The 288,358-nt window shown below is 43.7% G+C and overlaps 2 protein-coding genes and 1 long non-coding RNA gene across 3 annotated transcripts; 2 read left to right on the forward strand and 1 right to left on the reverse strand.

The window, feature by feature from the left end:
- The first annotated feature begins 27,993 nt into the window (after nt 1-27,993).
- On the forward strand, nt 27,994-35,011 carry LOC131513815 (uncharacterized). Its single transcript, XR_009262810.1, has 3 exons — nt 27,994-28,273; nt 29,038-29,278; nt 32,395-35,011. It is a non-coding gene; the product is annotated as an uncharacterized LOC131513815 (long non-coding RNA).
- Nucleotides 35,012-52,346: 17,335 nt separating this feature from the next.
- On the forward strand, nt 52,347-77,947 carry TXNDC5 (thioredoxin domain containing 5). Its single transcript, XM_058733065.1, has 10 exons — nt 52,347-52,681; nt 57,056-57,205; nt 61,773-61,878; nt 65,816-65,912; nt 68,172-68,287; nt 70,461-70,547; nt 71,478-71,618; nt 74,602-74,684; nt 76,161-76,290; nt 77,507-77,947. Exons 1-10 carry the CDS (start codon nt 52,407-52,409, stop codon nt 77,627-77,629), a joined length of 1,308 nt encoding a protein of 435 aa, XP_058589048.1. The 5' UTR covers nt 52,347-52,406; the 3' UTR covers nt 77,630-77,947.
- A 1,071-nt stretch (nt 77,948-79,018) lies between these two features.
- On the reverse strand, nt 79,019-237,867 carry BMP6 (bone morphogenetic protein 6). The gene is made up of 7 exons (XM_058733063.1): nt 237,141-237,867; nt 110,719-110,911; nt 95,475-95,623; nt 94,509-94,706; nt 81,995-82,071; nt 80,926-81,036; nt 79,019-80,613 (listed from the first exon to the last, which is right to left on the reverse strand). The coding sequence occupies exons 1-7, from the start codon at nt 237,769-237,771 to the stop codon at nt 80,464-80,466; spliced, it is 1,509 nt and encodes a 502-aa protein (XP_058589046.1). The 5' UTR covers nt 237,772-237,867; the 3' UTR covers nt 79,019-80,463.
- Between the last annotated feature and the right edge of the window lie 50,491 nt (nt 237,868-288,358).

Genomic DNA, 288,358 nt, shown 5'->3' on the forward strand with positions numbered 1-288,358 from the left:
GGTGGTAAGACTTACTTTTCTACAGTCTTTGTTGGAGGATTAGATGAACTAATTTGCACAGAGGGAAAGTGTACATTTAATAGTAGTTATTATATGTTCTTTGGGTTTTATGCACTTCATCAATGGCACTTTTTATTCTGTTTGATCCATTTTCAGTTCTGCTTGGTGTCAAATTAGTACTGTCATACTCGTTTTCTTTGGGTTTCAGTATGCCTGAAATCTCATTCTCTATTTTTTTATTATAGTAAAATACACATAACATAAAACTTGCCATTTTAGCCATTTATAGGTATACAATTCATTGGCATTAAGTACATTCATTATGCTACTATCCATTTATAGAACTTTTTCATCATCCCAAGCAGAAAGTCTATACCCACTACTTAATGAAGTCTATACCCCATTCTCCCCTCCCTCTAGCCCCTTGTAACCTCTATTCTACTTCTGTCTCTCTGAATTTGCCTTTTCTTGGTATCTCATATAAGCAGAATCATACAATATTTGTCCTTTTGTATCTATTTCACTTAGCATAATGTTTTCAGAGGTCATTCATGATGTGGCCTATATCAAAATCTCATTTATTTTTATTGCTGGATAATATTCCATTGTATATATATATCTGTGTTTTGTTTCTCCCTTTCTCTGTTAGTGGACACTTGGGATTGTTTCCACCTTTGTCTGTTATGAATGATGCTGCTATGAATATTGGCATATAAGTACGTGCTTGAGTCCCTGCTTTCAATTCTTTGAGTATGTACCTAGAGGTGGAGTTGCTAGATCATATGGTAATTCTATGTTTAACTTTTTGAGGGGCTGCCAAACTGTTTTCCATAGTGATGTCCTATTTTTTTTTTTTTTTGAAGAGTTCTGTGTTAGGTGTATCTGTTTTAGGTGTATCTCTTGTGATACAGTTGGCTTTTACTTTTTTTCAAAATTTTACATATACTTTCATGTTATCCTCATAAAATACACATGAGATATGTGCAATTACTTTTAACTTACAAAGAAATAAATGTTCACTAATAGAATAAATAATTTCCCCAAGCCACACAACTGATGAATTTCAGGGAGTTTAAGTGATTCCAGACCTCTAACTATGGAGTGCTCTTTTTATATGATGGCTCCCATTTCTCTCCCAATAGATTTTTTTTTTTAATGTTCATTTATTTTTGAGAGAGAGAGAGAGAGAGAGACAGAGTGTGAGTGGGGGGAGGGACAGAGAGAGACACACACACACACACAGAATCAGAAGCAGGTTCCAGGCTCTGAGCTGTCAGCACAGAGCCTGACGCGGGGCTCAAACCCATGAACCATGAGAACATGACCTGAGCCAAAGTCAGATGCTCTACCGACTGAGCCACCCCGGCACCCCCCAATAGATTTTAAGTTACTAAAAATGGGCCTATGTCTGATGCATTTTTATGATCCTCTGTACTTTGATGAGTATCTTGCAAAAAACAGAAAAAAAAAAAAAACAACACATACTTATTGGTTGGCAAATTCATCATGCAGCTCTCCCTTCTAAAATATCCACATTTCTGGGGTGCCTGGGTGCTCAGTTGGTTGAGTGTCCAACTTCAGCTCAGGTCATGATCTCATGGTTTGTGAGTTCGAGCCCCGCATCCGGCTGTGGTGCTGACAGCTCAGAGCCTGGATCCTGCTTTGGATTCTGTGTCCCTCTTCCTCTCCGCCCCACCCCTGCTTGTGCTCTGTCTCTCTCTGTCTTTCAAAAATGAATAAACACACACACACACACACACACACACACACACAAAATTAGAATATCCACATTTCTGACCAACCCTTAACTAAATCCTGTGCATCAGCCAAAGGAAATATCATACTTCACTTAATTTATTAGACCATGGCTGTATACAACATTTTGCTGAGTCGCTGTTCTCCTAATGCACTTGCTTTCTGTTGGACACTTGATCCTATGACACCTTATTACCTGCTTCATATTTCATGTATCAAATATTTTCTAAGTTCATTATTCAATCATTCTTTCCTGTGCCCGGTCTGAGATAGTTAATACCTGCAAAGAGACACAACTTTTCTTCTTCAAGAGTTTCAATTAATCTTTGATTTTCTGCAGTTTGAGTGTGATATACCTAGGTATAGATGTTTTCGTGTTTATTATGCTTAGTGTTTTCTGAGCTTGCTGCATCTGTGGTTTAGTGGCCATCATTAACTTTGGAAAATTCTCAGTCATTATTTCCTCAAATATTTCTTCTGTTTCTTTCTTATCTCTACACCTGTTATTCCCATTACAGTTTCAGCATAGTATGTTCCATCTTTTTCATTCTTTTTTTTCTGTTTATATTTCAGGTTTGGAAGTTTTTACTCATTGATTGTTTCACTGGCCATATCCAGTCTCCTGATGACCTCATCAACTACATTTTTACATTTACGTGACAGTATTTTTTCTTTTTTAAAAAAAATTAAAAAAAAATTTTTAAATACAGTATTTTTTATTTCTAACATTTCCTTTTCTTTATTGGCATTCCCTTCACTCTATTACCTATCTGTTCTTTCATGTCATCTACTTTTTCCATTAAATCCCTTAGCATATTAATCATTTAAAAATTTTTTTTTAATATTTCTTTTGAGAGAGACAAACAGAGCATGAGCAGGGAATGGGCAGAGAGAGAGGGAGACACAGAATCCAAGCAGGCTTCAGGCTCTGAGCTGTCAGCACAGAGGCCAACACAGGGCTCGAACCCACGAGTGAGATCATGACCTGAGCCAAAGTTGGACACTCAACCAACAGCCACCCAGGCATCCCTGATCATAGTTATTTTAAATCACCAGTCTTATAATTCTAAAATATCTTCCATATATGAATCTAGGTCTCAGGCTGGATTTGTCTCATCACATTATGTTTTTTGCCCTTTAGCATGCCTTGTAATTTTTTGTTGAAACCAGATGTGATGCATCTGGTAAAAGGAACTGATGTTGATAGATCTTTAGTGTGAAGTTTTATGTTTATCTGATTAGGAGTTAGGCCGTTTTGACCCTGCGATAGCTTTGGTCTTAGAGGCTAAACTCTTCTCTCATATCCTTGTTTTTGTCTCTTTTGTTGTTTTGTGGTGTCCCTAGAAACTTCTCAAGTCAGATCTGAAGCTCACAACTTGTTATTTGAATGTTTCTTAGTTGTAATCCCCTATTTTTTTTTTTTTTTACAGGAACTCTACTGATGTGGTGGTAAGGCGAGTAGAGAGAAGAAGCCTTCTATAGTCCTATGATTAGGTCTGTGTCTTTTAGTGAACTTGAATTGGGTATCTCCTTTCCCCCACATGGAAGGCTAGAGGTGGCTGCAGTTGGGTGTTTTCCTATCTCCAGGTCAGTTTGGCTTTGGTATAACCCCAGTGGGTTATGTAAAACAGTTTCCTTTCAAGGCAGGCTTTATTAAAGAGAACAGAGAGCTCTGAGCATATTTCAAAATGATTATATTTCCACACTTTCTGTTAGAAGCACTAGGAGACCACTGTATGATCTTCACTGTAAGAACTGGTAGGGCAAAATGTGGGAGCTCTTCGAAGACTGGGCCCCCTTAGAGACTTTTTTAATGTTTATTTATTTATTTTTTGAGAGAGAAAGAAATCACAAACAGGAAAGGGGCAGAGAGAGAGGGGGAGAGAGAATCCAGAGCTGGAAGCGGGGCTCAAACACACAAACTGCAAGATCATGACCTGAGCCAAGCTGGCTCAAGAGTCAGACACTTGACCGACTGAGCCATCCAGGTGCCCCCTTCAGAGATGTTTAATTCTCAAGATTGTCTACATCAAACCTCGAACAGTCATTTGTAGTTTAAAATGTTCCTGCTGATATTGTCTCCAGCTGTGAGTTTCTGCCTCTGATTTGTTCCTGGTATGCTGTGATTATCTGGGTCCATCTGTCTGACTCGTTTTCAGGGCAGTTTGCCCTGTGACCTCAATTCTGATTGATCTGAGAGTTTTTGTTTTTCAGTTTGTTCAGGTTTGTTTCTTGTTATGAGTACAGAAGCAATGACTTCCCAGCTCTTTACATGTCAGGCTGGAAACCAGAAGTCGTATTTATAAATATCTTCCCAAGTGATGGGATCTTTGTTGCTTTCTCACTCACCTGCAATGTGTCTAGGGAGCCAAGACCAAAATGATACATGAGTCAAATAATCTCGGGAGAATGGCTGAGCAATGTTTATGTTTTCATGATGTTAGTTAGCATGCTTTTACTTCCACTCAAAGAATTCCCTTTAGCATTTCTTGTAAGATGGGTCTGGTGGTAATGAAATCCATCAGCTTTTGTTGGTTCAGGAAAGACTTATCCTTGTTTTGTTTGCAAAGGATGGCTTTAGTGAGGATAGAGGCTTGGTTGACAGTTTTTTTCTTTTACTCTTTTGAACATGTCATCCCATTCTCTCCTGGCCTAAAAAGTCTCTGTTGAAGAAATCTGCTACTGGTCTTTTGGATGTCCCTTTGTATGTGTCTGTCCTTGTTTCTTGCTGCTCTTAAAATTCTTTGTCTTTGACATTTGACAATTTAATTATAGTGTGTCCCCGTGTATGGGGGCATTTTGGACATCATGCACCTGGACATCCATTTCTTTTCCCAGGTTTGGGAAGTTGCCAGCCATTATTGTTTTAAATATACTTTCTATACCTTTCTCTTTTGTTTCTCCCTCTGGAATTCTCATAATGTGAATATTGTTTCTTTTCATGGTGTCCTATAATTCCTGTAGGCTTTCTTCACTCTTTTTCATTCTTTTTTCATTTTGTTTCTCTACGTGAGTAATTTCCAATGTCCTGTCCTCCAGATCACTGACTCTTTTGTCTGCATGATCAAGTCTACTTTTGCAACTCTTGAATTCTTCAGTTCAGTTATTGTATTTTTCAATTCTAGGATTTCTGTTGGGTTTTTCTGTTTGTTTGTTTGTTTGTTAATGTTTATTTTTGAGGGAGAGACAGAGCATGAGTGGGGGAGGGGCAGAGAGAGGGGAGGACACAGAATCTAAAGCAGGCCCGAGGCTCCGAGCTGTCAGCACAGAGCCCGATGCGGGACTTGAACTCACGAACTGCGAGGTCATGATCTGAGCCAAAGTCAGACATTCAACTGAGCCACTCAGGTGCCCCTTTTCTGGTTTGTTTTTAATGGTTGCAATTTTTTTTGTCAAACTTCTCATTTTGTTCGTGCATTGTTTTCCGAATTTCATTTAGCTGTCTGTTTTCTTGGAGTTCACTAAACTACCTTAAGAGGATTATTCTGAATTCTTTTTCTGACAGTTCATAGAGCTCCATTTCTTTAGGATCAGTTATCGGAGCTTTATTAGTTTCCTTTGGTGGTCTCGTGTTTACCTTATTTTTTAAATGATCCTTGATTCCTCATGTTGGTATCTGCACATTTAACAGGGTTCCTCTTCCAGACTTGATAGCTTTGTTTTGGCAAACCTGTCAGCTTCACCAGTCAGCTCAGTTGGGGATTCTGGGTGGGTCTACTGGTAATATTCTTGGGCAGGTGGAACCTACTAATTCGGTCTGTTTGGGGACAAGGCAATGTTTGAGCTCTGAAAATAGGGAGGGGGGAGTGTGCCACCGGTTGAGAACAGTTGGATAAGATTACTGGCTTGGTTCACTACCCAAGTGAGGCCGTAGTATGGGCTTAGCAGTTGGTTAGATTTTCTGGTCTAGCTTACAAATGCTCAGCACTGGGTAGTATATCCAGTAGTAGTTGAGGCTATGAAAATTAGCTTTCCTGCCCTGGGAGGGCAGCAAGATAGGACCCAGAACCCATCTAGCTTTGGAGATCTGAATCAAACCAGAGTGTGCACTGAATTCCTGGTTAGGAGAGGCTACCAGTTTCACTCTGCAGATGGGGGAAGCCATGGGCTGTGCTCTCTGTTCAAGTGCCCTGTACAGAAGGGTGTCGAATGGGCTATGCAGCGTCCCATATGCTCTGGTCAGGTTCCCTGGTGGGACAGCCTGAAGGCTGCAATGAGCAGGTCTATAAATAAGGTCCCCTGTCTGGGCACAGTGGGGAAAGGAGCTCTAAAGCCAGTAACACTGTTTGTTTATTGTCTTAACTCAAACCAACCTGCACCACACACTCCCGGATGACACAGGGCCAATTGGCTTTGTTCTGCAAACTGTCAGCTCTGCCTGCCACCCCTCAGACTGAGTACCGTGGGGTTGTCATGGCTCCCAGGAGTTATGTCCAGCCCTTCTGGTCTGATGAGTCCTGAAGACACTCTCCACAGTGTGCCGGGCTGTGTCTCAGCTCCATCGACTGAGTGGGAAGGTCAGGGCCACTCCAGGTTACTCTGTTTTCCCAGACAGGATCCCCCGTGGCTCCAGGCCAGGAATGAATTAATCCCCCTGCCTGTGTGTAGTATGGAGATGCTGCACACCCGTATTGGCTTTGCTTTGGGGGCCGTCAGCTCCGCCTGCCCACCTCTTGGTTCATGGGCCACACAGCCTCCAGGAGGCTTTGGTCAGAAGGGACTGGAATACACTTTCACAGTGGGTGGGGTATGATTCAGTTCCTTGCCCGGGTGTGGACAAACCAGGCTCTAGGGGCCGGCAGAACTCCTTGTGTTGAGGATCGAAACCAGGCAGATCTGTACCCCACTGAGTTCCCCGGCCAGAGCGCACCCCTGACTTGGTTCTGCAGATGAGCAAAGCCGCTGGTTGGGATTAAGCACTTGGGCACTGCAGGTGAGAACTCAGTCTGCCAATATTCAAGTGCTGGTTCTTGCAATTCCCCTCCCCCCAACTTTTCTGTCACAGTCAGATTTCCAGTGGTTGAGCGACACCGCCCCCCCCCCCCCCGAGACTCCCCTGCAGTCCCTGTAGGGCAAGATCACGGTGGGGCCTCCCATAAAGCAACCCACAATGCTGGGGCTGGGGGAGGCCCTGGTTGACTTTTCCCACTGGAGAAACTAGAGGCTCAGGGGAGACGTCTCCACGTGCTGCTGCCCTGTCCTGGGGGAGGGGCAATGGGGTCAATGCACAGCCACCTCTCTTACCCAGCTAATGCAGCCTGTCTTGGTCTCTGTGGTGAGAGATGCTTCAGCCTCATACCTGTTTTTTAGGATTCTTTCAGTGGTGTCTTATTCCTGAATAGCTGTTAGTTGTTCCTGTGAGGCAGTGTGAATTAGGGAAGAGCCCCTGTCACCATCTTGGTGATGTCCCTTAGCTTTACGTTTAACCCACAGCTTTCTTTAATCTTAACTATTCCTAACTATACCAGTATTTCATTAGGGTTTGCTCTTAATGGTTTTCAAAAATACTCTCCAGTCTCCATTTTCTTTTTTTTGTTGTTGTTGCTTTTAATGTTTCTTTACTTTTGAGAGAGAGAGAGAGAGAGAGACGGAGACAGAGCACGAGCAGGGGAGGGGTAGAGAGAGGGAGACAGGATCCAAAGCAGGCTCCAGGCTCTGAGCTGTGAGCACAGAGCCCAACGTGGGGCTCGAACCCACAAACCAGGGGATCATGACCTGAGCCGAGGTCAGGTGCTTAACCGACTGAGCCACCCAGATGGCCCAAAAACCAGAGTTTTAAATCTTTCTAGGAAGTACCCTATCTGGAATTCGTGTGAGATCTTTTTTATTCTTACAATTCAAAAGTTTTGCTAGACTATGTCACCCACACCCACCACCGATTCCTGCCCTGGGTATTTTCTTGTATTTGTCATTACCTCTGAATAATGGCTGTAAGAGAGCTGTGTGATGGGATACAGATGGAGGGCTTTATTCTGGTTGTTTGGGGTAGAATAACCAAAGCATAGATGGCCAATTTGCATCCACATTTAGGTTCCAGGTTTCAGACAGTTGGGTAGGCATGATGTCTTTGGCCTATCATTTTCCAAATATGGGAGACTTATAATTTGTGGCAAGATCAGCCTATTTTTTTTAACGTTTGTTTGTTTTGAGAGAGAGAGTGGAAGAGGGGCAGAGAGAGAGGGAGAGAGAGAGAGAATCCCAAGCAGGCTCTGCAGTGTCAGCACAGAGCCAAATGCGGGGCTTGATCTCAGGAACTGTGAGATCATGATCTGAGCTGAAATCAAGAGTCTGACGCTTAAACAACTGAGCCACCCAGGCACCCCAGACTATTTTTTAAGGAACAGTTTTATTGATATTATTCATATGCCATATGACTCCCATTTTTAAAGCGTACAATTCAGTGGGTTGTTGTATAGTCACAGATATGTGCATAACCCATCACCTCAGAAAGAAAGCCCATGCCCCTTAGCTACACCCTCCCTCTACCCATTCATCCCTGCCAACCCTAAGCAACCACTCATCTACTTTCTATTTCTATACATTCGCCTGTTTTGCACATTTTATATAAATGGTATCATGTAACATACAGTCTTTTGTGACTGACTTCTTTCCTTTAGCATAATGTTTTTAAGGGTCATCCATGTTGTAGTTTACAACAGTACTTTCTGATCACATCACATTCCATTATATGAATATTACCACATTTTATGTATCCTTTCATTAGTCCATAGGCGTTTGGTTTGTTTCCACCTTTTGGCTATTATGAATAATGATGATGTAAGCATTTGTGTAAAAGTTTTTGTAGGCATACATTTTCATTCCTCTTGGATAGATACATAGGAGTGGGATTTCTGAGTCATATTCTAACTCTGTATTTAATCACTTGAGGAATTACCACACTGTTTCCTAACGTAGCCACACCATTTTGCATTTGCAACAGCAGCTTAGGAAGTTTCTGATCTTTTCACGTCCTCATCAACACTGGCTTTTCATTTGTGGCAATTCTTGAGTGTGTGAAGTGGTATCTCATTATGGTTTTGACTTGCATTTCCCTGATAACTAATGATGCTCAGCATCTTTCCATGTGGTTATTGGACATCTGGATGTCTCTTTGGAGAAATGTCTATTCAGATACCTTGCCCTTTTTTAAGTTGGATTATTTGTCTTTTTATTATTGAGTTGTAAGAGTTCTTTATATATTCTGGATATGGTCCCTTATTAAATATGCTACTTGCGGGGAGCCTGGGTGGTTCAGTCAGTTAAACTTCCAACTTCGGCTCAGGTCATGATCTCACCATTTGTGAGTTCGAACCCTGAGTTGGGCTCTGTGCTGACAGCTCAGAGCCTGAAGCCTTCTTCAGATTCTGTGTCTTCGGATTCTCTGCCCCTCTCCTGCTCATACTCTGTGTGTGTCTCTCTCTCAAAAATAAATAAACATTAAAAAAATGCTACTTGCAAATATTTTCTCTTCCGTGTGTCAGCTTTTCACCTTCTTGATATTGTCCTTTGACGTTTTTTTATTTTGATGAAGTCCTATTTATTTATTTTTCTTCTGTTTTGGTGCTCTTGGTGTTGTATCTATGAACCATTACCTAATTCAAGGTTATGAAGATTTATGCCTATGCTTTCTTCTAAGAATTTTATCACTTTTAGCTCTTACATTTAGGTCTTTGATCCATTTTAAATAAGCTTTTTTATGTGGTGTGAGGTAAAGGTCTCATTTCTTTTTTTCTTTCTTTTTCTTTTTTTTTTTTCTATGTGGAAATCCATCTGCCCCAGCACCATTTGTTGAAAAAACCTATTCTTGTCCTATTGAATTGTCTTGGAATCCTTGTCAAAAATCAACTGGCCTCAGATATAAGGGGTTATTTCTGGATTCTGTGTTCTCTTTCATTGATCTATATGTCTGACCTTATGCTGATTCCACATAGTATTGATTTTTGTAGCTATGTAATTTTCGAAACAAGAAAGTGTTAATCTACTAACTTTATTCTTCTTTTTTAAGATTGTTCTGGCTATTTAGGGTCCCTTCCAATTTCATATGAATTTTAGGACCAGCTTGTCTATGTCTGCAGAAAAGCCAACTGCAATTTTAATAGGGATTGCATTAAGTTTTTAGGTAATTTCAGGAGTATGACCATTTTATCAATATTAATTTTTCCAATCCATGAATGCATACCTCTTTCCATTCATTTAGGTATTTTCAAATTTCTTTCAGCAATGTTTTGTAGTTTTCAGTGTATAAGTCTTGCATTTTTTAAAAATCATTCCTAAGTATTTTAGTCTTTTTTATGCTATTGTAAATGTAATCTTTTACCTAATTTTATTTTCAGATTGTTCACTGATGGTTTATAGAAACACAGTTGGTTTTTGTATATCACTTGTGTATCCTACAACCTTGCTCAACCTGTTTATTCTAATTTTTCAAGATTATTTAGGATTTTCTGTATGGGAGATCATGCCATCTGCAAATAGAATTAGTTTTATCCCTTCCTTTCTATCTAAATGCCTGTTATACCTTTTTCTTGCCTAATTGCACTGTCTAGAACCTTCAGTTCAACACAGAATACAGGTGGTGAGAGCCGGCATCCTTGTCTTTTTCCTGACATTAGGGGGAAGTTTTCAGTCTTTTACCATTAAGTCTGATGTTTGCTATGTGTTTTCACAGATGCCCTTTATTAGATTTCAGAAAGTTCCATCCATTCCTGGTTGATTGTGTGTTATTATTACGAAAAGGTGTTGGAATTTGTCAAGTGTCTTTTCTGGATCGACTGAGATGATCATATGCTTTTGTTCTTTTTTCTGTTAAGATGGTGTATTGCATTGATTGATATTCATATGTTGAATCAGTCTTCCATCACTGGGATAAATCCCACCTTATTTTGGTGTATAATATGATTTATGTATTGCTGGCTGTATGTGCTAGTATGTTGAGTATTTTTGTGTTTATATTCCTAAGAGATATTGGTCTGTAGTTTTATTATGATATTACTGTCAAGGTCATACTTTTAGAATGAATTGAGAAGAATTCTCATCTATTTTTGAAGTGTTTGTGAAGGATTGGTATTAATTATTTTTGGCAGAATTCACCTGTGAAGACATCTCCTGAGCTTTTCTTTGGTGGTAGTTTACTTGATTATCAAACTAGTCAGATTTTCTATTTCTTCTTGAGTCAATTTCAATAGCTTGTATCTTTCTAGGAATTTGTGTGCATTTCATCTAAGCACACAGTTGTTTATAGTATTCCCTTATAATCCTTTTTATTATTGTCAGGTCAATAGTAATGCCTCACCTCTTTCATTTCTGATTTAATCATTTAAATATACTCACTTTTTGGGTTAATCTTTCTAAAGGCTTTATAATTTAGTTGATCTTTTCAGTAAAATGACTTTTGGCTTTAAAAGTCTTCTCTGATGTTTTCTATTCCTTATTTCATTAATTTCTGTTTTCATTTTTATTGTCTCCTTTTTCTGTTTTCCTTAGATTTAGTTTGCTTTTCTTTTTCTAGTCACTTAAAATGGAAGTTTAAATTATTGATGTGAGATCTTTCTTCTTTTTTAATACAGGAATTTACAATTATAAATTTCCCTCTACACATGGTTTTAGTTATATCCCATAAATTTTGATATGTCTTCATTTTCATTTATATCAAAGTATCCCTTAATTTCTCTTGTAATTTCTTCTTCAGCTCATTTCTTATTTAAAAGTGTGATGTTTAATTTTCACATATTTGTGAGTTTCCCAAGTTTTTGTGATTTCTAATTTATTTCATTACAGTTAGTATTGACATACTTTGATGTCAATCCTTTTGAATTTATCGAAAGTTGTTTTATGACCTAATGTATTATTTACCCTGAATAATGTCCCATGTGCCCCTGAGAAGAAAGTGTATTCTGTTGTTATTTTATAGCTATCTGTTAGGTCTAGTTGGTTTATAGTGTTGTTCAAGTCTTCTATTTCCTTGTTAATTTTTTGTCTTCTTTTATGCGTTATTTAAAGTGGGGTATCAAAGTCTTCAACTATTATTTGTTGGAATGTCTATTTCATTCTTTAGTTCTATCAGATGTTGCTTCGTGTATTTTGGGTCTCTTTTATTAGGCACATACTTATTTATAATTATTATATATTCTTAATACCTTGACCCTTTTATATTTATTAAATGTCCTTCTTTATCTCTGTCCTTCATGACTATTTTGTGTGATAGTAGGATAGTCAACACGAGTTTTTTTGTGTGTTTACTATTTGTATAGTATATTTTTCTCTACCCTCTTTCTTTCAACTGGTTTGTATCCTTGAATCTAAAGGATGTCTCTTTTTTTTTTTAACTTTTTTTTTAACGTTTATTTATTTTTGAGACAGAGACAGAGCATGAACGGGGGAGGATCAGAGAGAGAGGGAGACACAGAATCCGAAACAGGCTCCAGGCTCTGAGCTGTCAGCACAGAGCCTGACACGGGGCTTGAACTCACGGACCGCGAGATCATGACCTGAGTCGAAGTTGGACGCTTAACTGACTGAGCCACCCAGGCGCCCCTAAAGGATGTCTCTTATAGACAGCACATAGTTGAGTCATTTAAAAAATTTTTTTTAAATGTTTATTAATTTTGGGGGGACAGAGTATGAGCAGGGGAGGGGCAGAGAGAGAAGGAGACACAGAATCCGAAGCAGGCTCCAGGCCCTGAGCTGTCAGACAGAGCCCAACGTGGGGCTCAAACTCAGGAGCCGTGAGATCATGACCTGAGCCAAAGTCAGACCTTAACTGACTGAACTACCCAGGTGCCCCATGGTTGAGTCATTTTTTAAAAATGTCTTATCCATGGGGCATCTGGGTGGCTCAACTGATTAAGCGCTGACTTTGGCTCAGGTCATGATCTGGCAGTTCACAAGTTCCAGCCCCACAACGGGCTCTGTGCTGACAGTTCAGAGCCTGGAGCCTGCTTTGGATTCTGTGTCTCCTCTCTGCCCCTCCCCTGCTCACGCTCTGTCTCTCTCTGTCTCTCAGAAATAAACATTAAAAATTAAAAAAAATTCTTATTCATTCTACCAATCTCTGAATTTTAAGTATTTAATTCATTTAATATAATTACCAGTAAGGTAAAATTTAGCTATGCCACTTTCTATTTTTCTTATGTCTTTTTTGTTCCTCTATTCCTCCATGACTGCCTCCTTTTGTGTTGAATAAATGTTTTCTAGCATACCACTTGTGGTCTTTTTTCTCATGTTTTACTATGTATTTTAGTCATTTTTTAGTGGTTGTTTGGTAGTTACAATTAACATCTTACCATAACAATTTTATTCAAATTAATACCAATTTAATTTCAATAGTATATAAAAACTTTACTTCCCTATAACTCCATTCCTGTCTTCCTATTTTGTGTTATTATTTTCATATAAATTACATCTTTATACATTATATGCCCATCCACACAGATATATGGTTATTGCTTTATTCAGTTGTCTTTTAAGTTATATAAGGGGGAAAAAAGAGGTGTAAAAAATACGTTTATACTGTCTTTTATGTTTACCCATGTAGTTACCTTTACAGATACTCTCTATTTCTTCATGCGGATTCAAATTATTGTGTAGTCTTCATTTCACCCTGAAAGACTCTCAATTTCTTTTTTCTTTTTCTTTCTTTCTTTCTTTCTTTCTTTCTTTCTTTCTTTCTTTCTTTCCTTCCTTTCTTCTTTCTTTCTTTCTTTCTTTCTTTCTTTCTTTCTTTCTTTCGAGAGTGCAAGCAGGAGAGAGGGACAGAGGGAAAGTGAAAAAGAGAGAATCCTAAGCAGGCTCCACACTCAGCATGGAGCCTGCCATGGGGCTCAATTCCACAACCGTAGGACCATGGCCTGAGCCAAAATCAAGAGTCAGATGCTCAACCAACTGAGCCACCCAATGCTCAACTGACCGAGCCACCCAGGTGTCCCAAGAGTCTCAATTTTTAATGTATTTCTTAGAGCCATTCTGCTAGTGACAGTTCTCATTTATCGTTTATCTAGGAATGTCTTAACTTCCTCCTTTTGAATGATAGTTTTGCTGGATATAGAATCTTTGTTGACTATCTTTTTCTTTTAGTGCCTTAAATATAGCATTGGTTTGGATTTCAACAGTTTGATTGTGATGCGTGTAGGTGTTCATTTTTCTTAGTTTTGTTGAAACTCTTGAATGTGTGTATTAACGTCTTTCCTCAAATTTGGGAAGTTTGGGGCCATTTTTTCTTCAGTTACTCTTTCTGCACCCACCTTTTCCTTCTGGGATTCCCATTATGCATGTGTTGATGTACTTAATGATGTCCTAGGGGGTCTCTGAGACTCTGGTCATTTTTCTTCTTCTTCTTCTTTTTTTTTCTGTTCCTCAGGCTGGATAATCTCTGTTGAACTCAATTGACCTTAGAATTCTCAAATTCATGAATTCTTTCTTATGCCTGCTCAACTCTCCTGTTGAACCATCTAGACATTTAAAATTTTCATTTAATGTACATCTTAGTTTCAGAATTTCTATTTGGTCCTTTTTATAATCTAGATTCCTTTATTGACATTCTCTGTTTGGTGAGACAGTGAGATATCATTCACATACTTTAGTTTTTCTTCTTTGATATATTCAAAATAGCTGACTTAACGTTCTTGTCTGGTAAGTTCAATATCTAGGCTTCCTCAGAAACAGTTTCTATTGATTACCCTTTTCCCTGTGTGTAGGCCACTTTCTTTTTCCTCTTTATGTTTTATAATTTTTGTTGGATATCAGCATCCTTAAAATGTTCCAAAGCTTCCCTTTCTGGTTCAAATCCCAATCCCTCAGTAGGGCCTATTAGGTCCTGCATGAGTTTGTCCTCACTGCCCCTCTGATTTCACTGCCTATTACTCTTGTTTCTGTCTTTATACAGCCTCTCTGTCCTTCTTTCCATTCTTTAAATATACTGGTCACTCATGTCTCAGCTCATTGGTGCCTCCTCATAGAGGTTATGCCTTCCCCAGCCCACTCTCCATCACATATCCCTGGCTTATTTTATTTATAACATTTAGCACTACCTGAAAAGATATTATTCTTTATTTCTTTATTGTATATGAGCCCGCCCCCTCACAAGACTGTAAACCCCCTAAGAGCAAATGCCTTGTCTTTTCTCTCTGCCATATCTTCATTGCTTAGAATGCTTCTTTGGCATATAGTTAGACATTCATTGTTAAATGAATTAAAAGCTAAGGTCACAGTTTCACAGGTTCCAAAAAGAGACACACTCTAGTTCTTGAAGAGGATTAGAACTTTGTTTTTCTCCCCTAAAATTTCTCAAATCTGTGTTCTAGCTATGCAGATATAGTTAATAAACTTTCTCTTTAAAGGCAGTTTTTATAATTGTTTTATGAAACTAATTACTATCTATATTAATTTTGCCCCATATACAATCTTAGTCTCTTTTCACTCTTGGCCTCATATCTTAAGACCTCTGTTTATTTTAGAATTCAACTTTGTGTGTTAAATAAGCCTTCCTTCCCTGAACACTAGGAAAAAAATAATCACAGGAAGTTCTGGAGAATTTCAGTCCCTAAAGTGGGAGACCATAAGATTTGAAAGGAAATTGAATAATTATAACCTGTAGAGGACAGGACCTATGGAAGTTTGAGTTGTAAATTAGGCTCTTCAGCATACAAATCTATTCTTCATGCTATTACTTAATATGCTTAGTGCTGCATTATCCCCACAGAGTAAACAAACCAAATCCGTATTTAATCTTAGAAAATTTTCTATCATTCCCTGCCACTCTTATGTTTAAGAACCACTTTTCCTCTTATGGCACTCCTTGCAGAGATGAAATCTGTGAAGTTATTGTGAGTCCTTTATTAGTGTCCTAGTGGTGAGCACACCGAGGTGTGGCATGATGACTCGTTCTGTGTAACTAACTCTACTCTATCCAGGAACTGAGCCGTGTCCATAAGTGTAAGAGATCCAACCCCAGATGTCAAAAAGTCAATGTTTATTTAGGAAAGGAAATATGTCATTGCGTGATTAACTCCTAGAAGCAATAGTAAAAACTTTTGAATCATCTGAGTTCATTTTAAAGTGCCACTTTTCTTCTTTACTTTGTAGTTGGGATTATTTACTAAACACTAGGTTTTCAGTAAGAAAACAACCTGAACACTTGTCAATATCAAGAGTTTCCTTTTGATGGTTAGTCTATAAAATTAGCCTGGGAAATTCATAAGTTAATTATTTCCTGCTTTGAGAGGAGCTTTTGAACCTTATCAAGGTTGTACTTGGGTGGATTCCACTGGGGTGTATTCTCCTGGAGGCAGGGAGTAGCCTGTGTGCATGGAAGGATTCTGGAAACCAGAACCAAGTGGCAGGGAATGACCCAGGCATGTTATAAGAAAGGGTTCATTCAAGGACTATGTAATCCCCACAGCCCTTCCATTGTAAATGAGTTGCAGGATATCTCCTTGACTTGGCACAGATCAGGCCAAGAGTCACTGGCAAGCATGCTCTGATGGTTCAGTCAGTTACAGCATGATACTAACAGGGTCCAAGGACATCCTCTGATTCCTCTCAGGTCAGTTTGCTTGGTTCAGAGGAAGAGAGTCTAGCCCAAGGTCATAAACCTTACCCTTGGTTATTCAGCTAAACCTAAGCCATTTAAAATTCTGTTACACAGTTATGATCTTAGTTCTATAGCAGATCATGGTAAACAGCCTGCAGAAGTCACTTTCAAAATGCTATCCTCTTGGTTTGTCCATGCTCCAAGTTTGTTTTTAGAGAGAAATGTTTCTTAATGTGAATGAATAGCTACATATGGGAGAATTATACAGATTGTACAAAACATATCTAGACATTTGTTAGCCTATTCATTTAACCATTTATGTGTTTAGGACTAGGTTCTAAGAATACAAAGCCAGTAAGAAATAATTCCTGCTGTCAAGAAACTTACAATGTGCGGCACCTGCGTGGCTCAGTTGGTTGAGCATCCAACTCTTGATTTCAGCTCAGGTCATGATCCCAGGGTCGTGGGAGCAAGCTCTGAATGACACTCCTCGCTGAGCATGGGACCTGCTTAAGTTATCTCTCTCTATCCCTCTGCTCTCTCCCCAGTTCACTTGCTGTCTCTCTAAAATTAAAAAAAAAAAAACAAAAACCTTAGAGTATAATTAAATACCCAGTTTTGATTTTTTGGAATATACAAACTTTTGGGGAGGAAAACAATAATATGAAGTCACATGAAAGTCAAGTATTCTCATGCAGTTCTACAAGTAAGCCTTTCTTTTTTCCTTCTAATTAAAATTAAGATAAAAACAGTGAGGGAGGCAAACCATAAGAGAATCTTAAATACAGAGAACAAACTGAGAGTTGCTGGAGGGAAGCAGGGGGTAAAATGGGTGATGGGCATTAAGGAGGGTACTCTTTGGGATGAGCACTGGGTGGCATATGTAAGAGATGAATCAGTGGGTTCTACTCCTGAAGCCAAGAATACACTGTATGTTAACTACTTGAATTTAAATTTAAAAAATCTATTTCTCTTGATGTTGTAAAATAAATATTTTTTAAATAATTAATGTTTTAAAAACTATTTCTGATACACATAACATATACACATATTAATACATATAAATTAGTTACAGGTGCTTCAAAAAAGGAATCTAACTTGAGTATTCTATTTAAGAATATAGTTCTAGGATGACTAAAATCAACAACACAAGAAACAATAGGTGTTGGCAAGGATGTAGAGAAAGGAGAACCCTCAAGCACTGTTGATGGGAATGCAAACTGGTGCAGCCACTCTGGAAGACAGTATGGAGGTTTTTCAAAAAATTAAAAATAGAACTACCCTACAACCCAGCAATTCCACTACTAGGTATTTATCCAAATGATACAAAAAGGCTGATTCAGAGAGGCACGTGCACCCCAATGTTTATAGGAGTGCTATCAATAATAGCCAAATTATGGAAACAACCCAAATGTCAACCTACTGATGGATGGATACAGAGGATGTGGTATACATATGCAATGGAATACTACTTGGTGATCAAAAAGAATGAAATCTTGCCATTTGCAACAACATGGATGGACCTAGAGTATATTAAGCTAAGTGAAATAAGTCAGAGAAAGACAAACATCATATGATTTCACTCATGTGGAATTTAAGAAACAAAACAAATGAGGGGCACCTGGGTGGCTTAGTTGGTTAAGCCTCCGACTTCAGCTCAGGTCATAACCTCACAGTTTGTGGGTCTGAGCTTTGCATGGGGCTTTGCACTGAGGGTGTTGAGCCTGCTTGGGATTCTCATTCTCACCCTCTCTCTCTCAGGCTTTCACTCCATCTCAAAATAAATAAATAAACTTAAAAAAAAAAGAAACAAAACAAATGAGCAAAGGGAAAGAAAGAGAGGGAGAGGCAAACTAAGAAATAGGCTCTTAACTGTAGAGAATACACTAATGGTTACTAAAGGGGAGGGGGTGGGGGTGAGTGAAATAGGTGATGGGGATTAAGGAGGGTGCTTGTTGTGATGAGTCCTGGATGTTGTATGCAAGTGTTGAATTACTATATTGTACACCTGAAACTGATATTACACTATATGTTAACTAACTGGAATTTAAACAAAAACTTTTAAAAAAGAATATAGTTCTGGAGAGTAGTAATTTTTGTTCGTTTTTTTTTCTTACACATTTATTGTGAGAAATTCAGAATGCGCCAATCAAAAAGAAGAAAATAAAATTATCCATATTCCTGTCACTCAGATACAACAGATACCACTCAGATACCACTCCTATTTCAGAATATGTTTTCTAGTCTTTTGTTATATATACATAATGATAGTTAACATTTATTGTATATTAAAAGTTTTGCATACTGCTAAGCTTATCACATGCAGTATCTCATTTAATAAAGTTCAGGTGCCGCATGTGTTTTTTTTCTTTTGATTAAAAAAATTTTTTTTAATGTTTTTATTTATTTTTGAGACAGAGAGAGACAGAGCATGAGCAGGGGAGAGGCAGAGAGAGAGGGAGACACAAAATCCGAAGCAGGCTCCAGGCTCTGAGCTGTCAGCACAGAGCCCAACATGGGGCTCGAACTCACAGACTGTGAGATCGTGACCTAAGCTGAAATCGGACGCTCAACTGACTGAGCCACCCAGGCACCCCTTTTTTGATTTTTAAAAATTGAAGTATAATTAACATACAATATTCTATTAGTTTCAGGTGTACAACATATTGACTCAACAATTCTATGCATTACTCCGTGCTCACCATGATAAATGTAGTTACCATACAACGTTATTACAATATTATCGACTCCATTCCTTGGGCTGTACTTTTAATCTCTGTGACTTATTTATTTTATACTGGAAGTTTGTACTTCTTAATCCCCGTTATCTATTTTGCCCACCCCCCACCCCACCTCCCATCTGGAACCACCAGTTTTTCTCTGTATTTAGGAGTGTGTTTGTTTTGTTTGTTGGATTCCACATATAAGTGAAATCATATGCTATTTGTCTTTCCCTGACTGATATTTTACTTAGCATAATACTCTCTAGCTTTATCCATGTTGTCACAAATGGCAAGATATCATTTTGTTTTGTGGCTGAGTACTATTCCAATGTGTGTGTGTGTGTGTGTGTGTGTATCATATCTTCTTTATTAATCTATTGATGGACACTTGGATTGTTTCCATATCCTGGCTATTGCTTCCATATCCTGGCTGCAGTAAACATAGGGGTTCATCTTTTCAAATTAATGCTTTTGTATTCTTTGGGTAAATATCCAGTAGTGGAGTTGCTGGATCATATGGTATTTCTATTTTTAATTTTTTGAGGAACCTCCATACTGTTTCCACGGTGGCTGCACCAATTTACATTCCCTCCGATAGTACACAAGGGTTTCCTTTTCTCCACATCCTCCCCAACACTTGATATATTTGTCTTTTTTGATAGTAGCCATTTTGACTTGTGTAAGGTATATTTGATTGTGGTTTTGATTTGCATTTCCCTGATGATGAGTGATGTTGAGTATCTTTTCATGTGTCTGTTGGCCATCTGGATGTCTGTTTTAGAAAAATATCTATTCAGGTCCTGTGCCCATTTCTTAATTGTATTGTTTGTTTGCTTAATGTTGAGTTGTATAATTTCTTTTTTTTAAACATTATTTATTATTGAGAGACAGAGACAGAGCATGAGCAGGGGAGGGGCCGAGAGACAGGGAGACACAGAATCCGAAGCAGGCTCCAGGCTCTGAGCTGGCAGCACAGAGCCCGATGTGGGGCTCGAACTCACAAACTGTGAGATCATGACATGAGCTGAAGTCAGACGCTTAACCAACTGAGCCACCCAGGTGCCCCTGTATAATTTCTTTATATATTTTAGATATTAACCCCTTATCAGATATATCATTGGCAGATATATTCTCCCATTCATTAGATTACCTTTTTGTTTTGGTGATGATTTCCTTCACTGTATAGTTCTAATAGTTTATTTTGGTATAGTTTACTTTGGTATAGTTCTAATAGTTTATTTTTGCTTTTGTATAGTATAGTTTGGTATAGTTCCAATAGTTTATTTTTGCTTTTGTTTTCCTTGCCTGAGGAGATATAACTTTTTTTAATGTTTATTTATTTTTGAGAGAGAGAGAGAGAGAGCAAGAGCAGGGGAGGGACAGAGAAAAAGAGGGAGACACAGAATCCGAAGCAAGTTCCAGGTTCCAAGCTGTCAGTATGGAGCTCAAACTCACAAACCCTGAAATCATGACCTGAGCCAAAGTCAGATGTTTAACTGACTGAGCCACCCAGGTGCCCCAAGGAGATACGAATATGTTGCTAAGGGCAATGTCCAAGAGATTACTGTCTATGTTTTATTTCAGGAGTTTTATGGATGCAGATCTCACATTTAGGTCTTTAATCCATTTTGAATTTATTTTTGTGTATGATGTATTAAAATGGTCTGGTTTCATTCTTTTGCGTGTAGCTGTCCAATTTTCCAAACATCATTTATTGAAAAGACTGTCTTTTCCCCATTGTATAATTCAGGCCTCCCTTGTCATAGATTAATTGATATAGATGTGGGTTTATTTCTGGGATCTCTACTCAATTCCATTGATCTGTGTGTCTGCTTTTGTGCCAGTACCATATTGTTTTCATTAATATAGGTTGGTAGGATATCATACAATCTAGAATTGTGATACCTCCAGCTTTGTTCTTTTTTCTCAAGATTGCTTTGGTTGTTTTGTGGTTCCACACAAATTTTAGGATTATTTGTTCTAGTTATGTGAAAAAATACTACTGGTATTTTGATAGGGATTGCAATGAACCTATAGGTTGCTTTGGGTAGTATGGATATTTGAACATTATTAATTCTTCCAGTCTATGAGCATGGTATACCTTTCCATTTGTTTGCGTCATCTTCCTCAGCATGTGTTTTGTGGCAGTTTTTAATTTAATATATTGTGTGTGACTTTCCTTTTAATTAAATATTCTACTGAGGCATCATTTTAAGTGGCTGCATGGTGTTTTAACCATAGATGTATTTAATCAAATTTTAAATTTTTTTGAACTTTTTTTATTATAATAAGAGCTCATGATGAGCATGTATTGTTTATAATAGCAAATGAAACAAAACAACAACAAGCAAGAAAATATTTTGTAACCTCCAAGTTTATTTCCTTAGGATCCTTCAGAATATTTTTTTAATTCTTAGGAATAGTTCTGAAAACAAGTGCTTGAACAATTTTAAGACTTTTAATGGAAATGCCGAGAGAATATTCTTTTTGCATTCAGGGTCTATATTTCCAGAACATAATGGACTTAATGATGATCTGATATTTTTCCATTATGTAAACAATCCATTAATTTAGTACACAGAGTGAACTATGTTACTCTTCTTGAGTTGTCCATTAAGCAGCTGCAGCTTTGGAGTTGCCAGGAATTCACTCAACCGGCAAAACCTTGGGACACTTTATTGGGCTCATGGTACCTACTTATAGCGCTGGAGGAGGTGATGCATGTCCTTCAGCTCAAAGAAATGAACTCAAATAAATTTGTATAAGTTTAAATGCCAAATGAAGGTTTTTATAGGTTAAAACATACCCTGCAACTTCTTTACCCTGTAGCCCACTTCTATCTCTGTAACATTCAGGCTCTAAGACATATGACTGAGGGATTACCAAGAAAGATTAGAAGCAGGAATAATTCTAGTCCAGCAATGTGGGGATACTTGAACTTGGAGGTCACATCTGAAGATCTTACACCCTTCTGGGCTTGGGCATCTTGAGACATACAGCATTCACCATCAGCCCTGGAAAAGTTTCCAGAAAGTTCTGGATGCTCTCAATATTGGCACCAAGGAGATTGCTTAAATCTTCTATATGTCCTTGCAAGTGTCCTGCAACTATTGATAAAATGAATACAAAGATCATATGTAATGTGCATGTCAAATAGTGAGGATATTCAGGAGTCAACTCTTAATATACCACTAACACAAAAGGAGATTCTGTTTATTATTTAAGACCAATGAAAATGCCAGTTTTGGCTAAATATTGGAGAACTATAAAGATTCCTCTAGGGGGACAAAATAACAACAACAACAACAATAGTGGTCAAGGCAAATTTGACCTCAAACCTCTCCTTGACTCATAATATTTCCTGTTCCCTCATTGGTTTGAATTTTATTCTAAGACTTTCTTTCTGGAATCATTTGGTACTATATCTGTGACTTTGTTTTTTCCCTTAGAGAAAATGGTGTAATGTAATTGGAGACTTAAAAAATATTTTCTCACAAAAATACTAAGTGCATAAATTAAAAACAAAACCCTAACTCATTGTTTGAGTCTCCTCAACTCCAGCCATACCTGAGTAAGACCTATATATGGATTCTACAGAAAAGGAATTAACTGGTAATTAACTGGTAATAGTTCTTTCTTCTGTGCAGAATCCAACTGTAAAAGGTAGTTAAATATCACCTGCACACTGGGGGCCTTATCAGTACTTTGAAATATTTAATCATACTTCCTATGTTAGCTTAGAAGGTGGGGAGGTAGTCGCATATTTACCTTGGTCTGCTGTGGGCGCTAGTTGTGAGTTCTATTGTATCCCTCATTATATTACTTACAAGTCATTTATAATGGGCTGAGTTCATACTCTAGCTACAAATTACAGAGAAGCACTTAAAGTCACTCTGGAATAGCTTTTAAGGTAATAGCATTTTTTAAGGCTAAAGAAAGCTTCTTGTACCATCCATGGTACCTTCTATAAATGCCCTTTGATAAGTTTGTGGTTTTAAAAAATGAACTTTTTGCCTTGAGGTGGAAATAAAATCATGGATTTAGTTTAAAGTAGGACACTTTCCTGGTTTCTGTAGATTTAGCTAGGCCCAAGGGAATATAATTCCTGGAATCATATTTTAAGTCTCAATATTATACATCGAATTATAAATATTGATGTTGCTTTTTAAACAGGTTTTTCCATCAACAGCATGACTCTTAAAAAAGTGCCTACTCCCCCACTATGATTTTTATTGCTCAAATGTATCACATGTTGGAATACACCTTTAAATCTATAAGGAAAGCTAATGATGATAAAACAGACATAAATTTACTTTCACAAAAGAGCTCTATTCCATAAAGTGAGGTATGACTCAGCTGCTGTGAAACCTATCAACTTATAATGTAGATTAAGTGATTACATTTAGTATTTAGCAATATCTTTGACTGTATTCAGTACTTTTAAATTTATTACTGCTGTTGTTTATGGCATATGTGTGTGTGTGTGTATGTATAATTCTTCTTAACATTGGAAATAATACTTTTTAAAGAAAACATGATTCTTCTATATTCCACAAGAGTGTTTGTAAGTCATGCATCCAACACTTACTATATGCCAAGTCCTTACAAAGAATTTTTGGTTAGAGATGATAGTAACTGTGAAAAGTCTTCTCTGTGCCCTTTTCAAGGGCAATTAAGCATCCAACTTTCAAATGGCACTGAGAGCCACTTGAGTTATTTAAGGATGCTTCTATTTTTAAAGTCTTTACTAACAGTCTTCGAGATACATGGAAATGCTTAATATAGGCTTCCCAAATTGTTGACGACACCCTCTTATTAGTTTGGCTGCCGGTGCATGCACGCCTGTGTGCCCATGCACGTGTTGTCTGTCTTTCCTTCAGTGCCTTCATTTTCCTGCAAATTCCCACTGAGTGGCTGGACTCTGAGAAATTCCATGCCTTTGATACACCCAGTGGTGTCAGAAACTACCTCTTTGTGACAGTTGTGCCTTATGTAAGGATTTTCCTTATAGGTTCTCTCCTTAAGAGATGCTGGTGTTTGACTCTGTTAAACTAGGACTTCCAGGAAATGTTTGGGTAATTGAAGGAAGATGGAACTTATAATGGAGTCAGGGTAACTGGCTTCCTGGAATACATGTCTTGTACACACACCTCTCCCCTGAGTACCCACACGTCTTGCTTGCAGCACATTCACATAGAAGCTGCTCGTCTTCCCATGCGATACCGCACAGGCATGAGAGATGGGTGGACATCCCGCCTACTGTTCTTCGCAAGGAAAAGGAAAAGCAGTAAACTAGAGGCAGTTTTTCCACCCTCAAGCAAAAGCTCTTTTCTCATTTCAAATGGAAGAAATGCCATCTTTGTCATTAATTCACAGATCTTAATTGAGGGAGGGTGCCAGAATGGGGTTAGGCCTTGGGGGAAACAAAATGGAAGAAAAACAACCTCTGACATCACTTGAGTTTCTAGTTTAGGGAAGGAGATACACAATCCACAGATAACCCTGGGGGGACACTCCCCAAAAGGGGTGAAGAGGTGGAATTAGAGAAAAGAGAAGTGTCTGCTTGACTAGGGGGTCAGAGAATCAGGGAGTGTTTCTGGAGGGAGTCAACAACCTGAGTCTCACCCAACGAGCTGGTCTTACAGAAAGGGAACTTGTAGACCCGGCATGCAGCCTGGGCAAAGAACTGGACAGGAAACTGAGAGCATGTCCACTCTCAGGGGATCAGAGCCCTCAGGGTCTTGGAGGGTGGGAGGCTAGGAATGGTAAGAAATGAACGAGGCAGAGGCTAGAGATCAGGGATTTGGAATTGATCCTGGTGTAGTGGGAAGACTTCATCAGTTTTCACCAAGGCTGTGATGCAATACAGTTTGCACTGGAATTTAAAGGATTGCCACTGGGCAAGACTAAATGGTGGGACATTGGGTTAGGGGAGGCATGCGACCAGCAATAGAAGGCCACAGAGGTGGAAAGGCCAAGCTGAGGTCGTGGGCCAGGGGGATCAATGGAAGAGCAAGCACACTGAGAGCTAGTGAGGAGGTTGGATGGGTGAACTCAGAGCTAACTGGGCAAGACTGGTTCACTGTGTTCTCTGCTTGTGCAGAACAGTGGTCCCCTCCGACCCTCAGGGGGTCTGTTCTAAAACCCCAGCTAGTGCCCGAAACTGCAGATATTACCGAACCCTGTACATACTATGTTTTTTTTTTCTTGTACATACATACCTATGATCGAGTTTAATGTATCAATTAGGTAAGAGATTAACAGTGATAGTAATACAATAGAACAATTACAACAATATAGTGTAATGAACGTTACGTGAATGTGATCTCTCTCTCTCCCTCAAAATATCTTACTGTACCATACTCACCCTTCCTGTGATGATATGAGGTGATAAAATGCCTACATGAGGAGGGGAAGTGAGGAAATTAATGTCGACTTTGTGACGTAGTGTCAGGCTACTACTGACCGCCGACATATTGGAATGATCTGAGGATCATCTGCTTCAGGACAGAAAAAGAAAATATGGATGAAGGGGCACTGCTCTACTGGTGGCTCCCCCAAGTCAGCGAGCCCCCTCTCCCTCTCTCAGCACCACAGGTCAGGCCTCACCACTTTCCTTCTCTCTTGTCCCTTCTTTTTCTTCTCTTTCTCATCTCCCGGAGTACAGCCAAGTTATTCTCTCAGAGTGGCTTCCAATCTAGAAACTTCAGATTCCTGCTTACCTTCTCCCCCTCGCTCAACCCCCTCCCTCCCAGTCACCAAACTGTATTGATGCTACTGAGAATTTCCCAGTCTGGTTCCGTTCAAGCCACCACTGCTGCTACTGAGTCAGGCTTTTCTTTACTTCTTCATTCCTCCTTCTTCCTGCCATCTGCCATTGAAATCCTTGTCAGCACTGATTAGCATGAAGAACAATTAGAGGTGTGAGAAAATAAAACTCATCCCACCTAGCCAATTTTCAATTTTGCAGACATTTAAGCAAAGAATTAATGACATTGGGGAGGTTTTTGTTTGTTTGGTTTTGGTTTTTTTGTAACAATTTTTTTTAATGTTTATATTAGAGAGAGAGTGTGAGCAGGGGGGAGGGGTGGAAGGAAGGGGGACAGAGGATCTGAAGTGGGCTCTACGCTGACAGCAAAGAGACTGACTCAGGGCTCAAACTCACCAACCATGGGATCATGACCTGAACCCAAGTCAGACACTCAACCGACTGAGCGACCCAGGTGCCCCTTTTTTAAATAACAATTTAATCTGCCTTTTCAGTTCTACAAAAGTTTGATTGAATAAAGGAATCAGGACAATTTTTTTTCTAAAACACAATGAATTATATAAATAGTAGGCCTTATTCTAAAATTACTAACGAAGAAACTACCGTCCCTTCCTGTCTCCTTTTCACCAAGAAAAGCTAACCTATTTCAATGAGGAACAAAACATTTTTAAAAATGCACCCCTCTTGTATAGGAAAGTGATGAAACATTCTGGAAACAAAAAAGGGGGGGGGGTGCAAGGGATTACTCTTGATTATGGCAAATAGCTAATTCAAATATTCTACATCATTTTATTTATTCTAAAATATAATGATTAAAGTGAGAAACAATCCCCTAAGCACAATGTGGCTGACAGTACTCTTCCATTGTTTTTGTGTAGATAGGACAAGGTCCTTAGGCATTCTTGCCAAATAGTGTCCTGTTCAGAGCAGTCACTAATACCAGATCTTGTTAATAAGCACTAATCTCTTTTTAATAGACTGCGTTTGATGCCAGATTAGTAAAATAAACTCTCATCTCTCATGATGACACTTTGTTCCTGAGAACTTTCTCTACTTACCTTGAGGACATTATGTTTGGAGATTTTTATGCTTCAGAATACATCTAAAAGACTTCTGCCTTGAATGGAAAAGGCTTTCTATATTGCTGAGACACATGTGTTTCTGGGATGGGAAGGCACCAACTAAGCTATAGAAGCCATTCATAAGCGAAGAATAAGAATGCCTATTCCTTCTTCTTAGAGTTCAGTTTAAAGACAAACAGAAAAAAAGGAAGTCCTGACACAAATATGATTATGAAAATGGTGATTTTAGAAGACCAAAATTGGTGAATTGCCCACATTCGTAAGAATATAGCAGCAATTTAAAAAAAAAAATGAAGGAGCTGCTATAGGTATAAGATATGATATTATTGAAATCTGACAAATTTCCATCAGTGAAGTGCTTGAGAACTTCCATGACTATGTGAAGCTCCCAGGGTAACCTGGTCCAGAATTTGGGGGAATGGGAATGGGGTTCTTAGCAACCTGGGAGATGGCCTACCTTGATCCAAGGAGACCCCTCTTTTAGATGAAAGCATGTCTCTGCACAATGACCCCTGGCCCTAGACATGGTATCAGGAATCCACAGGAGAGTAGAATCTGTGCTGTGATGGCAGGAGACACAAAGCACCTGACAAGTGAGAAGTTTGGGTTCTAGCACCATCGCTTCCACTCGTTGGCTCTCTATCACATACAGCAAATATCTGAATGTCTTTCACTCTGACTTTTCTCATCTCTCCACATGGGGACAATAAGTGTTCCTTATGTATCACTGAAGATTTGACAAGGAAGGGTCAAGGGAAAAGATGGAAATGAGGGCACCTTGCAACAGGACTCTATAAAGATGAGGTCTTGTAGTATGCTTTGGTGTGTGCCTGAGGAGCTCCCCGAAGGCCAGGGAGTCTGTGAAAGGAAAACCAGATGGGAAGGTGAGTCACTTCCGACTTTAGCTTTATCTCTATTGGCATTTTACGTAGTGAACATGTATTAGTAGATTACTTGTAAAATTTTAAAATCTGAGAGAGTACAGAAATAGGACTATGGCATTTTATAAAAGAAATATATTCTCTGCTTTAGAAATTTAATGTAAAAGAAGTAATTCATTTGTTTTTCTCTTTGAAGATAGGTCCGTGGTCCTCCATCATTCTGAAATCCCAAAACCTTTTTTTTTTTAATTTTTTTTAACATTTATTTATTTTTGAGACAGAGAGAGACAGAGCATGAATGGGGGAGGGTCAGAGAGAGGGAGACACAGAATCCGAAACAGGCTCCAGGCTCTGAGCTGTCAACACAGAGCCCGACGCGGGGCTCGAACTCACGTACCCCGAGATCGTGACCTGAGCCGAAGTCGGCCGCTCAACCGACTGAGCCACCCAGGCGCCCCCCAAAACCTTTAAAAACAGAGTTTTAACAGAAGTTTTCAGCAAACTTATTAGATGATAAAAACATAACCTTAACTAAGGTTAGTCCTTATTCATTTTCTTTTTTTACGTTTATTTATTGGGGGGGGGGGGGGATGTGCACGTTCATGGGGGAGGAGCAAGAAGAGAGGGAGAGAGAATCCCAAGCAGGCTTCATGCTGGCAGTGCAGAGCCTTGATGTGAGGCTCGATCTCACAAACTATGGGATTATGACCTGAGCCAAAATAAAAAGTCAGACACTTATCTGACTGAGCCACCCAGGCATCCCTTTTTCTTATATTTTTGGTAAATGGCATACTGAGAGCATGCTACATCACACATAATACATGAGCTGTTTTCACTTGTGAAAATGCAAAAAATTCTGGTATATTCTGACCCTGAAATTTTCATATAAGGAACGGTGTACCTGAATACGTGTATTAAATTCATGAAAAAAGCAAATACTCTAGTAGCTCTCTTTCTGGAGATTTAGTCAGGATAAATCCAGGGGCTTCAGGTCTGGTAACTTTCCTGAGAGCATAATTCAGTACAACAAACATTTACTGAGTTGGTACTTGGAGGGGAAAATCAAGATTAACAGGTGATTGTTGTATAATGCAAGGAATTTGCATTATAGTGGGGAATGCACTTCCACTTAAATTTAATATAAATTGCATTGGAGTCAATGTTGTAAGAGGACTATAATCAGAAGGGAAAGATGGGTGAGAGCCCAGAACTCCTGGGGGTGGTGGAAGGGTCTAGACTGAGGGACAGTGAGAGAGAAGACCGGTTAACACTTTGATAACTTAATTCCTTTTTTCTTTAGGAGTAACCATTTGTGTTGTTGGCTTTCTTTCTGCAAGATCTAAGAGGCCCGGTGGAATCAATATTCCCAAAACGCTTCCCAGGGTTATGAGACCTGCTGAAAGTGTAAGCACTGGGAAATGCTGACCCAGTCATTCAAAATTATGGTGAGCAAGAGTCAAGAGTCTTCCCAACCAGAGGTGTCGCTGTTGCAAAGGGGCCCTCTCACCCAGGTTTCAGGAATTACAGTTGTCCCTGAAAAGGTAACTGCTAAAGCATTACATTGATATCAAAACACATGGGTTGTAAAGCCACCAAAATGATAGTAGATGGTGAAGAAAGAAACTGACGATTAAAACATGATGAAAACCAGTTTTTCCACTAAATCTTAAACATGGCAGACCAAGCCCTGAGAGTGAGCAAATGGGAGACTTAGGGATTTTTTCCCCCAAAGCCTCATTTGTGGCAAGGGTGTCTTATGACTTTGGTGCCATTTGTTCCTTTGAAATTGCTTCCTTTTCTTTGTTTCCATTTTTTTTTTAAGTTTATTTATTTATTTTGAGAGAGAGAAAGCACGAGCTGGGGGGCAGGGAGGAGCAGAGGGAGGGAGAATCCCAAGCAGGCTCCTCAGGGTCAGCACAGATCCCGATGTGGGGGCCTGACCTCACGAAACATCATGGCCTGAGCTGAAATCAAGAGTTGGCCACTCAACCGGCCAAGCCACCCAGGTGCCCCTCTTGATTTCCATTTTTATGATTAGCAGCCTACATAGTTCCATAACGTGGATATACCATATCCAGAAGGACAGTGCCAGGAATTCTGCAGGTGGAAGCAATCCCAGGTGATGTAAAGAAGGCGTGGTGTCCTTTAATGGAAGAGAATGTGAGCGTAGGTACCTACGTGTCCAGCATTCCACCCAACACAGGAGAGCAGCTGCAGAATCGGCAAGTGGGAAGCGCCGTCTTCGGGACCTGTGACAACTTCTGTGTACACGTGGCAGATACCGGCTCTGACAGCCTAACTGGAAAGCCCAGACTAGCGTTATAGCCGAGAAAACTGCCCCAGGACTAACAGCAGGACAGAACCTACACCCGCCAAAACCTCAGCGTCTCGGAGCCCCATGTGGTGAGAGTTCTATGGAAAAGGACTCAACACTCTCAAAATTCCACTCAGAGGGAGCTGTTGGTCGTGGCTCTGGGGACGCTAATGGCTGTTGTCATGGTCATCATTTTACTGTCGTGGCGGGTGCCAAACCAAAACAGAAAATGGAGAAGAGAACGTCTATGAAAACCTTTGAAACACACAAAACTTGTTGACTTAGTTGGAGTTGTATTCCTTCTAGCCGTATGCCTTCTTCTGGGCTGTCAAACTCGTAAGATTTGTGGGTGGCAGGATGATGTCATCTGTATTCAACAGCTTGTAGTAATTTCCACTCCCAGCCCCACTCAAAGGTTGAGATTATTGCGGTAAATGGGATCTGAGCTTACAGATGAAAGCCTCACTTTTCTTTTCCATTGAGATCACAATACTGTCCCCTCTAGCAGGATGACAATTGTGCTGTCACCCACATTACATCATACTATCTCCCTCGAAATGGCCTCATCTAAGTGTGTGAGTGCAGCTGTGAAAACAAAACATATTTTACCGTGAGCTTTGTAAATCCTCAAGGCACATATTAATGAGTTTGCCGTTTAAAAGTAATATAAAAAAATGTAACATAAGAGGTGTGGCTGCTGTAAGTGAGTCAGGAACAGGATTCAGGAGGTCAGAAGGCTGTGAGAGATCAGGGCTGGGTACAGTGGCTGGGCCTGGCTGCTGGGCTCTTCTCGTGGTCCTACCTGGTGCATGGAGGTGGCGTTCCACTGCTCCTGGGTAGCCCAGGGAGAAAACTCCTTCCTGCCATGCCAAGCCATGCGTAGACCACATCAAAGGGTGATCAAGTGATTGTATCATCTTCTGAACACAACACTGTCCATACTGCTCTTGAGATCGGAAAGGCTGAGGACCTGCTCCAACTTCGGGTCCCAAATCTGGAGAAGCATCAACAAACAAATAGAACAAATGTACCAGAATCAGATATCGTCACCTGGCAGGGAAAAGCAAAAGAAAGTTCCTGATGTTGGGAATTAGCTTCAGCTGACAAGATGTGATGTTGATAGACAAAACTAAACGTGGATCAAGAGATCAACCAAAGGAAGGCTTGCCTCCTTGATTCCACAACTGGCAAAAGCCATCAAACTCACAGAAATGCGTACTTCGCGGTTACCCCAATGATGTCACCCATGCTTTCTGTGCAAAGCGCCCTTTCCAAGAAGCTGGGGACATACCTGCCCAGTCACAAATGGGGTGGGGTGTGAGGTGTGCGAGGCTGCATGGTGTCATGCTTCCCAGAGGGCTAGCTCTGTGGCTGGAGCTCTCCTAGAAACTTTGCTCGGCCTCTTGCTCTTTGGTCTAGTCTTTTGCTGTGTTAAAATGTGCAGAGAGAAAATAAGAAAAGGAAGGCCACCATAATGTCAGACAAGGGGCACCTCTTTCAAAGAGCTGTGTATGGACAATCAGAAACTGTCTGGTCAGCTGTCACCTGTTCCCAGGATGCATCTCTATCCAAAATGGAAGGATATGCTGAGGCTCATTCTCATCAAGGGAAGGGAAGACTTGCATGGTGTTTCACTTTGCTGGGGCTATGTAACAAAGCGCCACAGACTGTGTGGCTTAAACAACAGAAATTTATCCTCTGACTGTTCTGGAATCTAGAAATCCAAGATCAAGGTGTCAGCAGGATTAGTTTCTTCTGAGGCTCCCCCTCCCCCCCTTGGCTTGTAGATGGCTGGGTCCTCACGTGGTCTTTCCTCTGTGCGTGTCTGGGTCTTAATCTCCTCTTCTTTTAAGGACACCCTTCCTATTAGATTAGGGTCCACCCCATATGACCTCATTTAACTAATTGCCTCAGTAAAGTTCTCATTAACTTAAATACAGTCACATTTTGAGGTCCTGGGGGTTAGGACTTGAACATAGGAGTTTGGGGAACACACAATTCAGCCCATACACAACAGAGACCTCGCACCTTGGAGTCCCTGTCTTCCACCAGCTAAACTCAGGCACATTTACCGGCCTGACTAGACAGGATCGCAGTGGTAAAACTAGGGAGGACCACTCAAGAGCCTCGGAGATCAGACCGTTTGGACTTGGCCTTTTGCATTTTAAAACAGCTCTTAATGTGTTCTACGAGGGACAAAGTTTAAAGCCGCTGTGGAAATTTTTTTTTTTTTCCTAGGGAAAGAGTGGATTTCTTCCTTCACTGCTTCCAAAAGAAGTTTCCAGGGTGTAGGGCATTTCTTAAAATCCATATGAGGTCCTCATTATTGTGTCTGTTTTGCAGACAAAACACTTTGCCAGGAAGTCTTTGGCAGAGGCAGCCCTGTAAGTCAGAAGTTCCAGACTCCTCAAGCCTCAGTGACACAGATGTAAGCGGTTACCAGTGCGGACCCGTGCTGCCTGACTGCACGTAGCGACATGATGCACCTAAGGGCCTGGGCTTCTTCCTGTGATAGAAAAGGGAGGCTACCTCCACGTGTGTAGGGACTTGGCTGGAACAACAGGAGTAGGACCACTATGTTTTGAAAAATGCAAAGAGATTTTTTTAATGGAGCAGAAAAGCTAGTTACATCACTGGGGTTTGCCCATCATTAAATTCATTTGGTTTATTTTATATTATGTCTGACCTGCATGTGTGAGGCTGTAAATTCTTCTATGTTTGGTAAAACACTGAGCAAGAAGGCACAACTGACTACTAGATATTCAATACCTATCTTTTCTTTTCTTTTTTTTTAGAGAGAGAGAGAATGTATGGGGGGGACGGGCAGAGGGAGAAAGTCTGGTTTTTTTTTAATGTTTATTTATTTTTGAGACAGAGAGTGGCAGAGAGAAGGGGCAAAGAGAGAGAGAGTGACAGAGAAACCAAAGTGGGCTCAGCACTGACAGCAGAGAGCCCGATGTGGGTCTTGAACTCATGAACCATGAGATCACATGACATGAGCCAAAGTCAGACACTTAACTGGGTGAGCCACCCACCCTGAAAGAGAGAGAGAGAGAGAGGGAGGGAGAGTCTTAAGCAGACTCCACACTCAGCATGGGGCCCAGTGCGGGACTCGACCCCATGACCCTGAGATCATGACCTGAGCTGAAATCAAGAGCCAGACGCTCAACTGACTGAACCATCCAGACACCCCTCAAGACCTCATTTTTAATGTTGGTCAAAAGGTACACACGTTCACAATTCTCCCATTATTTCTAAGTATGATGACTGAAGACCTGATTTTGTTGCTTTAATGCAATCAATTGTTAAAGTGTTTTAAAGTATGGTTTTCTTTACATGGGTTTTTCGTTTTGTTTTGGTTTGGTTTTTTTTAAAGAGGGAAAAATAGAAGGTAATGACATATACGGAAAAAAACGGATTTGGATCAAAACTCCTTTAAAATTTTTTTTTTAACATTTATTCATTTTTCAGAGTGAGAGAGACAGAGCATGAGTTGGGGAGGGGCAGAGAGAGAGGGAGACACAGAATCCGAAGCAGGCTCCAGGCTCTGAGCTGTCAGCACAGAGCCTGACTCAGGGCTGGAGCTCACAAACTGCGAGTTCATGACCTGAGCTGAAGTCAGACGCTTAACTGACTGAGCCACCCAGGCGCCCCTGGACTAAAACTCCTTAAAGAGAAATTTTTATTTCTATGGAAACACAATTTTAAACACAATTTAAAAAGACAAGTAGGTGAAAATATATGGTGTAAGTTTTTTGGAAAACATTTCTCAAAGTTTCCATAAGTGTCTCTGTTTATAAACAACTTTAAAATTAATTTTGTTGCCTTAGGGGCCAGAAATTTAGATTCAAACAAGGGACATCTGGAGATGCTTAGTAAGTGAAATAGATATTCTGAATGAGGCATCGTTCTGTGGAAGTTAAGAGGAATACACTGATGCTTTAAAAAAAATTTATGTTTATTTATTTTTGAAGGAGAGAGAGAGAGAGAGAGAGAGTATGAGTGGAGGAGGGGGAGAGAGAGAGGGAGACACAGAATGTGAAGCAGGCTCCAGGCTTCGAGCGGTCACCACAGAGCCCAATGTGGGGCTGGAACTCACAAACCACGAGATCATGACCTGAGCCAAAGTTGGACGCTTAACCGGCTGAGCCACCCAGGTGCCCCAGTACACTGATGCTTTTTAGATGCTTAAATATACCAGCACTAAGTTTTGGGTTTTTTTGTTTTTTTTTTTTTACAGATGAATGCTAATTCACCCTGAGTTGATGTACATAAGATTAGTGTTACATTTCTATATTAGCTGTTTATAAAATAAAATATGATAGGGTCTGAGGAGTCTTCCATTGGAAAGTGAAGGCAGTAGCTCTCACTAGAACTTCTCAACTCAAAGCAAACAAACTCATGAATAGGCTCCCTATAATCATGAAGGCAGTGTCTAACTTACAGTCTATTTAATCTACAATGCAGAAAGGGAATGCAAGTTCTAATTTTTCAAGTTTAGAATGTGCAATTTTGGAAAGGCCGTGTTGTTTAAAAGCAAAGGAAGAGGAAGAAAATCCTGCTGTAATCACTGTGCCTAAGATAATTATGCTCTCATTAAAAAAAAAAATGTTCTGAGACTGCTATAGACTGAATGAATATTCATACCCAACCCCCCACCCCCACCCCAGGTTTCATTTGTTGAAATCCTAACCCCACAATGTGATGGTGTTGGGAGGTGGGGACCTTTGGGAGGTGATGAGGTCATGGTGGAGCCCTTGTGAATCGCATCAGTGCCCTCATAAAAGAGACCCCAGAGAGCACCCTCGCCCATTCTGCCACGTGAGGACACAGAGGGAGGATGGCCACCTCCCAACCCGGAAGTGGGGCCTCCTCACCAGGCACTGAATATGCCTCCCCTTGACCTTGGACTTCCCAGCCTCCAGAACTGTGAGAAATAAACATCTGTTGGTTATAAGCCTCCCAGTGTGTGGTTTTCTGTCAGAGCAGCAGACTAAGATGGGCACTTTTGGGTAAGGAGGCTTGGCTTTTGGACACATTTTATTTCTGAACACTCTTCACCCACCAATTCCTAAATAAATAGCCGAAGAAATATAAAACTGGGAAAAGCATCCGCTTACACAGAAAGCTAAGGAAACAAATCATCAAAATGGCAGAAGTAAACTTGTCTCCAAATGCCTGGCATAGCTCCTGGGAAGTAAGAGGGTAAAGTCCTGGCCCCCATGGAGTCTCTGGGCTGGGAGGGCTGAGTGCTGGAGAAAGGGGTGGGCTGTGAGACTAATCTGGAAAGCGCCCGGGGGAAGTCTGGCTGGGTGTGCGCACTGCTGGGATCCCCTGCCAACAGTGGCCTTGCAGGATGCAGAGATCCAGGCTGCTGTGATTAGGGAAGAACTGTGGCTCGAGGCTCAGGAGAGGATGTCTCCTGAAGCGTAAAGGTGATTGTAATTGTGGCAAGCGGCCTGGTGAACCTGGGACCCTTTCCCCAAACAAGAGGCTGCTGGGAGCGTTAGGAGCCGCAGCCCAGGATGGTGGCAGGTCTTTGTGGACACAGTGACAGTTGTAGAGAGAGATGGGGCTCAAGAGGCAGGTATTCAGATGCCAGAGAGGAGGCTTCGCTGGAACCCTGGTGCCCAGCAGAGTGGCTTCCCAGTAGATAGAGGAGAAATTACAGAGACCAAACTCTCTCATTGGCATAGCTGGTGGCTCTGATGCTCTGTCTGCTCCCTTCAGGCTGGACCACTGATTATCAACAATCAGTAAGCAAGAATAAAACTAATATGCTGTCTATGAAAAGATTCTTTATTATGAAATCCCACCAGTAAGATTCAGAGAAAGTGTATATATATTTTTTTAATTTTTTTAACGTTTATTTATTTTTGAGACAGAGACAGAGCATGAACAGGGGAGGGGCAGAGAGAGAGGGAGACACAGAATCAGAAGCAGGCTCCAAGCTCTGAGCCATCAGCCCAGAGCCCGACATGGGGCTCGAACTCATGGACTGCGAGATCGTGACCTGAGCTGAAGTCGGACGCTCACCCAAAAGTGTATATTTTTAAAGAGTGTTTATTTATTTATTTTGAGAGAGAGAGAGAGAATGTGCCAGAACACGATACGGGGCTCAATCCCACCGCCCTGGGATCATGACCTGAGTCGAAATCAAGAGTTGGACACTTAACCAACTGAGCCACCCAGGTGCCCCGAGAAAGTGTGTTATTTTTGAAAAACATTTGTGGCAAAAAATACAATGAATTTCAGACAACTGCTCTTTACTCTCAACTTTAAAGAAATCTGCTCTCCATCAAATTAGATGACCTGTAAAATGATGTGACAGTGGAAGATTATGTTGAGGTATAGGCAGAACCATGCAGAGAAATAAATGAGGTATTGAATATATGTTTTAGAACCAAGCAGATAATGTCAGAGTCAAGATGCATTCGAAGCCCTAAAGAGCAGAATCAACCCTGCCAAAAATTATTTCAGTGACACAGAAGACAGGCTGGGGGCGGGGGGGGGGGGGGGGGGAACATATGTGTGTGTATGTATATATATAATGCAAAAAATAATGAAAAAAAGGAAAAGAAGTATATGTGGGATTTCATGGATATACATGGAGATCCAATATGTGGATAACTATTTCTGAAGAAGGCACCAGAACAAATGGACCAAAACAAAATTCAAACACATCTAAAACTTCCTTAAGACCTAAATCTCCCAATTAAAATAGCTCACTGGGTCCTAGGCAAAATGAAGAATCTCAAACTCTTAATATACCCTCATCAAAGTTCCAAAATTTAGGTAAAATTAAGAACTCTGTTAATGCCCTGATAGAAGATTACATACCAAAAAAAAAAATTTTTTTAAGGGCGCCTGGGTGGCTCAGTCAGTTAAGCATTCGACCTTGGCTCAGGTCATGATCTCACAGTTTGTGAGTTCGAGCCCCACGTCGGGCTCTGTGCTGACAGCTCGGAGCCTGGAGCCTGCTTCAGATTCTGTGTCTCCTCTCCTCCCCCACTCATGCTCTCTCTCTTTCAAAAAATAAAAATTAAAAAAAATTTTTTTAAGAAATGCAAACTGGTCTCAGAATTCCTTTTTTAAAAAAATAATATAGGTGGTAAAATTTATAAATTTTGTAGATAAAATCCATTAAAAAAAATACAGAGATGATGCAATCAATGTCCATAGAGTTTTGAGGGAGAAACTTCATGACCCAAAATTCCTTATGTAGTTGAGCTGTCTCTCAGTTGCCAAGAACATAAAAGCATTTTCTGAGATTCAAGGGCTCAAAATATACAATTCATGTACTTTTCATGGCACAATGAATACTCAGAGAAGTAGTCCTTTGCTACTCAGATGTCTTCAATCCAGCAGCATCACATCATCTGAGACCTTGTTGGAAAGGCAGAATCTCACTCAGGCTTCACCTCAGCCCTCCTGAACCAGATTCTGCATTCCAACAAGATCTCCATGTAATTGATATGCATATTAAAGTTCCAGAAGTACTGCTCTAATAAACCAAGTAATTAATCAAAATGTAAGCCCCACACACAAACAGTAAAGTCACAGCTGAGAACTGCAGTGAACACTTAAATACCATAGAATAAAATCTTAATAAATGTATATTAAAAGTCTACATACACATTTTATAATATAAAAGCATAACCTGAAAATTAATGTCTACAATTTAACATAAATAGAGAAGAAGAGTTAATGACAGGAAATAAAATGAGCCTGTTATGTCTTTATGGTTCAAAGAGATTCAGTAGAATTTATTTGAGATGTTTTATCCTTGATGTGATAGACAAATATGTATATATTCAAATATGTTCTTGAAACTCTTAAATGAAACCTAAATTATAAATTAGCCATGTAACAAACTACTTGAGAGGGAAAAACTCATAATTCATAATGTAAAAGAAAAAAATTAAAAATTGAAGAATGAACCAGAATACATTCTTTGTGGAAATAAATGCAAATGGGACAAGCTCCCGTATTCAAAGAATTAGTCAGATTTTTGTCAATGAAAATAGTTTTATTGCTTATCTTTAAAGAAAATGGGAAGTACAAAGCAGACACAAAAACCCTCCTGGGATTCCATTATGCGCAAATAATCACTATAAATGTTCTAATGATCATCTTTCCACAAAATAATTCAGTTTTTACAAATGGGGCAATACTACACGTGTAGTTTTGAAACCTACCCATTGGAAATGATGTGTATAGGTATATTTGTTATTGTTATTTGTTTGGTGTGGCTTGATGTAGTTTGTTAATTTTGAGAATTTTGTTTTCAGTATTTTTTCTGCAAAGTTCTCTCTCCTCTTTGAAGGCATTTTTCATCTGAGACATTATGGTTTTCTTCCCCCTAGTATTTCACTTTGACTTTCCCTTACAGTTCCCATTTATCTGCTAAAATTTCTCATCTCCTATGACTATTGTATACTTTTTTCCCCTACAGCATCTAACATATGAATTATACGTATTGTAAATTCCTTATCTGATAGCTCCAATATGTGGTTTACCTCCGAATCTGGTTTTATTTATTGTTTTGTCTCTTGTTGACTTCGGTTTTTTAATTTATTATTATTACTATTTAATCTCGTGCACGTGTCTTGTAATTTTGGGTTGAATGTTGAATTGAATGGAATTGAATACACTTTGTTTGAATATCGTGCATAGTATAGTCAACATTGAGGTAGTGTGCCTGCAAAGGGGCACACCTCTTCTGTTAGACCATTAGTGTTGGGGATTAAGGAAATAGACTCAGGAGTTCAGGGAGGTTTGACTTGGGCCGGTGTTATGGTTACCTTCCATGCACCATTGGTTTCAAGTCCTCTAGCATTACCTTGTGCTTAGGGTGGGGCTGGGGTTCCAGACGGTTTTTCTCAGTGTTCCTGTTCCACCGTCAACTTTCAGTCTTCTTTGTTTGCCTATGCCAAAGAAGGGGACGTTGCTCCCCATGCTCTTGTCCCCTCCCCAGAAGTTCTTGCTTATTACTTGGTGCTTGCTAGCCTGGTGGTGGGGAGAGGGAAGGGGCAGGTGTTCTGCCCCTTCTGTTGTGCTGGTCCAGCTCAGTCTTAGCCTGGTTCTGTCTGCCTGGGTCTCAAGGGTGGAGCTCTCCTAGTGACCCTACCTCTCTTACCCATGATAGCCAAACTCTCCTGTATCCCTGGTGAGTCTTGTATGGGCCAGTTCCCTGCCCCTCCTTCAGATGTGGGAGATCTCTCTTCATACTGGTATATGATTCTGGACCCAGAATTGCTTACTGCTCCTTCTTCAAGGGTAGAGGATGTCCCTTTTTCTTTTACCTATCCCCTAGCTGCCCCAGTTTCCCAGTGTCTCAGGAAATTGAAACTTTAAAAAAAATTGTTTTTAACGTTTATTCATTTTTGAGAGAGAGAGAAACAGAGCATGAGCTGGGGAGGGGCAGAGAGAGAGGAAGACACAGAATCCTAAGCAGGCTCCGGGCTCTGATCTGTCAGCACAGAGCCTGACACAGGGTTCAAACTCACAAAGCTTGAGATCATGACCTGAGTCGAAGTCAGATGCTTAACCAGCTGAGCCACCCAGGTGCCCCAAAACTTTTTAATAGGGGAGAAGAGTCCAATCAGGTTTTTGTGCCTTTCCTATAATAACAGCCACTCCTGCCCCAAGTCTTGGTCTCCTGTTCTGCTCCCACCAACCACTTTCTCGGGAGCCTCTGGTGGAGGTCCGTGTAAAAGATCCTGTGTATGGGGGCACCTGGGTGGCTCAGTCGGTGGTGGCTCAGTTGGTTAAGCGTCTGACTCTTGGTTTTGGCTCAAGTCATGATGTCACAGTTGGTGATACGGAGCCCCGCGTCTGGATCTGTGCTGACAGCAAGGAGCCTGCTTAGGATTCTCTCTCTCTCCCTCTCTCTCTGCCCCTCCCCTTCACTCGCTTCTTCCTCTCTCAAAATAAATAAACTTAAAGAAAATTAAAAAAAAAAAAAGACCCCCCACTTGTGAGTGCAAACTCCATTTGTGTCTGTGCTCTCGGGTTTGTACTCACACTAGCCCACACTTGGCCTTTGCAATTCATTAAAAAAATTTTTTTAAGGTTTATTTATTTTGAGAGAGAGAGAGAGAGACAAAAAGGGAAAGAGAGAATCCCAAGCCAGCTCCACACTGTCAGCACAGAGCCCCCTGTGAGGCTCGATCTCATGATCTTTGAGATCATGACCCGAGCCAAAACCAAGGGTCAGATGTTTAACTGACTGAACCATCCAGACACCCTGCAATTCACTTTAAAATCTAACTGAATTCTTCTTACCCACAAGTATGGTCCCAGCATTTCTTCCCCCTATGCTCTGCTATAGATGAGCCCATGCTTGTATTTCATCTTTCCTTGCACGAGCCTGAAGGATATTTGTTTTGTCCTGTGGCTTCAGTTCTCTGGTAAGTTCATGAAAAGTTAGTGTTAGAGTTTATCGTGGTTTTTTCTGTTGTCAGGGTGGGGAAATATTTTTTTCCTGCTTTTTACATCCTAGGTGGAACTAGGCATGGTTTGGAATGCTTTACGTGTAATAACCCACGGCTTCCTTACAACAACAAACCTATTAGGTGGATACTATTCTAGTCCCTATTTAGCAGATAAAGGAACTCAAGCACAGCAAATTTTAATTACCCAAGGTCACATAGCCAGAAGGGCTAGAGCCGAAATGCCAATCGGAGTTGTCTGATACAGTGGCTGCACCACTCACCACTAAAATATACTGTTATGCACATTGTGCATTGTGCATGGTCTGAATATAGGTTTGCTTTTTTGTTTTGTGTTTTTGTTTTTTTTCTCAGTCCCCTCCTAAGGGATAGCGGGGTTTTTTCCAGTAGTTTGCTATTATAAACAATGCTGCAATGAACTTGTGAAGTTACCTCCCAAAGAAATTTAAGGTCCTCAACTTATTGCTGGGTCGAAGGGTATGCTTATTTAAATTTGAACTATCTATTGCCAAATTGCAACTAAGAAACATTTTTTATTTTTTTAATTAATATTTTTGAAATATTTATTTGCTTTTGGGGGAGCTCAAGCGCAGAAAGGGCAGAGAGAGGGGGACAGAGGATCCGAAGTGTGCCCTGTGCTAACAGACTTGACAGGCTGACAGCAGTGAGCCCGATGTGGGGCTTGAACTCACGAACTGCGAGATCATGACCTGAGTTGAAATCCGATGCTCAACTGACTCAGCCCCCCAGGTGCCCCAAGAAGCATTTTTTTTTAAATTAAATTTAAACTTTTCCAATTACAAAATTACAAAAGTGATATGAAGGCAGAATTATTGCAAAAAAAAATCAGATGACAACTGTTACACACACACAACCACAGCCCACTCCAATCCCGCCCCTCTCCTTGTATCGGCCACTATCACAGTTTAGCATGTATAGCACATAGGATTTTGAAAAGCAGAGAGAGAGAGAGAGAGAGAGAGAGAGAGAGAGAGAGAGAAAGCACATTTCATGCAGAGAGCACAGCACAAGCAGCATCTGGCAGAGGCAATAGGGAAAGCAGCCTATCTGGAACAGAGTTACACGATGCTAGAGACAAGCTAGTAAAAGTGGAGGGAGCTGTGAACTGCAGGCAGAGGATTTGTGGAGTCGTGGAGTAGGAGATACAGAGCTGTTCTTTATGTGGGGGCAAAGCAGTGATGTGACAAAACTGGCTTTTAGGTGATTTTAGACTATATTAATCTGCTTCTTATTTTAAAATGATTATTTATTAATTTATTGGCCATTAATTATTAGATTATCTTGGCCAAAATTGGTGACCATGGAACTGGTAGTAACTACTGAGATCCTGGGGAGAGCACCCAGGCAGGATGTGGTGAAGGCCTGAGCTGAAGAGTGGTAGTCGAACTCGGGGTACCCGGGTGGTCCAGGTAGTTAAGCGTCCCGACTCTTGATCCTGGCTCAAGTCATGATCTCATGGTTCGTGAGTCTGAGTCCCACGTTGGGCTCCACACTGACAGCATGGAGTCTGCTTGGGATTCTCCCTCCTTCTCTCTCTCTTTCAAAATAAATAAACTTAAAAAAAAAAGTGGTAGTACAACTAGAGAGAATGTGTGGAATGAGAATTCTCAATAAACTGACAGGTGACCTACTGGAAATTACCAACATATCAAAGACATAATGAACTTGTGTATTGTACAGATGGCTGAACATTGTAACTTCTTAAGATAACTGTCCTCTCCATTTACTCAGCTTAAATTCCATACTCAAGAGCTATCGTTTCTTCCCTCCCTACACTCTCACCCTGTTTTCCCCTCTGCCTTGCTACCTCACTTGACTAAACCACCAACCTGGCCAAATTCAACTGCAGTCCCCTGTGGTTGCCCCACACAGCAGATTTTCTGCAGAGGTGAGACTGGAGAAAATCCGGGAATGTCACATTGACTTCAAATGGGTCTTCAAGGCCACCAGGCAATCATACCAAACTGCCCTGGTCCTTCACACTCTCATCCCTTTCTAGACCTTGATTTCAGACTTCTCTTCCCTCCCAAACCTCCCATACTTTCCCCCCCCCCCCATCTTTGGTCTCAGTTCATGACATTGCTTCCCATTTCCGTGACAAAGTAGAAACAACCAGAAGAGAATCGATGTGGGTTCCCACCACAACCACATCTACCCACCTCTCCAGATCATTGCCCACCCCTGGGCCTGCCCTCCTCTTATTACAGGCAACTGGTGGTGTTCCTTGGGTTAGCCAACCTCTCCCCCTATACAGCTGGTGACACCCCCATACACACTCACTCAGAAACAGCGCCCCAGAACTTCTCCCTTCTCTCTCCTATACCATCACTGTGTCCTTCTTTTTTTGGATCAGCCTAGAAATGTGCTGGTTTTTCTTCCATGTTAAAGAAACAAAACTCTCTTGGCCACACTCTCCCCTCCAGTTACTGTTGTGTTCCTTTGCTTTTTTTTACAATAGAAGTTCTCGAATGTGTGTGTGTGTGTTTAATTTTTTTTTTTTTTAATTTTTTTTTCAATGTTTTTAATTTATTTTTGGGACAGAGAGAGACAGAGCATGAACGGGGGAGGGGCAAAGAGAGAGGGAGACACAGAATCGGAAACAGGCTCCAGGCTCCGAGCCATCAGCCCAGAGCCCGATGCGGGGCTCGAACTCACGGACCGCGAGATCGTGACCTGGCTGAAGTCGGACGCTTAACCGACTGCGCCACCCAGGTGCCCCTGTTTTTAATTTTTTTAAGAGAGAGAGAGATTGCACAAGGGCAAGGGAGGAAGAGACAGGAGAGAGGGAATCTTAAGCAGGCTCCACATTCAGCGCAGAGCCCGACATGGGACTCCATTGCACAACCGTGAGATCATGACCCGAGCCGAAATCAAGAGTCGGACACTTAACCAACTGAGCCACCCAGGCGCCCCTTGAATGTGTTTTTATACTCATTTCTCTGACTCCCCTCCTCCTGCCCCTCTTGAAGCCAGTCAAATCAGATTTTTGCTACCATCTCTCCACCCAGACTACCATGTTCAAGCTCGCTGTGACCTAAACATTGCCAAGTTCAGAACCAAGCGTTAATACCCAATCACACCTGACCCGTCAGGAGGATAACCTGCAAATGTGCTATCCAAACTGGGACATATATGAAAGGAAATGGGGTATGAGTAATGATTACACTTGTTCCCCCGGTGCAAAAGGGGATCGTCCAGGGCAAGCAAAGACATATTAGCAGATTTGCAACATCTGCTCCCTCCCTCTTCTTTGAAACATTTCTACTCTTGGCCTTCAGGGCAAGAGTTATCAGGCTGTCCTCCTAACTTGCTGGTTGCTCCCTGTTAGTCTTTGTTTTGTTTTGTTTTTTACATTCCTCCTCATCTGCTGGTCTTCTAAATGGTGAGAGGTCTCAGGGCTCAGACCTTGAACCTCTTCTCTTGTCTAGACTCTCTCCCACAGGGATCTCATCCTAGCTCACGGCTTTAAATGCCATCTACATGCTAATCGCTCTCAAATTTATATCTGGCACATCTCTCCCCTGAACTCGAATATCCAACTGCCTACTCTGTGTATCTACAGACATCTTCAGTTTCATGTGTTCTATTTTGAGTGACTATATACCCCCCAAACCTGTTTCCCATCAAAGTGAAAGACATCTCAATCCTCCCGGTTGCCCCAGCTAAAAACCTCAATGTCATCCTTAACTCATGTCTTTGTCACACAACCCTTATCTGCTCAAGCAGCAACTTCTACTGGCATTTAACATTGAAAAGTGTGAGTCACCAGATGGGGTGGCCGCAATCGTGCCCTAATCGTACCTTACCTCCGCCCCCCTGCCCTCTTCGTGTTCCTCAGTACAACTCTCCGCACAATGTTGCTGGACAGGAAGTCAGGCCTGTCATGGTTCCTGCTGAAAACCCTCCAATGACTTCCTTTCTCATTCATGAAAGCAAGCATTCTCACTCCGACCTGCCTGACTCTGGCTGCACCTCTCTGACCGCCTCCCTCAATATGTGCCTCCTTTGTCTGTTCGGCTGAGTCCTCCGCAGGGTTGCTCTGCTTCCAAACTGTCACCTCTGTTACCCCCTCACTGCCCTCACGTCTTTACTCAGAAACCACCTCCCCAGTGAGCCCTTCTTAACACATCAGTCCCATCTGAACCCTAACACTTGACACCCCCCTTCCCTGCCTTATCTTTTCCTCCTTGGCGCTTAGTCCTGACCAACAGAGTATGTATCTCCCATATCCTGAAGCTGTATTAAGGCAGGGGTTTGGGGGTCTATTTTAGTCCTCGCCAAATCCCCAGCACCTAGAAGTGTGCCTCACCCAGACGAGACACTGATACATGTTTGAGTGAATTTCCCTGCAGTAGGTCCTCACGATAGAGGAGGAGTTGCCGGAGCTCTAGCAAGGCAAGGAGACCAGACGTTTATCTTTGCACGTGAAATGCGACCTAACCTTCACAAAGTCATTCGCAATGCGTGTTTGCAAAGCATGAATGGCACAAGATATCCCACAAATGAAAAAGGGTCTGTGATGAAAGAAGTTCGGGAAACGCTGCATATGATACTGTTGGAGACTCAGAGGGTGTGTTTATATATTCAAATCCCTGAGACATCCTTTGGTGAGTAAGCTTGTCTCTTCTAATTTCTTCCTCATTCCTGCTTCATCTGGCCATTCGTTTAGTCTTCCCAGCTCCTTGGCACACGCTCCTGGTGTTTGCGGGGCTCCCAAGGTCACACGTCCCCGGGTGTGAACTAGAGTTCAGGGCACTCGGCCCTGATGCAGTGAGACTTCCATTGGAAACTAGTTTTGTCATGCAGAAGCCACTCCTGCAAGGGGGGTGGCGGGTGACGGCTGCAGAGGTTGAATCCTGTGTCCTGTCTCTGTCGAAACCCGGTGTTCTGCAAACATGTTGGAGTCAGAACTCTTTTCTTAAGAAAACCCCTGTTAAAGGGGCACCTGGTTTCGGCTGAGATCATGATCTCATAGTTTGTGGGTTTGAGCCCCACATCGGGCTCTGTGCTGTCGATGCAGAGCCTGCTTGGGACTCTGACTCCCTCTCTCTCTCTCTGCCCCTCCCTGCTCACTCGCTCTCTCAAAGTAAATAAATAAACTTAAAAAATTTAAAAAGAAAAGAAAACCCCTATCTACTTCCAGGGAACATCAGCATTCCTTCAGTGGTCTGTTCCATGTCTGTGTGCTCAGGGCCCTGCAGCACCCCCTTCAGAAGCACCCCCCTCCCCCCCGCCAGAAGCACCAGGGGCAGAGATCCGACTATGCATCATCTAATCCCAGTGCTTTTCGACATTGGATGCTGGGCCAAGGCATCAGTACTATTTCCAAGACCCAGCTGATTGTAGGATGCAGCCAGAGCCTAGAACCATTAGTTTAGGTAAATCATTTTCCTGGATTCTAGATTTGGAAGTGTTCTGGGACTTGGGCAGCCTTTAAGAGCTGGATTCTTTTTCTTTTTTAAAAATGTTTATTTATTCATTTTGAGAGAGAGAGAGAGCTTGGCGCTTGGGTGCGACCATGAGTGGGGGAAGGGCAAAGACAGGGAGAGAGAGAATCCCACGCAGTGTCCACACTGTCAGCTCAGAGCCTGACTCAGGGCGTGTTCCCACGAACCATGAGATCATGACCTGAGCTGAAATCAAGAGTCAGACGCTCAACCAACTGAGCCACCCAGGTGCCCTTAAGAGCTCATTTCTAAGCACCATGAGAGTAGCATGCCCCCATGCCCATATGGAACACCACAGACCATGGTCAAGGCCACCAATGCCAGCTAGCACAGCCAAGAGAAAAGTAGAGCTATTTAGTGAGTGGCATCCATCCTTGGTGAGAAGACTGTTCTCCTGCTCCCAAACTCAGGTGCCCATGTGCAAATTGGTGCATCGGCCTGTTGACCTTGCACTCAGGGAGCCCGGGAGAATGGCAGAAGAGCTGCCATAGTAACATCCAGCAAAACGAGGAGCTGGGAGAATGACAGAGGTGAGGAGGAGCACAAGAATCCACATGTGCAGAGGCTAAAGTGAACCGCCCTAGAAAGCTAGAGCCACACGTCCATGGACTTTGAGAAATAGCACAGTTGTTTCAGCTCAGTGGTCACAATCCGTTCAAGAACTTTTAAAGTGTTTCCCCTGGCATGGATCCCACATGGATTCTGAACTGGATCTAGGATGTTACAGCGTGTTTTCCTGTGCTTAATTGTTCAGGAGGAGACGGGCAGTGTTGCCCAGGGAGCTCATGTGGGTAGCGAGTGAATATCAAATTTCCATTAACCATTTTCAAACGATGAAAATAGCTTTATGTCTCTGAGGGACTCCAGGCTGGGACATTGCTTTAGTCTTTTTCTTTAGACTTTCTCTAATGAGAGCAATCCTATAGCTCTGCCCTCTTTCTCAACAATCACATTTGAAAAGTCACAAAGGCTCACTGAGAAAAATGGTTTCTCTTCTTTAGATGCACCTTCCAGAACGTTCTGACCAGCAGTCAGAACAACAGGATGCAAATGCTTTCAGTACCTGCCCCAAAGTAGCATTTTCAGCCCAATTAATAACTCAGGATGCACCTGCTAAAGGGGTTCCGATGGTGGCATTTTAGTTTCTGTATTAACAGAATGTTCTGTGGGGTCCTCTTCCCAAAGTGACAATATACCGGGGTTTCATTTTACTCTCAGAACGTGGAAAATGCAAGCTGTAGTTTCCCTGTTGTAGCAATTCTTCCTATTTCAGCTTTGATTGCACTCACTGGGATGAGGACAGCTTTGCAAACCATAGGCTTTGTCACACACCCCTTGGGCTGCTGTTGGGATAAGGGCACAGCTCCTTGAAGGCTACAGATTTACAGTAAAAGGGCAGTGTAGCAACACTATTTGTCAGTAGTAGGAATACTGATACCAGCCTTCGTGCCTGTAGCCTTATCTGTTTGGGATAAGGCTGTGATTGTAAGGGTGTTTTCTGAAGGAAAACCAAATGACTATGGCTTTTCATTTAATCCTTCATGCATTCGTTCAACAAACATGCGTAAGTACCTGCACCAGACATGATGTTCACAACCCTTACCCCACGGAGTCTACAGGGGAAGGCTTATACCAACAAATAATTACTGTTCCGTTCAGGGGTATGGAGAGAAAGGACAGCTATTATGAGGGCATAGTGGGGGGTGAGGGCTAACCCCTCCTGGGGGGTCAGAAAAGCCTTCCCTAAGAAAGTTGTATTCACTTCATGTTGTAAAAATTCCATTTCTCCATTCTTAAGCCTTCTTGAGCTGGAAGTCAGGCTGCTGAGAGATGGGGCACTCCAGCAGGGGCACTCGTAGCTGCTGCCATATGAAGTGGCACCTCCGTTCCACATGAGGGCTGGGAATTCACAGAGAGTCATTCCAGGTACAGGGAAGAGCCCGATGGATATTTGGGAAAGAGTAAGTCACTTAGTCTTCCTGGAGCCTGGGAAAAGAACATGGGTCAGAAGATGGGCTCCTTCACCCAACACTTGTTGAGTGTCTACTATGTGCCAAGCATTTGGGTTCTTGGGAGAGAGCGGGGAACATGACAGATATGGCTGTCCTTCACAGGGCTTATTGATGGAGAAGAGGGCCAATTAACCAACTTAACCCATGTGTCTGCAACAAAATGACATCAAATTGTGGAAAGGGATGTGCGGAAACCAAACCATGCAGTGACAGAGACAATGTGGTGAGCAGAGGGAGGCGGCTCCAGAGGGGTGCGTAGGGAAGGTGTCCCTGGAGTCGGTGATGTGGGGGCAAGAGACCTGAGGGCGCAAGGTGGCCAGTCACAGGAAGAGAGAGGAAATGAGCCTGGGGCACCACAAGTGCAAAGGAGGGAATCTCGTGGAGGGTGGTAAGAATCATCCAGAATGGGAGCAGAGGGCACAGCGGTAGGTCAGGAGGCTGCATCTTTCCTGAAGGCCCTCGGAAGCCGAGGCAAGGAGCTGGGGCTGCATTCTAAAAGAAAAGGAAGCCACTGAAGGAAGTTAAGTGACAGTTTTAGGATTTTAGCAGTTCTAGCTGCTGTGTGAAAACCTGTGAAGCCTGGAGGGACTCAGTGGCAGACCATGTGCAAAGTGATACTGCGGGTCGTGGCAGGGAGTAAGTTGTTGGAGATGTGTTTCAGACATGGAAGTGACTGAGCCTCCTGGTGTGAGGTGGGGGCCGGGGTGGGGACTGAGACGCAGCATTAAGGGAAAGGGAAAGGGAAAGGAAGCCGTGCAGCTGTGAGCAAACCCCAGGGAAGCAGCGCTTACCCAGGTGGCGAAACTGAAAGACAAGCGCATCACTGTGGGGAGTCACGAGTTTGGTTTCGGCCACACTTGTCAGAAAAACGAACGGTGGTGGCAAATAGGTAGGGAGAGCTCGGAGAAAGGTCTCAGCTGGTGTAAACACTATGGAGTCGTCATCGTGGGGGTGTCTAAAGTCATGGCTCTGAGTGAGGTCACCCAGGGTGGTTGGGGGGAGTGTAGCCAGAGGAAAAGTGGGTTGGAGGCTAAGCTCTGAGAAGCTGACACAGAGGGGTGGAGGAGTGGCGAGTAACGGAGGGGGCACATAGGAGAAACTGCCACCAGTCTCCATCCTGAGTGGATCCAGATGTGGCCAATGGTGATTGGACCAAAGCTGCCAGGAAGCCCAATGAGATGAGCAGAGCAAAGCGCTCCTCTGACTAGCCAAGTGGACACCTTTGGTGACTTTGGTGTCTGGTGGGTGAGGGAGCCACAGAGGCCTGGCTCAAGAATGAATGGAACGTGAAATGCAGATAATTCTTGAAAGACTTTGCTATGAAGGAAAAGTAGGGAATTGGGATAGTAGCTTGGAGATTGTGAGGTCAAGGGATGTGTTTTACCTTTAAGTTCGGAGATCTAAAGTATGTTGTACGTGCACGGAAAGGTCTAGGAGAGACGGAGCAGTTCATAACCCATGCGGGGGGGAGAGAGAGAGAAGACAATGGAAGCAGTGAAGCCCTTGGGGAGGTGAGCTGAGATAGGGTCAGTTTCCTCTAGCTGCTCTTACAAACCACCATGAACTTGGGGGCTTAAATAGCGCACATTTATTCTCTTACAGTTCTGCAGGTCAGAAGTCTGAAATTAGCTTTACTGGACCAAAGTCACATTGTCAGTAGGGCCAAAGAGCCCTCTTGGAGTCCCAGGAGAGAAGCCGTTTCTTTGCTTTTTCCAGTTTCCAGAACTACATTCTCAGCTCACTGTCCCTGCCTCCACCTTTAAAGCCAACCGTGGAACAGCTTCAAATCTCTCTCTGCTCTGGTTGCCTCCTGCACTCCTTCTGTAGTCAAACTTCCCTCTGCCTTTCCCTTATTAAAAAACTTGTGATTACATTTCAGGCCTACCTAGATATTCCAGAATAATCTCCCCAGCTCGAGATCCTTAATCTCATTACATCTGCAAAGTCTCTTTTGTCCTATAAAATCACACTCAGAGGTCCCAGGGATTAGGACCTGGATATCTGTCTGGGGAGGTGGGTGGAGGGAGCCATGGATATGCTCTAGAGCACTGCAGAAGACTGGCCTTTGTAAGGAGGGGGATACTTCCTTCACTTGTATAACAACAGGGAAGAAGGGGAAGGGGCCACAAGGGTGTGTATAGATTTGGTGGCACAAACATGAGAGAGTTCACGCTTTGGGCTTCAGTTTCCTGAGAGCAGTATGAGGTCAAGTTCAACTGAAAGGGTGAAGAGGGGAGTGGAGGGAGGTTGTTGGTAGAGGTAAACATGGCTGATTGGGAAGCCAAACTATGTCTCAGGCCTTGCCAGAGTCACTGCAAGAGAGCATGGCAAGACATCAAGTGTGAGAATCCATGGGATCCAATTTGGTCGGGAGGCAAGGGAACACAGCGATGTGGATTGCAAGGAGACTGTGAGCAGATGTGGTCTGGAGCTCAGAAGTCATGATGAGGGGACACTGAGCAGTAGACTGTAAGTACAAGAGGCATTGGGCAGAGTGGGATGCCTTTGATTCAGATTCCAGACACAGTGCAGTTTCAGGTTATAATAAGTTCCAGGGTTTCCTTTTGGGAAGGAATCACTGAGGGACAGATAGGTGGGCCATCTGAAGACACCAGGAATGAAGACAGGAAGGTGGTGGCCAGGAATACGGTGAGCCAGGAACCAAATCTTCCATGAACAACGGGGGGAGCCACCTGGAAGAGGTTAGATGACAAAAGTGGGCGGGTGACAAGGACTGGAAGAGCAGTGGATGCCATACCCAATGGCATCACTTGAATGGCAGCTAGGGGGTTTGCAAGAGGAAGGGGGAGAGACAGTTTGGGAGGAGCAATGGGGAGCAAGGAAGCCATCTTTCAAGGTGTAGAAGAATAAATAGCTAACATTTGGGAGGACTCCTGTGTTTCACTCCCGTGTGCCACTCTTGTGTTGGAACTTCCTGATAGCACAGGTGAAAGAGTTTGTATGAGATTTGGGGGAGCATCGGGATAAGAGTCTGGCAATAATAGATTATTGGAAAGGATCCCTGGACTTCCAGTGGTGAGTTTCACAATGACACAAAGCACATGGAATCTCATCACAGAGGGCCTTGAGTGGCAAACTAAGGAATCTGTGTTTGACCATGTTGGGGGGGAGGGTGTGTGTGTGTAGGGGAAGGTATTGAGCAGCAAACTATCATGGTCAAAGGTAGGCTTTAGGAAAAATAATTTCCCTAATGTGTGAACAAAGGAGGCCCTTAGAAAACTACTACAGCAGGCCAGGATTAAAGTCTGATGAGAGTATGGATACTTACAATGGTGGAAAGAAAGGATAGATCCAGGAAGTGTGGTTGGTTTGAATTATAGGAGATAAAGGAAACGAGGGAGCATGTGAGAGATGATTCCCATTTTTCAAGCTTAAGTGGTTGGGAGAAAAGGTTTTGAAGGGAATTGATAGTTTGGTATTTGGCAAAGCATGGTTAAAGGTTTAGTGGTGGCTGACCCAAAGTCTGGAACAGAGTAATGACAGGTGAATCACTGGGATCTTCCGCTGTTGCCATGCCAAATGCCTGGAGTTTCCCAGATTGAGGACAACCAAGGACCAAGCAGGATCCCAGGAAGCAACCCAGTGATTCTGCCTAATTTAGCTTCAGGCCCCCAGGGCAGAGCCCAAAACTTCAATAACCATATGCAACAAGACAAGTGTGCAGGTATGAACTGTGAGGTGCCCAAGCCCAGGGAATACCTTTTACTGGTTCCACAAGGGGGCCAACCAGAGTAGGGGTGTTGTCATTCACCTTAGTGTAGGGGGTGCACAGTAGGACGCCTGCCACCCTTTTGAAGATGAGCACTGCGGGACTTGTTTGAAAGAAGCCACTCTGACCTCTCCTTCTCACCCCAAAGTTAAGGCAGGGCGGGGATAACAGGCCACGGTTTCACTTGGAACGTGGGTTTCATCACACTTCTGACTGAGCTCAGGCCCAGAATCACAGTTGAGGTCTGGCCAAGCATTTGACTCATTCAGGTGCAAACCCCACCCACTTTTGCTCAATCCCCTCCATTCTGCTGACAGCCGCTCTTTTCTTCCTTTAGCCTGAAATCCCGGGGTCTTTGTGTGTGTGGCTACGATTAACCGACGCTGACATTCCCATCTGTGGCTTCCCTGCACTAGTCACCTTACTGTGGGCTGAGCGGGCCCCGGGGCGTGCTGGCGGCCGGGACCACTCACCTTTTCCCCTCTGGTGCTGGGGGTAGGAGGACCGCGGACCGGCGCGCGCGGACTCAGCCTCCGGCGGGCAGCGGGCGCGCGCCAGGCGCGGGGCGGGGCGAGGAAGGGGCGCGGCCTCTGCGGGGCGGTGCGCTGGGCGGCGCGCGGGGCGGGCGGCTGCGGGCAGGCGCCGCCGAGGGGACCGGCCGCCGCGGCGAGAGCGCGCCAGCCCCGCCGTGATGCCCGCGCGCCCCGGACGCCTCCTCCCGCCGCTGCCCCGGCCGCTGGCCCTGGCCGCGCTGCCGCTGCTGCTGCTGCTGCTGGGCCATGGCGGCGGGCGCGGGGGCGCCTGGGCCCAGGAGCCGGGGGCGGCGGCGGCGGCGGCGGCGGACGGGCCCCCACCGGCCGACGGCGAGGACGGGCAGGACCCGCACGCCAAGCACCTGTACACGGCCGACATGTTCACGCACGGGATCCAGAGCGCCGCGCACTTCGTCATGTTCTTCGCGCCCTGGTAACTGGCCGCGCCGCGCTCCTCGGGGCCCCGCACCCTGCGCGCGGGGGGCGGTCGGGCCGGGGGCGCCGCGGCGGGCCGGGGTTGGGGGGGGGGGGGTCGCGCAGCGCCGGGGCGGCGGGGGCGGCGCGGGCTCGGGCCGGGGGCGTGGGCGCTCGCGGCTGACGTGGCGCAGGGCGGCCGGGGCGGTGCAGGAGGGGGCGGACCCCGAGGGGGCAGCCGGGAAAAAGCCGTCCCGTCCCCGCTCCCAGCACACCCTCCCCCCCCCCCCCCGCCCCCGAGTCCCCGGACCGGGGGGAGGGGCGGGTGGCCTTGTCGCCCTGTGGGGCTACCCCGCCGGTTCCCCAGCCCCCGCCCCAAACTTCCTGCGCCGGCCAGAGGCGGCGGCCTGCGGGTGCGGCTGGGACCCGTGGGCCACGTGCGGCGGCCGCCGGCCAGTGGAGTCCGGCAGTGAACGCTCGGAGGTCGGATTCCGTGCGCTTGCTGCAGGGCAGATCCCCCTGCACAGGGGTTTAGTTGAAAAATAGCAACTCGCAAAGGTGTGATTTCCCACTTTTGTGTGTTCAGGAGCTGGGAAAGGGTGGTCCGGGGAGAGAAGGGGTTCCTGTGCTACCCCGGGAAGCCGAGAGTAGTGCGAACGCTGGAGACCCCGTCGTGGCTCCGAGTCGATGGGGGAGCTGTGTGTGCTCTAGGCGACTGCAGCGCACTGGCCCCTCCATTCAAGGCTGACCCCCGGCACCTCCTCCCCACCTCTGTCTTGGGGCCTGGTCTTCTGGAAAGTGTGAGCTGAACGGAGCTCCTGCCTCGGTTCTCCGGTGGAGGCGTCTGTATGGGCCTCCCTGCCAACCCCAGAGACCCCTTCCCTGCGAATTGTCCTGCAGAAGGACTTCCTGATGTTCACAGAAGCACAGGTAGTGCTTTCCTTCCAGCGCCTGGATGCCCCGGTGGAGGGAAGTTCTCATGGGGCAGAGCACAAAGCCAGTGTTAGGGCACAAGGCAGTTTGCAGGCTTGTTGCAGCACTTGGCATCCTTCCCCAGAGCGGGAGAGAGGCTCACTGAGATGGGGGGAAGCGATGTAGGAAGGAACAGAGAGAAGATGCCCACGAAAAACGTCCTGTTCAGGAACTGTGCGGGCGGAAGTTGGAGGAAACTTTTTTTCTCTTTCTTTCCATATCCAGGCTGTTAACTATTTCAGTTCATTTGGAGTTAAGTCAACTTTGGGGGGCAAGTCTGAGTGAGAGCTGGCATTTATTAGCAGTGTATCCGTGGGGTACATTGTGTTTCAACTTCCCAAGAACCAGCCCCGACTTGAAGTTTTAGACCTACCAGTGGTCTAGAAAATACTTTGTAGCATAAAATAATCGTTCATTATTAATAGTTCCTCTGTGAAGGAGTATTCTCAGAGTATCTATTCCAATTAAATACATTACTTAATTGGAGCCTATTTCAGTGGAGTAAGTCCGTGGATTTTTTTTTCTTTACTTTTTAAAGAAAAGCTGACATGTAGACATAGGAAGTCTGTGCAGTGCCGAAGGAGTTTTAATTTTGGAGTCTCAGTAACACCAGCGAGTCCTAGACTGAGTGAGAAGACTGGCAACTGGGCACTTCGTATTAAGTAAACTCCTTTTTCAGTGTATGTGACTTACAGATTTAGATTTTTTTTTAATGTTTAGTTTTGAAGGCGAGCGAGAGAGCGCACACATTTGTGGGGGAGGGGCAGAGAGAGAGGGAGACACACAATCCTAAACAGGCTCCAGGCTCTGAGCCCTCAGTACCAGAGCCTGACACAGGGCTGGAACTCGCAAGCCACGAGATCATGACCTGAGCCGAAGTCAGAAGCTTAACTGACTGAGCCATCCAGGGGACCCATGACTTACAGACTTTTAGGTGGATGTTCCTAGGAACATAGCTCTTTAAAGTTTTTGTTTGCTTCTTAATTATCCACTACAAAATACTTAGATAAAGATGTTGGGTTTCTATGAAGGCATTTAAAAGTTAGACCTTAAGGGCACATCGGGGCTCAGATAGAACAGGCTGTGGCCTACACCATTCCCCCCACCTCTTTCCAGGTTTAGTCTCTGGAATGTTGGAAGCCCACATGTAACTTGGGGGCAGCGGCAGCATATAATGAGAATATTGCTCTGTATACCTGCACTCTGAACCTGGCAGATGTAAGGTTATCCGGCTGTAGATTTTGTGCTAACATCAGGACACGGCTTCTGTATGGCCGATGCGCATCACCTTGAATCTGGTGACTGTCAGATTAGGAGGGCCAGGTGGCTTTGCTCTATTATGTGGCCACAGATGCAAGATTTTGAATTAAGCTACTGTCCCAAAAGTTCATACTGTAGCCACAACGGTCCCAAACCAGAAGTGCCCACTACATGGCACCTGTGGATGATCCATCACTAAGACATTGCCAGACATTTAGTACCCGTTAAGCATGTGCTGGTTACTGGAAATAAAGTTGTAAAAGGAACAGTGCTTGTCTTCACAGCACTTGAGCTGTATAACTTCTATAACTTAATATAACTTAGGTATAATTCTGATTTTCCTTCGCAATTATCTTTCAGAAAAGAGGGAATCATTTTGTAGTTGAGTTTCTTATAAAGCAAGGATTCTTTTAGCTGGCCAGGAAAGTGCTGCTTAGGGAAGACACATTAGCTTGAGGCAGACTTTTTTGGTGCTGCCTTTCAGTGCTTATGACGGAGGTCATCTGTCAGAAAAGAAAAGAGGCAAAGAAATGTAACACTGATTTTGTTGAAAAATGACTTTGAGGACATAGTGACCATTTTGAGTGTTGGGTGTTCTTTATAAACAGGCATTTATTTTTTTTTAAGTTTATTTATTTGGGCAGGTGGGGGGAAGAGAGAGAGAGGGAGAATCCCAAGCAGGTTCTGCACCTTCAGTGACCTTGAACTCATGAAACTGTGAGATCATGACCAGAGCCAAAAATCAAGTGGGTGCTTAACTGACTGAGCCAACCACGCACCCTATAAGTAAGCATTTTATTTTATTTTTTTTTAATTTTTTTTTTTCAACTTTTTTTTTTTTTTAATTTATTTTTGGGACAGAGAGAGACAGAGCATGAACGGGGGAGGGGCAGAGAGAGAGGGAGACACAGAATCGGAAACAGGCTCCAGGCTCTGAGCCATCAGCCCAGAGCCTGACGCGGGGCTCGAACTCACGGACCGCGAGATCGTGACCTGGCTGAAGTCGCACGCTTAACCGACTGCGCCACCCAGGCGCCCCTAAGTAAGCATTTTAAAGATCACTTTGAAAAGCAATACGGCAGCCGGTTTCTTTGTAGATACCATGAATATACACCAGGTGAAAAAAAACAAAAAACACAACAAAAACTCCTACGTGCCATAATGCTACTGTGACTGCACCTGAAGCTTGAGATAAAGTTTCCATGCTGACTCATATAGTATTCAAATATGGCACTACAGAGAGCTGATAATTAAAAAAGGTGATCAGTTATAGGACTGAAAAAGTAGATTTAGTGATGGACAAAATGCTGATGCTGTCAAGAAACGGGAAGAGTAGCAAGAAGCAATAATTCTAAGTTAATGTATTATTTTAAATGATAGGGGATTTAAAAATGTACTCTCAAATTCGTACAGCGAATATCAAGTATACATTTGGTTGCATCAAACCGAGAAGTTGGGGTAGCCACAAACTTTTCTAAAGTTTCTCATTGGGGAAAATGCAGGATTGAGTGAATTTTGAGGTTGCCTCGCGTTGGCAGATACTTAGTTATTTAGTAGAGAGTCCTGACTAAATAAAACAGGGGCGATTATGGCAGGCAGTGTGAAGCTGCTGCAGTAGAAGGAGAGCAAGGGAACTTTCCAGAAGAAGAAGAGAAGAGAATGGCACCAGACAGCCTGGGTAGTCAGAGCCGACTTGCTGGAGGAAGCGATACCCAAACCAAACCTGAAGGGCAAATAGGAATTTGCCATATGGGCTTAGGGAGGAGGCATCAGAGAGGGCGTGTACCAATGCCCGTGTGCAAGCCAGTCTGTCCCCCTTCAGAAAACCACAAGTAGTTCAGTTTGGCTCCAGGTTAAACTGCAAGCAAAGGAGGGCAGCAGGTGTACAGAGGTCAGATTGGAGGTCAACAGGGGCCAGTTCAAGGCGGATCTGTCTCAACAGCTTGCTATGTTTTGGTTTCCTGCTGAAAACAATGCAGGAACTCTTTGGGGGGCTGGAGGCCGAGGAGTGAGGTTCTGTGGTAATTGTGAGCCATCCTTCCCTGCTGTAGTATAAAGAAAGGATCAGAAAGGTCCACTGCCGTATGGAAATGGGTGAAGAGGTGGGCCGGCACCCCCTGACCCGATATTCAGTGTGCTTGCTCCCCTCCCCTTGTTCCAGGTGTGGACACTGCCAGCGGCTACAGCCCACTTGGAATGACCTGGGAGACAAGTACAACAGCATGGAGGACGCCAAGGTCTACGTGGCTAAAGTAGACTGCACAGCCGAGTCAGATGTGTGCTCCGCCCAGGGGGTCCGAGGATACCCCACGTAAGTGGGAGGGGCCCGTGTTTGCCGTATGGGTCCAGGTTTTCCAGAGCCTTTTGCCAGCTGCACTCGGCTAAAGAACATACAAGTTAAACTCCTGGTAAATTTTTATGTAGTTCTGAAGAGTGAGGAGATGATAAATGTAAGCAGGCAGTCCCTGGTGTCAGGGAGAGGTTATACTTAACACTGTCTTGTCTATATTAGATGTCTTTTTGTGCTGTATTTGGAAAGAGCCTTTCATTAATCAGTGTCGGGTTTCCTGTCTATAAGGGAATGTGTTTGTGAGACAGAAATGGCGGTCTCCATGGGGTCCTGTCAGGTTTGATGTTCACAAGTACCTTTATGCAACGAGCATACTTTGTCGTCAATTTTACTTTGAGTTTTTGGTCACTCTGCTATGCTTAAGCATCCTTCCTGGAGTAATTTTCCCATGTGACTAGCACAAGGGCTGTTTCTGTTGGGAAGAAAAGTGACAAACTGGAATATAGCAGTTCTGACCAGCGGTGCTACTTACTCCCTTGACAGTTAAAACAGGTTTTTCTGGTTTTAAGAAGTAGAAATTGAAACTGGCTTAACAAGCAATAGAGGGATGACTTAGAAGGCTGTGGAAGAGGCTCTGAGGCTCCCCTCCAAGGGCTTAGGGGCCAGTTTTTACCTTTACCTCCTTAATGTGACTTAACTTTCCAGCTCTGCATCTCTCTGTTGCCACGGTGGGCTCGGGCTCACTACCGATGGGCCCAGCTGGGGTGGAGTGTCCGCCCCAGACAGTCCTTGTGGCCAGAGAGGCGAGTACTGTAGGAAGGCAGCAGTGCCCTCAGACCACATGGCAGGCGTTAAAGTGAAGAGCTCTGCTCCAAAAAAGGGAAGAAGCTGTGTCCAAAAAGATGGGGGATGGGCTGGCCACTGCGATTCCCCAAATATTTATTCAAATTGATGAATGAAGTAAACTCTTATAAAACCTGGGCCTGTCTTCAAACCCGAGGGGCGGCATGGAAAAGTGGAAGGAACTCTGGGTTGGAACCTAGAAGCCACGTCTGAATCCCGGCTCTACTGTTTACTTATCATGCAGTCCTGGCCACGCTGTTTAACCTCTGAGTCTAAAGTAGGATGTTGATACCTTACCGCCCCCCCACACCCCCACCACCCTCATTGTTGTATGAAATTACGTGTTTGTAAATACTGACCTCAGCATACTCAGTAAGTTAAAGTTTTCCCTTACGTTTAGAAATTTGGCATTTTCATAAAGGACACTGGAATTCTTGCTCTTTGGTGACTGCTGCTAATCCAAGTGCCATGATTCAAATCAGATCAACTACGATAGGCACCATTGTCCTGTGCTTCATAGCATTGCCTTTAAAGTAAATGTAGCTTAGATGAGGGGCATCACAAAGAAGCTGTCAGTGAGTAGTGGGATGCACGGAGGAGGTAAATGTTTACCTGTTTGGAACCTGTTACTTTCAAGGTGCAAGGGCAACAGAGACGATTGGCTGAGGTGTCTACTGTTAAATAGCTGGCTGTGTATGGCCATGTACACCACCAACCACACCACCAGGAAGTGAGACAGGACTGGTGATAGGCTGCGAAGGGCAAGTGTTAGGGGGCGCCAGAGGGGGCAGTAGAGGGTTCCACCAAAACCTGGTCAAAGGAGCTCTCTGGCTACGACATCAGTTACTCCATAAATGTTATTCACAGATTTTAAATGAGCCGCATTGGATCGTGTGTCCTGGTTTAGAAGATGTGGTCTGTCCAAGAAAACCATGCACTGGTTTTGTGTTGTTAAAAAGAACTAGAATGAGTCCACATTATACTGAACATTGATGGCAAGGAACTTCTGTAACCCTCAGAGCCCTACACACAAGTGCCCGAGAACAGGTTGTTGTTTTTTTTCCATAGAATGCAGGAGGCAGGGTGTGCTGCATTAAAACGAGTCACATGAGGGCACACATGAGGGCATTCATGCATTGACCTGCGTGAGCTTTTACTTCCTCTGAAACAGTACTCATGTCATAGAGATACATGAGTGAAAATGCCTGAGCGTGCACTGTGGGTCAGTGCATTCGCTTTTATGTCATTCTAACCCTGGTACCTTCAACTGAAATAAAGGATTGCACAGGGAGGGAGTTTGGGTTCCCATGTTCCTAGGGATGGCTCAGTGTGCTTAGAAAAATGTTTTGAGGTCATGCTGTTGAGCCAGTAAGGAATCTTTATCATCTGGGAAACTGTGAGCCAGAGCAGGGCTGAAGGAGGTTTGCTAGGGCTGCCGAAGCAAAGCACCACAAACCACATGGCCAAAGAGACCAGAAATTTATTGTCTCATAGTTCAGGAGGCCAGAAGCCCAACATTGAGGCATTGGTAGGGCCATGATCTCTCTGAAACTCGGAGGGGAACCCCTCTCTGCCTCTCCCTAGTGTCTGGTGGCTGCTGCAGTCTTTGGGGTTCTGTGCTTGTGTCTGCAGCACCCCAGTCCTCTGCCCTTACATGGCCTTCAGCCTCTGTGCATGTCTCTCTCTGGGTCCAAATTTCACCCTTTAAAAAAGATCCCAGCCATATTGGATTAGGTAGGGCCCATCCTCGTAACCTCATTTGAACTTGCTTGCCTGTATATAGATCCTATTTCCGAACAAGGTCACATCCTGAGGGACAGGAGGCTTGGACTTCAACAGATCTGCTTTGGGGGACATAAATCAGCCAGTAGCACTGTCTCCTCAGTTGTGCTAGGATTTTGATCACAGATTTCCAGAGTGACCCATAAATGGAGATTTTTTTCCCCCTACAGTCTCCTTGAAAGAGAAACAGATCACCAGGAAAAGCAGATGCCCCTGTGGAGGTTTGGGAATAGCAGGAAAGTTTGGGGCTGTCCTTTAGGCTTGTACCCCAGGGCCCACTCCCTATCCCAGATGCCCTGGACAGACTGAAAGGTCTGTAAAGGAAGCTCTGATTTTATCCCCTAGGCTCTGTGAACCTAAGGAAGAACCCAGGCTTGGGCAGGATAAGAAGATTTCTCATCCAGTAAGAAGAAATTAAAAAAAAAATTGTTTATTTTTGTTTTGCTCAGTGCACACCAAATCAGAAAAAGTCACAGGTTAGGTTTTACTGCATTTTAATGTTAGCAAAGAAATGAGGAATGGGTTTGGTAGTGCCTGTTCCTTCCTAGTAGTTTGAGGATCCACCTCCTTTTCCACTCTGAAGAGCTGTGGTGGGGGAGGCGCCTTCTGGAAGAGAGAGTCGGGGGTGGAAGAGTACATTAAGGATCTTCTAGCTCTGTGGGCATAACACGTTTCTAGAGCTTCCTGAGGTCCCAGGGGTGGGTGTGGGCACTCGTGATTGTGAGATCATTGGGGTTGCTTAAAGTGTTAAAGTTCACGAAGTAATGGATGTACTGGCCAAAATGGTGAGTTTAGCTTTTTGTTACAGTCGTAAAAGTAAAAGCTACTGAGGAAGCAGGGCACATGTTCTTTATTGGAGGCACATTAGGAATGTCACCCTAAGTCCATCACAGGATCTTAGAGCGCGGGTAAGGCCTGTAAGCCTGTTGTGATTAAAGTGCTGATTCTGGCTAATGTGCTGGTTTTCTTGTACTGCTACGAAACTTCCTTCTAAGGCCTTTGGGGAGTTAGCTCTTCAAACCACAGTTCTGATATCTGCATATCTTGACTTCTGACACTCTGCTCCTGCACGTCGGGCTCCTATTGCCAAAGTCCACAGATGTGCCATAGAAGTGATAAGGATGTTTGGATGAACAGCTCACCAAAAAGTGCTCGTCTGTGTTTCTTTTCTTCTGTCAGTAGCCATATTCCCCGCCCCCACTCCTCCATCCTGGACACCTTCTATTAAGTTTTATCTAGAGCGTATTTGTCCCCTATCAGTGGAATGATACGGGATCTGGAAGTGTAATTTCAGTCTCTGACAATGTCTTTTGCTCACCCACTAAAGCAAGTGCTACATATTCTATCTGCAGATACCTTCAGAGGCTAATATATGTAGAAAAAGAAAAGACTCCTCAGTGAGGAGGTGAATAGACCGTATCAGCCAGTGTCAAGGCTATTCTTATAGCTGGCAATGTAAATCTCACAGAACCTGGATATTCGTGCTTTGTTAAGAGTTGAAGAGCTGACAAGGTAGCGTGGAAATACATTTATTGCAAAACAGTGCTATTTCTACTACAGCCTTAATTTTTTTTTTAAACGCAGCACATAAAAACTACTAAAGCCTAGGAAGGATGACAAATCCCTAGCAGGAGAGAAGCTTGGAAGTTCTGTCAACCGAACGTTGGTGGCTTGGGTTTTCACTCACAGCATCTTAGACTTGATGTGTTCCACTCAGTCTTACTTTTATTGAATAAGTTAAGAAACTTTTTTAAGTGTGGGATTAAATGGATATGTTCTCTCCTAGGACATTCTTTTCCTTTCTTTTTCATGTTGTATCAGAGGGCAGCAGGTCTGTGCCTGGCTGCGGTCCACTGATTGCCTCCCTGCACAAGCTTGCCCCTCGACGGGACAGCGCTGTCTACTCGGAGCACTCTGAAGGATTTAACAGTCTGCTCTGTCCTGTGCTCTGTCACCCTTTCAGCTTGAAGTTTTTCAAGCCTGGCCAAGAAGCTGTGAAGTACCAGGGTCCTCGGGATTTCCAGACACTGGAAAACTGGATGCTGCAGACGCTGAATGAGGAGCCTGCGGTGAGTGCACATGAGGCTTCCCTGCCTCCCGCCCGCTCTTTCTTCCTGTAGTTCCGGGGTAATAAAGAGGCCACTTCAGGCAAAAAAAAGTAAAGCTACCATTTCAAAGGAACTTTTTACTCTTTTAGAACTAATTGATGCTGTAAGTAAAAATGAACTTTTTTTCCCTTCTCAATTTTTGTTGATTTTGGTAAAATACACATAAACTTTACCATCTTAGCCACTTTGAGTACACAAATTCAGTGGTGCTAAGTCCATGCACCCTGTTGAGCAGCCATCCCCACCGCGTGTCCCCAGAACTCTTTGCACCTTGTAGAACTGAAACCATGTCCCCGTTAAACCAACTCCCCAGCCTTTCCCCTCAGCTCCTGGCAGCCAGTCCTTCTACTTTCCATCTCTATTTTCACTGCTCTGAGTATCTTGGTGGAAACAGATGAACTTTTGAAAAGCTTTTTATTATGGAAATATTCAAACATGAACAGAAGTAGAAAGAGTCTTATCTTCGGTGCATGAGCGAGGAGCTGTGTAATGCAGATGGCCCCGTGTGCCTGCCCCCACCTTCCACAGTTACCCCCATTTTGCCCAACTTGTGTTATCATACCTGCCTTCCTAGCTCTTGGTTGGCTGCAGAGTCAGCCCTGGCAGAGTGTCATTTGTGAATATTCCAGTAGCATCTCATAGGTGCACGCTTCCCACTTCCTGACATAAACCTCTGGGCCAGTCTCGCATGTAATACAGTTACACTAATTTCTTAGCATCACAGGGTTGACTTGCGGTCCAGTCCAGGCCGGCCTCGGCCCTCTCCTGCAACCGCGAGCGGTACAGCAGGGTGACTCCCTCCTTGTCCTCTGCACTCTCAGTCCCCAAAGGTGCTCACTGGCTTCACCAATAACCTAACGTAATAAATACTCGTAATACTGTCAGTGTCTTAATGGCCCTCCCTACGCTAAGGGTAATATCAGGAAATGGTGGGAACCGTATGATTTCTGAGATATTTTTCAAAGATGTAGGTCTGTGTAGAGTTATACTAAGCGTTTATAACCCTCCCCCTCTCCAGTGGTTGTTGGGAGCCTTGGTTTTGACCTGGAAGCACTCAGAATGTGTGGCACGTTCTGATTGGCGCAGAAGGCCCGCGGAGGCGGGGCGGATTGGCCGGTGTGTGGGCCCTGGCGGGGCAGGTCTGGAAAGACGAGGTGTCCGGTGCCACGTGTCTCTGGTGAAATAGAGCCCCTGGAGTCTCTGGAGGCAGTTGTAATCCCGCAGTCCACTAAGGCTGCTTTGTTGTGTCAGGTGGGCTTTCGCGGATCCGAGGGTTGTCGGTGCCCATGCGCGGCTCCAGCGGTCTTTGGGGGGGATCCACTGCTCCCGGTGCCGTTTCCCGGGGTGCCTGTGTGGTCCTTCGGCTGTCCCCCGCGTTCTCTGTAGATGTCGCTGCTTATCCAAAACCCACCTGCTTCTCAGGTGCTGCTTTACCTCACGTTTTACAAAGTCTATAACTGCGTGGTGAGGAGCGTTGGTGTTCGCGCTGAATAAGTGTCCAGCAGGGACTTCTCTAATTTTAGGCACCAGGGAAAACCACAGACCTCTCAGGGAGTGAATTTGCATCTTTGTCATGGCAAGAGAGTTACATGAGCAGGTGGAACTTTCATGTCGATTTAAACTTAAAATTGTTTCCTCTGTGAAAAGTGCTCTGAGTGGAGGAAGCCGATTTTAAAGAGGGAGTAACAGTCTCAAAAAAAAAAAAAAAAAAAACCCACTTACAATACTTGTTTTCCATTATTCCACCAAAAATCCAGTCTACTGTGAGGACGTTTTTTCAAGGAACCAGTAACCCTTAACAGGATGGCAGAATGACTTCGTCCAGTGCTTCAAGCTCCTGTTTTGAGGAGTGGCAGCCTCGGAGCAGGCTGGGAGGGACAGGGAGGCCCCGCCCCTGCTGGGGGCACAGTGTCTCCAGATGAAGGGCCATTGCTGCTTGGGGTCCACCTGCTGCCATATCCTAGTGTCAGAGCAGTAGGGATCTCAGGTCATTGCTGGAAAACAGTGACAATGTGCCTTCCTGTCAGAAAGTTCAAATAGTCAAACCGTATATTGCAAACCAAAAATTTTTTTCAATTAGAATTTGCCTTTCATTGTACATGAAAACTTTTTAAAAAGTTCTCCATCTGTGTTTATACCTAAGTAACTTAACGTATGCATTTTTATATTTAAAGAGGATAAATTTAGAGTTTTCCCCTTAGTGTTATGGCAATATTAAAGAAATTCAAAGAAAAGAAATCCTGATGCTATATCTTAACTTTCTACTTCAACTTTTATATTTTCCTATTTGCTTCTGTATTTTTTTTCTTAAATAGTCATAATCACATAAACACAGTTCACTTTAATAGTGATATTTTTGTATAGTTATATCATCTCAACATTGGTCATATTTTATATTATGTGGATTTGCCATAATTCATCTCTTCTCTGTCAATGGATATTTAGGTTGTGTGTATTTTTTCTATCATCAGAAATGCTTAAGGAGCATGTTTATTTTTGTAAAAGACATTTTTTTCTACTTTTGAGTGATGTTTTTAGAATATATTCCCAGACATAAAATTGCCAGGCAAAAAAAAAAAAAAAAAGAAAAGAAAGAAAAAGCAAGACTACTTTTATGGCTCTTGATGAACATTGCCAGATTGCTTTCTTAAGAATCTGTAAGCTCACAGTCACCACCAGCAGGGCAAGACTGTACCCATTTCTGTGGTATACTGTGTTTTTGCCATGACTGCGGGGACTGCTCTGGTATCTGCCACAGGGCAGATAGTGACAGTGCCCCCTCCCCCCAAGTTTCATAAATGAGCATTGAACATCCTATAAAGGGTGACATACAGTGTTTTGCATTATTGGAACTCACTGTTTGCTTAGCCACCATTCTGTCGGGCATCTTTTCGTGTGGGTATTTAGCACTTGGAAAGTTTTGACAGGCCCGCAGCAGCAAAGAAAGCTTCACGGTGCTTTACGATTACAACTCTGCACAGCTTTGAGCTGTCAGCACTTTTTGAAGCTTTTAATAACTTGGCTATTCTTTCTCATAGAAACGTGTGAACTGCCAGATAAAAATTGAGTAATCTACATCCACGTGTCTATAGCAAAATGGCGATTTTTCTGATCCAACCTCAGAAATTGAGAACTTTAGACTTGTGTCCTGTGCTAACTGCCTAGTTGTACACAGTTGGTACCCGCTCAGGGACTGGCAGAAGCATCCTTTAAAAAGCCACTTCTCGCTCCTGCGTTATGTGTTTCTGTCCCAAGCTTCGTTGAGTGAATTAAGAAGCACAACTCAGGTCTGCTCCATGGTTTTCTCGCTCTTGCGAGAAACAGTCACCATCTCTTCTGTCCCTTTACCAGTCCTTCACAGTTTGTTACCATTTGTGTGAACAGAGGATGGCCAGGCCCTCCTGTTCTCTGATGGTCTCTCGCTCTCCACTGTGTCTATCTTGCTATCTTTGTATTTTCAGGTACTACTTCCTTTAGAGCCAGTCCGTCAGGGATTTCATTTTGAATTCCATGTGGAATCTGAGGTCACGCTGCAAGGAACAGGGCAGTGTGCTTGTTTGGGGTGGGCCTCTCCTTCAGTTTGTCTGCTCTGTTCGTCTGGGGACAGCGAAGAGCAAGTTGGGATGGGGACAGGGGACCTGGCTGCCTTGAATGCCGATTCTGGAGCACTTCCTGGAGGTGTGGCTGGTGAGGGGCCTCCTGCTGAAGTGTCCAGACGATCTGACAGAGTTGGTTCCTGCCTTGGCCTCCCTTAACACAGCAGCATGCCCCAAGGGTTTGATGTAGCCAGATGAGGAAGGAGATCTGCAGAAGGTTCCAGACAGACACAGGTCACCTGCTCAGTGGGTTTTTCTGTCTTCACATACAAACCCAGTGACTGTTGTTTTGTTTCTATTAGACACCAGAGCCAGAAGTCGAACCTCCCAGAGCTCCTGAGCGCAAGCAGGGACTGTATGAGCTCTCAGCAAGCAACTTTGAGCTGCACGTCGCACAAGGTATGGTGGGTGAAGCTCATGGGTGCTCACAGTGGGACGCACACCTCTTAGAACCACTGACCATCCATCACTCCTTGATTTGCTGGGCTCTTTCTTCCTGCCACTTGAGGGCTCGTGGGTACCATATGTGCACTTAGCAGTGGTCTCTTCAGGACCCGTTAATGTCCTTGTACAGTGCACTTCCTCTTAGAAATCATTTCTCCTTTTGTCTCTCTGCTTACAGAAATGCCAGTTTTAATGCTAGTTAAAGATGTAAGTTTTGGAAAGCTCACAAAGCATGAATGGGCACACTTAATTTGTATACTAGTTAGCGCATCCTTGGATAAGAAAGTATTTATTTATATTAATGTGAATCATATGCTTGTTGACCAGAGGCAGAAACAGAAGTTTCTCTTATGTGTTCAAACTAGAATTTAATGGGACCATTTTAACGTGTGAATCAGAGTAGGTGTTCTTGACACTTAAAACGGTTTTTTGTACCACATCTCGTTTTTTTTTGAAAACGCTCTCCTAAATAGTAAAATGATCTATATACGGTTTCTAACGTAAATAACACATAAGTCCTTTATTCACATGTTTCGGAACAATTGGCTCAGCACTGAATGACTTGAAAGCAAATTAAGCTTCCTTGTTGCTCTCCATTCTCAAATGCTGCCATGGAGAGAAGTCCTCCTGTAAGACTGGGCTGGAAACATTGTGAAAAGGGCTTAACATTATGTCTGGCCCTGTAACTTCATGCCCACTGGGGGGTTGAACCCCCCCCCCCCAACTTAAGGTCTAAAATAACTTACTGTGATGCCTTCCTTTGTTTTCCCTTTGTGTTCAAGGTTGTTATTTGTACCAGGGCTCTGGGGGGGAGGGGGTGGCAGTGACAGTACAATTTCAGGGTGTTTTCCCCAGTAGGGGGTTCACTTTAGTTCCCATAAGCCCAGCTGGGACTCTCTCTAAGCAAATCGTGCCTGAAGGGCAGCATTGTGGAGATGCCACCTTGTGCTGCTCACATGAGGATCTGTCCTCAGAAAATGACAGTCACCTCTTGGCCTTAAAGCTTCCACTGATACTCTGGTAGGTTCCTTCCTGGACATCCTGTCTCCACCTCACAGCACAAGTTAGTGTCATTTTCTGTCTAGAGAGGCATGGCTTCAACCTCATGGATCACTTGCTAGTTTTTTGAATCAAGTGTTTCACCATTTCCCTTAAGGTGTCATTGCTGTGGGTGACAAAGCACTGCCATGAGCGTTTGGTGTGGCAGTGTCCTTCTGTGAGCCTACGTCACATTTTGGTGACGTACTCACAACTTGATTGTGGTCTGGTCTCAGCCTGACATCTTTCAGGCCCTAGGCTGGTTAAGGCAAAACAGCCTAGAAAAAGTCTTCAGTATCCAAATGACGATGTTGTATGGATTTGGGTTTTTTTCTCCTAGCCAAGGCACTGATACTGTTTTTAAAACCTTCTGTTTTATTGTCAAACAAAACACAGACACAGAAAGCCCTCAAACGTAGGGCTTAGTGAGTTGTCATAGAGTGGTCAGCCTATAACCACCGTCCAGTTCAAGAAATGGCACTGCCAGTCACCCCGTGCCCTATCCAAGTCCCAGTCCTCCTGCCCTCAAGGAGGCACTTTCCTTGCTTTTCGTCATCATTCACTATCCAGATGTGCCTTCCTTACATTATAGTTTAATTTGTTCTTTATTTTACCTACGTCTCTCTTGCGTCTCAATCTACATGTTCCCCCAACATGTTTTTCTTCCTTGTATCCTTTTGCTGAGCACATAGGTTATTGGACCTGTAGAATTCCCCAGTCTCCACTCTGACAGCTGTGTCCCATGGCATGGTTGAACATGTTTCCCTAGATCCGTTAACTTATCAGGGTTGCCAAATGCCGATAGTCTCATTAAAACATCCTTTCTTCATTGTTTTAGGGAGAGAAACTTGCCCTCATTTATCACATGCTTATCCAGTGGTGCAGTTTGTGTAAGAAAGGTGGGATAATTGCCTGATTCTTCCCGTTTGTTGCCAGTTCTTCAAATAATGAGTTGGTTCCCTGTTGTCCTCCAAAGATGACAAATTAGATTTTGTTTAGAGGATTGCTATGAGTTCATGGATATACACTTACTTGATGGAGTCACTTTTTTACCAGTTAAAGGGTTCATACTGCAGTTAGTTTTGCAAGAGGACAAAGATCAGATCCTTGCATTCGATCTTGAGTAAGGTATTAAGTCACTCCTTCTCCCTCCTCTGTCTTGGCTCTCCACTGAAGGCGACCACTTTATCAAGTTCTTCGCTCCGTGGTGTGGTCACTGCAAAGCTCTGGCTCCAACCTGGGAGCAGCTGGCTCTAGGCCTTGAACATTCTGAAACTGTCAAGATTGGCAAGGTAAGTGAAAGCCCTTATTAAACTGGAAATAGACCGCCTTTGGCTGGATTAATTAGCAGAGTGGCCCATTATTCATTCTGTGTGCAAAGTCGCAAACTTGATTTATTAATTCCATTTAGTGTGCCACTTGATAATTCATTTCACCTTCACAGATGGCAGCCTGGTTTCAAATGTGCTGGCTTTTCCACAGCCTAAAGATAAATTATGGCTTTGGCTTCTTTGTTTATTTTGAAGCAATGGCCAATTCTGAATTGGCAGCCCCAGAGCCCTTTCTGCAAAGATATGGGGCACAGCCTTCACGAATGTTCACTGGCCGGACTTGGAGGCCATCCACATTTGACCTCACCCAAGAGCTGTCCCCTAGAGGAGCCTCAGCCCTGTGCTCACAGAGGCATGCAGAAGGTCCCCCTCCGGTGAGCCCCAGCTTTCACTGCTGCCTGGGAGTCTTTCCAGCTTTCCCCACTTTGCAGAGAGAAGCCAGAAGTGGTGTCTAACAACTTCTGTATAAGTGGATTTTCTGGAAATCTCCAGAGCAGCTCCCGGGCCATCAAGCACTTTTCATCTCACCCAGCCTTTGGCATCCACCAGACGTCCAGGCATGGGTTTCCTTTTATAAAGATCTCATGTTTTACTTTGCCAAAGGCCTGACTTGTATACAGAAGGAATGCTGCGTTTCCAGAACTGCAGCTCATGAGATGATCTGCCCGGGACAGGGAGATAGCCAAAAGCACAAGCTTAGGGTCCAGGCAGACCTGGCTGGCCAGCCTTTTTGACAGCTTCTCCACACCTCAGTGTCCCCTTTGCAAAACCACAATAAGACCTAACTGGGGCAGGGGGAGGTGGCGCGGGGAGAGTATGGAAGTCAGATGCTCAGTACGATGTTTGGCATGAAGCAGATGCCCGATGAGTTGTAATAGTTGTCGTTCAATGGATTTTCACTGTTGCCTATTAAACACTTTTATTTTTTTAATGTTCATATGTTTTTGAGAGAGAGAGTGAGCAGGAGAGGGGCAGAGACAGAGGGAGACACAGGCTTCAGGCTCTCAGCTGTCAGCACAGAACCCGATGCGGGGCTCAAACTCACAAACGGTGAGATCATGACCTGAGCCGAAGTCGGATACTTAACTGACTGAGCCGCCCAGGTGCCCCATTGCTAAACACTTTCAATTATGTATTCTAGTTATATGTGTTCTTATAATTTTATATTTATCGAACATATCGTGGAAGTAGTCATAATTTTCTTGTGTTCTATCCTCCCCATTCCTTGTATCCTTACTTTAAACTATTTTGTGAATTCTCATGGGCGATTATTTTCAGGTCATGTCTGTAGAGATTTCTAGTAGAACCAGGTGTGAGCCGACACAGTCTGCCCATGCGGGCTGTGGCCTCCGTCTCCGGACATGTGTGCGGCTGGCTTAGACTGGACTCTGAATGCCCCCCACCCAGACTTCAGGCTGGGGCTTCCTGTGCTTCAGTTTAATACTTTAACTGCCGACTTCAGTCTTAGGTGTGAATGTAATATTTTTATCCTACTTTGTTGAGATCCTGAAAAACAACAACTTAGTATCCCACATAGCTGATTTTAACATCAGTAGAAAATCAAAAAGAAGTGACTTAGGATAAACGGTTTCATGAAAATGTTGAACATGCAGAATCTTGATAAGATTTAAGTGAAACAGATTTAAAGAGCTGTAATAGTTGAGCTTATGGAATTAAGAACATGTAATCACCTTAATTTGATATCTTTTCAGTTATCTTTATTTTATACTCAATACTCCTGTTTCAAAACTCCCTAAGTGTGAACATGAGAATAAATATCACAGCTGGTGTTGGTGTAGGCCTCCCTCACTGACGGCCAGGCCTCCCCTCCCCAGATGTCAGGCTAGGCTCCCCTTCTCCATCTGCTAACATGCTCCAGGTAAAATGTTGCTTCCTAAAAATTGGCATTTTTAAGTGAGATAAATAAGTCATGTCTTGCAAACAAATCTCATCCCTCTGCTCCCTTAGCTCAGGTGTATTTTGGGGTAGGTTTTAGGAAGTCTCTCCCCAAACTGCCACTGGCCGGCAGAGATGCTACAGATGAAGTGTGTAAAGTACTGAGTGCCCAGTGATCCATTTAGCAGGGAGGCTCACGAAGAAAGGAACTGAGAATCTGGTCTTACTTTACTTTCAGGTCGACTGTACGCAGCACTATGAACTCTGTTCAGGAAACCAGGTTCGTGGCTATCCCACTCTTCTGTGGTTCCGAGATGGTCAAAAGGTACGTACGTCTTCAGGTCCTGGTATCGAGACCAAGTGCTTCTCTTAACCACAGTGGGCTGTTGCCAGTATGAATTGTTTAGGCACTGGTTTGGTTTTTTTTTTTTAATTTTTAATTTTTTTTTTTTTTTTTTTTTTGAGAAGAGTGCACAAGTATGCGTGTGTGTGAGCAGGGGAGGGGCAGAAGGAGGTTTTTTTTTTAAGTTGCATTTCATCTGAGAGAGCATGAGCATGAGTGGAGGAGGGACAGAGGGAGGGAGGGAGAGAGATAATCCCAAGCAGGCTTTGCACTGTTGGCATAGAGCCTGACTCGGGACTTGATCTCACAAATCGTGAGATCACGACCTGAGCTACAACTGAGAGTTGGACACTTAACCAGCTAAGCTACCCAGGTGCCTTGGGCACTGGTTTCAAGGCATACATAATCAACAAAAACGTCTTGGCCTCAATTAGTAAGATTTGCGTAGTTGACAAAAACAGTCAGTCGTCCTGCTATTTTGAAGCATTCCCATTGGCTGAGGTTAGTACTAGAATAGCTCGGGCGTACCGCCGGCTGTAGCTGTGCTCTGGCCACAACCGTTGAGTGGAGTCAACACTGGCTCACAGTCACTGGTGCTCACTCCCACTCTCCTGTCTATCCCTGGCCGATGGTCAGCTTCTCAGCACACCAGAGTCGGCCCCAGTCATGACTCTGGGCTCTGCAGGAGGCAGGTGCTGTCAGGTTCTCTCCCCAAAGCTGAGGTGTTCGGTTTGTAACGTGCACTCTCGTGTGAATATGAGCATGCGGACGCTGCCCAGTCCCCACCGCCAGGGTGACGGCATCAGTGGAGGTCTCATGGGGGTGAGTGGGGTCGGGACGAGGTTTGAGCGATTCAGAACACTTAAGTGTACTAACCTGACAGCATTTTTGTGTGGCCCTTACCTCGGACAGATTGACCAGTACAAAGGCAAGCGGGATTTGGAGTCCCTGAGAGAGTATGTGGAATCACAGCTGCAGAGCACGGAGCAGGGGGCCCCGGAGGCCGTCGAGCCGTCAGAGGCCCCAGTGCCAGCCACTGAGCCCGCGGCCAAGGTGGGTGTCGGCTGCGATCAGGAGCGCCTGGGGTGGCCCACCACCTCCTGCCCACAGAGGCCGCTCTCCTCAAATGCTTTGCACAGAACGGCAGTTGGGGGTCAGCAGAGAGTAGTTCAGATGGTTAGCTGAGGCTGACATTTCAACGTGAGACATTTCCTTCAGCCACTTGTAACATGCTTGTGAGGGGTAAACCTAGGAGCTCCTCTGAAATAAACATGAGACAAATCCTAGGAGTATTTGCGTCAAAAGCTCTGGAAAAGTCGTCTCTTTTTGATTCAGTAATCCCTGTACTTGAGGGCATTTGCTGCATGAAAGTTTGGCTGCTGTTAGGCCCCGTTTCTGTCCATTTCCACCACCTGCTACAGTAATTTGACTTTCACCCCGTGGTAAAGGCCCCTGAAAGGTCTGCAGCAGGAAAGATGTACACGTTGGAACTGAAAGGCACATTGCCCGAGGACATTTAGTTTGCTTAGGCAGGCAGTCTCTGACTTACTGTGCTGTTGTCTTCATTCACCCAGTGGAAGGTTTCAGATCCACTTGTTCTGCATTTATCGAGCCCATTACATTTCAGGCACTGTCCCAGGCCACCAGGAAACAAAGGCAAGTAAGACTCTTTCCCTACCTGTGAAGGGTACCTGGTCTAGAGGGGAGACAGATGAGAACTTGGAGAAGCAGATGTCCCAGGTGTGTGACCCAGGAGTGTGTAGGCCCAGTCATGATTGGGGCAGGCAGGCGGGAAGTGTCACTTGAAGAGCTGAAAGGCAAATTGGTAATTGCTGCAGAGACGTGGTGGATGTGGAGAGAAAAGGTTTGTCTGAGGAAGAGCGTGAGCAGAAGCGCGTTAGTATAATCGGCTGGGCATATCTGGGGCAGGGCCAGCCGTCAGCTGGAGGGAAGGGGGTGAAAAGGACGGGGTGCAGTGCAGGATGCCAGAGAGGGGAGATAGGAGCTGGATCATAGAGGACTTTGTCGTCCAGCCAAGGATTTTGAGCTTCATCGTATATTTATAGGGATCCAGCAGAGGGTTTTGAGCAGATTTGAATTTTAGATGACTGGCAGAAAGAGATGGAAAGTATGAAAGGGAGGGGAAGTCAGTGTATTAGGCCAAAATGATGATGAGACCCCGAAACTACGGCTGTGACAGAGGGTGGAGACAAGGAGACAGCAAGCGTAAGGAGCCTCACCCTCCTGAATACAGTCGGGCAGGTGGGGTGAGGGGTTGACCGGAGTTGTGGCATACCTGGTGGTCAAGGGCACCAAGCGTGAGAGAGGGACTGAGGGGCGGGGGGAAGGGAGGTGATCAGGTCAGTTTTCAAGTTGCTGATTTTCAGGGCTGTGGTGGACATTCAGGTGGAGATGTCCGGTGGACAGTTAAGTAGGACTCGGGAACTGAAGCAGGAAGGATATGTGCACTAGCCTTAGGCGTTAGCCAATGCTGAAGCCATGGGTGAAAAGGAGATTTTTCAAAGGGAGTCAGGGAATGTTTTCCAGGAAAGCAGAGCTTGGTTTCCTAGCTAAGAACCCTAAGGCCTATTTGTCAACAGATTTCCAAGCAGAATACTTAAGTTGCTACATCCATTTACACCAAGCCCTTAGCTGGGACACAGTGGGCAGGGGAAGGGGCAGCATGCCCTCGTTCTGCGAGGCCAGAGCAGTGAGTGTGCAGATGTGTGTGACCACCCTCCTCCCGGCCCCCCCAGTAATTCTTGAACCCTCAGCATTTACATAGCAGATCCTGACTTGGTGGGACCATCGCTCCCTGAGCCCTAGTTGTTTGGAATTGGAAAAAGACAGTCATCTACTCCCTCCGTGTGGAGTGGGGACAGGAATGGTCCTCCTTGCCCCCTACAGCCCATGCCTTAGTTGGACTCTTAGGTTGGGGACTTGCCTAGGTGTTAGTTCAAAGTCGGAGCTTTGGTTTAAGAAGTAAACGAATGATTCTGCAGTAGCTGCGACCACATACGTTGGAGGGGACTGTGTCACGGTGGTTCTAAAGGTCACCATCCCAAATTGAATGTAATTATACACTGTGGATGTTTTCATCAAACACAGAACAGTTTCTATTTATAACTCAGTTTTCCAGCAGTAAGTAGGTCTTTCAGTGAGCATGGCGTCATGTTTCTGGACATAAAGAAAGATGGTAGTGTTCTACAATGGGCCCCTTGGCGGGCTTTGCCTCCGAGTCACTGACACGCGTTACTCGATGCCAGACTCAAGCGGAGCAGCCCTGGTACGTTTAGCCACATGATAAATCATCATATTCTTGCTCTCGTGAGAGAATCACAGATCCATTTCTGGAGAAACCCAGGAACATAATTCTGCAAAGAATTATCAAGACCATATTGCTTTAGAGCAGGCTGCCTCATGGCACCTTCCCCCTACATTCTCCAGCCAGAGCTTAGATGAGCAGTTTGCACGTTTACTTTGAATTTAAGAAGCCTGGGATACGTAAAACACGTATCCTTGCCTGTGGTCTTGCCACTGTCGACTGAAGGCAGTACACAGAGAAGGGAACTTGTGCACATCCACGTGCTAGGAGAGCGGTAGGGTCACTTAGAAAAGACAGCAGGTGCACGCACATCAGGTGAGCCAGTGAGTCGGTGTCTGGGACTCTCCAGTCGGCGTCGGAGGCTCTGGGCCGGAGAGGTGCACACTGGCACAGGCCACACAGAGCCAACTGGTCCACACCATGGAGCCCTGAATGACAGCAGCCACACCTGAGCCCCTCTTCCCCCCAGTGGCCGGGGAGGACTGCGTCCTGCCACCTCCTCAAGGCATCTCCCGGGCTGAGGACCTTGGGGACCTACCTGTGGTGAATCATTGTCCTTTCTTGTGTAGCTTGTGAAATGCACGTTGTATAGGTATCTCCATGTGACCTTGGAGCATGTATGACAGCACTGTTAAAAGATTATTGATTTGTATTTCTGTAATCCCTTCTCTAAGTGATGCCTTGGAACTGTGGCCTTTCCCTCCCCTGCAGGGCACCCTGTTGGCACTCACGGAAAATAACTTCGATGACACGATCGCAGAAGGAATAACCTTCATCAAGTTTTATGCTCCATGGTAAGTGGCCATTTGATGAGAAACTGCCTGGTCTCGGTGCACTTGAGCCCCATCAGAGTTCTCTGCTCATTAGGCACTGCTCTAGGCTCGATGTTAGGCCTAGATGTTGCTACATTTATACATAGGTTAGGTTCTAGGAAATGAGGAAAGGTTATTGTTTGCACCTATATTCAGGTATGTTGAAGTTCGGTTTGGTGGTACTCATGAAGTTATTTATAGAGAATGAGGCCAGTTTATTTTAAAATTCAGTCTGTTTTGGAGAAAACATGACAATGTGACAATAGAGAATTAGGATGGCCATATAAAAGTTAAGCTTTGTGGTATCTGCCCTTGTCCAGATAGACTGAACATCTATATCACGATGTAGCTTTGCTCCTTAGTGTCTGAGACGTTGTAGAGAAATCCCATGGGGCTCCTGGGCAGCCATCCTATATGTTACCCAGTTACCTGAACCTTCCTGCTGCATGGTCCTCAGAGACCGGAGCAGAGAGGGCGACACCAACTTTGTGCCCAAGGCTCCCTGAAGTGGGGCAGGTGACAGGTGCCAAGAGTCACCTGCACTGCTGTAACTCTGCATGTCCTTTCTTTCCTTCGAATCTCTTTTCTGAGCTGTAAAACGGGAAGAGTGCTTTGTCTTCCCAAACAATCCGCTTAGAAAAGCACGGTCTCAAGGAGAGTGTTAGGTTTTGTTTCTAAACACGAACAAGTAAGGTCACCAGCGTGTCACTTCTGCTCTTCGGTTTGTTTTCATTCCGGGTATTGATGAGAAACCACAGGGGCAGAGAAGAGAAGTCCAGGAGCACGCGACTCACAGGAGTTGTACAACTTTTGTTCTTAAAGAATAGAAACACTAGTCAATAACACCTTTAAATCTATTATTTTCTATTTTTTTTTATTTTTTTGAACCTAAAGCCATATAGACCAAGTGTGAGGACAGAAGATCCCCTTTCAGTGAAGGGGTAAAGTGCTGGGGAAGGGGAGGGTTTGCACAGAACTTGGCTTGGACTTCACTGCTCACAGCGAATGGATGACGTTTCAGGGAAGCTTTCAGGCTGCTCTGACATTTTGAGACCACAGCAATCAAATCTAAAATGAAATGTCTTTAAAAGAAGTTTTTGGTGTCCATTTTCTTTTCTGTTCATCAACTCCTGCTCATGGTGCACTTGCTTCATTCATAATCCAGCTAGCTCAGTTTACCACATCCTGGAAATGGTCTCAGAATCTAAACTTGCTTTCAGACTAGCCTGTTTCCATTTAGTTCTCCAAAAGCCTACTTTGGATGGACTTCGAATTCCGTGTCTGGGACGGAGGAGGAGGAAATGTTAGCGCACCCAGGGGGGAATCTGATATCTTATACATTTCTAGGCAATTGCCAACTGCCTCTTTCAGAAGAAACAAGGCTTGGCTCGGCAGCTGGATTTAGGTGAGTGAGCTTGACCCAAGACTTCAATAAAGCTGTCGTTGTCCTGTTCCTAGGTGTGGTCATTGTAAGAATCTGGCTCCTACTTGGGAAGAACTCTCTAGAAAGGAATTCCCTGGTTTGGCAGAGGTCAAGATTGCGGAGGTGGACTGTACTGCGGAACGGAATATTTGCAGCAAGTACTCGGTGGGTACATGCAGAAGTATCGGGGACCCTGAGTATCGGGAGCATGCCCACATGGAGCTGTCATCTGGTGTGGTGGCCTCAACCGGGACAAAGCACAGGGCCCTCGTCGTCTTTGCGAAGCGCTCCTTGTGTCCTTTTGAGGCTGTTGCTTCATTTCCGTTTTGAAAAGCAAAAGAGATGCTCTGCCCGAGGAAGGGCTTTCTTCTCCCACTGGTTACACACCTCTCAAGGGAGACTTGAGGCCTTGCTGTCTGCATAGAAGGAGGTGCCACCTCGGTACGGCCACTTGCTGGCTGAACAGTCAGCTGACTTGCAGCCTTGTCTCAAGCCCCTAAGTGGCTTATTGTTCAGCCCTGAGCGTGTCCTAAAGTACAGTGGTTGAGTAAGGGAAACCCCTGACTTCCTCCTGAAGGGACTATCCCAGCCAGCCAGGCTTCCACTTGGTTTTGTCCTAAAGCGTTGCCTTCTTTCTGAGCTGCCAGCACAATCTGATAGCCCAAAAGGTTTGTAGTTCACATTTTTGCTTTTGTGCGGTTTTCTTAAAACATCTGGGGGCTCTGGAGTTCCCTCATTAGATTGAGAATAGGTGCAACACAGATGTCATTTACTCATCACTCGAAGGTGCCATTTTTTCTGGTGCCTTAAAGCCTTAGAAAAGAGCTGGAGATGTATATTCTTGTGACTCCGCGGGGTCCACAGAGTGGCTGGGCATCAGCAGGGGGCTTGTCAGAAATGCACAGTCAGGACCCACCTGGACCTGCGGCATCAGAATGTGTCTGTTCACCGGGTGCCCAGGTGGTGGCATGTGCATGGAAGCTCCAGAAGCTGTACTTCTGGATAAAGTCCTTCCTTTGACACTAATCCTGAATGTGCTTTTGAATTGGAAGGTGAATAACCCCGAGGCTTTGCTTTCTTGTATTTTTTAAACGGTCTGCACCTTTTAAAAATTTAACCATGGGGGTGCTGTGCTGACAGCTCAGAGCCTGGAGCCTGCTTTGGATTCAGTGTCTCCCTCTCTCTCCCCCCTGCTCACGCTCGCTTGCTCTTTCTCAAAAATACACATTAACAAAAATTTTTTAACTTAACCATGAACTTCCCTGGTTACAACTTTAGGAGTTGTTTTCGGCAGGGGGTGGTGGTGGTGGTGGTTTATCTCAGAAGCAATTTGTATGTGACCTGGACCACTGGTCTTCATACTTTTTTTTTTTTTTTGAAGGTACGAGGCTATCCCACATTGCTGCTTTTCCGCGGAGGGAAAAAAGTCAGTGAGCACAGTGGAAGCAGAGATCTTGACTCACTGCACCACTTCGTCCTGCGCCAGGCAAGGGATGAGCTGTAAAACCCAGTCCCAAGTCGCCCGGCCACCCGTGCCCAGGGTGTGGGAGCTGAATTGTGCAGGTGTGGAGTTTCACATGGTGGTTTTTCAGAGAGCTGAATGTACTAAACTTGTGGTATCTTCTTTGCGTGTGTGATTTTTAAGGCAACACACTCTACAAATTCTTTATTAAGTTTCTCTAAGTAAACACGTAACTCATGATCCCTTCGCAAACAATATTTTCAGTGGCGATCTGTCGTCCCCTTTACCTTTCTCTTGATGAATCTAAATGGTTTCCTTTGAGACTAAAGTAGAGTTGAGAAAAATCAAATTGCTCAACTACTTTTGGCTCCTGAGTGATTCTGGTGAAAGTATCATCTAAAGCATCGTTTGTGAACTGCCCACAAGTTCTGGAAAGGTGGCAGTATTGATATTCTGCTGATCTTAAGGTCATAACGGACTTGTTAGTAAGGTGGTTGGTCAGTAACTTGGAGCAGATCTAAACACAGAAACCCCACACCTCTGGAAGATACCTTCACGTCCACCCCTGGCTTTGCTGTTTCTGTTAATACTACTCTCATCGCGAGAGGTCAGCCATAATGAAAGCAATGGTACTTCTGACGTGTGCCTGAGTAAGACAATGCTGGTGCCATAATCTGTGTGTGTGTGTATGTATGTGTGTATGCTTCTGTTTGTTACTCACAGGTGAAAGATTTATTAGTTAGGTTCTCATGCAGCCAAGAGTCCATGTGAACTTTAAGATTTGACGTCTCCCACAGAAAATGTGGCACGGAAAGTTTCACAAGACTTGTCCTGACTCTTCTGTTAACTCATAGAAAGATTCTGGTTGTATTTGCCACCAGGGGGGCAAAAGGACTTAGGCGAGCTTTCCCAGCCCTGGGTCTCCTGACCAGGGTGGCCCTCCTGCTCAGCAACAGGGCCCGAGCTGGAGGCAGCCTCACGTTCTGCTTCTGAGTAGTCATTTTAGAGGCTAACTGTACTTTGCCTTGGAAGAGGTCTACTCTCTGCTGTATGAGGAGCGGGATTAAGTTGGCCTCCAGACCAAAGACTGAAGTAGGTGGGGCTGGCTGGGTCAGGGCTGACACAGGCCAAGTCACTGCCAATACCGGCGTTCTCGCAAGCCTCGCCATCCTACGTGTTAAGCATTCTTAACTGTCACACTCGAAAATAAGCACCCATCGGACGAGGCTCCCTTAAGATAATGTACCTGTATGTTCTTTGCCATCGAGTTACCTCTCGTAATCCCTCCGTCTCCAACACTCTTTGCCCCGCTTCCCATGCTCGGGGGGTGCGGGCAGTGGACACACAGTAACTGGTGGTGGGAATCTGATAAACAAGACCACTTCTGCTGTCTGCGGCAGAAGACAACAGAGCAGGATCTCGGCCAACCTCTGCCTTAAAGGAAATCTTTATTAATTATGTATGGTTCACAGATGTTCTTTTAAAACCCCAACTTTCTAGAGAAGCACAATCCTCATGAGTGGCTTCAGCTTTGCATCATGAGTCTTGTATTAAGAGAAAATCCAAGTGGTACAATTTGTTTACACTATGATACTTTCTAAATAAACTCTTTTAAAAAAAGAAAAAAAAGTCTGGTCTTTCCTTAAATGTTACAGCAAAACAGATATAAAATAGACAATAAATTATAGTTTCTATTTACAAAAAAGCTGTAAGTGCAAACAGTTTTAGATCATAAATGTATTATTTAATCAGTTTAGTATGAAATTGGCTTCCTAGTACATGATTGTGAAAAAGACACTTTAAAAACATTCTACGATTTCATCGGCGTCTTACTTTCTACAAGAGAAAATGGGATTCGGGTTCATGAGGGCATGCCCATCCCATTCCTAGCGGCTGGGGGCTTCCTTCCTCATTTTGTTTCCTTTATTGCTTCTAACCCCGTGACCTGGCATGCTGTCCAGTAAAAGGCAGACAGCCATTTTACTGAGATAGGTGAACTATTAAAGCCTACATTCCCGAAGTTAATGTGCTTTTCCAAGAGCCGTTCCAGAAGAGGAGGCACAGAATGGCTTTCACGTGTGACACGGTTAAAGTGATGGCTGTCAAAAATGCTTCTGGCCCCCTGTAGCCTCACCGCAATGCTCAACTCGCCCCACTTATGGTGTTAGCAGAGAAAATAGCAAATGTTGGGGTGGGGGTAGGGGACCGAGGTGTGGAAATGACATCGTTTGTTGGACCGAAATAAGTATATTTTCACACCAACAGAACTCCACCACAAACGCTAACGGCAGCGACGGAGACAAGGCACTTCCACGCAGCCCTGGGGACGACCCAGGCTGTTGATCCTACATGAAACCAACTTTTCTGGGAATGAAATCTGTGAACAGAGGCATTTCCCCCCAGTTTCCATTATCTGTAGGTCTCCCTTCGACAAACACTACAGAACGGGTGGATACTTTAGCCAAGAATACTCCTTTTAAGATTATTTTCCCTATTTACTGTTAGACACTAATGCCACAAATAGCTTGATCTAAAGCTAAAACTAATTTCAGTGGGCTCTTTCTTTTGTTGGGTGTGTGTGTGGGGGCGGGGGGGGAATACTTCAAAGTTATGTTTCTTTAGTTAACCAGACTTCATACTGCAGACATCCAAACTCCATTTCCTATAGACCAACAACTACTCACGTTATTTACTGTGTGAGCGAATTATTAACGAGGCCCTTTACAATCTTCTGTGGGCGGTAAGGCACCAACCAGCACTGAACGGCTTCAAAGCCTCGCCTCCCCCCTTCGCTGTGCTTCTGAATGTTTGTTTTTAAGGCAGATGTCATCTGGGAACCCAAGGCAGCATCTGTGTCCCCAGCAACTGGTTTTGAGTTAGTGGCATCCACAAGCTCTGACGACCATATTCCTGTATTTTTTCAAGATGACATTGGAGTTGTCATCAAAGTAAAGAACCGAGATGGCATTCAGTTTGGTCGGCGCACAGCAAGGTTTGGGGACATACTCAGGATTCATAAGGTGAACCTGTTCCAAAACAGAAGGGGAGAGGCACCGTTAGAAGCCATACCTAACCCTGGCTGACTCCTACCTATAAAGCGAAGCGGGGAGGGTGCCTGGGTGGCTCAGTGGGTTAAGCATCCAACTTCGGCTCAGGTCATGATCTCACAGTTTGTGGGTGTAAGCACTGCGTTGGACTCTGTGCTGACAGCTCAGAGCCTGGAGCCTGCTTCAGATTCTCTGTGTCCCTCTCTGTCCCTCCCCCCACTTGTGCTCTGTCTCTCTAAAAAAAAAAAAAAAACATAAAATTTAAAGTGAAAGGGGTCCCCAGGAGCTCACCAGCGTCTGCACGATCGCGTGGTTTGTGGCATTCATGTGTGCATTGAGCGGGAAGGAGCATTCTCCATCACAGTAATTGGCAGCATAGCCCTTGGGTGCGATGATCCAGTCCTTAGTCAAAAGCAAAGGGACATGACATGTGATGAGCATACATTCCTTCTATCATCTGTGTTCTTTGTAATCCTGTGAGAAGGCATTCCTCACGTAGCACAGCTACGCAGACCAACACAGGGAGGCCAAGTTCACGTTCAAGTGGCAAAGCCAGGATGTGAACCCCGTCTGTCTGGCTCCAGAGCCCTCGCTCCTTCCACAGCCTGCAGAGCCTTAGCTGCTGCCCACCTGCCAGACCGGGAAGCACACAGGTGGTTGGCTTTCTGCACCTGGCCCCCCCGAGGGGCCTCGAGTATACCTTCCTCATAATGCCACCTGCGTGCAGTAAATGGTATCTCCTATCCCTTGTCACCGAGGATTTGCTCATGAACTAGTGGTGGCTCTCTGCTGTGGGGCTCAGCCTTTGTGCTCCTCTAGATAGTTCAGGTGAGTCAGTTTGTAGCCATTGGAGAACTGTCAGGGCAGTTTCTCCAATGCTTTCTCAAAACACAAAATTGGTGGGGCGCCTGGCTGGCTCAGTCAGGAGAGTGTGCAACTCTTGATCTTGGAGTTGTAAATTCGAGTCCCACACTAGGTGTAGAGCTTGAAAATAATATCTTACACACACACACACACACACACATACACACAATTTGTTTAAATGCCCAAATAAGCACATGCCTTGTGGACTTTGCAAAGAATGGGAGAAGAACACTGGGGACGGTAGTATGGATCCTGGGAGACACAGAACTTGGCAACCAGGCTCCCTGGGAAGGGGGGGCTCTTGGTGCACAAGCAGGCCCGGCCCTTCCTCTGCCTTACTCCAGAAGCCCAGGCATTTGGAAAGGCTCCCAGTACCTTCACACAAGGAATCGCCTCAGCCCTAAAGCTCAAAGTCTTTGATGGTAGCTGCTCCATTAAGATAGGAAAGGGCTGCTGTGAAGGGACCTCTGTCCGCCTTGCTGTCCAGAAAACTCACCTGCCATCCCAGGTCTTGGAAGCTCACGTAAAGCTCATGTTTCCTGCAGGCTGTTTTCAACTCACTGCTGTTATAATCTGTCGGAGGAGATCAGAAGATGCACCCGTTAACCCACTCATTCTTTCATTTGAAAACATACACCGGGAGGGGTTGCTGCAGCCCAGGCCCAGTACCGGGCTCATGACAGACGCGAACCTGGCCCCTGCTAGACACAAAGGCGGTCACCAAACAGCTCTGTCACGTGCCCGGTCGCTTGGCTGTCTTGTTCATGCCGTCTTGTTCACGCCAGGGCGGGTGCCGGGCACACTGGCACACAATGTGTAATTATTGACTTGAATGGATGCTTTCAAGCGACAGATGATCGTTGTGAGCCCGTTATGTGCAAGGCCTACGGACAGAGTTTACAGATGCCCCCAGACCCCCCTTGGGTTCCTGACCTGGAAGGCACTATATTCACAGTAAAAGCCACACCCAGGCAGGGTTTGCTATCATTCAAACAGACACAGTCCTAAAATTGTCCAGGGACTGTGAGGACAGCTGTGTCAGGAAAGCATCCGGAAGGAAGGGTAATGGAGCAGGGCCTAACCAAGAGAGTGTCATCAGAGAGAGAGAGAGAGAGAGAGAGAGAGAGAGAGAGAGAGACACGCTGCAGCAGGAATCACTCTGGCACCGGTCCCTTGCCTCACTTCCAGCGCTGAGCCCTTTGCACCAAAGCACTGACTCCTAAGACAGGAAGCCCCGTGAGAATCTGCTGAAGTATCCTACCTGCCCTGTGCAATGAGGGAGCCACGAGCCTGGCCTAACCTAGAAGAAGGGGAGGGCCTGGATTTGTTTCGGTTGACTGGAACAGCTCTAATGTGACATGCCCTCCGCTAGACTGACTGCGGGAAACAGGAAGAGAGGTTACACAAGGCTTGTGTCCTCCAGGAACTTAGAGAATCTAAGGGGCGTTATGAGACATGTACACAAGTAACTCCAATACAGAACAGCGTAGATGCTCCAGGCAAGTGCGGATGGCAAATCCCACTGGGAGTTCGGAGAAGGGTCAGTTATCAGGAGGAATAAAATGGGACATGAACGGCCTGGAACACCAACCAGAAAGATTGGGACTTTCTACCAGAGGCATTAAGTAAGCCTGTGAAGGGTTTTGAGCCAGGGAGCGCTATGTTCAGAGCTATGATTCTACAGGATCAATCTGGTAGCAGTGTTCCAGGGAGATGAAAGGCAGGACTCCAGAGAAAGGTTCCTAATCTAAAATGGATTTTGATGGATACAAGAGCCTGAGGTCACTCACATGCCTGTTTTAATCACATGAGCCAGTAAATTGCCTAATTGTTTAAAGCCTATTTGAACTGGGTTCCCTATTAACTTGTGCTCCTGGACAGCTTGGCCCGAAGTAAGACAGGACACGCGAGTTTGTAAGGGGAAGAGACAAATGGTACTGACTCCACTCAGTCACCTACACTGGGAGGAGAGAGAGGCTACCTTTTTGAGGTGATCTGCTAAATTCTAAATTTTTTCATGCTCCCTACCTGCCTTTTTCACCTTGCAGAACAACTCTTGCTGTAATTTCAAGTACCTGGGAGAACTGAACACAAGGCCATGCTGAAGGGAAGTCTTCACAGAGAAGAGCACTGAGGACTCTTGCTTAAACACACACACACACACACACACACACACACACACACACACACAAACCACCATTACCAGGCAAGACCAAACCTCTTGCTGAAAACAATCCCTCAAGAAAAAAAATCAAGCACACAAAGGAATAAATTATCCCTAAATTTAGAATATAAGAGAATACACAGAGACCACAATAAGAGTAGTCTGAGTGAGATTACAAAAAAGAATACCTAAAATAATGGAAGAAATAAAGTAAGAAATAGAAATGCTACAGCAAAAACATTATGGAGAAAGAACATGAAAAAATGATAGGTGGATGTGAAAGAGAACAAAATAGAACTTTATAAAACCAGAACCATTGAAGATAAAAATGAAATGGATGGTTTAAACATCAGATTAGACACAACTGAAGACAGGATTAAAGAACTGAGCAACAAATTTGAAGAAATTTCCCAAAATATAGCCCAGAGTGAGATGGCTCAAAAATAGGACTCTCTTCCTATAAAGAGATAATGGAAGACAGAATGTAAATTCCAGTGTATTTCTACTAGGAATTTCTGAAGAGAATAATGGGGGAATAATATTTGAATATATAAAGTGTCGGGGTGGGGGGAGGATTTTCTAGAAGTGAAGAAAACCAAACATCTTTATATTGGAAAGGCACAATGAATCCTAAGCATAGTAAATAAATTCCTGTCTGGCCACATGTGGTGAAACTGTAGTATATTAGATGCAGAGGAATGCTTAAAAGCAACCCAAAGATAAAAAGAAAATAATCCACAAAGGAACATAAGGTAGATGGACAGAAAACTTTTTTTTAAATGTTTTTTTGAGAGAGAGAGAGAGTGCACGAGAGAGCAGGCATAAGCAGGGGAGGGGCAGAGAGAGAGGGAGAGAGAGAAAGAATCCCACACAGGCTCCACACTCAGCGTAGAGCCTGGTGTGGGCCTCGATCTTACAACCATGAGATCATGACCTGAGCTGAAATCAAGAGTTGGATGCTTAACCAACTGAGCCACCCAGGTGCCCCATGGACAGCAAACTTCCTAGCAACAAAAATATACAACATAAAAGGTTTAATACCATAAGAATGATGCTGTCAACCCCGAATTCCATACCCAGCTATGGTGGATACTTCTCGTTTGGGCCACCCAGCTCCCAGGTTCACCTCTCATTTGGAATGAGATGGGAATTCATAGACAGGTGAAAATCAAGGCCCGATCCCCCCCAAGATAGCTCCTGCCTTTCTTCCCTGGCAACTGAGTACAGGCTCATGACTTCATTAATGCCAGGCAGATCCCCAACCCGTGAGAAAGGGACTCCAAGGGAAAGCCAAGAATGGGCAGCTTGGCAGCCATGTGTTCAAGGTAATGGCATTCCAAACCACACTCTCCTTGTGACTAGGTCTCAGCTTCATCACTTGATTCCCTGTGTTTGGTTGTAGGTTGGAGGAGTTCCTGATACTCTTACGTTAGTTTGCTCTTTGATTAGAATCTGTTTCTCTTCCACGTAGCCAAGAAGGGCCTTGACTAGCTAAATTATTATTCCACGGTTAAGGGATAGGGAGTGCAGGGTGCAAGGGAAGTGACGGTCACTATCTCATATGGGTTACTGAGACTGTCTTTCTGTTCACATGTCTTCTAAGCAGAGACCTGCAGGCATATTGGGAGTAAGGCAGGAAGCTATTTGGGGGAAGAATAACCTGCACGGTGAGAATGACAAATGCAAAGTCCCCGAGGAAGCAGCCTGGCCAGCCTATCGTAGAACAGCCTGGTGAGGGCTGCTGTCTGTTTAGTAAAAACCCATATCCTCCATCTACCCCCTGGGCACACAGCTAATTGGACATTTCCCACTGCGGTTAGGTGTGGCCATGTGCCTAAGCTCTGCCCACGCACTTGGGGAGAAGGGAGGGGTGTGGCTCCCAGGCCTGGGCCTCCCGGGTGCACATTCCTTCCTTTCCTGCCAGTTTTGAGCAGGGGTCAACCTTTTGAAGACTCCAAGGCTCTGGTTCTTTGTGCTCCTGAAGGTTTCTTGGGTTAGATGCTAAGTTATATGATCTTCCTACTTATAGTCTCAGTCTGGAGTTTTCCCCACCCAACATCAGTTGGCCTGTGTCCCCGCAAAGTAAACTTCCCCCCAAATGCCTTCTCTGTGCTGGGGACCATGATCTCTCCAAAGTCAAGCTTGGAACTGTTCGCCATGTGAAAGGCAGAGATTTCTGGATACTTTTCCTTCCCAGGTTGATGAACATGGACAGTATAATATAATAAAGAATATACATCCTGGCAGAGCTATAAAAACCATGAAATCTCCTAATAGTTCCAACTCGTGGGTCCCTAGATAGGCTCGGGATGAGGGCCGGCTGCCAGAAAGACCAACCATGATGTCATAGAGCAGGACTCTGCTTCTCTACCTTCACCAGTAGGTCTGTCTGTGAGCCTCCTGCAAATTTGACTCTCTCAAAGCTCAACAAAGAGAACTTTCTCCGTAAGAACAGCTATTTCTTTTAGAGCCAGACACTGGCATTTTTGTTGTTAAGTAAAGATTGGGGCTGGAGAGAGGAAAGGGAGGAATTCAACTCTCCTGTTTTTCCTCCTACAGACACTTTCAAGCCACACTTAAGTTTCCTTATAACTCCATGTTAAGTGCTGGCTGAGAGTATATAAATATTTGTGAAGGTCAATGCTCCTCAAAATACTTGTGTCTGCCACTCAGGGGTCGGTGCCCTGGGTTCTACAGTGGAATTACACCGCCACGCACCATTTTGTTTGTTTGTTTGTTTGTTTGTTTGTTTGTTTGTTTGTTTGTTTTTAAGGACTGAGAGATTGCAGAAAAACATTCTCCTGCCCTGGCCCCTTGATATTTGTTTAGATGAATGGTCTGGACAGGCCCAGTGAAAGTTCATGCAGTAAATTCTCAGTGGGAGAAAGGAAGGCAACACGACTTTGTCCAGATGGGCTCGCCAGTCAAGGGGAAGGCAGAAACAAGAAGCCATATTGCTGGACAGAGGTAACAGACAGACAAACAAACCAGAGCAACAGACCCGAGGCTGACACAAACCTCCCCAAGGGCAACAGTCCTCTGTCTGATGCATCGTGAGACTCATCAGGGAATTCAAGCCCTCTCTCAGACCCTCAAGCCAGGATCACTGGAAATGGGTCCCCTGCCACCAGGGCTATCTGGGCATTCTGGCATGCAGATGTGGCAAAGGCTGGTCTGGGAGCTGAGACACATCTTCAAGGAATCTAGGTTTCTCAAAGTTGAACACAGAATGTGAAATCTGTCTTCCATTCATCCCAGGGGATTCTTTGGCCTAGAGCAGAGGGCAGGGCAAGTGCCCAGCAGCCCAGCTAGGATTCTGGCCCAGCCAGACCAGGCCCAAGGGGGTTGTCCTGAGTACCGTGGATAAGCAGGGCCCAGCCATAGATGGGTTGGGGCAAATAACCGTCACCAGGTGACAAAATCTAACAATCATAAAAGCCCCCAGGATTAATTTCTTTCATAACCAGAAATACGTAGCTCCCTGGTCTACTTTTAAATAGGAGAGAAACATTTTCCCTCACCACACATTTCCTTCCTTCCAAGAGAGAGAGTGCAAGTAGGGGAGGGGCAGAGAGAGAGGGAGGCAGAGAGTCCAAGGAGGCTCTACACCGTCAGCACAGAGCCTGACACGGGACTTGAACTCACAAACCGTGAGATCGTGCCTGAGCTGAAATCAAGAGTTCAGATGCTTAACCAACTGAGCCACCCAGGCGCCCCAGCCCTCACCATAGATTTTCAAGCTTTAAAAGCTTCAGATGCCCCACACTGGGAGAAGGGGGGAACCTTTAAAGACCTAAGACAGCCCTGCCCATTTGCCCCCCGCAAATGAAGATCCTTGGGCAAAATCTTCCAGGCTCTGTTGTGGGAAAGGCACCATCCTGGTTGGAAACGAGGACGAGCAGAGCGGGGCTGGGACAAAGGCCAGGATCCCACACACAATGCATTCTCCCTAAGCCTCCGTTCTTCCCATACTTTGCTGAGCGACACCTGCATCTCTTCCAGGCCTTCTGGGCCATTAAACCAGTGGCACAGAAAGTGTCACGCCCATGCCCAGTGGCCAGGGCCACCCGTTTTGCACTGTGGCTGCTTTGGAGTAGTCAATCTTCCAAGCCTCAGGTGTGTGTGTTATTCGTCGATCTGGGTAGTGCAGGAGCCAGGTGCACCGCAGAGGCTTCGGGGGGAGGGGCAGAGGGCAGCACAGAACGAGCTCTATGGAGGTATGTTCCCTGGAGTCCAGGCTGATGGGCAGGAGGGTAGGGTGACATGCGTCTCATCCCGGCGCTTCAGACACCACCTCACTCTCACATCCGAGAGTCCTGCTGGGAGCAGGTGGGGGTGGCTGTTCCCGTCTGGATGGGCCACTGGAGGCCAACGTGGTGGGTCCCACCACACACAGCTCTTCGCTGACCCACTCACTTGTCCTCGGCCCCCGCTTCACCTTCCAGTGCCTCTCTCACCTGGACAGCTACGGCCAGACTGCCACGGACTCCTCGGTTCTGGCTGGCTGCTCTGTCTTCTCGGCTTCTGACCCGCGGCCCTGACACTCAGTTTCATCAGCGACAGCCTCTACTCCCCGACCTTACGTTTCATTCTTCCCTGTGATGCCTGAGGGGCGGCTCACCTACAGACAAGAACTAGTGGGACTAACGGGGGCCTGGGTGAGCCTCTGTGACAGTGGGGGCCACCACTGCCTCACAGGACACTGCAGGGAGACAGTTCTCTTGCTCAGCACAGTGAGGACAGAGTGCTTCTGACCCACTGTAAGCAGCCAGCTGGCCTGGCACCTCCTCAAGGCATCCGTGTCCCTAGGCAGTGGCCATGCGTACCACATGTTTGTTCTGTCCCGAACACAAGGGTCACATCCCATACACCCTAACGAGGACATCCAGCATTCCTTGCTGCCCCCCGCCACCCATCCCCAAAAAGCCATGCAGACAGTAAAGCACAAAGGAGCCGTAGGAGGGGAGAGCTTGGGCCCCACCACTGGCTTATTTCTGAAGCTGACTGGCTACATGGAGTGAAATGCAGGCTTCCCAGGCACCAAAGGTCAGGGGATTCTCAGGGGAATGAGTCCTGGATGAGAAGGTAAGGGCCCAGCAATGATCCTGACTTCCACGGCAGGCAGCGAGTGGGAAGGGTGGGGACCATCATGCCAAAGTGGGAGCCATGCAGCCAGCCGGGTCCCAGGTGTCCAGGCAGCCTGCCCACCATCCTTTCCAGTGCCAGGAGAAGAGGACAGGAGAGAAACAAAAGGGAAGACATGGAGAGAGGAGACAGGCAGACCAGGGACAAGGTCAAGGCAACCACACGTAACCAGGTGAGTGGGAAGGAGGGAAGCAGGCAGGTGGCCGCCTCCCCGGCCAGGGCTTCTGCACAGGCCTGCTCAGCAGTGCTGGGCTCACCCACAGCTGTTGTCCCTGCTCAGCAGGCTACACACCTGGCAGGGGCTGGGGACCAGGTGGCATGCCCCACACTGTGTTCCCCGTTCTTCTGAGCCCAAAGAGTCTTCCCAGAGGAAACTCGTGTTTTAAGTTATTTTTAATGTTTTATTTTTGAGAGAGACAGAAAGAGAGAGCGAGCGAGTATGAGTTGGGTGGGGCAGAGAGAGAGAGGGAGACACAGAATCGGAAGCAGGCTCCAGGTTCTGAGCTGTCAGCGAAGAGCCCAACATGGGGCTCAAACCCACAAACTACAAGGTCATGACCTGAGCTGAAGTCAGATGCTTAACTGACTAAGCCACCCAGGTGTCTCAAAACTGGTTTTTTAGAGAAACAATTGACTACTCTTATCTCCCTCCTCTCCTAGAATGACAAGGGCAAGTATAACATTAGCAGCTGTTGAAATGGCACGTTGGTCTTCATTGATCTGGCTGCACCTTCCAGATCGCCCAGCCTTATCAGCCTGTCTTAATCCAAGAGTCTCTGGCTCTCCCTCCCTGCCCCACCCCTCCAATGGAATCAACCTGGCCATTAAGAACATGCTGGAGGAAGCCCAGCTCCTTGTGGAACCACACTGAGATCTTGATCTCAGGTCTCAGTAACGTCACAGAATGTTGGGGGGCAGGGAGCTTGATCTTCAGAATCTAGACTTGGTTTACAACCTGGATGGTTAGATTGAGAGTCAACCGGGAGGTCCCATTCTTCTGGGGTGCTGGAATCTCAGCCTCTCCTGCTTCATTTAATTGGGGTGGACTTTGGCCTACATTCAGCCTTTATCTCGATTATCAAAGAATGTGGAGATTAACTATCTTGAAAACAGACACAGGCTTCTCTTCAACACTGAGCGTGAACACTTAGACTCCCTGTGTTTTCAGCACCTCTGCTCTCTATGTTCCCTCCTAGACGGAGTCTCCTGGCCCCCAGGACCTGCCCGTGGGCTTAGCAGGTCTTGGTGGATCATTCAGGTTTTTGCAGCTCCTGTTTATGCTTCTTTATTATTTTCCTTCACCACTGCTGGCTGTTATTACATTCCCACAGGGTAAACCTAAGGATGGGGTAAAGGGGAGCTTATCACTCCTTGATAACTTTTACCCAAAGGGACTTCATGGTAAAGCAGAGTCAAGTATTATAAATATGGAGTTTGAAATGACTCTGTTGAATCACTAACACCATGCCTGTCGGCCACAGCTGTGAAGAATTAAGACTTGATTTCATTTTAGAAAGTCCTGAACAGGCCTGTACTTCTTGACCAAGACATCTGGAAGCCAAGCCGCAGGCCCTAAAATTTTAAGTTGAGATCAAAATGACAAATTACAATTCCCGATTCCTTTGAAGAACCATAAACAGCTAACTCAAAGCCCTGACCCACGTCCATTCTTCTCAAGCTTTGGATGGCCACAGAGGGTCAGCCCACTCAGCTGTGGCATGCCAACCCCCAGAAGCACATGAGGAGCTAGTGGGGACACCTGCCAGTAACTAAAAGGCCAAATAAACATTGATCTGTAAGAAGGAGGCCCTCGGCCTGCAGACCGGAGTTCCCAGAGATCTACAGCAAGATTTCACAGTCATAATAAAGTACCCAAACCACTGTTTTGCAAGCGATGCAGTCCAGTTACCTTGCTTTTATGCTGGATGTGCACTGAATGGTCCCAATCAGGAAGTTCATGAGATACAAGATATGAACTATCAGTGAGGTCAATGGCATATCTATAATGTACCAGAGCCACATTTCCCCCCAAGGATCCTTAAAGGCACATGTCTGGGTGGGTTGGAAAGAGACAGAAGAAGAAAGGACTCTGAAATGCTAACTGGTAGCATCTGAAGCAATGAAGGACTCATTCCGAAAGACAGACAGGGTCTTGAGGAGTCGTTGATTCACAGATGGTTGGCAGAGGTGTGTGGCAGCAACAAAAACATGAGGATTAAAGAGGCCTAAAGGTCATCTAATTTTACATAAATCGTTAAAAGTGGCAGAAGAGTTCCCACACTATCATCTGCCACAGCAAAGCACAATTCTAAGTCGCGGCATTGGCAGCTAGTGGGTTGGTGGGGCAGAAAACCTCAGACTCACCAACAACTGCTCCCTCCTCAGTGATGTCTTGGAAACATCCTGGGAAAATTAGCTAGGTTGGTATCTAGAATCACTACATGGATCCATCCCTCAAGGCCATTTGTTCATGGCACCAGTAGTGAATTGGCCAGGTGTTGTCACAGTCCTCCAGTAGGTGAAATAATAAACCCCAAGAAAAAGCTACTATAAGAGAGGGTGAGGGGCAGCAGGTAGAAAGACCAGCACACGAGAGAAGGAACTGGAGGATAGGGTGTCACAGAGCAGTAGGCCGGGAGAAATGGAGGCTGAAAACTGCCAGATTCACTGGAATTGCCAGTAGGCAGCACAGCGTGGCTCGGACCAGCACTAGTAAAACATGTGTAAAAGTGATAAACAATGCTGTCCAGATGATGTCCAAGCCCACTGGAGAGGTGTGACACAGCCAACATCCATCATTCATTTGGAGCAGACAGCTGCAAAGAAGCAAGGGCAAGTGAAAACCATTCAGGAGCCTTCGATCCAAACCCACGCTTCGGTGCGTGTGTTTGCAAAGTCTGGCTTGAAGGCCAAGTACAGATGTCAGAGCAGATTCCGGTGGGCGGTGGGGAGGAGGTGGATGGGGCTCTTGGCCTTTCCCTTGTTGTGGACTCGTCCTACCGGCCCAGGCATCTGCAGCTCTGTTCCAAAAATAGCCACAGATTTCCCTGCCATGTTTCGCCCTGATGACAGGCAATTTGATGGATTATGTTAACTTCTTTGCCCAGATGTAGGATGGTCTCTGATGGGCTTCCGGTGGTGGTTGTTTCTGTGGAGAAATATTAATTCCTTGGGAGCACTCTATTGAAGAAGGGGGGCAGCAGAGGCAAAGTAATCTCTCCCTTCTAACTTCCAGAAGATTTACAAAGGGAAAGTCCTGTCTGGAGTCATACCAGAGACCACAACTTTTTGTCTCAGTGGCAGCTACCTGGTTCAGGAAGGTCCAGCAAGACATGAAGGTTTAGTCCCATGGTGGCCTAGAAAAAAGGACAGTCCAACCGGATGGCCCATTTCTCTGGGTAGCAGACCATCTTTGTGGAATTCCCTTCTCCAGGAGTGACCTCTTCCGTTATGTATCTGCTCCCATTAATAGCAGGGATAAATGAAGAAAATGTTAAATATATAAAGTAGCACTTGAATGGGCCTAACCTGAGCAATTTCTCCAACCAGCTTGAGAGGGCCTTTGAAGACAGTAAGAGGGAAGGAGAGTCCTTCTTAGTCACACTCTCTTGGGGGTTGTCCTTGGAACAGGTGAGGCCAGAGGCACTTGCTGTGAACGCTCTCATCCTACTACCGCTGAAAAGAGTGAAGCGCGTTTGCAAGTGCTGGGTTGGGAGGTGGGGGAGGGAAGACCAAGACAAAGCAGATATACTTGCCTGTTATTCCACATTCGATCAACTTTAATACTTGTATTTAATTGCAACTTATCAAATTGAAAAAAAATGTTGAAAGGGACATGGAAAAGAATAATTGGGTGACATTATGGAAACCCAAATCAGAGACATGTCTTCCCAATGAAAAACTCTTGCATGTGTACTTGGGGGAGGGGGTGTTGAATAAATCAAGTGAAATTTCAATTTTAAAAAGCAATCAGCATTCCCAGAGCTGCCTTCGTGTCTGGGGTCCCAGTACCAAAGTGACAACAGTTCGTTCATTAATTGAAGCCTAAAACACTGAGATGATTAACTCTCTTTAGCAGGCTTCCTCTGAAGCGAATAAAGGAAAGCAATCATTTCTTCGTGTTTTTTAAAAACCCAACCCTCACTGTTTTTAGTGGTAAACACAGGAACACCCATGCTGGGCAATGCTTCCAAGAAACACCAGGAGGACAAGCAGGAAAATGTCACGTCACCCTGGGTGGTAGGTCCTCAAAGCCCCACAGCTAAGTTGCTGGGGAGAGAAATGCCTTATTAAGTCAGACTCTTAAATGAAGACCATTCCTCCCAAAGAAAAGATGAGTACTTTGGGAAGTTGCATGAACTCTTTGTGGCCACTGATGAGGACACTTTTAAACAGTCACCTGGAGGAAGTAATGCATCTTCCAGATCTTTTTTACATCCTTCCCAACGATCCTAACATACGCTCTCAGAACATACTTCCCACAATTGGAGGTAACTAATCTTTGAGAATTATGGACCAAATCAAACACTTCTCATTTAATCCCAGCAAACCTACCAAGTGTTAAGCATCCCCACTTAATGGATGAGTAAACTGAAGCTGGAATGGATTAGGTTTGCCCAAAGTCAGTCACAGGGTAGTAATAAGGGACGCAACATCTCCGGCTTCAAATCCTACCACAAAAGTTCAACTGCATGCTTGAATCCTGGGCTGGTTCAACAGCCTGAGGAAACCCAGAACTTACAAGCCTTGGCTTTAGAGTAAGATGGATCTCTGCTGGAATTCAACACTTACTAGCTATGTGAACTTCAAAACATTGAAGAGTGGACTTCCATACCACTTCCCAAAAAAAGGCACAGCACGGTGGGGTGGGCATCTCTGAAGGACCACTGAATTGACAAGTAGTGGTGTCAATTGACTCTCACCCTTTGCACCTGCCCATTCAGGGCAGGATGGAGCTGACCCCATTCTCTAGCTCCAGGGTCAAGCACATGACCTCAGCCTGGCTATCTACTAAGCTACTGTGAGAGAGACATTCTCTCCTGAAGCAGAGGTAACCAAGGGTGATAAAATCCTGGAGCTGTTGGTTGCCTTCTTTACCACCATGTTAGAGACAGTCTTTCTAAGAATGCCACCAACAAGGGAAAAATTGAAAAGGAGAAAGTAAGACTCCTAACACCATGTGAGCCCATGATCCAGCCATGACTAAAGCCAGAACCCTCGATTTCCCAGTTCAATGAACCAACAAAACCCATCAGAGAAGGCTGTTTGAGCTGACTTTCCATCACTTTCAGCCAAGAGCACCAACAAATGCAAGTCCATTTTCTGCAACTATACAAAGTTTACTTGTGCACCACAACCTCCCAGGTGTCATGCAACTAGAAGAAAATCTAGGTGTCCTCAGGATCTTTATGTGAATGAAAGAAGAGTTAGAAGAAAAAAACCCAGAAGGATGCTTTTCCAGAAAAAGAGACTCTCAGGAGGTCTTCAGCCTGCAGACTCAGTACCTGGATAACAAATGGTCCCTTCTGACGGCCCTAGGAACCCATCCAGATAATTGGTGGCTGTGATGAGGCACCTCTGGGTTTCTGTATTTGCCATGCAGAAGCCATGCGACGGCTAAAACCATCGACACGTCCTTGTTCTCGCTGAGGCCCAAGAGCCAACTAGGCTTCCTGAAAAACCAGGCTCCACCCAAACCTACCTGAAGCGCTGGAGACCCGCGACACGTCCTGCGACTGGGTGGAGCGATTTCGGCTCTGCTGTCGGCGCCGCCCAGGGGCTGACCTCGTGGTGCGCACATGGACCTCACTCACTTTGAAGAAGGCCACCATGAAGGGCTGCTTGTCGTAAGGGCCATCTCTGCCCACCAGGCCTGCAGCTCGGGGGTTGATGTTGAGTCCTTGAAGGCAAAGCACAGCGCACCTGTCTTTATCCATGGAAACTTGTTCCTGCAGCTGTAGACCTGAGCTTTCCTGGACACCCAGGTGCCAGCCACAAAGAAGGAGCAGGAGGGAAGAGCACTGTGCACTCTCAGAGCCCTGATGACTCCCCTCAGATGGGCAGAATCAAGACACTCCTTCCAAAGTTCCATGAATTAGAGCCAGGGGTAGTGTGAACTCCCAAGGCTTGCCCATCCCGGATAGACTTCCCCCTACATGATCATTCTTTCTTTCTGATGATATAGGTCATAGAGTCGCTAACCAGTGAGGTGACTTCACAGGCAAAGTGTGCCCAGTCTGGGACCTGATAATATAGATCTGATCAGATCTGATCATATAGATCATATAGTCGCCAACCAGTGAGGCAACTTCACAGGCAGAGTGTGCCCCGTCTGGGACCTGCATGAGGACCCTGAGCTGCTGGGCTTTGGTGCTGCAGGAGAAGAGGGTGCTGGAGGGGTTCTTGTCCAAACCCACCCAACTGTCAGGAGGTAGACTAGGCTCCCCCCCTGCCTCCACTAGCTGTCTTCCCATTGTGGCCCCTGGAACTCAGACCACCTACTTGTATCTGGAGACCTCAGGGACAGGTTTTGCTTTTCAATAGCCGTTCTGAGGGAATAGTCAGTGAGGTCATCTTGGAGCCATGGTCTTGACTGTAAACCATGGTTCTACCATAACTGTTGCAAAGGAGATGAATGAAAAGTGTTTGCCGATCTGAGCAAACTTACCATCCCGAGTCACCACGCTCAGCTGAAGCCCCATGTTGTGCTGTGGGGTCACGACCCACAGGTTGCTAGTGGCTGTGATGTCAAATTCCAGCCAGCCTTCTTCTGAGGCCCACACCACGCGGGTGTCCAACAAAAATAGGTCAGAGTCTCTGAAAGAGAGAAAAGACAGTGTGGTGAGTACCACACCACCTTCTTGGCCCATCCTCTCTGTCCTGCCTTGGCATTAAAGTGAAAATGCCAGCATCGGATCAGGTTCACCTAGGAGACACTGCATACAGTGCCTATCGCGGTTCTGGCTCACACACACAATACAGTCTGGAGACGGATATCTGCTAGGGCACTTCAGAGCAAGGAGTTTTCTCCCAAATATAGGTGGACCCCTCAACTTCATCAAAGGCCTCGCTAGGGCTGTTCATGCCAAGTCTTTCTCTGAAATAAGGGAGGGAGGGAGGGAGGGGGGAGGGGAAGGGAAGGAAAGGAAGAGAGGGAGGGAGGGAAAGGAAGTCATATTGTTGCTTCCTTTATGGCAAATGAACTCTAAAAAGAGAGAAAGGGGGGCATGAAAAAAAGAATTAGGAAAATATTAAAATCAAGATTCATGTGAGCAAAAAAAGAAAAAAGTTGTGCTTTGTTCTTTTTTTTTTTTTTGTAAAATTAGGGCATGATAATCTTCACATGTTAGTTCCCATGAAATAATGAGAAACAAGAAGCCACATCGTATCTATGAGTAATCATTAGTCCCTTGCTTTTAATTAAGGCCTGTGAGTGGTCCTTCTGAGTGTGGGGTCCTTCCTTGTGTGGACAGTATAGCCACGGGTGTATGTTGAGTGATTTTAAAGTTCATCCTGGCACAGCTGTGAGCCATGGCTGGGGTTCTTGTAGGCAAACTCAGAATCCATACCCAGGGAGTAGTTTTATATATGTATCTCTGTCTATCTATACATATGGACATAATTTTTGCTTACAGTTTTCAACTAACATAACCCTAGGAATTGTGGGAAGGTGGGGTAAGGGTTTCTTCCTGCTCCCGCACACGTCGTGATAGAGCAGTGATAGGGGACAGTCCCCTTCATGTGTTTCAGGGACATGCTGAACCTGAGTTGACATCCCAGGATCACTGGCACGAAATGGCCAGGAATTCCCATGACAGGGAAGGGGAACCACTTTGACCATGGAAAGATTCAAATCTCCTGGTGCCATATTTTACAGGATAGAAAAAGGACTAGAATTAAATACTGAATTTAAGATTAGTATCACAATACTAATGTCGTACACCAAAATTGGTTATAAAAGGCTTTCATCCACTTTGCTTTCCTTAACAACAATCCTGAAAGCTAGCAGCATATCATTATACAGCTGGGGAAACGGAGACTCAGATGTGAGGTTTCAGACATACAGCTAAGATCAAACGCTAGTAAGTAAAAGAACTCGCTAGCAAGGGGCGCCTGGGTGGCTCAGGAGGTTAAGCATCAGACTTTAGCTCAGGTCATGACCTTGCAGTTCATGTGTTTGAGCCCTGCATCAGGCTCTGTGCTGACAGCTAAGAGCCTGGCACCTGCTTTGGATTCTGTGTGTGTCTCCCTATCTCTCTGCCCCTCCTCTGCTCATGCTCTGTCTCTCAAAAATAAATAATTGTTAGAAAAAAATTTTTTAAAAAAAGCCTAGCAAGCAAGAAGAAAGCAAACAGATTCGGAGTTTTCCATACTATCATGCTGCCTTCTGAGATCAATATGAAAGACAGCCTGTGGCAAATGAATAAAATGCATTTCTATCCCATCAAATATCTGTGAGGCCAGTGAAAATGTCTAAGTTAGACATTTTAGATTTCTGAGGGGAAACAATTTTTCCTGTTTACATGGCTTAGAGTTAGAAGGAAGTTCTATTGTCATCTTTTCCAAGCTTAAAACAGTAGGTAGAGCTAAAAGTAGTTTACTCAGCTGCTGACCAGGGTCCGCGGGGGGCCACTCTCGGGCCTGCCATCTTTAAAGCGCTCTCCGATGTGCATGTGTCATACCTCCTGTTGACAGATTACCCCCCAGGACTGAGGTAACTGTAAGCAGGGAGATGGGGGTGTTCATGGAAAACAGCAAGAGGGGAGTGCAAGTCCAAAGCTTTGAAGTGAAGATATAAAAAGACATAAATTCTGATCTAGAAGGTTGGAGAAGACCCTCATCCAGAAATAACACAGACGCTATGGACAGCAATGTGGGAAAATGTCCCGAAGGCAGCATGAGACGTGTCCATGTCAGAGCGGCACCCTCGAGGATGAAGACATAGTGAGAATTTCAGGGTGCCACGCTGCCCCTGAGGCGAAGGGGGTCCGCTGTCACTATCTGCAGAGCTCCGATGACGGACCTGGCAAATGATTCTTAAGGCCGTGTAACAAGGACGCAGAAAACCTCAGTCTGGGACAGGAGTGTGGCAGAGATGGTACGAAGAGCTAGAACGAACTTTTATTTTGAAAAAGTAGGGTTTATAATAATGGAAATGGGCCTCTGTTACAAGAGAAAGCAGGATGGGACACAAGTCCATCGTCCACAATAGGAGAGAAAGCAGAGAGGAGAAAAGGGGAAAACATGAATCAGAAACTAAACTTGAGGTAAAGGGGGAAGGTGTTGACGGGAAGGACTAACAATCATGACGTGGAAAGCATGAACTCCTCGGGGTTAGTGGAGACCCGTGGACACAGGGAGCCTGACGTTCTCTCCTGACTGCTCCTGAGTCATGCCGGGTCCCCGGGCATCTGTGATGTCTCTCCACCAACTTCCTGGGCCGTGCAGTGAGAATGCTGGTCCTCACTGCTTAGGAGACCAGTGGCATACACAAACACAGCCTGGCAGCTGAGTCCAGAAAGATGGAAAACTCTGTGGCTCACCAGCAGTGAGGCAGCCTCAAATTCAGATGTTCTTTGAATCTACGATGCCTGGGTCCCATGGGAAGAAGGTGAGCTAGAGCATGCGCTTAACATGATGGGACTAAATGGACAAGGAACAACAACTATTCACTGTGTGCTTTCGATATGCAGGGTGCACCCAGAGCCTCTCCTTTATTCCTTGGGGACCCCGAGAGGCAGGTCCTATTACTGTCTCTCTCCTACAGCTGAGGGCATGGAGCCTAGAGAGGTGAGGTATATCAAAAGTCACACAGGTATTAAGTGGGGTGACCAGAACTTACAATCAGAGCGCACACTCTTGGCCACCACATATCTCAAAAGCAGAGTCAAGAAAAGCACAGGGCCCAGGTTGAAAACTACTGCACCAGGGCTCAGAATAAGGTAAGGGTTCAAATCTACTGCACACCAATGCCAACATCAGCTGGATGCAGAAACGTGTTAAGATACTTGGAGCTGGCATGTGATCAGAAATCACGAGCAGGTTCTCCTATCAAGGGCAGGGAGGAAGAGGTGAAAGGTGCACACAGGAAGGGACCAAAGATGGCTGACATCTGCTGAACTCTAGGGACCTTCTCAGTCTTGCTCTACTCTTCTTCCCACGCAGAATATTCTCTGCTTAGACTGAGAACACTACTGACACATATTCACCCAGCCAGGGTGAAAAATTAAAAAAACAAACAAAAAACAAAAGGAACAACTTCATTAGCTCACCCTCAATGTTTCCAATAACTCAGGTATTTAAGAGACGCTATTTGGGGTGCCTGGGTGGCTCTGTTGGTTAAGTGCCTGACTCTTGATTTCAGCTCAGATCATGATCCCATGGTCCATGGGATCGAGCTCCAAACTGGGTTCTGCGCTAACAGCACAAAACCTGCTTGGGATTCTCTCTCTTTCCCCCTCTCTCTGTCCCTACCCCCTTCATGCTCGCTCTAGCTCTCTCTCTCAAAATAAATAAACATTAAAAAAAAGACATTATTTATGGCAAGTCAATGAAGTGGGTCAGATCTCACCCACATCTATTTACTCTTCTTCAATGACACATAACCTTCTTAAGTCTCCTTACTATAAAAGTGTAGCCTCAGGGCCGCTGGGTTGGCTCAGGCGGACAGGTGTCCAACTTCAGCTTAGGTCATGATCTCATGGTTCATGGGTTCGAGCCCTGCATCGGGCTCTGTGCTGACTGACAGCTCAGACCCTGGAGCCTACTTCAGATTCTGTGTCACCCTCTCTCTCTCTCTGCCCCTCCCTAACTCGTGCTTGCTCACTCTCTTGCTCTCAAAAATAAATAGAAATATTAAAAAAAAATTTTTAAATACAAGGATTCCCTTCTGAATCTTATCTAAAACATGTATAACCAGTGGATAAAGAATCCTAGGGTCTGGCCAAAGTGACTGCCATGACTGGACTATTTGGACTTCCTACTTGGATGACTGACATACTCAAGTTAATACACCATGAAAGAAGATTCTGAAATGAGAGAGACAATTTTGAAAGAATTTACTGGGGCGCTTGGGTAGCTCAGTTGGTTGGGTGGCTGACTTGGGCTCAGATCATGATCTCACAGCTCATGAGTTCGAGACCTGAGTCAGGATCTGTGCTGACAGCTCAGAGTCTGGAACCTGCTTTGGATTCTGTGTCTCCCTCTCTCTCTGCCCCTCCCCCTCTTACACTCTGTCTCCTGGTCTCTCAAAAATAAATAAACATTAAAAATTTTTTTACAAAAATAATTTACTGCCTATTTTGTTCTCTATCAACTCACAGAACCCCATGTTTCATGCTAAATATGCATTCCATCTTCAAGGATACAATAATTTTATTCTCAGTGTTATCTAACCTGAGGGAATGAGTTTCCTCATACTGTGATCATCCTGGGAAAATTAAGTTCTTAACAATTAATAAGCCTAACAAGAGATTTCTAGAAAATGTAGAAATTTCTAGAAAATTTCACAAATTCACCTTGGGGCTAGAGTTGACTGACCAGCAAGTCACTTGCAAAGACTTGTGGAACTAGTGTTGATGGGCAAGGTCACCTCTACGTGGTCCCTCCCATTGCACAGCCTCCAAAGCACCTGCCCTTGTAGGTGACACTCCGTCAGGCTGAGAGGCAGACCCATGGCGAACACAGTGGGTCTCTTTCTTTTTCACCCCCAGGGAAGAGCAGGAAGTATCTGAGCTCCTAGTGGCCAGCTTTGGTCTTTCCTGACAGATGGCACCCATTACAGTCATACTGCCCTAGACAAGGTGCAACTTTGCTTACTACTCACCATTTTACTAGAAATGTTCTTGATAAAGTAGAATTTAGATGTTTGAAGCAGCAGATTTATGAAATATTTGATAAGGTGAGCCTGTGGTCTTGTGCCTTTATTTGTTCAGAACATTCCTCTACCTATGTCTAGACTTAATGGTAAACTAAGATACGAAACGACATTCTTATAGTGATGAACCGACTTTATATGCAATGAGGTGAATTTAAACTTCAAAAAGAATGGAAGTCAAAAGCCAATCATTTTAGAAAGTGAGATAATAAAGCAGCATTTTTACTTTCTTCTTACATAACATATCATATATAGAGAATTATGTTTAAACTTTTATCACTAAAAGGACAGAAAAGAATAGGATATTTGAAAACACAGCCCTACAACTCAGCGTAAACTGCTACACATACATCAATTTGAGTAACAAGGGTGAAGGCACATTATTATTATATAATTAGCTAAGCTCTCATTGATTTTATGCCACTTTCTATTAACTAATTTTCACCTCAAGGACTAGCATGGTATAAAGAGATGTTTCAAATGGCAAAGGCACCTTAACTCTGTATGGAATATTCCATCTTCAACAAACGAATACAAGTCACTTTGCTGACAGAATATTAACCTAGCTAGCCCTTACATGCTGTTTACTACCTGAATACTTTTACACATGCTAACGCCTCACAACCACCATAAGAGGTAAACGCCAGGGATACCATCACAGGTTTACAGATAGGGAAACTAAGGTACAAAGAGGTTGAGAAGCTTGCTCGCAGTCATACAGCCAGTAAGCGTAGAGCTGGGATTTGAACCCAGGCAACTTTGCTTCAGTGGTGCACATGCTCTTAATCAATCATCAGAGCGGTGGTTCTCAAGTTCAGCTGGCTTACTGTTGGAATCCCCGGGAGAGCTTGTTAACACACAGACTGCTGGGCTCACCCCCAGAGTTTCGGGGCATGGGGCCTGAGAACTTGCATTTCTAAGGTTCCCAGGTGATGCTGCTGGTCTGGGAATGACACTGTGAGAGCCACTGACCTACAGCATAGTCCCCCTCCCTTGAATAGGACTAGCATTACCTTCACATGCTTTTTAGACTTAAGGTTCAAAGCTAACTGCTCTTGAGAGTTCTTGCTCCTCTCCTTAAAACAGTACAAAGCAAATGTAGAATGCTCACAGAGTAAATGTTTGATTGTCTTATGGATTGGCCTTACCCTCAGGGAGTTATCAAGTTAGACTAATAATCAGAATCACAAGCAAGATCAAGTCCAAAACAGCGGTATCATTAGAAGGCCCACGTCTCTGTGTCGAGGATGGAGAGAGGTAAAGTGGATGACTTTCCACAAATTCACAGCTACCTAACCTGCAAAATAATGTTCTCCTTCACTGGGGTATATACTCCAACATGCCCGAGTGATCAAGCACAGACTAAATGAGAAATCCAGCCGGCTTTTAAACATGTTATGTGCAAATGTTACGATGTCATTGTCATCACCAATCCTACATTTCCATATCCTGTATGATCTAGGGAAATAAAACAGGAAAAATGCTGTTCATCTGTGACTTTTCTTTAAAAACAACAACAACAACAACAACAACAACCCCAGATGTCGTAAGATAGTCTTAGCTACTACCATGGCCGGCCTCCCACAAGGCTGGACATCCTGGTAAGAAGATTCATGTGACTAAGGTGCCTCGGTGGCTCAGTCAGTTAAGTATCCAACTCTCAACCTCGGCTCAGATCATGATCTCACAGCTTGTGGGTTTGAGCCCCGCATAGGGCTCTGAGATGGAGCCTGCTTGAGATTCTCTCTCTTCTCTCTGCCCCTCCCCTGCTCATGCTTTCTCTCTCTCAAAATAAATAAATGAACTTAAAAAAGAGAGAGAGAGAGAGAGAGAGAGAGAGAGAAGAATATGCACATGACTAAGGCAATCTGTTTCTGGGAACGAATAATATGGAAGGCACAGTTTCCAGAAATAAAGACCTATTTTCATGTTTACCAAGTTACCACTTGGTAACAGTCCCTAAACAACAGTTTCTCTTGACCACCACACCCTGACTCCCCCTCTCCCCCCAAGTGAAGCATTCTTTTGAGTATATCCAACTCTTTATGATAACCTCAATTCCTTTCTGTAATATTCTCTTCTACATTGTGCCTATGCAAAGAACAGAACTTAGATTGGCTAAGGAGTAAGGTTCAGTAGCTGCTTGAATTTTTTTCTTGAATTTCCAGTAGACCATTCTAGGTATGACTTCACTAAAAAGATGAAACTAACTAGTTATATAACCTGAGCTGTGGGTCAGCTGTATTGTCCCTTTTTCAGGGGCAAAGGAACAAATACTGAAAAGTTCAATGCTTGCCTGAGGCCCACACTGAGTGTGCCAAAGATTATCAAGTCGGCAAGTAAGATTTCAGGAGTCCCTGAGGATCATACCTGTGAAAGCCAGATTACAGAAAGAGAAACAGGTGTGGCTTGGTACAGTGATAAAGGGCTTTGATTTCCCTCTGCCCCAGGTACAATGAGGTTCTCTAATCCCGGCTTTCTCAAATTTGCCCTTCTCTTCAAAAAAGAACGTAGTCTCAGGTATCTCACCTTTACCTCAGTGAAGATAAAGGTTCGTGTCACTTCAGCAAGCAGCACTGAAAACCCAACAGCATTTTTAGAGCAATCAATCTATAAGAAATGCTATTCGAAGGAAATTGCTCTCCTAGATCCTGGAACTGGATCAAGTACCAGGTTCATGTCCTGTTCCCAAAACAACACCATTTGGTTAATAAATCAAAAGCAACATTTGTAGGGATTCATTATAAAGATTTCACCATAAAAATAATAAAAATACTATGATTCAGAGACACAGGCTTCTGGTTATGATGTAGCAAACTAACATTCCCACTAAGAACAATTGGGGAAAAAAAGCCCATTTGTCGTCATCTTAGAGCAATAAGACAGTCAACTCTTGATGGGTCAATTTCACAGAGAAAAAGAAAAACACATGGAGGTGAGCCCCGCATTTGTATTCTCTTTGTATTGCCTTTTCATTTCAGGACATCGGATAATTCCTAGCCTGATGCATGGGTATCAGAAAGGAGCAGGAGCCTATAGCTTGGAACAGTATCTGTAACTGAGGATAAAAACTGGAGTTTCAAAAAGTGAGGGCTTGAAGGGCTAAGGTCTCAGAGGAAAGGGGCTGCATAAAAGTGAGCTCACAGAAGTTTGGGTTCACTTCCTCTAGGGCCTTGGATCTTTAAGTCCTGTATACCTTGAAGTCCAATGTTTCTGTGTGAGATATTTGCCAAATATTAGGCTGTGTATGCATGGAGTAAGAAGTTGAGAAAACAAAGAGAGAGAAACTGCTTAAAAGGCAAAAAGCAAAGCAGAGTTTTTGGCAGTTTCTTCATTCTGGGGAGTTAAATACTAAAGCTCAGAGCCCACCAAGGAAGAGGAGTTCTGGTAAACATCCTAGACTTTCAGCTGAGACTCCCTGAAAAGCTAAGCTCTAGGAGAAAGGGAAAAACCAAAAACAGATACTCCTTAACACATCCTTAAATACCCCCATTGGAACAAAAGAACAAGATGATCATGGTGTATTTTGTTTGCCTTCCAGAAGAATTTAGAGTCCACTCTGGAAAGAGATAACAGTATCTATTAAATATTTTCCATAAATAATTTCCAGAATTTATTTTTTAAAAAGTATCAGGCATGCCAAGAAATAAAATCAAATGAGGAAAAATCAAGGGAACAAATAGATAATGGGAACAGACCCATAGGTGATCTAGACAATAGAGTTATCAGACATGATCTCTGAATCAAGCCTTGTATAAAAAGGATAATAAATGACAAGTTAAGCTTGTTCCAGGGATGTAAGGTTGGTTTAACATTTGGAAATCATTTAATGTAGTATATCACATTAATAGGGAAAAAATCATATAATCATCCCCCAAAATTCAGAATTTTTTAAATAAAATTTCACACCAATTTCTAACATTAAAAAACTCTTAGCAAACCAGAAATAGAGAACGTCTTTATTCTAATAAAGATTACCTACAAAAACAGTTTTAGCAAACATCATCCTTAATGGTAAAATATTAAGTCTTCCCCCTATAAGATTCAAAATATCATAGGGATTTCTAATCTGAGACAGAAATCTGAATCAAATTCAAACTTTTACTGGATGTCCAGCTAGCATAATAAAAACAAGAAAAACAGAGGAAGATAAAGTATAAGAATTACAAAAGAAGAAATAAAACTGATATTTATAGATGGCAAGATTATATTTATAGAAATTCCAAAATTTTGCACAAAAAAATTTTTAGAATGAACATGTGAATTTGTAAGGTTGCTGGATATAAGATCAACATACAAAAATAAGGGCATCTTGGTGGCTCAGTTGGTTAAGCATCCAACTCTTGACTTCAGCACAGGCCATGATCTCACAGTTCCGTGAGTTTGAGCCCCCTATTGAGATCTGTGCTGACAGCACAGAGCCTGCTTGGGTTTCTGTCTCCCTCTCTCTCTGTCTCTCAAAAATAAATAAATAAACTTAAAAAAAATCCAAAAGTCAATTGTATTTCTATATGTGAGCAAAAATAATTAGACACCAAAATTTTTAAAAGCTAATAATGTTTACAATAGCATAAAAAATCTTCAAAACCTGGAATATTATAATGTTCTATAAATAAGAGTAATGTAGTAAAAATATCCAAGACACAAAAAATTATAAAGAATTACTGAAAAAAGTGAAAGAAAGCCTAAATAAATACCATATTCTTAGACTGGAACATTCAATATTTGTAAGAGTCAATTCTTTCCAAATTGATCTCTAGATTTAATGCAATTGCAATTAGAAGCCCAGCAAGTTTCCTTGTGGAAATTAAAATGGTGATTTTACAATTTATACGGGAATGCAAAAGGCCATAAGTAGCTGAGAAAGTCTCAAATTCTGAAGAATTTAGATACCATTTTTCAAGACTTCTTATAAAACTGGGAGAATGAAGAGTACAAGATTGGTGCAAGAAAAGTCAATCAATGGAATTGAATGAAGGTCTCAGGACCAGACCCACACAAACATGGCTACCTGGTTTATATTGGAGACGCCACTGAAGTGCATGGAAAAAGGATAGTATTTCAATAAATGATACGGGGTCAATTATGTATTTCTATTCTTACACAGCGAGGCTATCTAATCTACTTCACAAGTTCACTTAGGATCTCTAATATCTATTACTTTAGTGAAACCATTATGCTGAGCTGAAAACTTTCATTTTTAAAAAAAAAATTTTTAATGTTTATTCATTTTTGAGAGACAGAGACAGAGACAGAGCACGAGCTGGAGGGGTGCAGAGAGACAGAGAGACACAGAATCCGAAGCAGGCTCCAGGCTTTGAGCTGTCAGCACAGAGCCCAATGTGGGGCTTGAAACCACAAAACATGAAATCATGACCTGAGCCAAAGTCAGCCGCTTAACCAACCGAGCCACCCAGGCGCCCCTGAGCTGAAAACTTTCATATCCCACTGCCTCTTGGTCATCCACTCATGCTTCAAACATGTCCACACCTGAACTCCTCCTAACTCCCCTTCCCTCGTTTATTCCTGTGTTCCCTATCTCTATGAATGGTTCCGAAGAGCACTATCAAACTAAATATTCTGGAGAAATGTGTTTTTGCCCTTTGAAAGTTATTTTCTCTCCTGAAACAATTTTATATTGTATATTTATATCGGTGAACTTGGCCAAAAATTTAGTTCAAGCAATAATTCAATCTGAGATTGTTCCCAGGGTTTTGGGTGGCCTGAAGAAATCTTTCTCAGTTTCAAAATCCAACTCTAATGCAGCATTGCCTGTTTCCCTTGATTCAAAGATGCATTTCTTCACAACCTAAGGCTACTTAAGTCAGGATGAAACACATGAACTGAAACAACAACAAAACTTTGCCTACCTGCAAACAGAGGAGTATGTTGTGATATTGCTTATTATCAGGAGGAACTGAATTTTAAAGTTGGGAATGAATTCTCAATCTAAATGTCTTCCAAAGACTGCACCATGATAGAACACAGAAAAGTTACCATATACACAGAAGACGGACTATGACTGCCAGCAATGCAATTGCCAAAACATATAGAGCAGAATATGGAATTTCCAAACTAGCAGCAGCGAGTGGGCCAATGCCTGTGCCAAACTGTACCATCTTTCAGACCCTGAAAACATTTCTGGCGGGCTTTCAAGAGATGATGTTTGACTTTGACTTCTAAGTGGACGAAATTCAAGTAAGAACAGTAAAAGACTGTCTTTAACCCAAGAAGAAATGTAGGTGAAAATGATCTTCTTGAAAGGTCTCAAAATTGCACTATTAATCTAAAAGTGCTATCAAAGTAAAGATCATGAGTACGTGTTATGGAAAGCAACAGGCTACCATCATGAACGGAAGGTCCCAAGGTATTCAGAGCAGCCTTTACACTCCAAGCATGAAGACAAGCTTAGGGTGTATGAGTTTCAGGAGAACCTGGTAAAGTAAATGGACAGATAATACTAGGAATAAGTAAAGATACTTTAATATAAGATTTTCTAGTATTTTTTCTCATCCACACCCTTCCTCTAGAAAAGCTAATAGATGCTCAATAGCTCAACAAAGTTTTTCTTCAGAAAAACCTGGAAAGCCAAAGAAGCAGGGCCTGAATTCTAGCACATCTGGTCCCCAACAGAGCCCCATCTCATTGGACATCCAAACAGAAGCATCCTTTGGAATGCTTGCATCAAAGCTAAGCAGATGGATATAAGGGATGTGCCAGAAGGGGACTGCTGACCTCTTTCTGACACTTCAGCTTTATCTTGGGACTGTCCCCATGTCATCGGGGTGACTTTTGGGAAACAGCAGGTGACAACGGAGGCCTAAATTGGGCTTGGCAAAATTCACATGTGCCACGTTTCATTCTCTAAAAGGAAACATGCCGGCCTGCTTAGCTGATGGGGTCAATGGTTAAGTCCTCCTAGCGGGGGGATATGTGAGAAGGCTCTTTCCAAACTCTAAGTGCTATGCGAGTGCCAATTTTCACCAGTGTCATCATAGAACCATGATGATGTAGAATATCAGATATTAACACCATGTGCAAAGGGCACCCCGTGCTACTCTGATTTAACTGTGAGCACTGTTGGGTTGCTAACCAAATGCTGCTCTATGGGTTGCTCCAGATCTTTTCAGCACTTAGATTCTATCTCAGGGCTTATTCTCAGTTTTTGAATAAAGTATCAAATGTTTCCCTGTTCTTACTCAAAGCGCCATCTATTCAAGTAGTCACTTTCTGGAACTTACCTAGTCCAGTGATTTCTTATCAGTAAGAGGAATATGTTTCTGCAGAATTCATAGCAATGGCCTATCTTCCAAGAATCTTTTCTGACCCTGCCCTGGGTCAGCCTTCTTAGCTGCTTTTATATCAATAGGCCCAACATATCATTTCTGCCTTAGCTGAGGCTATGATTTCAGCACCAGAAAACCTGCCTTTTTATGTTTTTATTTTTCAAGGAGGCCAACTATTTTGCAAAGCAAACGTTTGTTAAATTAAGTTAATCCATCAAATTCTCCAAATTTCACTTAAACACAGATTAGACAAATAAGTTTCTTCACAAGCCCGGAGGATCATTTTTAGCCAGGACACCCCAAGACGGTACAGATGGGGAGATCAAACCTTCCCCAGAAGGAGTCCTGCAGTTAAATCTGGAGGCCTCAGGAAGAACATTAAGAGACAGCAGGAGGCCTGGGCTCCTGGCCCACCGATAAGAAAAGAAAATCTCCTCTTGGCCAACCTGGAGCCCTTCAAAAGCATGAAATTCTCCCAAACCTCCCCATATTTCCCCTTTCCTATGCACAAAAGTTAAATACATCCGACCGCCAAATACTCCCATCCTAGAAGGCAGAGAAATTACAACTTTGCTTTGACACAGTCATCAAAGTTGGGACCGTGTGGGATTTTGTTTTCCAAACTCGCTGCTGGCCTCGAGAAAGTATGACACCACCATGTTAAGCACAAGGCAGCTGTTCATTTTTGGCTAGAGTTCAACATAAACCTTACAAATGGTCTGCTAGCTCTATTTGTTAAATAATAATAATTTTGAAAAATCCCATAGTTACAAAAATCCCAATCTAGTGTTTTCACTAGAAAGCTTTTCCTGCAGAACAGAGAAAACCATGTATTCCAAACAAATGCCTGAGCCAGAAAGGTACTGGTAGGTTATTATTTTTTTTTAATGTTTATTTATTTTTTGAGAGAGAGAGAGAGCAAGTGAGTGTGAGCCAGGGGAAGAGCTGAGAGAGAGAGAGAGAGAGAGAGAGAGAGAGAGAGAGGAGGGAGAGAGAGAGAGAGAGAGAGAGAAGGAGACACAGAATCCAAAGCAGGCTCCAGGCTCTGAGCTGTCAGCACAGAGCCCAATGCGGGGTTCGAACTCATGAACCACAAGGTCACTACCTGGGCCGAAGTTGGACACTTAACCGACTGAGCCACCAGGTGCTGGTATCAGTAGGTTATTTCTGCCAGATAAATACAGTGGACAAATAATTAGGCAGATTGAAAATCAATGACTAAAGCAGGTCCAAAGAATCACCACTGAGTATAAATTCTCTCTGAAACCTCAAAAGACAAAAATCTACCAACCAATAATTTATTATTTCAAAAGAGACCCTCCCTTAACACTTATTAACTATGCTTTTATTCAGGAGTGAAAATCAGACATCAGAAAACTTTCCCTTCTTTCTGAAATTTTGGTTTGTAACAGGTACCACAATAGCTATATTTTGCTTATTATATAACCATCCCACCTAAAAACTCACATACAACCATCAGTGCATATGTTCCACACCATGACGTGTCCCCAAAGCCTGGCATGTGTCTTTCCTTCTTCTCTGTTTCCCTCATTACAGACTTGAAAATGCACAAGGGCCAAATGTTGGCAGTGCTCTCAAAGTAAACCTTTTATGGGGCAAGTTAAGGTCCGTTATTATTTTAGTGTGCCTATTTGTGGCAGACCCACACACAGATCCATAGGTCCAGGAGAAGCCAAAGTCATCCCTAAACCTTCGGACATTCTTGGGAAGTCAACAGACATCCAGGACCGAAAAAGCAAGAATCGAGACTTGGCGTATAAAACCAACGCTGGCGAATCCCTTACAGAGTTTGTAAATGTGGGGCTGCTTTCCTCTCTGCGTTCGCTTTCATTTTTATCTGCCTACTTACCACAGAATTGCCAGGCTGTCACAACACATGCTGCATTTCCACATCACGAGCGCTCACATGGAAGCATGCGGTGGTGCTAATCTGTGCGTCGGGATCACCAGTCTCTCTGGACTACCGAACTGACTGACCCCCAAATACTAAGCACAAGTCAAGGTCACTGGCTTGCTCTCTTGTGTACAGGATTGCACCAGCTGCTGTAATATTTCTCTCCTTGGCCCATCTAATCCTCCAGAAACCACTCTGTGGAAGTTTTTCTTTATCGGTGAGCAGCCCCAAGAACATGTTCTGTTGAAGTTCTTTTGTAAAAACAGCCTGGCCTCATTTCAAAAAACAAGAATAATACAGACAGGGTGGGGAGGGGGCAGGGCGGGGCACGTCTATTGTTGCCATGAACCCAAATGAGCAGAGATACATTCGAGACACACAAAGATATATTGTATCATTTGGATGTATCTATTATATGCAAACACACAGCTTTCTATTAACTTGAATCAGTATCATTTGCAAGCATCCTTACGTAACTGTCACGTGTGAATCTATTTTAGCCACCTTCTCGCCCATCATTCAAAGTAGGCACTGAAAAACGGTGGGATATGTTTTTTGCCCAATAAGGCACGTGTTCTCTGATCACAAAGGATGCTTAGTAAAGACCGTCCACTGGCTTGCTTAGGAACACAAAAGTATTTGGAAAAATCTTCATTTTAATAACAAAAAAATCTCCCTGCTGGCCAAACACTACCATTCAGAACACATCCCTCGTCATGCTCATGGCTGCCCTTGGACTCCACATCACGTTCCACAGACACACTTGGGATCAGACGATGGCGGGGTGAGAAATGGGGGCCAGCCCCACCCTTTGGGGTTCCTTGCGCCTTCATACCTGTGCTGATGCTCCTGCAAGACTTGATAAATGCTGATAAGAAAAGTTTGGTTTTTAAAACTCCCCACAACACAGTCCTTGTAGATTCGGAATTCTGCAGCCGTCACCGCCTCACCCTCAGGAATCTGGGATAAGTTGAACTTGAACTCTTTGTGGTATCGCTGGCCAGGGGAGAACTCCTTCTCGTGCTCCACTATAAGATTAAACAAGAGAGAGTGACAACTATTGTTACTTGACTAAGTGCCACAGGCTCACCTCAAGAAAGCCGCCCCGTTTTCATTCATAAGTGGATTACCGGTTACCAATGGCTTAGGAGAGGGGATGGTGGTGGGGGGGGGGGGTAGCAAGAACCAACAGAGGCTGACCTGTCACACAGGCTGAGATTAAAATCCCTCATTTGACCCAAGGATTAAATAAAACTCTTAGATTCTATTTGGTTTAAATACTTTAAATACTTAGTTGAAGTACGTTGCATAAAAGCAAGTTATTTTAAACTCTTGGCTTTGGATGTCCTCATCCATGAAGACAAGAATTCACAGGGCTTCCCAAGGAAGTTGTGAGAATGGAGAAAATGAATATGATGGTGCCCAGTGATCCTGGCCCCGGTCACCCCCTCCCGCCCCCTTGACTTCCTGCTGCCTGGTCCCCCTCAGATTGGTTCACCAGTCACCATCAAGCAGTTGACGAGACCAAGGGTAGCCCTGAGCTGACCTCTGAGGGGGATGGTGGGGGAGGGTCCTTGGGGTGGAGGGGACCGAGGAGTGCATTGACCTCAGCCTGCAGCTCCAAGAGTCCTCGGATTTTGCCTGCTGCTCTGTGGAAATTTTTGTTGAGGGGTTTAGGGTAAAGTTTCAGAGAAAATGCCACCTTAACCCAAGTCCACTGCCCTCCCTTCTCCAGGAAGAAAGGGAGGGCTGCAGGAATCTGAGGCCAGGGCCCCTCCACTTAATCTTTGTGTACAACCCAAGTGTGGGGACGGACACGTGGAAGCAAACTGCCAATGGTATGTATAGCTTGCTATTTTCTAAGGCTTTTCTAAAAACTGGGAAAGATTTGAATCTGAATGTCATTTTTACTTTTTTTAAACATGCTTTTTTTTAAGTTTATTTATTTATTTTGAGAGAGAAAGCACTAGAGCAGGGGAGGGGCAGGGAGAGAAAGAGAATGAATGAATGAATGAATGAATGAATGAATGAATGAATCCTAAGCAGGCTCCATGCTGTCAGCACAGAGCCTGACGTGGGGCTCCAACTCACAAGCCATGAGATCATCACCGGAACTGAAATCAAGAGTCAGACGCTTAACCGACTGAGCCACTCAGGCGCCCTTGAATTTTTTTAAAATGAAATCTTTCCCCTGCATGAAGATAAATTATGGAAAACTACAACCGCTGATTATCATTTTTCAGAGTCAGCTTCCAGTTGTCTATATAAAGTCCTGTGTGAAAGAAATGGTATCAACCTCAGATGCTTAACTCATAAACGTAAAAATTAAAAAAAGAAAAAAAAGGGACTGGTCTGCTTCCCACCATAAATCCTTGACTCTTTTCTCCAGGGTTGGAAACGCTTCTGCCCTACTATTCCTATTGGTTTTTTTTCTTAATGGCAACCGCAGTGAAATCTCATGAGTAAATTAATCCTTTATGGCAGAGTTTTCCCAGGGCTGTGGGTAGGAAAAAAAAAACAACAACAAATTATTTGCCACCTCCAACTGCCCATTTTCTCCCACATGTGTTGGAGATTTAGCTTCTTTAAACAAAACAAAACAAAACAAAACAAAAACACCAATAACTCTTTATAAGAACCTAAAACCTCAATGGCATTTGTGGAGGAAGCTAAGGAAAAGTTAAGCCATGTATAGGCAGGAGATTTTAAATAAAGAATTTCTGAAACTGTCAAGTGAGTATGCTAAAATCTTTTAGATTCAAGTTATCTCTTCATTTGGGGGGTGGTATAAAAAATAAGCTTGGACTTGTGTAAGACCTTGATAGTTAAAAAAAAGAAAAAAACAAAACCAAGATCTAACCACAAAGTAAACCACGGTTCAGTCCCAACAAGAGAACAGGTTTTCTAATTTAGTGGCTAAGCATGAAAAGCAATCTTGTTGGTGAGTTCACCCAAGGACACCCATACATGAGGGTATATCACTTTTCCCTAAAACTGATCTGCTTTTTAAGTGTGATATGTTATCATTGGTGGTTAAAAAGTGAATCAAATCTGATTTCCCAAACAGACTTTCTTAAAAACAAAACAAAACAAAACACCAGTCACATAGCTTTTCTATAGGGCCTTTTGGTTGCTTAAATTTTAATATCAATAAATAAAAATATATTGTTAAGATTCATTTGAAAGAATGCATACGAATTCCTCAAAGAAGTCTTTCAATCACTATTAGTATAAACAATAATTAGAAAGAAGAAATAATGGATGTGATACAAGATATAAGATAGTAACAAGATATTTCAGTTATAAGAAGTAAACAGAAACTTCAATAAATCAGGAATGTGGTCTCTAGTTCTAGACAAGTATATCACCCCCAATAAACCACAGTTCTGTGTATTCAGACTACTGGGTGGTCCCCCTCCCCTGGGGTGGGCTCCGTGACCTTCTCTGTACCTATTTCATTCAGCAACAGTGCTTCTGAGTGACTTCCAAGCTTTGAACTTCCTTCCACTTAGACTTCTTGGAATGCTTATCTGGGGGAAAGATGGTTACCATGTAAGAGGTCCAAGTACTCTGACCCTCTATGCTATGAGGAAGCCCAAGCTAACCATGTAGAGAGACTGTATGGTACATGAAGAGACAGATGGAGGGAGAGAGGGAAGAGTCCAGTCAGTCTCTGACCACCTCAGCTGAGGCACCACACATGTTATAAAGATGCTATCTTAGATGCCCAATCCAGGGGAGACTTTGGAGGACTCCAACCCCAACCAGCATCTGTCTACACCTGCATGAGAGACCTTGAGCAAGAATTACCCAGGTGAACCTGGTCATTTCACAAGACTGTGGGAAGTAGCAGCACATTGTTCTAAGCCACCGTGATCTCGGGTGGTTTGTTACACAGTAATCGGTAATGAACACAAAGAGGACTAGGGAGGACAGGAGAGGATAAGAAAGAGATGGGAAGTCTGGGAGAAATCACATGCAATTATTAAGGATTTCAAAGTGCTGGGAAGTAGTATGTATGACTGAGGAGGAATCCTGGCAAATGATCACAGACAAATGTGAAGAGTTAAAGAATCTAAAAATGAGAAACTAGGGGGTACCTGGGTGGCTCAGTCAGTCGAACGTCTGACTCTTGATTTCGACTCAGGTCGTGATCCCAGAGTCATGAGATGGAGCCTCTCATCTGGCCCCATGCTGATCATACAGCCTGCTTAAGATTCCCTCCCTCTCTCTCTGTCCCCATCTCTCTTCCTCCCTCCCTCTCCCCCACTTGAGTGTGCTTGCTCACTCATCCTCTAAAACTAAAAAAAATTAAAATGAGAAGACAGGAGCATAGTTCAAAGCCTTCACCTTATTACAACACGAATTAGAGCTCATTGCCTTATTATGTGCTTTTTCCCAGTTCTCTACTGACCCCACATTACCTTGAAGCACTTTGAACTTTCTTTTGCCTTTCCTTTATTCCTTCTTTGAGGAGATTCAGAGATCTGACTGCCCCCACCTCATTTTCAGCCCTCTCACTCAACCCCTTTACTCCACTGTCTTCCAAACCTCTCTTGAAGCCTCTTGGCTGGAAGTTGTACCACCTTCTTTCCTCTCCCCACGATACTTCAGCCACGAGTCATTAGGAGTTTGCCTGGAACGCCTTTCTCCCCCAATCTTTTGCCTACAACTGAATTTACATAGTGTGTGCACTAATGTCTCATAGGGATACAAGAAATAAATGCAGTTATGTCACTGCTCACACGTGCATTTGAAGACCACAGTGGTAAAACCGTAACGTTTCCAGCAAGCTTAGCATTCCCCCTTCAAGCTCTATGATTATGGACTCCTGGAATATCAGACAACTCAAGAAATATGAGAGGTAATGAAAGGGAGAGGGCTGAGTTCTGAACTCAGCACTCAAGGCTATTTTGTAACTCCTAGCCTTTTGGCATCTCAGTGGTGGTGCCAAACATGCTACATGATTGAGTAGTATCTAAAAGCGTTGATTAAGGGTCATTCTGCCAAACTGGTTTTGAATTCCAGCTCCCCTTTTCCTGATCTATGTGATGCTGAGCAAGATATTAGCCAAAATTTGTTATCAGTGAAGTGAGAATCATAGCATTTCTGAAGATTAAGTGAGACAATCTATACAAAAGAGTCAGTGGTAGAGTAAGTACTTAATAAATATTAGTTGTGATGATCATTAGCTGATGCTTGAGAATCTAGCTCTACTGATGGAGTATGTCTTTGCTGAGTAATTAAAATTTACTTCGGAGTCTTTACATAAGGCCAATCAATGGTTCCTCTAAATTACCTTTTTAATTTGGAGAGATGCATTCTGTGTAAAGGGCAGTAAGTCAAATCACTACATTGAGTATCATCAGTCTTGGTGTTTGGCTAATGAATACAGTTCTGTGTTCTCTGAGGTGGTAATTCCTAGAATTTTTTTATTTCAAGAACCAGTAAAAATTTAACAGTAACGACCTTCTGCAAGGTCATTTACTTTTTCCATTTGCCATCTTTGAAAGCAGAACAAACAAAACAACAAACTGCATCCTTTTAACTCGACGATCATTTCTAAAGGTTCTTTTAACACCAAATAAAATAGAAAGGACATAGTTGAAGACCATATACAATCCCATATACCAGGTGAAATATCAGACCAGCACCAGACCTTTGCCCAACATGCAGGAACCATAGCCCGAAGGAGTAGAAGTTCCTAGTTGAGGATTCAAAATGTAAGTTATGTAATACTATATATACAAAAGGATATATGCAACTTACGAAGGTAATGAAGCATCCTAACAAAGCACTGAGAAAACCAGCACCCAACTGGAATATGACTAATACTGTGTTATTCCTCCCTGGTGCCATCCCCGGCACCTGCCCAAAAAGTATCTAGAATCATGAATAGTGTCCAGCATTTTCTTGCCTTTTAAGAACTAACAGTTTCACTACATATGTATCACTAAATCAGTGCTTTTCTTTTTTCCCTTAAAGTCTGTCAGAGACATAATGGAAACTTTATAGGCACACATGGAAAATCCAGGCACGGTCACAGCTAAGAGTGAAGGCGGCCCAAGCAGATGGCCATATTGCCTGTCAGCTGGTGGGGAGGTGAAGTCCCATGGGTGTGGCCTGGCTGCTCTGGAGGCGATGGGTGACTAATAATTCTTCTTCTTCAGCTCTACCTCATACAAATCCACTGAAAACACGGACATTTTCTTAACAAGCGCTGGCAAGGATGTGGAGAAAGTTAGAACCCTTGCACTTTGCTGGTGGTGACCTTAGATGAGGCAGCTGCTATGGGAAACAGTTTGGCAAGTCCTCAAACACACACCGAATCACCATATGATCCAGCAATCCCACTTTTAAGTACAGACAGGTATCCACAAGAATTGAAAACAGGAACTTCAACAGATATCCGCACACCCATGTTCCTAGCAAGATTCACAGTAGCCAAAAGGTACAAGCAACCCAAGCGTCCACTGATGAATGAAAGGATAAACAATGTGGCAGAGACAGACAGAGGAATATTGTTCAGCTTTAAAAAGGAAGGAAACTCTGACATAGGCTACGACATGGATAAACCTTGGAGACATTATGTGAAGTGAGATAAGCCAGTCACAAAAAGACAAATATACGCACTTACATGCGTGTCAAATTCATAGAGACAGAATGTAAGAATGGTGGTTTCCAGGGGCTGGAGAGGGGAATGGGGAGTGAGTGTTCAGCGGGGACAGAGTTTCAGCTTGGGAAGATGATAATGTTCTGGAGACAGATGGTGGTGATGGCTGCACGACAGTGTGAATACACCTAATGCTGAACTTGTACAATTAAAAATGGCGGAAGTGGTAAATGTTATGAGTATTTTACCACAAAAGAACTAAAAATGGGCATTTTTCTTACATAATCACAATGCGTGATCATAGCTAAGTTAAATAATTCATTTTCTTTTTTTTTTTTAAGTTTATTTATTTGAGAAAGAGTGCCAGCAAAGGAGGCGAAGACAGCAACGGAGAGAATACCAAGCAGGCTCTGCACTATGAGGGCTCCATGTCATGAACTGTGAGATCATGACCTGAGCTGAAATCAAGAGTCTGACGCTCAACTGAATGAACCACCCAGGTGCCCCCATTACTGTTTTCTAATATCCAATCCCTAATCAAATTTCCTCAAACACCTCAAAAAACTATGTTGCTGCATTTGGTTCATTGGAATCAGGAGACAAACAGGGTCCACTCGTTACACTTGGTTGTTCTGTCTCCTAAGTCTCTTCCAAAATAAGCAAACCAGGAACAGAAAGAACCCCACTAATCTGATCATGAATCCATCTAAAAAACCTACAATGAACAACATTCTCAATGGTGATACACTGAGACGTTTCCTTTAAAATCAGGAAGAAGACAAAGATGTCCATTTTCAGTCTTGAGGTCCAGTTCAGCATTGCTGAGATTAAATAATAGGAAAGGAAGAATACTATTACAAATTGTTAAACCTAGTAAGAAAATTCATCAGATTGCTTCCTTGATGGTCTCGGTGAGTTAAAGTTGCTCTAACAAAAGTACTACAGACTGAGGGGCTGAAACAATAAACATTTCTCACAGAGATCAGCGTGCCAGCACATTTGGGTTCTTGCTGAGGGCCCTATTCCCCCTATTCCTGGTTAGGTCGTCGTTTCGCCTACCTTGGCGCATGCACATAGAGAGACACACAGTGTGAGCTCCAGTCTCTTCCTCTTCTTTTTTTCTAAGCTTATTTATTTTGAGAGAGAAAGTGGGGGAGAGGCAGAGAGAGAAAAGGAGAGAGAGAGAATCTCAAGCAGGCTCTGCAAGGCAAGCACAGAGCCCATTGCGGGGCTCAAACCCATTTTGAGATCGTGACCTGAACCAAAGTCAGATGCTTAACCAACGGAGGCACCCAGGTGCCCCCAGTCTCTTCCTCTTCTTGTAAGGATACTAATCTCATCATGGAAGCTCCACCCTCAGGACCTAATTATTTCCCCAGGGTCCATTCATAACACCATCTCATCAGGGATTAGGGCTTCATCCGTATGAAATTTAGTGGACACGAACCCACAGTTCCCAACACTGACACTAAAAGTTGTTTGTTACTTGTTCACATTATTTGTCCTGTTACTTTTCAAATTTACAGTTTGGAATTTTTGCATTTGTGTTCATAAGTGACACTGGTGATGGGCTCATCTCATATAGCATTGTTCAGTTTCAAGTAATACTTGCTCTTGGAATCAGCTGGGAAATGTTCCCTCTCTTTCTTTTCAGGAAATGATCTCTTCCTTCAAACCCTGGCAAACTTATCTGTAAAATCATCTGATCCTGGTGTTTTTTCTTTGGGGAAAATTTTTAATTACTCATTCGCTTTCTTTTAAACATATAGAAATATTCGAGTTATCTATTTCTTTTTAAGTCATTGTACATTTTCTAGAAGTTTGTCAACTGGGGCATAATTTATCAAATTTATTGCCATAAAAATATTTATTTATTTTTTTGAGGAAAAGAGAGAGCATGAATAGGGGAGGGGCAGAGAGAGAGAGAGGGAGACACAGAATTCCAAGCAGGCTCCAGGTTCTAAGCTATCAGCACAGAGTCTGATGTGGGGCTTGGACTCAGGAACTGTGAGATCATAACCTGAGCCAAAGTCGGATGCTCAACTGACTGAGCCACCCAGGCGCCCTGCCATAAAATTTTTCACAGTATTCTCATATGATTTAATCTCTGCTCTATCTACAGCTTTTTCATTCCAATATCATTTATTTGTGAATTCCCTTTTTTTTTCTGGATTCGTCTTACTGGAGGCCAATTTTTTTTTTCTCACTATTGCTTAATTTGATTGTAATATTGATTTTTCTTTTTTGACATGTCGAAATCAAAGAACTTTTTGTTACTTCTTACAAACAAGGAGACAGGGAGCTAACTCTCAAGACTTACTACAGTTTCTGAATCACATCCTGCTAAGTCTGAATTGTTTCAGGTGTCTAGAGAAAAATAAAGACACAACCTTTTTCAAGTAGAAATATAAACAGAAAAGAAAGAGGGGAGAGTGGTGGGAAAAGAATAGAACAATCTTCCTAGTTAATACATTAAAGGATAGTCACATAATCAGGATTTTCTCACTATCTGGACTCACTCACTGGTTAACTTGGCAAGACTTAGTTAAGGCAAAATTACACTCATTCCGTAATAAATTCTACAATTCCAAATGCTTCATGCTTCCACTTATAGTCATACACCAAACTTAAAAAAAATTTTAAGTCTTTAAAAAAAACAAAAATTTGCCATTCCATTGACTACTGTAAACAATTTTTTATGCTATGGCATAAGTTTCTTTCATTTTAGGTGACAAGGACTGTTCTGGCTGGTTTCAAGGCTTGGTACAATAGCAGCCTTCTGACTTTTAAGATGCCAGCATTCAACCTGAAACAGTAATAGAGACATTGATCTGGACTCTTTGGCTCACTTTTTAACCACAATGAGTTAACAGACTTTACCCTCTAGGGTGCACCAAACATTTCTAAATATTTGTTTCTATTAATGTTCTATTAGAATCACAAATATCAAGATGAATATTTTCCTGGCTGCCATCTTATTTTTTTAAACTGATTTTTCTAAACTTTATTTTTTAAAAATGTTTATTTATTTGAGTGAGAGAGAGAGAGAGAGAGAGAATGTGCACAAAAGCAGGGAAGGGACAAAAAGAAAGTTGGGGGGGGGGGGAGAGTATCCCAAGCACGCTCCACACTGACATCAGGCTTGACCCCATGAACTGTGAGATCATGACCCAAGCCAAAATCAAGAGTCTGATGCTCAACTGATTGAACCACCCAGGCACCCTAACTTTTCTAAACTTTAATTTTTATTTTAAACAGTTATGGACTCACTAGTAGTTTCAGAAATAGCAGAAAGGATGGAAAAAAAAATAGTCGAAAGATCCCCTGTGACATCTTACATAACTGAATAACAGTAAAAAAAAAAAACAAAACAAACAAAAAAACACGAGGACACTGACATTGATATAATACCTTAACTAGACTTCAGACCCTACTTTGATTTCACCAATTTTTACACCCATTTTCTGGTGTGTGTATATGTGTGTCCATACATAATTCTACGACATCACATGTATCAATTCCTATAACCACCACCATAATCTAGACACAGAACTATTCTGTCCCTGCAAAGTAAATCCCTTGAGCTTCCCTTTTAATTCAAATGACTTTTTAAGACTAGATCGAGCACATATACTATAAAGAGCTTTCGGACCAACACTAAGTGCCTACATGTCGTCATTAGTAGTACGAGTTAGCCAACACATTTTTTTTACCTTTAAAAACATGTTAGAAACATTTTCATACCAAAATACAGATGTTCATATCACTTTAGGTTGGGGAAGACACTCAGCTAAAAGCCACAACTATATATGTCTTCCAATGGAAAAAAGTTGCAGACTTCAGCTAACATGAGAGAATACACTCAGGCACTTAAGTCAATAAACATGTGTCATGAGGAAAGACTTAAACTGAAAAATTGCAGCCTTGCTAGAGTTCCATCAATATCAAATAACCACATTTTTTGCCCACTTATAAAGACTGCTATAAAGAAGCAATCAGACATTTAATAAAAACCAATATATACATGTATTTTTTTCACTATTAAAAATTTAACAGCTTCGGTCAAAACACCTAGATGGGACAGCCTAAAAGAATACGCTCCCATATCTCTGATTAAAAAAAACTTATTCAACTTACTTAAACTAAAAAAAAGAAAAAAGAAAAAGAAAAAGAAAAATGAAAAACAAACAAACAGTTCACCCATTTCTTCCACCCCCAACCACCTGCCTCTTGCAATCACCAATCTGTTCTCTGTATCCATGAGCTTGGTTTGTTTTGTTGTGTTTTAGATTCCACAAAGAAAAGAGATCATATGGTATTTGTCTTTCATTTTTCACTTCAAGGTCCATCCATTTTGTCACAAATGTCAAGACTTCATTCTTTTATACAGCTCAATAATATTTCTGTGTGTGTGTGTGTGTGTGTGTGTGTGTATTACAATTTCTTCAACCGTTGATGGACATTTAGGTTGTTTCCATGTTTTGGCTACTGTAAATAAGCTGCAACGAACATGGGGTGTATACACTTCTACTTAGTGTTTTCATTTTCTTTGGATATCCAGAGGTGAAATTACTGTATCATATGGTAATTCTATTTTTAATTTTTTGAAAAATTTCCATACTGTTTCCCACAATGGCTATACCGATTTTCATTTCCACCAACAGTGCACAAGGGCTCCCTTTTCCCTACATTCTCACAGACGCTTCATATTTCTTGTCTTTCTGATACTAGTCGTTCTCACAGGTGTGAGGTGGTATCTCACTGTGGTTCCGATTTGCATTTCCCTGATGATTAGTAATGTGGAACATCTTTCCATGTGCCTGTTAGCCATCTGTAGTGTTGTTTGGGAAAAATGTCTATTCAGATCTTCTGTCCATATTTTAATCAGATTGTGTTTTTGCTATTGAGTTGTAGGAGTCTGTTGTATATTTTGGATATTAGCTCCTTATCAGATATATGATTTGCAAACATTCTCTCATTCACTACATTGCCTTTTCATCTTGTTGATGGTTTCCTTTGCTGTGCAGAAGCTTTTCAGTTTTGGTGTAGCCCTACTTGTTTACTTTTGCTTTTCTTGTTTTTGCTTTTGGTATCAAGATTCCAAAAATTATCGCAAACTCCAATGTTAAGGAGCTTAGTGCCTACCTTTTCCTCTAGGAGTTTTACAGTTTCAGGTCTCACATTTAAGACTTTAATCCATTTAGGGGCACCTGGGTGGCTCAGTCAGTTGGGCTTCCGACTTTGGCTCAGGTCATGATCTCGCAGTTTGTGAGTTCGAGCCCCGTGTCGGGCTTTATGCTGTCAGTTCAGAGCCTGGAGCTTGCTTCGAATTCTGTGTCTCCCTCTCTCTCTGCCCCTCCCCTGCTCATACTCTCTCTCTGTCTCTCTGTCTCTCAAAAAATGAATAAATGTTAAAAAAAAATTCTTAAAAAAAAAGACTTTATTCCATTTTGAGTTAAACTTTGTGCACAGTGTAAGACAGTGGTCCAATTTCATTCTTTTGCACGTGGCTGTCCAGTTTTACCATTTATTGAAGAGACTGTCCTTTCCCCATTGTATATTCTTGGCTCTTTTGTCATAAACTGACTATAGATGTATGAGTTTATTTCTGGGATCTCTATTCTGTTCCATTGATACATGTATCTGTTTTATGGCAATACTGTTTACTATAAATTTGTAATGTACTTTGAAATTAGGGAGCATATTGCTATGTTGTTCTTTCTCAAGACTGTTTTGGCTATTTGGGTCTTTTGTAGTTCCAGACAAATTTTAGGATTTTTTGTTGTATTTCTGTGAAAAATACCATTGGAATTTTGATAGGGATTGTACTGAATATATTGCTCTGGGTAGTATGGACATTTTAACAATTCTTCCAATCCATGAGCATGGAATACCTTTCCATTTATTTGTGTCTTCTTCAATTTCTTTCATTAGTGTTTTATAATTTTTAATATATAGACCTCTGAGCTCTTTGGTTAAGTTTATTCCTAGTTATTTTGTTTCTCTCGTTATCCAAATTTTAATTTTTGTCAAGAAATTAATGTGGTTTTTTTGAGTATAGTAGACACATCATGTTAATTTCAGGTGTACAATACAGTGATTCATTCATGGTGATAGTGATTTATGTGTTATGCTGTACTATTTTATTCTCTTTAATGTAATTGTAAATGGGATTGTTTTCTTTTTTTCTGATAGTACATTAGTGTAAAGAAATCCAACAGATCTTTGCATGTTGATTTTGTATCCTGCAACTTTACTGACTTCATTTATTCTAATAGTTTTTGATGAAATAATTCAAGTTTTTTATATACAACATATCTTCTGCAAACAGTGACAGTTTTACTTCTTCCTTTTGGATGTCTTTTTCTTGCCTAATTTCTCTGGCTAGGGTTTCTAATATTATGTTGAATAAAAGTTGCAAAAGTGGACATTCTGGTGTTGTTCCTGATCTTAGAAAAAAGCTTTCAGCTCTTCACCATTGAGTATGATGTTATTAGCTGTGGGCTTGTCACATATGGCCTTTATTATGTTAAGGTAAATTCCCTCTATCCTGCATTTTGAAGAATTTTTATCATAAGTAGATGTTGGATTTTGACAAATTCTTTTTCTGCATCTGTCGAGATGATCATACAAGTTTTATCCCTTATTTTGTTAATCACATTGACAGATTTGCAGACGTTGAATCATTCTAGTATCCCTGGAATGAATCTCACTTGATCATGATGTATGACCTTTTTTCTTTTCTTTTTCTTTTTTTTTTTGACATCTCTTACACTCTTCACCTGTTTCACCCATCCCCCAACCCCCTCCCCTCTGGTAACTACCAGTTTGTTCTCTGTATTTATCAATTTGTTTCTGTTCTTGCTCATTTGGTTTTTAGATTTCACATATAAGTGAAATCATATAATATTTATCTTTCTCTGTATGGCTTATTTAATTTAGCATAATATCCTCTGGGTCCATCCACTTTGTTGCAAATGGCAAGATCTTGTTCTTTTTTATGGCCAAGTAATATTCTATTGTATACATATATAATATCAATGTCTATTAATGGACACTAACATTGTTTCCATATCTTTGCCATTGTAAATAATGCCACAATAAATACAGAGGTGCATATATCTTTTCAAATTAGTGCTTTTGTTTTCTTTGGGTAAATACCCAGTAATGGAATCAGTACAAGATCATACAGTTCTATTTTGAATTTTTTGAGGACCCTCCATATTGTTTTCTACAATGGTTCCACCAATTTATATTGGCATATGATCCTTTCAATGTGTTGTTGAATTTGGTCTGCTAATATTCTGTTGAGGATTTTTTCATCTGTGTTCATCAGGGATATTGGGCACACTTCATTATTTCCAGAACTAATGTTCTGGAAAATTCTTAGCCTTTAGCTCATTGATGAGGACGCTCCTCCATTCTCTTTAATGTCTCCTTCAAGAATGACAATTAGATGTGTTTCAGACTTTCATTTTAATTTCCACTGCTCTTAACTGCTTTTTTATGTCATTTATCTCCTTGTCTCTTGGCTGGAAAATTTCTTTAGATTTATCTAAAAGTTCACTTGTTTTTACCGTATAGCTTAAGCCATCTATTAGTTTCTTATTTTAATGAGTTTTTAAATTTTTCTAACTCCATCTCTTGTCATCATTGTTGTGTGGTCTTTTTCAGTTGTCAATTGTTCTATATCACTATTATGTATTTCAGTATTCATTATTCTTTGTGTATTTCCTATATAGTTGTCTCACAGTTTCTAACTCAGTGTCTGTTTTCTGTGAAATCCTTGGCAAATTTAAATCGGCACTGCTTTCCCATCCCTCTGAGGACTTTCATTTTGCTTGATTATTACCTTGTGTGTTTGCAGATTTTTAGGTAATTTTTGATTGAAATTCATCCTCAATGTTTAAATGGTTTGCTTTTCTCCCCCCCACCCCCTCCAAAAAGAGAGAGAGAGAGAGTGAAACATGGACATTTGCTTTTGTGAGGAATGTTACTGACCTGGACCCAGTTATCTCCCCCCTTTGAGGGCTTAATGTGGGAATGTCTAGGATAGCTCTCCCACCTTGGCCTGGACTCTTCACTGCTCTCATGATCTGCAGGAATGTTGGTATTTGCATTCACAGAAACCTAGCTTTTTTGTTTGTTTGCTCACAATAACACTCAGGGGAGTCCTCAAAGATGTCCCCAAGTCCCTGACATTCATGCTGTAGACATATTTGCTTTTGTTTATCCTGGATTGAGTCATATTTTAGCAGGAGGGCCTTACAAATTATCTAGTCTGCAATATTTCCAGAATTTGAAGTCTTTCTTTGATTGGTTACGTTTGGAAAACAACATTTGGGACACACTCCTCTCAACTCCTAAAGATATTATAAAACATGCCTAATGTTTGAGGAGTTTACAAGCATTTTCATACATGCTATCTCATCTGTTTCTCAGAATAGTCTCAGAAGTTAGACACAGCAAATATTATCACCATCATAGCAATAGGAATCCGACACCAAAGGCAGTTAAGGGGCTTCCCTTTGGCACTTACATTTATGATTTCAATTATTATTTTATGCTAATGCCTCCCACATTTCCCATCTCCAGCTCATTGCTCTCCCTTAAGGAATGGGTTTATCTCACTACCTGGGACACTTCATCCTGATGCCCCGTATGCATGGGGAGTCAACATGCACAAAATGAGACTCTTTTTCTCTCCCACTAATATGCCCCTGTAGCTTTCTTTACCTTCTCCACCCTTATCACTCCCAATTGGCCAATTAATCACCAACTCCTGTTGATTTTACCTTCTAGAACTGCATTGTGTAATACAGTGGCCACCCGCACTAGCCACATGCAGTTATTTAAATGTAAATGAGAGAAAATTTAAAATTCAGTTCCACCATCACACCAGCCACATGTAAAGGGTTCAGTGCCAGCGTGTGGCTGGTGGATACCGTATTGGCAAGCATATCACAGAACATTCCCGTCATCACAGAAAGCTCTGTTGGATGGCACTGTTCTGGAAATTTCTCTAACCCACCTGTCCTGTTCCATGACCACTGCCCTTATTCAGAGCCGTCCTGCTGCCTCAAGATGTGTCCCTAGCCCATCCTCTCTCCACACTGCAGCTGGTACCACAGTCATAGACCCAAACTTGAAAATCGCCTGCTTAGAGCCTTTAATTTATTCCCCTGACCTTCTGTCCTTACCCCTCACCTTCTCCTGCCTCAAACTGAGACCTTAAACTGCCTTTCCCTTACCCTTTTTTTTTTTTTACTGATTTGTTAAGGTTTATTTTTGAGAGAGAGAGAGAGAGAGAGAGAGAGAGAGAGAGAATATGAGCAGGGAAGGGGCAGAGAGAGAGGAAGAGAGAGAGAGAATCCCAAGCAGGCTTTGCACCGTCAGCATGGAGCCTGATGTGGGGCTTGAACCACAAACTGTGAGATTATGACCTGAGCAGAAAATAAGAGTCAGATGCTTAAAAGATTGAGCCACCCAGGCACCCTGCCATTCCCTCAACTTATACAATCTCCGTGCCTTGTCAAAGAACTTCCCCTCCCTAACCTCCAGGATGTAGATGTAAACTGTTACAGGCTCAAAATTTTGGAGACGCTTTGATGCTTCTATGTAATTCTAAATGAAAACCATTTATTAAAGCCATAAAACAAGGGTAGGTACATCAGAGTTTTTGCTTCCTCCATAATTATGAATGCTTTGTTGAAAAATATCAAGCTGAAACTCTTTTTAAAGTAGATGTCTTCAGGGGCACCTGAGTGGCTCAGTTGGTTGAGTGTCCAACTTTGGCTCTGGTCATGATCTCACCCTCCGTGAGTTCAAGCCCCGTGTTGAGTTCTGTGCTAACAGCTCAGCTTGGAGCCTGGAGCCTGCTTCATATTCTGTGTCTCCCTCTCTCTGCTCCTCCCCTGTTTGCACTCCGTCTCTCTCTCTCAAAAAATAAACATTAAAATAAATAAATAAATAAATAAATAAATAAATAAATAAATAAATAAAGTAGATGTCTTCACTCAGTGTTAAGTGTTCCTCTTTTGCTAAAACTCTGACCATTACTTGCCTTGCGTAATGGGTAATGCAGCGATATTTTAAATCTTCCTTTAAGGCTGAATTCCAGGAAGCCTTCCTTAACTGCTGTTTCTCTACCCTCCTTATCCCCAGTTGGTTTGGGGAACTTGACTACAGGTTTCTGTAATATTCCATGCAAATCTTCAGCGTTGCACCCCACCTCTTACTAAGGTGATCATTGTTCGTGTATGTACCTTACCCACTGGAGCACAAGCCCCTCAGAGGCAGAGTCCCTGTCACATTCACTTTAATACCTCCAACAGAGGGTTCAAGAATGTTTGTTGAATGAATGTATAAGCCAGGACTGAGGTCTGCTCCATGCTCTTTCCTGGGCACTGTAGTATCCCCACTGGACAAAAAGAGCCAAAACAGAACTCAAGCTTTGGACTCCAGCCTCTGCGATCTGTCTTCAAGACCCAGGGGCATTCTCCAGAACACAAACAGCTAAACTAAGGGACCAACTCAACACATCTGTCTGGGTTTGTTTCTTGAAGGAGCAGCACTATAAGCCCAGAATGCCAATTAGCATATTGCTTTGTACTAGGGAGTTGAGGACACAGACTCTAAGCATGTTAAATTTTAAAAAGCTAAAGAAAGAAATTAATCTGCTCAAATTACTTTAATTATACTCAAGCCGTATCACAAGGTCATCATGCACAAGAAAGACGGAATCACATCCTCAATTCAGAGAAACAGACCTCTGGCACATGAACACGCTCTCTTTCATCCGTTTTTAAAAGAAGTGAGGGGCACCAGGGTAGCTCAGTCGGTTGAGCTTCTGACTTCGGCTCAGGTCATGATCTCGCAGTTTGTGGGTTCGAGCCCTGCGTCAAACTCTGTGCTGACAGCTCGGAGCCTGGAGCCTGCTTCAGATTCTGTGTCTCCTCTCTCTCTGCACTTCCCCTACCCATGTTCTGTCTGTTTCTCTCTCTCAAGAATAAATAAACATTAAAAAAAATTTTTTTAATTCAAGTGAAATTTACATAACATGAAACTAATCATTTTAATGTGAACAATTCAGTGGCACTTCGTACATTCACAATGTTGTGCAATCACCACCTCTATCTGGCTCCAAAACATTTTCATCACCCCAAAAGCAAACCATACACCCATTAAACAGCAACTCCCCATTGCAGCCCCTGGCAACCACCAACCTTTGTTCCATCTCTATGGATATTTCATATGAATGGAATCATACAATCCTCTGTCACCGGTTTTTTGCACTTAGTAATGTTTTCAAGGTTCATCAACAGTAGTATCACCTATTGGTCCTTCATTCCTTTTTATGGCCACGAAACATTCCTTTGTATGCACATACATTTCGTATGTCCATTCATATGCTGATGGACACTTGGACTGTTTCCACCTTTAGCAACTGCGAATGGCACCTCTGTGAACGTGCATGTACTTATCTGAGTGCCTGTTGTCAATTCCGTTATGTTTGTCTTGCTTTTCCTCTTCCATTTTCCTTCTCAGCCACCGATTCCCTAGAATTAATGTTGGATGGGTTGCTCATTACCCACCAGAGTTAAGTCATAGCCTGTCCCAAACACAAGGGCAGGGAGCTGGGCACCCCCCTCTCCAGGGGCAAGCTATGCAGGACATCTGAGAAGAGACTAGGTGTTGAGTGAATGTGCCCAGCACACTCTCTGGCACACAGTAGGTCCACAATAAATGTTTGCTGAGCCCGAATATAAATGAGGTTAATCCAGGGGGGCCTGGGTGGCTCAGTTGGTTAAGTCCAACTTTGGCTCAGTCATGATCTCATGGTTCATGAGTTTGAGCCCCGCACCAGGCTCTGTGCTGGTGGCACAGAGCCTGCTTTGGATCCTCTGTCTCCTAGTCTCTGCCCCTCCCCCACTATCTAACAAATAAACATTTAAAAAACAAAAAATAAATGAAGTTAATCCAGAATTACAGAACAAAGAGAAGGAGAAGTAGATATTGGAGAGGAAGAGTCCAAAGAAGAAAATGATAGGTCAGAGGTCAACACACAGAAGGGGCAACAAGAGAGACTGAAAATCGCACTGGTGAGAAAGCTTCTTGCCAGATGAAACCCTGGGAGCACTGAAAAAGAGAGAGGTCCTCCTAATGAAACAGCTAGCTTTTTTTTCTTTTGAAAGCCAGATGTCTAATACACAAGGGAAGAGCACAGGGCCAACAGGCTGAAGAGGGGAGGTTGAGAAGCAGCAGGGTCTCTGTGTCAAGTCACTTAATTGTTTCAGCTTTTTTCTTTTTGGAGGGAGGGAGGGAGGGAGAGAGAGGGACAGAGAGGCAGAAAGAGAATCCCAAGCAGGCCCCATGCTGTCAGCACAGAGTCCAATGTGAACCTCAATCTCATGAACTGTGAGATCACAACCTGAGCCGACACCAAGAGTCCGTTGCTCACCTGACTGAGCCACCCAGGCGCCCCTGTTTCAACTCTTGCAGTATCTACACAGTGGCCATAAAGTCTGGAAACAATGTAATATTATTTTATCATGCATTAGAATGTAATGTCTATACTTCATTTGTTACGGACTTGCCTATACTTACGGATATGGTGACCACCCTCTACGTGAGCAGTAGGAACATCTACCCACGAGGTAGCATGAGAGGCAAATGAGACCCTGTGCACCAAAATGCTCCATAACCCACAACGGGGCTATAAAATGCTACATGATGCATTCTTTTTACTAAGCACAACATATCAACATCACTACCATTAGGATTTTTCTCCATCTTCAACCCTTTGCAGAGAAAGACAGTACGTGCAAACGGGTACATGAAAAGCCCGCAAAAGGAAAAACCCACCCTTAAATGATTGATAATTGAACTGCATTGGGCAACAGTTTCTCTCATTGGGTGGCAGCTTAAACAAACACTAAATCCTGCCTTTCTCCACAGCGGACTTTTGACCATGACAGTGGAGCTATGCAATTTACTAAAACGTTCAAGTTTTAAAAGTTAAAAGTAACTGACAGGCCAATTCTTTGCTTCAGTTCCCAGGCTTACCAGGGTTTCATATTCCTACCAAGTTACACCGCATCAGATGACCTGCTATTATTCGAGGCACAGCGTCGAGAGTGCCAAACACGGGGACGTGGGGAGAGTCCTTTCTCATGATCCCTTCCGACCTCTCCTCCCCGTGATTGGTCCAGGGTGTCCTGACCCTGGGAAGTCGGGGGCCAGCCCGCTTCCCTCCTTGCAGGCATCTGCATGGGCCTCCCTCCCCACCTTAACAACACCCAAGCCAGTGGCCACAGAAAAAGAAAATGCAGGCCTGTGACTGCAGAGGGCTGGAACTTCCCTCCAATGTACACCCCACAAGGGCGGGGCATTTTGTCTTGCTCCCTTATGAGTCCCGAGTACCGAAAGTAGTACCTGGCCCAAGGAAGGCGGCCAGTACGTACATGCTGACAGAGTAAATGACTGACTCATCCAGAGCCAGTGGAGCTGTACTTCTCAACCTCTGGGCGGCCTGACCTGGGACAGACCCTCGACTCCGTCCTGGTCAAACTAAGACCTGCGGTCCCAAGTGGGGATGTGACCGTGGCTGCCGAGCTGTGTGGGGGACGTGAGCTTATCATGCCAGGGGCTCTAAACAAGAGAATGGAAAAATGCCACCATGGGGGGCAAGACGGTCTCTGTAGCACAGCCGTGTGATGCAAACACACAAACACAGAAAAGGGTCATTCCTTTCCTTTAATAGACAAAACTCGGATCCCTACATCCTTGCAAAAATACAACAAACACTTCTCCCAGGACTGCTCTCAGGGAATATCTTTCCATCTCTGGACAATAAGCCCTACGGGTCCCTTTTGAGGGATAGCTGTGCTGGTGTGTTTAGCCCTGTTGGATTCTAAGTTGGATCCTAAGTTGGATTCTTTTTTTTTAATTTTTTTTTTCAACGTTTTTTATTTATTTTTGGGACAGAGAGAGACAGAGCATGAACGGGGGAGGGGCAAAGAAAGAGGGAGACACAGAATCGGAAACAGGCTCCAGGCTCCGAGCCATCTGCCCAGAGCCTGACGCGGGGCTCGAACTCACGGACCGAGAGATCGTGACCTGGCTGAAGTCGGACGCTTAACCGACTGCGCCACCCAGGCGCCCCCCTAAGTTGGATTCTAAAGTGTTTACAAGGCAATGCTTCCTAAGTTGAAAAACCACCACCAAAAAAAAAAAAAAAAAAAAAAAAAAAAAAAAAAAAAAAAAAAAAAAAAAAAAAGCTCACCAAGATTAAGTATTTGAATGTATGGTTTGAAAAAACAAAAATATAGCCGACACCCACAAGAGGCTTTAAAAACATGAGAAAAGGAGGGGCACCTGGGTGGGTCAGTCAGTTGAGCTTCTGACTTCAGCCCAGGTCATGATCTCGTGGTTTGTGGGTTCGAGCCCCACATTGGGCTCCCTGCTGTCAGCCTGTCAGCACAGAGCCTGCTTCAGATCCTCTGCCCCCTTCTCTCTGCCCCTCCCCCACTTGTGCTCTGGCCAAAATAAAAAAAAAAAAGAACAACATGGGAAAAAGGGTAAGAAATGCCTATGGCTCCCACCTTCCTGCTCCTCAAAAATATCACGTAACTTCTGACTTAACCAAATAATCCTTACCTCAACAATGTCATTTCCTAGGCAGTTTTATTTATAAGACTAAAACTGAGTCCAATCCATGAGGTACTTCCGGCTTTGACTCCCAGATGATGACAACAATGGATGGTCTAAAGTCAGAAAGACAGAACTGAGCTGGGAAACAGTCAAGTGTGACAGATTGGTGGTATGCACTCATTTGTGTTTTTCATTTGGTTCTGATTTACTAATTAACAAATGGAGCAAGAAAAACATATTTGGGTTGAGTTGGAAGCTTTCACAGCTCATCTCCACTTCCTGGAGCCCTCAGTGAAATACTCATCTTGGATTTGTTGCCCTGTGATAATTTCCATGTCTAACATGGCCTTGTCATTTCACTGCAGGATTGAGTTTGGGAAAAACCAGGCTGGAGAAGAAAGTTCTTATCCAAGCATATATCTGAGGGAAGGAAGGAGGGAGGGAGGCAAAGGAACAACAAAGCAACCAGCCAAAGGTTTCTCAGTTACTCGCGCTCCCCTTCTAATTCAAAACATTATACTTTATTATTGGTGCAGCACCAGAGAGCACATTCTTTGCTCCGGTGATTCACTTCATTTTCCTGAGAACACAATGGAGAGAGTATCTCAGGGTAGAGTTACTGATTTGCCTCCAGATTAAGTCCAAGCTAAACTGCTCACTTCACGTTTTGTTTTCCCTGAAGCACAGCAGGTCCACATGGCGGGTGAGTCCTCGTAGCGGGTGGCTCCTGATGCCGAGTCACAAGATCTCAATTCTTTCAGGAGCTCAAATCACAGATTGATGAGACCAGCAAACAGGCCTGGCAAAAAAAAAAAATGGGCTTGGGAAAGAACTGAGGAGGACCATAAAGATGATAGAAAATCTCCAAGGACACTTGCCCTTGGTTTTCGGATTGACACAGGGCTGTGATGTGTTTGGGCCAATATTCCAGCCTCACTAGTGTGGACTGAAATGATCAAAAGTCATGGTTCATAGGACACAAAAAAAAAAAAAAAGATGAGAGGAAATGAGTGGATGGGGGTTGATTGGGGGTCCCAAAGAACAGCTCACATAAGTCAGGGAGCACGTGTCCACAAAAGGAATCGACCATGCAGCTGTGGAAAGACAAGTGTCATCCCACTCCACTCAATGGGCGAGTGCCCGATTCCATTACCCTCTCGACTCGGGTGGCTAAGGGTGCGGTACTATGTCGTGCTGTATCTCGTGCGGTACTTATCTCATGCAGGCTCTTGCTAACCTATTCTCTTCCTACCTGGTCTTGGCACTAACCAGACAAACCAAGTTAAGAGGACAGTGGGAAGAAGAAAAAGGGCCATTACTCAAACTATCTCTGCTCAGAAGTGCCTCTCCCATGAAACCTTCCGCCAAAAGCAATTAGTAATCAGTGCAACTGATGGTCTGAATTCTCTTCTTTCTCTTTTCACAGCTTTCGGATGCCCAGAGGTTGGCAGTAAGGAGCTGAGTGCAAAATAAACCGCGAATGAAATCAGGAGCCCTCAGGTAATTCAAACCCAGGCTGACAAAAGGCATTTCCATAGGCCCCTCCGGGTGTGGGATCATGCCAGCCCTCTGCACTTACTGGGAGATAAATACACCATAGAGGAGAGTAAGAATGAGAGAAAGTGAATGGGAAGCCACCGACAGAAAGTATTTGACTTGGCTAAAAGTCACTTCTTGAATAACAAAAAGGAAGCTGCTGCCTTATAGCCCTTAGGAATCAAGAAGGGCATCTACCCAGTGGGCCTTAGAGAGAGAATGACGTCTAACAGCACAGCCACTGTCAATGTGCCTCAAGCCTCCCTGAGTAGTCTGGAAGGATCCACAGCCCCTGTGATATGGCCTCAACTCACAGGACACCCCAAGCCCCCTCCGTCTCTGGGATCCTCCTCAGCCCTCCTCTTGGCTAGAGTGTGACCAGCCAGTACCCCTGTGGCACGGGGTGACAAATAAGAACGGGGGACAATCCGCCTTTTCTGTAGCCCTCCTCAACCAAAATGCCAACAGGAAAGAATAAGATGATGGGGGAATGCTCCCCAACAGGCTGCCACTGGTCTATAGTAGATGGAGTCTTTGAAAGCCACATGGTTGAAGAAGCATTGCGTACTTCAAATTAAACCTTGGGGAAACACTTTGTGCCTTAAAACCACTACGATTCTAAAAATTACCAGATATGAGCAGATTTTATCATGGCCTGACAAAGTCCAGTCCACAGCAAAAGAAGACCCTAGAAGGTGAACATGGGTTGAAGTCTGCACATTTTCAACGGTGCAGCAAGCGTGTGGATCCCCAGGGCAGATGCCTGGGATCCAGCTGTGAGATTCTCCGGCACCTTCCCAGCTCCAGGGGGGAGGATCTAATGGCATCATCCAGACCAGCTCTTTGATTTCCCACTTGTTCCCATGTCAGTTCCTCACTGGCAAAGTACTGGAAACACCAACACTAATCCCACCTGAAAGTGAGGTGTGGCTCTAATTACCAATATTGGAAAGAGAATTGAAATATGCATGTTTCAGAAAAAAAGCCAACATGCTTCACCTTCAAAAATCACTAAATTCAATACATACTTCCTGAACATCTATGATCTACAAGGCATGTATGGATAAGCCTTTGGGATTTTCAGATCATCCTCTATATAGTTCATATCTGCACATGAAATCACTGTAAAGTTGTTAGCCAGAGGTGCCTGGCGGCTCGGTTGGTTAAGCATCTGACTTCAGCTCAGGTCATGATCTCGCGGTCCTTGGGTTCGAACCCCGTGCCAGGTTTTGTGCTGACAGCTCAGAGCCTAGAGCCTGCTTCAGATTATGTGTCTCCCTCTCTCTTGCCCCTCCCCTGCTCGCGTTGTGTTTGTCTCTCTTGCTCTCAAAAATAAATAAACATTAAAAAAAATTTTTTTAAGGGTTGTTAGCAGGCTTTTGAAGATACTATGGATACACTAAATGGTATATTACTATTTAACTGGATATTCGGTTAAGCTCACCCTCCTCCACCATGACCTTAAACAAAATTAAACGATTACACAGCAATAACTTGCTGTCCTCCCTCTACTATGTACCAATCAGGAAGGGTCAATAAATTTCTGTGGTCAAAAGTGGGTTTGAAAGAGGGAGAAAAGTCGCAGCTGCATCCATTCTTAGAAGGCTCACAATGGCCACAGGGAGAAGGGGCCAAGCTGGACAGAGAGCCCTGCTACTCACTGACCCTTGCTCAGAGAGTTCTGGAAAAGACACAGGGACATCCATGTCAGTCAGGAGGTCTGGACCTGCCTTCAGCCGACAACAACATTATATCACTTCTTGAATTCTTCCTTCGAGCTTAAAGCCCCACTTGGCTCCTCTCTGTCTCACACCTGACTCTAAGACACTGGAACAGCCTACCTGTACTATCTTCAAAATCTATCAGATTCCAATCAGCTCACCATCTCCCCAGCCACCATCTGTTACCTAAATTATTGTGGCAGTCACCTGACTCTACTTTCTGACTCTACTTTCCCTACAGCCTATTGTCTACACAGCAGCCACAGTGATTCCTTCGGAATATAGATCAGACGCATCCCCAGCACCTAAGTCTCTAAAGTACCCTCCTGTCTCAGAGCAAAAACCTCTTCAGAATAGAATTCAAAATCCTCAGGGTGATGCACCAAGCCCTGATTTAGTCTCTGACTTGGTCTCTGACCTCATTTTGTACCACTGAAGAAGTTTCTCAATAGGGCAATATCATGAACACACCAAGCACATTCCTGCCACAGGATCTTTGCACCTGATACATCCTCAGCAAGAATGCTGTGATTCTGATGGCCATGCAGCTCACTCTCTCACTTCTCATTATCTTTCTGCTTACATGCCATCTCCTTGGACAGGCCATCTTCCCTGACCACCAGTAACAGCACATCTAGTTACTCTCTGTCCCCTTAAAAAGCCTGTTTTGTTGACCTCCACTGCATTTGTCACCAATCTGGTATTATACTGAATTTATTTAAAATGCATGTTCCATGAATGTAAGAACTTTGTGTTGGGCATTTTTATATCCTGAACACCTAGAACTCTGCACAGTACATGGGTGATGGTCAGTAATTCTTTCAAGTGAATGAATAACGGTTTGATTTTATTTCCTCCATTGGCTAAAGAAAGATGATAATTCATCTGCCTCTTGAAGTTCAATGCTTCAGCGAGACAAATATGTGGAAGCATTTTGGAAAGAGTAAACTACAGTACTCTAAGTGGAAGGTACCATTCACTTCTTTTTGCCCACTTGCCTTGGAACAAAGCAGAGTCAATAATAACTCCAGTAGCTCCACTTCCCATAACCGAGATGCAAGGTGCATAGATGTGCAAGAAAACCCAGCTGACAACACATTGTGGTCACTGCAATCCCTCACATTAAAACTTTTTCCGTGGAGGGGCGCCTGGGTGGCGCAGTCGGTTAAGCGTCCGACTTCAGCCAGGTCACGATCTCGCGGTCCGTGAGTTCGAGCCCCGCGTCAGGCTCTGGGCTGATGGCTCGGAGCCTGGAGCCTGTTTCCGATTCTGTGTCTCCCTCTCTCTCTGCCCCTCCCCCGTTCATGCTCTGTCTCTCTCTGTCCCAAAAATAAATAAAAACCGTTGAAAAAAAAAATTAAAAAAAAAAAAAAAAAAAAAGAAAAATGTAAGGTACTGATGGTCACAGAGAAGGTCAAGCAGGCCTGCTGCCATCTGCAAATTCCACACTGGGGAACTTTACGGTGAACCAACGCCAGAGAAAAAAGAGGGGGCACATTCACTGGAGCAAATGCGCTAGCCCTGATCCCGCTGCAGGGCTGAGGGCCCGCTGTGGTTTCCAGAACTCAGTGGCATGGAGGAGCTAGTTGCTATGGCTTAAGATTCCAGCACATCAAAAGCCTTCTGAATGCTGGCACGGCTGACTTCTGTAACTCGGGCTTTTGAAAGCCACACCACTCTTTCGGTAATCTGTCCTATTTTGCTTCATTTTGTACCGCTGCTCCCAGAGGAGTGCTAGCAATTAGGAGGGAGAGGTAAAAGGGCGGCGGGGGGGGGGGGGGAGGAGAGCATGGTAAGAGGAGGGAGGGGGCAGATGGGGGACCTCACAACTGGGCTGAGGCTGGAGGGACGGGAGGACAGTGTTTCCACAGTCATTCCCAGGATGAAAATAAAAGCCCCAGAAATAAGTCCACGGAGCAGTGATGGGGTGGAGTTGAGGCAGTGAGAACAGGGCTCCAGGTGTTAGGAAGTGATGTGGTGAGAAGGAAAGCTTCAGGAACCTGACCAAACACCCCAAAGAGGACAGAGGAAAGAAAGCACCACTGGTCCCTGCAGCCTGCCTCCCTTGCCAAATGCCATAGTCCCCTGAAAAAGTCCTTCCCGGGGGGGCCTGGCCAGCTCTGTCAGGACTGCATGCGACTCTTGATCTTGGGGTCATGAGTTCGAACCCCACGTTGGGTGCAGAGATTACTAAAACTAAATAGACTTTTTTCTTTAAAAAGCCACTGTCTGCTGAGCTAGTGACATTGAAAAAAAAAATTCCTTGGGGCACCTGGGTGTCTCAGTCAGTTATGCATCTGACTCTTGGTGACGGCTCAGGTCATGATCTCACAGTTGGTGAGTTCGAGCCTCATGTTGGGCTCTGTGCTGTGGAAAGCACATTTAAAAAATTCCTTTCCACAGTCGGGGATGACCTTCAGTCAGTCCTTGGTTGCACAGGGAGGAGGGCGGGTAGAAAGGTGAAATTCACAACCATAGGCTCTATGTTAGGTTACATCTCATTCCCAGTGACTTTCCCCAAACAGCCAGTCCTTTCACAGATCCCCTTTTTCTTTTTTAGAGAGAGAAAGAGAGAGAGATAGAATTTCAAGTAGGCTCCATGCCAATGCGGGCTCTATCCCACGACCCTGGGATCATGACTTCAGCCAAAATCAAGAGTCAGATGCTCAACCTACTGAGCCACCCAGGCGCCCCCATAGATCCCTTTTTTGTGCACCTAGGGTCGAATATTCCTGGAAAGGAGGGAATGTTTTGTTTAAATAAGAATACATTGAAAACAGATTGTGGGCCAAATCGTCTGCCAAGTGGGGTACATGCGTCATCTCACCCACTCTTCCTGATGCCCGCATGCAGCAGTCACTGTTACTACACACACAGCACATCTGGGGAAGCAGACTCTCAAAGACAGAAGAAACCTGCTCAAGGTCACGTGACTGATAAGGACACAACTGGGACCTGACTCTAAACCCAAGCAGTCTCATCACACCATGGTGCCCAAGGTAGTTACAGGAGAGATTCTGGGGACACAGATGGCACCAGAGGTGACCCAGGTTCTGCAGTCTTGATGGACACAATGCAAGAGCCCTAGAGTTCTCCCACTCAGACCAGGAGAAGCCAGCCCTCAGGTGGGTACAGGAGAGTCCGACCCCAGGACCCCAAACCTCACAGCCAGACCTGGATGGAAGAGTGAGGCAGAGAGTGACAAGAAGCCTGGGCATCCTATTCAGCTCAAGCATGTTGATGTTTCCCCAGAATAAAGGAACACAAGGGGAAATAACCCACAATAGGCAGAATTACATCCAATGGGCCAAAGGCTCTTGGGGAAACATAAAAGATGAAGGAATCATTTAATGACTAGCGAATGTGCCTTCCCCCATCCAACAAGCTCATCTGCCTCAGGGAATGAGCTGACAGGTCAGGTGCTGGCTCTGTCCTCCACCTGACTCCCTCAGGGAACATACACACTATATATGCTTTCAGTGCCTGGGTCACAAAGCAACCACAGGGCTAGAAGAGCTCCCAGATACAACCTTTTTTGGGTAGAGAAAGAAGAAGGACCACAGGAAGCAAAAAAGGGCATTCAGTCATCAGCAAGTCTTGAGACCCAAAGAGCTTCTGAGCTTCTCAGCCCGTCACAAACCCCCCCGGGTCTGATGTCATCGGCTACAGGTAAGAGCTTGTAAATGCCGCAAAACCCAAAGCAATCTTAGTAACAAAAAAGGACAAACCTGTATTGTGTATCTGGAACTTGCTAAGAAAGTAGATCTCTTTTTTCTTTTAATTTTTAGAAATATTTTTTAGTGTTTGTTTATTTTTGAGAGAGAGAGAGAGCAGAGCATGAGCAGGGGAGGGGCAGAGAGAGAGAGGGAGACACAGAATCAGAAGCAAGCTCCAGGCTCTGAGCTGTCAGCACAGAGCCCTAAGTGGGGCTCGAACCCACAAACCGTGAAATCATGACCTGAGCTGAAGTTGGACGCTCAACGAATGGAGCCACCCAGGTGCCCCAAAAGTGGACCTTAAAAGTTCTCATCACAAGCGGGGCGCCTGGGTGGCTCCATAAGTTAAGCATCCAACTTCGGCTCAGGTCATGATCTCGCAGTTCGTGGGTTTGAGCCCGGCATCAGGTTCTGTGCTGACAGCCTCAAGCCTGCTTGGGATTCTCTCTCTCTCTCCCTCTCTCTCTCTGCCCCTCCCCTACTGTCTCTCTCTCTCAAAATAAATAAATTCATAAAAAGAATCTTTAAAAAGCGTCTATTTATAAAACACTATATGGAGTGACACCGTTTGTATGCACATACATATATTAAAATGTACACACATACACCCACTTTTCCAAAGACTGAATGGGTGTATACAACAAACTAGTCAGCTGGGATGACAGGATTATGGATAATCTCTATTTCCTTAGTTTTGGTTATCTCTATTTTATGATATTTTATCGTTCCCAATATATTTTATTTCTAATAAAAATACATTTTTTGGAACAAAAACATTAAGTGGACCACAAATGCACCCAATTGCACCAAACTTTCACTTTATTTCTCAAAGCTAAATACTCTCAGATGACTAGAAACATAGTTGGAATGCCTCTTTCCCATCTGATAAAAAGATTACTCACTGTAGTCCAATTTATGTTAACTCTGCCACCAAAAAAAAGAAAGAAAGAAAGAAAATGTAGCTTCTGCTTCTTGGTGAAAATCACAGTATTACCTCAACTGGATGATGGAAAAACAACATTTAGGATTGAAAGGCCATCTTCATTTACATGCTGAGTTTTGGAGGAATATTGTAAGTGAAAAAAAAATTAAATACAACTAAAAATGATTTTCAGAACAGATTCTGAGTTCCCACAATTGGCCTCATTTTGGTCTGGGAACACTGCTGAGGCCTGTCAACAGGGCCCTGGGGCCTGCGTGCCACCCCCAGTCCTTGCTTCCTTCCTCTCACCCTACTTTCCCTTTTTCACTCTCCTATTTGTCAAATTCAAGTTTAAACAACCGCTGGACCTCCAGATCTGACAGCCAACATACTCTTGTCAGACCTACCATGGCTAAAGCATTAGCCCATAAACTGACCCAGATGAACTCCCAGCCAGTGAACTGTGAACAATGAGACAGTGAAATAGGGATGCAGTCATACCAGGTTTGCGTTTCCTCTGGATCATTCTCACCAGCTGGACCTTAAGCATGATGAGTAAGGTGTATAGTGACCACCCACGTCGGTACGCCCAACACTGAGGGATTTCCCAGAACGCAGCCTTTTAGTGCTAAAACCAGGATGGTCCCAGGCAAACTAGGGTGAGCTGGTCACCTAAGGCCTTAGGCTATCAACTTCAGTAAAATCTCAGGATCCAGAAGATGCCCGGATGGGAGAGCACATGTGGACACAAGCGCAGGCATGCACACACGCAGACTCACACACAGAATCTCTCTCTCTCTCTCTCTCTCTCTCTCTCTCTCTCTCTCTCTCTCACACACACACACACACACACACACACACACACGGGTACCCTCACACCTGGTCGCTTTCTTTCCCTGATTTTCTTTTCCAGCCAATTCTTACAATTCACCTTGTCATCACGAGTGAGCTTTCTCCCTCTGAGTACTCATGTGCTCACAACTTGCCCTGGCTGGACAGGGGATATCCCTCTCTGAAACATGAAAGGAGCATCTTGCCAATTTCGTGTGTTTCTGTTTTTACACAATGCAATCATCAGCTCATTAAAGGCTCTCCTTTCCCCCAGAGAGGGATGGCCTTTTCCTGTTTTGATATTATCAACATGTCGACAAATGACCTCTGCCCCAGGTTGTAGGACCTCTGACCTGGCAGTCCTATGTGACATGGTCCCAAAGACCATGAGGAGCTGTATGCCCTGCTCACTTAGCAAACAAAGGGCATGGAGCTGGGCTCCAGAAGCCCAAGCCCAGAATGGGGCTTCCTCATTCGAGAAGAGTCAGTACTCTTGGCTCTGTGACCTTGACCAAGCCAGCTACAAGCTTTGCACTTTGGCGGCTGCTATGTGATTAGTGTTTGATTGCAGACAGTGCTTGCCTACGGAAAAAGGAAATCTTTGAAAGCACCACACCACAATAAAGCCCTCGCTACCGTTGTGTATGTTGACAAAACGCAAGTTATACAAAGATGTTGGTTATTGCCTATAGCTGCTAGCAAGTTTGGGGGGAAGAAAACTCCCCAAATCAGAGTTAGAAGTGCTGAAATATCCCACAAGGGGTGGTAATAAATTAAATAATATGATTCAACAAGGACTATTCAAAATCCCAGAATCTCTTCTTTTTTTTCCCAAATCCCCTTCAGCAGAATAGAAATTGTCCCAAAAGTATAAAACAAATACAGCGTTGCCACTCTTGTCCTACAAAAAAGAGAAATGCTTAGCAATGTTTTTATACCTCTATGGCAGTGAGATTAGGAAATCTGGGAAGCTGACCTAGCTCTAACTTGTTCCTATTTGCCTATTTTTGATCTACTGCAATTCTCTGTGTCTTGTAAATTCTGAGAAAAATCAGCAGAACCAAACAGTCTAAGCCATGGATTTAGTCCGTTTTATGCTTTTTAAAATTTTTTTGAGGAAACAGTCCAATTACAAATGTGCTAAAAAAACAATGTGCGGGCATGGAGACATGAGCTAAATTTACTCACCTGTTGGATCCCTAACGTGATTACCCATAACAGATGGGGACCAGCTGGCTGAGCAACGTCAGGCAAAGGGCCTGACACTCAGGACTTCCACTTCCTCACTTTGCTACATGAGGTGGCTGTCCAGGATGATTCCCAAAGCCCCTTCATTCCAACGCTACGTTTCTATCATTACAGGAGGTGTCTGGGATCATCTAGTATTCCACATGAGATTCAGCTAATCCTCAGCTGATGGGAACTTAATAAAAACTTTAAGTAAAACTTCTAAAAGCACCTTTAATTCAGCTTTAAAACATGAGACAGCTTTCTGCTTTGCTAAAACATACAATGATTGAAGCTCATACAGAATACCCACATTAGCATTCACTAAGAAAGGTAAGACAGAAACAAGGTCATTTGGTTGAAAGAACCCCGAAGATCGCAAGACCAGAGCATATGCTTTGCTCCCTCACCAAAATGAAAAAATGCAAGAATCAAATGAGCTCACTGACACATGAAAAACCACCTTGCAAGTGGTAAAGTTCAAAGACCAGACTTTTTTTTTTTAATTTGACGGAATACTTGGTTGGCCAAGGACCTGCCTAAAAGTTGGTTTCGTCAAGTGAAAATGATGCTGGGGATGTGAGGGACCCAAGGCTTGCTTTTGTTTTTGAGTTTATTCGTCTCTTTACTCTAAGTATGGCTCCAGAATGCTAGACCTGCCTGGTGAACTGAAGGATCTGATCTTAGTAACTGAAGCATTACCATCACAAAAAGACCAATCAGCTAATAACTGGTGTCAGGCACAGTAGAGCAATAATTTCTTGCTTCTATAGCATTCTGTAGTATTTTCCCTTAATGTCATGGTGGATTTTCTTTTTTTAACCTAATATATAACCTCCCTAAGGAAACCTGACATTAACAGAAAAAAGTAAAACCAGAATCCACCACAACCAAAACAAACTACATACTCTGATGTGCTAATGTGCTCTAATCAAGTTGAACTAGTCCTCAGTTTAATTAGTCAGTCTCAAATAAGGGTCAGCAAGGACAGAAAATGTAATTATGGATAAGACTTTGAGAGACATTCTACTGGGAGGGATTCTTTCAAATATTGTTTCGGGGCGCTTGGGTGGCTCAGTCGGTTGGGCGGCCGACTTCGGCTCAGGTCATGATCTCACAGTCTGTGAGTTCGAGCCCCACGTCGGGCTCTGTGCTGACAGCTCGGAGCCTGGAGCCTGTTTCAGATTCTGTGTCTCCCTCTCTCTGAACCCTCCCCCGTTCATGCTCTGTTTCTCTCTGTCTCAAAAATAAATAAACGTTAAAAAAAATTAAAAAAATATTGTTTCAATGTCATCTCCCCCTCCAGAGTTACCATGGTGAAATATATTGACGTTTTCCTAATTATGGATTTTACTTTAGGTCAGAAACCAAAACTGTATCTGCAAAAAAATGCATAGGTTTTGTGGTCAGATTTATGTTTAAATTCAGCTCTCTCACCTAGCAATTCATGTGACCTTTGAGAGCTATTTGACCTCTGAGCCACTTGCTTACTTTTAAAATGGGGAGAGCATCATTCTGTGACTTGAGAGGATGAAAAGGGCCCAGGCATTACCTAAATGTCAATGCCAAGGTCTGTACCCACCTCCTCTAATTTGTCTCTTTTCCCACCATTCCCTCTTCCTTTTCTAAAAGATTCATCAGGAAAACATACACACAAGTCTCTCTAGCAGTTTTCCGTCTTACGAATGGATGGCTTCGCAACCCAGCGGGTAGGACTTCCTTAAGGCCTCACTGTCGGAAATGTCCTAACATAGAAGCACAACCCCACCCCGAAGCGTCACAAAGTCAGCCTGTAACCATTTTGCCAGCAAGCACAGCTTAAACCATATCAATACAGAAATGATTAGTAAAATTCGCCTGCCAACCATTTGGTTTCCAGCCAGAACTACTATTTCTATGCTATGTTCTATTTCCTCTTGTTCTATTTTTGGATAAATAAGTTGTATTAGGAAGTCCAGCAACTGGAAACAAAGGAAAATGTTAATACTAAGCATATCTTTGCTGTTAAATGCTTATTATTGTAGTCGGAATGAACCAAACCATTTTCCTCCATTCTGAAAGACCTTATTATAGTGTGTATTCTCTATTTTTAAAAATTTAGTATTAATTTATGATTCAATTTATAATTCTATGATCATTTTAACCTTTAAAATGTTTCATTCTAAATGTAATTTCAACCAAGACTATAGCATTATTATTGCCACCATTAATTCTTAGCAAAATAATAAGTGCTATTATTTATTGAACCCTTATTATGTACCAAGCAGTGCTAGGTCTACAAACACCTAGTCTGGTTTTTGCAACTCTCAATATTAACTTACTGATGAGAAATTTGCCCTAATTCCTAAAGCTTATCAGTGTCAGAGCCAGGATTCCAGTCCAGATTTTTTTTTTTTTTTTTGAGAAAGAGAGTGAGCAAGCATGTGGGAGGGCCAGAGAGAGAGAATCCCAAGCAGAATCCTCACTGTTAGTGCAGAGCCTGATGCAACTTTGAGATCATGACCTGAGCTGGAATCAAGAGTTGGATGCTTAACCGACTGAGCCACCCAGGTGCTCTCCAGTCCAGATATTTTTATTGCAAAGTCTGTGCTCTTAACCACACTGCTATCCTGCGTTCATAGAGGTAGGCGCCACACATCCAAAATTATTTCCACATTCATCAGTTCATCAATGTTTTGGTCCCACAGCACTTGGTGGAGGTCTGAAATGCAAGTCTTCCAGGAAGCACTTTGAGTAAAGGCTCTAATTGCTCGGTGAGGCTGATCCCTTGATTATATCCTAGGAGTTCTTATGTTTACCAGGAGAGAAGGGACCCCAGAAAGGGGAGAACAGTCTTACAATTGGCGACTTGGGAGCCTGGCATCACATAATTTGAATGGTAAAAAAAAAACACAAAACAAAACATGAAATGAGCTCATTTTATACCTCAAACAGGTTAACAAAGGCACATTAGTTACCACCAAATGAGATAACTAAGACACTAAGAGATCAAGATATTTGCCTTAGAGACAACAGACTTTCAGACTACATTTCTCCTCCTGATGGTCTGAACAAAGAAACAGATACAAAGAGAGAAAGACAAGATGGAGAGACTCCCTATGTTTGCTAGTGAAAGATTCAGGGGTGGTGTAAAAGAATTAAAAGGATGTGTGCACTTTATGCAAAAGAATTAAAAATTCCTGAAATAAAATGAAAGAACAACAGAAGCTGGTGAACAAAAGAAAGACAGAAATGGGGAATATGATAAGTACCATCTTAAGGATCAAGAAAAGTCCAGAGTTTTTGGCATGGGCTATGGTAGGCAAATCCTAAAATGGATCCTTGACACTATCTGCCCTAAGCCCTAGGACTGTAAAATGATGAGATACCATGCCCTGATTATGTCATATGACCTGGCAAGATGTAATTAAGGTTACTAACCAGTTGACTTTGAGTTAATCAAGGGGAGATTATCAGTGAGAGCCTCATGTAACCCTAGAAGCCCTTTAAAAGCAGTTTTCTCCAGGGGTGCCTGGGTGGCTCAGTTGGTTAGGCATCCAACTGCGGCTCAGGTCATGATCTTGCAGTACGTGAGTTCAAACCCCATGTCAGGCTCTGCACTGACAGCTCAGAGCCTGGAGCCTGCTTCAGATTCTGTGTCTCCCTCTCTCTCTGCCCCTCCCCTGCTCCCACTCTGTCTCTCAAAAAATTTTTTTAAAAATTTTTAAAAAGCAGTCTTCTTCAGCTGGTGGCAAAAGTGGAAATCAGAGATTCCAGGCATGATGTGCCACCATGGGCCCTGAAGATGGAGGGGACCACCTGTTGAGGAATGGGGATGGATTCTAGAATCTCAGGGCAGCCCTGGCTGGAAGCCAGCAAGAAAAAGGGGACCTCAGTCCTACAACCACAAGGAAATGAATTCTTTCAAAACTGTGTATAAACTTCAAGGTAGATACTTCTCCAGCTTTCAGGTAAGAGGCCAGCTTGGCCAGTATCTGGATTTCAGCCTTGTGAGGCCCCAAGAGGAGTACCCAGCCATGCCCCCCAGATTTCTGATCTATACAACAGTGAGCTAACAAATGGAGATTGTCTTGAGGCCCTAAGTTTGTGATAATTTGTTATGTAGCAGAAGAAAACTAATACACTGGCTGACTTAGATTCAAATCTTAGCTCTGTCATCAATTTCGTCAAGTTACTTAATTTCTGTGTGTCCCCATCTGTAAATAGAAATAATTACACACAGCCCGGAAAGCTGGTGGGAGGACTTAAATAGCTGCGCTTGGCCTGGCACGTAGAAGCTGACACCTGTTACCTGTGAGGAAGAATCCGAATAGCTGGAGTCCCTCAAACTGGCCACCAGATGGTGCCACTAAACAAGAACAGCTGGGTTTTCACTCAAGCGCCCGCCCCCCCCCAACCCCCAGAGAATGGGGGGGGGGGTAGTAACGGGAGGGGGGGAGGTGTCATCATACAGCTAGCTATTTACATACACAACTTTTCACAACTCAGGTGTACAAAACCAAGAGAATTCCAGAGACAGACTGTAGAGGGATGCTATGGAATATCTGTACAAGCGTTAAAAAGCGTTTTACGTAAGGATTTACTTAAAACCTATGTCATTTCAGGTTTTTATAAAGTTTATTTTATTTATTTGGGGAGAGCGGGGAGGGGAAAAGAGAGAAGGAGAGAGACGATCCCAAGCAGTCTCTGCGAAATCAGCACAGGGCCTGATGCAGGGCTAAATCTCACCAACTGTGAAATCATGACCCCAGCCGAAATCAAGAGTTGGACGTTTAACCAACTGAGCCACCCAGGCGCCCCAAAACCTATGTCATTTTTTAAAGAGTATTTGAGGAAAAAAAATAAAAATAAATAAACGTATTTGAGGTGGTTTACAAAATAAAGCCCTATATCAGGTTAAAAATTAATAAGTGAGTGGGACAGCTGGGTAGCCCAGTCAGTTGAGCATCCACCTCTTGATTTCAGCTCAGGTCATGATCTCACGTTCGTGAGACTGAGCCCCGTGTAGGGCTAGAGGCTGATAGGTGCTGAGAGTGCAGAGCCTTCTTGGGACTCTCTCTCCCCCTCCCTCTCTGCCCCTCCCCTCAAAAATAAACTTAAAAAAATTAATAAATAAGAAAACAGGGAAAGAGAAAAGAAAACCAGAGGTGTATAAACTATGTGACATTAAGATCTTTCCCCATGCTAAGGATGGTGTTCAACCTTCCCGGCAATCACTGAAAACAAGGAGACATGGCCAGGGACCCAATCCACTGAGAGCAGCTGCTCAGAAAAATGCACAGACCAGAGGTGGGGGGGGGGGGGCGTCCTCATGTGGGTCCACAGAAGCAGGCCAGTTCACCATACTCTGAAAGGTGCTCGAAAGTACACCACAGATATTCACAATTCTTTCTCGATCTCTTTTCGTGCCTTCTGCACATTTTAACATCAATTTCAGTATTTTACTTCATGATTTGCATGGGTTCCTTACACAAGAGTAGCTTTTTGTCAGATCTGATGTCTATCTAAAGGGCTAATACCACAAATGTATTGTTTATATTTTGACATAAGTGAGATTTTGAAAGTTTATCTCGTCTGTTCTGTAGGTATATATTTCCCGATACAAATGTGTAAGTAATATGTATAGGAGTACAAATACATTATACAATCTCATATTACTTTACAGCTGGAACAAGCATTTCTCCATCCAGAGACAAGTTAAATAGTCACCTTTATTTCCTTCCAGTTTAATTTTGTAATGGTTTAATTTTGGAGATCTCCCTGTCGCCCAAAGACTACTGAATTTCAAAACGTGTCTGAGGTTCAGGCCAGTGTTCGAAAGTACTGGAATGGGTAGTGTTCTTCAAGCAAATAAAAGGAAAATTTTTCGAAGACTGAAAGTTTCAAGTAGATCCTTGTTATCTGGAATGAATTCACTATCAGTCCTGAGAAGAAGCAAACAGATTCACCTCTTATTTCCTTTCCTTAACACCCTTCCATTTTCTCAATCCAATTATAACACAGTTCTATCAAAGTATAGAAGATGTACCCTTGATCTAACTCAACCCTAACCCAAAACAACCAAATCTATGTTGAATTTGGAATCTCAGTCCTGGCTTGCAACCCCCACCCTGTTTTCTCCATTTGAACACCTGCCTGTGTTGACATAAAGCTCTGAGCAGAGAGGCACCACCCTGTTCTCTTATAACCATCTCAGAGCAGGAATTTCATATCTATGGGCTTTTTTTCTTTTAGTTAAGGAACCTAATTTGAAGACAAAAACATGAAGTGTTTTCATCATCAGAGGCTTCTACCGCCCCAAAAGAAAATTCGGTGCTTCCATTACAGAAGTTACCTGGAGAGAGAGTTCTCACCACTGCCAGAGTTTAACTGGAAAAGTTGAGCCAAGGGAAAAGAGAACCCATTTGAAGAAAGGAGGGAGATGTTCGGGAGACAATGATGAGGCCTGGAATCAATTAGGTCAAATTATACCCTGTATTACATGCGCAAAATACCTCCTGTTACAGTCAAATGCAAGAGCAGAAAAGAATACTACCCTGAACTTAGACCCTATTCCTGAACGCGGAGTGCTTTATAAACAAAGTTTCCTTAATCAAGCTGTTTCGATTAGAGCGGGTCAGAAACTGCCAGCTGAGAAGGCTTTTCTCTAGGGCATATACATTGGCCCTAACAGGGGGCCCATCCCCATGGCAACTAGTTACCAGGCCAACAATTATCCCTACAAATCAGACCTTCCTCCCAAATATTCTTTTCCATCTCCTCCTCCACCATTGATTTCTTCCTCCCGTCATTTTACCCATCAAGCAAGTGTGTCTTACTCCACAACCCACCAGATACCCCGAGTCTTCGCCCCTGATGACCTCCACGCCCCTCTGACTCTTGCTGCTGGGACTGGCCCCATTCACGCTTCCAGAAGAGCCAGGAACACTGAGCATGTTAGAGGGGATGTCCCGGGCTTCTGGGGACAGGATCCGCTGGGGTGAGGTGTAGATCTGTTCACTCAGAAATCATAGTTACAGTAACTGAGGCCTAAGAAGGTGTCAAGAGCCTGTGATACGGTGACAGGCGGGGGCCTTCTTGAGAAGACAGCACTCCAGTTTACATGCTGACCTTTGACCCAATTTACCATGCGCACCTCATTTACTAAACAGGGCTCTAGTCCCGAATTGGGAGCTGTATGGAGGTAACAGCACACTTTCCAGGCCCTGGACCGTGGCATTTTCCAATCAAGGGAAAAGCAGCATCGGGGGGCCTCTGTCAGACTCCGGGGTTTCAAAGTATGGCTGTGGCTGGGTCAGAACTCCAGCACGAGTTGTGGGCTCCACACTGTTGCTGTCCCCATGGGAACACAGGGCAAGCACACTTCATCTCAAACCCCCTGCCCCCAGGGCTTCAGAGCTGGCTTAGGTGACAGCAAAGCCTCTCTCCTACACCCTGAGAATTCCCTTTTCTGGAGAATGAATGTATTTTAACGCCTTATAAACACTTCTGGTAAAATACAAGCGCAACCATTACGCATAATCCCTCAGAAAACAATCTTAACGGATCCTCTGGTTAATTTTCACACTTCGTAAGCTTCCACTTTGTAACATTCGAGGAAGAAAGATCTAAGACAAATACAAGACTGCGTGTGAGCTCCTCAGGGACAGGGACTTTTGATTTCTTCTATTAAGTCACAGAATCTGGCACAGGGGCTAGAGCCAAGTCAGAGCCTCAGCAAGAGTTTGGTGCTCATAAGGGTATCCACCCTGAGGGAAGCAACATGGGCCCTGTGCTTGGCTATTCCCCCAGCTGCCTCTGTAGTCTTGGGACAGCCACTAGGCTAAGCTCAGTGTGCTCATCTATAATTTAGGATACTGAGCTGGATGTTCTCGAACATCCCTTGGAGCTTTAAGATTCTTATGATGCAGGGCGCCTGGGTGGCTCAGTCGGTTAAGCATCCAACTTCAGCTCAGGTCATAATCTTGCAGTTTGTGAGTTCAAGCCCCCGAGTCTGGTTCTGTGCTGACAGCTCAGAGCCTGGAGCCTGGCTTTGGATTCTGTGTCTCCCTCTCTCTCTGTCCCTCAGCTGCTCACACTCTGTCTCCTCTCTCTCTCCAAAAAATAAATAAACGTTTAAAAAATATATTAAAAAAAATAAAAAGATTCTATGGTGCTATGTAGCTGTGCTCTTAAATTTTGAGGATCACACAACTTGAATGGAACCATTTTGCTATTTATGGATAAGGTGAACAACCTGGCATAGAGGAAATGTTTAATTCACATTCCTCGGTGAGCCAAATAAATGTGTTGGGTTTTTTTTCCTATCAGTACATACAATTAACCAAGAAAGTTAGACCCAACTTTGGGAATTTGTAGAGCAGGAAATGTAAACATATTTGTATACATATATTTTTAAATGGCTTAAATACCTTTTATTGGCTAACAACATCTAGCTGTGTACATAATCAAGTGGCCAACAAATATATGACTAACTGGTCTCACCGTGGAGGAGATTTTGGAGAGCTAATACAATATATTTTCATGATCAGATTCCATTTCCTTTGATTTTGCTGTCTTTGATAATGTTTTATTCCCTAGAAACTTCCTGAGCATTCAACCCAATTAGGCTAGTTTAGACACACAGTCTTTTTCTCAAGCTGAGTGTGGTATAAATTCAAACACAATCACACACTGTTCACCCATTGGGCTATAAACCCTAAAAAACAACAAATAGCATTTGCAGTAATAACTGTGTCAGTCTATCTTACAGAGTCTGAAGATTTCCACTGAATGGTGGCGGGTGGAATGTGGTCACTGGTCGGGAGTATCTCCTGGATTAAATGTTTTCTGGCATTTCTCAGAGGAGAGCAGTTAGTCTGCATTTAATTTTTAAACCACATTTCATCCCCTTCTGCCTCTACACAGCCACACACAGAAGAAAAAAAAAAAAAAACAAGCCTGTTGCTCATGCTACGCATTCTTTTTCCAATTCTTCTGGGCCGTTCTTCCATTTCTGTTTAGAACAGCTAATCTTCCACAAACCTGGACTGAGTGCAAAGAGGCACATTTTGCACATCCCTAATCACACAAACATAAATAAGGTTTGGACACCATTAACCCCTTGAACAACAGCTTTTTCCTGACCCAGGAAAGGTTCAGGAAACATATGATATCTCTTTCCCCGCTCATTCCAATGAGTTTAATACAGGTTGCCAAAACTACCAGAGAGTTCCATTTAAATAAATGCAAGCAAAAGTTTACAGGATCTAAGAATGAATGTTTAAGCCATAGCTTTTAAATCTGTATCAACACAGCCATTTTAAGCAGAGTATATTTCTGTGCTGTACATCCATTAGAACAAACAGGGCCCCTGCCGAAGCCTTTTATTTAAAAAAAAAAAAAAAAAAAAACTAGCTCTAGATTTTCTTTATGGCCACAAGTTCTCAGGAGTCTCAAGACCCAGGAGTGCTAATGCGAAGTGGATGCTTCTGATCACAGTAGGTGAATACATATTCACATGCCTGCCTGCCTGCCTATACACATGCACATGCCTGCCTTGCTCTTTCAAGGTAAATAAAATCTGACACGTTCAGTGTCTTTTGGAAAGGAAGAGGGAAGCTGTTTCAGGAACCATCTGCATCTTCTTTAGTCCTCCCATGTCCTAAGAATAAATGTGAAATTTAAAATTGATAATTCAGAACATGCAGTCTTGAAAAGTGAACTAGGGCCCAGAAATCCCAGGCAATTGGTTTTGATAAGATTGCAGTGTGCTCCGCCCACCACAGGGGGCACTGTGCCGTTTTTGGTCAATGAAGTGTGCATGGTTAGCAGGTCTATTTGCAAAAAGCTTCTCCATTCATCAGTGAACGTTCAGATTTTATAGAAGTTTGTCTTCTACCCACCAAAAGCACAAGCTGACTTTAATTATAACTGCAATTCTTTATATGTGTATTTATTTTCTTCCACTTTAACACTTAAAGACTTTAGGTTAGGGGCGCCTGGGTGACTCAGTTGGTTAAGGGCCTGATCTTGATCTCAGCTCAGGTCATCATCTCACAGTTCGTGAGACTGAGCCCCACGCTGGGCTCTGTGATGACAGCAGCACGGAGCCTGCTGGGGATTCTCTCTCTTTCTCCCTCTCTCTCTCTGCCCCTCCCCTGCTTGCTCACATGCTCCCTCTCGCTCTCAAAAACTTAAATATCAAAAAAAAATTGTTCTTCTAAAAGTGAAAAGCTCTCAAACCAAATATTGACATTGGTTTCCCCAGTCATAATGAAATATGTGCTCACTGATTCACATAGGTTACTGACACATAAAAGAACTAGGATCCTTCACAAGGATGAGGTGGAGTATGGCTGCATCCCATTGTTGTCTTCAAGATGCATTTGAAGTGTGATGGAAGACACAGTCTGCCCTTCCCAGGATGGTCTGAGTTGTCCTCTCTCCTTTATGACTGCCTCTCCCCAACTTCCTATACAGCAAGGGTTCCCAAACCTTGCACACATCAGAACTATCTGGAAGGTCAATTAAAACAAATTGCTGGGCCCACCCCTGGAACTTCTGACTTAGTAGGTCTGGGGTGCCGTCCAAAATGTGCATGCCTAACAATTCCCAGGAGAGGCTGATGCAGCTGATCTTTGGACCACTCTTGGAGAACCACTTCTATATGTGTCAAAGGTGGGGAGAGGGGACAGGAGATACCAGATTCCTGCAGGGTACTATTCTCTCCCCCAACTACAATCATAAGGAGAGCGTTATCTAAGAGGATGACCCAGTGTTTCCTACTTACAAGAGTGAATGGTTAACTGACAAACGGAAGCAAAATACGTTGGGATAGGATGTTTACAGAGCTGGTAACTAGTGACACAGACGACAGAGAGATCATTGAATCCTCTTGTCAGGAAGTTAGGATTAGGGGTGACCCTTAATTCAATGGTCTGATTTAAAATGAAGATGGGGGGTGTTAACCAATCCATTCCTGTCCTATGACAGGTGAAGTATTTCCTTTCCTACCCACCCAGCTACCCTAGATTAACCCAGTCTCTTGAGAAAGCATGAAACTTTTATTCTAAGCTATATTTTTTCTTTTAAAAATTTAGTAATCCAAGCACAGTGTAAGAAGATGGACTCTTAAGCGGAAAATATTAATTTCGTTAGGATGTAAAGTCTTTAGAGTTGTCTAACCCGAAGAAAGAACAAGATAACTAAGGGAAAGACCACACTGAAAATTCTTTAGACTACTTTGATATATTCCCTTTATTTAAATCTTTCCTCCTTACTTGTCAGGACCAGAAGTATGTGTTCCTTAGAAGCAGAGAAAATATCAAGAGCCAATGAAATTCATTTGCACAACCACAAAAGCCACACATTTCCAAGTCAAAACTCTGGAGAGGGAAAGGAAAGAAGGTACAATTTACACATGAGAAAAGCCACATAAATTTTCACAGTGAAAATGTGAAGGATTATAGAGATATTTGGACAAAAGGAAATTAGCTGATTAGCTGTCCTAGAAATGGGTCATAGGGACTGTAACCTACAGACTGCCTATTCATGCTAAGAAGGGATCACTAGAATAGAAGTCGATTTCATCGACCTGGGCTGGATAACAACATACGTATCATTCTGATTTGAAGATCCGGGTCCCCCTTGTGAGAAGGGGAGGGGGAGGTCATTGGGGTCCTGGAAATCCAGAGAACAGCACACGTCTCATGTTCCCTGGGTCTCTGAAGGCTGGCACCAATGGTTAACTTGATGTGTTGAACAGGCTTTGCAGAAAACGTGTTCAATGTTAATCTCCTAAAAAGCATCCAACCACATCGCTGACCCCACATCTCAGAAGACAGCAATTCTTATGTGTGGAAGACTGCATTCTTTCCAAGTGGACACTTCACACTTCAGCAGTAATGAGACTAAATGTGACTGTAGTCATGTGTCATTCCAAATGGAGATAAACAGACTCAAATGTGCCTTCCATGGTGACCTCGCTTAGTGTGGGAAGCCTCACTGGGACATTTTTCACATTGTGGAGTAGTTAAGACTTTAATGGCCTTGTGACTTCTGTGCTAGAATATTTTATGATCTCTACTGACCCTCAAAAATGCTCTTTGTGGGGTTTTATTTTGCCTTACATGGTCCTACAAGTGCTCTTCTAAGAGTGAAAAGCTCTCGAACCAAATATTGACACTGTTTTCCCCTGTCATAATGAAATATGTGCTCACTGATTCACATTCATTCCTATTACTTGAATCCTCTACAAAATTCTAAGGGGGACAGATCTGGTTTCCTTCCAGAGTATCTGATGCATCTATACAATTAAAATTCCATCTGTCCTAAGCCATTAAAACAAGACAGCAGGGCAGACTTGGTTCTTTAAATGAACCTAACACAGAACCACAGAGAATAGTTCCATCTCAGCCCTTCATGTTAAAAAGACACAAATTTCATTCTACTTTTTAAGATGACTGCAGCCAAGATAACCATCTTGTATGTGCTGAACAGATACGGATCACTTCACATACCTGTATGTCAGTGTGTAGCTTTGTAATCCAAAAGATAACATTTATGTATTGACAATGAGCTCAGGATTATTCTGGCTCTGCTGGACGGATGACAGACAGCATGGTCAACAAAGCTCTTTTACACAGGGAGGACTTAGGTGAACTCCTTTGCATGGCTCTTTGTCTACTGAAAAGAACTGAATCTCTAGGCGAAGGGTGAAAATTTGAAACTGGCAAAGTCAGCATCGGTGTAAATTGGGTTCCATGTTGGATAATAACTAGCTTTCTATGAAACACTGTGTCACTTCGGCGTGACCTGGGGGTTTACAAACATCAGGTTGGTGAAGAAGAGGGGAGAGCATTTCTGGGTGATGGCATATTTTTTATACACTAAAAATTGGTCATAGAAAAAGATGGAAAATATTTTAAAATCGTCCAGTCCAGGGATGGAAGTAACCTAATTTAAACCAACCCAGTACAGGTCGTCAATACATGTTTAGTAACAATCCTGAACATGCTCCTTCCCTCCTTGACAGGGAAAAAAATCACCTACTAACCAACTCTTTGTGTTTAAAATAGAAGTTGCTTGAAGGAAGGAAGCACATCTTTGTGTGTTTCCTGAACCCAGCATAGTATAACTGGAATGCAGATGTTTGCTGAATGAATGAATGAATGAATGTACCAATGACAAATGAAGAGAAGACTTCCAGCATTACCCACGTGTCTTTGGGTTCTAAAATCTTACTCCCCACTGAAGTTCAGGTTGATGTGAAATTAATAATTTAAGTAAGGGACTTGGGTAATCAGTCCTGACAGTCACAGAGCTGCCTGAAAACTCTGCCCTGACATTCACTATGTATAAGGCCAGGGCTTCTACTGAATTCTTCTTTTTCTAAAGAAAAAAGCAAAGGAGAAAAGAAAGAAAAGAAAATGTCGAAAAATCAGTTTACACGACAAGATGGCTAGTGGCGAAAGGAGCTAGAGGTTTTTTAAAAATATGTAATGTTTTAAGGGGAGAGAATCATGAAAAAAAATAAATGATCAGAAGTGAGGGTTAAAACCAAAACAAAGGGGGTAACCCCTGGAGTCCTTTACTTCTTCCTGAAATCTCTGTTTTAATGTCCTAGCTCAATGACGGTCTTAGTTCAGGCTGCTCTGGGTGTCTGGGTCTTAGTTCACAGCCCTGGGGGTGCCTGGACGGCTCAGTCAGTCAAGCATCCGACTCCTGATTTTGGCTCAGGTCAAGATCCCAGGGTCATAGGATTGAGCCCCATGATGGGCTCTGCACTGACTGTGGGGCCTGCTTAGGATTCTCTGGAAGTGGAAAGGAGGGGAGGAAGGGAAGGAGAGGAGAAAAGAAAGGAAAAGCCTGGGTGACTTATGGACAACAGAAATTTCTTTCTCACAATTCTGGAGGCTGGGAAGTCCAAGGTCAAGACACCAGCAGATTTGGTGAATGGTGAGATACTGCTTCCTGGGTTACAGAAAGCCAACTTTTTGCTGCATCTGGTGGAAGGAGGAAGCAAGCTCTTTTGGGACATCTATAAGGGCACTAATCCCATTGATGAGGGCTCCACCCAAATGCCCTCATCTAATCCTAGTTATGTCCCAAAGTCCCCACCCCCTAAAATCATCACATTAGGGCTTCAACATAACCAATTTCGTGGGACATGAGCACTTGGTCCACAACTGTGACTATGCACCTAACTTGTCTGAGATTCTAGAGGAGATCAGAATTCTTTAGCCTGGCATTTGGGCTCTCTACTCAATGGGTCACCCACCCCATTCTAGAAATGTCCATCTCTCATAATGCTCCAATTCAGTCCCTCAGACCTAGCTGGAGTAAATTCCTTATTGTTTCCTGCACACTCTTCTCTCACTTCCTCCATTTTCAATTCATCGTGGCATGCCAACTTTGCATATCAGAAAGCTTGCCTAGAAAAAGGGGTAGGTACCATGTGGTCACTGTGCTCTGAGCCCTCATTTCAGGAGTGGAACATGCAATTATGTTGATCACAATAGCACATGGTAGACTGATTACCACGTTTCACCCAATCTAAAAAGCCACTGATCGTGAAACACAGACTTCACTTACACAACCAATAAAGTTAAAAGCACTTCTAACTAAACTATTGCACACCATCAGTTGTCTGGCACAACCTAACTTCAGAAGTTGAATGTGGAAGGAAATCCACACCTCGAAGTTACGGAAATCTAGTGGCATTCATAAATTACAAAAGGCTCGCAGAGAAGGGAAAGCATATCTGGGCTGAGGGAACTACAAAACAGGACATTATGATGGAAATGCCATGTGAGCTGGGCCTGGAAGGTGGCGAGTTTTCTAGAGGTGGAGAGAATGGTACGGACAAAGGTGTGAGGTGGGCCAGCATAGGGGGTAGGCATTGGTAATGGGATGGAACTTACTTTGCATGCAGGGAAGAAATGAAAGACAAGACAACCTGAAGGGTGCTGAATGCCAGTTGGAAGTCCATGGGGGCGTCCCCAGGGATTTTTGTGTAGTAACCCACAGAGACCGTTAATCTGGTAGCAGTATCTAGGATTACATCACAACTGTATTCAAACACTTCAATGGATTCTAGTTAGAACACATCCAAACTCTTTTTCAAGAACTCCAAAGCCCTGAATGATCTGGCCACTGTGTCTCTCTTCAGCTTAACCCACACCTCTCCCCGTCTACCATGGACCCAGCCACATTCGCCTGCAAGGCTCTTCCTTGGGTCTACACAAAGCGGGTCCTTCCTATGCTTCAGTTCCCCACTCACCGTCTCAAATGGTGGGGATGGGAGGGGGACCTGCCTGGCCAACTCCAATCAACAACGTCTGTGGTTTTCCTATTCAGCTTCTCACATGCTTCTTTCCTAGCACCCACCACAGCTGGAAGTGGTTTCACTCATACTGTTTCCTTGTTTCGTTGGTGTCCATCCTTAGAATGAAAGGTCCATCATTACAGGAAGCACGTCTCCCTTATCTTCTGCTCTCCCAGTAAGTACTATGGGGTGAATACATGAATGCCTACCCTTCTCCTCCCCTAGTGTGTGCGCACTCTAAGCCAGAGTGCCAGCTGGGCTCAGGGCCCCTCGATCTCACCACAGTACACAGGGCATTGCCTAAGACTAGCTCTCTGGGATAAAGAAACCAGGAAGATGCTACATTGTAAGCTGACAATCCAAAGGAGGGAATCTCAGCACATCCAAGGGCATTGCTGCCTCCCTCTCCTCTTAGCAACCTGCTCTGAAGAAACACATATTGTCAATAGCAGTCATGTGACTGCCCTGTCCTTCCCTCTCCCTGATGCGAGGTCTATCTGACGCTTATAGAACAGTGTTCTCCTAACTCAGTCATGCCACAAACCGTGGGTTGGCTGAACACGGTACTTACTCCACTAATTCTGACTCGGATAGGAAAAGCCCCTTTACTTGTAAACATTATAACCCCTGCACACGAGGGTTCAAGAAAGATGAACTGTGTGAGCTATCCCAAGTCTCTGAACAGTGCTCCAACATAGGAATCAACAAACTGCAGGAAGACAGGGTCTATATACAACAGATCTTTTTCCTTAATAACTGATGCTAATAAACGATAAGCTGAATTAGGTAGTAAATCGACTGGCTCACACAAGGCATCTTTTTCAAGCTGAAGATCTCTTGAGCATTCCACCAAATGTCTTGTAAGTGGCCTATTGGCAGGTTCTCTGTGCTCAGGAAGCTGATTAGGACTTTGCCCCTTGGACCTCTGTCTCCATCTCCCTGATAGAAAAGGCTTTCTACAGACTTCTGGGCAGTACATATGTCTCCCTGACCTATATCAAGCTGACCTCATTCGTGAATTCTACTGTAGAACCATCTGTACCCCATCTTGCTAGATGTCCACAAGGCTGCTGTTTCTGCCAACCAGAACCACATCGCTGTGTCTGCCTTGGCTCCAGGGCCCACTAAGTCATGAGAGGCAACCTCACGTCTAAGCACTCCGCAAACCTCACAGACATACAGAAGGCATCTGTAGTCATGTGGCATTCTGCAAGCCACTTGAGCTACCCACCCACCCCAGTTTGGCACACATCTCCCAAACTGAGAGGGAAACGCGGAGGGAAAATATTTCCTCTGACACTACTCTATTATCTGGACAGACCTTTCCCAGTCTCTGAACTATTTCACAAAACCACCTGAGATCGGGGGTGGGGGGGGGGTGGGGATGATGCCAAGCCTGTGGGCGAGCATGACTTGGCAGAATCCAATTGTCCTGGGCCCCCGCATTTGATCACTGTGCATCTCAGAGCTCACTGTTGACCAGAAGGAAGTGATTTCCTGTTCACCTGGGTTTGCTCTTAAGAATGCATTCAGACCCAGCCTGGCAGAGTCCAGCCCGAGCGTCAGTCACTGCAGGTGCTGCTCTATCGAGTTTCTCAGTGCGTCACTGCTCAGCGATGAAGAGCTGGCTTTAAGTCCAGTCGTATCAGGCAATGCCAAAAATAAGAGGACTGGTCTTCAAGAAAACAATAAACAAAACAGTCTGAAAATTCTGCAAGAAAGTTTTTCAGAGGATACAGTTTGAGTTAATAAGTGCACTATTAAAATGTTAATGCTGAGCTACCAGAATGAATACTATTTATTCTCTTGCATGGGAGGGATTATCAATTTAGAAATATTTTGCTTCATCATCTTTGCCTTCATGACTACATCCCAAGACAGAGACACATTTCTTCTTCCAAATTAAGTGGTCAAATGAGAACAATCTCAATTTGAAAAGCCTGTTATGTATGGCTTCCTCCGACCTGAGGCTAACTGACCCTTCTCCCTGAAACTGAAATACACATGGCTGACAATGACCAGCTCAACTGGCTGGAGTCAAGGTCAAGGATTTGTGGCCCACCTTTGATTCGCTTTGTTTTATGGCCGCAGCCCTGTCTGGTTCAGGTGAAAATCAGCTGGGGTAAAGAATCATGGGCACTAGAAAATATGGGTTGAATTTTTTTAATTAATGAAGTTTTATTGAATCAGGTTAATCAGCTGGTTTGTAAAATAATGCCACACCAATAAATATTGCCACTATGCTCCCGAACATGGAGATAAAATGGAACAATAGAATGAATCCCAGAATAACTAAATAAAGTGATTATATCAACTCACCCTCCAGCCCTAAAGGAAAGAAAAACTTCTTCAGTCAGTAGGGAGAGCTACTACTGACTCCCCAGAGTTTAGTAAGAACAGATTGCAAGGGATCCCACCATCCAGATAATGTGTAAGACCTGGTTTCCCACAACTGTAGGGCAAAGGAAAGGAGAGAGGAAGAATTTTTTCAGGACATAATATTAACAGATTTTTTGAGACTTTGGGGCTATGGAAATAAAGGCCAATACATGGCGAAACAGGAGATCAAATGCACTATTTATTTTATGGATATTGATTATTTACAAAGTTTTCCACTGGAATTATTTGATTTTATGAGATAATTTTTAACGTCTGTATTTAAATCTTTTCCTTAAAGATCAAAGAATGCTCACATTTATTATCTCATTTGTCTTTACTACTTACTGTGAAATAGGAAAGATAAAGACTATTCCATTTTATAGCAATCAGAGTGATGTTTGGAAGTGGTCGTGTGAAAAGGGAGGAAACCATATGGCAAGGTGGCTATTCTAAACACACACACCTTTTATTGTTCAGTAACATAAATATAATATAAACAGAGAAAGTCAAAAAGCATCATGCACTAGAACCTGATCAATTCAGGACTTCATTAATTTTGAATGTCTCTCTTTTTTTTTTTTTTTTTGGAATGTTTGTTTTTTTTAAATATTTATTTTATTTATTTATTTTGAGAGAGAGCATGTCCCTGTGAGCAGAGGAGGGGCAGAGAGAGAGGGAGAGAGAGAAGCCAAGAAGGCTCCGTGCTGTCAGCACAGAGCCCGATAGTGCTTGATCTCATGAACAGTAAGATCATGACCTGAGCCAAAATCAAGAGTCCAACACTCAACCCACTGAGCCACCCAGGTGCCCCAGGAATGTCTGTTTTCTTGATGGCACCTGACCCTTCACCATTTGAACTTACCAATAGATAAGGAGTTCCTTAGGCAAATGGAAATGACACATATGAAGGAAAGAAACTCAACTGTTAAAGCAGGTGTGGATTAAAATCAAGCTCTGCTTTCAAGTTTTAAAGATTCTCAAATTACAGGGGCACCTGGGTGGCTCAGTTAGTTGAGTGTTGGACTTTTGGTTTGGGGTCATGATCTCATGGTTCGTGAGTTCGAGCTCCACATCAGGCTCTGTGCTGACACTGTGGAGCCTGCTTCGGATCCTCTGTCCCCCCATCTCTTGCCTTCTCTCAAAAATAAACAAACATTAGGGGCACCTGGGTGGCTCAGTCAGTTAGGTGTCCAACTTCAGCTCAGGTCATGATCTCATGGTTTGTGGGTTCCAACCCCATGTCGGGTTCTGTGCTGACAGCTCAGAGCCTGGAGCCTGCTTCGGATTCTGTGTCTCCCTCTGTCTCTCTGCCCGCCCCCCACCAACCCCACTCACAATCATTCTCTCTCTCAAAAATTAACATTAAAATTTTTTTTAATAAATAAACATTAAAAAAAGATTCTAAAATTACATCAAGTCCTGTAGATATTATTTTTTTCACAAACACAGTAGGTTGGCTGGTGCTGTTGTCAACTATAAATCGTGACTGTTTATTTATTAAAGTAAGCTAACTGGTTCAGATGCTTGACTAACTCATTACCAGCTACTGCAGATATTTTAAAGTAATGGCCCTGTGCTTACAAGGTGTTGGCATTGGAAGAGACCTTAATATTCATGTTGGTGAATGGATGACTGGATGGTTAGATGGTTCATTTGTCCATTCATTCATTCATTCATTCATTCATTCATTCATTCAATTTACAGGGAAAATCCAAGGCCCAGAAGACTTAAATAATTTGCACAATGACATTCAGCTACAGCTAAATAGCCTTTCTTTGAGAAAAAAAAATCATAACTTTAATTTCTTCAGTAATTTCATCAGGCCTTCCCTGAATTAATCAAAGTCACTTGCAGTTTTCTGAATTCTACTTCACACACAATTACCAATTCGGCATCTGACCCTGACCCCCTGCTTTGATTGACTGAGACTTGGTGACCATTGAAAATCCACAATGTAAATAATCCTTGAAATGGATAATTGAGAAGTGAGTGCAGTAATTTTAACAAATTAGCTTGGCACTCCAGCCTTAAAATGAGGTTATTCTGTTGAATAAGCTGTTCTCTCCTCTGCCTCCTTTGGAGTCCTTGCCAGATTTTGCCGTCCAAAACCCTGGAATTCGCAGTAGCCGAAGTTTTCATGCTCTATGTTGGAAAGTTCGAGTAAGCTTGTTACTCTTAGGCTACTGACCAATTAAAAATCAGTACATCATGTGGGTGAGAGAAAGTGAGTGAGTGAGGTCAAGAGGTAATAATTAAAAATGATGTAATGAGATGATCCAATCTCCCTCGGCCTGCCAGAAGGCCCACTGGTGACCACGGTCCTGGTTTCCCTGTATCACTCTGGCATCTAGCCAGAGAATCTGTGAAATAAAGCCACCTCTAATCCTACCAGGGGTTTCTCTGGTTCCTGAGCTGAGGCCAGTCGTTGTAAAGTCTGAATATATGGGAATTACTCTAGAGATCATCTTCCTTGGACTACAAGTGGTGTGAGGATCAAGGACTATTTAGAAATACTTCATAGTGACAGGTGTCTGATATGTCCTTGAACTACCACCCCTGGCCCAGTGTGTGGCACACAGCAGTCTTCAGTGCAGGAGTCTGGAAGAGATACTGGAGTCCTTACCCTCACGATGAACAGGACTGGCAAAATGTCACTGTCTTTGTGAGTAGGAAAACATACTGTGGATAATATGAGAATATGTGGAACAGGAGCACTGAACTGGTGTGTTTTTGTGTGCTCCCAACAGTGATGGGGGATATTTGCTGAGGTGTCTGTGCACACGGCACCAGAGGAGAGCTGGATGGAAGGTGGTCATACAGTACCAGCTCTGAGAGCTCTGAGTGACTATAAACACAGACTTGACCTCCTTGAACCTCAGGTCTTCATCTGTAAGGTGGGGAAAATGACCCACATCATCTCTGCTATGGACTGAATATTTGTGTCCCCCAAAATTCGTATGTTGAAATCCTTCACCCCAATGTGATGGAATTTGGAGGTGGGCCTTTGAGAGGTGCTTAGGTCATGAGGGTGGAATCCTCTTGAATGGGATCGCTACACTTATAAGACCCCAAAGAGCTCCCTTACCCCCTTCACCAGGTGAGGACACAGTGAGAGGACGGCTGGTTCAGCCTGGTTAGGAGGTACACTCTCACTAGACACCAAATCTGCCAGTGCCTTGACCTTGAACTTCCCAGCCTCCAGAACTGTATGAAATAAATGTCTGATGTTTATAAGCCACACCCAGTCTATGGCATTCTGTTATAGCTCCCCCAACAGACTAAGACAATGTCTGTGGTTCCTGCTGAGCCCAGAGTCCTCGGCCCTCTGGTCTTGCATCCAGTTCTACCTCATGACTTATGGCAAGGAACTGGCTGACTTGGCCTAAAAGTGTAGCTTACGGCCTTAAAATATAAGGTTAGCGGAATCTACAGAGATGAATGCGTTGGCACACTTACACACATGTGTGAAATAGAAGAGGAGTTTTTTATTTAATCGAAGGCTTGGTCCCCTTAGTATACTTCACTCAACCAAACAAGTCAGCTAATGAAGAAACCACGATTGAAGTAGCAGAGTCTCTAGAGGTGACTTTAGCTTAAGGGAAAGAATGGTAGAGAAGCACAAGGTCCACAATTAATGGCAAGTGGAAGTCACCCTATCCCAGGACAGGACAGACCAGTCAACATGTCTGACCTTTTCAATTGCTAGTTTCTACACTTCTCACAGCATCACGATGGAACAAATGATCATAGAGGAGTTCACTTAGTAAAAAAGAAATACACATAAATCAAAAAAGCAGAGTCTAAAATAATTTTTTTTCATGTTGGGGTTCTCTAAAGCTTGCGTCAATCCACTTTTTTTGTTGCTGTTATTAATAAAGTTGAAGTCTAAGAGATGAACCAAGCAATCTCCTGGCACATGGAACTTACTACTCATGCAATTTCTACTCCGAGAAAGAGATTTACAGACCCAGTGAGAAAAATAAATCAAAGGTACGCTTGTGAACGTTGTCCAATAAGAACAGTGGTGTGACAAAATGTCGCCATTTGACGTTTGATGGTTTATTACTCTCTCTCAACACCCACTCTTGTTTCTCATCTAAAACACAATTTCACATGGAGATAATTTATAAGCACCAATTTGCCAAGGTCGATTGCGAACCTTAACTTTTCACTCAATGAATTCTTAGGTGCTTATTAGGATTAAAATACATCACCTCTTAGAATATTAGTTCCGTAGCTTTCCAAGCCAGGAGAAAGTTGAAGCAATTATATACTTCACTGCTTGGGATTGGTGACAGCCCATGTTTTGTGTAGTGGATGAACGAGGGGGTGCTGCCTGTGCCGGATTTATTTTGGAGTCTGTGAACTTAGGGACACATTAAATAGAGCATACATTTAAAAATAAGCACCACCTGAAATTTCCAGTGTGTCATCCTCTACAAAGAGTATGATGATGTATATTTGTTGTACTTACTGTGAAGTTTCCTATTGCTTTACCAAATCCTCATTATTGGATTTGTGAGTCTGCATTGAAGGTTAGTATGAATAGGTAGCACTGCTAAAGCATTCTTTAAAGAAGATACATTACAGGTCCAGAGTTTTATCACTTCAGTTGATGAATAACAAAAATAAGCCTCAACCCACACAACAACAGAACTACTTGGGCCTCTGTTTGGGAGCCTAAGACAGTGCAGATATCTGGAAAACAGGACCAATTATCCAGAAAGATTTAGATAGCTGTGAAGTGAGAAGAAGACTATTTTGGGGAATTATTTCACTAATTTACAAAATCTGAAGATCTGATTTAACTGTGAATCCAGCAGCCTTCTCTTGTTAAAAAGAAGTCTGCTACTAATTTGCTTACAGAGTAAATGTTAAATGAAATGAAACTAAAATTCCATTATATATTTATTCTACTAAGAGTTAAGTGATAGAAGAGAAAACACTATTTTGTAAGTATTACCTTTTCTGGCAAAACAGAAACTCCTTCACCATGAATTCTAGGCCCCATGGAAGTTAAAACATTCAACACATACAATTTTACTTCTCTCAACAGAATGTCCATAATATAACTGACAAGAATTTAGGAAAAGTTAGCTAAGATACTCTGGCATCAAGACAAGGCCCAGAACTAATACTCCTACACATGAGAGAGAAATACTATTTAAAATGCCTTAATGCAACAATGTGGAGAACAGGGTGAAAATAACATTTTTCCACCAAGGACTTTCCTGCGACAAAACCAACACCTTCATGGCCACAATGGCTAGATTTGGCTTCACCCTCAGTATGTCTGCCAAAGCTTTCCTACCTCCGGTATCATGAGCTCCCCTGTGGCAATCAAGATGGCACTCTTCTTTTTCTTTCAAGATCTTTCAGCAGAATGTGACATTACCCTTCTTGAATGCTTGCCTCCTTTGCTTTTGAGATCCCATGCATTTCTGATTCTTTTCAGCCTCCTTCCCAGGATCCTCCTCTTGCACCTCATCTTAGTCTACCCCGGGAGCTAGTTTATCTCCCCCCTAGGGACTCTCCCTAGGCAATCACATCCATTCTATAGTGTCAACTATTATTCCATGCTGTAGACTCCAAATTCCAAACCTCTACCCTGGACCTTCCTTACAAATTACAAACTTGATTCCAATCACCTACTCGATATTTCCCAAGAGTACCTCAAAGTCGACATATTTCAAACTAAGCTCAATCTTTCCCCCAAACCTACTCTTCCTCCTCGTGATGGTTAATTTTGTGTGTCGAATTGGCCACTGATGCCCAGATTAAACAGTACGTCTGGGAGGGAGTTTCTGGATGAGACTAGCATTTGAATTGGTGAATGTAGGAAAGCAGACTGCGCTTTGCAATGTGGGTGGGCCTCACCCAACCTGTGAGGGCCTGAACAGAACAAAGGGTAGAAGGAGGAGGAATTTGCCCCTTTTTTTCCTCCCTCATTACTTGAGCTGGATGAGATCATCTTCTCCTGACCTCGGACTGGGATTTATATCATTGGCTCTCAGGTTCTTGGGCCTTTAGACTATGGCTGAATCACTCCACCAGCTTTCTAGGGTCTCCAGTTGGGACTTCTCAGTCTCCATGAGCCAATTCCCCATAATAAATTTCCTATTCTATCTCTCTCTATAAATTTATAATATACTTTTACATATTTATGATTGATCATTTTAATATATAAATATATCATATGCAAATATATATTTAAATATATAAACCCAGAATATATATTATAAATATTTTAAAATACCAATTTATATATTTATACATTTATATATTATGTATAAATATGTTATCTATTTTTACCACATATATTAAAATATATAACTATATGTTTTATTATATATAAATATATACATATTTATCACATATATGTAAATATATATTTAATATATAGATGTGCATCTATATCTCCTACTGGTTCTGTTTCTCTGGGGAACCCTAACACACTTCTCATCCTCTGACTCATTTAGAGGCATCACCCCCCAGCCATGCACACAAGACAGGTGTATGGGAGTCATCTCTAACACCTCACTCCCTGCCATCCCTGCCCTTTTCCAATCAGTACCAAGTCCCACCAACTGGACCTCCCCAGTGGCTTTTCAGTGTGTCTCCTGCTCTCCACCCACACTGTCGCTAGCTCATCCCAGGTCTTCATCTCACCTGGACAATCTGAGAGCTTCCCATCTTCAAGTTCTATCCCATCCACCCTCTCTCTGCCACCCAGCAATGCACCTAAAAACACATGTCTGATCACATCACTCCTGATTAATTTCTTTCAATGGCTTGTCATCACCTAGAAGGTTGAATCTAAGGAGCTTCTGACAAACTGGCCCCTTGTGACCAGAACCTTGCTTACCTGTCTGACCATACTGCTGTGTGTTAGAAACCCCTGCACTAACAGGGCTATTTTACAACTCTCTAACAGGGCTGCTTTCCCCTCTCTTTGCAGCCTGGGACCACCATCACCATCCCCTGCCCCAATCACATCCTCCAGATCATCTTCCTGGGCCAACTCTGATCCCCTTGGGACTTGACTCCATCCTTGGGGAACCTGCACCAACCACTTCAGACTGGGCCAGTGTCCTCTCCTGGGCTCTCTGTGCCCTTTATTCAAGCTTCTTTCAAAATCCCAGATTGTGTGTAAATGAAAACTTCCTGCCTCCGTGTTTTCCCCCATGAAAGGTTCTGGACATAGAGACTATGCCCCACTGTGTTCATAAAACCAAGTGCACAGAAGGTTCCTCACCTCCAGTATCTAGCCAAGAGACATTCAATATGTTTTTTTTTTCTTCCTTAACTTGGCAGTGGTTATGCTATTTTGCAGTTTAATAAACATTGAGAAACCAAAATTGTTTACAGGACTCTGTTTCCTGCATAGTACTGGGATTCTGAGGTCTATAAACTTTTCTCTAGGGTTAGGGACAGCCTACTCTCACAGTTCTTTTCACGCTGGGTTAGGTGTCCCTTGGAAAATTCCTCCATGGACTCTCCTTACAAACAGTTTGGCATAGTGAAGTGAGGCCAACCTGTGTGTCCCAATCCTTGCCCTACCACTTAAGAACTTGGGCCAAGTGACAGCTCCTAAAACTCTCTGCATTTCATTTCCTCTTTTTTAATCTGGGAGTGAGGGTGCTACCTCCTGGGGTTGTTGTAAATGTGGCAGAATTTACTGTGAGGTTTTAACTCATGTATTATTTTCCCATTTCCCTTCCCATTCTTTGACCATTTTCCATTTGGGATGCTACACATGGGTTGACCTAAGTCATTTCCCCCATTATTTCATGGGGAAAAACCAACAAGAGAACAAAACAACCCAACTTTGGCCTCTTCGGTTTCAAAAGTCAAGATCCTTCCACAAACAAGTGTTGGCAGAACTCGTACTGAACCAGGTGTGCCTCCCACCACTCTTTCCCAGACACCTGAAAGGAAATTTCCAGGCCATAGGATGGGCGAGAGCAGGAGGGAGTACCAAAAGGACAGATACTGATGTGGGTCTCTGAGAATGAGATTTACCCATAGGCAGAGCTCAAGGCTGAGAATGACAGAACCTATACAGACATCTAGATCCAGACCTTTGTTTCCATCCGAGGCCCTGGGGGGACATGGAGTCCTGAGAGCATCAGGGGGCAGAGAGAGCAGACTAGAAGTGGCTGCATAGGTAACTGGGAGAGTCACAGAGAACTTCCTAGAGATCACAGAGGGAATGGAGAATAATACCTTCTTCCCCCATACACTTGACAATGGAATTAGTGGAGATGCAGCCGGCAGCTCCTAAAAGGCTTGGCAGTGTGACAGCAGCATATGCTGGCCTGAGCTAGATGGCCGGGGCTCAGGTGCAATCACAGACACACCAACAGACATCAAGGTAGAGGGAGCACTGTGCCTGGGGGTGAGAGGAGAACACCTACACCCTAGCAGACACCCCTGCAAAGATGGTAACCAATGACAGGTGTCTTCCCTCACAGCTTTGAAGTTATGAGAACGTCCCGCCAAGAAGATGCACCACCACAGAGAAGGATGGCTAAAATTTAACTAAGAAGCCTCTGAACTGACTGTTTTCCGGGCACCAACTCTATGACGTTTCTGCCATCAGGCACCCATGCGGATGGGAGGCAAACTCATTTATAGAAAAATACAGAAATTGGGGTGCCTGGGTGGCTCAGTTGGTTAAGCGGCCGACTTCGGCTCAGGTCATGATCTCACGGTCTGTGGGTTCGAGTCCCGCGTCGGGCTCTGTGCTGACAGCTCAGAGCCTGGAGCCTGTTTCAGATTCTGTGTCTCCCTCTCTCTGACCCTCCCCTGTTCATGCTCTGTCTCTCCCTATCTCAAAAATAAATAAAATGTTAAAAAAAAAATTAAAAAAAAAAAAAGAAAAATACAGAAATTGTACTTCTTGAACCCCAAAGTGAGTGACCTAGAAATGCAGAATTGCTACGTAATAAAAAACCATGTGGCCGTTTTTGAGTACTTAATATGGCACGTGACAATTAGTGGTTACCGCTACTAGTCTCTTAAATAGGAAATACTTAGCTGCCAAGTGGCCCATCTCTTCTTTCCCTCTTACAGTTCATGTGCTACCACTGGATCTGGGCCAGGCTTTGTAAACCCTGAAATGTTTGCCGTGTGGCATATGGAAATGTTGTGCATGACCTGGCAACTGGCCAGTGACATCAAATGTGATTTGTCACCGATTCTACATGGTTGGGACCATTGTCTGCTTCCTACAATCCATGAAAACACAGACTAAGAAAATAAATATCCACACATTCATTTTACTCCTACACATGTATGTATGAGTGTGTGGGGGGGGGAGGGGAGTATATGTCTGTGCATTCCTATTTTATGCAGGCATTAGGTAGACAACATACAATCTCTGCCCACAATCCAGTGGAGACACAGATGAGTACACAGCCCATCTCAATACAGTGAAAAAGATGTTAGGAGATGTGTGCTATGGGAACATCCACCCAGAAGAACTATGATGGTGAGTTTTATGTGTCAACTCAGCTAGTTAATAATAGTATCCAATTATCGATCAACCTAGTCTAGGTGCTACAGTAAAGGTATTTTGTAGATGTGGCTAACATCTACAATCAGTTGACTTTAAGTAAAGCAGATTTCCCTTGATAATGTGGGTGGGGCTTAATCGGCTGACGGCCTTAAAAGCAAAAGCAGACGTGTCTCAGGTAAGATGAAATTCTGCCGCATCACCCCCTGCCCGAGTTTGCAGCCTATTGGCCTGCCCTACAGTTTGGGATTGTCAGCACTCACAACTGCATGACAATTCCTTAAAATCAATTCCTATGCACCTATCCATCCACCCATCCTACTGGTTCTGTTTCTCTGACAGAGGCAAAAACCCAACCTGTTTTTGTGAGGTCAAGGAAGTCTTCCAGGGTATTGACTTTTAAGCAAGAGATGAAGTGTAGAGAAGGATAAAGACAAGTAGACAGATGTGAGATGTATTAAGAAGATGGAATTGATGATTGTCCATTGAAATGGGTAGGTGGGAAATGGTGGGAAGAGGAAGAAGCAGCTGAGAGAATGCCTTTTTTGCTGGCTTGGGAAGCTGAGTGCATGGTGATGGCAGTTGCAGAACAGGGGCACAGAAAGGGTGGCAGGCTTAGGGACATGATGAAACACATTTCTACATGCTGAACTTGAGAGGTCCCTGGGACTCTGAAGCACCAACGTTCCAAGGGCAGTTTGGAGGGTCTGGAGACAGAAAGAGGGAGAAAAGGAGAAAGAAGATTCTAGGTTAGATATACAGATTTCACAGACAACCCCTCAATGACAAATTGAAGCCCTGGGGCGACATGGGTTGCCACAGAGAGTGAGGAGAAGGCATGAGGGCCAAGGGAGGGGCCCGAGAAAGCAAAGCCGAAAAATCAAGAGCACAAACGCCACAGGGACATGATGCTCCCAGAGGAGAAGAGACATAGCAGAAAGACCATCATGGAGCATTCCTCCCCAAATGCCAGGACTGACCATAAACACACAGGGCTGGGAGCAGGTAATGGGTCTATTGGAAATACTTCAGAATTGTGCCCGGCTATCGTAAAAAGCTCGGAATTTTTTTTAAAAAAAATATTACTTATTTTTGAGAGAGAGTATGAGCAGGGGAGGGGCAGAGAGAGAGGGGACAGAGGATCCAAAGCAGGCTCTGCACTGACAGCAGCAAGCCCGATGTGGGGCTCGAACCCACAAACCATGAGATCATGACCTGAGCCAAAGTCGGACACGCAACAGACTGAGCCACCCAGGTGTCCCTATTCTATTTTTTAAAGTTTACTTATTTTGAGAGAAACAGAGACAGCATGAGTGAGAGAGGGGTAGAAAGAGAGAGAAAGAGAGAGAGAGAGAAAGAAAGAAAGAGAGAGAGAGAGAGAGAGAGAGAATGAATATCCCAAGCAGGTCCCACGCTGTCAGTGCAGAGCCCCATGCAGGGCTCAATCATGACCTGAGCCAAAACTAAGAGTCAGACGCTTAACCCCCCAGGCACCCCCAAAATCTCAGAATTTTAAGAGAGAGAAAACAAAGCATTGCCACCTTCTCCTGCAAATAACCACTTCCCCTCTACCCTCTGACATGGGGGAAGCCAGTCAGGGGGAGGGAAGGCAGTGAGACTGCAAACACCACTTTCAGGAATTCTGTCCCTGCAGGGGAGGTGTGAGGAGGGGAGGGTCAGAGAGGGCTCCTGTGGGAGGCAGGCAGACAAAAGAATGTTTAAATGCTCTTGGGAAGGAGACGCAAGACAGGCAAACGGGAACCTGTCCAGGAGAAGGCAGATAAGTGGTCGCTGGGCAGCAGAAGCTTTTCCACATGACAAGAGGAAAGGAAAGGATGCTCCTCAGAGAAGCTTGGAAGCATAGCAGTGGGAAAACCTTCAGGAAGCAGTATTGGGACATCTGGACATCCGACAGTGCCCAACGCGGTGACAGCTGACATGCCTTGAGGGAGGAACTTGGTGGTTTGGGTTTTCTTCTGTTTTGTTTTCACTACAAAGGAGGCACGATGGACAGTGAAGAACGCTGCCAGCACCCTTGCCCTATCCCCTCTGCCAGATGCTAGAAAAATTCTCCAAGTAGAGGGGGCAGGAAGAAGGGGACCATGGGAAGAAAACGCTTGAAAACGAACTTGAATAAACACACATGCGCACGCACACCAGTAAGAACAGCTGTGTGTGCAGGTTCTTGGGCCAGCATCAAAACAAGTGGTCCAGGCTCAGAAATGTTCACTGTGGCAACTGGTGACACACAGGAAGCTTCTGGAACACAGGATAATGCTCAGAACTGACAGAGGTAAGGGCCCCAAGCGAGAACCTGATCAACACTGAGCGATGCCGACCAGCACTGGCAGGCCTGAGCAAGCCAGGGACACGGGCCAGGGTGCAGGCTGCAGGAGGCAGGCCAGACCAGCAGCCCCCAGGCCCAGCGAGGCACGCTGTGGCCTGGCTGCGGTCACCAGAGGCCGCTGAAAGCATCTTCTTGGTCTGAAATAGAAGGGTCGTTTGGAAAAGGCCAGCCAAGGAGAGCCTCTGAAGAAAGCCTATACAAGCTGGGAAATGATTACCAGCCCAGAGTACTTCCAGAAAGGAAGTTGTCAAGACATTCTGGAACTGGTCACTGAGGAGCAAGTTACCCACTTTCCCTGAGATTTGTGGAACGTTTGCCAGCCTGTCTGCCTGCTGTCTCCCCACCTCGCTTTATCCACACATTTTCAATTCAAGCATCCATGTGAACTACAGTCTCGTGGGCCTCATTCTTCCTGGCATTTTTCTACCTATTTTTAAACTTCTGTCTATCTTCAGTTAATTTTTCAGTGTCTTTGGGGACACTCTCCCTTGACCTTTCCCTCTACATATATGCCTGCTAAGAGTCACATGCTCTAAATCAGTCAGTCATCTCCCAAACGGGGTCCACAAAGCCCTAGGGGAAGGACAAAGATTTTTCTGGAGGGGGTATAAGCATGGAGGACTTCTAAAAGTAGATTACATTTCCAGAACCTATTTCTATACGAATTCTTTCCTAAAATTGACGAGGCAGAGATTGTGCTGGGTCTCCCTTCCTACCTCCCCTTTCACCTCTCCCCTCCTGAATCTTATTTTTTTTTATTTTAATGTTTATTTATTTTTGAGAGAGAGACAGACAGTGCGAGGGGGGAGGGGCAGAGAGAGAGAGAGACACAGAATCCGAAGCAGGTTCCAGGCTCTCAGCTGTCAGCACAGAGCCTGACACGGGGCACAAACTCAAGAACCATGAGGATCAGGACCGGAGCCAAAGTCAGATGCTTAACCAACTGAGCCACCCGGGTGCTCTCCCCGACTCCTGGATCTTAAAGCACACTGACAGGAGCGTGAAAGCCTCTGGGGTGCCAAATAAAAAGAGTAATTTGAGAATGTATTCCCAAGACAGAGGCCTGAGGAGCAAAGCACAGAAATGTTTTCTTTATAATAAATAGAGGAGCGCCTGGGTGGCTCATTCAGTAAGCATCTGACTCGTGATTTCGGCTCAGGTCATGATCTCAAGGTTCACAGGATTGAGTCCCACATTGGGCTCTGTGCTGTTAGCGCCGATTAGGATTCACTCTCCCCACCCACCCCCACTTGTGCGCTCTCTCAAAATAAACATTTTTTTAAAAGTTTATAATAAGTATAGATATGATATAATAAGGGGAGGAGGAGTCTTATTTCTGTCGGGTGACAAATTCACTGCATGGCCCTTGCTTTTCTGATCTATATACCCCAGATTTAAATCCAGAAGTTAGATGGTTGCTTGAAGACACATATTAACACATTTTTTAAAATTGAAAGCCAAAGTGACCACTTCTGGTTTGCTTTATAAGGAGAACTGGTCCTGTCACTATTTGTCTTATAATGGTGGATGTTTTCCAAATAGGAAAATCCATAGCTTCAACATTTTGAAGAAAATATATTTAAAGCATGTATACAATGTTACAAGGCATGGAAGACTGCACCTTTAAGACTATTCAAATTTATTTTAAAAAAATCTTTAATTGTTCACACAAAAATGTGTGAAGGGGTCCATAGTCCTTTAGCATATACATGGCAGATGGTATTGAGATCATGTGACTTAATCATTTTCCCACTTTGTGCCGGTATACACAATAGTATACACTTGAGTTTCTTCTTACTCAGAGTTTACAGACAGTCTAGCTGGAAAGACTAAAGTATGAACTGGGGAGTTTGTTCCATACTGGATGCAAAGAATGACTCTTCTTTGTCTAGTGTCCTCAACTAATTGTTACCAAGCCTCTGCCCAAGCGTACTTGGAGGTCTGAATTCAGTTAATTGAGCTCTGGCAACATTCTTCCAAGGACTCCATCTTATTCCACTGATTCAAGAAATATACTCCAGACTTGTCCAAAGAGCACCTGTACATGACAGGCTGAGCCACGCTTACAACCATTGATCATCACTCTCCATCATTTCTAATGGGTCACAATTATCGCATGTTATTTGTCGTCTTGCCATGTGTACATACATATGCAAATACACCGTCTGATGAAAGAATGTGCTGGATTTCTCTGGAAGAGCCTAAGTGAGTCAGTGTCTAAAATGGAGTTACACCTCTAAAACAGTTATCAAATATTTAGGGGTGAGGTGCTTCAAGCTATACTTGAAGCAGGCACCCCAGCCTGACATAATTTCATCAAAATGACTTTGGATTAAAAAAGTCAATGTACCACAGTCAGCAATCCAGAAGGTGGGCAAATCATGCCAAAGATAAATGTGAGCCCACCAATCAGCAGAAAGGAAGGAGAGCCCAAGAAGGGAAATGCCAAGATCAAATGATTTATGGGATTCTGGGTAAGAAATCTTGGTATTGCCATAATGAAAGTAATAAACATTCCATAGGCGTTAGGAAATATGAATTCCAGAGAAGTTCTACCAGTATCTACTATTTACTAAATCGAGAGTCTTCATTCCAACCTAACACACAAATATGCCAGAGTTGAATGTAGCCTTGACCTGTTTTGGATAGAGCAGGCTCGGCTGAGAAAAAGTAGCTAAGTGGCACACCACACGAGGCAAATGGTCCCTTGGTTTACTAACGGCAATGCAAGCAAACAGATCCCTCCTCTGACTGAGGAGTCTAACAGATTCCTCTTGGAGCTCTGTCGCAGCCTGCAACAATTCATCTGTCAAAAAAGTGCATGAATGGGAAAAATCCAGTGTTCAAGCCAAGGACTGTGTTGCAAGTGTCTAAGATTGTTGAGAGCCGGCCAAACACGCCTTTATGGATTGTTTTCACTCTCTTGGCGTTGTAGCACCTCATCCCTAAATACTTGATAACTGTTTTAGAGGTGTAACTCCATTTCAGACACTGACTCACTTAGGCTCTTCCAGAGAAATCCAGGCACATTTTTCCAACAGATGGTGTATTTGCATATGTACACCTGGCAAGATGACAAATAAACACATTTTCCTTTTACTAAGAGCTGATCCACATTCAGCTATTCAAAGATGGACTTCCCTGACTCCTTACTTTTGTTTCCTCCCTGATGCTGCCTCCTTCCATTGGTCTTCTACTTCTCCCCAGTGTCTCCATCAGAAAGCTAGTGGAAAGGAAACACAAGGAAGGAAACTGAACTCAAACTAGTTAATTTAGCTCCATACGGTAGCTCTGGGGAAAAGGCTCAGGAGAGAAGGATGTGAAAACTATTACCAGTGTCTGGGAATTGCTTGGGGGATCTTAATTACTCCCATTCTTCCTACTTTGAAAGGTCAGGAGTGATTAACAGCTGGAGGTTCAGTGGAATGGATGGTCAAATTGGTGGATCCTCAAGGAGATCCTTCCTTTTGACCCTGACCTGGGTCCCCTGCATGGGGTTTTTTACCTGATGCTCTGAGTGAGCACTATAAACCATCAATCACTGCTTTCCTCTCTACTTCCTGGGCTGTCTCAAGAAATGCTCAGTATGGCAGGCTTGTTGCTGAGGGCTGTCTGTTCAAGGCCGACTGAATCACAAACACAACATTTGATGCCCATACACAAAATTACCTCTAACTCCCAGAAGGGCAACCTGCTAATTGATAACCTGCCTAGAGTAACAGGTGCTGGTCAGGAGCATGGCATGGCATGGCATGGCATGGCATGGCATGGCACGTGAGGGCCTTTACTAAGGAAGCATTGCCAAGGATGTGAGCTGAAAGGTTTCCGGAGGGATTTTATTTAAAAAAAAAAAAAAAAAAAAAAAAAGGAAAAACAGACTAAAGAAGGGAAAAGCAGCTGTTTGGAAATAAACTGTAAAACATCTGTAGCACACGACTAGAATTCTCTAAGTATGAGCATGAACTTTTAAAGGGACCTCATCTTTCACAAACACCACCCCAACTGCCCAGCATATACCAAAGGCAACCGATCCTTGGCAGTCCCCCTGGCACGAAGGAGAAGGGGTGTGCCCAGATGAGCCATCACAGGGGAAAGGCCAGTTTCCCTGGCAGCCATGGAGCATAACTGTCCTTTGCTGCACCAGGCCACAAAGAAGGGACAGCTCAGAGAAATCGTAGCTATAGGGCAGTACTGTCTCATCGAGGATGGTGCATAAAGAATGGAACACACTCGGACTGGCTCCGCCTCTACTGGGAAGCCTCCACTTACGCTTTCTGCTTTCTCTCGACTCTTTGGGGGTATGCTAGTTAGCAAAAGGGCAAACACACTTTCCGTACAGTTTCTCTGTGTTTTTGTTTTTGTTTTTTTTTTGCATCACTGTAATAGAATTTAGAGATTTTTTTTTTTTAAATCAAGGTTCAAGGGTCTAAGTAGCTCGATTTATTTTTCAGTAACTAAGTTACCAGAAACTTGTAGCATGGCTGTATTTATTTTCTGAAGAAGGCTCCAAGTTGGCAGAGGGGTCCTTGGAAGGACATATTTCTTCACGTTCTCTTGATCTCAGTGTGTGGAGATTCGCTTAACAGCTGGTTTATGTACAAGTGTTTTTTTCAGCCACGTCCTCCCCCTCCATAAACAGACTTTTTTCAGGCAAAAGAAGTCTGCGAGACACAACAAAATACGAGGCTCCTCACACTTCTTCCAGCAGCAGACACAGTAAGAGTTTAGGATGTTCATCAGGTTGCATGCCTTCCATTTATTCCTTTAATAGCTTAAGGGCAAATGTGTTGAAAATAAAAGATGCCTCTTCTCCCTGTCCCCTAAGGAGGCCTTTTCCAGGCTTATCATCACTCAAAAGGCAATCATCAAGACGCAATATCATGAGAAATGCCAATTCTACTAAGTGTTTGACAATTGGGAAGGTCAAACAGGAACGAAACCCTTTTGTCATTTACCAAAAAAAGCAGGTAACAAGGAGACTAGTTGTGACGCATACAAAGAAGTAAATTAACCATTAAGCCATATAGATTTTTTAATGACAGCTATAATTCCTTGCATTTTTTAAACATCATTTATTTGAAGAGTGCCAAACTGTAAATTCAGTCTCCTCTCCCTCGACAGCACTGGTGGTGGGAGATGGGCGCTGTTTTGGTAAATACTGAAAGTGGACCATCGCCGAAAGCTATCTGGTATACCATCACACTCTTGAAACTCCAGCCCTCCTCTGGCTGCCTAGAACAGGTGTCTAGGGAGGAAATCTGTTCTCTCTGGAATTCATCTCAACTTTCTCGTCTCCATGACTACTCTTCTCGGTTTGCCAGTAAAGCATTAGCTATCCCTTGCTAAGTAGGTGGCAGATGGTTCTAGGGACTTCCCCTCCCAGGACTGAAAAGTTCACCTCAGACTCTAAGCAACACAGACACTCCTTCACTTCCTCACAGCACACTCTGGAGCCCTGGGAAGGGTGACCCAAAGTAGGAGGCAGCCCATCTCTGTGGAGACAACTGGTCCCTCCCTCCCTCAGCTGCTTCTATAAGCTCAGGGTTAGCATCCTACTGAGGAATAAGAAGATTTCTTACACTTCTTCCAAGATCAACTTCCTACACTTCCTTCTCTTTCATGTTTGATCTTCCCCCATGCTTATGTCACATACTATCATCAAAAGTTCAAAGGACTTTGTAAGAAAAAGTGAATTTTGCCAAACGTGTTAATTAAAAAAAAAAAAAAACTATGGAAAAAATATTTGAGTTGAGGCATGAATTAAAAAAAAAAAAATTATCCTGACAGAGAAAAGCTTTACTTTGTAACACTTTTGATAACACCCTGGACAATTTAACATTAATCACATGATCTGAACAAACCTTCAGATACATACAGACCCATTGAACTATATTTGAAGATGGCCAATGAATTTGTTTTACAAGAAATTATCAGTAAAGATTGCTAACATTTACATTTTTAAAATAATTTTTTTAATGTTTATTTTTGAGAGAGAGACACAGAGCACAAGCCCGGGAGGAACAGAGAGAGAGAGAGGGAGACACAGAATCCGAAGCAGGCTCCAGGCTCCGAGCTGTCAGCACAGAGCCCGATGCGGGGCTTGAACTCATGAACTGTGAGATCATGATCTGAGTGGAGGTAGGATGCTTAACCGACTGAGCCACCCAGGCGCCCTGCTACCTTTCACATTTCTTAGAAAATAAGATGAATTTAGATAATAAGCAGGGGGGGGGGTGCCAGAAGATGCGTCACACATTTAATGATGAAATGCAAAAATGTCTCTAATCACAAAAGCAAAGTGAAGAAGGAAAGAACATTTTAGGTGTCTGTGTGCGTTACAGAATGTGAAGGTTAGAAATAACAGCACCTTAAATTTTTAAATATACAAAATGATTGACCCAAATTTCTAAAGATGTTCATACCCACTTAGCAGATAATAAAAAATACTGAATTTTTTTAAATAAAAAGATTAAAGAATGAAAATCGAAAGGAACCATTTTTCTATGTAAAGGAAAATAAATGGCAGAGAGAAATCAAATAAAAATTGGAACTTTTCAGACCAGAAAGATAGGGCCTTAAAAAGAATCCAGCAGAGGGGCGCCTGGGTGGCTCAGTCGGTTAAGCATCCAACTTTGGCTCAGGTCTTGATCTCGCTGTTCGTGGGTTTTGGGCCCCGCGTCGGGCTCTGTGCTGACAGCTCAGAGTCTGGAGCCTACTTTGGATTCTGTGTCTCCCTCTCTCTCTCTGCCCCTCCCCGGCTCACACTCTGTCTCTCTCTCTCTCTCTCTCAAAAATAAATATTTTAAAAAAATGTTTTTATTTTTTTTTTATTTTTTTAAAAAATTTTTTTTTTCAACATTTTTTATTTATTTTTGGGACAGAGAGAGACAGAGCATGAACGGGGGAGGGGCAGAGAGAGAGGGAGACACAGAATCGGAAACAGGCTCCAGGCTCCGAGCCATCAGCCCAGAGCCTGACGCGGGGCTCGAACTCACGGACCGCGAGATCGTGACCTGGCTGAAGTCGGACGCTTAACCGACTGCGCCACCCAGGCGCCCCTAAAAAAATGTTTTTAAATAATCCAATAGAAATATACAGCATGGAGGACGGGAACATCCACTGTTTTGAGAACTTCACAGGTTATCTCCTTAAATTTTCACAGTGGTCTTACCAGAAAGGTATCTTCATTTCAGATGCTCAATCATGTTTCTCTCTCTTGGGGCATCAACCACGCTGTCTCATCTAGATCCTTCCCAGGGATAACTGAAACACAGCAAGTCTCCCCCAGCATAGCCGCATACTCCCATCCTCTCTGGTACATACCCCTTCTCTCTCCTCCCCTCCACAAGCCAGATTCCAGGAAAGTTGTCTCAACTCTAGGTCTGCATTTCCTAACCTCTTATTCTTCCCCTTGCCCATCGCAACTTGACTTTTGCCTTGATCTCTCCATCCAGTCAATCTCGGTAGTCAATGATCTCCATGTTGCAAAATGTGATGGACAATTTTAAGTTCTCCTACCACTCTGTCAGCAGGATTTAAAACTGTTTGTTGCTCCCTCTTCCTTCATACACCCTCTTCTCAATGCCCCTGGTTTCTCTCCCACCTCCCTGGCTGCCGCTCAGTTTCCTTTGTCAGTTCTCTCCTAGGCCCTCCTCCCTCTCACTCTGTATTCCTCCCCTGGGTGAGTGCATCTATGCCCATTGTTTCAGTTACCTCGCAACATTCATGGCACCAAGTTCTATGCCCATCCCACATCTCTCCTGACTTGAGATCTCTAGAAAAACAGTGAGTACACAACAATTTCTCCTGGGTGACTCAAAGACCCCTCAAAACTCAACATGATCATGATCCAAATTGTAATCTATCCCCCACCAACCCGGTATTCCAGATTTCCCTATCTCCACAAATAACACTCCCTCCGTCCAAGGTCTGCCAGCTAGAAACCTATGCATCACCCTCCAAACCCCCCTCTTGCTTGCTCCTTCACCCCTTATCCATCACCATGTCCTGTCCATTTACCTCCTAAATCTCTCAAATTCATCCACTTCTCTCCATCTCCTCTGCCATTCAAGCCACTGTTTTTAAACCCAGCTACTAAAATCACTTTCCCAGTGGGCTCCCCATCCACTCCACCCCCTCCATTCTGTCTGTTCTCTGCACCAAACCACAGTGATCTTTTCTGAAATGCATTTTGGACCAAGTCAGCCCCCCACCACCAATCACTTGAAACCTTCCCCATTGCTCTTGGGATAAAGGTTAAAACCCCAGATACAGCCTGCAAGACTTTGTACTTACCACCCCACCTTTCGGTTCCACCCAAGTTCCACATCTTCTGCTGACAAAGCCTTCAGCCAGGTGCCATTTATTCCAGGATAGCATCCCAGAGTGCCCAGTCTTGCTTGATAGCTTTTGCTCTTTCGGAGCACTTAACTTCAATATGACATTATACTCGGTACTAAAATTACTTGGTTGATATGTCTGGTTTGGGTTTTTTTGTTTTTTTTTTGTTTTTTTTTTTTTTATTTAACTGCATCCCCGGGCACAGTTCTTAGCACTCGATACACAATCGTTAAATGAACAAATGAATGAGAGACTCACTTAAATAACATGCTAATTCAGCTGGTGACAGAAGTCTGATTCAGAGGAAAACCTATCAAATGCTAAAGGTCATGTTCTTTCCGCTACACACCACCTCCCACAGCAAATGCTCGCTGTGCAGTTGTTGAGCCTGAATCCATACAAATACAGTAAAAACGGACTAACAGAGTCTTTGTCCACATCACCACGGGGCATGCCTTGAGCATGGCAGAAACAGCCACGTGACACATATGAAGGAGCGTGGGTTTTTGCACTTATAGGCTATGTGAACTTCAGCATGTTAATCCTTCTGTGCCTCAGTTTCCTCATCTATAAAGTGGTAATAAGGAATTTGGTGAGAACTAAATAGACTGCAAATACTCTCTTGACTCTTGAATGCTAAGCATCCAATGAGAAGGGGCCAGAAGAAACAGTGGAAGTAGCTTTCATGCCAGTGTTAGTGCAAATAAAAACAGTCCCATAGTGCATTACACTGTTTGGATGAGAAAGTTGCTAAGAGATACAGGTTAACGATATAGCCTCGAATTTAACAGATATTTATTGATCACTTACTAAGTAGAAGCTGTTTGGGATATAAAAAAAGGGCTTTAGGCTAATTCAAGGATTAAGGAAAACGAAGACTTTGAAGGGTCTTCCTTGATTTTTTAAAAAACACTAAAGGGGCGCCTGGGTGGCTCAGTCGGTTGAGCATCCGACTTCGGCTCAGGTCATGATCTCACGGTCCGTGAGTTCGAGCCCCGCGTCAGGCTCTGTGCTGATAGCTCAGAGCCTGGAGCCTGCTTCAGATTCTGTGTGTCTCTCTCTCTGACCCTCCCCCATTCATGCTCTGTCTCTCTCTGTCTTAAAAATAAATAAACGTTAAAAAAAAATAAAATAATAAAAAATAAAATAGAAAACACTAAAAACGCTACCGCGGTGGGCTAACAGTCTGACACCAGATGTGAGATTGAATTGGTCACAGAGACTCAAGGGTTGAGAAGATCTTGATTCCCCAGAATAAGTCATGACAAATTAGCCAAGTAGAAGGAACACAGAAATAAATTACTGGGTGTGTACACTATCTAGATTCTACTTAATTCTCTCTCTCTCTCTCTCTCTCTCTCTCTCACTCACACACACACACACACACACACACACACACACACACAACCACAAACAGCCTATGAAGTAAGGTGGAATGAGGTGAACCAGAGAAGCAAATTGGTTGCCCAAAGGCAGCCTGTGGTTTCAGGGCGGAAAGACCATAACGCACCCAAACACTCTCACCAGACACCACAAAAAGACACCGCGAGCACCAACGAGGTACCAGAGAGAGCTGTTTTCTCATCAATCCCTTCTTGACCTCAGATGGCATCTCTCTGCTATTTAAGTGTCCTTCTTCACTTTGGTGCCCCTGACCATACGATGGGGAGGGTGGGCTCACAAGGACGCAATGCGGATGGAGGTACTGCAGCTGAGAACCCTGTGGGAAACGTAGAGCTCTCTGTGAGAGTAGTAACGTTTTTCTCATCATTGTTGTTAAGTACACAATTTGCATATTAAAAGCTCATTAGAGAGTAAACCCACCCGGGTGAGGAGTGGAGGCAGTAACTTGAGAGTCCCCCAGGGGGCACCATGGTAACTTGGCACGTGGAGGCCACACAGTATCAGGTTACTTGGGCAGCCACCACAAACACCTGCAGGGCTGTAACCTGGGTCTTAGGGAAAGTGCTTGGGTCCTCTTGATCCACTCCGTGGGGAGACCCACAGGGGTTCAGAAATTGCCAAGACAATCCGCCCGGCAACCCCCGAGGCATGAATTACTACTCCCCAAGAAGCAGAGTTGTGTGGCATGCCTAACGTAACATGAAATCAGAAATACTTGAATACCTACATGTTCGAGGCACTTGTCTATGAGCTTAGGGGAAAACAAAAAAGTTGCACAGTACCTGCCCTTGGAGTGTTTATGATCTTGTTGGAGAAGGCAGACATGAATAGAGAAGATAATCCATGAGGCAAGATGACTGGATAGCAAATGAATGTCGGGGAGAAAAGAGACCACAGACAGTGTGCCCTCCTCGCGTCCCACACCGAAAAACAAGTTCTGCCCCTGACTCAGTGAATCTGGGAAGTTGCTTCATAAGACCAGACTCCAGCAAAGCATGGAGGGTTAAAGCAAATCATCTCAAACTCTTTTCTAGGTCTAACATCCCAAGACTTTAACATCAGTTCCAATTTCTCTACTTCTCTCATGCTTTTTCTGTCACTCATGTTAAGAAACTTACAAGTGTACAGCCAGAGAAACAATGTCTAGAGAGCAGCTCCAGGTCTGCTCATTTAGAGAGAGGCAGATACCTCTAGGGGTCAAGAGATGGGGTTTGGAGTGAGACATACCTGACTGCTTACTGAATCCTGCTGTTGCTGGCTATGCAGCCCTGAGCGAGGTACTGAAAGCCTCTGTCTCCTTATCTCGAAAATGGGGAGGACATGAGGTGCCTGGGTGGCTCAGTTGGTTAAGCGTCCGACTTCAGCTCAGGTCATGATCTCACGGTTTGTGGGCTTGAACCCCGCGTCAGGCTCTGTGCTGACAGCTCAGAGCCTGGAACCTGCTTCGGATTCTGTGTCTCCCTCTCTGAACCTCCCTTGCTCACACTCTGTCTCTCTCTCTCTCAAAAATAAACAAACAATAAAAAATTTTTTTTTCTAATAAAGAGAGAACAAAATAGAACATTTGGTGCATTGCACTCAATACATGCCGGCTGTTCATAACGTTTGTGTTTTCACGTTACACTTCCCTATAGTGTACATTTATCCTGTGTATCCCACTGCTTTGAGATGAGGGTACCCAGAAGGTAAGTCACGTCTTCTGTAACACACCTCTCCCAACAAAGTTCCATACTGTGCTCTGAAGGTCAGCCGACAGTCAGCAAACAGTTATTTAAAACACTTTGCAAATGGTACAGCTGCTTGCTCAGAGGAGATGCACGTCTGAATATGAGCATGTAACCAGACTTTTGAACTAACAGGTAATGTTCCTCATAGAAAAGTTATTTAGCACTCCTTTTGGGAAGGAGGGAAAACACAAGGGCAGTGCTATCACTAACGCTCTGCAAGCCAAAGAAAACACTAATGTATACAGCCTCATCTTGGGCGGGGGCCCTGAAGAGGCTTGGTAGGCTGGAAGTCACGGCTATGCAAGCAAGCGGCCTCCCAAAAGGTCACTCCCTGAGTGGCTCCAGCTCTAAATATAAAGGTATGTTTGCACAGAGTACTAATTTGGTAGTTCTCATGTGTTTACTAGGGTTTTATACTTTACTTTCAGCATTTTGTTCCCTGTGCATTAGAAAAAAAAAAAATGATGATTCTAGAAAGATACAGTCTTCATTAGGTTTGTGTGCTTGTTTTATTTTAATATTGGCCTAACTTCCACTCTCTCTTCCCAGCTTCTCTCTCCTGCCGAACCCTTCCCAAACCTGCAAGTGCCAGAAGTCTGTGAAGAAACAAGGCACTTCCTATCTTTATTCTGTATCTTCCATTTTCCAGTACATGTACTAGAGCAAGAGAGTGGGCATTCCATTTGACACAGAGTCACTCTGGGCCAGCTTTAGCATGCTTTAAAGAAAGCACTCTTATAAAGCAAGTATTCATGTATTACTTGCATAACTTTTTAAAACCACAATGTGTCAAAATATCCAGTCCACTGTCTCCTAACCTGATGGCTATTTGAAGTACACATGCAAAGGTGTGTGTGTCTCTGTACAATGCACATGCAGGGTAAGTGTTAACAGTCTGAAGCTCAAGTGCACCCAGGGGCACCTGGAAGCACTCAGACCTGATCTGGTCAACTCAGCCAGCGCCTATGTCCCCCTTCACCTTGCCAGGTACCCTGACGCAGAAGATGCCTGCCCATTCTGAGGACAACCTTCTCAGGTGGATGATACCCTTCCTTGATCAGGGGCATAGGAAACACTCCACTTCCATGTGAGAACCCTAAGATGAGGCTGTCCTTTAGAATGTGGAATTTAAGAAACAAAACAGATGAACATTTAGGAAGGGTGGGGGAAGAGGAGAGAGGAGACAAGAGACTCTTAATGAGAGAGAACACACCGAGGGTTGATGGAGGGAGGTGGGTGGGAGACAGGCTGGATGGGCGAGGGGTATTGAAGGAGGGCACTTGCTGTGATGAGCACTGGGTATTGTCTGTAAGTGATGAATCACTGACTTCTCCAAAACCAATACTGTACTGTATGTTAACTAAAATTTAAATAACATTAAAAAAAAAAAAAAGAATGCTAAGGAGCCATTCCTAGCTCCACAGCATAAATAGTTTCTGGTTATGACCTCCTCATATTGTAGTAACATGAGTGCCTGACATTAAGAAAAACTCTGAGACTAGATATTCAAGTTGTGGCCAGATTAAAATCGCAAGGACTTGATTATCACTCTACTAGAGGTCTTCATTTTTTTATAGATGTCTTTCCCTTCTCTTCACTCCTCCATCATAAAATAACTAGAGTATGGTCCTGAGGGGCTTCCCATATCAATAAAAACAATACAATAAATCATTGTACTTACACTCTTAGTTTGACAACGACCAACAGTAAATCCGGGGAATGAAAAATAAGCAATTTTGGTGAATAGACCACCCTGAGGAAACAGCCCTAGTGACTAAATATTTGACTGACACTGTCAGGTTCTTCCTCCTGAAAGTCTGGGAATGGGCAGGAGACTCCCTGGCTAACTAAAAAGAGGCTCTTTGGGAACCATCATTTTTCCTGGATCCAAGAAAGCAAGCTATAAAAGCAAAGCAGAAAACCAAACTTTATGTTACTTTCTCTGTTAATTTCTCTTTTACTATATCAAAGTCTCCATAAAAGTCTCTTTTAAATGTTCTATCCAGTCCCAGACAGTTAAGGCTCTTGGGCCAAAATGGGAAAAAAAATAAAAATTAAAAATTAAAAATTAAAAAAAGAGCAGTGGGAGAAGTTCTACCAATGTCTTCGTATATAACTTAGGCAACTATCTCAATGACTAAATTCCTTCTTTAAGCCCGTAATTTTGTTTCATCAACTTGAGGAACCACTCCTCAAAATTAAAACCTTTCATTTCCAAGCACTATAAAACTTAACATTTTTATTCCTGCCCTTGGTTACATAACAAATTAGGGGCATTGTTTTTTTTTTTTTTTTAACGTTTATTTATTTCTGAGAGAGAAAGAATGAACGCAAGCAGGGGAGGACCTAGTGAAAGAGAAGGAGACACAGAATTCAAAGCAGGCTCCAGGCTCTGAGCTGTTGGCACAGAGCCTGATGTGAGGCTCGAACCCACAAACTGTGAGATCATGACCTGAGCCGAAGTCCCGAAGTCAGATGCTTAACCGACTGAGCCACCCAAGTTCTCCAGGGCATTGATTGTTTTAATTAAAATTTTTCAAACTAAAGAAAAATATAGAAAGTTTCATATTTGAAGTGCTATTTCATCCTAATGTGAGGAAAAAGAATGGAAAGGAAGTTACTAAAAATATATATAATTTCATAGGAGATATGGAGAATGATGCCTTCTTTGCTACCCCAAGTGTTTAGTTTTAGAATCATGGAGGAGAAATTATCAATACTGAACCAAGTCACTGGAATTAATGAAGAATATTAGCAAATTTCACTCTAGTCATCAAATAAAAGCTAATGTGACCTGGAAGGCCAAGCAGAGAAAGTCCTCTTGACTGGGAAGCAAAGAAGTAGGAAGATGACAGAATCGGAGGGCTGAGCTTGCCTCATTCCTCCAACTGGGGACATAAGCCCCAGGTCCCTTGACTCTCTGCCAACAAGTGAGCAATTTCATAGGATAAAGGGCTCATCTTCCTAAGAAGTCAACTTCACTCACCAGGATGTAATTTAAACCATCATTTTACATTAAAAATAAACAAGGGGCACGTGGGTGGCTCAGTCAGTTAAGCGTCTGACTCTTGATTTGGGCTCAGATCATGACCTCACAGCTGGTGGGATGGAGCCCTGCGTTGGGCTCCATGCTGATAGCATGGAACCTGACTAGGATTCTCTTTCTCCCCCTCTCTCTCTCTATGCCCTTCTTCAGCTTGTGCTCTTTCTCTCCCTCAAAGTAAATAAACTTAAACACATTTTTTTAAATAAACAAGATGTGTTATGGACAGTGAGCAAAAATTGCAGAATTTTTTGAGAGAATGCAAGGAATTTGAAAAAATATCACAGGCTCTTGGTGGTGGCTGTGGGTACTCCAGATCTTTCTAGAATACAAATGGGGTCTCCACAGCCACTGAGGCTGCTTCAGCAGCTCCATGATTCTCAAAAATTTCCCACCAACTTCACGCTTGGAGCAGAGGAGAGACAAGTTTTATGATGCAGATATCTCCAAGTTAGCTAAGCTCACATTTTAACATTTTGTGCTTTTTATCTTAAACATTCATGTGAATTTCCAGTCTGCTCCACAATATATCCATGTGTATTCTGATAAAGAAATAATGTCTTATGGTATTTATCACTGAGGAGAATGGAGGGTCTGGGAAAACATGGTGTATTGATCTACTACATCCTTAGGAAACCTCCAAGGATATGTTCTCCTATGGTAGGTAGAAAGAACCCTAGACTGGAAGATGTGGGCTCTATTCCAGTTCCTGATACTAGCCAGCTGTGGGACCTTAGGTCAGTCACTCTCTTTGGACTACATGTGTTCTGTGATAGTGAATTTAATGGGTCTACTTGCTTGGGCCATGGGGTGCCCAGGTATTTGGTCAACATTATTCTGGGTATTTCTATAAGAGAATTTTGGGATGAGGTTAACATTTAAATTGGTAGACTGAGTAAAGCAGATTACTCTCCCTAATATGCGTGGGTGAGCCTCAACTCACCAGTTGAAGGGCTAAACAGAAAAGAAGGCTAACACTCCCTGGAGTAAGGGAGAATTCTCCTGCCTGATACCCTCAAACTGGAACACCAGCTCTTCTTGCCCAATGAACATTGGCTCTTCCTGGTTCTATAGCAGCTTCCAGCCTTTGGACTTGAATTGGGACATTGGCTCCACACATTTTAGACCTGCCAGCCTCCATAACCACACGATCCAACTCCTTATAATAAATCCCTTTCTATATATATACACACACCCTATTGGCTCTGCTTCTCTGGACAGCCCTAATACAAACTCTCAATCTCCACCATTCCAAAATATTATAATTGGAATTACACATTCAATGTTTCTCACTGCTTCTCTCTCCCACCCAAATTCTAAGAGTAATTGGACATACTTGGCTCCTTCCTTCCTTCCTTCTAGTTTTTATAGTCCTAGAGCTAGTGTCACTGGGCAGCCAGGGAGGCGGCAGGGGGTGGGGGCGGGGACTCCATAATTTTTTTTTTTAAAGAAAAAATGTGAAAAGACTTTAAGTCTTGTAGTAAATAAGTCTTTTAAACTGTTTGGAATCCCTTTTTAAAAAAGAAAATATACGTCAACACCACCACCAGAGCTCTTCGGCACACATTTTTAAAAACAGCAAACTGGAATAACTGTTCAGGGCCCAGACATTGCCACCTCTCTCTCCACCTGCCAGCCTAGTAATGCAGGCACCAGGTAACTGTCGTGAGTCACCCTGGTGGCCATTAAGAGGAAGCACGTGGCTCAACTCCTACTGAGAAAACTGGTATGAACTTGGCATCCTCTAATTATCCCTGGTCCCTCTCTTTGCTACTAAAGCTGCAACAGTGCTCGACTCACTCCTCCTTACTTCAATTCCCTCCAGCTGCCCTTGGGTTTCAATTGAATCTAAACTCACCTGGAGGATCCAGGCTAATTTATCCTTGACCCACATCCCATTAAGATGTACCTGCTGATCCGAGCTGTTATTCATCCTCTACCTTGTCCTCTGGCCTAGGGGTTTGTCCATCCTGTATCCCTTAGCATAGTTCCTAGCACGTAAAAATTACGGGTGCCTGGGTGACTCAGTAGGTTAAGCATCCAACTTTGGCTCAGGTCATGATCTCACACCTCGTGGGTTTGAGCCCCGCATCGGACTCTGTGCTGACAGCTCAGAGCCTGGAGCCTGCTTCAGATTCTGTGTCTCCCTTTCTCTCTGCCCCTCCCTCTCTCTCTGCCCCTCCCTCTTATCTCTGCCCCTCCCCTGCTTGCACTCTGTCTGTCTCTCTAAAAAAAAATAAAGAAATATGAAAGAAATTTTAAAAAATTACATATGATTTCTCTTACGTGGAACTTAAGCAACAGAATGAACAAAGGAAAAAAGAGAAACAAAACAGACTCTTAACTAGAGAACAAACTGGTGTTTGCCAGAGGAAGGTGGATGGGGGAAACAGGTGAAGGGAATTAAGAGTACCTTTATCTTGATGAACACTGAGGAATGTATAGAATTGTTGAATCACTACACTGTACCCCTGAAACTAAAATAACACTGAACGGTAACTAACTGGAATTTAAAAAACATTAAAATAATGGCCAAGTAGCAAAAGGGGGGTAACATTAGCAACAGATTTATTTTTAACTTTATTTAGAGAGAGAGCGCACACACAAATTGGGGAGGACATGCTGCGGAGTGGGGGGCCATGGAGAATCCTAAGCAGGCTCCATGCTGTCAGTACAGAGCCCCAATGCGGGGCTCGATCTCATAAACCATGACCTGAAACGAAATCAAGAGTCGGATGCTCAACCAACTGAGCCACCCAGAAACCCCAGCAACAAATAGTTTCAAAAAGCACTTAATAAATTTCTGTCGAATATGTAAATGAATGAATGAATGAAAGTGCAAAGCAGCACCTGAAATAGGGGAAATTTCCTGTGACTCAGCCCCGGTTCATGACAATAAGGAGTAACAAACAGCCTCCTCAGATCTGGGGAGCGCACAGGGCTACAGTCTGCAAGGTATTGTGAGGGCAACACAGTGGATTCAGGCCAATTTAAACACCTCTAAGAGAGGACCCTTCTTGTCGCCAGAATCAGAACAATCTGAGCTCATTGGGCACAGGGGGACATGCACCTACCGCGTGTAATGCAGCTGCACCTCGCTGTCCAAGAATAAATCAGGTCACCAATGCTATTAGGGTGGCAGCTACGAGGGCCAGTAATAAATCACAGATTGAAACACTGAAAGCCAGGACTCCAGAATTACCCATTCAATCCCTATCGTTCTACAAACGAGAAAACTGAGGCCAGGAGTCGTTAAGCAACTCACCGAAAGTTGAAGATTTCAGAGCCAGGACTGAAGTCCAACTCTTCTGGTTCCCTGTTCAGGGTGTTTCCTACAACACCACCCTGCTTGGGACTTGCTCAAGCCTTAAACCTGTCGCTGAAGCTTTTAACACAAATGTTTTGAAATTGTTTTAAGAAATTCTTGGAAACATCTGCTTGCATTCTTTCAAGTTGTCAGAGTATCCAGAACAGAACAGCAGCAGAACCCGAGTGCAATCCACCCAGGCACAACACACACGGTTACTGGTTTTCCACGTCCTGTGGCAGTTTTTCGTCTCTATCGGGACATCCGATCCACTGTTGCTAAATGATAACAGCAGGACCTAACTCATCCATGGCTGCATAGAAAATTATTACAAAACCATGTTGTTACTGAGAGCAGTGTCACGAGCAGGGTCTAGGGGAGGCAAGGTGGCAGGAACGTAATCTAAGGAGCGCATCCTTGCTATGTCTATATGCTCATCACACAGCATATGCATGATAAGATGCCAAGCCCAGGTTCCTTAAATGGATTTTATTTCCTTTCCCAATACTTTGGAAATGCTTTTCTTTTGGTTGGAGAGATGGAGAAAGAAGGTCTAAGCTTCGGGTTTTGCTGTTGCAAAACATGCATAATGCCTGAAATTCTTTCATCCAATTAGTTCAAACACCATTGGACAGACGCGACTTCACAGCTTTTCCAAAAGTCTAAGCTTATTCCAAAGTAGAAAGTTTGTTTAAAAAAATTTATATATATATATATATATATATATATATATATATATATATATATATTTACATTTATATATATGTATATAATATACATATATACATATATATATATATGTATATATGTATGTATATATACACACACACACACACAAAGAAAGAAGGCAGGAAGAAAGGAGGGGAGGAGAGGAGCCGCAGAGGTGGAAATCAGCACATGAGCGCAAAGCTGTGCTTGCTTGGCAATCCAAGCTGGAAAGTATTTGGGTCCCACCATGTAGTGACTCATCTGTACAGTCAGGGTGCAGGTAACACAATACAACTGAGCAACTTGAAGCAGAAAGTATCTTAACTTAGGCAATTAGGTGTTTATGAATTTGTGAAGGAGCTGGCGGCACAGGCCCTGGGCTGGGCCTCCAGGAATGAGGCCTAGAACAACACCCCAGAACTGGCCCGCCAGGGGAGTCCTCAGCGGCACCGTCAGAAAGCCACTGCTGCCAGCTGTCCCTGACACCATCCACCCTCTCAGCCACCCCCAGGGAAACAGGAAGCTGTTCCAGAGGTGCGCTAGGCTTGTGAGATCTGCACCGACCAGCAAGTGGAGGCCTCAGGCACTGCCCCTCACCCCTCAAGTTGGTTCCACAGTCTATCTGACTGGGGGAACTGGTTGCACTGGGTCTCCTGGCCTCTGCAGCACAACAAGGCACACTAGAAGGGAGATGGAGAAGTTCACAGGCAAAACCATGGTACGCCCCACACCCACCAGGCAGAGAAAGTCCTCCTTCCACAGAGCAAATGCCTCAGCCAGGCTTGGGGTGGAGGAGTGGGAGTTCATCTTCACTCTGAGTCACCTCTTTCTAGAGCACCCCAAGCTGAAGCCTGAGCCCTCTTCCAGGTTAGCCAAACCTCCACAAAAACAGTATATCCCAAAGAACAGGTTCCAAAGGAGACAGAGATGGCCAGCAGACACATGGAAAGGTCCTCAGTGTCACTAATCCTCGGGGGAACACAAACCAAAACCACCGTGACACCACCTCACACCTGTCAGAATGGCTAGTATCCAAAAGACCAGAAATGGCCAAGTGTTGGCAAGGATGTGGAGAAGAGGGAAACTTTGTGCAGTGTTGGTGGGAATGTACATTGGTGCAGCCACTGTGGGAAACAGTATGGAGGTTCCTCAAAAAGTTAAGAGAAATGACCATAGGATCCAGCAATCGTACCTCTGGGTAGTCATCTGAAGGAAACAAAAACACGAACTCAAAAAGGTAACTGCACCCCCATGTTCATTGCACATTCCTTACAATAGTCGGGACATGGAAAGAGCCTATCGATGAATGAATGGATAAATAAGATACATATCAATAAATAAGATATATGTCAATCATAAAAAGAACGAAATCCTGCCATTTGTGACAACATGGATGGACCATAAGGGCATTATGCTAAGTGAAATAAGTCAGAAAAAGACAAATACTGTACGATCTCACTTATATGTGGAATCTAAAAACAAAAACAGAATTGAATGCATAGACACAGAGAAGAAATTGGTGGTTGCCAGAGACGGGAAGGGGTGGAGGGTAGAGAGAGGGTGGAGGGGGCCAAAAAGGACAAACTTCACTTATAAGACAAATCCTGGGGATGTAATGTACAGCCTAAACAAACAAAACCCCAACAGGCACACAGCGGCCTTGCTGTAATCAGCTGGGAACCAAATCCTGGGATGCCCACCTGCCTCAACCTATGCCGCTTTTTGCCCAGGCGAAGCCTGACGACCAATGCTAGCAATTTCTCTCGGTTAAGCTCTCTGTGCCCAACTCCCTCCTGGACACCGCTTTTGAAGCTGGGATCCTGCCCTCTTCTCCCCTTCCAGGAATCCTGAGAAGTGCTCTTCCGAGGCCGCATTCACTTGAGCTGGGCCCCTAGCACCTGTCACAGGTAAGTGGGGCAGCTAAAATGTGATGGCCACCAAAGAAATGGGTTTAAATCCCGGCTCTGTCACTGAGAGCCGAGTGAACCTGGATGAGGTACTGCAACACTGAGCACTAGTTTTCTAAGACGTAAAAGGAGGAGTCTAGAGCTGCCAGGGATGTTCAAAGAAATGCAGCAAGACAGCTTAAGGAGCCTGGTGAACCAGGTCTGCAAAAGTACGCAACCCATCCTTTGTTCTTTGACTGGGCTGTGCTCATGCCTCTTGCTTCTGCCTCACCTTTCCTGCCCCCACGTGCTTGGGGCTGACCAGTGCACACTTGCCATCAGCTGCCCACCTCTCTGGACATCCGCTGACTGTCTGCCACCAAGCAACATCCCAGTCTGCCATCCCTTCCCGGGCCCCTTTTGAGACCGGTGGTTTTCAACCACGGTGAGTCATAACCAGATGTAATAAGACACTGGAGTCTGCAAAAGATTCACATTTTTCATAAATTAGATGAATGAGGCTATCCCCAGTCTCGCTCACCTCCTTGCACTTTGAGGAGCTTTCTTGGGGGCAAAGGAAAGCATGCGGACGGGAACTGGCACACCGAGACTTATCTCCGCCACAGCCTTGAGGGAGCCACGTAAGTCCTGGAGTGGACTGTGCACCGTGTGTGACACCCCGTGGGCCAAATCCAGGCTCCACCACAAATCGATGTCCATTCACCGGCTCGTCTCAAAACTGGCTCTCCTTTGGGCCAGCAAGGCTGGAATTAGGTAGGCCCCTCTGAAAATAACAGGGGTGATGGTTAAAGGCACTGATGGCTTCTGGCCTTTTGATACATCCCCAAGAAATCATGACAAACTGGTTAACATGTCATTATCCCCCCAAATTCCAAATAGGCTCAAGAAAAGGGTCTCTCCCAGGAGAAAGAAATGGAGGGAGGGGATGTGTCCCATTAACTCTAAGCCATCTGTGAAAACCAAAGTCGGATGGCAAACCCATGGACATATCAAATATCCTTGGTTGCTTCAGGAAAAGTCACCTGCACATACTAGTTTTACGCATTGTTCACATTTCTCTCTATTCCTATTTATTATTTTTTAATGTTTATTTTTGAGAGAGAGAGAGAGAGAGAGAAGAAATGCGAGTGGGGGAGGGATAGAGAGAGAGGGAGACAGAAGATCTGAAGCGGCCTCTGTGCTGACAGCAGAAAGCCCGATGCAGGGCTCGAACTCACCAACTGGGAGATCATAACCTGAGCCACAGTCGTACACTTAACTGAGCCACCCAGGTGCCTCTATCCCTATTCCTTTTAAAAGCTTTGGCTTCAGGACGCTCTTTTGAACGTCTACACGTGCACATACATATTAATAGCACAGAACACGGTACACGATACTGAATACATGTACATGACCTGCACATTGATTGTGAGCCTATGCTTATGCACCATGTAGGCCTGGACCAAAGTTTGGCTTGCCCATCCTTTCCCTGTTCCTGATCTGTTCTGTATGATCCTCTCCACAGTCATCTCTGCTTTCCCTAGAACCCTGCTCAAGCACATTCACTAGGAAAATGCTTTGTGATGAATGAACACAATTAATAGCAGATGTTCTCTGTTCTCCCATTCCTTCCCTAGTTCCCTCTGGAATATGGAGGTCATCTGCCTTTGCCAAAAATGCCATGGTCAACAGTAAAACTGGGTCTGTTGGGCTGTACACATGCACGTAAATGGAGACAGAGGGCAGAGGAAGGTTTATGCTGGGATTTTATGTGCTCCCCTTGAGAGCAGGTGCAAGTGGAAACCACTAGAACAGTATCAGGCATTAGTTGGGAAGAAATTCTATAAAAACAGAATCGAGGTTCTTCTAAGTATGCTTCTTCTGTCATTTTCCTAACTGTGAACAGCATATAGGGGCTACAGTGAGAAAATCCCCTCCAAGAATCTGAAAAGAAAAAGAGAGAGAGAGAGAGAGAGAGAGAGAGAGAGAGAATTGCCCTTAGAAAATGAAATTTTAAAAATGAACCCATAGTGAATCCAATTAAGCCACCAGAAGGAGAAGGATTGGTTCCCAGGCTTGCAAGGCATGAGAGTAATCAGATCAAATGTTCTATAAAATACCTAAAGAAAGAATGTAAGAATGTGTTAATCAGCAGTGGGCATAGGAGGTGCCTGTCACCTGTTGGTCCCTGGATCTTAGGAAATGAGGGCATCCAAAGATTAAGACACACAGGTTCTAGGGACGCCTGGGTGGCTTAGTTGGTTAAGCGTCCCACTTTGGCTCAGGTCATAATCTCAAGTTCATGGGTTCAACGCCCGTGTCAGGCTCTGTGCTGACAACTCACAACCTGGAGTCTGCTTTGGAACCTCTCTCTCTCTCTCTCTGAAAATGAATAAATGTTAAAAGAAAAAAGACACAGTTTCCACCCAAGCACTGTCCAGAGTTAGGGGAGCCCACCCCCTGGGAATTTAGAGAAGAATCCCCATTTTACAAGCCTAATTAACTCTTGCACTTGAGTTCCTGTTTTGCCTCCCCACCTCCTCGTGACAATTTGACTCCTATGGCATCAGCCCTCCAGGAGAGAGCATTCTGGCAGGAGGATACAAGTTCTTAGTCCTGTTGGCACTTATTCTCACTGTAAATCAATAAACTGCCATCACGTTTGAAATCAGGCTTGCCCCAGCCCCCACCCTCAGGGAGACAACCCTCCTCCATCTGACTACATTTGTCTGGCCCTCCCAGTAAGTTATAATCTTGTCGTAAATCAATAAATTTGTTACTGGCAGAATGGGCTGTGAGACTTTACAACTGTGGGACAGGCTCTGTTTGACCAAGGAGAAGAATCCCTGATAGGTGTGATTCTGCCCATGAGACAGCACAGGAACACACCCTTGCTAGGAATAATGACAATAAAATGAAGGGTGTCTCTGTTAACTGGAAGCCTCTCTGTTGGTTTAGGACCCAGATGCATTTGTTTATGCCAGGTGAGAGCCGAAGTGCTCTAGAAAATAGAGGAAGAAGACTGTAGGGTTCCCAGGAGTGATCCTGAGGCGGAAAGATGGGAAGGGGGTTACTAAGGCTAACAAGGTCAAGGATGCAGCCCAGGTGACAAGTCCCTTTTAGTGAGAGCTGAACAGATTTCTAACAGAAGCAATGACCTATATGCAGTTTCAGGTTTCCACAGTGCAGCCTGCTAGGCCATTTCCACTCCCTATGACAGCCTCTCAGCCCCCTGACCAAAGGCTTCCAGAAAATCTACTGAGGGGCAAGACTGCAGGACCATAAAAAGCATCAAAACACAAACTCTGGGGCTAGGATGCTGAAGCCCAACGTCTGGCTCCAACTCCCACTTAACTGCATAATCTCAGAATGAGCTACATAACCTCTCTGCCTCAGCTTCCTCACCAGAAAATGGGGATAATGAGAGCAACCACCTTACATAATAATGCCATGCTTATGAGGGAGGGATGATTTCACCAATAGGTCAAATCCGTGTGGAACATGAACCTCTTAGGCACACAAGCAGACACCCAGGGGCTGCCGCCAACACAACCACACAAACACGAAGGCAGCAGAAGGTTTGAAAAGGGCACAGTGGAGACTCAAGGCAGTCAGGTCTACAGCAGAAGGAGCAGGGTGCTCCCAGGAGACATCTGGATTAGACCAACAGTCAAGAACATTCATCGAATGAACATTTACTGGGTGTCTGGTATACCTCTACTTTTCTACAGAGCTCTAACTTGGTTGACCAGAGTGATTTTTAAAAAGAATTACATTGAAGATGAAGAAAAAGGGAAAAAAATAAATATTAGAGCAGAAAGAGGGTCTCAGCCTCCTTCCTGTTTCACAAAGACAAAGAATCTACCCAGTTAGACCCAGTCTTGGTTTTCCAACAAGACAAGGAATCAACAATGATCTCCAAAGAATTCCCTTCAGTTCTCAAGAATGCTGAAGGTCAGGGGCACCTGGGTGGCTCAGTCAGCTGAACATCTGACTTAGACTCAGGTGGTGATCTCATGGTTTGTGGGTTCGAGCCCCACATCAAGCTTTGCACTGACAACATGGAGCCTGCGTTGGATTCTCTGTCTCCCTCTCTTTCTGCTCCTCCTGTGCTCTCTCAAAAATAAATAAACATTAAAAAAAATTTTTCAAAAAAAGAATGCTGCAGGTCAAAGACTCCCACTGAACATTTGAAAAATACTGCTGTCCGAGACCTATTTCTAGTAATGCAGTCAGTCACTTGGTGAGTGAGTCCTGGGCATCAGGATCTTTAAAGTCCCCCACTTGATTCTAATGAGCAGTCAAGGCTGAGAACCACTGGTATGATGAATTTTAATCTATTTCCACCTAGGTTGCTTCTCGAGATTTCCTAACAACGGAGATTACCTGGGATAATAGGTGAACATACAGATTCCCTGGGTCCCCTCCCTAGGATTTCCAAGTTAATAAATCTGGGACAGAGCCCAGGAATTTGCATGTTTACAAGCACCCTGGGTGATGTATGTACTCTGGGAGGTTCAGAAAATAAGGTGCACTTTTCAGAAAGGGTGTGGACAATATTGGAAAATCAACAGGGAAGTTAAGAATGACTCTAAGTATACCTCTTTATATCCATAAACCCAGTCTCTCCCTCTGAGGTTTTGTTCCAATCCCAATCTAAGTCCAGGACTCCAATGACAGACAAAACGGGGAAAAAAAATCCCCAGTTCTGCAGATACTCGATCCTTAGTGGGCCCCAGGCCCAGAGAGAAGAGAACCAATTGTTACATGTGGTTTCTGTCATTCCTTATGGGCTCATTTCTTTTCACTATTATTTGAACCAAATCACCAGGACCTAGCATTTAACAATGATGTAAGCTATACACACATCACTGAATAAGCACTTAGATATCAATTCACTTGAAAGTATGTTCAACCACTTAAAAACAGGATGTGGCTTATTTTTTATTTTAAATGTTTTATACTGTATCATTTAAACTGTTCCATGCATTTTTTTTTTTAATTTTTTTTTTCAACGTTTTTTTTTTTTTAATTTATTTTTGGGACAGAGAGAGACAGAGCATGAACGGGGGAGGGGCAGAGAGAGAGGGAGACACAGAACCGGAAACAGGCTCCAGGCTCCGAGCCATCAGCCCAGAGCCTGACGCGGGGCTCGAACTCACGGACCGCGAGATCGTGACCTGGCTGAAGTCGGACGCTCAACCGACTGCGCCACCCAGGCGCCCCTGCATTTTTTTAAATAAGGCAGAAGGCTTCCAGCTCATTCTTTACATTCATACTGGAAGTGGCTATATAATCCAGATACCAAAACAGGACAATGACAGAAAACAACAAAAATGGAAATGCATAGCAATTTCATCTGATTATATCCAAAGATCCTAAAATAGTTTATTAGAATAATTATATTATAAAAGGTTTATTCCAGGATGCAAGAATGATTCAACATTAGAAAGTCTGTTTGCATAAATCACTACTTTGAAGGAGCCCACAGTTGCTATTATAGATTTTTTAATAAAATATTTCTTAAAGTCCTAGACAACGAAAGAACAGGACAAGACAGTTACTGATACTAGAAAGAAAAATACAAATGTATCTTAATTTGCAGATGGCGTGGTGGTCTACCCCCAAAATCCAAGAAAATCAACCTCTTTACATTGTTTCTTCCCTTGTTTGATCTTAAATAAATGTAAATTACAGTTCACAAATTATAATACTTTTCCAAATATGTTTTTTTTCCTGACATTCCATGACTCTATACGCAACTATCTTAAGTATTTTCACATGCTTGATCTCTCTGTGACCCTACCAAGTAAGTCTTCAGGTTTTTAATTCAAAGGCCAAAAAATGCAGAAACCCAAAAATCCTCTAGAGGTCATGGCAACAGGAATGTGAAGATCATACACCTGTCCTGAACTTGACCCCAACTCAACACATGCAATGCATAAGCCCATGGCCCTCACACTCTGCTGTATCTGCTGGAGTATCTCTAAGGGAGCCTGATGCCCAGCTTCCCCCCAGAAACATGATTGAATTAGGGTGGAGTGTAATCTGGGCATCAGATTTTTTTAAAGCTCTCCAAGTGTTGTTGTTTTTTTTTTAAATGTTTATTTTTGAGAGAGAGAGAGACAGACAGACAGACACCAAGCCTGAGCAGGGGAGGGGCAGAAAGAGGGAGAGAGAAAATCCCAGGCACACTCCCCACTGTCAGCACAGAGCCCGATGTGAGGCTCTAACTCACAAACTGTGAGATTATGACAGGAGCCGAAGTCAGATGCCTAACCAACCGAGCCACCCAGGTGCCCCTAAAGCTCTCCAAGTGGTTCTAATGCATAACATAGCTCAGGAACCACTGGTTCAAGCAGTTCTCAGGTTGCTCATCATTTCGGCAAATGTAGGCTATGAAGAGCTGGTCAGCATAATTCTGCTTTGTCCTTTCCAACAGTGACCCTGGTTCCCTTTATTTATAACCAGTCTCCCTTCTAGTTCAGAAATTACCTGGGACATTTGCATGCTCTGTTTGTCTTTGGTTTTGTTTTTCCCATCTGCATTACCGTACTAACTCATTACATACTTACTATGTTTGGTTTGGGGAGGACATGTGTGTATCTCTTTAGCACTGTTTTAGCTAGGCAGTACAATAAAGTTTCTATCGTATTTATTGACTGCCTACCATGCAGATGCTGGGTTGGGAGTGGGGGGGTAAAAGCGATGAATGAGGCCCAATCTGCACAGTTTACAATGTGGAGAAAAAGACACAAATGACCATAACATACAACAGAGCATAATAAGCTGTGATGAGTTCAACAGGAAAGGAACAAATAAAGTGTAACAGGAGTTCAAGGGAGAAATATTCCTTTATACCACAAGATGATGAGACAGAAAAAAGTAGCCAATCCTGCAGGGCTGATGAAATATGAAAGAGGCCCCTGAGCAGCATGAAGAGGCATGACAAGGTGATGCCTTTCCAGAGGGGCCATGATGATCAGCAAGAATGGGGCTGGGGTGGGGGGGCAATGGGAATGAACACATGTGACAGGGACACCGAGGTGAGGCTGCTCAGAGGCTGAAGACCTAGGTTCAGCACAGGTGGCCAAGACCATCAAGACAGCCTAGGGGAGCAGATGTACAGAGGTCAGAGTGTCTGGAAAAACCCAGGGCACCCAGCTAGAACAAAGGCAGGGCACCAAACGCAAGTAAAACGAATAATTTTCACTTCCGGTTTCCACTTTGGCATGTGAGGCTCTCGTAAGTCTCCAGTCCATCCTAACAAGTAAAAAGTTGAACAAACTGAGAGGCGCCTGCGTGGCTCAGTTGGTTAAGCGTCCAACTCTTGATTTCTGTTCAGGTCATGATCTCATGGCTGTGAGATCAAGCCCCGAGTCAGGCTCCACGCTGGGCATAGAGCCTGCTTAAGACACCACTCTCTCTCCCTCTCTCTCCCCCTCCCCCATTCGTGTCCTCTCTCTCTCTTTCTCTCCCTCTCCCCTCTCAAAAAAAAAAAAAGTGCTGAACAAGCTGAAAATCAATAGCTCTTCTCAGGTCTGTCAGTGAAGTGAGGTCACAGGACAAGCCACCATCTAGGATACTGGAGACATAGACAGGCATATACAGTGAATCACAATTTCCTGGAGCAGAAAACTCCAGGGAAACCAGGACCCAGGAAGGGAACCCTGAACTGTAAATAACTGATCATTGGAGGTTCCATGTGGACCAGTCTGAGAACTTACAAGTCCAGGGGAACCTCATATTTTTGCAAGTTTTACATTCTTTAGGAACTTGACCATGTTCTCACAATGAAGATCAGAGAAAAATCCCCTCATGCTTCCAACAGGAGGAGAGGAAAGTACTCATTTTAAAATGAGTGCATTTTAAAATGCACTAGAGCACTCTATTCTTTTTTTTTTTTTTCATTTGAGAGAGAGGGGCTGGGGAAAGGGGAAGGGGGGGGGAGAGAGAGAGAGAGAGAGAGAGAGAGAGAGAGAGAGAGAATGAATCTTAAGCAGACTCCACACCCAGCACAGAGCCCAATGCTGAACCAACGGAGTCACCCAATGCCCCTAGAACACTCTCTTCTTAGGGCCTGTGCTCATGACACATTATTTCAGTAGAGCCCAACCAACCTGGGGAAAAGGAAATACCAACTCCAGTCACCATAGGCCATAATATCCCACCAGAGAAAAAAATTGAGACACAGGGACACAGGCTCACTAAAAGACCAAGACCTAGTCATAGGACCATAGAACATGGTGTCCCTGCCCTAACACCTCACCACCACCTTACTGAGGATTTGTTTATTGAAGTTCCTTTCATCCAGTACATTATGTCTGTCTTTCAACAAAAAATTACAAGGCATACTAAAAGCTCAAAACAAAAAACACAATTTGAAGAGAAAGAGCAAGTATCAGAACCAGACTCAGATATAGCTGGGATGTTAGAACTATGAGATCAGGAAATTAAAATAATTAGGACTGTCAAGTACAAAAGATTTACCATATGCTGTTAAACTTTCATCTACCAAATAAAGAAAATTACTTTGTAATTAGCTTCATATCTGGGAGAAAAACAGCTGAGAACTGAGTTTTCTGACACTGCCCCCTCCCCTACCTGTTGAATCTGAATGTCCAGGATGGGACTCGGAACTCTACACTTTTTTTTTTAACATTTATTTATTATTGAGAGACAGAGAGACACAGAGCGTGAGCAGGGGAGGGGTAGAGAGAGGGGGAGACACAGAATCTGAAGCAGGCTCAATGCTCTGAGCTGTCAGCACAGAGCCCAATGCGGGGCTCAAACTCACAAACTGCGAGATCATGACCTGACCTGAAGTCGGTCGCCCAACCAACTGAGCAACCCAGGTGCCCCCAAACTACACTTTACAAAGCCCCCTGGTTACCCTGATGATCAGGCAGCTCACAAATAACTGATATTTCAAAAAAGGCTTATAGGGGCACCTGGGTGGCTCCATCAGTTAAGCGTCTGACTCTTCGTTTCAGCTCAGGTCATGATCTCATGGTTTGGTTCGTGGCATAGAGCCCCACATAGGGCTCTGCACTGTCAGCACATGATCTCTCTCTTTGCCCCTGCTCCTCTCTCTCTCAAAATAAATAAAATAAACGTCAAAAAAAGAAGCTCAAAGTTTACTGTTATCTTCTCTAATGAGCACACAATAACTATAAAAAACATCTTCAAAATAGAGTTGACCCTTGAACAACATAGGTCTGAACTGCACGGGTCCACTTATACAGGGATTTTTTTCGATACAGCACTGTGCTTAATTTTCTTTTATGATTTTCTGAATAACAATTTCTTTTCTCTAGCTTACTCAATTGTAAGAATATAGTATATAATACATATAACACACAAAATATGTTAATCAACTGTTTGTTATTGGTAACAGTAGTTAAGTTGGGGGGAGCCAAAAGTTATATAGGGATTTTTGACTACACGGAGGGACTGGCACCCCTAACCCCACATTGTTCAAGGGTCCACCATACTAGGCTAGTTTCCTTTTGGTTTGTTCTTTACTAGGGCATTTCTAATTTCTGATTCTTTTTTGTTCTTGTTTGACTTTAAAAAGTCTTCAAAATAGGGGCACCTGGGTGGCTCAGTCAGTTAGGCATCCAACTCTTGGTTTTGGCTCAGGTTATGATCTCGTTGTTCATGAGCTTGGGCCCCAGGTCAGGCTCTATGTTGACAGTGTGTGGTCTGCTTTGGATTCTCTGTCTCCCTCTCTTTCTGCCCTTCACCCGCTCATGCTCTCTCTCTCTCTCTCTCTCTCAAAATGAAATATTTTAAAGTCTTCAAAATGGGACAGTAAGCTCACCAATACGATAGGAATGATATCTAAAATAGCTTTATGCATATCACGCTTCAAAGTCTCCTGCCTAGAGAATATGCCATCAAAATATATACTGGTTTTATTTAATTGTGCACATTATCCTAAAAACAGCAACCCTACATTTAGGCACAAGGAAATAGTCTGTCATCACATACCTTCTAATTAATGATTTCTGATCATCTATTTAGATCATCAAAGTGGACTGCAAAACCACTCAAAACCTGCAAATGAGATGCAATCATCAAAACTCTCCATAGGATCTTCCTTCCATCTGCCTAAAAGACCAACCAGAAGTACATACTATGTGCACAAAGAATCTCCCACTTAAAAAATATGTCATCACAAAGGCATCAAACTTACTCCAACTGTCAGAACAGTACCCCCCCCCCCAAAAAAAAAAAGAAACGCTCACATCCTAACCCATGGACCAGGGAATGTGTTACTTTATATGGCCAAAGGGATTTCATAGGTGTGATTAAGGATTAAGGATTTTGAGATGGGGAGATAATCTCAGATTATCTAGCTGGGCCCAATGTAACCTCAAGGGCCCCTTATAGGGAAAGAGGGAGGGAGGGAGGAGATGAGACAAAGACCTCACGCTGCTGGATGTAGTGTAACATAGAGGAAGGGGCCATGAACCAAGGAATGCAGGAGGCCTCTAGAAGCTAAAAAGGGCAGGGAAACATATTTTCCCCAGCGGCCCCCTGAACAAACACTGCTGACTAACACTTGAAATTAACCCAGGGAGACCTACACTAAACTTCTGATCTACAGAACTGCAAAAGAAAGAGCTTGCGGTAATTTGTTACAGCATACACAGGAAGCACGTTGCACCAGAGTGCATTGAACGAAGGTCAGTGACTTAATGAGAGAACAGGAATCTGGGTCTGTCACCTTGGGGGGGGGGGGGGTTGCTGATGCCAACCAGGTGAGGAATGCACTCTGGTTAATGTGTGTTTCTGATATGCTTATATGTCGTTGTCACTGTTAGGTGAGATCATGGAACAGAGTTAACCCAACTGAACCAAGCACGGATTGACTAGCCACGTTGTTTGTTTCGGGGAGAGAAGAGGGATTATTTTTCCTCTTAACCTATAATGGTGGGAGTTGATGCCATTGTTCCCTGTCCTTCTTACAATTCTGAGAAGAGGTAAAAATAATAGATATGGTTGAATGAAATGGGGTTTCCCCATTGTGGAAAAACTAGTGTGGCCTTTTTGAGAAATATATCCCCAACCCCAGCATCCCTGTGCCAACCAACTACCCTAACCAATCAGGAAGGAGATGGAGAAAACAATCATGGGGAAATTTGAGGCTTTAAAGTCTCAAGGCCGGCCCATTCCAGGAACATTTTATCAGCCACCATTTGTCGGGAGGACAGATTTATAATGAAATGGAATGAGTTACATACCAGTGAGAGTGAAATAGGGCAGTGTGTGTGTGCATGTATGCACATGCGCATTTGACCAAACCTTCCTCATGAAGGTGGAGCCAGGGGTTAAGAGAGCCACCCATAGTCCTTGGAGCACATTCTTCCTCCTTCGGTTCCACTGACGACGGCAATGTGTGCTCCATGCTGATGTCCACAAAACCAGTCATGAAACACCATGGGATCCGTCTTAACAAATCCAGGGATCCATTAAGGAATATGACTGGATTTGCATTCTGGAGGGGACTCAAGTTATTCAAGTCAAACATTTTCAAAGTTCCATCTATGATCCCTCTTTAAAACCAAGAGCTGGGGGGCAATTGGGTGGCTCAGTCAGTTGAGTGTCTGACTTTGGCTCAGGTCGTGATCTCGCAATTCGTGAGTTCGAGCCCCTGCATTGGGCTCTGCGCTGACAGTGTGGAGTCAGCCTGGGATTTTCTCTCTCCCTCTCTCTGCCTCTGCCTGGCTCATGCTCTCCCCTCTCTCTCTCCTCTCCCTCTCTCTCAAAAATAAACAAACATTAAAAAAAAAACTGAGAACTTAGAATAGCAACTCATTGAAAAATCGATATTGCAGGGAGGAAGGGGAGGGGCAGACCAATGGGGAATGAGACAAAATTCAAACTTCCCACAAGTCTACCACTACCAAGAGAAGACTTGGTCTTGAAGTCAACTCATTATCTGCACGCAGGAAGTATTTAACAAATGTCTACTAAATAAACGAGGGTATGTATAGAACTCCGCAAGCCGTCAATGGCCAAGATGATACGACCTCCATTTACTAACTGAACGCCTCCTGGCTTCACTCTTCCCTACTGCTCCAGTGGTGGGTAACCAGACCCCGAGTTCACTCCGATGCAGAAATCTGACCTCCTCCATAAGGTGACACACCAAGGAGGGCCCATCATAACAGTGCACGCTGCACATTATAGAGTGCACACCGTGAGCCTACATTTGGACAGTAAAGAACAAAGAAACAGGAGTGTGGTCCAAGACTTACTTCTAGTGGGAATAACTTACAAATATAGGCTGCTGGGGCCACGAATTTCCGATGTCTTTTTCTCAGAGTCGCAGATTATTTTAAACAAGAATAAGTGGAGAAAGATAAAATCTCCCTTCCATCACCCCCAGGAAAGGACATCCAAGGGCTTGTATATTAAACAGAGGTTAAATCTGAGTAAAGCGGATGAAATTTCAGACTCCCTTTTCCCCCAAAGCCTTCCCACACTAATCGTTCTGAATACTTTAACCGTCTTAGCTGAAAACACAGAACGGTCTCTCCTCACACCCAGCTTATCCTGGAATACACAGCAGATACCCTGTCCCGGTCCTGCTGAGGACCACCTGCTCCCCCAGGGCCCTGACACATCACTTCTCTCCCCTGCTGTGGGCTCTCTGGCAGGGCACTGTGGTTTTTTTCACCATTTCTGAGGACAGAGCCTTCGCTCAACAGCTGTGTTTGTTTACAGGACTAGAACTGAACGCAGGACACACACGCTTGACCCAGCAGAGTTTTTCTTTTGGCATCTTCCCCTCCAGACTACACAATATATCCAGCCTCATAGTCCAATTGTAACTTGCGATCGGTGTGAGCCAAAAGGGTGGGCAGAGAGAGAGTCACCACATAGGGGAGCCTTGTACTATTCGCTCAACATTCTCTAGAATAGACATAGGTTTTTCCTTTAAGCAGGGCCAGGAGGCCACACCTGCATGGCCATCTGAACCTAACATGTCCTTACAATGGAGGGACAGGGTCCTCACTTTTCAGACACAAGGGCCTAGTAAACAGCCCTCGGAATCCATGAGAGGTTGTGCCAGGGCACAAGCGAGCCAACCTGCCCGTCCAAGACCACAAACCGCACTTTCTTATCTGGCAAACTGTCCCCAATAGCAAATGGCTTTCTGTATGAAACCTACTAGCCTTCATTTTGAGTGGGGTTTTAAAAGGATGACAGCAAAAGTCTGGGATACAAAAGAAAACGTGGCTGTTTTCTTGAGACTTCTTCTGTTCAGAAAAAATACTCTTGGTTTTTGATGGGTTTTTTTTTTTGGGGGGTTGTTGTTGTTGTTTAACTCCCATGAGAGTGCCCTCCCTCTTCACAACTTTTTAAAAATAAAGTCATCTAGAAGAGAACCATTATCGTCCGTAAAAATACAGAGCCTTATCATTACTTTTCAAAATAAATACTTATGGTCCTCTTGTGTCAAAGTAAAGGGGTGTCTTGTGCTTTCATTTCTTTGAGATTCTTTTACATTATTCCTCCCCCGGGGTTGGCTGCAGAGAATGGAAGCTGAAAATACCCGAGAACTTTTTCCAAGTTCTAAATTTGCTTCTGAGATGCAGGCTTTGTACTTCAAAACACGCGTTTCTAAAAGCCAACCTATTTACCCGATATTAGTTTTGGAATATCTGCAAAGCAGAGCGTGGGGCGCAAACATGCCTGGGACTTTGGCGGTCAGGTGGGAAGTGGGGCCTATCGCGCACAGTCACATTTTGACGGGGTTGTGGCTGAATCTCAGAGTCGTTCAAAGGCTTCCGGGATGCCATGATTGCACAATGAACCTCAGCCGGCTGCCTAACTGTGTTGCCACGCAGCTTCCCCGACAAGCCAACTCCCAAGATTCCCTCTGTCACCTCACAGCGTGTCCCCTGAAGAGGATCCGTGAGAATATGGGTGCACAGTCCAGGTTTTGCTGGGACATTACGGTCACTGGAGAAACATTTGAAATGGATGGACACACACCCAGACATGCACATTGAGCTGCATGTTTTGATTAAATCAGAATTGTTATAGACACTATAGTGTTTAAGAATACTTAGCATGCCATCAATAATGTTACATTTCTATGGTCTCTGTTGACCATTTCACTCAGCCAGCATTGCATTTAGAATGTACTTACATAGTCGTTTTTATTATATATTAGTCTTATTTGCCCTGACGTGTTGTCAGCTCCGAAAGGGCGAGGACGATCGCATAAGGGTTCAAATCCCACACACAGCACCTTAGCAATAGATGCCTGGTAACCTTGTGAGAGACAAATCATTATTAAAGCAAACCTGAAATTTTGAATCAAACCGTCGACCCAGGAAGTCACTGGCTAGGCCCAGACATGTCCTTTGAAAAAGAACATGTAACATTTCATTAAGACATGGCTAGTCACATCCTAATGAAGACGCACCCTCTTTCCTGTGACAAATCCAAGGTGAGCAAGACACTGTTCTTACCCCCAAGAAGGTTATAGACCAGTAGGGGCAGTAAAAAACAAATGATGACTGAGCAGTGAGGAAGTACACATAAAATGCTGAGAAGACTCCAAGGAAGGGATGTTTGTGTCAACTCAGAAGGGCTCAGTCAAGACTTCATGAAAGAGGTACAATTTGACACGGGCCTCAAAAGTCAGCCAAGAGCAAAGGAGAGCCAGCAACAGGAGGGGCCTATGATGGAGAAAGAGAGGTGCCCATGGCTCAGCACCTCAGTGGCTGTGTCTGTGCCCTGGCCCAATCCATTCCTCCACCCTCGTGGCCTCCACTCAACAGCAACCACGGCTGGGTTTGGTTAACCCTCAGCTGTCCCAGAATTTTCTGTGCTATTAATTGATCACACGGAGTCTATTACAGAATATCAGATGTCCTCCTCAATCTTACAAAAAGAAAAATGCACTTGGAATTCTATGTTAAAATAATATAACGTGCTCCTTCTGTCTGCTGCCCAATTACATTAGGTTGGAACGCTCGACTGGAAAACTTACTATAATGACCAGCCAAGTGCTGAAGGGCATAATGTTTTGATTGTCAAACAGGTTGTACATGATGCAAATATATGACTTAAGAAGTGATTTCACAAACATTTTGGTAACAGTAATCTGAGTCATAAGCTCCAACGTAGTCTCATAAAACAGCTGTGTATATAAGTAATCCAAAGATGGTCCTTAAGAAATGTTACAGAGAAAAGCCTTAAAGAAGAGGAGAAAGTTTGAATCTTGAAGAGGATGTCGTTTGACATTGTAACTTTAGCATTCAATGGCAAAGGCCAAATTGACCACAGAAACAAAATGTGCCACTGCCATTCAGATCTGCCAGCATTATTGATCTGAGGAGAAAGACTAATAATTATCAATCTTACAAAATTTACTGGAGATTTTCCACCCACTAATTATAGCATTAGGCAAACAAAAGATATTTGGGTGGCACCGTTAGGATAATGTTCACTTCACAGAGAAATTGTTTATCCATCCCAGACTTTTACTTTGATTTGTATATTTTATTCACTGGGCATCTGTCTTTGCTTATGAAAATACTATGGTCCAGGAGAGTTAAGTGACTTGCCCACGGTCACCCAGCAGCAAAGTCAGGTACGAAAATGGTGTTCCTCACTCTACTCTGATTCCTTTAACACATATGTAGGCCGACAAAGATACTCAGGAAAAGGGCCAAATAAATTGTAATTCTGCATTTTCTGCATCAGTTTCACTGGGGCTCAATCACACCAGCATAAAAAATTTTGAAATTCTGATTTCTTAAAAATAAGAATGGAATCTGGTGTGTGGAACAGATTTCTTTTTTCTGTGACTTCAAACTTTTAAAATCTGATTTGTTTCATCCCATGGAAGGTGTCTTTTATTTAAATTTCAAAGCAAATTCAAGGCAAGAGTTTAGACTTAGAAGAACCTTAAAGAGCTTGTGTTTTATTGCTGAGGCAGCTGGGACCTAGAAAGTTTAAATCTAAGGTCACCAGGTAGTTAGTGGCAAAACTAAAACCAGAAACAAAGTGCTCTGGATTTCAGCATCTTGAGTGGTGGCTGAGTTCAAACTGTCTACAGCACCGAGCTTGAGCTGTTTTGTTTGTTTGTTTTCATTCATGCTCTGACAGGTCCCCGCTACCTCCAGCTGCTCAAGGAAATATCTAGAAAAACTCATCTGGCGGAATTATTCTGTGGCAATCTATGACCTTCCTAGCGACACAAGTTCCTGGGAAGACTGAAGGTGTTGCTAGTGTTGAGGATATTTACATGGTCATGATGGATTTAAAAAGCACGTAATTTCAGAGAACACCTCCTGATTCACTGAACGAGTCCCCAAAGCCAGTAGGGAGACTAATATTCTGCAAAAGGAAAGCCTCCTTTGTACCACTGAACTATTCAGAAGATAATTCAATGGTTATCATATGCCAGGCTGTGTGCTTGAAGATACACAAAAATTATAGTTTCTGCCTTTAAAAGCTCTTGGTCTAGTGAGAAGCACTGATAAGTAAACAGACTGACTCGTGTTGGTTGGACAGGAGACAACCTCTCCTTCACCACTCCTCAAACCACAGATGCACCTGTACACAAGGTGAACAGAGAAGGAACACGGGCTCCACTTCCTGCTGTGCCCGTGAGCACGTGGAAGGTGGGTGCAGAAAGGGTGAGGGTGTTTGTGGCTAGGTCAAAGTCAAGACTGGATAAAAAAACTGCTAGGCACAGCCTGACCCAAAGGCTGCATTTTTCTAATGCATCAGGTTTGGCAACTGGCCTCCTGTGACCAACCCCTCTAAAGTATCCTAAACGTTCACCTTCTGGCCACTACCACCACAGCTATTCAAAAGAAGTCAAAATTAACACACCAAGACCACAAGGCCGAGGAGGGAGGACAGGGGTCCTGTTGATCTTGTTTTAAATAGGCTTGGTTGCAAACCGTAGTTGTCAGTATGGCCATTTTCCAAAAACACAAATCTAGTAAGGTCCTGCAAGGACCTAATAGAAACGTAGATTAATTTCTTGGTCTCTAAAAAAGTGCCTGGTGGTGAGTCTTCAGTCAAAATTCACTAAATCTATTCCTGATTCTGCCAGTAATTTCTGGCCATGAGTGAGAATCACTATACCCTTATTCAGTTCCCTGCATAGCAGTAGGGATATCACTTACCTAAGTATGGTGGCCACTCAACTTGCTTTCATGTTCTCAAGTATGAATTCATAAAGATGCTAGAACCTGCATAGATTATCTTCTTTCCAAAAAGAAGCTGAGCTAGAACTCTGTAGGGCAACATGTGAGATGTTTGTGAAAAATGCTGTGTATTTGGTTGGTGTTATCCCTATGCAAGAGCATTCTTCTCTAACCAGAAAGAGTATTCTGTTTCTCATCTGCCATGATTCTGTTTCTCATTTACAGAACTTTGATCTGAAAAAGGAGCCAGTCCTATGGAAAGAGGTCACAAAGGAAACTTGCAAAGATCATTGCAGGTAGGACTCTGAAATGTGTGAACCTTCAGAGAACAGCCATTTTAGCAGAGTAGGGAGTAGTGACCAGCAGTTATGACCAAGGTTGTGGAAAGAATGGAAGGAAATGCTAGATGGGATTTCCTCCCTGCTCAGCAGTGCAGTTACCTTCAAAGGGAATGAGGACAGAAACAGCTATGAAGATGAAGCTTTGGGTGCACTGTGGAGCTATAAAAGAACACCAGTCAAGGCACCTGGGTGGCACAGTTGGTTAAGCATCCAACTTTGGCTCAGGTCATGATCTCACAGTTCGTGAGTTCGAGTCCCACCTTGGGCTCTGAGCTGACAGATTGGAGCCTGGAGCCTGCTTCAGATTCTGTGTCTCCCTCTCTCTCTGCCCCTCCCCACTCATACTCTGTTTCTCTCTCTCCTTCAAAAATAAATAAACAAAAAAAAAATTTAAAAGAACACTAATTGATTGCTGGGTAGGTGGCTCCCACATAAGGGAGGAGTCTGGAAAGGAAGTAGACAGCATCTTTGAAACTGGCCTTGTTTCAGCATAAAGAATTTCTTTATCAAGAATAATAACTGATGTGAGCCCCTTTCCCTCTGAGCTCTTCCACAGCTTCAAGGGATCAAAGGAATTTTGGGGACTCACAGTTGCCAATGTGTTGGGTTAAACAGTATCCCCCCAAAATTCATGTCCTTCCTAGAACTGTAGAATGTGATCTTATTTGGAAATAAGGTCCTTGCAGATCTAATTAGTTAAGACAAAGTCATACTGGGGTCAAGTAGGCCCTTAATGCAATATGACCAATATGCTTTTGAGAAGATGTGAAGAGACAAGAAACAGATAGAAGGCCATGTAATGGCAGAGGTAAGACTGGAGTGATGGAATGCCAAGAACTGCCAGCAACACCAGAAGCTAAGAGAAAGGCATGGAGCAGATTCTCACCTAGAATCGAGAGAGAGAGAGAGAGAGAGAGAGAGAAGGAAGATGATGACGATGAGGAGGAGGAAAGGGAGGAGGAGGAAGGGGAAGCGCTCAGCATCCCTGATACCTTGATTTCACACTTTTAGCCTGTATATCTATGAGAGAATAAATTTCTGCTGCCCAAAGCCACCCAGTTTGTGGTACTTTGTGATGGAAGCTCTAGGAAATTAATATACCATACTATAGGACCTTCCCTTCCACCCATGAAGGAGTAACTGCTATGGAACGCCCCCCCCCCCGACTATAAAACTATTAGAAACAGAATAAAAGTTTCGAAACAAATGATTTGAGCCTTTCAATTATCCCAGATCACTACCAGGAGACAGATTTGAGGGGCAGAGGGGCCAAATAGAACCCAATAAACTCACTGGGTTTTGGAGACAGAGACTGGAGTCTGGGGAAGCCAAGGTAGCTAAATTTACAGGGGTGAATACCAGAAGAGAGAGAGCTACACACACACACACACACACACACACAGCACATGCACGCTCCACAGATTTTCACAGGGGTCCTCTCTAGCCTTTAGCAGAGTTGTGAACTGCTCATGTATGAGAAAAACCTCCAAGGCAGGGAAAGAACTATGGGAAAGCAATATGAAAAAAAAATTACCAGAACCCACACATGGCTAGAGAAATTCTGTGTGTCCAAGAACCAGAGTGTAGAGGCCTCTTATGAGAAATTGGGTAGATTCTTAAAAAGAATGTGCCTTATTTGTGAGATAACTTATTTGTAAAATAAAGACTGATCTGGATCTACCATAACAAAGCTTAAAAGCAAACCTCAAAAGGATCCTCAAACAGATCCACAAGTTACTTAACTACACACCAGAATAAAATCTAACTTTCCTCAAAAGAATATAAAATCCAGCACACAACACCAAATCAAAAATTAGTAGACATGCAAAGACACAGAAGTATAACTCATAACCAAAAGAAAAAAATCGATACAAACAGATTCAGAAATGAAATAACAATTAGTACACAAGGACCTTAAATAGCTGTTATCTTGACAATATACTCAAGGATGCAAAGAAACACATAAATACGAGGAGGAAATAAATGGAATGGAAGATATAAAATATCCAAATGAAACTTCTAGAAATCAAGTGAAAAATATACCAGATAAGATTAACAGTTTAGATACTGAAGAAGAAAATATTAGTGAAGTTGAAGTCATAGCGATGGAAATTATGCCAAACAAGATAGCACAGGAGAAAAAAAAAATGACTGAAAATAAATGGGCAGGGTTCAGGGAACTGTAGGATAACAAAACAGTCTAGAATTTCTGCCATCTGAAGCCCCAAAGGAGGGTACAAAAAAGGGAAAGACTGAAAACTGATTTGAAGAAGTAACGGACCAATTTTTCTGAATTTGAAGAAAACTATAAACTCGCAGATCCAGGAATCTTCAAATAGGAGAAACATAAAATAACACCAAGGCACACGATAATAAAATTGCTGAAAACAACGGTGATGAAGCGAAAACCTTAAAAATCAGCCAGATAAAAGAAGACATCACATACACAGGAACAAAGATAAAAAGAAGACTGCTCATGAAGCCATTCAGGATAAAAGTCAATAGAATGATATCATCAAAGCACAGGAAGAAATGCTGTCAAATAGAATTCGATTTTGAAAGTGAAATTTTTTCAAAAACAGAGATACTTTCTCTAATAAAAGCTGAATTTATCACCAGTACACCTATACTACATGAAACATTAAAAATAAAAGTTCTTCGAACAGAAGTAAATGATTCTAGATGGAAATTTTGATCTACACAAAGAAATAACATGAGAAATATGTAAATATAAAAAAGTTTTAAAATTTGTTTAAAATGTTTTAAAACATAATTAATTGCTTCCAATTTAAAAAAGGAATACTAAAGGATTTGTAACACATGTAGATGTAATATGTATGACAACATAGTACAAAGGACAGGAGAGAGAAACTGAGGTATACTTTGTAAAGTTCTCCCACTACATGTGAAGTGTTAAAACATTATTTAAAGATAGAATGTGATCAGTGTGATATACACACACACACACACACACACACACACACACACACACACACACTGAAAATCCTACAGGAATTACAAACAAACAAACAAATAAATAAAGGTATTAACCAGTAATGGAGAATGGAGATAAAATAAAATCATAAAAAATACACAATCTAAAAGAAGGCAAAGAGGGGAAGAAAAGAACAAAGCACAGATGATACAAACAGAAAATAGCAAAAATTGTAGATTTAAACTCAATCAAGTCCATAATCATATTAAATGCAAATGTTCTAAACACTCCAGTTAAAAGGCAGAAATAACCAGATCATTTAAAGACACACACACATGCACACACAAGATCTAACTCCATGCTATTTACAAGAAATCCAATTTGTATATAAATACACAGACCTGTTAAAAGTGAAAGATTAGAAAATTATGCCATGCACACATTAATTAAAAGAAACTTGGACAGGCCATATTAATTTCAGATACAAGATGGCATCACAACAAAAAATCTGACCACGGATAATAAAGGACATTCCATAAATGCTAAAGAGTCCAATTCATCAAGACATATAAATCCTAAATGCATATTCTAGAGTAATACAAGAAAAAATAGTAGCACTGAAAAGTAAACAAATCCATAATTTTTGTTGAAGAGTTCAGCTTCCAGGAATCAACAGAACAAGTAAACAGAATGCTAGTAGAGATACAGAAGGCTTGAATAACACCATCAACCAACTTACCTACCTGCCATTTACTGAATGCTCCACCCAACAAGAGCACAGTGTATATTCTTTTTAAATGCACAGGAAACATTCACCAAGTCGAGACAATACTACAGTCCTGAAACAATATTCAAATTCAAAATTACTGAAATAATACAGAGTATTCTCTGATTACAGTAGAATTAAGCTGGAAATCAGTAAATCCCCAAATATTTCAAAATTAAACTGCATACTTGTAAGCAATCAACAGGTCAAAGAAGAACTCACAAGGGAAATTTTTAAAAATATTTTGAAATGTATGCAAATGAAAACACAACATAACAAAAGCTGGGGGTTAGAGGAAAACCTATACCATTTAATGCTTATTTAGAAAAGGAGAAATGGCCACATACCAGAGTGATGAGAGGACTTAGAACTTTGGCACTTAGAATAATTTTATTTTGTAGATTTCTGGGCAGAGTCTCAATGCCATCGGAAGTATGACTTCTTTCCTCCACCTTATCTCTCTAAAAACAACTCAGGCTCTTCGTAATTATGGGTATTTCTGAAACAAAGATAACCTTGCTGTGTTACCTCTGTGAAGAAGGCTGTGACCAAGATCAGCGGCTCTCAAAGCGAATCACCTAGGGGTCTTCTGAGATTCTGAATCAAAAGATACAGAATTGGGCCTGAGATGACGCATTTCTAACAAGCTCCTTAGTGAGGCAAACCACACTTTCTGTAGCAGGGAACAAGAACCGTGTCCCCCAAATACATAAGCTCATTTTAGCCAGGAACAATTTCTCCCACCAAATCTGAGTTTTTAGCCTTCTCTCATGTACTTTTCCTCTCCAGAGAAAAATGCCAAGAAAAGGCTGGTGGGTGATTAGGGCAAAGTTACTTAATATGGATGAGACAGGGCTTGCCAGTGACCATCTGATCAATTAAGTAGCAGGTGCGTGATTGAGGTCAAGACTGGCTTTAATAACCATTACTTAAAATGTTCTGAATCCTTTTCTTTAATGCCTAAAATTACTTTGGACTCAGACCAGTATTTTTTTTTTAACAGCAGTGCTCTTACCATATATAATGCAAAATCTTAAAAATGAAGTTCTGTGCTCAATATTACCTGCTTCTGCAGTGTGATACGCTCTGACTCCCGGCCGACCCTGCTTCTTGATCCTCTGAGCTATAGGTGTAGGTGTTTATTATGCCTACCAGACAATACTCTGGCACCACCATGGCCCTACAGAGGATGCTAACTGGCAAAGAAGAAAACCCAAAGGGCAAGAGGAAAGGGTAAAAACCATGTGAGCAAGATTTCATGTAGCTGTTGCTGTGTATCCATCTAAACTATAATCCATGGCTCTCAAAGGATAGTTGTACTCAGAACCCTAAAAACATGCCACACTTTGGGGGCAAAGATTTTTGTCCACCTGAATCTTCCTCATCTCCACTTTGCCAACGGCTCAACCAGAAAAGCCCAGCGATTGAACGCCAGCGGCACTTTCTTGAAGCTATGGCTTCCTGACATGAAAAATTACGTAGTATCAAAGTTACCCCTTTTCAAAAAGAAGCATATGATCTTAAATCCCATAATAATACATTTAGAACAGGAGATAATTCCACTCGCAAATTCATTGCTAGGATTTAAAGACTTCAGAAGGAACTTCCAATAATTCATCAAGCAGGACAGGTGAAAATCAGCCTAGAACTTAAAGTTTAAGTAACTCACATTCAGGACCTAGATTCCATAGCTCTAGAACAGAAGCCAGAAAACCATAGCCCATGAGCCAGCCACCTGGTTTGTAAACACAGTTTCATCGGGATACAGTCTCTCATATGTTAAGTTACTCCTCCCTCACTACCATAGGAGACTTGAACAGGGGTGAAAAGACCATGCTCGCAAAGCCAAAAATATTTACTATCTGGTTCTTTAAGAAAAAAATTTTCCAACCCTTGTTCTAGAAGCATTAGCATGTACCAAGACTTGTTAAGGAGGTGGAAAAACTGAGCAGACAGTTATCAACGACCACAGTACAAAATTTAAATGAAGTGTCTTTGCGAAGTAGTGAGCTTCCTGTAACTGGAAGGCTTTAAGCAACTCTGACGATGCTCACCGTCTCAGAACTGTGGTGAAAGGGACACAGGCACCCCTTGAATGGTTTCTTAAATCACTTCTGAGATTCTGCATCATTTTAGGCTATCATTGCACAGAAGTCCACATTAGACTTCTTGAAAAATAGTCTCACCTGACTTACAAAGAAAAACATCTTACATTATACCTAAGAGAATCAAAAGAAAACACGTGTCTTGAAAAGGAGAGCCCTGGGTATCTTCTGGTGGCCAGTCTGCCTGTGATGGGCCCACAGAAGTGACTCTGCTGGACAGAAGCCATGTCTAATTCTGAGGCCATTATAGCTCTTCACATGCTATGATTGCTCCACAGAGATTTGTAAATATAATTTAATGATGTCTCTGTGTAATCCAGATTGCCAAATCTTTCCGCAATCTTACTCTTGGGCAGAGAATGTGTGTGTCAACACCATTACATACTCTTAAATATCTGCTGCCCTGTTAGGATCTTTTAGAACAACAGTGAGTATTGTTTTCTAGAAATCCAGGTGGGTGGCCTCCTGGAGAAATAAGGTAAGGCTTAAAAAGTCAAAGATTCATCAGTGTTTTTCATTTCTTAGCCAAATTGCTTTCACAATATGGCAAATTAAGAGGGTTTTTTTAAGTTTGCAATTAACGTGTTTCACAGGTCTACTACATTTTAGTTAGGGAGCCCCATGAGATTGACCTGGGCTCCATTCCTCTGCCAGAGGAACACTCTTTGTGATTCTCAGGCCAATTCTTTGACCAATTTGGCAGCATGACTGGCTGGGCTCGCAGGTAGTAGAGTGAGCACTCTCAGCGAAATGTTCATTTTTATGGTGTTGGCTTTCACCTACATATCAGCAGGAGGCAATACCACTTGGTCAAGTCCGCCTTTATGCAACATCAAAGGCACAGAGCTTACTGTGGCTGAGTACAGAGTAATCCAACAACATTCAAGGCTTTGGGTTATAGGCAAGCACAAGTAGGTTCAGCATTCTCGCTCTGGCTCTAAGTTAAGAGTAACTTAAGCAGCATCCTGACATGGATCCATCCACCATTCTAGCTGATGCCATCTGAGAAGGCATGCAAGGTGGAGAGAATTAGAGCTCAGGCACGGCAGAACTGGGGGCAGGAATGGAGTAAGGAAGTCACTCGACATTTAACCTCAAAGTGTTTGAGGACCTCGGATACCAGACTTAAAAGGAAATAAATAGCAGCCAGGCTATTAAAAAGCTTCCCATTTATTAAGTTCCTCTTTCCAGTAAAGAATGTTAACTTTGTTTTTAAAGAATAGAGAATTTTAAAAAATCAAAGGTATCTTTTTAATTTCAAATTCTCGAACCACCTGGAAAAATGTCAAGATACACCTAGTTAGTTCCCTACATTTAGTTCCCTTAGTTAAGCAGCAGAAAGGCAGAGAGAACACAAGGAAACCGCCCAATAAAAATTACCTGTTATTGCAGAAGTCACTGTGGGGACTCTCAAGCTGAATCATCACATTGTACAATTTCGTAAACTTTGAAGAAAAACATCTGATTTTGTTTCAGGATCCCTCTGCTTCCTCCTCCTGTCCTTATCATTCCCTAATTGATACACTCCAAGTAGATTTCTATCATAGTGCCAGCTACGCTCCAGAAGTCCTCTATCTACACATCAAGCCTCTCTCTTCTCTGCTGCTGGCAAAGCACAGCCTATGTGCTTTAGAGTCCTTGGCAGTTGGCAAAGCAGCCAGCACACAATAGGGACCCGAGTGTTCAAGTGGATGGACAGACAGGTGGCCCTGACAGTAGGGAAAGTGCCCTACACACACATGGTGTCCACACTTCAGCCCCCCGCCTGTCACCTGCCCTTGCCCACAGTGATCTGTGCCTTTCTTGGGTTAGCTCTAGCATCTGAAGGGCACTACCCCTCATCTACTTTTTTTTCAATTTTTCAAATTTTTTATGTTTATTTTTGAGAGAGAGAGAGCGAGCGAGCATGGTTGGGGGAGGGGCAGAGACAAGAAGGGAGACACAGAATCCAAAGCAGGCTCCAGGCTCTGAGCTGTCAGCACAGAGCCCGATGCGGGGCTCAAACTCCCCAGCAGCGAGATCATGACCTGAGCTGAAGTCAGATGCTCAACCTACTGAGCCACCCAGGTGCCAGCCCGCCCTCATCTCTTTAAATCCTACCCACCCTGTTGAGGCAGTGCCACTCAAAGTATGGTTCACCAACCACTTGATTAAAAACTTCTTCATCCGACTTCAGTTCAGGTCATGATCTCATGGTTTGTGAGTTCAAGCCCCACGTTGGGCTCTGTATTGACAGCTCGGAGCCTGGACCCTGGAGCCTGGAGCCTGCTTTGGATTCTGTGTCTCCTTCTCTCTCTGCCCCTCCCCGACTTGTTCTCAGTCTCTGTCTCTCAAAAATAAATAAATTTGAAAAAAAAATTTTTAAACAAAGTTTCTTAATATGCAGACTCCTCGGTCTCAGAGCAAACATACTAAATCAAACCCTCTAGGAGGCAAGCCCAGGATTGTGCATGTTAAATAAGTTCCTCAAATGATTCTGATGCCCATTATCCATGGGATACACTTAACGTTTAAAGTCAACTCAAGCTTGCCTTCAAAGTTAATCAGCCAGGCAATGTCACATTGTCCCATGTGCCCTGAGGACTGTGTGTGACACATAACCACTTGGCAAAAGACGCCAGCCCTACACTCAGGGTGACATACCAGGGTGTAGGCGATTTCTGTAGAGGAGAGTCCCAAAGGTGTGGTCACAGAATAGGTGTGGGATGTACTGGCTCCCTGACGACAGGAAATGGTGTCTTTGACAACTTATTATTGATCTTGAACAGTAATTTGCTTCTCCCTTAATTCTAAAAATAGATTTGAGACAATTTACAGAAATACAATTTTATAGAATAAACATTAAGCAGATGTGGAAATAGGAATAAAAGGGGAAATGGGGAAGGGCAAGGAGATAAGGCTAATATAGGAAAATAAATACCACAGATCAATCGATACTAATAGCTCTGAGTTTCCTAGTGACCAAAGAATATGAAAACACGAGCATTTACAATAACTCAGTATTCATAAAACACAAGTTGGGGCGCCTGGGTGGCTCAGTCGGTTATTGTCCGACTTCAGCTCAGGTCACGATATCGCGGTCTGTGAGTTCGAGCCCTGCGTCGGGCTCTGGGCTGATGGCTCAGAGCCTGGAGCCTGCTTCCGATTCTGTGTCTCCCTCTCTCTCTGACCCTCCCCCGTTCATGCTGTGTCTCTCTCTGTCTCAAAAATAAATAAACTTAAAACACACACACACACACACACGTTAGAGAGAGAGAAAAAAAAAAAAAAAACCTGAATTTCCCTGACACTGGCAAGTTGATCTAAGCACAGCTTCATATTCTGAAAAGCATACCAATAACATGAAATACCTATCCCACATCCCACTGCTCCCCATTGGAGGCACAGTGCCTCATCCATGATTGCCTTCGGTAGACGAAGCACACAATGGTCAGCGAGCATCTATAGGATGTTATAAGTTCTCACCATGAAGGACAGAAGGCCAGCAGCATCAAGGAGGGAATTGGTGGAACTAGACGCTTGCTCTATTTTACTAGGATCTCTGCTTTGGCTAAAGGATGTCAGGATTTGCAATTTTTTTCATCTCCCACAGGCTCATCTTCTGTGGATACCAGCATTAGGACATCATCATAACACAGTAGCACACTTGAAATCAAGGGCCATCAATTGCAGTCTAGAGCCATCAATAGGCACAAGAAAATTATAAGACTATGGAAATTATGTGACTGTGGCATTTCAAAATTATAGCCCTACAGAACTGGACAGAGACACTGACAGGGAATCTTCATCATTCATCGTGGGTAGCTTTAACAATAGCAAAAATCTCCACCCACTCAAAAGCTGACCATAGGCACTAAGCTAACTTATAGGGTATTTGTGGTCACAATTGGTGGAGCTCCCAATCGTCCTGATTTATTTTATCTTACATTGGCAAGGTGCTTTAGCTTTATAAGTCTCTCATAAACGTTACCTTAAATTCCAGAGACTACATAATGTATTTGTGCATTCCAGAAGAACTTAATATTTATTACCTAGTGCTTCCCAGTTTTTTATGGTTTCCTCTTCTTCACAGAAGAAGAGGATGTGTCAAATAGTATCACAGGCAAAGAAAATAAAGATTTTTTTTGTAATGGCCCCTTATTGCAAACAAATGCTATGGCTTATAACCGAGCACTTAAAATGTAGCAAGCACTGTGCTAAGCTTGTAACATGTAGCATCACAGGCACCCTAAGAACTAAATGCAATTATTATTTCCTGTTTATACAGGTGACAAAACGGAAGCACAGAGAAGACACTGACCTAATGCCCACCCAACTAAGGGATAAAGCCCATATTCAAACACAGGCAGCATGCCTCTAGCAACTATTGGTGTAACCCTCCTTCTCTCCCAGAATACCGCCATCCCATCACTTACTTAAGGGATTTCCAAGGGGACAAGAACATCATCGAGGCCCTCTATAGAAAACACCACATTCATTTTTCTATCGCTGCCTTAACAAATTACCACAAACTTGGCAGTTCAAAACCACCACGGTTCCATAGGTCAGAAGTCTGACATGGGCCTCACTGGGCTCAAACCAAGGTGTCAGCAGAAATGCTCTCCGTTCTGGAAGCTCCAGTGGAGAATCTATTTCTATGCTCATTCTATGCTGCTTGCGGTCACAGAACTGGTGTCCCCATTTCCTGACTGGCTGTGGGTTGAGGGCCCAGGCCACTGAAGCCCTTGGCTTGAGCTCCTTCTTCCATCTTCAAAGCCAGCAACAGGGGGATGACACCCTCTCGCCTCTTCTACCTTCCTCTTCTAAGGGCCCATGTGAGTAATCATCCAGGATAATCTCCCGAGTTTAAGGTCAACTGTTCAGCAATCTTAACACCCTCTTGCCATGCAAGGTAATATATCCCTAGGCAAACCTGGGGGTGGGGGTGGGGGGGGCAAATACTATGGCAGCCCCGCGTGCTGCAAATATGGACACCAACTGTGGTCACATCTCTCTAGCCCATCTCTCATACACATGGTTGTCCTGGGTGTTATGTATTGAGGTAATGACGTTTTGTGAACTATACACTGTGGTCAAAAACTCTTAGGAGTATGTCCTTACGTGATGAATTAGGGAAGTTGAAAGGAGGAGAGCTTGTCACCTGCTTGAATTGACACTGGCTAATTCCCAGCCCCAGGAGAGGACACGGGATCCTTCATGCTACCTGCCACAGGTATGAGCTGGCCAACGGAATGGAGACAAACCTGGTGGAGAAGCAAGCTGAATTTCGATCTGGTCAGTCCCGTTGGGCCGAGCAGCCTGTGAACAAGGCTTGGTTCACGACTCTCCAGCCTCCTCTTGAGCCAATTAGTTTCAAAAATGGAAACATTCTCTGAGCCTTGACCACACTTCTAGGCTCACAAACCGCTGCTTTTAATTGTAAGGAGAAATGAGGGAAAGGGTTCCAGGAAGACCAGGTTAAGTCTATTTAAATCCCAACCCTTCGGAGCGTAGTTACTGGAAGTGGCACTTTTTCCACAAGTTATAATCTCTTAGGTGCTATTCATGAATTTGTCACCTAATTTCCCTTCTTCATTAAACATTCTAAACCCAACCAGAGGAAAGGAAAAATGCAAAATACTTGTAAAATTTCAAAAAGCCCTTCAGATGCTGTAGATACAGATCAAATGGAGGGGGGGTGGATTACCTAGATGACTGCAAAATTGTCCTAGCTGGTCTCCCCCTATGCAGCCTCTTCCACACTGCTACCAGAAATACCTTCCTAAGCACACATCAGCCATGCCACCGCCTGACTGAAAATGGTTCCTCGCTGCCTACAAAATCAAATCCAAATTCCTCAGAACTGCTTCAGTGTTCCCCACAGTCTGGTCTTAGCTTGCCTTGTCAGCCTCCTCTTCCTCCAAGTCCCATAGCACCTCCAGGCCCACCTGCCCTTGGACCCACCGCCCCACTGCCATCCCCTGCCTGGTCTCCTCAGTCTGGAATGACAGTGCCTTTCACATCCACCAGCAGAAAGCCAACTCTTCTTTCTACCCTCAGCCTAAATTCATGTCCCTCCATAAATTAATCACATCCTCCTTGGCATGCCCGTAATATTCCGCTTTTAGCTCTATCACAGGCACCACCAAATTCTGTTTGGGGTCAGGGTCAGGCATCTGTACATCTGCCCCTTTCTCTGGAGGACACGACGGCACCTCTCCCTTCCCTACTGGAGTCAGCACTTGGCCTGATGTGTTGAGAGAGCTCCATCAACACACTGGACATCCACATTAAATCTGCCATTTCTAATACTGAAGACACTCCCTGGGTTTAAGGAACGTTCTCGTCAGGGTGTGTCACCCAGTGCCTCAGACTCCATTTGGTAAGAGGCACATTGTCACTGGATCTCCCACAATGTCAAAGGATGTGACAATAGAACCCATATACTTTTGTCTTCATGTGCTAGATGGGATCCTATTGTAAATACATCTTTTTGCATTCTGGAGGGGGGCGGTATATAGATAATCACTATAAAATCTTTCTGCTTTTCTATTTGTTTGAAATTTTTCGCAAAACGTTGGCCAAAATTAAACGGTGAATCGCAACTTGGAATTTGCGTCCTCAGAAAAGGTGTAGAAGTAAATCAAAATATTTGCAGAAATCAACATGAAGAAAGCCAAGAATTCATTGTGGAATTGTACATGAAAAGCACTTAGGTAAGAGTTTGGTAAACCATGTTTGCTGCCCAGTAGGAAAAAGCATGTACCATAGTTGACCTTAGAGAATCATGGAAATAAATCCCTCATTCCAGCGAAATGTTCTGGTGACATATTTTATTTTTGTAGCATTCACGGGGCTATCCCGGTTGTCTCTGTGGTTTTAGTGATGCAAGGTGGCACTTCAAGAGAAGTTTCGATTCTGAGTTCAGCTTCCTATGAGCCAGGCTCCAAACACCAGAAGGGTCACAAAAATATTAACACCTAATGAGAGGGACAGATCAAGTGCATGAGAATGAGCAAGCATGTCTACTGTCCTGAAAACGCAGGTGAGAGAAAAAAAAAAAAAGTCGAAGGGATGACTCATTCGCTTCAGAAAAGTGTCTCACATCACCCCACATCCCACACCAAGAGGAAAAAAGTTAGATGATGTATTACAGACACAAGATAAATTGTGACTCTAACAAGAGCCGGTCAAATAGGGAAAACATAAGACGACAGATATTACGATAGCCAAGACACCTTAACCTTCTAAGTCCTAAATAATGCAACATTATACACTATTACTTATTCCTAAACAGAGCCAAAAAATAAAAATAAAAAATTAAGCAGGCAAGATATGGAAACAATCTAAGTGGCCATGGACAGATGAATGGATAGAAATAATGTGGTATACACAATAGAGTATTATTCAGTCTTAAAAAAGGAAACCCTGGCACACCATAGACGAACCTGAAGGACATTATGCTAAATGAAATAAGTGAGACACAGAAAGGCAAATTCTGTATCACTTATATATGGAATCTAAAATAGTCAAACTCGGCGCCTGGGTGGCTCAGTCTGTTAAGCGTCCAACTTCAGCTCAGGTCATGATCTCATGAGTTCATGAGTTCATGAGCCCGAGCCCCGCATCAGTCTCTGTGCTAACAGCTCAGAGCCTGGAGCCTGCTTTGGATTCTGTGTCTCCCTGTCTCTGCCCTCTCCCACTCCCACTCTGTCTCTGTCTGTCTGTCTCTCTCAAAAATAAATATTTTTAAAAATTTGAATAAAAAATAAAATAGTCAAACTCAAAGAAGCTGTGGCTCCGGGAAGAGGTGGGGGGAAGGGCAGAGAAATGGGACGGTATTGGACAAAGGATACAAAGCTCGTTACCCATGGTGAGTTCTAGATCTAATGGACAGCATGGTGACTACAGTTAAAGCTGCACTGTATACCTGAAATGTGCTAGAAGGGTACATCTCCAGGGTTCTCATCACAAAAGCACACAGACACAGACAATGGCCACTATATAACATGATGGATATGTCAGTTAGTTTGAGTGTGGTGATCGTCTCACAGTGACTTCTATTAGGTCATCACGATGTATACTTTAAATATATACAATTTCTATTTGTCAATTATACTTCAACAAAGCTGAGGGGAAAAAAACACTACCTAATTGGGTGGGGGTCAGGTAACGGAAGTATATACTATACAACAAACCTTCCTCCACATTTATACAGGTCTTAAACATTAAAAAATACAGAATATTATCACTTACAAATAGGAATCTGAGGTTATTTCACATCTCTCTTGGCTACACTCTTGCAATTCCTCAAATAAAATATGAAGGAGAGCGGGGTCTGCTCGTTTTATGGCCTGTATCAACTCTGTGTCCCTCCCTAGAGCTAATATATCTCCCCTCAACCTAAGGCTAATATATTTCCTGGAAATAAAAGTGTTTATGTCTTGCATACTCTAGAAGGGAGAGCAAAATTTAAGTGGGAGAAGGGGGGAAAAATGTTTTTTGTTCCAGGACCTACCTGTCTCATTACACATAATTTAAGTACTGAAGAGCTGTTTAATTTTAAACAATTTTTATAACCATCTATAAAAGGAGAAACATCACATCTTGTAGGTGCTTACTCTAATTTGACATTTTTTCCAACCTATTTGGACACACTTGTGCCCACTTAAGCAGTCTCTCTGGATCGGCTGCTCAGAGTTGAATTCTGCTGGATTCATTTCACCAATGGTCTGGAAATACAGTGGGGCAGTAATGCACGTCTGTTCCGGCAACCAACCCAAGAGACCACCCTCCCCCTGGCCAGACCTCGCTGCTCCTGGGCAGGGGTATCTCAACCCTGCCCACAGCTTTGATCTGTTTTCAGGTTTTAAATGCTCCCTGTTGCCTAATGGGGAGCTAAGTGACTTAGCTTCAATAGACATTATGTCACCTCCTCAGCCCTTACGTAAACAGAGTGTCTAACACCTTCACGATGTAAGCCAAGCCATCGAGCCTACAGTAGAGGCTGACAAGATACGTATTTTTGGATCGGCACCTGCCAGAGTCCCGCCTCCTCGCATGCAAGCTTTCTGCGGGGCACGACCAGGAAATTTATATTTAGACTTAGTAGCCATTCTTTCTCCTACTAATACATATTAAAGTCAAAATGACATCAGAAAGAGGGAAAATAATCTTTCTTCTTCCTGAGGTCTTTTTTCCCTAAACCATCTAGAAAGTCACAGAACATTAACTGTGAGAGGAGAAGGCAAGGTCCCTTTTTAGAACTGCTTTTGTGAACAGAAAGAAGGAGCATTCCTCATATCTGCACAATATTTCACAGTTTATTATTCTCTTGCTCAAGTGTTTGGTGTTATTAGTGAGTGAGTGAGTGAGAGAGAGAAAGAGAGAAAGAGAGAAAGAGAGAAAGAGAGAGAGAGAGAGAGAGGGAGAGAGGGAGGGAGGGAGAGGAGACATGCACACACCAACTTTATTTTGGACAAACTGACTTTCATTCATCCAGTGGGCACTTATTCAGGATCAACGAAGGTAAGGTACCATGTTAGTTACCTGCAGGCGGGGGGGAGGGGGGTGTCACGGTGAATAAAATATTACATGATCAAGAATCCAAGAAGTTGGTGCTGAAGGTGATTTGCCCGAATCCACACAGCTGGTAGGTGGCTGAGCCAACACTGCAGTTCAAGGTTCCCAGATCCTTCCTGTGAGCCACATGGAGCTCATCTGCAAACACGCGTCTGGCGTTCTGCGCTAAGGAAAGTGCCTGGTCACCGGGCTCCAAACGTTCTTCCAAAGAGTCATGGCCTGTGGGTGAGCAGATGTCAGGAAGGCTCCCATGACAGCATGGCATTCGAACCGGGGCTTGAAGAACAGACAGAACAGATAATGCGGAAATCGGCAGCTGTGCAATGTCAACGTTAAAAGTCCGGAGAGAAAGGCCTGGAGGAGGAAATCACACCGCAGTTAGTGAGCCTGAGGAGGGCACGCACACACCAAGATGAGTGTGGGAGGTAAAGCTGGAAGGGGTGGGAGTCAGGCTGGCATTCGGGCGTCATTCAGCACCCTGCGAGGGTCCAGGGAAGGGGTGGAGGACAGAGAACAGGCCACACCTGCTATAGAGCAAGAGGACCCTCTGGGGGCCATGCAAGGGTGGGTTAGCTGCAGAGGTGACAGCACACAAGTCTAGGCCAACATCATGGAGACCTTGTGCGGGGAACGTGGGAAAAGAATGGAGCAAAGAGATGGAAGTGAGAGCTATCTCAGAAGCTCAAACAGAAAGCCTGGCGATTGGCTGGATGTGGGAGGAGGAGATCAATGCTGTACCTGGGTGCCTGGCTCCCAGGTGCTCCTCCCTGGCCCACTCACTCCTCCCGGCCAGCGTGCTGACACATAGATTCCCACACCAAATGCCCAGGAAGGACAGGGTCCAAGAAGCTGCTTGCTCACAAACACGCTAGGTCTGAGCCACCCACTGTCACCAGCCCACAACAAGTACAGAAGGGGAGGCTGTTCAGTTTTACAGCAATTTGATCATTTCACACCAATGGAATCCAATAGTTAAAGATTAAGGCTTGATTTTGTATATACTGGGGGGCGGAAGGGTGCTTTGCCATTTCACTTTTCTAGTAACTCGTTTTTGGTGGACTTTAAGAAAGTATACACCCCAGAAACAAACAAAAAAGCTAGTTCTCATGCAAAGACAGCTTGAGGTGCACTGCACCACACGATTCTGATGCCGCGTTGTGCCTGGACCACACTCCGAATACACGGGGCACAAAAACAGAAGGGAACACACGAACAGGTACTCAGCGCTGGCAGACCTCCCCGCAGCTGACATCTGGCCCTCTGACTACACCAGCTGCAGGGCTCCCCATTACCGTGGCCCACTCAACCCCCAGGCCACCGCACCGCTGCGGCGGGTCACCCGAAAGCCTGGCACCTGCCTGTCATTGTGCCCTGTGGCCACAGATCCCCTGAATCCTGTGCCTGAGTGTGTGCTCCCTTGCCCCCACCCCCGACCCCAGCCCTGTGGCTATCTCAGCCCCACATGGATGTCTAGCGCCACCTGCCAAACCTTCTGCATCTTTTGCTGCGTTTCAGGAAATGTCCCAAAACACAGCAGGTGTGGGCAGGACAGAAACAGAATGAAGAGGAAACAAGCAGTATTACGGAAGAAGAGAATTTTTCAAGGGGACTAGAGAGCAAGGAGAAAAAAAAGTGTCCAAGTGACAAAAGTCTTGTGGAGTCAAGGTGAAGACTTGGGACAGCAGCATGATGAGGACTCCCTGGTGGGGAGTCAGGGTGTGGTCAGGTAACTTCATGAAAATCTTCCATCACCTGACTGCTGCTATTAGGAACATTAATGCTGCTCTAAATAATTTTCTCTAAATTCTCCCCTTACTGTCTACTAATGTTCCGTGTAAAAGTCTCAGTTGTTGCCTTGTGGGAGATAATAGGATTGTACGTGACATCAGTCATTCTTCCAGGCAAAGGCCATAAAGAAATACAATACTTATGTTTTCTTGCAAAAAAAAAAAATGCAGTTTCCACTTCAGCTTACAGAACATTTGGAGAAGGATGAGCATAGGGGGGAAAGTTGGGGGTAAATTGGAGTCTACTTTCATAAATTTCTTGGACTTGTGCCCTGCGTAAATTGCCAGAATGTAAAACAGAAACACAGGAAAGCATCTTTGTGATGTTTTCCAGAAGGATCAAATCTTTTAAACTTGAGTATTTAGAAACAAGATGTCAACAGGATCACTAACAACCCAAAAGTACCCCTACAGGCTTGATTTCAAAACTGGAAAAAGATATTCAACCTATTTTTATTATTATTTCCTAAAATAAATATGGGAGGTGAGATATAGGATAAAAGCCAATCACAGCTGCAAAGAGCAAGTTTGACCCCAGGAAGACTTGACCCCAAGGTTCTCTGATCCAAGATAACCACTTACAAACATCTTCAGCAAATTCCTTGAAGGGTGTTCAGAGCCTGTAAGATGAATGCATGAAGAGCAACGTCATCCGTGAAAAATGGGAATTTTCACTGAAGTTCCTGTGTGTGAGGACTATTTCATTCCCTGGCATAGGCAATTATTTAAAAGAACAGCTCAGTATATGCTCACCATCTTGATCGTGGTAATGGTTTCGTAGGTGCATGTGTATGACAAAGCTCATCAAATTGTACATTTTAAATATGCAGCTTATTCTACATTGATTATTCCTCAAGAAAGCTGTTTAAAAAAAAAATAAAGGATCAGAGAAATACAAACAGGGAACACTCCTAGCATGGAGCTCGGACAATATCTAATATGGAGTTTCTCTGTGTTTCACTGGATTAAGAAGTCCTAGCCATCAGAGACCAACCAATACTTGCAAAATCCCCGCAAGTGTTTACAACAGAGGGAATTTAATGAAGAGAAATGGCGGCATAGATAGCAGGTGGCAGAGTCAAACAGGTGATGGTGAGTCAGCCTGCAGATTAGCAGCACGAAGCCACTTCCACCCCCAGGAAGGAGAGCGTCCAGGGCCCCCAGCGGGAGGCAGAACAATAAGGCAGCCCATCCAGAGAGAGCTGGAGTCACAGAAGAGCAAGGAACAACTAGAAAAGCAGCTGCCTGCGGTCCCACACCCTATCCACAGAAGACCAGGGAAAGGGTCAGGAGTGGATCTGGGGGCACAGACGCCCGGGGCAGACACAAAAAGTGGTTACAGAGCAAAAGTCAATTCAAAGAAAACGCTCTTCTTCAAGCAAATCAATCAGCAGACATCACTGCCAGGCTTGTCCGAGCTTCAACCTGCTGATGGATTTGTAAATCTCAGGACTAGGATATAAATGATATTCTCCATGATATTCTGCAGAACATCCTGGAGACGTAGTGTTCCCTGAAACACTATTTGGAAAATGCTGACCTAGCCAGTGCTGTCATGTTGTACAAATAAGATAGATTACAAGGCAAGAGACCAATAAATTTGGGTAAGTGACTTCAACAAGGTATTATAAAAAGGAATAGCACTAAAATTCAAGCTTCCTAACTCTTAGCCACACACTCTTTCCTCAATTCTGTATTGAAGTGCTGTAAGCACTTCCCAGCACCATCAAGAAAACCCGCAACTTAACCATTCTAGAGGGCAAGGAGTCATTTTGGCGGTATAAAACCACCAGACTCCGTGGAGATACATACAATCTGCCATGTTAGGTCAGTGACCGCCAAGGGCACCAACACTGAGAAAAGAACAGATAGGAAACAGGAAATAAATGCAATGGAGTTGCTAAATTTACTAATGGGAAGAAAAGAAGGGAAAAGTGAAAGAGAAAGAGGGAAACCAACCCGCACTGGGGACCACCTACATGCCTGCAGCTATGTTAGTTTCCACATCTTATAATGATGAGACAAATGTGCACACATAATGGTAGGTCAAACACCCTCAATTCAGCAGATAAAATAACCGAGGTGCCAGATTTGTGACAGCAATTTTCCAAGCTGAGGTTCAGGGATTCCACACTAAATGGACCCTATAAAAATGCAAAGACCTGTTCTGAGGCCCCGCGAAGAAATGCGGCTCTCCAAATATTTTTAGCTGCAGTACCTATGTCCTCCTCACTATTACCTACCCTGAGTCTTAGTCCTATACCCTATGGTATCATTTCACTTAGGGCTCGATCAAACTTCTATCCTACCAGAGGGGTAGTTAAACCACAGCACATCCTAACTCAGCGGTTATGGGCCAAAGCTTAATTTTCTCAAGCCTGTGGATACAGCCATGGCCCCAAGATCATCCCTCTTTTTGAGAGGTTTCTTAAGGGAAGGTGGGGAGCAAGGGGATCTAGCTACAATTCAGTGAGAAAATACCCCACTAAAATGGAGAACTGTATGAGAAGTGGTGAGAATTCACAAAGTGCCTCACCTGTAGAATGCTTGTTTAAAAAAAAACGCCCACAAGTTCCCAAAATATCTCAAATAAATCGCTTTTTGTTCAATTGCACTCTTTTAGAGTTACCATGTTCCTTGCTTATACTGGTATTGCATTTTCTTATTTACCATTAATCTGTGTAGCTCTATCTCACAGAAAACAGTTCAAAGCAAATAAGCCTAATCTATAGACCACTTACAAAGACCTCTGGATTTATGGAGTCTCTATTAATTTAGTTTTAATCTGATCTAAACAGTCTCTCCTGAGGAAACCTTTAAAGGTCCCCTGACCCTGCCTCTAGGGCCAGTAAAGCATATTTTTGTGAGTTTCTCAATCCAAAATCACACTACGTTTTAATACGTTTTCAGAAAGGAGGGGAAAAAAAAACTTCATTCCTCCCCTAACCATCCCCCAAATTTCAATAATTTACAAGCACAGAATTCCTATAATTCTTGTTCATTCTTTAGGCATGACTCCCCCAAATCCTGCAGAGTGTGGATCAAACAGGGCACAAGCCAGGGAGAAATTTAATCGCTCATATCTCTGCCTAAGGGATTGTCTAGGTACTATGGTGACAGACACCTCAATGAAAGTATGTGGAGGAAAAAAGATTTTTAAACTCCCAGACTTAAAAAAAAAAAAAAAAAAAAGGTGGGGGAGGGATTTCTAATGGATTTGGGGTCAACACACAGAAGCACAAAGTAAGGCCCATGGAGTCTATCAACATCACTTATTTCTACACCAATGTGGTAAAACCACAAAAACATTACTCAACAAAAGCATTTTATTTTTCTCCCCACAAGCTCTGCATATTTTGAATTTTCATAGTCCCATTGATTTGTTTTTCTGGTTACATGTACAGCTTCTCCACAGAGGAGTTTTAGGGCAGTGAAACGACCCTGCGTAACACTGTAATGACAGATACTTGTCCTCATACATCAGTCCAAACCCAGGGAATGTACAACAGCAAGCGTGAACCCTAATGTGAAAAATGAACTCTGGGTGCTGATGATCAAGGTCAGTTCATCAAGTATAACAAATGCACCACTCAGGTGTGGGATGTTGACAACAGCAGAAGTTATTCATTCGAAGGCGGGAAATATATGAGAAATCTCTAGATCTCCCACTAAATTATGCTACAGACCTCAAACGGCTCTACAAAAATAAAGTGTTTTTGTTTTTTTTTTAATGTACAACCTCTCTGTTAACATACTCTTACATGAGTGTTCAAATAAAATCTGGAAAAACCAAAGTCAAGTAAAACTTTTAGTCCTTAATTCTGTAGTTTACAAAGCTCTCTAATATTTAAATGTAATTCACAGATTTGAAAGAGGGGAGAGCAAATAACTGGTCTCAGAGACTTAAGCAAGGCCAATTATAAAAATCTCCCAACCTAATCAGCACATAAAATAGCTCACACCAATGATATGGTTAGTTCATGCTCTAATACGCACATCAGAATGTTTTGCCAGCCCATGTTCATGCACAGGAAACCAACAAGACTGTAAACACAGGAACAACAATCAACACACACAGATGTTAAAGGCTGGAAGTCACATTCTGGACAAGGTGAAAAGGGTAAGTGGCAGGAGAGTCATAATAAGGATCGAGGCGGATATCAAAGTTCAGCATGAGGAGGGCTCACGGCTTGGCTCTGCTTTGGAGACACTGTTTTCTGCCTGCAATAAAGCAACTACACACGCCCACCCCACGCCCCCACCCCCACCGAGCTCTGTGATGATGAGAAAACAATCTGAACATAAAATCAGCAATACAGAGCCAGTACATTTCAGGCCTAGGACAATCCCAACCTATCAAGCAGGATCAGTAATCAAGGGCGTATGCCCATGAACCTGAAAGTCAGTAAGGCTCTCCTGCTCGGAACCAGAGCCTCATTCTGCAAAAATGCTTTGGAGGAGAGTCTTCTACCCGGTCATCTGGGACAGAGTTAGAGATAACAAGGCCGTGGGGACCAATCAAGGAATTACCTGATGTCATTTAGATATCATTTCTATTATGGACTCAATCATTTTCATAATGGACACGGGAAGGGCGGGAAGAGAATCAGTGCCTGCAGACATCAGTGGAACAATGCCACTCACAGCAACCTGGTTTTCAACTCACTTTCAGAGCAGAAAACAATTCTTTGGGGTCCGCGGTGCTTCAGCATGCCAAACAAGGTGATATTTATAGACCTGCACTGCTTTTTCTTTTCTAAAAGCAGAGTTCTAGGAGACAATGCTACCCATGGAGAGAAAACCCACAAGTTTTCAGATCTGGGCTTCCCCACTTCTCGCCTAGCACAGTGCTCTGGCAAGCTTTTGTAATTTCTCCTTAATTATCCACTCCTGCCTGATGGAGGGCTCCATGACCCTGTTCCTCTGATGCATTAGGATCTCTCTGTGGTTGTCCCTCAGTCTTAAGATGTAACAACAGTGAAGAGGAATTGGTCCTGAATAAATCAAATTTAACTGCAAACATAAGAGAGTAGATGATATGCAAAAAAAAACCCTTAAAGTTCTAAATTCTATGATCTACAAAACAAGTTTACCACTAATCCCAAACTCCCTATCAATTATAGTGAAAACCTTGCTTTAAAATGGGGTGTCTGTTGCCCAGGCACATTTCCCCAGATAAAACAATGTTATGGAAGGGAGTTGTGCCCCCAGCCAGCTCCAGATTCTAATTTTATCCATAGCAGAATGAAACACTATACACTTAAGGTGGGGAAAAATGATGGAGAACAGTATTTTCCAAACACTAGTAACTGAACAAAAAATCCAATCAACTTCAGTGAACTACTGGAAAATCCAATGCTTCCAGTGGAAGATGAACAGGAACACCTCTGAGTTCTAAGAATTTCTGGCACTCTCAAAAACTTTAGAGGGTGATGGCCCTGGTTCTTTAGTGACTCTATATTTCATCAAAATGAAAATGGTTAGGGGCACCTGGGTGGCTCAGTCGGTTGAGCATCCGACTTCGGCTCAGGTCCATGGGTTCGAGCCCCACGTCGGGCTCTGTACTGACAGCTCGAAGCCTGGAGCCTGCTTTGGATTCTGTGTCTCCCTCCCTCTCTGCCCCTCCCCCACTCATGCTCTGTCAAAAATAAACAAACATTAAAAAAAATTTAATGAGAATGGTTTTCCTTCTCCTTAATTCAATTGTCACCACTTTCCTATATTCCAGGGAAGACTGGAGCCATTTTCTGGCTTCCAAATTTCCAGAGGGCAAGAGTTAGAAGTGAGCACAGTCAGGGTGTTAGAGAGGCAGTAAGGGTGTTATAAGAGGAGAGAATGCGCTTGAATAAAAGCAGCTGAGCTGTCATGATGAAAACAGACAAAGAAGAATGTGTCAGCTTTTTGTGAGAACACAAGAGAAGTCAGCAGCTGGGTCATACCAGCCCCTGGGTGACACCCTGCGGCCAGGGCAGCCATGTTGTTGGGCTCTTGGTTGGGTTGTGAAATGACCACAAGGGAGGGTGGGACCGAAAGGTTAATGTGTAACAGCTGTAAACTGCTCATCTCTTAGTTTCTCTACTGATTTCTACTACTTTTACTTAGGTATTCATGGAAGCTTCTAGTCAGGAACACAATCACCTGATTAAAATCTGTATTGCCTGCTTTCCTTCCCCTGCTGGAAGTGCCGAGGGATAGGAAAGAAACTAAAATTCAAACAAGGGGGTGGGGGAGGGGAAGCAGGAGGAGGCTCAAAATAGAAAAATTAAGAGAAGGCTATAAAGGCTTTTTATTAGAATAAGCATTGTATGGATTCATTCATTTTTAAATACACGATGGGAAGCAAAGGACGGACTTGTGAAAAAAATTAGACAAAGCTGGTGAACGATCCAAGAAATGTTTACCCTCTTCATTTTCCCTAATTCAGCTCCTTCAACAGAGGAAGGGTGAGCCAAGGATGATAGCGCTGTCACCTCTGAGTCGGCTGTATACACCTCTGATACCCAGCATACACCCATCCAACCCCCACATCCAAGTAAAATATTATTTTGAAATCCAACATTTAAAGTAGCTAAACTCTGGGGGCGCCTCGGTGGCTCAGTTGGTTGTGTCTGACTTCGGCTCGGGTCATGATCTCAGGGTTCGTGGGTTCAAGCCCTGCGTTGGGCTCTGTGCTGATGGCTCAGAGCCTGGAGCCTGCTTCGGATTCTGTGTCTCCCTCTCTCTGCCCCTCCCCTGTTCACACTCTCTCTCTCTCTCTCTCAAAAGTAAACAAACATTAAAAATAAACAAAAATAAGAAAAAAAGTAGCTAAATTCTGAAGACAAGGTGTACATGTTGAATAAAGTGCTGAACTCAGTCCGGCTCCCCTCCCCCCCACACAGATTTTTTTTTTTTTTTTTTTTAATATCAGTAGGAATCCTTCCTCCATGCTAATCAGAGGTAAGCTCTTAAGTAGAGGAACTAAGCATGATTCAGCACATTTAAAAAGGATTTATACCCATTCTTAGAAGGACGACCAGAGGAAACACCATCTGAGGTCTAAACAATGATATCTGCTTGCCCTTTGATCTGAGTTTAAGAACACTTTGTACAACTTTTTTTTTTTTGCTGAAATACCACTGAATTTCACATTTACTATTTGAAATCTGTTTAGAACATCGACTGCTTCTTTGAATCACACTCTTGCAAACAAATTCTCCAAATTATATTTGCTGTGAGTAGCTTGCAGGCAGGGATTTATTTTCTGCTAACAAAAATCTTCATAAGTACAGACAGCCTAAATGAAAAATAGTACCACTGATCCTATGTTTATGAGAAAGAGACAGTACAGTGTATCTGGTTACAAATACAAGTAGGGAGTATTCCATTTTTCTTCTAATTTATGTTTCCCAAGGGTAATTTTGTTCAGAAGATTGCCAGTATTTTTAGTACAATAAGTTTCTTGTTACTTGTACTAATACATACTGATTCCCTTTTCTGAGCATAATTTGGGTTTTTTTTTTATTTCATTTTACTCTAGCATCTGGAGATCAACACCTCATTAATTCAAACTAAATGAAGTCTGAAATGCAGAGATCTACAGAAACCCTTCCACTACTCTCAAATGTGAGGCACATTAGAAATATACACATGGGTAACTAATTAAAGAGATTATTAAAGTATTATGATATACATCGAATACCATCAACCTCAATGTCCTAAATGTCTTTACTTCAAATTCAAATGATTTTGACTTAATAAAAATCAGGTACACCATTTATAAATGATCAGACCTTCCAGATTAGTGAAATAAGAAGCTTAAATGAAAAATTTTAAAAATACCCCCTGTGAGAAGTGCAACCAAGGAAATAAACAGGGTGTTGTGACAGTAAAGAAGTGGGTGGGGGTGGGGAGGGCACTAATTTCTATAGAGGGGTTAGAGAACGCTTTTCTAAGAAGGCGAATTTTAAGACCTCAAGGATACTTCAGGATACTTCTCCAAGGTCACCAAATTGGCAGGCTTGCTTATTAGACTGCCAAGACATTTTTAGCATTAGAAAACAAGTAGAAAATGGCATCGGTGGCCCTGATTGAATGCAGGTTCATGAGTGCACTGGGCTAGTCCAGGCAGCCTCTACACCAGCCGGTTTGCACTAGGGAGGCTGGACACATCTCCAGCCTATTCACCCACAGAGAGTTTAAAACAGTCAAAGAAACAGTAGTGAGCTGGTCAAATGACCAGCATTTGGGATGTGCGGGGGGGGGGGGGGGGGGGGCAGGCGGAGGGGGGCTTAATTCTGTTGATTGATACTTCTGATAGCCACTTTGGCTGACAAGGTTCAGGTTGTTTCAAATGTATTTCATGAGTAAATTATTCCCAGGTCCCAGGGTAGAAAGATGTTTACCACCATGTAATACTTTCTCTTGTACTCTGTTTATAAACCTAACCTACCCCACTAGGTATCCAAGTACTTCAAAACATGTATCTTCTTGTAGGTTCTTTAACAAATGAGTCATGTAATGCAGCAGCGAACATGCCGTGGACATGGAAATCTGCAGAATTCTCCCAACATCCTGATTTAGAGAATCCACATTGCTAAGCAATTATAGTACTTTCTTCCAGTAAACTGTCATGCTCAGAGCTATGATGATCAGATTTTTTTAACCACATTTTAGCCTCTCATTATGAACTTCTCTTTCTTACTGCTAAATGGATTTAGATAGAATTTCTGGACTGGCAGGTGGCATGGTTTGGGCATGGGCAGGGACTTGGATTCTACTTACCTGGAAAAGTTTTCCCCCTCTAACTGCCCATGTGGAGTCCAGGACCGGACCTACAGACAGTTAGGACTTGTAGTCGGAAAGCCCAGGGCTATGATTGGAGGGGCTTGGGGCAAAGTTCCCTACCCAGGAATCTCTTCCAGTTCCAGATTAGCCTATCCCAGGCCTGAAATTACACTACTGTTGAATTCTCTTCGAATTTTTCAGTGGTATATTTTGGACCTCGAAATTTCCCTTATGTTAAGAGATACTATGTTAAGCCATCACCTTAACAGGATTAGTGGACAACCAGCTTCAAGCAGTGTGACTCAGAACCAATGTTAACCTGTAGACTAGGAAAGGTCAGACAAGCAAGGAATGAGAATTCAGAGGTCCTTAAACACATTAAAAGTCACCGCCCTTTACAAACTTGGCCTCTGACCAACTCTAACAATTTCAAATACCACCTAAGGCAGTGGTTCCCAAACAATGGATTCACCTGGGCAATCTCTCAAACGAGGGATACCTGGCTTCCACCCCACACATTGAGTTAACTGATGGGGGGGTTCCACCTGAGCACCAGGATTTTTAACAGCCCCCAGGTGATTCTAATGTGCAGCAACAGTTGGGAGCCACTGACATAAGGAAGCATTGCTCTTCTCACTGGGATGATCTGATTTCCTTCAAACATTAGGATCTCATGTCTCAGTGCTTCTTGACCATGGTGGCACATCCGAAAAACCAAAGACTCTTCAAAAAAAAGAAAAAAGAAAAAAAAAAAAAAGATGCCAGAGCCCACTCTCACGGACTCTGATCTAACTGCTCTGGGGAGCAGCCCCTCAGCATCCCTTAGGTCTTTAAGTGTCCTCGGGTGATGTCAATGGCCAACCAAGGTTAGAACCATGGTCTAAGCCCAGGAACTGTTTCTGGAGACCCTAACATGATTCTCCGTGAAGGAGCCAGAAGTACCATTCTTTTTCCACTTTGTCCAAGTTGGGACTACCCCAAGAGGCAATAAAACATTTCCCCAAGGCTGTCAGGAAACTGAGGGAAGGGAGATGGCAAGAGGTGGAATTCACTGAGCCAGAAGAAGCCCTCAAGTTAGAAGACAGAAGAGCTCCAGCCTCTGAGCCGCCCCTCCCCCGCCAACTTTACTGACTGCAATGAGAAGCCTCAGAGTGCTTCCTGGAGATGGCTCAACCTTGGCTGTGGTCCCAATAAATGGTGAAAACTCTTGTCCAATCAGAATTCCTGGCACTGCAAATAGCAAGATTGGCAGGCCTTGAGCCTCCACTCCCTGTGAGATTCTGTTTCATGTATTTCCCAGGAGGATTTCTGCACCAGTTGGAGGCCAATCTGACCTCCCCCTTGGGCCCCCACTCCTTTCTTCCCCCAAAGCTCAGCAGACTTGAGAGTCATCTCATAGACATACTTGTAAATAACTCGCCGAAATATTTCACATAGTTGTCACTCAATGATGTCAAATGTCCGTACATCTCTGACGCGGTCTGGACAAGTGTCCGGTAACCCACTTTGGGGCGTGGGCAGGGCCACGCGTCTCACACGGGAAAGGACGTCCGCGGAGACCCCACCCCTGGCGTGGCTACCGCACCCCCATTCCTCCCAGCCCAGACGGCGTCCCCTACATCCCTTCGCCTACGCTAAGCTGAGTGAATTTATGAATGAAGAGTAGCATAGATCGGAGGCACTGATCCTGAAAAAAAAGTCTGCTTTACACCGTTCTCATTTACAGATGAGAAAACTCGGAGAAAAAAAGGCTATGTGACTCGGTCCGGGTTTGCCACAGAACATTTGTGGCGGAGCCCGATTTAGCCGCCCTTGAATTTCCATTCTGTTGCCTGGCAACCAGTTCAGACCAGCTCAGCGCCCAACCCCGGCCCCTAACCCGCACCCTTTCTCTGCCCGTGCGGCTTGGGCAGCAGTTATCAAAAGTTCAGCCTTTGGGGGGGCAGTGGTCAAAGGCATGTGAGCTAGGGCCCTGGACGGGATACCCCAGCTGGGCTGGGGGTCCGGTCCCAAACCCGCGCGAACCCCGTCTGGCGTGCCTTACGAGGTCCTTTTGACACCTTCCTCTGCAACTCTCCTCCTCCGCCAATTCCCTGGATACCACTTAGCACAATCATGTCAAGTTTCTAAAGTTCTAAATCGCTATCAGATTCCCTAAAAGTCCCGGTTGGGAAACTGGTACTCAGAGCTTTAAGGGTGCAAAAAACCAAAAAACAAACAAAAAATCAGGAGGGGAAGGAGTGTTGAAGAGCCTTCTCCTTCCCAGCTGGCTACGGCTCGGGCGGGACTTTTCTGCTAAAGTCGAGTGAACCTGGCCCCGGCCGGGCGTTCTTGGAAAAAGCGCGGAGTGTGCTCGGACGCCGCACTCCGGAGGCCTCACGCCCCGAACCCGCCCGCCGCCGCCCGCAGCCCCAGCGCGCAGCCCCGCCCGCGGCGCGGGGGAGCGCACGTGCAGCCCACCGCCGCGCAGGTGGAGGGAGCGCAGCCCGCCTGCCCTCGCGTCCCCGCTGCGCCAGCAGGGCCCCGCGTGCCAGGGGCTCCTCCACCCTCTCGCCTCCCTCCCCGGGCCCGGGAGACCGTTAAGGGGAGGGAGTTCTCGTCGTTACGCTACCCTAGATCCTTACCCAGGTTCACAAAGCTCATGACCATGTCCGCGTCGTTGAGGAAGGCGCTGTCCTGCGCACTGGTCAGTGGGGACGTGCCGCCGCCGGGTCCCGAGGCCAGGAGGCTCTTGCCGTTGACCGGGTGCGCCGCGCCGGGGGGCGGCTGCCGGGGCTGAGACGAGCCGGCCCCTCCTCGGGGCCCGGGCTGCCGCCTCTCCTCGTCCGACGCCCAGTCCTCATCGTCGTCGGCTGCCAGGGCGTTGTACAGATCCAGCATGAAGAGGGGCGCAGACTTCAGCCGCCCGGGAGGGGGCTCCCCGCGAGGCTGCTCCTGCGGGAGCGCAGCGGGCTGCGGCTGCTGGAGGCCGTGCAGGGGCCGGGGCCGGTGCGGGAGCCCCAGCACGGAGAGGATCTCCTTCTGCATCTCGCGCTTCTCGTGCGTCTTGAGCCGCCGGTAGAGGAAGCCCGAGGAGGACTGCGGCGGCGGCGGCGGCTGCTCCGCGTGGCCCGGGCTCCCGCCGTCCCCCAGCAGCGCCCCCCCGTCGGCGGCAGCGGCGGCGGCGGGCAGGGGGGGCCGCAGCGGCGGGGGGCCGCAGCAGCTGCACAGCAGCCCCCACCACCAGCACAGCCACTGCGCCCTCCGCCCCAGCATCCCCGCCCGGCCGGGCTGGCCCCGCGGGCCCCGCGAGGCGTGGAGCGGCGGTGCGAGGCCGGAGCGCTGCCGCTGTGGCCCTTAGCGTGAGCAGCCCCCGCCACCTCTCGGCGGGCTCGCTTCCCCTTCCTGGCCCTCAGTCCTTATCTCTCATCGTCCTCTGGGGCGCCCCCAATTGCCCAGGCTGGAGGGGAGGCGAAGAGGACGATCACCCGGAGAACCACTTGGAGGGGAGCCCCACACTCCGGCTCAGGTCTCTGGAGGCGCAAGGTCCGGGCCAGGTGCGTCCGAGTCGGGACTGCGCTGCAGCCCGCGCCCTGGCCCCTGGGCGGGTCACGGCGCGGTCACTCTCGGGCCTCGCTGCCCCGCGCACGTGCGCTGTCCCGCGCCCTCCGGGGCGGCTGTGTGGGACCCGGGGCGACCGGGCGGCTCACCAGCTCGGGGGGATGCCCGGCATCATCCCCGAGCACGCCTCTCCTTGGCTGGCACAGCCGCGGTGAAGTTTACTCCGCCGTGGGGCCCAGGCCGTGGCGACAAGGCGTCCCGAGATGCCAGTCTTCTCCGCGAGGCTTAACTTCCTTCCCGCTCACAAACTCCGCGCCCTCCGCCCTCGGGCACTGTCGCTGCCCCCCTCAAAATCTCCGCGTGCCGCTCGACCCCCCAAGCAGAGGCGGCAAGGATCTTGCTTTCCGTTCTGAGCTCTCCGGCTGCCCCGCAAACACCGCCCGCAGAGGGAATGGGAGGGAACTGGACCCGCGCGCAGAGCAGCGACCGCGGCGTCGGCGCGAGAATTCGCAGACTCCCGCCTCTCGGAGCTGCGCTCCCCGCAGCGGCCAACGTGGGCTTTCTGGTGCGCGTCTCGCTCAGGTACCGCACTCCAGCCCCGGAGAGTCCCTGCCCTCTTGGGTAACAGACAGGTTGGCAGCCAATGAAGAGGCGCGTCTCGCCTGTATTTAAATAGGCCCGCCCCCTTCTTTCACCCTCCCTCTCCAGGGAGGCGTTGCCTCGGCCGCGCGTAGGTTTCAAGTACAGAGGATTCTTGGAGGCACCCAAAGTGGGCGCGAGGTAGCAAAGGCTGAGAGGTCATCTCTAGTGTGGACGATCTAATCAACACCCTAATTTAAGCCTGTCTGTTTTACAATCATATAAAAGGCCTGACCTAATGCTTTAACTAAATAAAAGCAAAAACAACTGTTAAATCAATGCCGCCTGTATTAACAGAGGAACAACAGGAATAGTTTCTCTTATTGCTGTAATATAGACATTCAGCAGACACATGACTTTCAAAGGCAGCTGCTGGAAGCTGGGACACACCTTCTGTTCACAAATGGGCCACGGGGCCACAGACAGGACCAAATGTAAGCCAGAGCAGGCATCCCGAGGGTTTGGGGCCATATATTGTGATTCATCGCTTCGTTTCGGCCTTGGCTTGGCTTCTTAAGACAGCACCTTAAAGAAAGAGGGGCAGTCAGATAATATAACAAAAAAAAAGCCACCCTCTATCTTCTTGGAAATGTTTCAGTGCTCCAGTTTTTCTGTGAACTTTTCATGTTAATGTATTGAAATACAATAGAGCTTTTATGACGCCAGATAAAACCTGAGGAGAGGCAGTATGGATAATTCCAGCCCGGGCAGGGGCCTGGCGTGTTCCCGTTCAGTGTAATAGGGCAAAGAAAGTCAGGTTGCCGGGAGCATTAGACAAGATCAGGCTTGGAAGACACACGTTACGTTACATTTGCATGATGGACACACTTCTCAATCACAGACACGACCCCCTCTGTCCAAACACCACCACCACCACCTGCCATTCAGGATGCAAATCCGCTTGCCCTCACACTATCCAAGAATGCCCAGTAATCTATGTCCGGATCCTACAAACGCATTCACTTAAAACACTAGGATCTTTTACTTGGTAGAAAGTGTACGGATTAGAAAACAGACTTCACTTTGCTGGCCTGACGGTCTTAGTTCACATGGTCCAAGGTATTTCTGAGCCAGACCAAAGAGCTATAAACTATGGGACTCATGGACTTATGAGATCATGGGGTTTCTGCTGCTCAAAATTTGATAAGCATTTCTGTCTTAATACAAAGAATCTGTTTTTCATGGGTGAGGGTCTTCACCCCCCTCCACCCACTGGATTGCTTTTCTCATTCTCTCATGGCCCAGAGAGATTATCTAGTCTTTAATTCTACAAATTTAATTTTCTCAACTCGAGTTTAATTCTGCAAGTGTGGTCTTTAGTTCTACAAAGGTCCCATAGCCATTGACCTCAGGCACCACAAGGTCAACAACATTGAAGGCCAGTCTTTAACCATCTGCAGGGATTCTTTTCATCTGAAAAGAAAATATATCACTACTTGGTCTGGGCTACCAGGATCCTTAGAATTTAAAAGCCTCCATCACTTGTTCCTTCTGTATGGGACTTAAAATCACTACAGTACATAACATCACAACAGCCAAGAGCTCTGATCAAAAGATCTAAAATTTCAGCGAGTATACATAGGCTTCCTGCCAAGGTCCTTCTCCTTTCTCAAACGTAGTCATACCTTCATTTTAAGATGGCTGGTGAAACACAGCAGAGTAAAAGCAGCTTTAAAACCTACAAGCAGAGTAAAAACCTATTAGGGCAGTGGAGAAAGCACTCCAAAACTGTAAAACCCTTGAGCATACACAAGGGCACCTAGATAGGGCTGTGCCATTTAAAACACAAAAGCAAGTTGTGACCCATCTATATGCACTTGTTGTATATGCACCTATGGTCTAGCAGAGAACACACGGGCAGACACACGTACCATCTTCCCCTTTTGTTCGGTACTTGGTTAGAAGTAGATGGACCTTGTGACGTGAGTCAAGAACGACACTTAATGATGCACTACCAATTAAACATCTGAGCAGCAACCCTGACTCAGGTCTGCCATGCTCCTCACATCCCCATCAAGGTGGCCTCTCGGTTCCTGTTGAATATCGCTGGAAAAAGGAGGTGCTGAGGGTGCCTCCAGATGATAAACACAAGCTCTCTCAAGAGCCAGAGGGAAGCTATGTGAAATGAAAAATGATAAGGATCCTAAGGGCAGTGACATTCAATTGAGGACCACAAAAGAGGGTATGCTCTCCTCATGTCCCTGCTACTCCCAACAGGTGCACTTGTTTGCTGGAAAACACCAGGAAACATCTTTGGATTGGACGTTGGGGCAAAAGGGGATAAAGAGAGGCAGTTCTAACATTTCTACAACCTCAAAATTGGGACCACTGCTTTTCCAAGGCAGTTGGAACTCTATGTGGATAAGCACCCCTCACCACTACCTCACCCACTCCCTGTTTCTCTGACCCCTCCCCTGCACCCCCTGAGAAGTCTCAGGTTAGGGAGCTGGACAAAGTCCAGCTGTGATGCAGGAGGGATGGAGTGAAGGGAAAAGGGCAGGTTTGGCTCTGGAGTCGGCTGGAATGTGTGAACCAACTGGAGAAAATCAGAGGTAACTTCGCCCCCTGCAGGACACCAACATATCACCACCCCCTTCCTCTGTGGCGGAACAACCTTCATTAAGTTCTCTGGATGTGTCTCCAAAACATCTGGGTGGAAAGAGGAGGAATTCGGTCAAGAAGCCGGATGTGGGAGCCAATCCACATCAAACATCTGGTTGCTTGGCTGACATCTCATGCAGATGGCCTTCAGTTTTCTGGAAATAGGTTGCCTGTCCCACTCCCACCCATTTAATGAAGGAACGAGGAACCCTCACCAAAAAGCACAGGTTTATCCCATGACTTCAGAGATGCCGGGGAGAGGGCGACAGCCCCGCACCCAGGTGCAATTAATGCACGGGGCAATTCACACAACAAAGTCTTTAAAACGGCAGTTCTTCTTGTTTCTTTTATGAGGGTTTCTGTTCTACATTTAAAACACACATGACCAAATTTCCATTTTTAAAAGATGTTGTTTCTTGGGGGCACCTGGGTGGCTCAGTCAGTTAAGCACAAGACTCTTGGTTTTGGCTCAGGTTATGATCTCATGGTTCATGTGTTCAAGCCCTGCGCTGGGCTCCATGCGGATGACACAGGTCCTATCCTGCTTGGGATTCTCTCTCTCCCCCGCCCCCCCCCCCAACCCCCGTTCTCTCTCTGCCCTTCCGTCACTCGCTCTCTCAAAATAAATAAACTTAAAAAAAAGATGCTGTTTCTTAATTTATGTTAAGTATTCTATACACTTTCCTTTGAATCAATTATTAGCAATAAACTGCAGTTTCTGTCTTTGCTTTTATCCTAAATCGCACATTGCCCCCTTTCAACTGTCTTGCAGAGGCATGCAAGCTGCTTCTAGAATGAACTTAAGTGCCATAAACTACATCGCTCTTGTGTTGAAAAGCCTGAGATCTGGTCACCTTGAATCTTTGGGAACCCCCACTTAAAATTCTAAATTTTAGGGGTACCTGGGTGGCTCAGTCGGTTGAGTGTCTGACTTCAGCTCAGGTCATGATCTCACGATTCGTGGGTTCAAGTCTCACATCAGGCTCTGTGCTGACAGCTTGGAATCTGGAGCCCGCTTCGGATTCTGTGTCTCCTTCTCTCTCTGTTCCTCTCCTGCTCATGCTTTCTCTCTCTCTCAAAAATAAATAAAGATTAAAAAATAAAAACAAAATAAAATGCTAAATTTTAATCTTTAATATTAGTCTAAGAATTTGATTATTCCTTAATATTCATGTCTTTAAAAAAAAATTTTTAATGTTCATTTATTTTTGAGAGAGACAGAGTGTGAGCAGGGGGAAGGGCAGAGAGAGGGAGACACAGAATCAGAAGCAAGCTCCAGGCTCTGAGCTATCAGCACAGAGCCTGATGTGAGACTTGAACCCACGAACCGCGAGATCATGACCTGAGCCAAAGTTGGATGGGCGCTCAACCGACTGAGACACCCCGGCACCCTGATCCTTAATATTAATTTCTCAATAGAATAACTTGCTCCGATTTGAAAAATATCCATTTGGAGTTAAGTGAAAAGGAAATATGGTAAGTAAACGTGTGCCGAGTGTGAGAAATGAAAACTTGAGAGTTAAATAAATATTGCTTCTGAAAGCTACACCTGTAAGGCAGCCTTCAAAATACGTGTCTCATCCAAAAGTCTGTGGTAACATTTACATTCACTCACACTTTCCTTTCTCTGTCAACTATTCAAAAATGCTGGGCATTCACACTTCAAAATATCATTGGAGCCATCATATTTTCCTACTCGTGAAGGACATCTGGTGGCAAAGTGAAAAACTAATACATAAATCTGTTTCCAGAGATTTTTTTTCCACACCGTAACCCAAAAGGCAAATCTGTTACTTGTGTGTGCTTCAAACATTTTAGCCAAGCTCAGATCTTTATCGTCCTAGGACTTAAGCTGTCTGAATAATATTAAGCAACAGAATCTTTAGAAACATCCAAATGATTAAACGGTTTTTAAATGTTTCATTGGATAATCAGTGGGAGTGGACTGAGTCTTAAACTTATTTTATTAAGCAAAACAATGCTCAAAACCTTTCCATGACTAGTTCTACTATCCCTGAAGCATTCTGTTCCAAGAAGTCATTGGACACTTGGCTCCTCTGGGGAGTGCCTGAGGCTTCCCAGACTGTGTTGGCCTCTGAGCTTGACTCCATTCCGGGGTCCCCTCTGTACCCCATGCCCTGGATGTGTCTCTCGTGGCAACTAGGAGGCTCCATGAAAATACGATGTTATTGTGGCCGCCCATCCCCTTAACTAGCAGAGCTGTAAGCAGTGGTGTGGGGGGCTCGGGGAAAACTACACTTACTGGGTAAAATCAGGTTGAAATAAAAGTCAAGACTATCTCTAAAAGACAAGAGAAAGTCTAAGAAGATGTGTACCAATGGGAAGGCTGATGATGACACTAATCACCCAGGCTGCATTCGTTCATTCACCCATTCATTCAACAAATATTTGAATGCCTAGTATGTGTCAGGCAAAGATCTCTGCCCTCATAGATTCTAGAAGGGGAAGATGAACAATGAATGAAATAACCAAGAAAATATATTGTGGTAGACAGGATGTTGTCTCCATGATTCTTACCTATAGTGTTACATCTATGAATGTGTGACCTTATATTGCAAAAGGGACGTTGCAGATGGAGTTAAGATTGTCAAACAGGTGATGTTAAATTGGGAAGATTATCCTAGATGATCTGAGTGGGCCCAGTGTAATCACAAGGGCCCTTAAAAGTAGAAAAGAAGGGGAGCCTGGGTGGCTCAGTTAGTTGGGTGTTGGACTTCAGCTCAGGTCATGATCTTGCAGTCTGTGAGTTCGAGCCCTGCGTCGGACTCTGTGCTGACAGCTCGGATCCTGGAGCCTGCTTCGGATTCTATGTCTCCCTCTCTCAGCCCCTCCACCCCTCACACTCTGTCTCTCTCTCTCTCTCAAAAATAAATAGATATTAAAAAACATTTTTTAAGCATAAAAGGAAGGCAGAAGAGATGTGTCAGCCTGAGAAGAACTCAGTCTGCCTTTGCTGGCTTTGAAGGTGAAGGGGCCACAAGCCAGGGAATACAGGTGGCTTCTAGAAGCTGAGTGCAAACCTCATCCCACAGCTGCCTAGAAAACAGTGACCTCAGTCTTGACTCTGAATTCTGTCCACAGCCTGAAAAACCTGGCTTCTCATCCAGAGACTCCCAGATAAAAGCCCCAGGCAGCTGACACCTTGATTTTGACCTGGTGGGACCCAGGGCCAAGAAAGTAGCCAAGCCTAATGGACTTCCAGCCTACAGAACTATGGGATAAGTTTGGCTGTTTTAAGCCACTACATTGGTGGCATTTTGTTTCACAACAAGAAGAAACGAATATGTATATAATATGGCGGTAAATGCTGTGGAAAAAAATCAAGCCAGGAAGTACACCAGGTCGGCAGTACGTGGATGGTCTCCTGAGGAATCTTCACTGAGAAGGCAAACACTTGAGTGAAGACGTATCAGAGTAAAGAGAGTAAAGAGAGCCAGCCCTGAGGATATCTGAAGAAAGAACTTCCAGAGGAATGAAAATAGTAAGCGCAAAGGCCTGGAGGCAGGGGCATGCCTGGTGAGTCTGAAGAAGATCAAGGAGCCGTTGAGGCTACGTCAGAGGAAATGACAGGGGATAATAATAGGAACTTAGGACAGACCTCCAAGGAGGGTGGGAATTGGAGGCCAGGGTAGCATGGGGCCCTGGGCATCCTTATAAAGGCTTAACATTTTTTCAAAATTTATTTTACTTATTTTGAGAGAGAGAGAGAGAGAGAAAGAGAGAGAGCAAGTGGGGAAGGAGAGACAGAATCCCAATCAGGCTCCACACCATCAGCACAGAGCCCGGTGTGGGGCTTGAACTCACAAACCGTGAGATCATGACCTGAGCTGAGACCAAGAGTCAGACGCTTAATCACCTGAGCCACCCAGGTGCCCCAAGGCTTCAGATTTTAAGAAGCATAAGATGGCATAACAACATGGACAAATGTCACAGACATAGTGCTGGGGAGAAGATGCCAGGCACAAAAGAATACATTCTGTAACTCTACTTATATAAAATTCAGAAACAGACTGAACTAATCTAGAAGTCAGGTTAGAGGTTACCTCTGGGAAGAAGAGTAGGAATAATAATGGAATAAAACCAAAGGGCGGGGTTCTCAAGAGTTGGCCTATTTCTTTACCTGGGTGGTAGTTCCACGGGAGTTGTCAATTTTAACAATTCATTGAGTGGCACACGTATGATTTGTACTCTTTTCTGTATGTATGTGGTTATAGTGCAATAAAAAGTTTGACTGAAAACACAATTAAGAGCGGGGCACCTGGGTGACTTAGTTGGGTAAGCGTCCAACTTTGGCTCAGGTCATGATCTCACAGTTTGTGAGTTCGAGCCCCACGTCGGGCTCTGTGCTGACAGCTCAGAGCCTGGAGCCTGCTTCGGATTCTGTGTCTCCTCTCTCTGCCCCTCCTCTGTTCATTCTCTCTCTCTCTCTCTCTCTCTCTCAAAATAAATAAATAAACATTAAAAAATTAAAAAAAAAAAACAAGGGCCACCACCACCAATAACAACAAGCGCAAGAAGGGAGGGTCACAGGATAAGGTTTCGAGCAGAGTGACACGTGCTGACTTATTTTATCAGAATCTCTTAGGCCATTGTGTTGAGAATATACTCTAGAGTTGCCAGGACAGAATCAGGGGGATGAATGAAGAAATTCTTGTTATTGGTCAGGCAGGAGAAGACGGTGGCTCATAGGGGACCTCAGGGGGAAGCAGTGGAGAGAGAAAAGTGGTTGGATTCTGGACTTATTTCGAAGGCAGACCCCAGTGCCAAACTTCTTCCCCTGTACTGGCCTCCCCCACTGCACAAGGCCTGAGGTAGTAGTGTGAATTCGCTGTGGATGGAGAAGACTGTTCGTGTTCTGGTGACCGTGGGTTACCGTGCTATGATACAGGGGTGGTCTGAGGGGCTTTAAGCACCCCCATCTCCATCAGCACCCACGCTACAAAAGCCGATCAGAATAAACACTGTGTGCTACCCAAGAACAGCTTCAAGACAAGCCCCCCAATAATAGCCTTGCAGTGAGATTCCCTATGTAGTCATATAGCAGCTCCTCCTCTGACATAAAATCTAAGACATGAAGTTTGGCCACTAACCCTAATATTATAAGGACTCCTATAAATGTAGTATCCTGGGTGGAATATTGGAGCACAAAAAAAGGACATTAGGTGAAACCTAATGGAATCTGAATAAAATATGGAGTTTAGTTAACAGCAATGTATCAACAGTGGTTCATTAGTTGTGACAAATGCACCATAACATTCTAAGATGTTAATCATCGGAAGCACCGGGTGGGGGATTTATAGGAACTCCTTGTACTCACTTGGCAGCTTTTCTGTAATTTTTAAATTATAGTAAAATAAAAGGTTTATTTTAAAAATTATTCCTATAGCTTTAATCTTAGGATGCAATAAGTAACGTGTGTCTATATTCCAATCCAGGGAGTGTTTTATTTCTGTAAGTATATTCTTTCACTTCTAAAACTTCCATTTGGTTCTTTTTCTATATATACAACTTCTGCTTCTTGCTGAAACTTTCGACTTTTTCATTTATTTCCAGGGAATCTGTAATTGATTGATGAAGCATTTTTAACGACAGCTGCTTTCAAATCCTTGATGATTTGGATAATGTGGGATAATTCAACACCTGATTGATCTTGAGGGCGGGGTCAGCTGAATGTCTTTTCTCATTTAAGTCAGGATTGTCTTGCTTCTTCATATTACAGGGTTGTTTTTTTGTTTTTTGTTTTTTTAAAAAAGCATATTCTGGACATTTGGTCTGTTATATGAGGAGCCTCTGGGTCCCAGTTAAATCTTTTATCAGGCAGTTGCACTGTTTAGCTTTAGCATATAGGTCCTGGCCTACTTTTGTAGCTATGGTTCCAATGGCAACTTAATTTTCAGGTTTGTAGTGTTATTTTTATCTGCATCATTAATCCGGTGCTGTTGGGATTCCTGTTCTCCCTGCTAGTGCTGCCTGAAGGGACAGAAGAGTCTTCCCCAGTCCAGACTATCAGGTGTCTTTCAGTGGGAGAGGGCAGCCTTCAGGATAGGAAGGATTTCTTGGAGCCAACTTTTAAACACCCACATATTGGGGCGTCTGGGTGTCTCAGTCAGTTAAGCGTCTGACTTTGGCTCACGTCATGATCTCACAGTTCCTGAGTTCGAGTCCCGCGTCAGGCTCTATGCTTGACAGCTCGGAGCCTGGAGCCTGCTTCAGATTCTGTGTCTCCCTCTCTCTGCCCCTCCCCTGTTGGTGCTCCATCTCTAGTTCTCTCAAAAATAACTAAAAACATTTAAAAAATAAAACAAACACCCGCATACTGATTTTCTACTGTGAAATGTTAGTTCCAGGATGGTTTCCTCCAATGACTGCATAATAACTGTGGTTACTCCTCCCTGTTAAACGAGTACGTGTTCATTTTTTCTTATACCGGAGTGAGACAAATCTACTCCAGTATGGCCCATATGGTATATTCCAGAAATAAGTAGAAACTGCTATTTGGGCTTTCACATGACATTATTTTCCCAAATTTCATATGGAGGTTAGTGAATTTATTAAGTAAACTGGAGTTGTGGGCTGAACAGGTAACAAATAGCTAACTCATAAGCCAGTCTCCAGATATCCAGTGTGTAGGTGAGAACCCACTACACCTCACTTTCACGTAGAAATCTAGACTGCAAGCTCTGTTGTCTGTCGGCACCTAACACAATACCTGGCACATGGTAAGGTGCTAAATAAGCATGAGCTTAATGATAGAATTTCATTGGTTAAGGCCTTGGCTGGGGAAAGAGAACACATAGGACACCTTCCTGATCACATACTTTCTCGACCGTGAGAAGACCCCATAACATAGAAAAGTATGTGCATTTGTAATAGTTAAACTAAATTGTAGCCAAGAATAATAAATACTAAATTATTCATTAAATATAACTGAAATGTCAGGGCTTTAAAACTATGTATACTACACGGACATTAGCATGGGATAACTAAAGCTAATTTTAGCAGTCACCTCTACTACTTAAATCACACCCATAAAAATGAGACGTTCATACAGAAATAAAACTAAAATTTGCCAATACACCTCAGAGTAAAATGTTATTTAAGGATTAGTAAAACATTTATTTTCCTAGCATGTGAATAGGACACTTGTTCTCATAATTTTCCTTCACGTCCTCACCAGAACTGAATCTTCTGGCATCTGGAATAGATTCTTTCAAATGCATACATCCACCTGTTTCAGAATCCCCAGAATCAGTAAAAGGAAGCTCTCACAGATGACATCAGCAGGACAGGGCTCCTGTCAGCCAAGCACTTTGCCGTGAAAAGAATGGGATCTGTCCCTGTCATTAGCAATGAGCCGAAGGGAAATAAAAACCCCACTTATTAAATTAAGAAAATGGTGATATTATCACTTAACAAGTTTTCAGAAGTGTGTGTGCCTTGTAAAGCATTTACCGTAATTACCCTTGCTGTACGTCATTTGCTCTTACTTTTTAGCAGAGCAACTCAAGAGACATTTTCTTCAAGGGGCGTGTGGGTGGCTCAGTTGGTTAAGCACCAACTTCGGCTCAGGTCATGATCTCACAGTTCGTGAGTTCGAGCCCCGCGTCAGGCCCTGTGCTGACAGCTCAGAGCCTGGAGCCTGCTTCAGATTCTGTGTTTCCCTCTCTCTCTGCCCCTCCCCTGCTCATGCTCTGTCTCTCAAAAATAAATGAAAATATTAAGAAACATTTTCTTCAAGACTGTTATGCTCTAGTTATGCAAGATGCCTAAGTTCTAGAGATGTGCTGTATAATATTGTGCCTATAAGTAAACATACTCTATAGTGCACTTAAAAATTTGCAGATGGTTGGACAGCTGGGTGGCTCAGTCAGCTAAGCATCCAACTATTGATCTCGGCTCAGGTCATAATCTCACAGTTCATGGGATGGAGCCCCACATCTGGCTCAGTGCTGACAGCGCAGAGCCTGCTTGGGATTCTCTCTCTCTGCCCCTCCTCTGCTTGCACTCGCTCTCTCTCTCTGTCTCAAAATAAATAAATAAACTTAATATTTGAAAAAATTGCTGATGGTAGATTTCCTCTTAAATATTTTTACCAAAAGAAAAAAAAGGGCAGGGGGAACACAAGGCACTTTTTGGAGGTGATGGATATGTCTAGTACACTGATCATGGTGATAGTTCCATGGGCGTACACATATGTCCAAACCCATTGAATTGTATATATTAAATATGTGCAGCTTTTTGTATATCAATTACACCTCATTAAAGCTGATTTTAAAAAAAGACTTCCATGTTCTTTCCTTTCCTACTCTAAATATGTTTCACTCAGCAAAAGCTCAGGGGCCCTTCCCAAAGAAGCTCAGCCTTAGCAATGCTGCGGTGGGGGGGGGGGGGGGGGTTGGGGGGGTGGAGGGAGCTGGTAGAGAACTCAGGAGGCTGAGATTTGTCCCTGAGCCAGGAAAAGAGCTTCCTTGGCCATGGCCAAGGACTTCCCATGGGCCAAAGTCCTTGTTGTCAAGGACTTTCAGTACATCATTTGGCAAGCGTGTGTTAAGCACCTGTTGGGTATACACCAGGCACTGTAAAGAGGCTGTTGGGTTTTAGGAATAAAAAGACAAAGTTCTGACCTGACCTCAAGGAGCACATGGTCTATCATGGAGATGGATATACAAGGAACTCTCAACATGTTATGGCAACTGCTACCAGTGGAGGTGTTTATTGTTTATAAATAATATATAGGGGGAGTCCTGGGTCAGCCTGAAGGAATGTGGGAAGACTCCATAGCCTGGGAAAGTTATTAAGAAGATAGTTTTTCAGTTGAGACTTGGAGCACAACAGGGAGATTTTTCATTTACACAAGGTTACTAAGTACTTACAAAGTGCTTGGTGCTGAGTATACAAGTGTGAACAAAGCAGACATGGGCTTTGTCCTTATGGGGCTTACAGTATGACAAAGTAGGCAAATAAATAAATGAATAAATCTGTGATTACTAGTTTTGACAAATGCATGAGCCAACCATGGGGGGAAAGTAAAGGAAGTCATCACAGGCTGAAGGAGCAGCATGTGCAAAAGCCTGGAAATAAAGAATTCAGGGCATGTAAGAAATGAAAGCCAGGGCACTTGGGAGACTCAGTTGAGTGTCCGACTCTTGATTTCCGCTCAAGTCATAATCTCACAGTTTGTGAGAGCAAGCCCTGTGTCCAGCTCTGCACGGAGCCTGCTTGGGATTCTTCCTCCACTCCCCTCCTCTGCCCCTCCCCCATGCTCTAAATAAATAAATATATAAATAAATGTGTTAAAAAAAGAAATGATGAAAGCCAATGCAGCTGACACATAGTAAGTGCAGGGTGAATACAATGATCTGAGATTGAAAACATAAAAGACATATCATACAGAATTTTGAGAAATTTAGATGTTACAAAGAATAAGGGGGCAGCACCAGAGGCTTTTATCCAAGAAAAACATGGCTTGATACAGTATTCTAGACTATTCCACTGGCTGCTCTGCAGAGCAGGAAGGCCAGTAGGGGATGACTCTAGTAAGCCAGGTGACAAGATGGGAGATTAGGGTAGAGATACTGGAAGAGAAACAGATGGTTTGGTAGTATGTTTGTAAGCAGAAAAGGTACAGGACTTGGTGATAGATTGGAATGAGGGATTGAGGAAGAAGAGGAATCACGGATTTATATTTGAGTAAACCAAGCGGCTGGTGGCTCCATTTATTGAGGTGGGGAATTTGGGAGAGAAATAAGAGAGAAAATTTAGAAAACAGAAGTTCTGTTATAGACATGAAGCCTGAGGTCCCCTTGAGATTTCCAAATGGAGTTATCAAGTAAGCAGTTAGAGAAACCATTCTAAAATTCAGAGGAAGCATTGGCTGAACAAATTCATCTACATGTAAGTAATATTTAAAACCCCAGGAATGGGAGAGGTCACTTATGGAAAGATGGAGATAAGGAAGATGCAGAACTGAACTCTGGGAAACATCAACATTTAGAGTGCAGATATAAGAGAAGCTAACAAAAGAGAGAAGTGACCAGAATGATTAGAAAAACTATGTCACAATGAAAACGTTAGTATCATGGAAATCTAGAAAGGAGGAGGGTAGCAACGGTTAGCCATGTTGAATGCAATAAAAAACAGGAAAGTGCTCCTTAAATGTAGCAATATGGGAAGAAGAACAATAAGATGATAGCTTAAGGAGGACAAGAAGCCTAGGGACATTTTTTTTTGTACTTGTGACAAGGGGGGTGGGCAGGAAGAAGGACAGTTTGTCAGTGATAACAAGAGGAAAAATGGAGAAAATGGCTGAAAATGAGGAAAGTGGGAGACTTGGTTGCAAGAAGATAAAAAACAACTTATGTTCTATTTTCTTAAAGAATAGGAGGCCAGGTCATCAGGTAAGAGTAAGACTCATAAGAGGCAGAAAGTGGAGAGACCTTGTGGTGCAAGGAGAGAGAATCTGGTAGGAAGCTATTAAGATGGCTCCCAATAAGCCTTACCTCCTGCTTTTCATGAACTTGTGTTATCTCTCCCCCTTGAATGTGAGCTGGACTTACTAACTTTTAATGAATACAAAATGGCAGTGATGGGATGGGAAGTGATGGGATGTTCCTTTTGAGATTAGGTTATGATAAGAATATGGTTCCTTCTTGAACACTCTCACTCATTCTGAAGGAAGTCAGCTGCCATGTTGTGAGCTGCCCTGTGGAGAGGTCTACCTGCCAAGGTACAGAGGGAGGCCTCTGGCCAACAGCCAGCATGGAACTGTGGCCTTCAGTGCCACAGCCCATGAAGATCTGAATCCTGCCAACAACTACATAAGTGAAGTTGGAAGGGCTCCTCCCTCACCTGAGCCTTCAGAGGTGACTGCAGCCCAGGCTGGCAGTTTAACTACAAACGCATGAAAGACCCTCAAGTCTGAGACTCCCAGCTGAGATGTACCCAAATTCCTAATGCACAGAAACGGTGAGACAACAAACCTTTGTTGTCTCAAGATGCTGGATTTGGGGGTGATTTGAACACAGCAATAAAAAATTAAAACAGAGAAGAAAACAAGGAACAGAAGTCTGGGACTATATGAAATTCAGTTAACTAGAGAATTACAGTTAGGATTGGTACTGTTAACTAACCCATTTATTAAGGAATCTCAACTCGGGGGCACCTGGGTGGCTTAGTCAGTTGAGCATCTGACTCTTGAGTTCAGCTCAGGTCATGATCTCATGGTTCATGAGTTCAAGCCCCACATCAGGCTCTGTGCTGACCATGCAGAGCCTTCTTGGGATTCTTTTGCTCTCTCTCTCTCTCTCAAAATAAATAATCTTTAAAAAAAAGTCTCAATTCAGGGGATGCCTGGCTGGCTCAGTCAGAAGAGCATGCAGCTCTTGATCTCAGGGTTGTGAGTTAGAGCACCATGTGGAGTGTAGAGATTACTTAAAAATAAAATCTTTAAAAAAAAAAGAAAAGAAAAAAGAAGTCTCAACGCAGTAGGGTCAAAATGTAAAACATTTTATATGTTTTTCCAATCTATGCATTCAGCTTTGCTCTCTTGAGTCCTCATTGCCCAGTCCTTAACACAGCTGCGGGGAGACATCATAACTTGCCACTCACTTTCAGTTTAAAAGCCCATACACTTTAACATGCCAGTCTCTTTATTAAAATGTCTGACTACAACTTTGAAGGAGCACCCCAAAACCCACTGTGTGGTTTACAGGTTGGATAACCAGTGCTCTAAACCTTATAATAATGTTTCACCAAGGGTATCCCACAGAACACTATAACTCCTTAGCATATTCTTTAGAAATCTGCCAAAACAAAACCAAAAGCATATACAATTTTTATTTTCTCTAAAATTCTTTTAAAATATAAGTATAAGAAAAAATGTTTAATTATTAAACCGTGTTTCCTCATTCTTGATAATCCGCCTTTAAAAATGGTGTGTCCGATGAGTAAATGCTGAGAAGTGTGTCGTGTGGTTGCTTGTGTATGACTGAATGGCTTTAATCTGCTTACTGATGGATATGATGTTTCTAAATTTATTATTGCATTGATGTATGTCTTGATCTGATGATCGTTGGTCTCTCTTGTTTAACATTTGATGTCTGTGATACTTTGTTTTTGTTTCTTTAATGTCTCTAATGTTTTAATTGACGGGAACACATTTGGAATGATTTTTTGGAGGGATTAATTTATCAGTGAGACAATACTTTTTCACTACGCTAGTCCAAGTCTGCAAAATATCTCCTGTGTTCCTGCTAGTGTTGTATCAGTTTTATAATTTTTTTCAGTTTTATAATTTAAATGTATTAAGTGTTTAAGAAAGCCTGGGATAGGCTGACCTACAGAAATGCTCAAGTACTGGAATTATCGTTTTTATTTCCAAATATATTTTCTTGACTACTAAATTTGTGTGTGCATGTGCACGCATGTGAGGGTGTTGTGTGAAATTTAAAGCTATACTCCCTTGTATGCCAGCATCTTGAATTGGACAGAAGAGTATGGTCTCGAAAGCAAGGTCTTTCCCCTCTCTTTCTGAGTCTACCTCCTCCAGAGATAATGACTGGGAGCAGCAGACAAGAAAGCAGAGGTTATCCGAAGCAACGGATGTCTTACTGGTGGTGGTGATGGGGAGCATCTTTGATCCACTCTGACTTATCTGATGCTGGTACCCTCTGCTAACATGGTGGCCTTATACCCAGTATGTGTGGTTTGGGGGATGGTGTTCAGGTTTACCCCTACCTCCTCCACTACTGAGAATCCCTTCAGAAAGGGGTGCCATGTGTCTTTTTGTCTCCAACAGTGGTCTACACACTCAATCACCTCCCCAAGCTGGGCATCCCATACTGGCCCAGACTCTTCCTGGAGAGCCCTCCTTCTTGCCTCTCAGCTAACTTCTGTGCTCCTTTGTATTGAGCCATGGAAGCCACTGAAGTCTTTTCCCACATCCCCTAAAGGCCAAAGAGAACTACACTGAGGTTCCCCAACATCCAACTTCTTCATGAAAAGCAGGTCAAAATACAGTCCTTTCTCACCCTGCTGGCAAAGAGTAGAAAGCCTCACCTTAGAAATTTCAGGCAGAGGAGACCCTGTTTCTATAGCTACGTATGCTCCTAAACTCTAGGGGACCCATGTCAGGCTCTCCCACAAATCCCTTCACCATTCTTCCCTCTGGTCCTATAGCAGCATCAGAATGGAACAAGAGGTTTCCGCTTCAGAAGCATGAAGCCAAGGAGTGAGACATCAACCTTCTCTTCTTGCAATTCCCCACCTCTACAAATGATTCTCCTTATGTTCCCTGCATGTGCATGGCTTTGTGATAAACAGTCCCCCACCTCCAAGAAGAGAGTGTAGAAAAGACATGCATTCCCCTACCAGGCCAGTGACTCCTGACTCCATTGATTCTCCCTTTGTTCCCCCCTTAGGAGTATGGGGGAAGGATGGGAACCATGGATGAGGATTTTAGGGAAGCTATTACAAGCTCTTTAATAATCCGTGACAGAGTGTCTGGTTCTAAATGTGGGCAGCTGCTGCCACTTACTGCTTCTCTATCCTCTACTTTGGAACCCCAGTTACTGAGCCAGGAAAATAGTAAATGTCTCACTTTATGTGGCAATCATTGGAGGATATTCTGAGGACAGAGAATAGCCTATGCAAAAGCCAAGAGGCCTTTCAAGAGCATGAAAGACTACGGTAACAGATAAGTAGATCCATATGCTTGATTTGCAAGGACTTTGAGACCTGAGTCAAAAGATGAGGCAAAAGACACAAAAAGAGGCCTATATGCCTTTCTAAAGATAAAAACTATGTAATATAAGTGATGCAGAGTCACTGAAGAATTTTTTGCAAAAGCTGAGAAGATCCAATTTGCATGGTAGAAAGGTGACTCTGTGGCAATGTGTCAGGGAGATTATGGAGATGATCTAGAAACAAGACAACATGTCTCAAGTAAGAGGGGAGAAAGGCTTACATTAGAGCAATAGTGGCTATGATGTCCAGTGTGAACAGAGGTGAAAGAGGTTTAGCTTATAGACCAGACAGCTCTTTATGAGTAATCAGATGCACAGGAAGAGAGAGGTGGGGACATTTACAATGGTCCATTGGTTTCTGAATTGAGGGAGCTGGTGGATGATATTTGCAAAGACAGAGAGTTCAGCAGAAGAAGATGGTAAATTCTGCTTTGGACCTACTGAATTTGAGGTCTTTATGGGACCTACTGAGTTTGAGCTGCCTGGTTGGACAGGAAGGAATGCCCCTCAGTGTCAACCTGTCTGGAGACGTTGATTTGGAAGTTGGAGCCATGAGCATGAATGGGTTAAGTACAAAGTGATAAGAGGACCTGGGGCAGAGTTCTAGGGACCACAGACATGTTAGAAGTGGGAAGAGGAAGATGAAACTACACACACAAACACACACATACACACACCCCACAAAGAATTTACCACTGAAGTAGGTGGGAAAATAGGAGAGAATAGTGTCATGGGATTCACTAAGGAGATTACAGAGCAAAAATGCTATAGGAGAGCATTTGATGGCATTTGAAGAGTTTCCACTGGATGTAACCACCAGAATGTCATGTGAGATCTTGGGGAGTAAAGAGCTGAGGGGTGGAAGCTGGTGTAGAAAGTACTGGAGAGTTAATGGAAGGTGAAGTAGAGAGGGCAGAAGAAGAAGGTCTACTGGGAAGGAAAGAAGAGAGACATAAAAGTTGGAGGCAGTTGTGGGGTCAAGAGAGGGTGGTGTCTGTTGGCAAGAGTGGGTAATGGGGTTTCCACTTTAACTCAGAGAAGGGGCAGGAGAGTCATGTTGAGGGTTTCCTTTGGTTCTTCATGCTGAGACAACTGTGAATGCTAGAGATGCATACTTATAAATTAATCTGGGGCTTGCTAAATTTTATTTACCAGTCCCATGAAGTATGTAATACTTCAGTAGAATTTAGTAGTCAGAAATTTCCAACATCTACATTTCCATTCTTTACATTAGCCCAATTACGAAAGCAGCCCAAGTGTCCATTGAGAATAGCACTCAGCCAAAAAAAAAAAAAAAAAAAAAAAAGAATGAAATCTTGCCATTTGCAACAACATGGGTGGAGCTAGGGAGTATTATGCTAAATGAAGTCAGTCAGACAGAGAAAGACAAATACCATATGATTTCATTCATATGTGGAATCTAAGAAACAAAACAAATGAACAAAGAAAAAAAGATAAACAAAAAAACAAGACTCTTAACTATAGAGAACAAACGAGAGGGGAGGTGGGGGGGGATGGGTGAAATAAGCAAAAATTATTTATTTATTTATTTATTTATTTATTTATTTATTTATCTATCTATTTATTTCAATTATCTGCCTAAATCTCTGCTTTTCTTCCCAACAACAGAAATCTAGAAACCAGGAATACTATGTCCAGGCCACTGAAGACTTGTGAATTCAGTTACTCTTGGGTTATAATATTCACATCTACTATTTTGATAGAAACCATAAGCATCTTTGAAAGCATACCTAACTGCAAATTGTCAATCATCTGAATCAGCCAATAACTCTTCCAATCTTCTCCCAAACCTAGATCAGCCCCAAACGCTGTTTTAGAAAAATCACCCGGTATGGAGACTGGTTATCAAGACCATGGTCAGCAGTTTCCCCCGGACACTGCCTATGGAGCCTTCCCTCAATCTCCACGCAATGCCGGGTTCATACCTCTGCAACCTGCTGTGACTCCCACTGCCCTTTTTATCTTCACTATGACCTTGCTTCACACTCCATAAAGGACTGGGGGAAGAATCTACTGGGGGAGAAAATGCCGTCACCTTCCCACATCAAATCTTTAAACTCACTTTCTACGTCTTCCTTCCTTGTCACAACGAAAGAGGGGGCTCCCCTCCTCTTCCAGGGATGGTGTAACCTAGTGCAGAATGCTCCACGTGCACTTGGTCACATCCCTTTGTGACTTCTCAGCTCCTTTGATCAGCCACCTGACATCCTCTCCTTCATACATACACCATCATCACTAGCAATCTCCCCCTCCCTGGTAGACGACTTTCCTTATTGTGCCCAAATGCTTTCGGACGTCCCAGTTTCAAGACCTCCCCTTCAATCCGTGCCCAACACACACTCCCTCCAGTTTCCTCCCCATCTTTCCCCTTCCCTGGATGGCTAAGTTCCTACAAAGTGGAGTCTGCATATGCTGCCGGCTTCCACCCCCACTATGCAGGGTCACTACCTGCCTCCACATTGTCAAATGCAGGATCAACTTTGGAAACTCCTCAAAGCCATTAACTTGACCTCTTCCTTGTTCTTAAAATACTTTCATCTCTAGGTTTTTGTGATACCCTCCTCTCTTGGCTCTCTCTTTTCCCTTCCTCCAATCCATTCTCCACAGCAGCCATGATCATCTTAAATGCAAACTGTACCCCTACGCAAATCTGCCAAAGGCCTCCAGAAATCCTGCCCCACTCTCCAGCCTCAAAATCGATAGCCCTCCCAGGACACCTGGGTGGCTCAGTCTGTTAGGTGTCCAACTCTTGACTTCAGCTCAGGTCATAATCTCATGGTTTTGTGAGTTTGAGCCTCACATCGGGCTCTGTACTGGCAGCACAGAGCCTGCTTGGGGTTCTCTCTCTCTCCCTCTCCTTCTGCACTAACTCATGCTGTCTCTGTCTCTCTCAAAATAAATAAGGGGCACCTGCGTGGCTCAGTCAGTTAAGCTGACTTAACCTGAGTTTGGTTCAGGTCACGATCTCACAGGTTGTGAGTTCGAGCCCCACATTGGGCTCTGTGCTGACAGCTCAGAGCCTGGAGCCTGCTTCACATTCTGTGTCTCCTCCTCTCTCTGCCCCTCCCCTCCTCATGCTGTTATGCTGTCTCTCTCTCTCTGTCTCTCAATAATAAATAAATGCTAAAAAAATTTTTTTAATAAAAATAAATAAACTTAAAAAAATTTTTTTTAAATTGTACCCCTCCCTCCAATGCTCACTGCCCTCCCCTCACCCTGATCTCCTTCCATTTCTGAGAAGGTGGCTGTATCTCCTGCCTCCTCCCTCTTGGCACATTTTGTTCTGTCTGGATTAGTCTTTTCTCCCTCACCCCAACTCTTCACCTAGGTGACTCCTACTTCAATGCTTAAATGTCACTTTCTCAAAGAGGTTTTTCCAAGTTTAAACTGGACTCCCTGTAATAATCTCACATAGCCCTCTTTCGATTTTCTTCATAAGATTTATCATAGCTTCAACTATTCATCAACTATGCATGATTGCGTGTCATGTCAACAACTCTATCACCTCCAGGAGGTCAGAGCCTCTGTGTATTTTCCTCCCAGAAGCCAGCATTGTCACAGCTCCCAGGAGGGACTCGACAAATATCTGTTAAATAAAATAAAATATTACTTTTAAGCTAATTTATTTATTTTGAGAGAGAGAGAGAGAGAGAGAAAGCACAAGCAGGGGAGGGGCAGGCAGAGAGGCAGACAGCATCCCAAGCAGGCTCCACACTGTTATCACAGAGCCTAAAGCAGGGCTCAAACTCACAAACCGTGAGATTGTGACCTGAGCTGAAATCAAGAGTTGGATGCTTGGGGCGCCTGGGTGGCGCAGTCGGTTAAGCGTCCGACTTCAGCCAGGTCACGATCTCGCGGTCCGTGAGTTCGAGCCCCGCGTCGGGCTCTGGGCTGATGGCTCAGAGCCTGGAGCCTGTTTCCGATTCTGTGTCCCCCTCTCTCTCTGCCCCTCCCTTGTTCATGCTCTGTCTCTCTCTGTCCCAAAAATAAATAAAAAACGTTGAAAAAAAAAAGAGTTGGATGCTTAACCAACTGAGCCTCCCAGGCGCCCCTAAAATAAAGTATTATTTTGAAATGACTTTGTACACTTGAAAATAATATTCTCAGTGTATTAATGATATGTTATCATTTGCAAAAAAAAAAAAAATTAGAAAAACAAATCCTCCCCTGCTTTCTGGTCACAAGATGCTATAGCATAGCAGAAAGGATGTAACCCAGGTGGGGACACAGGGAGCCAGGTCTGGCTATGCCCTCTGGGTCACAGTTTTCTCCTCTGTAAAATAGAGGTAACAATCATACCTAACTCGTGTTAATAAAATTATCGTGAGGATTGAATAAAGGAAAAAAAATGGGAAAAGTGCTTTGTAAACTGTAAAATGCTAAATAAGCATAGTTATTAAGATGTTGCTGCTGCTAGATTTAATTCCTTACAGAAAGCTTATTTCCTCATTAGTTTTCTTTACAAAGGAATAGGTCTTTAAGTTTGTTTAAGTTTTGCAAAAATAGGTTATTAAGTTGTGAAAGTATTGGAAAAATATAGGCCTGTCACTTGGCTCTAGTTCACATCTAGTTTTTGATTCACCCAGCAATACATACTGCACATTCTGTTGAGGAGAAATCATGGCAAGTCTCTATTTTTTTTCTAAAGCTGTGTTTTTTCGATGCATCGATTAGATTAACTTATTGAGATCACCATGTTGGAGTATGAAGTCACCTACAGTTTAACATATGTTGATAAATGCAAGGAACTGGGCCATTGAAAGTTGAAGGAACAGGGGCACCTGGGTGGCTCAGTCGGTTAAGTGTCCGACTTCAGCTCAGGTCATGATCTCGCAATTCATAAGTTCGAGCCCTACTTAGGGCTCTGTGCTGAGAGCTCAGAGTCTGGAGCCTGCTTGGGATTCTGTGTCTCCCAATCTCTCTACCCCTCCCCTGCTCAGGCTCTGTCTGTCTCTCTCTCAAAAATAAATAAACATTAAAAAAAAGTTTAAGGAACAACTATATTAAACAAAAGGATTCCTCCGTGTTTTTTAAATGATTTTTTTAATGTGTACTTATTTTTGAGAGAGGGGGAGGAGGGGCAGAAAGAGAAAGGGACAGAGGATCTGAAGTGGACTCCATGCTGACAGCAGTGAGCCCCATGTGGGGCTTGAACTCACGAACCCACAAGATCATGACCTGAGCCAAAATCAAGAAGCAGATGCTTCACCGACGGAGCCACCCAGGCGCCCCAATGATCCCTGTTTCCTTTCCCTTAAATGCCTCACAGGATATTGTTGATTCAACCAAAAGGAGGGCATTTGGAAGTCAGACGGTGATTTCTACTCTCATACCAACTTTGAGGGGCATCAACTGTGTCTTTTAAAAATTCGTTTGATACACATTAACATGTTTAATATATTCTTTCTTAAAGTGGCATTTATTTAGGCGTGACTCTCAAAACTGATTTGCTAATTTAGAAAGATCATCCTTCAACACTCTATAGTCAATTATGTTAAAAGTGCTTTCCCATAAAGCTGACAAAATAATTCAATAGACCAGCATAGTTGTTTATGGTTGCCGAAAATTTTTTCAGTTTTACAAGATCATGGATATGTAAGCCCTACCAACATCTGCAAGTATCATCCTGATGTCTAAACAGGCTTGTAACTGCCCAGTATGTGATAAAACTGTCAAAAGTGCATGGAGGCAGCTGCATAAATTCTGGAAAGCAAAGTCAAGGTTCTATTTATTCTGTGACAGTATAAGAGTTGCACATTTTACAGCATTACGGAAAGTAAAACCCTTACCCCAACTTGTTTGCTTTTTTAACTCATTCTATGGGGATTTCTCCCCAAGTGCTAAACATTTATTAACCTGCTCTGTTTTTAAGATGAAATACTGTATATATTTTTTATTTTTTATTGAATATGTATTCATATATGCATACATTCAGAAAAGTGCATATACATTCAGAAAATGTACATTCAGTAAAGTGCATATGTTGTAACACACAATTCAATGAACTTTTACAAACTGATCACCCAGATCAAAGAAACATGACCACCCTTTGGACCCCATTCCAGCCAGCAACTACTCTTCCTGATGATAACAGCTCTGACTTCTAACAGTGTAAATAATTTTGCCTGCCTGGGTACTTCATACAAATGAAATCAGATAGCATGCTGATTTGTGTCTGACTTGTTTTAACACAGTGTTTTTTTTTTAATGTTTATTTATTTTGAGAGAGAGAGAGCGAGCTGGAGAGGGGCAGAGAGAGAGGGAGAGAGAGAATCCCAACCAGAGCAGAGCACGACACGGGGCTCAATCTCACAAACCGCAAGATCATGACTGACCTGAAATCAAGAGTTGAATGTGTAACTGACTGAGCGACCCAGGCGCCCCCAACCCTGTGTTCTGTACACCTTTATTAATGTGTCTTCAGTCAAATGCTAATGTCCCACAACATTGTAGTTCTTATCCAATCATTCAATAAATATTTGTTGGGCTCCTAATGTCTGCTGGGAACAAATGAATCTTCATTTCTAGGGGTAACGTTTCAGGGTTCACTTGTTTATAGAAAGTCAGTAAATAAAACTTTAGTTTACTAACCCATCTTTCAAAGTTAACTGCTTTGCCAAACTGAATTCAACTGAAAAAATAATTTAAAAATCATTATACACATAAGGATACAGGCAACACTTTATTTTTCTTTAAATAGTCACAACTCCAATTGATATTAATAGTCTTAATGTTTACTCAATAATGGCAGGGTTTTCTCTCATGGCATTTGTGATATAAATAATTTATTCTGTCTTAAGATTTATAAATCCAACATCTTTGAAGCAGTTCTTTGAATAAATCTGCTCAAGGACACACTGAACCTGGGCTATGAATCCTAATTTTGCCACATATTAGCTGTGTAACTTTAGGCAAGTGTCTCAATCTCTCTGGGCTACTTTCTGTACTCCATAAACAAGATGGTCAACGTACATGATTTCTACAGTCTTTCCTCACTCAAAAATCCTACTAATCTTTGTTAAAAATAGGAACTATTTCCCAAATCAGTTTACCTTTTCTAGTTTTCAAGTATAGGTAGGAACATGCTAAAAACAAGAATACCAGGCCAAGGGAAGCAGAAAACTCCATCAGTTTAACTTAAAGAGGACTAGCGGCTGCCGTGGACCTAACTGAGCCTGGACCAATCCAAGATGCGATCTTCACTCAGTAGAGCGCCTTCTGTTTGCCCTGTACAGTGCCTGGGGGTCCCCGGACACAGAACCCGAAGGACTTATCTATTTACCTTATAGTGGTGACTCCCTACCACATCCAAAGTGTAACACAGAAATATAATTTCTTTTAGGCAAACACCACTGCTATGGGAAGGAAACCTCCAAAATTATGTTTCCCCATTTGAAACTTACATTGAATTACCCAAAGAAAGAGCTGAATCTGGTCTCAGAGCAGCATTTTCTTTTTTTTTTTTTAATTTTTTTTAACGTTTATTTTATTTTTGAGACAGAGAGAGACAGAGCATGAACGGGGGAGGGGCAGAGAGAGAGGGAGACACAGAATCGGAAGCAGGCTCCAGGCTCTGAGCCATCAGCCCAGAGCCCGATGCGGGGCTCGAACTCACGGACCGCGAGACCGTGACCTGAGCTGAGGTCGGATGCTTAACCGACTGAGCCACCCAGGCGCCCCCAGAGTAGCATTTTCTAAACAGCAAGCTTAAGCAAGATCCTGACTATACACCCCAGATTCTGGATCTATTTTCCCAAAGAGAAAAGTGATAAGATGTGTTGTCTTTTTCCTGGGGCCTATGAAACATTTGATTAATGGCCTAATCTAGCAAATAACAACAAAAAATAACACCTGCCTACTTACTCTCGTCCTTAGAACTCTTAAGTTTGACCACAAAGCTTAAAAAACTGTAGTTAGCAGGTAAGGGACAAGTTTTATCCTTTCTTCTGTGTCCCCCTGCTTATTCCACCCTCAATGGGGAAAACTGGGATATTCTTCAAGTTTAAGGAGTAATTATTAAAATGAAGCCCAAACTCTAAAGGATGTTGATAAATATACTAATATATCATCTACTCAAGTTCATGTCTGTTTTCTAGTTGGTTAGCTCTAAGCCTGTGGCTTCATTTAATTCATACAGTTTGAGGAAAAAGCAAAAACTAAAACAGAATCCATTGATAGGGGCTTTCTGTCCTCTTCAAATGAGGAATTACAAACATTTAAATCAACCACCAATCCTATTTTTGGTTTATTTGAGGCAGAAATACATCAACACAGATTTTTTTTTTACCTCTGAAAAGTAAGTCACTACTTACGTAAAACAAACACCCCAGAAAGGAAAGCTTCATCATCCCCAGCCTGCAGTGGGATTTGGGGAAGCGTGCTGACGTAGCTCAGGATTTCATCTGCCAAACAACAACTGAGCTCATCTGTACGGAGTTGGTAAATTTGAAAAGGTAAACTACTAGAAATGTTGCATAATGACACCATAAGAAAAAAAAGTCATTTTTGAGTTCGCTGTTCTTTAAACTCTTTGAATTCTTGATTCAGTGGCTCTGTTGAGTCACAGCTGTGATCCATGTTGGCATGAACCAAAAATAACATGGCTAGCTGCAAAGGTTACAGGGTTTGGGCCAGCTTTTTATGGCCACACAGCAGTACCTTTCTGTTGAGTGGAAATGTAACATTTAGCTTGTAAGGGAAATCTTTCTCAAGCAGGTTCTTATTCAAAGTTGTCTTAGGTCTGCCCAAAGTGTTTGTTTCTGCTCTACTGAAAGCCAGAGTGAGCAGACTGCTAAGGTATAAAATATACGGTGTTAAAAGAACACATGTATCTTCAGGGGACTTCCTCTGAACATCCTATGCTAGACCAGACTACTAATGGAGAAAGTGAAGCTCGTTACTGAAGCAACATAAAATCAGTTCTACATCTGACTTTGATTAGAAAACATAAGCCCTTTTCAGAATCTTTCCCCTTTCTTTCCCCTCCTCCCCTCAAAATGGCACTACAGACTGCTTCACTTTTTCCAATCATACAGTGATATTTGGAAAGTTCCACTTGCTTCCATTAAGAAAAATACAGAGAAGGAAAAAATACATAATAGCCATCTATCATTTTGTATGTGAGGTTTAGCTATGGGATTCTCAAAAAAAAAAAAAAGAAAGAAAGAAAGAAAAAGAAAAGAAAAAAACCTGTGTGTTATATGAATAATTTAACTACCATAGTGATAAGCCTATTTTCCTTTAAAGAAATGATTTGTATATTTAAGTTAGGTTTTGTTTCGTAATCTCTCAGCAAGGGTTTATTTTACCCTGATCTCTTTTGCAGTCATTTTTGTCAAAATGTCAAAATACATTCTGTCACTCATTCACATAGAATTATTTAATGCCTATCATACTCTAGACATCGAGATACAGAGAGCCTATCATACTCTAGACATCGAGATACAGAGAGGTAAGTGGCGTCAGCCCTTGTAACAGGGAATCTAGTAGGAAAGATTGGCTTGAATCAGAGAATTACAAAACGAGTTTGGCAAAGCAATCGTGATAAGGACTCCTCAGGAGAACAACACATTTGGTAGAGCATAATGTTGAGAGGGCTGAGCCTAATCATGGAGGTCAAGAAAGGCATCTCCCAGTAATAGTTGAGCAGAGATGCAAAGGGCGGGACAGAGTCCACTGGGAACGAAGAGTGAGTGAAGAGTAATCCAGGTGGAGAACTGTTTCCTGGTGCAGAGTCCCTCCATCTGAGGAACTAGAAGCAGGTCTGGGTAGCCTGAGGGCACAGCAGAGCCCCAGAAGGACTTGGGGATTGGGGAAGGAGGCTGACAAGCTGGGTAGCATAGCGACCGTGCAGGGACTAGGAGCCACTAAATAAACATTTGAGTCCTTCTCCCCAGAACAGCAGGAAGTCATTAAGGTGTAATAATGAGTAAGTAGTGGGTGCCTTAGTCAGATTTCAGTTTTATTCTTGTCACAGAAGCTAATGGTTGAGTAAAAGAAAAACCAAAATTCCAGGGGATCCAAAAATGAATTATGACCTTAATTATTCATTATTGTTAGGAATATCCCTAGCAACACATGTGAAGGATAAACTTGGCACACACCAGTTTCCTAGCAAGGACAGACAATGACTCTTCTCTTCATGGTCATAGAAAGTTGACCCAAACCCTGGTAACCTTTGCCATTAGTCATGTCGGTTTTGACCAACCCAACTCACCTGTTTCCAAAACACTGGGAGGCACTCTGGCAAGACGTGTCCAATTCCGTCAATAGGCCAGTGAACCCAAGTACCCTGCGTCCTTGGGTATCTCCAAATAGAACACTGGGAAGAAAATGCAAAGGCAAAGGGTAGATCTCAAGATCTCAAGTGATGACTGCTTATCAGAATGCTAGACCATTAGCTGGCACTATCCTTCCAGAAGGCATTTTTGTGTTCTGGTTTGCTTTGTGTGAAAGAGAGCCTCAGACTTTGTAAAGCTAGAGAACAGTCCCACTGTGGTACACTTCCAAGTTCTATCTTCCCAAGTCCTTGAGGGCCCCCACAATCACCCCACTGCACATTCCACACCTTGCAAGTCAGCTTCTGGTGCCTTCCTCTCTTTCTTGCCTCCCTCCTACTCACTTAACAAGATTCAGACACTTAAGACCTCCTCCATCAAGAGAAAAACCTGTAAGCAAAGTTCTAATAAGGAAAAAGGTGCTTTTTAATATTTTTAAAAAATACTTTCAAGAATGAGGAGCATAGGATGATAATGCGTAGGCAAGGTCCCCCTGCCCAGGCCCGTCATGTGGAGTAGCCCCATTCAGCTGTGAAAATTAGGTAACCACATGAAACTGAGCGGGCCCTTGATAATGAATAGAATGCTCTTAGCAGACCTGCAAGTTGAATGGAAGGAGCACATGTCACATAGCTCATAGTGAAACCCAGTCAAAGACCCAGGCAAGGATTTTGCCTAATGATGGATTAGTATAAGCAGGGACATATTATAACTCTCATGGACCCCAGGCATTTCTGCCTTTCTGGTCCCTTCTCCATTCTATATATAACATATATTATACCAATCATCATTTCTATTGTATAGTACATGTATATATACTGCATTAGTGTAAAGACAAATATTACATATAAGACAAATTCTTCAACCTAAAAGTTAATTTTTTTTCTTCTGACTTAAAACAAAAAATTCAAACATTTTACAAACTCCTGAAAGTATTACAGGCTCTCAGCACTGAGCCCACTGTGCCCAGGGGCTCAGCAAGAAAAACCTTTACACAGAGTAATGCTTGCGCTCAGTGAAGGTGGTCACCCCTTCCACACTGGTCACAGCACTTACCGTGGTGTCAATATCGCTGTCCCACTTCCCATCGGTTTGTGAGCTCTGGGAGCATGGAAGCATATTGGGGGCAAGTTTTCTTCCCCATCAGTTGGTAAAGTGCCTCACGCTTCTTGGGGACTCCTTAAATGTTTGTGAAATGAGTACATTGAATGATCTGGGTTGGGGCGCGGCTGAGAAGATCGTGCAGCTAGACTTGCTGAGCTTGGAAGGCCCATTAGCCGGCATTCGAGGCCCAGCAATGACCCTGTGCAGACGTCCCTGGAGGATTGCTGAAGAAGGCAGGGTGGGAGTCAGTCTGCCCGCCTGGGAACTCAGGCCGCAGGGTCTATGGCACATTCCCTAACCTCTCCAAGCCTCAGTTTCCCCACTTTTAAAATGGAGGATCCTGAAATTGGGGTAGATGTCAAAGGGATAATAGTGTGGGGAACCTAGCGCAAAGCCAGACACATAAGAAGGAATAGACATATGTCAAATGTTATTGTCAGTTTGCCCGAATCTCTCGTCTACATAGTAGGAATGAATTACACCTGTGTTACCAGGCCACTGTGAGAATAAAGGGAGGCAATAAAGGCTGAGGTACCTTCTTAATTGTGGCAGAGTGCTGAGAAAGCACAATACATCAGAAAACCTGACTCCGTATCCCAGCTTCAAAGCTTGTTGGCGGGCAACTACCAAGCCTCACATCACTCATTCACAAAATGCGGTTGATGCCTACCTGAGAACAGAGCTTGGGGGTGAAATGATATCATGAATGTGAAAAAAGAGCTTTGTAAAGTCCAAGGAGCTATTAAAAAAAAAAAATCACTGCCCAGGGGCACCTGGATGGCTCAGTCAGTTAAGTGCCCGGCTCTTGATTTCAGTCAGCTCAGGTCATGATCTCACAATTCATGGGTTCAAGCCCCACAACAGGCTTCACATTGACAGGGCAGAGCCAGCTTGGAATCCTCTCTCTCCCTCTCTCTACCCCTCTCCCTCTTGCTCTCTCTCTCAAAAAAAAAAAAAATCACTGCCCAGCTCTTGTTATTTATTGGTCACAAATATCCAAAGCAATAAATTCTCACTTGGGGCTTAACAATGGCAGCCATTGATTTCACCCTCTCCTGTTTCCGGTCTCCCTTCTCTTCCTTCCTCTGCTGTCAGCTCCTTTTGGGTTTTAGCATTTCGTTCCTTAAGGATGTCTACCTTGGAGTTTCTTTGTGTGTTTAACCCCTTAGACTCTGGCTAACTTCAGCCTTTTCTCCCATGTGCCTACTGGTAGACTGAGGTCCCTCAGGACCATCCCGTTCCTCTGGGGAGTTTGACTTTACTTAGTGGGAGAACCTCTTGAAATTTGTCACTTGTCAAATCCAATAACCCCAGCCTGTGTTCAATGAGATAACATAAAAGGCACCAACCGCTGTATTCACTTCCCTTTCCCTGCAGTAGACACACGTAAGATTTCCTGCCTGTTTATAAGGCTATTGTTCTAGGTTGGGGAGGAAGTTGTAAAACAGTAAAACAGAGAAAACCTCTCTGATAGCTTTATCCTGTAGGGTAAGGTCAAAACGACCCCTTGCTGCAATTGACAGTTTTAAGCCCCCCAGAGAGGCACGTCTGACTCTGCTCTCAGACTTCAGACATCACCACCCCAGCCGGTGACTCACTCTCCCAGAGGAAAGGGTGGGGCTGCCAAAAGTAAACAGATCAGGACACCTAAGTCTGAGAACCCTGGGAATGTGCTATCTCGGGAGGAAGCTGCCCGGCTCACTAGGAGATCATCAGGGCAAACATCTGGGTTTGAAAGAGATCCCTGTGGACGGGCTGTCATTGACACGGCCAATTTTTAGCTTCAAACCCTAGAAAAGTTTCCCTGTGATTCACCAAATATCTCTTTTCAGTTTTCTGGTTGCAAAGTAGAATTTCCTCAAATTTCAGAAATTATTTAGAAGCAAGGATTCTCCTTTTTGACCCATGCAGTCTGTGTCTTCCTCTTTGAGCGTCTCTTTCTCTGTGCTCCAAAACTGAGAACCCTGGCCCGAGCAGAGGTGGATTAACCAGAAAGAGGTATTTCTCCATCCACTGTTCCCCAGGACCAGGAGCACCTCAGAGGACAACCGTTATCCAGGGCCTGAACTCCTTCTGCTAGCGGGGCCTTCCAGGGTGCCCTCTTGGCCTAGCTTCTCTAAGAGCCGCTGACCCGGCCATGTACCCCATCTTGCCCCACACTGCACAGGTGGGTCCCGGCTGCCTTGCCTGGACCAGTGTGTCCCACCTATGTCAGGACAGGTGTCTGACCTGAGCTTGCCAGAACAGATTCTCCCAGGACTGAGGGACCGGAAATAAGAGACGCTAGTCAGTTTCTGTTTATGTGACTGAAGGTGGAGGAACATAAAAATTCAGGAGTTGAGAGATAGCCATCTTCTGCCATCTGCACTGAGGCACAGGATCTGATGGTCTCTGGATAAACAATAAAACCCCTGTGATAAGATAAAACCAGAGACAGAAAAAGGAGAAGGGGGGAGAGGGGTAAGGAGAGAAAGGGAGAAATAACAGTTTGGTGTCTGGTGGCTCTTAGGTTCTTGACTCCTGACCCCTCCCCCAACAATAGGCTTCCCTGCCCTTGGGTTCCACAAGATACACCTGTGTCCATGTGATTCCTTCCCACTCTTTACTGAAGCTAGTAATCAGGCTGATTTCTGATATTTACAACCTTAGCCCTGAGGTTGCCTCTTTACCAGTATTTCCCCTTTCTTGGCAGCTACCTCGATTCTGTCGTCCACATTTCCATCAGTGCCGTGCACATGCTTTAGAGGAATGTGACTTCAGAACAGTACATATGACTCAGGGTTAAGTTAGCATAACCTGATCCCCTGACCACAGGTCAGGTTCAGGAACAGACCCATCAGACATTGAGGACAATGAGATGGGAGGAGTAGCTTGATGTGGTCTTTTGGGAGCTTCTAGAATGACCCCTCACTCATGCCTTCGATACGAATGGGAGTTCATGGCAACCATCTTGTAACCGTAAAGAGATGACCCCATGGAGGGCTACGTGGGAAAATAGAAAAATGGGGGAAGATGCCTGGTCTTGGAAGACATCACTGAGCTATGAAATCAAACCATTCCTAAAGACCACCTTCTCTCAGACTATCCCATTACGTGGGCCAATAAATCCCTTTAACTAAATATCTTAACTAAAATTTCAAGACACTACCCCAATGTACACGTTTCCATAGCAGTAATCCCAAACTATTTCAGTGTGTTTTGGGAGAATAAACAGTGAAACAGGAAAAGAGTGATTGATTAGAAAATCATACCAATGGAAACTTAAGCAAGCCATGTACTTTCTTGAGCCCAATAACGCATACGCTGAATGAAAAGAAGTAGACTTCCAACACCAACATTCTCTCATTGTAATCATAGACCCTCTGCCCCAACTTGTATTGAGTCCTATGGGGGCTGTTTATAATTACATATGTGAACTATGCCATGTTCTCAAACTCAGAAATCAACAACAACAACAACAACAACAACAACCATTTCATTTACATTAAAGCTCTCACTGTGAGGGAAGACACCCAGGGTTAGAATTCTAACACAAAGGTGGACGGGGAAAACACAAAGAGTCTTCTGGCTGAGTCCTGTTCATAAAAGCCAGCTGTTGGAGCATTTTTTAGTTATAATGACCAAGGAATCCATGGTTTTGGTGGCCTTGCTGGTCACACCCAGCCAGGGGACACCCTTCACTTGAGCTGTGTGGTTGCGGTTGGCTCTGACAATGGAAAGAGCAGCTGGTTCATCGGGCTTTGTGAAAAAGGATCTAAGTGTGTAATATTTAACTTAGGCTTTAAATCCATTAGGGAACACACTGAACCCTTAAAAGTTAGTATTTGTTGTTGATATTGTTTTTCAAGACATTTTTTCATTGTCAGAGATCATTGTTTTTCTCTTTTGTGGCCTGGTTACTGCTAAGAAAATAAAACCCATCCCAACCCAGAAACTCAGAACTGATACTCCAGGTTCTCTCACTGGAAAGAACAACAAAAACAAAAACCTGCATAATTAACTTACACCACAAAGGGCACCTACAAGATTGTGTGTGTGTGTGTGTGCGGATATGCGCACACACACACATACATACACACTCACACCAATTCATAAAGGATCTTGGACCCAATCACCCAGGAATCAAGCTGGGACTAGAACTGCTATATGGATTTACTTTTACTGGAGTTTTCCAAATGTTCAAGTTTAGAGCAGACTTCAGTACACTATTTTTCAACAAGTCTCTTCTCCTTACAGCTTTAAATATAGCTGAGCAAAAGTCAAGCATGATCTCAAAAGAACAAAGCAGGAAAAGTTCATAGATCATCATTTGGTGAACTACCAAGGATATATCATATGACACGATCTGTATGTCAGGCCAATTTTAAGACTGATGTCTACCCATACTAGGGAATATAATACTGGAGAAAAATATTCTAGAGATTGTAAAGAAACAGTATGGTGTGCATTTCCCAAATGCCTTTAGATTAGCTTAAAAAGCATGGTAAGTTTTGTCAGCCAAAAACATATTTCAAACAAAAAATATTTCACAATTTTCTTGACTCACAGACTCCAAAGTTGAGACCTAGAAGAAATCATAGTGGTTACCCCGTTCAGTCTCCCCATTGTTACTTGGCATATCTATATTTAGTTATGTAGAACACTAGTTCGAAATATAACTAAGCCTATTAAGAGTGTAATATTCAACACTATATGATTTTATTTACATGAAATTCAAAAACAGGCCAAACTAGTTGATGGTGTTAGAAGTCAGAATATTGGCTCCAGCTGGGAGGGAGGAAGGAGACTGAGGAGAGGCCTGTGATGATGTTCTGTCTTTTGATCCAGGTGATGGTTACTTCGGTACATGATAGTTGTGACATTTATAATCAAGCTGTACATTTATAATCTGTGCATTTTTATGTGTATGTTATACATTAATCTAGAAGAAGTCTATTTCCCAAAACAAGAGCATAGATAACCAAATCTAAGTAAAACAAAAACAAAAACAAAAAGGAAAGATGTTGTGTTTTCAATCCATTATTTAATTTAGAAATCCATTACCTTTTTATTCTCCTTTTAAATTCACATATGGGGCACCTCGTGGCTCAGTAGGTTAAGCATCTGACTTGGTTTCAGATAGGGTCATGATCTTGCAGTTTTGTGGGTTCAAGCCCAGCATCAGGCTCTGTGCTGACAGTGTGGAGCCTGCTTAGGATTCTCTCTCTCTCTCTCTCTCTCTCTCTCTCTCTCTCTCTCTCTATCTCTCTCTCCCCCCCGCCTTGCTCACACTGTCTCTGTCTCTCTCAAAATAAATAAATAAAACTTTTTTTTAAATTTCAAATTTAGGGGCGCCTGGGTGGCGCAGTCCGTTAAGCGTCCGACTTCAGCCAGGTCACGATCTCGTGGTCCATGAGTTCGAGCCCCGCGTCAGGCTCTGGGCTGATGGCTCAGAGCCTGGAGCCTGTTTCCGATTCTGTGTCTCCCTCTCTCTCTGCCCCTCCCCCGTTCATGCTCTGTCTCTCTCTGTCCCAAAAATAAATAAAAAACGTTGAAAAAAAAATAATAATTTAAAAAAAAAAAATTTCAAATTTAAATTCACATACAGTCTAACTCATGGCTTTTGGTGTCTATGAGTCAGACAAATGCATGCCATCAGGGCACCATTATGAAGATACAGAACAGCCGTCTCATTCTCGAAGATTTCCTTGCGCTGCCGCTTTGTACTTGACCCTTCCCCCACATTCACCCCTAGCAACCACTGATCTGTTCCTATAATTTTGCATTTTCCAGAATGTCATATAATTAGAATCATACAAAATGTAGTCTTTTGAGTCTGGCTTCTTTCACTTTGCACAAGGCACTTGAGATTCTTCCACGTTGTTACGTGAACCAGTAATTTGTTCCCTTTTATTCCATTCTGAATAGCATCCCAGTATTTGGATGTGCTATGGTTTGTTTATCCATTTACCAGTTGAAGGACATTTGTGTTGTTTCCAGTTTTTGGCATTCACATACAAGTTTTTACGTGAACAAAAGTTTCCAGTACTCTTGGGTAAAAACCTAGGAGTGGGGTTGCTGGATTATATGGTTGGTGTATGTTTAACTTTATAAAAATAAAAAAAAAAACTGCCAATTTTTTTTTCCCTGAGTGGCTGTACATTTCATTCCTGCCAGCAATGACTGAGAATTCCAATTGCCCTGCATCCCTGTAAGCACTTAATATTGTCTTTTTTTTTAAAAAGCCATTCAAATTGGTGAAGAGGTCATGTTCACAGAGAACATTTGCCGAAGATTCTGCTAAAGGTACACATAGTAAATTTAAAATTGAGGAAGAGGGGCGCCTCGGTGGCGCAGTCAGTTAAGCGTCTGACTTCAGCTCAGGTCACGATCTCGTGGTCTGTGAGTTCGAGCCCCGCATCGGGCTCTGGGCTGATGGCTCAGAGCCTGGAGTCTGCTTCCGATTCTGTGTCTCCCTCTCTCTCTGCCCCTCTCCCGTTCATGCTCTGTCTCTCTCTGTCTCAAAAATAAATAAACGTTAAAAAAAAATTAAAAAAAATAAAATAAAATTGAGGAAGAAATAGATACATTAATATAGTTCTGCAGGCCAATTGAAATGATTTATTTCCCAGGCACCTGGGTGGCTCAGTCACCTTGGACTCAGGTCATGATCTTGAGGTCCATGGGTTCCAGCCCCGCATCAGGCTCTGTGTTGATAGCTCAGAGCCTGGAGCCTGCTTCAGATTCTGTGTCTCCTTCTCTCTCTGCCCCTCCCCTGCTTGTGTGCACGCACTCTCTCTCTCCCTCAAAAATAAATAAATATTAAAAAAGAAAGGTGAAAGGATTCTATTTCCTTAAAAATGATGAACTTTCTTTTCAATCTGAATCTTTTTAATAATTGATACTGAATATTTTCTATTCATTGGCCATTTTTGTTCCTTTCTATGTGAAATGCCTGTTTAGATACTTTGCTCCTTTTCTGTTAGTATTTTTAAAACTAATTTGAAAGAGCTCTTTGTGCTTTATGGAAATCAGACTGTCGATTGCCATTATGTTGTGAATAAGTTGGTGCTTTTACTTTATGAAGTTGGCTGCTAGAAAGAGATTTTCTGAAACTTAGACTCAAATTTATGATTATTTTTCTTTATGGCTCCTGAGTTTAACATTATCATTAAAAAGCCCTTTTCCATTCAAAAATTATAAAAAATTCTCATCAATGTTTTCACTATTTTTTGACTTTGTTTTCTTCTGGGTAAACACTGATCTACCTAGAATTAATTTGGGGGTAACAATTAATGAAAAGATCTCAACCTGTGGAAATTAAAATTAAGGAAAAGAATTAAAATCTGTAGGTAAAAGATGGGAAAAAAATTCTTAAGATTAATTAACATCTTTCCCAAAATAATTTTTTTTAATTTAAGCCTTTCAGTCATTTTCATTTGCCACTACATTCTAGCTCTCTAACCATTTGAGATTTTTCCTTTTGCCAGCTTTATTTAAAGTTGAATGTAACAGGGACTTCATGGGGAAATGTGGTATCAAGGTCTGTTCTTAAATATTTCAAATGTAAATGCAAATTTAAGTGACACACTTTGATCTTGGTTAGCTAAACAATATACCCAACACCTATTCATTTAGAAAACCTTATTGAGGGTGCCTGTGTGGCTCAGTTGGTTGAGCTTCTAACTCTTGATTTTGGCTCAGGTCCCGGTGATCTCACAGTCTGTGAGATCTGTGCTGACAGTGCAGAGCCTGCTTGGGATTCTCTCTCTCCCTCTTTCTCTGCCCCTCCCCAGCTCATACTCTCTAAATACATATATACATACATGCATGCATACATACATACATACATACATACCCTCCTGGGAAAAATGTGCATTCCAATGACAATAGTTTGATCCCAGTAAATGTAAATTCAAATGCATAGTTTATCCTAAATATACAAGAATATTCCCATCACCACTTGTTAAGCAACTCATATTCCCCTCACACTGACTTGAAATGCTACTTTTCTTATATAATAAATTCTCATTTTTCCTTAATCAATCTATGAAATGGACACTTTTATGGTTCTATCACATTATGCCTCTAAACATGAAAGAGACTAACCTTCATTTTTTGTGTGTTTTATTGTGAAAATTAACATAGATACAGAAAAGTGCATTAAAAATGTAAGAACATTTAAACAGTCATAAAGGGAATCTCTGGGCAAACACTCATCCAGGTCAAGAAATGGAACTAAAATTTATTTTTTAGGCTGTCTCCCACAAACTTCCTATTAAAATAAGAATTATGTTAGTTCTGATGGTTAGGCAGTCATGGTTAGTCCTTTAGTAAAAATTGGGATGTAAGTCGATAGTGGAACCACCAATGCTCCAGGAAATAGAAAGCACTTAGTTAATTTTGCTATTTTTGTAAATTAATAGGGTTTAAACCTCCTTATAATTCTATACTACACAAATACAATGCAATAATTTTTCCTTATGATACAAAAAGATTTTTCTAAGTTAATCAATCCTGTAAAAAAAAGAACATGCAAACTTGAGAAGGACCCCTTTTCAGATGTTCAGAAGTATTTGTTTATTTATAAATGGTTAGGACTGTGCTGTTCAATATGGCAGCTACTAGCCACAGATGACTACTTAAACTTCAATTTATGTTCATTGAAATTACATGAAATTAAAAAATTCAGTGCCTCAACTGCACTAGCCACATTTCAAATGCTCACGGGCCACTTGTGGCTAGTGGCCACCACTGATACAGCACAGATACAGAACATCTCTGTTGACACAGAATGTTAAGTTGGATGGTGCTGGTTTAGACCTTCCTTGGCTTCCACAAGTGATTTGGAGTGTCTTAAAACTTAAAACTAAACACTAAAACATGAATTTGAGGCGTCTTTAAAACATTCAAGATCTACAATTAAAATAAACACAGGAAAGAGATCATAAATTACAAAGAGAGGAAAAAAAAAAGCAATGTACTAGGAACTAGTGATATTATACAATGAAGCACTAAATCTTTTTCTAACCTTGTTTACCCAAAGCTAAACCAATAAAGCATCTGATGAATTTCTCATTAGGCAGAAGGAAGCACACACTTTTATTTGGCAAGCCATACTGTTTCCTGGCAACATTTGGCGAGAAAATATTAATGGGGGATCTTCTATCAATATAACCCATGGATGGCTGGATCATTTATGTGGCCTCTGCTCACCCTGCACACCTTGAAGCCAATGTTCATCACCTCAAAACAGCAGCAAAAATCACTAGGAAGATTTTCCTGAGGGTTTTGCGGGGAGATGAAAAAAAGACTATGTCACTAAGCAAAAGACAAAACCTCATCCAACTAATATTAGCCGTCTCTGTCCTTGTCCATCCTAAGGTCTCTTCTCCACTCCCCCTTCAGCTCAGTTTTCTTTTCCTTCTCTCCTCCTACTCCCCAATTCTTCACCCACAGTTTCTAAAAATCCTCTTTATCTGTCCCAGCAATTCAGCTCATGTCCTTCCATGCACACCTCACTCGGCAAAACGAAAGCTGAGTGGGAAGCGAATTAGCAACCTAGAGTCCTGCCTGCGGCCTGCCTCACAGAAGGCGTCCTCTGCTCACCACATAAGAAACGCTGAGCAACCATTTGAATAATGCCTCTAACAGCAATTTTGAAGACAATTTTAAAAAGCTGCCATTACGACATTAAATTCTAATTTAGTCCGAGGGATTCTCTGACTTAAAAATTTAAGCTAATTCGATCCAGATATTTGCTTTCTGGTAAACTTGGTAGCACTCAAGGCAAAGCAGAAAAACAAATAGACACACATACAAGGGATGATATGTTTCTCTTCTGGCAGAGAGAAGCATGCAGTTTTTATGGGAGGACATTCTTTTTTCCAGCTTTGCAGCTGCTGACATCTGGGACAGAGGGGAAATGACTTTCCCAATCACAGAGATCAGGAAGAAACAGGTCTGAGGTTCCAGCATATTGGCCTTCTGGACAATTCCATTATGCCACCCTGCCTCCCTTGATGACTACAGCATGGGAGAGGGCAAGAGACACAAAGTGCATCATGGTAGTGGCCAAACCTGGCCCCAGAGAGTCCAGGTAGCCAAGACTGGTCCAATAATGAATTCCTCCAGAGCAGCAGCTCTCTGCTGACAGTACATTTCAGAAGAAGGAACGTTAAAAAAACAAAACAAAACAAAACAAAACCCACAGACCTTGTGTTTACCACCTTCCTTTTTTTTTTAAGTTTATTTATTTATTTTGAGACAGAAAGATAGTGTGGGGGGGAAGGGGCAGAGAGAGAGGAAGACAGAATCCTAAGCAGGCTCCTCAGTGTCAGCACACAGTTGGATGTGGGGCTTGAATTCACAAACTATGAGATCGTGACCTGAGCTGAAGTCGGACGCTTAACTGACTGAGCCACCCAGGTGGCCCCCCAACCCTTCTTTGTAGACAGAAATCAATTAGAAGTCTATTTAGACATTGAATTCATATACTCAGAGAAGTAGGAAAAACTCCAGAGCTCGTCCTCTGCAGCTTACTGCTCCATTTCATGGATGAGGCCCAGGGAAGTTTTGTGATTTAAGATCACCAGTAGATTAGGGCCAGAACCAGAACCCAAGACTGCCTGAAGCTCCAGTTATTTAAATCAGAGTTCATAAATCATTGGCTTATACAGTGCTTTTAATTTTTTAATCACTTGCTAAAATTTTAAAGTTGGGAGATGGTACCTCCACAAGTCTACATTTGTGACTTTAAAAAGAAAATCAGGGGGCGTCTGGGTGGCTCAGTCAGTTAAGCGACCGACTCTTGATCTCTCAGCTCAAGTCATGATCTCAAGTTTTGTGACAGCACGGAGCCCGCCTGGGATTCTCTCTCTCTCTCTCTCTCTCTCTCTCTCTCTCTCTCTCAGAATAAATAAATAAATAAGCATAAAAAAAAAAGAAAATCGAAGATACGCTAACATGGAGGGACAGCCATCTCCTCTAGGTAAGCCATGAGACCCTTGGTTCACTGCATTTACCAAATAGTCTCTACATACTGCACCTGCTGACGTCACCATTTACACGGCCAGCCTGCCGCCCAAAGTCCTGTGAGTAGCAAGCTCTGCCTGAGATCCCTAGTACATGTTTCCCCTCCCCGGTCATGCAGTTAGCTCCCCAGATTCAGAACCATGCCCGATGTATTTTTGTTAACTCCAGTAGCAGTGGCTGGCATATGATTGGTACTTAAGGCATGCTATTTTTTGAATAAGCAGAGCCTGAATTATGGATTGACAGTTACAGAGGGCGATGAGAAGGGGCACATCTTTCTCTGGCTCACAGTTCCGCTCTCCTGAGTTGCCAGCTTCTGAGAGACATCATCATCCATGGAGACTGCCTGGTAGCTGGCCCTCATTGGTCCCTGACCACCTCAGCTCCAGCGACCTCCAACTCTACCTCCTTCACCACAGAACCTTGGTCACATAGTCGCACACAGAACCTTGGGGTTCCTCTGAAGCATTAGCTAGCCAACATCTCCTTTCCCTGACGAAGCTCCCATCTTGTTGGCTCTGTCACGCCCTGGCTTCCACCCCAGCCAGTCTCTACACATGCAGCGACAGACCTTCAGTTCTCTGCCACTCTCCTGTCTCCGAGGCTGTCACAGTGCTCCTGATGGCACCGCCTTCCTGGCCAGCCCCGACTCCCTGCTCCACATCACAGAGCCTCAAAATGTTTTTCAGACTCTAAAGAAGTACTGTGGTCTAATAATTTCAGAGCACTTTTTACAAACATTTTTAGGGTTCAAAATGTGTAGTTTAGCAACTTTAAACAAATGCCCTACTTTGAGGAGGTTTTTGCCCTGCCTTTTATCTTTGTTTTTTGTTTTCTGGTGTTTTCTTTGTGCACCATAATTTTTCCTTTGTCAACCATAAGGTTTGCATTGTGGTGTGAATGTGTGTGTGTGTGTGTGTGTGTGTGTGTGTGTGTGTGTGTTTTAGTTACCCAACAGATAAAGCAATGCGTTAACCTTGCTGAAAACTGTGGGTGTATCATTTCTAGAGCAACTATTTAGAAGTAACTACCGTAAGTTGAGCTTTTCTGCCCACTGTGGAAACAACACATCCAAGCATGCTGAAAACTTAGAAAGGTGGCTCTAGAGGCACAGCTATCCACCACAAAGGCACAACATATAATTCAACTATGTAACAAATATTATATTTCCAAATAAGTAAAAGGCCACAAGTGGGGAAGAGTGGGAGCTGAAAAAAAATCCAACTTTCATTAAAACAGTGGTTGAAAGCAAAACTGAATTAACTTTGACAGTCACAGTTGCATGAAGTATCTGTTATTACATGTGTCAAGATAGCCAAACATCTAAAACTGAAGTATGAAGGATCCATTGTTCAATCTGCAAAAGGGCAAGATCATGTAAATGAAAATACGATAGGAAAAAAGGTAGCAAAGAGAAAGATTCCAATAGAAACCTTCTGATAAAAACTCAAAACATATACAAAGAAACTTCGCCAAAAAATAGACAAAGAGAGATAAAAATCTTGAAAAGATTTACTGCAAAGAAAGTAGTAAAATGAGGAAAGGCTATTCAGTGGTCCAATTGCTTAAAACAAAAATAGAAAGGAGAGGTCAACAACGCTGACCGGTTGGGAGGGAGGGGTCCACACAAGAGTGATCGGAGGACTTCAGCCTTCCACGGCCCCCTTGGACTCCTAGCTGAGCCACTCCCTATAAATATCCTGGGAGACACAATGCCAGGCCCCCAGCCCTTTTATCCAGGATCATTCCCTACGCCCTTGCTGCATGAAACTTTGGGGGTCTGCCACTTCAAGAAGGCATAAAAAATGCTAGGAGTTGCTTAAACAAACAAAAATGAGCAGGCAGGTTAAAAATAAGCAATGAAAACAAGAAGTGGAATATGCCTTAATGCATTATCTTCCTGGTAGAATAGCAATGGTCATTTAGTTATTATGATTGTGATGAGTAGCTAAGAATATTTATTTCAACCTCATTTGTTTTGCTGTCTATGTTAGCCAAAAAAAAAAAAAAAAAAAAAGGACGAAAAGTCAACAACTAAAGCTGGAGGGACTCATCATTTTCCCATTTCCAACACTGCCTTATGAAGTGGTATGTCCTTGTGGGATTGGGGTGGGGGGGTGCGGTAGAGGTGGGGTGGAAAGATCATCGACAGCCATTTTGCCCAGACATGTACCAAACCACTGCTGAACAGCCAAAAAAAAAAAAAAAAAAAAAAAGCAACAGGAGATCAGCCAAGAGGAAAAGCGAAACCCACCCCCCCCAACATGGTGACGGCAAGAGCAGGCTCCAAAAGCTACTTCCAGGGGACACCCTAGCCAAACAAGCAAGCAGCCCTGGTGGCACAGGGTCTCAGTACCAGAGCCCACAACCACATTCATTCACCACGTGCCATTTTTACAGCGTGTTCTAGTAACTAACCAGGTGAGGCATAGGAAGCCGTCCCATCACCGCCCATTGCCGAGGTCTTCCTGGATGGGCACGTCCCTCTCCTCTCCTCTCCTCGCTGCTTTCTGACTTCCCCGCCACATGCACCCTCTCTTGTCCTTCCGCAGAGATGTTGAGTCAATTCAGTTTGGTCTCTGTGTTCTGCATTTGAAGGCCTCGATCTTACCCCCCTGCCCCTCTCTATATACACGGTAATGCTGCTCAGGATGAACGCTCACTCTTTCCCAAACACACTCAGTTTCTCCCCTCAGGAAGCTGTCCTGCAGCTCTGGGTCCAGAGCCCTGGGTGAAGTGGGGCTCCATTCTACTTTCCTTCCTTCTAAAATGTCACTATCCCAGTATGAAGGAGATAAGACTTGCCCTGAGGGGTTCTAGAACTTTCTGACACTTCCTTCATGTCACGCCTTCCACCCTTTCCGAGGGTCTGCTCCTTGATGTCGAGGGCAGGCCTTCATACTCACAAAGTCACGTACCTCAAGCCGCTCAGGCAGCATCGTGTACATACTAGGTACTTAAATACTGTCTGGATATTTATGATTGAATGGGATTGAATTGTAAAATAAGATTTAAGTGGTCTAAGCTGTGGGTGCCCTGAAGCTACGTTCACAGAAGCAGAATTTTAATGCAAAAGAGAATCTGAAAACCCTACAGATGAAGCTGAAGCCTGGGAGGATTATTGTCTTGTCCAAGGACATACAATCAGAAACCGAAATTGGATGATTGAAAATAAGTTCCCCAGGACTTAATTTTGATGATCTTATAACATATTAAGGCAAAATACTGATATGTTAATTTTGGAATATCTCTTGAGGAAATTGTCTGATTTTTCAGCTATATATGGCAGTCTGCTGGGTCCCAGGCGCTGTGCTAAATGTTCAGGGCAGGGCCCACTGCCTTGCAAGTGTATAAATTAAAATAGTTATTAATGTCTTTAGAAAGGCAGTAAATAAATAGGGGCGCCTGGGAGGCTCAGTCAGTTAAGCGTCAGACTTTGGCTCAAGTCATGATCCCCCAGTTCGTGGGTTGGAGCCCCGCGTCGGGATCTCTGTCTACAGCTCAGAGCCTGGAGCCTGCTTCGGATTCTGTGTCTCCCTCTCTCTCTACCCTCCCCCGCTCGCCCTCTGTTTCTTCTGCCTCTCAAAAATCAATAAACATTAAATAAAATGAAAATAAAATAAAATAAAACAGAAAGGCAGAAAGTAGACTGTCATTCCACCAAGATCCCACATGGGAAGGCTACATGGAACCAGAACAGCTCCCTTATTCCCTAAATCAGTGCTACTTTTTAGCTAACCACATTTCCTCTGTACATGCAAATGTCCATTCTGTTCACCCATCTGTTCTTATCTGTGCCTTCTGTAATAAAAGCCTTAGTTTTAAATCCACGCCTATATTGCTGTCTGCTTTCATTTTTGGCTCCTCTAATATCACTCCTGGCCACAGCTGCATGGCTTCTGTCTTTAATGTGGATGATAAATAAGTCTTCAATTTTTGACATTATGAGGTTTATGGTGGGTCATTTTACTCTAGGAGATACACACCACCTCCCCAGCTTCCAAAAGAGGGGAAGAAAAAGAGAGCACATAAGAATGATTTGAATGATTTTAACTCCTAACTTGGCCCTTCCATATTTTGTCCTCTTTTTAATCCTCCCCTTCCTGTTTAATCTTTTCAAGATCACCATCTTCTAACACGATGTGGAAATGAATGGGATGCTTCTTAAACGTAGCCTGGATTAGACATCTGTGAATTGACCTCTATTCTATGTAATTTTTCATGGCTTCTTGTTTTGTTTCATTTTTAATTCCTTCAGCAGATGCGAATGCTCTCTGGCTTTGCCACAAGGACTACTACATAAGCAGTGAAAGTTGTTTACAGGACACGGTTCCTTCTGGAGGCATTGTGTAGGAGGTATTCCCTCACGCAATACAAATCACCTTCCTAAAGCTGACATTTCATTCTTTGTGTGACCCTTCTTGTTCAAATAGCCAACCATTTTGCAAACATGGAACATCACACAGAGCGTCAGAACTCCAGCCAAGCCTGGGCGGAGGGGGCTAGGTCAGACAGAGTCTCAATCATATGTTACACTTTCATTTCTTCCATTGGCTTGTGTCCCAAATGCTATTTAACAGCAGTTAGTGCCAGTTTCCTTTGTTTCTGGGAATGTATCAAACGTGTACCTAACATGAATTTAATTCCTTATCAGAGTTGAAATAAGAGTTTGCAAAAAGTATGAACAATCCTCTCCACAGGTTTAGGAGTGAACAGTCTTGGATGTATTGCTGGATTATGGGTTCTCTTACCTAAGAGTGTCTTGACTACACTGCCTTCAAGCATAGAATGCAGAAGTGGGACACATTGTAAAGACTTCTAGAAAATAGAAATTTGAAGGTGGTTAAAGATAAATCACTAAGAAACAGATTCCTTAGTCAACTGGGTCGGTATCTGTCAAAGAACACTTTGTAGGTATATGATTCCACATATTTTAGATGCAAATTAGTAACTATTGTCTGTTTTCCTTTGCTCAGAAAATGTCTCCATTAGTCAATGTTCTCCAGAGAAATAGAACCAATAGGATATGTGGGTACACACACACAGATTTTAAGGAACTGGCTCATGCCTGCAGCTGTGAGGGTTGGCAAGTCTGATATTTGTTAGGCAGGTCAACAGGCTAGAGACCCAGGGAGGAACTAACGTGGCAGTTTGAGTCCAAAGGAAGTCTGGAGGCACGATTTCTTCTTCCACAGAGGACTGTAGTTTTTTCCTCTTAATGTCTTCAAGTGATTAGATGAGGTCCACCTGCATTATGGAGGGTACTCTGCTTTACTCAAAGTCTACTGATTTACAGGTTATTCTCATCTAAAAATACATTCACAGTGACATCTAGATTGATGTCTGACCAAATATCTGGACACTGTGGCCCAGCCAAGTTGACACATAAGATGAACCATTGTAGTGCCATGTGCACAATCTGAAGTTCTCTACAAGAAATTAAAACATTATGTTACTTTATGCAATATCTTCTAGTTTTCAAAGCACTTTATCACTTTGCCCTTAGAGACATTATGACATGAAACTTACAGTTGAGATCCCTTGAAAATTGGAAAGAAAAGGCCCTTTTTCAAAAGTTTAAGTCCTTTATCTAGAACTTACAATATAGCAATTGCAGCAACTAATGTAATAAATGGTTCAACTTCACCTACTTGATCCATTACATGCTGGAAAAGTGTAAGACCAGTAGTTCTCTTGTAACACTGTGTGTATGGGGAAATGCATTCAAACCTGTAAATCAAAATACCAGTAGTATGGTAGCCTGCCTGGGTCAGTCTCCCATAAGTTAGGGATCATCATGGGGACTCAAGGTGAACTGAAATTGGGGGTGCCTGGGTGGCTCTGTTGGTTAAACATCCGACTACAGCTCAGGTCATGCTCTCACGGTTCATGAGTTCGAGCCTTGTGTTGGGCTCTGGGCTGACAGCTCAGAACCTGGAACCTGCTTCAAATCCTGTCTCTTTTTCAGCCCCACCCCTGCTTGTACTCTGTCTCTCTCTCAAAAATAAATAAACATTAAAAAAATAAAAGATAAACTGAAACGGGAAGAGTGATATGTTCTTTGCCACCAATAACTTCTCTGTGCATTTGCATAGTCGTAAGAAGCAATCACTCTACATTTTTATTAGCTGATGTTCTCTAACCCAAATAATCCCTGGTACCTGGGTGTACAAAGGAAAAATGATCTGGAGAAGGTCCCTGCTACTAAAACTCTTTCCATATGAAAGTTGTTTATTAAACAAGGGCCATCTTGTCTAGATAAAAGGAGAGGAGTCATTTTAATTGTTAGAATAACAGCACTCAATAGTGATGTGACCATTGGAGTTTTTGGTGTGTGTGTGTGTGTGTGTGTGTGTGTGTGTGTGTTTTGTCTTGGAATATACAAAAGCAAGGAAACAAGAACAGAGAATCTAAACCGTGTAATGGAAAAAGAAGCCCATCTATGTGCTAACACAGTTAACGCTGTTACTAGGATTGAGCTGTAAATAAAAGCTCCCAAAGTGATAAGGGTAATATGTACAATGTTATGCATTTACCAGATGCATTTTATTTCCCTCCTCCCAGCCCACATTTCCCAGCTTTCTGGTAGCTGGGGAGGCAGGACTGGGTGCTGCTGACAGACGGCTGTCGGAAGTTACACAAGCCACTTTCCTGCCCACCAGTGCCCCACCAGCAGCATGGTCCACGAGCTCTCCTTTCCAGTCTTACAGACCGCACTTTGAAGATTGAATAGTCATGAGAGAAAAGGATCCTGAAACCCCCAGTCCCTGCTTGATAAAGACACACCGAAGAAAACCATCCTACAATGACGTGGGTGAGAAAAATCCTTTGTGGTGTCAAGCCACAGAAACCTGTGGTTTATTTATTAGACAGCATAACTTATCCTATCCCAATAGACAGTACCCAATTCTTGCCATCAGACAGTGGAAACACCATATCTTAAAGCAAGTAGTATATTCTAAAGATTTGTCATGTGGAACATTATTCAGAGAATAAATAGCATGATAGGTTACACAAACTGTTCACAGCTTTACCACACATTTAGAGGCTTCCTTCATTCCACTGTTTCTTGTGTTGGCCAAACGTCTAGCGTGGCATTCAATTCCTTCCATGGCCTGGGCATTTCCACCCTTTCTGGTCCCATCTTCCTCTCTCTGCTTCTCATTTGATTTCTGGAAACACCAACCTACCTGTGGTTCCCTGCATATACTCTGCCATTTCACGAATCTGTTCATTCTATTCTTCTTGCCTGCACCATTTTTTCCCAGCCATCTTTAACTGGTCTACCCATCAATGTCCACCAAAGAAGTATAACCACTGCAGTGATCTAGAACAAGGGGCTTATTGCAGGGATTTGACCCTACACAACTGTGAATGCTGGTTACACAGCTTATGTGCAGCTGTTGTGTCTATATCTGGTGCTGGGCCTGGAGGGAGCAGGGCCATGTTCACGTCTGGGAAGGAAAGATGAATGTGAAGTGGGGAGAGCCAAGGGCAAACCAGAACCCACATGGATAAGAAGCTGGGAGCCCAGAAGGGTGAATGGAGTCTGTGCTGGTCTCTCATACCTCAAACTTCAATGATGCTAGAAGGGAGGCTGGTATCCCTCATCACAGAGCTAAACACACACCTGGCCTAGCCATCTGAGAAGCTGAAGGAGGGAGTCCAGAGGGAGGGGAAGGAGGTGCAGACCTCGTTGCTTGCCTGACTCCAACAGGGCAGGTCAATGGATCTGCAGCCATAAGTGTGAGCGACAGCGACGTCTGGCCCTATGTTGACATTCTGGGCATAAATATGGCTGCTGCTTCTCATTCACCTTCCAGACCTCATGCATGTTTCTCTTACAATTAATCCTAACCCAGAATCAGACAGGGAAGGGAATTCTGGGGAACGTAGTCTCAGCTTAGTCAGGGTAACAAGTACGAGGTCACCACACTGGCTAACTGGCTCTTCTTTTAAGACTCAGCGAAGGCAACACCTTTCTTAGAGAGTTATCTTCAACTTCCAGATTGTGCTCATCGACACTTCTCTGTGCTTTCTTAGCATTCTGTGCATGCCATTGTCACAGCATCTAACACATAATATTTAACTCACTTATGTGTCTGTCTCTTCAGCGGAAATGTAAGGTCCCCGAAGACAGGGGCCACATGTTGTGCATTTTTCTGTCCCAAGCACCGTGTCTGGGATGTAGCTGGTCTTCAGGAAACATGGAACAGAACTGTTGACATCCATGCCATCAGTAACTTATTATCACCACTTGTCAAACTAGGATCAGATTTAGAAACATGGGAGAAGAGAATCAGGAAAAGCTCCCCTTCTCTCTAGCTCTCAAGCCTGAATGGAGTTGGACCCACCTCGAGCTGACTCAGGTGGGTGACAATGCGGAGCAATCTCTCCAACTGGGGGTTGTTGAGGGTGGGTGAATGTAGACTAGAAACAGTCATCGGACACTTTCAGGGTGCCGGGCATCCTACACCCCTCACATCTCGGACTCCTCTTTCTATTCCCACCAGAGTCATGTGAGGTGGGTATTACTACCCCCAAGAGGAACTCAGTGTTGTTGAGTAAGCTGCCCACAGCTGTCCCAAATCACAGCTGGATTCATCTGACTCCAAAGTGCGCCCTCATTCTGCAGCAATGCATTCCCTTCTGGCCCCAGTTTGGGGACTGCAGGTGGCTGGTATGGCAGTGCGACTCAGAGGGAAAAGAGAAGGAAGGGGTGCCATCAGCTGGTAAAAAAGCCTGAGGTGCTTATAAACAATCTTCCCTTAGTGGCCCCATCCTCTTCCCACAGAGGCCTGGCAGGAGGGATGGGAGGCCAAATCACCACCTCCCTCCTTCTTTCCCTCCCTATCCCTGCCCTCCTCACCCTGCACCCTGGTCAGCCGCATCTCCTCTCCTTTAGGCTCTTCCTTGCTGGCCTTCTTGGATGTTCTGCTGAAGCCTGCCTGGTTAATTATGTGTTAAATAGAGCCCTACAGTGGAGTGAGGGAGGGGGTCATAGGCTGGGATGTACCTGCCATGCCCAGTGCCCCTCAGGCTAACTAATTGCTATCCCCAAGCTCCTTGACCATGACTATATAGTCCTGCAGATTGCTTGGCTTTAGGAACGGAGCATGATCCTTTGCAAAAATCATGGAAGGCAGCAGGGAGAGGTGGCCTTTGCACTCAGACCAGCCTGAGTGTGCGTCCTAGTCAGGTCACTCACTACATGGTCTCAGGCTATTTACTCTTTCTGGGACCCACTTTCCTCCAAAATGAAGACAGTGCCCACTGTGGTTGGGTGGTGGTTGGCAGGGGGAGGGGGGGCGATAAATGGGATGGAATCACAGGACACAACACCAAGCCCCGCGCACAGACATTGCTGTCGTGGAGATCTTGTGGCAGCTGCTGATAACAGCCTGATTTGGGATATATGAAAGGAAGTGGCCCAAACTGAGAGCAAGTTCAGGGCTCCTGTAGCTCTCAATTGCTTGGCACCAGGGACTCAACGATGCGGCTCAAATAAAACCACTCCTATTTCTCAATGGAAAAGTCAAACACTGCTTCTCTCTTTGGTCGAATAGGATGCACACCTTTCCCTGACTGTGTGCCTGCCACGGCATCTGTGCTGCGTGTGGAGAGATATCTAAAGACATCCAAGACAAATTTCCTGGCTTCAAGGAGCTTTCCATCCAAGTGTCTTTTAAAAGGAAGGCATTTGGATCATGTGAATAAAGGGTTAACAGCAGCTCTTTCTGCCTTTATGTAGTTGCTATTTAACAGCAGTAAATTCTCATCTGAACTGCAATTGACCCCTGTGCGCACAATCATGTTATTCATATTCTTATAAACAGAGGGTACAGTATGTATAATTTCCTAGATTTCTGGGAGGGGATGTATCATAACTAAACTCCAGCTTTTCCTTTGGAGAAACATAGCCATTTGTTTCTGGTTAGCTTCAAAGCGAAAACTAATTTTTTCCTTTTATGTGTCAGTAACTTGAGTGAAATTTGTCACTTGTTTTTATGAAAAATTCTTTGCCATTGCCTTCATTGCTTGAAGAAAAAAAAACCACCCACAACACTCGCACTTCCTACATGGTACAAGGGACGTGAAATGCAGTGACAGAATGGTGGTGTCATTTCTAGTCATGGAAACTAACAGACGTCCCGCAGAAAGGCCCAGAAGCTGGCAGTCCCAATGCGAATCTATTTTCAAGTGCCTACTGTGGGAGCAAGACCACTGGTGACATCTTGTTCCAATTTGAGCAAGGTTGAGCTGTGGGCCAGCTCCTTCAAATCATAACCAGCACAGAAATTACCTCCTACCAAAAAACCACAAGGGTTAGACTCTGTAAGAATGAATCCCGGAAAAGTTGGAACTCTCGGGTCCAGGCATATTTCTGAAGCAAGCCAGTCGAGAACAGCATTTTCATTTTCTTTCATTGGGGCATTTCTTGTTTGTCCTGGGATGCAGTACCCGGGTGTGTTGGGGATGATGAAGAGCAGCTTTATTTTGCCTTAAAAAGAACTAACAGCTCTTTCACCGCTTTGCTTTGAGCCGGGGCTATTTAGAAAATGCCCCACCTATTTTTACCTTGCTATATACGTATTTAATAGATACCATGTCATTAGCAAATTACCAAAAAACATGAGCTGACACAGTCTCAGAAATGAGTCAGAGTAAACAGGATGTCTCTCTAGGAGCACAGTTCTCTCCGAAGACAACTTCCTCTGGGTGGCATTTTCTTTCCCAGGGCATGCCTTGGTTCCCCCAAAGGACCATAAAGATTGTGATACTTTAGGGAGGTGCCCTGTTTACATCCCAAACCCCAAACATCATGATATACACTGTGGCTTTGAACTCACAGTCTGCTTACCCTCTGTAAGTTCAAGTGACCAA

Source organism: Neofelis nebulosa, chromosome 6, assembly GCF_028018385.1.
Source record: "Neofelis nebulosa isolate mNeoNeb1 chromosome 6, mNeoNeb1.pri, whole genome shotgun sequence".
NCBI classification, from domain to species: Eukaryota; Metazoa; Chordata; class Mammalia; order Carnivora; family Felidae; genus Neofelis; species Neofelis nebulosa.

What these genes read in the sequence shown, in the direction of transcription:
- TXNDC5 (XM_058733065.1), top strand. Translation starts at nt 52,407, where the DNA reads ATGCCCGCGCGCCCCGGACGCCTCCTCCCGCCGCTGCCCCGGCCGCTG. An exon ending in CCACTGAGCCCGCGGCCAAG is followed by an intron (nt 71,619 to 74,601) that starts GTGGGTGTCGGC and finishes CCTCCCCTGCAG; the next exon opens with GGCACCCTGTTGGCACTCAC. An exon ending in ATATTTGCAGCAAGTACTCG is followed by an intron (nt 76,291 to 77,506) that starts GTGGGTACATGC and finishes TTTTTTTTGAAG; the next exon opens with GTACGAGGCTATCCCACATT.
- BMP6 (XM_058733063.1), bottom strand. Translation starts at nt 237,771, where the DNA reads ATGCTGGGGCGGAGGGCGCAGTGGCTGTGCTGGTGGTGGGGGCTGCTG. An exon ending in TTGCAGGAGCATCAGCACAG is followed by an intron (nt 95,624 to 110,718) that starts GTATGAAGGCGC and finishes TCTCTCTTTCAG; the next exon opens with AGACTCTGACCTATTTTTGT. An exon ending in GCGGGTCTCCAGCGCTTCAG is followed by an intron (nt 82,072 to 94,508) that starts GTAGGTTTGGGT and finishes CTCCTCCGACAG; the next exon opens with ATTATAACAGCAGTGAGTTG.